Source organism: Filicampus tigris, chromosome 4 (genome assembly GCF_054856515.1).
Source record: "Filicampus tigris isolate MCC_2025a chromosome 4, RoL_Ftig_1.0, whole genome shotgun sequence".
Taxonomy (NCBI): Eukaryota; Metazoa; Chordata; class Actinopteri; order Syngnathiformes; family Syngnathidae; genus Filicampus; species Filicampus tigris.
Genome location: NC_141220.1, coordinates 10,805,969 through 11,087,500, shown reverse-complemented (window position 1 = coordinate 11,087,500; position 281,532 = coordinate 10,805,969). Strand labels below are relative to the sequence as shown.

The 281,532-nt window shown below is 41.1% G+C and overlaps 17 protein-coding genes and 1 long non-coding RNA gene across 42 annotated transcripts in view; 9 read left to right on the top strand and 9 right to left on the bottom strand.

Annotated features, from left to right (window-relative positions):
• The window catches only part of amn1 (antagonist of mitotic exit network 1 homolog (S. cerevisiae)), an 18,129-nt gene extending 15,473 nt beyond the window's left edge, over window positions 1-2,656 (bottom strand). Inside the window, exon 1 of the mRNA XM_086027377.1 lies at window positions 2,494-2,656. The gene's annotated coding sequence lies outside the window, so the exon portion shown is untranslated. The remainder of the gene's footprint in view (window positions 1-2,493) is intronic.
• Window positions 2,657-2,788: 132 nt separating this feature from the next.
• On the top strand, window positions 2,789-15,298 carry LOC147148472 (uncharacterized). Of its 2 annotated transcripts, none has more exons than XR_015086390.1 (4): window positions 2,789-5,796; window positions 7,988-8,060; window positions 14,207-14,287; window positions 14,386-15,298. It is a non-coding gene; the product is annotated as an uncharacterized LOC147148472 (long non-coding RNA). The 2 variants fall into 2 exon arrangements; XR_015086389.1 differs by having other exon boundaries at window positions 2,789-6,436.
• Window positions 15,299-18,078: 2,780 nt separating this feature from the next.
• slc41a2a (solute carrier family 41 member 2a) lies at window positions 18,079-38,494 on the bottom strand. Its single transcript, XM_086027378.1, has 11 exons — window positions 38,424-38,494; window positions 37,317-37,716; window positions 34,722-34,829; window positions 33,513-33,584; window positions 33,261-33,405; window positions 31,786-31,932; window positions 26,487-26,634; window positions 25,051-25,130; window positions 18,887-19,018; window positions 18,644-18,792; window positions 18,079-18,566 (listed from the first exon to the last, which is right to left on the bottom strand). Exons 2-11 carry the CDS (start codon window positions 37,668-37,670, stop codon window positions 18,390-18,392), a joined length of 1,512 nt encoding a protein of 503 aa, XP_085883504.1. The 5' UTR covers window positions 37,671-37,716; window positions 38,424-38,494; the 3' UTR covers window positions 18,079-18,389.
• Window positions 38,495-41,041: 2,547 nt separating this feature from the next.
• Window positions 41,042-59,566, top strand: washc4 (WASH complex subunit 4). Its single transcript, XM_086028142.1, has 33 exons — window positions 41,042-41,211; window positions 41,693-41,832; window positions 43,435-43,488; window positions 43,598-43,663; window positions 43,811-43,856; window positions 43,959-44,026; window positions 44,114-44,196; window positions 44,439-44,481; window positions 44,559-44,662; window positions 44,816-44,936; window positions 45,690-45,813; window positions 45,897-46,024; window positions 46,113-46,273; window positions 46,379-46,505; window positions 46,764-46,889; window positions 46,976-47,083; window positions 48,554-48,700; window positions 49,494-49,573; window positions 49,658-49,763; window positions 50,743-50,859; window positions 50,969-51,137; window positions 52,292-52,446; window positions 54,243-54,317; window positions 54,420-54,524; window positions 54,609-54,743; window positions 54,828-54,936; window positions 56,114-56,180; window positions 56,347-56,433; window positions 56,580-56,727; window positions 57,220-57,316; window positions 57,469-57,665; window positions 58,400-58,496; window positions 58,611-59,566. Exons 1-33 carry the CDS (start codon window positions 41,151-41,153, stop codon window positions 58,673-58,675), a joined length of 3,516 nt encoding a protein of 1,171 aa, XP_085884268.1. The 5' UTR covers window positions 41,042-41,150; the 3' UTR covers window positions 58,676-59,566.
• Window positions 59,567-60,371: 805 nt separating this feature from the next.
• On the bottom strand, window positions 60,372-66,141 carry cnot2 (CCR4-NOT transcription complex, subunit 2). Its single transcript, XM_086028143.1, has 15 exons — window positions 65,968-66,141; window positions 64,810-64,938; window positions 64,659-64,734; window positions 64,378-64,525; window positions 64,091-64,273; window positions 63,856-63,935; window positions 63,218-63,343; window positions 62,930-63,054; window positions 62,731-62,848; window positions 62,405-62,561; window positions 62,258-62,319; window positions 62,140-62,189; window positions 61,231-61,331; window positions 60,999-61,143; window positions 60,372-60,910 (listed from the first exon to the last, which is right to left on the bottom strand). Exons 2-15 carry the CDS (start codon window positions 64,924-64,926, stop codon window positions 60,824-60,826), a joined length of 1,575 nt encoding a protein of 524 aa, XP_085884269.1. The 5' UTR covers window positions 64,927-64,938; window positions 65,968-66,141; the 3' UTR covers window positions 60,372-60,823.
• Window positions 66,142-66,478: 337 nt separating this feature from the next.
• lrrc10 (leucine rich repeat containing 10) lies at window positions 66,479-69,885 on the top strand. 2 transcript variants are annotated; one of them, XM_086028900.1, is made up of 4 exons: window positions 66,479-66,668; window positions 67,528-67,686; window positions 68,269-68,470; window positions 68,680-69,885. In XM_086028900.1, the coding sequence occupies exon 4, from the start codon at window positions 68,776-68,778 to the stop codon at window positions 69,580-69,582; it is 807 nt and encodes a 268-aa protein (XP_085885026.1). In that variant the 5' UTR covers window positions 66,479-66,668; window positions 67,528-67,686; window positions 68,269-68,470; window positions 68,680-68,775; the 3' UTR covers window positions 69,583-69,885. The 2 variants fall into 2 exon arrangements, with proteins under 2 accessions (XP_085885026.1, XP_085885025.1); XM_086028899.1 differs by having other exon boundaries at window positions 68,269-69,885.
• Window positions 69,886-71,509: 1,624 nt separating this feature from the next.
• LOC147148467 (seipin-like) lies at window positions 71,510-74,129 on the bottom strand. Of its 2 annotated transcripts, XM_086028427.1 has the most exons (2): window positions 73,310-74,129; window positions 71,510-73,207 (listed from the first exon to the last, which is right to left on the bottom strand). In XM_086028427.1, the coding sequence occupies exons 1-2, from the start codon at window positions 73,592-73,594 to the stop codon at window positions 72,362-72,364; spliced, it is 1,131 nt and encodes a 376-aa protein (XP_085884553.1). In that variant the 5' UTR covers window positions 73,595-74,129; the 3' UTR covers window positions 71,510-72,361. The 2 variants fall into 2 exon arrangements, with proteins under 2 accessions (XP_085884553.1, XP_085884552.1); XM_086028426.1 differs by having other exon boundaries at window positions 71,510-74,075.
• On the top strand, window positions 73,867-85,897 carry fnbp4 (formin binding protein 4). Its single transcript, XM_086028424.1, has 17 exons — window positions 73,867-74,084; window positions 74,423-74,500; window positions 75,247-75,374; window positions 75,514-75,679; window positions 77,375-77,522; window positions 79,131-79,230; window positions 79,305-79,649; window positions 79,735-79,924; window positions 80,003-80,115; window positions 80,197-80,301; window positions 80,556-80,689; window positions 81,648-81,808; window positions 81,934-82,229; window positions 82,679-82,793; window positions 82,865-83,058; window positions 85,152-85,303; window positions 85,431-85,897. Exons 1-17 carry the CDS (start codon window positions 73,961-73,963, stop codon window positions 85,516-85,518), a joined length of 2,637 nt encoding a protein of 878 aa, XP_085884550.1. The 5' UTR covers window positions 73,867-73,960; the 3' UTR covers window positions 85,519-85,897.
• A 757-nt stretch (window positions 85,898-86,654) lies between these two features.
• On the top strand, window positions 86,655-105,561 carry agbl2 (AGBL carboxypeptidase 2). 9 transcript variants are annotated; one of them, XM_086029441.1, is made up of 22 exons: window positions 86,655-86,786; window positions 87,767-87,921; window positions 88,216-88,383; window positions 88,486-88,593; window positions 89,314-89,467; window positions 89,540-89,789; window positions 93,654-94,079; window positions 94,584-94,726; window positions 95,280-95,439; window positions 95,528-95,654; window positions 95,731-95,831; window positions 95,916-96,019; window positions 96,293-96,359; window positions 96,484-96,582; window positions 96,662-96,745; window positions 101,931-102,029; window positions 102,905-103,001; window positions 103,149-103,463; window positions 103,543-103,573; window positions 103,644-103,837; window positions 104,239-104,374; window positions 105,129-105,560. In XM_086029441.1, exons 2-22 carry the CDS (start codon window positions 87,810-87,812, stop codon window positions 105,220-105,222), a joined length of 3,069 nt encoding a protein of 1,022 aa, XP_085885567.1. In that variant the 5' UTR covers window positions 86,655-86,786; window positions 87,767-87,809; the 3' UTR covers window positions 105,223-105,560. The 9 variants fall into 9 exon arrangements, with proteins under 9 accessions (XP_085885567.1, XP_085885571.1, XP_085885569.1 ...); XM_086029445.1 differs by having other exon boundaries at window positions 86,707-86,786; window positions 87,792-87,921; XM_086029443.1 differs by having other exon boundaries at window positions 86,707-86,786; window positions 87,780-87,921.
• On the bottom strand, window positions 105,245-107,491 carry tmem17 (transmembrane protein 17). Of its 3 annotated transcripts, none has more exons than XM_086029451.1 (5): window positions 107,283-107,451; window positions 107,028-107,127; window positions 106,278-106,391; window positions 106,008-106,151; window positions 105,245-105,891 (listed from the first exon to the last, which is right to left on the bottom strand). In XM_086029451.1, the coding sequence occupies exons 1-5, from the start codon at window positions 107,303-107,305 to the stop codon at window positions 105,814-105,816; spliced, it is 459 nt and encodes a 152-aa protein (XP_085885577.1). In that variant the 5' UTR covers window positions 107,306-107,451; the 3' UTR covers window positions 105,245-105,813. The 3 variants fall into 3 exon arrangements, with proteins under 3 accessions (XP_085885577.1, XP_085885576.1, XP_085885575.1); XM_086029450.1 differs by having other exon boundaries at window positions 105,255-105,788; window positions 107,028-107,131; window positions 107,283-107,491; XM_086029449.1 differs by having other exon boundaries at window positions 105,260-105,891; window positions 107,028-107,131; window positions 107,283-107,491.
• Window positions 107,492-108,792: 1,301 nt separating this feature from the next.
• On the bottom strand, window positions 108,793-117,730 carry slc15a5 (solute carrier family 15 member 5). The gene is made up of 10 exons (XM_086027316.1): window positions 117,578-117,730; window positions 115,340-115,769; window positions 114,340-114,562; window positions 113,542-113,711; window positions 113,022-113,242; window positions 112,390-112,576; window positions 112,015-112,203; window positions 111,122-111,253; window positions 110,928-111,036; window positions 108,793-108,934 (listed from the first exon to the last, which is right to left on the bottom strand). The coding sequence occupies exons 1-10, from the start codon at window positions 117,728-117,730 to the stop codon at window positions 108,793-108,795; spliced, it is 1,956 nt and encodes a 651-aa protein (XP_085883442.1).
• An 806-nt stretch (window positions 117,731-118,536) lies between these two features.
• ccdc34 (coiled-coil domain containing 34) lies at window positions 118,537-120,729 on the top strand. Of its 2 annotated transcripts, none has more exons than XM_086029011.1 (7): window positions 118,537-118,640; window positions 118,969-119,212; window positions 119,307-119,427; window positions 119,526-119,633; window positions 119,742-119,900; window positions 119,990-120,116; window positions 120,253-120,729. In XM_086029011.1, exons 2-7 carry the CDS (start codon window positions 118,986-118,988, stop codon window positions 120,423-120,425), a joined length of 915 nt encoding a protein of 304 aa, XP_085885137.1. In that variant the 5' UTR covers window positions 118,537-118,640; window positions 118,969-118,985; the 3' UTR covers window positions 120,426-120,729. The 2 variants fall into 2 exon arrangements, with proteins under 2 accessions (XP_085885137.1, XP_085885136.1); XM_086029010.1 differs by having other exon boundaries at window positions 118,544-118,640; window positions 118,966-119,212.
• Window positions 120,730-121,948: 1,219 nt separating this feature from the next.
• On the bottom strand, window positions 121,949-126,938 carry hdhd5 (haloacid dehalogenase like hydrolase domain containing 5). Its single transcript, XM_086029009.1, has 8 exons — window positions 126,675-126,938; window positions 125,255-125,464; window positions 125,039-125,151; window positions 124,740-124,833; window positions 124,481-124,514; window positions 123,922-124,096; window positions 123,659-123,847; window positions 121,949-123,574 (listed from the first exon to the last, which is right to left on the bottom strand). The coding sequence occupies exons 1-8, from the start codon at window positions 126,756-126,758 to the stop codon at window positions 123,166-123,168; spliced, it is 1,308 nt and encodes a 435-aa protein (XP_085885135.1). The 5' UTR covers window positions 126,759-126,938; the 3' UTR covers window positions 121,949-123,165.
• Window positions 126,939-127,826: 888 nt separating this feature from the next.
• Window positions 127,827-135,392, bottom strand: ccdc77 (coiled-coil domain containing 77). Of its 7 annotated transcripts, none has more exons than XM_086028461.1 (13): window positions 135,242-135,392; window positions 134,869-134,988; window positions 133,588-133,656; window positions 133,165-133,357; window positions 132,937-133,079; window positions 131,579-131,675; window positions 131,237-131,321; window positions 130,940-131,031; window positions 130,712-130,860; window positions 130,373-130,640; window positions 130,152-130,277; window positions 128,266-128,418; window positions 127,827-128,128 (listed from the first exon to the last, which is right to left on the bottom strand). In XM_086028461.1, the coding sequence occupies exons 3-13, from the start codon at window positions 133,620-133,622 to the stop codon at window positions 127,982-127,984; spliced, it is 1,488 nt and encodes a 495-aa protein (XP_085884587.1). In that variant the 5' UTR covers window positions 133,623-133,656; window positions 134,869-134,988; window positions 135,242-135,392; the 3' UTR covers window positions 127,827-127,981. The 7 variants fall into 7 exon arrangements, with proteins under 7 accessions (XP_085884587.1, XP_085884585.1, XP_085884590.1 ...); XM_086028459.1 differs by having other exon boundaries at window positions 133,588-133,634; XM_086028464.1 differs by having other exon boundaries at window positions 130,940-131,028; window positions 133,588-133,634.
• Window positions 135,393-135,783: 391 nt separating this feature from the next.
• On the top strand, window positions 135,784-153,399 carry ush1c (Usher syndrome 1C). Its single transcript, XM_086029345.1, has 26 exons — window positions 135,784-135,924; window positions 137,427-137,494; window positions 139,087-139,230; window positions 139,355-139,493; window positions 140,282-140,390; window positions 140,484-140,508; window positions 140,602-140,659; window positions 140,985-141,173; window positions 141,257-141,316; window positions 141,649-141,705; window positions 143,214-143,356; window positions 144,541-144,606; window positions 144,693-144,841; window positions 145,558-145,607; window positions 146,201-146,365; window positions 146,542-146,658; window positions 147,077-147,733; window positions 148,116-148,163; window positions 148,253-148,381; window positions 149,027-149,092; window positions 149,883-149,924; window positions 150,480-150,533; window positions 150,663-150,762; window positions 151,327-151,436; window positions 152,989-153,044; window positions 153,217-153,399. The coding sequence occupies exons 1-26, from the start codon at window positions 135,889-135,891 to the stop codon at window positions 153,308-153,310; spliced, it is 2,931 nt and encodes a 976-aa protein (XP_085885471.1). The 5' UTR covers window positions 135,784-135,888; the 3' UTR covers window positions 153,311-153,399.
• A 2,661-nt stretch (window positions 153,400-156,060) lies between these two features.
• abcc8 (ATP-binding cassette, sub-family C (CFTR/MRP), member 8) lies at window positions 156,061-207,952 on the top strand. Of its 2 annotated transcripts, XM_086027131.1 has the most exons (40): window positions 156,061-156,429; window positions 159,008-159,791; window positions 162,115-162,256; window positions 163,300-163,421; window positions 165,536-165,702; window positions 166,983-167,225; window positions 175,073-175,261; window positions 177,369-177,533; window positions 177,612-177,767; window positions 179,251-179,385; window positions 180,445-180,607; window positions 181,129-181,169; window positions 182,469-182,614; window positions 183,909-184,023; window positions 185,784-185,903; window positions 186,737-186,809; window positions 186,885-186,990; window positions 190,966-190,998; window positions 193,000-193,038; window positions 193,334-193,432; window positions 195,667-195,751; window positions 196,074-196,154; window positions 196,516-196,653; window positions 196,745-196,870; window positions 197,045-197,141; window positions 198,669-198,709; window positions 198,806-198,916; window positions 200,603-200,769; window positions 201,439-201,666; window positions 202,107-202,199; window positions 202,456-202,558; window positions 202,809-202,922; window positions 203,195-203,315; window positions 203,462-203,592; window positions 203,667-203,745; window positions 203,824-203,932; window positions 205,209-205,312; window positions 206,152-206,285; window positions 207,490-207,552; window positions 207,663-207,952. In XM_086027131.1, the coding sequence occupies exons 2-40, from the start codon at window positions 159,527-159,529 to the stop codon at window positions 207,798-207,800; spliced, it is 4,782 nt and encodes a 1,593-aa protein (XP_085883257.1). In that variant the 5' UTR covers window positions 156,061-156,429; window positions 159,008-159,526; the 3' UTR covers window positions 207,801-207,952. The 2 variants fall into 2 exon arrangements, with proteins under 2 accessions (XP_085883257.1, XP_085883255.1); XM_086027129.1 differs by having other exon boundaries at window positions 198,669-198,916.
• Window positions 207,953-208,840: 888 nt separating this feature from the next.
• Window positions 208,841-210,839, top strand: kcnj11 (potassium inwardly rectifying channel subfamily J member 11). The gene has a single exon (XM_086027132.1). The coding sequence runs from the start codon at window positions 209,256-209,258 to the stop codon at window positions 210,414-210,416; it is 1,161 nt and encodes a 386-aa protein (XP_085883258.1). The 5' UTR covers window positions 208,841-209,255; the 3' UTR covers window positions 210,417-210,839.
• A 1,945-nt stretch (window positions 210,840-212,784) lies between these two features.
• Window positions 212,785-281,021, bottom strand: mob2a (MOB kinase activator 2a). 4 transcript variants are annotated; one of them, XM_086027136.1, is made up of 6 exons: window positions 280,910-281,021; window positions 280,410-280,840; window positions 224,599-224,759; window positions 221,368-221,461; window positions 216,805-216,929; window positions 212,785-214,591 (listed from the first exon to the last, which is right to left on the bottom strand). In XM_086027136.1, exons 2-6 carry the CDS (start codon window positions 280,424-280,426, stop codon window positions 214,269-214,271), a joined length of 720 nt encoding a protein of 239 aa, XP_085883262.1. In that variant the 5' UTR covers window positions 280,427-280,840; window positions 280,910-281,021; the 3' UTR covers window positions 212,785-214,268. The 4 variants fall into 4 exon arrangements, with proteins under 4 accessions (XP_085883262.1, XP_085883261.1, XP_085883260.1 ...); XM_086027135.1 differs by lacking the exons at window positions 280,410-280,840; window positions 280,910-281,021 and adding an exon at window positions 257,632-258,036; XM_086027134.1 differs by lacking the exons at window positions 280,410-280,840; window positions 280,910-281,021 and adding an exon at window positions 254,881-255,431.
• Between the last annotated feature and the right edge of the window lie 511 nt (window positions 281,022-281,532).

Here is a 281,532-nt window from a genome sequence, read left to right as displayed (position 1 = left end):
CGCGGTATGAATGATGCTTTTGGAGCGGTGGGACGTCGTCGCATATTAAACAAGTCAACTTTTTTGCCATTACGCCTCGTGGCAGCCAACCAGCATCGGGCATACTACGTGACTACGTCTCACATACAGCCAAACAGAGCCACTGTAAAAACTGTTAAAAAAAAAAAAAAGGCGCCGAGTGAACAGGACGCTGATTGGCTGCAGAGACAAAATGGCAAAAAAGTTGATTTGTTTAATACGCGATTAGAATAAGAATGTTCTTATTTTATACGTGGTACAGTGTATAACAAGGTATTATGCCAGACATTTTGAGCTGATGGTTTTCTTAAAAGTTCGATCCCGGCTCCAGCCTCCCTGTGTGGAGTTTGCATGTTCTCCCCGTGCCTGCGTGGGTTTCCTCCGGGTACTCCGGTTTCCTCCCACATTCCAAAAACATGCATGGTAAGTTGATTGGATACTCTAAATTGCCCCTAGGTGTGATTGTGAGTGCGGATGTTTGTCTCTGTGTGCCCTGCGATTGGCTGGCAACCAATTCAGGGTGTCCCCCGCCTACTGCCCAAAGACAGCTGGGATAGGCTCCAGCACGCCCGCGACCCTTGTGAGGATAAGCGGTATGGATAATGAATGAATGAATGTTTTCTTAAAACTATTTAATGAGCAAAAGTGTTTTAATAAAATAAATGAAGACAAGGTTTTGTTTTATTATTTTGACCTCGAAGTGCAATTTAAAGCGGAAGTCAACCCAAGCATATTTTTTTTTTCGAGAGTATGTTCCCAGCAGGCCCACTAGTTGAAACACAGCATTCTGATAAATTTTGCGTTTGTAGAATATGAGTTAAGTAGCAAAATGCATTTGTTTTTAGCCATCTCTGGGGGTGGCCATTTTGTCTTGTCGACTGAAAATGACGTCACAACTGCTTACAACGACCAATCACAGCTGAGCTGTTCTCTGAATCTGAGCCGTGATTGGTCGTTGTGAGCAGTTGTGATGTCATTTTCAGTCGACAGAAGACAAAATGGCCGCCCCCAGAGATGGCTAAAAACGAGTGGATTAACACTTATTCCACAAACGAAATATTTATCAGAATGCCCCGTTTCAACTAGTGGGCTTGCATAAAACATATTCTTGAAAAAAATATGTTTGCGTTGACTTCCGCTTTAAGGCACCTTCCTTTACACATGGACACCGCATTACAAAATAATCTCCATAATATTGAAAAAGTTTTTTTTAAAAAAGCAAGGAACAGCTGTTGAAGTACCAGCCAGGCACTTGTTGCTAATGATAACAGCTGCTTGCTACTAACGCCGGAGGCTTGTGCCGTATCATACAATGACAGCGTAATTAACTAGCGGTTTGTTAGCGTTGCATTGATGAAGGTGGCAAGTTGAGACGTCGAAAACGGAAGTCAAATTAGCTGTTACGCCACAACGGAGGTAAACTTAAAAGTAAAAGTATTACTAAGGCTATTGCATTGGTATCAATGACGCAATGTATTCTTTGGTCAGCTTTATTTTGAAGTTCGCCTTTGCACAGGTGGTGTGTTAAAGAACTGTTGTTCCATTAATTCCATCGAGGCATCTACATTTCACACATTATTTTTTACAAAGGGCGTTCCTTTACAACTCAATACGGGACGCGTACTTAGGTTCCTAAATACGGGACGATTCCGTTTTTCAAGGGACGGTTGGCAACCCTAGTTGAACCGTAACACCGGCAGCCGACACATCCCGCTAAAAATAAATTCCCTGCAAATCAAGAATTCTTCCTTCCGGCGATTGACCAATCAGAGCCGTTCACAGCAAAATTACGAAAGCAGGAGAGTTGGCTGTCATGGAAAAATAATCACTGTCTACGAAAATAAAAGGACGAAACCACGTTGCATTGCATTACTCTTAGACAAACCGACACCGAATACACGTAGTCTACGTGAGCTTCTGTCATAAACTCACTATCGAACACTTTCACCTGACGGATCGCAAACTGTGTACTCTACTTAGTGCCTACAGGAGCTGGCGCTACTGTCCGCAAAATTTTACCACTTACTTCCTCTATCACAACAATAAAATGCAGGGGTTTGTCGATTTAGTAATGATAGGAAAGTAAATTACAGCTAAATAATCACACATCGTCTCTTATTTTGTGGAGCTAAAACGATTTCGTCCACAAGCTTCCAAATGTGCAAGACCTTAACACTCACGTCGAATATTCTTTTTTTTTTTTTTTTTTTTTTGCTTCTGGAAATGCAAATTTCCCAAAGGGATCAATAAAGTCAAGTCTAAATCTAAGTCTATTCGCTAATTTGACAATTTAAATTCTCCAGCTGGCTTGAATGCCTCCTCATTTCTCCCTTAGTAGTTACACGTTCTGCTTACTGGTCTTACTTTAGACAAAAACATGTCGGCCAGATGTGCACGAAAAAACTGCGGGGGGATGTTCACTGATTGTTCCACCTAAACGTGTCTTAACATTCTTTTAAAGTAACATATGCTTACCGTTTCCACAGAAGCTTGTCAATTTAAGGTGAAGTGGAAAGCGTATAGAAATCAATCCTTTCTTTTTCCGCGAAAATACGTCCAGGTGCATTTAAACGTGGCGCTATCCACTGTGCTGTTGTTTCTTCAGTGTTCGCCCGCGAGACTGTTCTCTTTACTTCCGCTTCTGTACTATTTTCACGTTCATGTGACGTCACCTACTGGCAGTGGACGGGCGGATCCACCCAAACATCGAGGGTATTGATGCCAAGTAGGGTTCAAGATTAGATCAATACTAGCGGTATGAGATCGACACAATATTTTCGGTTTCACTCTTTGCACCGCTACGGGTTTGTTAAACAGGGTGCAGCCATGTCGTCACATACGTTGCTTGTGTCTCAGCGGCGAGCAGGCAGGCACACATTGCTTGGTCCTCCAGTCCATGGGCTGCTAGCGGTCCACATGCAATCACACACACATACACAGCTTGACTTCTTTGTTATGTTTTTATCCCTACTGGCCTAATGCACTGGAAAAATGACACTGACATCAAATAAAGTGGTACAATGTGAGTTTGAGCCAAATATGTGATTAAGCCACTTGAAGAATGGTGTTGAAAATGAGGTGTAAGGGAAATTAAATTCACTGTACTTTTCAACATCTGGGCCAACTAAGTATTTTTTTTTTTCTGTCATTTGAAAGCTAATCTCCGCTAACCTTTGGTATGAATTAGATGCTGGTGGCGGTCACTGCAGTGGTTATGAAAATATCGGTAAAAAGGTTACCGGTACATGTACTGTACTTTATAAGTCCAAATGTATGACTTTTCGGATTCAAAATGCTACTCTTGGCCAAACCACTCAAGACTATTCAATCAATCTTGTATAGGTTGTGGGGGTCCCAAAATTGGGCATATTGTGTGTATGTAATGGATGATTTTTAAGATGGCTGCCAGCTGGGTATCTGTTATTTCGTTTTACTCTTTTACTATTGTGCAAATTGTGATGTAAGCATGAAATTTGGCAAGAGTATTTCTTGCAGGTCACTTAGGAACAAGTGCTGGCAATGAAAAAATCAATATGGCAGCTGTTTTTTAAGATTGCCATGAAAAGGGTCTGGACTCTAGGTTAGCTCTGATTCATTGAACAAGTTAAATTTGATGAAATATTAATTTGTTGACATCATACTGAATTTTAGCCAGAACTATTCATGACTTTTACTTTCACTGTTAACCAATTTGTCGTGACATAGGAGTGCTGGTTTTTGCTATGGGAAGTGTGGGCGACCGCCCAGGGCCCAATCTATGTGAGTGCACATGAGCGCCCTAAAAAAATTAAAAAAAATAAATATTAAAAACAAAATTGGCCAATTTTGTAGACGGCCAATCATTAGCATGTTGAATTAGTGGATTTAGCCTTATTGGCCTCATTTCCACCAACAGCATCCACTCTACTCTACTCGGCTCTACTTCCATACAAAACAGTGTGTCTCCAATGCCACTACCTGGCAGCCCCTCCTCATCTCTCATCTCACTAGTGAGGTCATGCCCCAGCGACCGTAGCTTGCGGGCACTGCACACACCGACAAAAACAATGCAACACCTTTTCGTTCCTCGTGGACCCATCCAGCTGCCTCTGCATGTCTTAGACAGCTAGTAATGTTAAAAAAAGTTTGCACCTCCTCAAAAGTCCAAGTATTTATCTGCACTTTATGTGCACTTCCATAGTTAAGATGCTAGATGTCGACATAACTGATTTAACTACTATGAACTCGCCAGCTCAGACAATCATATATAATGCTAAAAGTATAAATCCTATAAAAAAGAGTAAAACAAACATACCAAAGTCAATGCCCTTAAAATATTCTTCCATTGCCTTTGCAGGTGTTCCTTGCCTGCTTTTCTAATTACATTAGGCATTCAGCATCCAGTAACCCGAGCACAGTAGTGCTATAATTTTCTTTTACATATTACAACATGGAGTAAATGGAAGAGTAATTGATTAGATGATGCTTTGAAACCGCTTTGTGTATGTTACGGCCCACGTTGAGTTGGCCGTTTAAGTGTGTCTGGGTGTTCTCTACTCTTGCCTGATTGGTGGCCTTTGTAACCAGTTAAGCTATCCAATCAGAGCAGGGGAGAGTAACCAATTGTGTCAATTACTTTCATGTGTGTTCACCCGCAAGCAAGAGGGACTTGGTTGCTGGTGGACTGGACTGACTGCGATTGACGTGGTCAGTTCTTGTATTGGGTTAGTTGGCTGGCTGCGATTGACGTGCTCAGCCCTTGTAATGTGTTTGTTGGCTGGCTCCGTGTGACGTGGCCAGTCCCTGGGCTGACTGCGAGTGACGTGGTCAGACCTTGTATTTTTGTATGTTTTGGGATAGCTACTGGTGATGTAGCCAGTCCTTGTTTGTTTTTTTGTTTTTTGTTTGCAATGGTTAGTGCATGTTTTTCATTTACCCCTTCCAACTTTCACACCTATGTTAGACCCCTCCTCCTTGCCATCTCAAGGAGGGGTCGTAACCAGATGGTGTACCAGAGTGTACCAGATGGCCCGTGTGCATTTGCTCTCAAGGGATGTCACACGCGATGTAAGAACAAGAACCAACATGTTGTCTACATAGGTGAGAATGTGACAATAAGAATTGTATCTACATGTTATCCATTGTACAGCACTGCTTGGATATACAATAGTAAGTATTCAGATTGTTTTAATGTCATGTTCATGTAGATTAAATATCATGATATCATGTGTGTTTTAGACAGTACTTTACAAAATCATAATATTGGTTGCTATGAATATAATAACAGTATGTGTTCAAGTATTGTACAATTAGCTAAATATCTTTACACATAAGCAGTCATAAGACAGTGTCTTGAGTAAGATCACAGACACACACACACACATACACCCACGCGCGCACACACCAACAGGCATTCATTGTTATGCACACTTTTATCTGTACACGCAAAAACATACAAGCTTGTGGAGTGGAATTTGGCCTCGAGTTATTTCACAGGGCTTGGGACTCTGGAGCCGCCAGCCAAGGGCAGGACTCGAGGCGCCAAGATGACCGAAGACTTGGAGTGACACGCCACGGAGGGAGAAGATTTGAGTCTACCGACATTTTTGATTGGATTCCTCTGTTAGGGCAGTATGGTATATATGTGAGGGCTGCATTTTAGATAGCGGTCTTTTCTGACTTTGCCCGTCACGGGTACGAGTCCCACACGAGGTTAAGAAAAGCAGCCCAGCTTGACTTTTGTCAGATTCCTGAACTTCAGAGACTGAAAGAAACAGACGGAAAATTAAATCAACTTGTGTGAGTCTTTTTTTATTATCTTTATATTTGAATGCCTTCTTGAAAGATAAAACGAACATGCAGTGAGTTGTTTTTGTGAATTGATAATTGGGTTAGCGCCCTGGTGACCCTATAGCAAACTTAACAACTCAAACACTCCTCCTTTTTGGACATGACCAAATTATTGCTTCAATAAGATAACTGGAAAGAATTAGCTTTTTACTGCACGCATAGGAAATTGGCCAGTCGAGCATCTGAATTTCTTTAGCTCCCTATAGTTCCTTATTTTAATCAGGTTTGGCGCAATTGAGAACTGATCAATCTTAGAGTGAAGGATCTGAATCTATACGAATGGCTATATATTAGCCAACAGATTTCACCAAAAACCAAATTGGGAATTACACATCGCATAATCAGTTCAAAGTCAACGTGCCCAGATCTGAGCACGGGACCAGCTGGTGAAGATCAGCCCCATAGGCAGGGCCAGCCAGGGAGGAGACCAACCCACATTATGTTTAGATTTGGAAGACAGTATAAATTTGAAGGCTGCATGTTATACCGCGCCCCTTTTCTGCCCTCGCCCATCTCGGGTGAGAGCATTCGCAAGGATGGAAAAGCTGCCCAGATCTGATCATTGTATGATTCCTGAACTTCAGAGATGGTAAAGAAAACTGACAAGAAAATACAATCGATTTGTGTGAGTCTTTTGTGTGAGTCTTTATTTATATTGGATACCTTCTTGAAAGATAAAACGAACACGCATTGAGTAAGTAGTTGTTTTGTAAATTGCTAAATGGGCTTATGGACTCGAGACCTACAAAACTCCTACAAAGAGCTTACTTAAATTAAGACTACAAGTTAATCACTTTTATCCCATTTTATTTTTACTATTATTTCTTATTTTGCTAGTTTAACTAATGTTATACCTGGTTTTAACATTAAGTTCTAATTTTATCTTTAATCTTATACTATAATTTAAATTATTACTATTTATGATTGATTTGAATTCATAACATGTAATAAAACTCATAATCATCTGATTCTCTTGTTCATTGACTATATCAACCATATTAGTTGTTAAGGGATTATTGTTTGATTATTCAAAATTGGTCCTTGATGTATCAGTTGCTATGCAGTTGCTTTGGCCCTTTAATTATGTCACATTATTCAATCATATAGGATCAGTATATTAGCTCGAGTTACTCAGGGACATATTGTCAGTACGTCAAGTTTTCTTCGAGTAAGAATGGCAGATTTGGTCTTCTGCATCCAGCCCTACTCTCCTGTATTTTCGTACAAACACAATTCCTATGAAGTTGGGACATTGTTGAACAAATGAAAACACAATACAATGATTTGCAAATCATATTCAACTCAAAGGACATCAAAGAACTGCTAAAAAAAAAAAAACACTTGTTGTTGCCTGACTAATAATAGCTAAAGTTTTGTGTCTTCCACATGAAAATCATACCTGATGTTCGATGCACATGTTGCTCCGTGGGCTTTTTGCCTACAAAATGAAAGGAGCACACAGCGATTAGGTGGTCTCTTGAAATGAACATTTCCAGACTAATCTTTTAATTCATTCATTGATTGATTGGTCAATATATTCAACTTAATAAACAAAAAAACACAAAAGTCAATCCAGACTTTTCCAGGAAAACAAGCCAATCAAAAAGGCGTAGGGTGAAGCTACAGTTTATCAAACCTAATCCTTTTTTTTTTTTACATGACAAATTTCAGCAAAGAAAAATTAATAAGCAAACAAAACCATTGACCACAATACGCCAACATAAATTCATCATCTCACAGAGTAAAATTAAGTAATGAAATAAACAGTGCTTTTTTTTAACAAAAAATTGTTCCAAATACATTTTCCACCCTTGTCAAGGCAACACATTTTTTATACACTTTCTTTTAAGCTTGGTTTGTATATTTCATCAGTACTTTGAGTTTAAACATTCTTTTGAAAGAAATAATTGAACCACACATTTTAAAATCATTTTTGTAATTATTCCACAAATGTACATCTTTAATTCAGCCACACGTTTGTTTTACAGTATGTTGTTGTCTTGTGTTTTTTGAAGACACCCGTTCCTCTCAGATCAGTGTTACGGCCTATGACGTTTTGCGGACGTTAAATTATGCTGTGGTGTTAATCTGTCTGGTGTTTCGCTGACGATCTCCAACTGCTCTCCCACCCCCCGATTAGTGGCCCTCATCCCCGACTCAACCCACCAATCGTTGCCAAGGCCTGGATTCCAGGAGCACCATCAGCTACACTAGTCAGTCCCTACACCGCCTGTTTATTTTGTACCGCAGTCTTTTGTATGCAGTGCATCGTTTTCATTTTTTCTTTCATAGCTACATTATCTTCATTTTGTTCATATGCCAACTCATGTCAACTCAAGAGTCAACTCATTTTTGCAGCACTTGCAGACAGGCGGGATTCGTGAGTGTAAACTGTAATTTGAGGTTTTGTGTTGTTGTGCCCTTGCGGTTTCCAATTGCCCATGTCACATGCACGACCCACTACATCATCCAAAAGGGGAGATGTTGCTGTTTACTATTGTCCCACTAGTTGAGACAAGGCATTCTGATTAATATTGTGTTTGTGGATGAGTTAATCAGCAAAATCCACCCGCTCTTAGCCATCTCAAGGGGCGGCCATTTTGCCACTTCTGTCAACTGAAAATTACATCAGTGTGTCAGGGCTCAGATAAAGACCAATCATGACCCACCTTCAGAAAATAGATCACATCAATCAATCAATCAATCAATCACATTTTATTTATATAGCACTTTTCATACATAAAAATGCAACTCAAAGTGCTTTAAAACATTCAAAGCAAAACATAGAATTATCTTCAATCAAAAGAAAAGATAAATTATTTAAAAGTTGTTGAAAGCCAAACTAAAAAGGTGTGTCTTGAGCTTCCTCTTAAAAATATCAACAGTCTCTGCAGACCTGACATCCTCTGGCAGGCTATTCCAAAGGTGAGGACCAAAATGGCTGAATGCAGCCTCGCCATGCATTTTGGTCCTCACCCTTGGAATAAATAAAAGGCCGGCGCCAGAGGACCTCAGGATCCGCGAGGGCTGGTATGATAAAAGCAAATCAGATAAATAAGATGGCCCAAGACCATTAACACATTTATAAACTAATAAAAGTACTTTAAAATCGATCCTGAAACACACAGGGAGCCAATGCAGCAATTTCAAAACTGGCGTAATGTGCTCCCGCCCTCTGGTTCTCGTCAGCACCCGAGCGGCTGAATTCTGCAGTAGTTGCAGTGGTGAAATGCTCTTTTTCGGGAGGCCAGAGAGCAGGGCATTACAGTAATCTAAACGACAGGAAATAAAGGCATGCATCAGCACTTCCGTGTTAGCCTGAGAGAGAAACGGGCGGACTCTGGCGATATTCTTAAGGTGATAAAAACCAATCTTGGTTACATTTTTAATATGAGGAATAAAACTGAGCTCAGAGTCAAAAATGACGCCAAGGTTCTTCACACAGTGTGAGGGATTAAAAATGTGTAGTTTTGGTAAAAGCTTCTCTCTCTGACCTTCGGGACCGATAACTAAGACCTCAGTCTTGTCCTCATTGAGCTGTAGGAAATTATCTGCCATCCATGACTTGATATCTAAAATGCAATTTAAAAGGGTATCAATGGGTCCTGTGTCATCAGGAGACACGGCAATATACAGCTGCGTGTCATCAGCATAGCTGTGAAAGCTGATGCCGTGTCCCCTGATGACATCCCCGAGGGGAAGCATATAAAGATTAAAAAGTAAGGGGCCTAAAATCGAACCTTGAGGAACCCCACATTTAATTTCATGAGTTTTAGAGGAACAAGTATCCATACTTACAAAGAAATATCGGTCTGTGAGATAGGAATAAAACCAGTCAAAAACAGTACCAGAGATGCCCACTAGATTTTTAAGTCTATTTAATAAAATTTGGTGATCTACTGTATCAAAAGCAGCGCTTAGATCCAGTAGCACCAAGACTGTGAGTTTTCTCACGTCTGCAGTGCACCTAATATCATTTAAGATCCTTAAAAGAGCAGTCTCCGTACTGTGGTTCATCCTAAAACCAGATTGATATTTCTCCAAAATATTATTTGTATTTAAAAAATGATTCAACTGGATGAAAACCAGTTTTTCTAAAATCTTACTTAAAAACGGTAAGTTGGATACGGGTCTGTAGTTATTAAAAACGCTCGGGTCAGAACCGCTCTTCTTCAGAAGGGGCTTCACCACCGCCGTTTTAAAGGCAGCTGGGAAGACGCCTGTCTGAAGAGAGCAATTGACTATATTTAAAATTTGTTCTTCAAAAAATCCATAAAATGTCTTAAAAAGAAATGTGGGAATTGGATCCAAAAGGCAGGTTGTTGGGTTTACCTGGGAGAAAACTCGAACAAGTGTCCTTGCATCAACCAGGGCAAAACTTTCCAGTGTTTCCTCATGTAAATATGATTGTCCGGGTTTATTAAAACTTGTGTTTTGACGGGCTAAAAGACTGGATCTTATGTCATCGATTTTACTTCTGAAGTGGTCTGCAAAGTCCTCACAGAGAGCATCTGTTGGTCTCTGTGGGGACTTATTAAAATCAGAACTAGTTAAAAGTTCAAAGGTGGAGAAGAGAACCCTGGGGTTGTTTTTATTGACTGTAATGAGGTTTGAGAAATAGGAAGATCTTGCCAGTTTTACTGTTTTATTGTAAGATTTCAGTTGTTCGCATAAAATTTCATAGTGTACTGTAAGTTTACTTTTTCTCCACCTCCTCTCTGCACTCCTGCATTTTCTCTTTGATATTTTGATAGCATTGTTTCTCCACGGGGGTACAGTCTTTGTTTTTGTTGTTTTAATTAAAAGTGGAGCTACTGAATCTAATGATGATTTAAGATGTAGGTTAAAATTGTCAACAATAAGATCACAGGGTGCAGGTAAAATGTCAGCAGGAGTGTTTTTTAAGATCTCGATAAAATTTGCTGCCACCTCAGAAGATAGGTAGCGTTTCTTCACTGTTCTGACCGGGACTGCTAGATGGTTAAAACTGGCGATGTTAAAATAGACACAGTAGTGGTCTGACACTGCCAAGTCAACAACAGAGGACACACCAGCAGACAAGCCATAGGTTATAACCAAATCCAGGGTGTGTCCTCTGTTGTGAGTTGGCTGCAAGACGTGCTGTTTAAAATCCAAGCAGTTTAAAAGGTTTGAAAAATCTCTGGATAGTGGGTCCGAGATGTTGTCCATGTGTATATTAAAATCGCCAGTTATTAATATTCTGTTATAACTGGAATATAAAATGGATAAGAATTCTGAAAATTCTGTAATAAAAGAAGTGGAATGATGGGGAGGTCTATAGACGGTAATGCAGAGAATAGGGGGACTGCTAAAAACAAAGGCATGGTGTTCAAACGATAAATAGCTGCTAAAAATGATCTCCTTTGATAAAAGAGTATTAATAAAAATTGATGCAGTCCCGCCTCCTCTTTTGCCATCCCTTGTAGAAAATAAAAAGTTAAAATTCGGTGGGCAAGCCTCGTTGAGAGCAACTGGAGCATCTGTACCAAGCCATGTCTCAGACAAAAGTATACCATGTAAATTATTGTCTAAAATCAGGTCGTTTATGATAAAAGTTTTGTTTAAAAGGGAGCGCACGTTCAGCACGGCCAGATTAATTATTGTGCTGGACGTGCGCTCATGGTGGTACGAATGAGCAGTATTAACATATACTAGATTACCACTGTTAAAACCACGTTGTTTGTGTGTGCAAGGGAAGCGTCTGCCGGTGATGGTTTCAATGGGAAAATTGTCCGATAGTGGTAATGATAATGAGGGCCTGCAGGGGGAGCTAGTGAGGGTGGTGGTACTGTGAGCAGCTGGTATTGGCCTGTAAGTGATGGTAGTGACATTGTCATTGCAGCGTTTATGAGTAGAAGAAGAAATATGATTGGTAAACAAGAGTCAGCTGGGAGTGGAATTGGTTACGACATGGTGGATGTTAGCGGCTAAAATCTTGCTACCAAGAGAGTTCGGATGAACACCATCCGGCTGGTAAAAAGACGGGCGATTCCAGAATAGGTTAAAGTTGTCAATAAAAGCAAAGTCAAGGTGGCCACAAGTGCGTAGGAGCCACGTGTTCAAGCTTAAAAGGCGGCTGAAGCGCTCGGCTCCGCGAGACAATGCCGGCAAAATGCCACTCACCCAGACCGAGAGATCGCAGGTTCTTAACAAGGCAAAGAGGGCGTGAAAGTCTCTCTTCGTCTGCTCAGACTGTCGGCGTATTGTCTCGTTTGTCCCAACGTGAACGATGAGCCGGGTAATGGATGATGGCAGAGAGTCAAGAACACCCGGCAGGATGTTAACTATGTCCATGACTTTCGCTCCGGGAAAACAGCGGGTGACGCAGCCGGGATAGTGAGTACGTCTAATGGTGCTGTCGCCAATTATAACGGTGGTCGGTGGGTGACGTGAGGAGGGAACGCCAAGGGACTCACCACCGGCGGAAGATTCACGACCCCACTGTCCAGGATGGCTCCGCCGAGGCCGAGTGAAGACGGTGGATGACACCGATGAGTGTCGCCGATGATGCTGGTGATGACGACCACCCTTGTACCGGGACACCGCGTCCCGGAGCAGCCCGACGCGTGAGTGGACGGCCGTGTCACCGGCGGACCCGCCCAACATGGGGTTCCCGGCCGAGGTCGTCGCCGTGGGTGGCGGGGAATCCGAGGGAGCCCCTGGGAGCACAGCCCCAGCGTCGGATGCAGCAGTCGGTGTCTCCGACTGCTGTAGTGCAGTGATGGGAACAGGAGACTCACTCGCCAGGGCGGCGAACCGATTCCCCAGGACCAGTTGGGGGCGGTGGGGTTGCTCCCCGGCCCTCCGGCCGCGGGACACCACCTTGACCCAGGTGTCACTCTGCAACGGTGTCGAGCAGGATGGCCCCGGGCAGGCAATTGGATCCCACTTCGCCGTGTCCGAGAGGCCAGCCGCCTCAGCCGTCATTGTCGCCGACAGGATTTCACGAGCGCGCCTTCTCATGACCACCGCGGAGAGTTCGGGGAAACGGGTCGCGAAGCAAGAGATGACCGATTCCTTCTCATGGAGCTCCTCTGAGAGACGACGAATATCCCTTCTTAGGTCAGAGATTGTCTTATTTGCCTTCTCCAGCAGGCCATTGTGTTCGTCGCTGTCGTCTGAAGGCATTTTAATACACTAGCTCCAAGCTAGCCCCAAGCTAGCCCGTTTCCGTCTCACGCTAGCTGTATGCTAGTCCGCGAGATCAAGCGACCCAGAGATTAACAAAAATTTAAATAAATAAAAAATAAGATAAAAATAGTCTCCAAAAATTAAAAAGAGTAAAAACGCAACGCGCAGGTGAGGTAGATTCGAAGGCGAAAGTGCAGAAGTGCAATCGATACCATCCACGTCCAAACTCTGACGTGGCAGGAAAAAAAGATGAGCTGTGATTGGTCGTTGCAGCCTGAGCAACTGTGACATCATTTTCAGTTGACAGAAGTGACAAAATGGCCGCCCCCAAAGATGGCGAAAAACGGGTGGATTAACGCTTATCCCACAAACACCATATTTATCAGAGTGCCTTGTTATAGTGGGCCTGCATAGAACATATTCTTGAAAAAAATATGTTTGGGTTGACTTCCGCTTTAAGACCAATGAGAGCCCTAGAGGGCGTACAGATCACGTATACACCTTTTTCCCTTGCTGTTGCAGCACAATTGTGGACTCAGGTGCCTAATCCTGAGAAAGTTGGCACAGTGTGGATCAAGGTTAGAATAGTTTGGGATTTTTCATTATTGTTAATTATTTCGTTTTGACTTTTGTTTTTTAAATTGAATAATTATTTTTTAGAGCAGGTTTGTTCATTTTTATTATCTTTTAGTTTTAGTCACATTAGTTTATTTTTTTCATTTTCTTTTTAAATATGTGGCGTATTTGTTGAGTGTGAGATGAAAACAAAAGGGCCACAAAGTATTGAGTAGTAAAATAAAGTAAGCTACACCTGGGGAATATGTGCCATTGCAAAATCACTTACTGGCACCTTGCATTTAACAACGCGGGGTAACGTATAACATACTGTATATACACAGCACCTTCCATCACCACAAAGATACAGTATTTGAATAAGCCACTTACTGATACAGACTAACCTACATTTTGTGATGTGTTATGTGGATTTGGCCAAACTGCTGGGTGACAAACAGGGGAAGCCGCACAACTGTGAACAATGAATGCGAGACAAAAGCGACCTTTGTGTGCCAGGCTGACGCACTAACAAGCCCAGACATTGTTTTGTTCAGAGACGGTCATAGCCATTTTGACCAACAAGTGGTATACAAAGTATGATAATATGCTATTATGACCCCAGACGATACAGAGATTTCTTTCATGACTTTAGAAGCCGAACCACTGCCGCCATCCCACACAGTCTAATCTGCAGAACTCGCCGCCGTGCACTGGGCTTGTCAGCTGGGAGAAGGTAAGACGGTCAATGTTTACGCTGACTTGGCCTGTGTAACATGAGCATCGCTAGTAGACATGGCTGCATGACAGGAAAGTTGACAAACCTCCACCCAGATGACAGAACGTGTGTCTGGAGACAATGGGACCCTCTGAGGACCTCCAGGATCTCAGACTCACCTTGTCTGATCCCGGACAACTACAATCCAGAGTCTGACCCTGACATCATCTTTGGGACTTGGGCCAGATGTCAACGACATGCTCTAGTGCAGGGTCTAAATTTCACGTACACAAGTGTTGCTAATGTTAATACATGTTACCGCTGTTGCAGGGAAAGAAGCTAATATGTGCTCATTTGCTTTGTGCAGGAAGGTCCCATAAAGGGGCTTTGCCTGTGTCAGAAAGTTTTGCTGGGGCCCTTAGGGTCCCTAGGGGTTCTAGACCCAATATTCTAGTGAGAAACAAATGTGAACTGTTTTCCATGTTTTGCACACACTTCTGTCCCCAGGGGGGAGGGGTCAGCGACCCTGTGGCCAGTCGACCATATACTACACATATAGGCCTATGACACCATGATTTGTGAGGTGACCTTACGGCCACCTCAACTTTGGGGGGTTAGATATATTCCTATACTGTAGATTTCACTGCACACTAGGACACACACACATTAGTTGTTCTGATAAAACTGATGACACGGAATAAAAATGCAATCACATAACGCAGGGGTAGGGAACTCCGGTTCCTCGAGAGCCATACCCTTCCTGTTTTTAATCTCTTTAGTTCAACTGTTAGAGGAGAAACCCGCCTCCAGTGTGACTGGAGTCTTACCAAGACGAGTCGGAAATATGAAGACAAAACAACACGGACACCCAAGGATGAGTTTTACTGGCCAGGAGAGACGAACGACAGCAATCTGGTTCAGATCGCTGTCGTCCCCCTCTTACCTGATCCTTTTATTGAGTATCACAATGACAACAGCATTATAATCGATACAAGATAGCTCAGCATTAAAACACAACTTGTGATTTTATTTGATTATAGCCTGATGTTTGCCTAACCACATCCCCCGTCCCTTTCCTTGGTCTCACTCCCTTATCTAGTCCAGTCATCCCGACCTCGGTTAGGTCAAAACATTCATAGTGTTGCACTTTATTTCAGTAAACATACTGCCTACTTCTACCCTGAATATGATGAAACATTACATTTGATAATAATGAAATAACAAGACTTAATGGGAGTCTAAGTATGATGCAGATATAATTCAGAATATATGTGTTGTGGATACATAATGATACAAGACATGAATACATGATTAAATGAATGAGTACATAAATCCCTTAACAACACACCTGACAACACACCTGACTCAACTGATCAGGACCATTTCAGACTTCTGCCGAGCATGCTGATGAGCTGATGATTTGAATCAGGTGTGTTGTAGTAGGGGGAGATTTAAAACAGGCAGGATATGGCTCTCGAGTAGCCGGAGTTCCCTACCCCCGACATAACGACACATAGGTTTTAGAATAGGCAGCTCTTCCTGAAAAGGAGTCTGGCACTGATTTATAACTCATTATCTCATGAGGGGGGGTTGCCTGACTTCCTGATCCCACGGGAGACAGAGGTATGACCCAGCGCTGCTGTTTCTACTTGACCAGTATTTGTATTTCCTATTTGTTATATTAAATACTCAGACAAATTTAACGTTATCACATTTTCATTTGGACACTGTATCACCTGTAAACATTACAAGGACCGGGGTGCAGGAATTCCAATGTGGATACTTTTTTCCAACAAGGCCGAAGGGCCTCTCCCTTGGGTGGCCTTGTCTCGGAATTCCTTACAGTAGCCAAGGCCGTCTCAATCAACGAGACAGTATGTTTTGGCATGCTGGCCATTAGACTTTACGCACAGTACTGATTACCCCGCACAGTGCATACACATCCCTGACACTTCACTGCCTTCATTGGCTTTCCCGTGATGGCCCCAGGTGCACTGTGGATGGGCCAGCCTGAAGTGGCTTGGCTGCTGCCCCTAGTAAGTCATGCTTTTTTCCCCTTCCCCCTCTTCCACGTATGCATGTCTTAAGAGTTCTGTTGTAATATCTTATTAAATGTATGTGCTGAGGTTTTTTCCCAGGCCCAAGCCATGCTCCCCTTCAAGGAGAATGGTTAGAGTCTTGTCTTTTTTTCCTCCCCTACCCTATCATTTCCTTCCACATCTGATTGGGCACTAAACAGTGCACCATCAGGATTCCAGTTCTATTTTCCTCTGTTGGTCATTGTTGTTGTTTCTTTGGATGGGTTGGAACTGAGAAGACTTTCCTTGTGTGTTTTTGCATACTTGGCCAAAAAAAAAAAACATTCTAGAAACGCTGCATATATCATTCATATATAATGTGAATAATTTAGGGCCTATTACAGACCCTTGAGGTACCCCATAAGTCACCTTTAATAGCTCGGATATTATGTTATTGAAGCGGACCTATTGATATCGGTCATCAAATTAACTGCATCCGTTTATGTGCCAATCCTTTGACCATAGCTGTTCCGGTTGCGGTTTGTGAGGAGGACCCAAATGCAGAGAGATAACACAGTATGATGATGAGTTCATTATTGTTGAATGCAGGAGTGTTGCTGGCTGGACAGAATGGGTCTTGATCAGAGGCAGGAGGAAACAGGCAAGGCTGTTTCCAGTTCGAGGGGCAGACACGTGGCAAGCAAAGGAAGGCAGTGGGCCGGAGATGGTGAGGAAAGGCAAGGTTTACAATTAGCTTCCCAAAAACTGCTAAAATACTGGACAGAACTGACTCAATGACGAACGCAGACAATCTGGCGGTGCAGGGGAGTTCACGGTCATCTTAAAAGGGCAGCAGCTGATTAGGTGCTGCTGCTTGCCATCAGCACACCTGTTAAGTCTCTCACACACACGCACACACGCACGCACACACCCACGCACACACACACACACACACACACACAAGGCGGGGCTCAAGGTGCAGAGACCACAGGCCTGACAATATCACTTTATTTTTTCAGTAGTAGGCTATGCTATGATCAAGAGTGTCACAAGCTGTTTTTAGATCTACAAAGACACCAACTGCATATTGTTTCCTATCTATATTAGTGGATATACCTTTCACAAATTCCATTATGTCTATTGACTTGGTCCCCCCCAAAACCATATTGATTGTCGCTTAAAACTTTGTTTGTAAATGAATGTATCAAGTCTATGAGTGAATATTTTTTTCTAGGATTTTTGAGAATTGTGGGAGTCGGGATATTGGTCTATTGTTAGTAAATTGATATAATCCACTTAATCCACTTTTGTAGATGAACTTTTGTTGTTTTTGAGGGGAAAATACCAGTTTGAAAAGACAGGTTACAAATACAATAATGTAAATGGTGTGTTATAGTATCGTTATATAGTACCGTTTACTAATGCCATGTCGATGTCAAAACAATCAGTGGATTTTTAAAAAAGTTTTTACATTTTTATTTTGTTATCATTTATTCTTTAATGTACTTATCTATTTTATATTTATATTCTGGTCTTTAATGTACTTATCTATTTTATATTCTGGCTCAGGGATTGCTTTTACTAAATTATAGCCAGTATGGACAAAGAAATTATTACGTAAATTCATTAGCTATAGCTCTATTTTTTTTCAATAGCAAAGTCCTCATCTTTTGTGAATTGCCTTAACAACGGGCTTACCTGGGCTGAGCACAGGGGCCTACAGAAGTTGGTAATGATAACCAATTGGATTTGACCGTGTGTTTAGGTAGACGTAAAAGTTTGCAGAGAACATTTGCAGATGAAAATGTTTATTGGTGGGTCCCTTCCAAAACCAGGAATTCAATTCTAGCTCTATGCTTCTGACAGACATCCAATGATGACATTTTCAAAAATAACTGACAGGAAGTGGATACGTTCAAATTTTAAATCCATCAGATTATCTATCTATCTATCTATCTATCTATCTATCTATCTATCTATCTATCTATCTGTCTTCCATCTCGATATGAAATGAAACTATACAACACGTGGGTTTATTTTATCCTCTCATATTCAGAAACACACACACACATACTAACAGTTGTATCACATTCCTCTTGAACTTATACTCCACCAATGTCTCCACTGCACCAAAGCAATAGAAAGGCAAGGGAGAGAAGAGCTGTCCCCAAAAGATCACCAAGAGCTGTGAGATAGGGTATAGAGTAACTGTCTGGGTCTTTCCCCCTCCTCCACAAACAGTGGACCATACAGTCAGCTATACACAGCAAGGAAAAGACCTGTGAGGCAGAAATGTTGATGAAATGCATGAAAAATTGATGTGTGCAAACAAAGCTGGAGCACACATCCGACTCACCTGAATCAAGGAAGCAGTCAAGAACGTGACAGTGAAGAGAGCACTGGGCATGGTATGGGCCCCTTTTATTAGGTGGATAGTGTATAAGAAAATCAGCTGGCCAGGGATGACAATGAGAAGTAGCACCTTTGCAGATTTGTGATTTGGTCCTGAATCAAAGTCAATCATTATACAGTTATGCATATATCATGAACTTCCCCTGTTACCTATTACAGTAAATTGTTGAAGTCTTTGACACTTTACCTGAACCAAAGAAGGTGCTGCAGGGTTTGTGGCACCTTTTATGATTTTCAGGAATTTCTCCGTGTGAGAAATTCAAATGCAAATTTGTGGAAATACGGCTTGCTTGTATGGAGACCAGGTTTCCTCCAATGCCTGGTAAGAATAAGGGCTACAAGTAAAGGGGTTGCCAGCACAACCTTTATGTCATCGTATAAAAATAGGCTGCCAAGGTGGAAGAGGGTATTGAATCTCTAATGACAAATGTAATTTGTATGTATGTATAATGTTATGTTATCAGGTCTGAATACTTCAGTGTAAGGTATCTGTTGGATATGATATTCATTAATGGACGGATTTACTAAGAGCTCAAGTACTGCGCGCTAAATTCGATGTTCACAACAGATTGCGCGCTGTTGATGGAAACGTTGTGCGTAATCCAGTAAGATTGCAGTGCAAATGGGAACAGGCGTAAAAGTGGTGGAGACCGCCCTATTTACAGTAAATGAGGGTTTGCGCTCTAGTTAGCTCTGATGGTGTTTGCCATCGAAAATTTCTGGGAGCACTACAACCATAAAATTAAGTTTGAAGCGATGGAATTGGAAGTGTTAGTGGAAGCTGCACAAGGCATTCAAACACTTCATGGCCACAGGTGTCAAGAGGCGACAGGCCTGTAGTCGTTCCAGCCCTGGCACTGGGACAGTGTGTTTGAAGCAGGATGGGGACTTCACACAGCTCCAAAGAACTGTTAAAAGATTTGCATGCAGACTGGAGCAAGCTGATCAGCGCAGACTTTCAGGCAGGACAGAAACACTCCATTCTGTCCTGACGCTCTCTTGATCCTTTGTTGCTTAAAGAACCGTCTCACATCCTGTTCATGAATCTTCAAGGCGGCTGAGGTAGTCAGAGGTGTGGTTGAGGTTGTTAGTGATGGGGGTAGGCAGGTGTGAGGTGTGAAAAGTGTTCTTTTCAAATCTTCAATAGAATATATTCACGTCTTCAGCCAGTACCTTAGTGGCCTCTGCTTGGGGTGATGGTAGGATAAGATAAGAAGGCCTTTATTGATCCCACAGTGGGGAAATTTTCAGTGTTACAGTAGCAAAGATATAGGTCACACAGGGACGGCGGCATAATGTAGCCATTAATGTATAACATTAATGTCAAACATTCAGGATCAAACCTATGTAAATATACGCAGTAACAATGTGTATATACACATGTATATACACACACCAACATACATCTACATAAAAAGTATGAGTAACACTCATTTTAGCCTGTACATAGTACAGAGGAAAAACACTAAGTAAGTGACAGTGCTGCAATGCTGCAGTGAAATGTTAGGAACAGCATTGGATAAAAACAAAACTAGACTAACAGTAGTGGGGAATGTTGAGTATTGCACGATATAAGCTCAGGTGCAGGACTGCACAATTGCACTAATGTCCGCCAGTTTGTAGAGACTACACAATGTTCTTGTTAAAGAGTCTGACAGCAGCAGGCAAGAAGGAGCGGCGGAATCTCTCCTTTGCACAGTGCGGGTGTAACAGTCTGTCACTGAAGGAGCTGTGGAGTGCTGTTAGGGTGCCCTGGAGGGGGTGGGCCGGGTTGTTCAGCATTGATGACAGCTTTGCCATCATCCTCCTGTCCCCCACTGAGTCCACAGAGTCCAGGGAGCAGAGCCGGCCCTCCTGACCAGTTTGTCCAGCCGCTTCTTGTCCCGGGCCGAGACGCCGCCTGCCCAGGTGACCACTCCCCGGAAAATGACCGATGCAACCACCAAGTCATAAAAATTCCTGAGGAGTGTCCCCTGAACCCCAAAAGACCTCAGTCTACTGAGTAGGAAGAGTCTGCTCTGACTCTTCCTATGTGTCGTCGCTCCAGTCCAGTTTATTGTTCAGATGAACACCCAGGTACTTGTAAGTTGAGACTCTTTCAACATCTGTTCCCCGGATATTCACTGGTGCAGGTGCAGAGTGATGGCGCCAACAGAAATCCACCACCATTTCTTTGGATTTTCCCGCATTGATCAGGAGGCGGTTCTGCTGGCACCAGTCCACAAAACCCGGAGTAGGTTCTCTGTACTCCCGATCATCTCCGCCTGTGATGAGGCCGAAAATCGCAGAGTCGTCAGAGAACTTCTGCAGGTGACAGGTAGGGGTGCTGTAGTTGAAGTCCGAGGTGTAAGAGGGTGAACAGGAAGGGAGCCAAGACAGTTCCCTACGGGGCCCCCGTGCTGCAGAGGAGCACATCAGACACACAGTCCTGTGTCCTCGCATACTGTGGTCGGTTTGTGAGGTAGTCCTGGATCCATGTGGTGAGGTGGTGGGCCACGCCCGCCCGCTCCAGCTTGTCTCCCAATAGAGTGGGTTGGATGGTGTTGTAAGCACTGGAGAAATCAAAGAACATGATCCTCATAGTGCTCCCCGCCTTCTCCAGGTGGGAGAGTGAAGTGTGGAGGAGGTAGATGATGGCATCCTCCACACTGATGCCACGCTGGTATGTGAACTGGAATGGGTCCATTGAGGAGCTCACCAGGGGGCGCAGGTGGACGAGCACCAGTCTCTCCAGGGCCTTCATCAGGTGAGACGTCAGCGCCACTGGTCTGAAGCTGTTGTGCTCCTTCGGGTGGGGGGTCTCCTGTAGTTTGTGATTGATTGCAGGCCTTTCTACACCGACGCAGAGTCCTTAGCAGTAAACAGTGTGTTTTCAGCTTCTCTTGACAATTTTCTTTGTCAGGTGGTTTAGGACCCATTAGCACAGTGCTCTATCTCTGCTTTGTAAGGCGTCATCCTTAGCCTTACGCAGTTATCTGAGTTTGGCAGTAAACCACGGCTTGTTGTTGTTGAGCGAGCGGAATATTTTTGTTAGGGCACACATGTTCTTACAAAACTTAATTTAGGTTGTTGTGACAGTGTCAGTATATTCATCTAACATGTTAGCGGAAGTTTCAAAGACACTCCGGTCAGTGCAGTCCAAACAGCCCAGCTGCTGGCAGCTGTGATGGGATGGCCACGACCGGTCTGGAAATACACCGGCCATTTGGGTAAATTCACATATTTTCTTGAAATTCCCAACAACCCTAACCCATTGACCAGTTTATTTGCCTTTTTCATAGTTGCGTTGACTTCTTATCAAAGATTAAGTAGCCTATTATATGTTGAAGTAAAATGACCTTATTTCAGCATTTTTTCTCCCAGTCCTTATTTTCAATAATAAAAAATAAATAATCAATATATATCGGTCCAGCATTAAATACTTACTTTTACTTTTTATTTTTCAGTAATATCGCCCAGCCATAATCTAAAGTCTACTTAAAAAAATATAACTAGATCCAGATGATTTTGTTTCTTGCAACCACTTGATATTGATATATGAAATAAAATTGAGTCAATTCAACAAAAGCTTTTTTTCAGTGCAGGACCGAAGGGACACCTTCTTCTTCAGCTTCCCAACAGCCGGGAAGTCTGCTATAACTCACAATGATAACACCCCCACCTTCAGCTCAAGGGACGGGTACCACAACTCCTCAGAGGAACATATATTTCTGCCATATAGACATGTGACCACAGTTTGACCCAGGTTGTTTGACTCACAATGAAACTCAATAAAATCACCTTCAGCTCAAGCTTCACATGGGCGCATTTTTCTGAGTACTATCTTGACACCTGAGGAACCCAAAGTCTGGTTGAAGAATACTTCAAGGGCCATCATAGAAATAGACCAAATTTCCAATTTAATTAACATTTCGCACCCATCCCAACGCTGGTGGAGTGTCGACGCCAAATGGCTGCTCCGGGTTGGTCAAAAATCTAGTTGACGTTCTGTCACCAAATTGTCACGTGCGCTGGAGGCGTGTAAAAGAAAACACCCTCTGACCACCAAAATTCCCAGCATGGTGCAGCGTGGTCTTCCAAATTCCCAAACACAGTACACCAAACTTGCAGCGGAACAAATATGAAGAGCGACAGTTTTTACGCCGAGTGCACGTGTGCTATCTACAACATGGGTGCCCAAGTCCGATCCTCAAGAAACCCTAATCCAGCCTGTTGTAGATGTATCCCTATTCCAACACACCTGATTCACATGATCAGCTCAGTAAGATTTACAAAAGCCTGATAACAATCCTGATGATTTGTATCAGATGTGTTGGAATAGGGATACATTTAAAACAGGCTAAAACATAGGGGCCCTTGAGGACCAGACTTGGGCACCCCTGGCCTACAACAATAGAGCCTTCTGACTGGGAAACAGTTTTGTTGAGGCATGTCACAGCACTCAAAGTGATTCTGAAATAAAAAGCCTAACAGGGCAAGCTTGCCCTGACAAAGGCCTGCCAAGGCTGAAATGCGGATAGGCATTCTTTCCAAATGGCCATGTTAAAATAAAGGCCTTTTAGTTCAGAATCATTTTTGAGTGCCTCAGTTTCCTGTTTGTTTTTGTAAAGTCCTGCGTTGATCCCTCGCCTGAAGAGCACCAAAAAGATATTTTTGAGAAAACTCAAAACATCCTTGAAGCACTCCTGTATGCTTTGCTTGCTTGAACACAAAGGAAAGTAAGTTATTACTGATATCTGGGAATTTCCAGGTGGAGGGAGGATGATCTCATCACACTTGCCCCGTCATGAGCCCACCCAGATGAAAAAAAAAAACCAGACATGTCTGAACGTGTCTCTCAGATTTAAAAAAAAAAACAACAGACATGTCTGAACACGTCGGTGAAGACACACCTTTAATCACTCGTCACTCCGACTGGCTCTTTTGATGGAATTTTGCTGGGGAGTGCGGCTATCGTGAGCATGCGCCTGTCATATTGTGCTTTTTGGATTTGGTTTTGTTTAGATTATTGTTTTGTCAAGTTCTCATTGTGTCCTTTTCTCCATGTCTATCTCGTTACATTATTGTGTCCACCTATGCTCACGAACCCGGTCAATTAGGTTTACCAATCATGTCCCTCAGCCACTTTTGTCTTGTCCAGGTTTCTTGTTGTCTCAGCGGTTGCTTATTTTTATGGTTCCTGGTTTCTTTATGAGGCTGCATGGCGTCGACTGGTTAGCACGTCCGCCTCACAGGAGAGGTCGTGGGTTTGAATCCGGCGCCGGCCTTCCTGTGTGGAGTTTGCATGTTCTCCCCGTGCCTGCGTGGGTTTTCTCCGGGTGCTCCAGTTTCCTCCCATATTCCAAAAACATGCATGGTAGGTTAATTGGACACTCTAAATTGCCCCTAGGTGTGATTTTGAGTGCGGTTGTTTGTTTGTGTCTGTGAGCCCTGCAATTGGCTAGCAACCAGTTCAGGGTGTACCCAACCTACTGCCCGATGACAGCTGGGATTGGCTCCAGCACGCCTGCGACCCTTCTGAGGATAAGCGGTAGAGATAATGGATGGATGGATGAATGGGATTCTTTATGCCCTTGTCTGTTCATTGTTAGTTAGCTGTCCTTGTCCAAGTCAGGTCAACTCAAACCGCAACAGTGCCACGCGCTCAATGTCACAGCGGAACCAAGCTCAGTTTGCCCACATTCCAGCGGTACTAACATGCTGACAAACTTGTTGCGGGTGTTAGAAGTTGCACACTCGACACCTAAACGACACACTAATATAAACACTGTCGTCTCCATTCACCATGTGCTCATGTAATAAACCTTGGCATTTCGGCATCCTGTCATAAATAGCGATTCAAATCAAATAAAAGGTCACATGACAATAGACTGGAGCAATATAGTAGTTTGTAGTATTATTTCATGATAAAATTGTCATGATCGTTCTTGGTTGGTGCCGCTTCATTGTCAGTTGTCCATTGCCATGTTAAGTTGCTGTTGGTTCGTGTCCAGTCCCAGCCCTTTTTCCTAGTGTTTCGTTAGTTTCTTTGTTCCGTATTGTTTTGGACTTTAGTGTTTTTTTATTATCCAAGTACCTTGTTTGCCTTTGGTTTCTTTAAACTATTCAGTTCCTGAACTACTACCTCGATCAAAGGGTACAGGTGTGGTGCGTGGAAGTGATGCCATCCCTCCATTTTAATTGACAGCCATAAATCACATTTTTGACACAAGCAGCCAGGACCCAAAGTGGCATCATAGATCATTATCTATTTATTACTTTTGATGAACAGCTGCCAATCAAACTCCTTAGCTATCCATCAATCTCATTATCAGCCAAACAATCAAATTGATATTCTCACTCGCTACTCACCATTGATAACTGGCGCATAGAGTATGATTCCAGCCAAGTTTGGATCTGACACAGTCTTATCCAGAATAAGGCCACCCATACTAAAAAAGACCAGAGAAGAAGAGTAAACCAGACAACCAGGTTTCAGATAACAGATAGTAGAAAGTAATTGATTAATTAATTGAATAATTAATTGCTTTCTATTAATTTACAAAAAAGTATTTTTGTTATTTTCTGTTATTAATTGACTGTTTTATTGTATAATTGATTTGTACAGCACTTTGTATGCAGCAATGGTTGTTTCAAAGTTCTTTATAAATAAAGCTGAGTTGAGTTGTGTAGCAAAGCCCACATGTGATCTGCTGCCATTATCAAAGAGCCCAGTCACCCCTAAAACTATTCACATTTCTACCCTCAGGCTAGAGAACTGAAATGAACTACCACAATAAAGAGCTCTTTCTTTCCTATTACCATCTAACTCCTAAATGGTTAACAGGATATGTGGTGGAGTTTATATGTACATGTAGCCTATCATAATGTGTTTTGATAATACCTCGGAACAAGTTGGACATCGAGAATGATCTAATTCTACACAAGGTTTACATGTTATTCAGTAAATATATAATATATAAATGTCAGTAAATATCAAACATGCGACTTACATGCAATAGACTTAATGTTTTTCTTTTTAATCAAAGCCAGACAAAAGTTAGTGCCCCGTCTGAATCTCAGTGTCAGCTTTCCAACGAGCTCCATCAGTGAAGCGGCATTGACACTATCGTGATTCATCTGAGCCCACCTGTGCGCCTGTTCCAGGTACTATTCTGTCCACACATCAAGGACTCTACGGTTTTACTCTGCCTCCTGTTGCCAATGCAAAAAGCGATATAATAGCAACTGGCTCGTGTGCTCTAGGCCGACTGGACTATTCCCCGGATATAAAAAAAAACAAGGAGAAAGTCGTAAATTACTTTGCTGAGCGCAGGGCCCATAAAATGAAAGTGCGTGTGTGTATTTTGGCCGGAGTCTGGGCACAAAAAAATGTTTGCACCGTGGCCTATCACCATGATGTTAAGCCTTTGATGTTACGCCTCTATTGTACTGTGTTATTTGCTCCGTATTATCTATCTTTTAGTGACTTTTACTGTACATCTTTTTGTAATCACTGAAGGTACAGTTTCATCCACGTGGATGGAAAAGTAAGAGTTTCATTGTACAGCCAAAATATGTACTGTGCCTCTAACTGTTGGTAAAAATGGCCGGTAATCATTCTTTATATGTAGGATTTGGGGTTTCCATTTTAAGCTATAATCATTATTTTACTGTACAGTATGTATGAGTTTTCACTTGTTGAACGTATATGTGTGTGTGTGTGTGGGGGGGGGGGGGGGGGGGCTGTATATAGTACTGCATATGCAAGAGTGTTCATGCAAGTTGAATAAAACCAAAGCAAATACCTGCTGATGACCATTGCTGTTATGATTGGTTCCCACCCAGTACGGAGGAGGATCCGACTAGCAGGGTGTTTGGAGGAAATCACAATCCACAGAGGTACCAGGCACAACAAAAGGAGATCCAAGAGGTACAACACATAGGAATACAGCTCTGTCAAGACAAAGTGTTGTGATTTAGGGTTTATTCCACAGGTGTCCTGTAAATTTAGTCAGGAAAATGGGGAACCAGTGAGGTGTTAGGGTTGACTTCCTGATCTCACAGGAGATGGGGCATGACCCAGCACTGCTTTCTTCTCGACCATAGTTTTTGTGTTTCCTATTTGTTGTATTAAATACTCAAAGACAATTTTAATGTATCAGAATTTCATTTGGACACAGTATCACCGAGAAACATTACAAGAACCAGAGTGTAGGAATTCCACAATGGATCCTTTTTTTTCCCCTCTGACCTGACGAGGCCAAAAGGCCTGGTGGCCTCGTCTAGGAGTTCCTAACAATACAATAAAAAAATATATATATATCAAACCAATGTGCTCATGGCTGAATTCATATCTGGAGCTGCTCCATTAGGCAAGGCAAGTTGATTTGTATAGCACATTTCATGTTCAAGACAATTCAAAGTGATTTACACAATACAATACAATTTCATTTATATAGCGCATTTCATAACATGAAACAATAAAAGCATTACAGAAAGAGAAATAAACTATTAAGACTAGTGTTGTCACAGTTAACTTGATAAAGTTAGATACTTTGCCAATTAGTGGTTAGATTACAAGTTACTTTAATATTTACATTCAGCAGATAGTCAACCCTGCTGCTGAACATAAAAATGACACCTGGTATTCTTACTTCATTGGAAGTGCATTTTTAACAGTGACAATAAAAATAAGCTTTGTTTTTCTTAAAGATAAAATAAAGCCAACCTTTTTTACTTACTGTTAGCAGAGTGGTACTATGCAGCAGTAGTACTATTTTCAGGATTTATCGCTATATTGACAGAGGAAGAAACTACACACGACATGTCTCGTCCGACAGTGTGGATGTAAGAACTTTAATACAAAGCAACAAAGAATCAAAGGAACATTGTTATGTAACAAACATACATGCGATACAGTAGCAACACATTGAGAGCACATATTTAACACTTACCATAATTATTTTAATTTAATTAAACAAAAAAAAACTATTTCATGGATTTCACTTAACACATGGGCTACTTTTAAAAGGTTATTTCTCGACTTCACTTAACAAAAATTAAAATCTAAAATACAGGCAGTCTTTGATTTGCCTGCCATATTTAACTATTAATATTGTAAATGCAAAACTCCACATTTATAATGTACATTGTTTATAAATATAACGATTAAATTTGGTGACCTCCTGAACTCACACAAACTGGTGTGACTTTCTCTTTACGCTTGAATGTACAGTGCGCCGCAATCCATGTTTTGACCCAGTGCACATCAGTTTTTGCAAACTGCTGATGGTGTCGAGCTCCTATCAGGAGACCGAAGAGGATCTCGATGTAGCAGTGGAATGGGTGGAGGTGGTGGGCACCGAGTCTTAAATGATGGAGGGAGGCCAGATGGACGGAGATTTGTGTCTGGGGAGTTAACCGGATGCCGACCCTGACAAGTCTCATTATTTGGTCAGTGAATTCCAGCAGTGTGGAGGAGGGGGACAGGATGGATGATGAACTCGGTGGGGATGGGCTTGGATGGCACAGGCAGTGTCCGCTGGTGGGATTGGTGAGTCCTCCTCATCTTTGCTCTGATGTCCCACATAGTTAGACGTATCAGATGGAGGGAGTGTCAGCTCCTCTACATCTTTAGTTATCTCTCTTTTGTTTGGGTTTCCCCTGTGTCTTGACCTTAGTAGAGGGAACACTGTGATGCAGGAAGAAAATAAGTTGGGAGGTGAAAAGCTTTACTCCTGACTTGTTGAGGGAAAATCCACCACCCTTAAAAAGATGTCTGCAGTCGAAGAACAAGTTATAATTGTAATGATATGCACCGAATGACCGTCACAAGCACTTTGAAAGCCATGTGTTCAGTGTCAGCAGGCGGCGGAATCTTTCAACTCCCGCTCTAGGTGGTAGAGGCCAGGGGCGGAGCCAGAATGAAGCTAACGAGTGGGCCTGGAAAAATCAGGGTGATCGCATATTCAAATAAAACGACAAACTGAATAATATGAAGTTCGGATATTCCTTAGACAACCACAATTATGCCATTTTTAATATTCAATAAAATAAAAAACACAACGAAACACTAATTCAAAAATAATGTAATAATCATTTACTAACCATGTAAAAGTTTTTTGTTTTTTTCATGAATCCCACTGGGTGGGCAGTCTGTCAATCTGGGTGCCCAGGCCCACCCATGGCTCCGCCCCTGGTAGAGGCCCACTGATAAAAACTTCGGCTTTCAGTGAGCTGTGTTTAGCAGATTACTGAAGTTCAGTTTGAGTATATCTGACTGCTGCCTCATAATATCACTTGCCCCTGGGTGTATGATGATGTTTTTCAAAGTTGGATTTGACCCAACACTACGATCAGTCATTTCAGAGACCATATCGTTGGGAAAAGACTGCATTTGGGTGTTTTTGCTGGACATGCTTCTCGCGTGTTTTATGTCAGAGTCACCCACAATCAGAGTTTGAGGCATAGGCATTAAATTTCACTGGAGCTCATCAAGGTCATCAAATGTATTTTGTAGATAAAGGGTCCTGCAACAGTGGAGCAAATCCATTTTGCAACTGCGCACTTTGTCGCTCAGTAGTTTTGTTGCTCATCTTCCTTTTAGGAGTTGTTCAAGGCTGTGCCTCTCTGTGTACTGTATATGTGTCAAGGAGGATGATAAGGCTGGCCAGTTCATCGTGTCACACATCTTTGGGAGCTGGGTTCTGCCTGATCCTTGTCCTTCATGTTCAGGTATGGTTGTTGGCCATAGTCTCTTATATTTTGACTTCCCTCTGGTAGATTAGGCCTCTCTGGTGCATATGATTAGATAGGTGACTTGAGCTTGGCCGTTGTGTCGCTGTGAACTTTCCTCCTGGCTCGGTATCTCCTTATCTATGACACCCTTGGCACACTTATTGGGTGATTTCAGTGAAGGCCATAGAGTCACACATAGTCACATGTGCTAGGAGGCAGAGTCGCCCCCCCCCTCTTGTAGTGGTGCATTTTTGTCTCCAGCGATGACATTTTATGAAGAAGTTTGTGAAATTCTTCAGTGGAGAAGGGAGGCATCTTGCTTGTAGCCTTGTTGGCAATAGCTTCCCTCTGCTATTTAGCATGCCATTCTCAGGTTATCATGAATGAAAAATGTTGAAAAAAGCGCGACAGCTGACTATCTAATAAAATAGTGCAGTCCCACAGATATAATTTATTTCCAGGGGAGACCAGCAGAAAAAGCAAAACGGAGCTTATCAGCAAAAATAATGCAACCAAAAGTAGAGCGAGGCAGCAAGCGTCTACACCACATATCCAAAGTAGGGCCCGGGGGCCCAATGCGGCCCGCGGTCAAATTTTATACGGCCCGCACTAGGGCTGTTCAATTTTGCCTGATAAGAAAATCCAGATTATTTTCTCTCAAACTCAATTTTACGATTACGATTTCTTTGTAAAATAAAACATTAAAAATAAAGTGATTTGAATATCTTTTATTTAAACTTAACTTTTCTTTCTTTGAACTCTAAATGGCAGTCAATTTAACTTAATACACACAGAATTGGGATTATCAGCATTTTACTTGGTTCAGGTCTATTCTAGGCAATTTCCAAGTTTCAATCCTGGGCTCCTAGCTCACCATCGACCTGGCCAATTCCGTCAGTTGAGCATATGCTCCACTTCACTTCCTCACTCAGTCGGCAGTCGGCTCAGATAGTCGGCTCCTGCAGCAAACAATCCCCCACATGTGTCACTTTCTCCTCGGCCAGCGGACAATCGCTTCCGCATTCAAGCAATTGGATTGAACGCGCCACTCACGTGAGCGCATGACAAACACGGAAGTAACCACCGGAAAACAGAAATCTTAATACGAAGAGAAGAGTAACAGAAAGTACAAATACGAAGAGAATGTACAAACAGAACACAATACAGAAAGTACAACTTGGCTACACTTAGATACACCAAAAATAACAAAATCAAACGTGCCGATTTGAACGCCTCTAATATCGTTTTATCCAGAAAATTCGGTTACGGTTCAAAATCGCTTAATCGAGCAGCCCTAGTCCCGCACCCTCTGTCATAGAATTAATAACGTCTGCCCCGTAGCCCCGTTGACGTTGATGCGTATAAATACACTCTAAATGCAATTTCGCATTTAGACACAAGAGGGCAGCACTCTGTCCAACTCCACAATCCTGTGGGCCCCTTTCTGGACAATTTCTAAAATGGCGACAATGAATAAAAAAGTGAAAGTTGACAGGGAGGGCTGACAATTTAACACTTGGAGTACCAGTGTTCCAAGTCTGCACAAAATACAGTACATCCAGTACAGAAATCATCATTTCCCTTATGGTTGAACTGCCATAGAAACCATTCCCTCAATCCCTTGGCCCTTTTTTGCTCCCTGTCTACTGTTGTCAAAGTGTGCCGTTTCCGCTAATATATATAATTGTGTAAATATTATATTTTGATTCATTTTTTCCAATTATTATGTATTATATTTGTTTTTATTTTCACTTTCATTTATTTTTTATTCTGGTAGTTTTGGTCCTCCATAAGTGACACACTTAAGTGTATGGTAGAAACTGCACAGCAGCACGTCTATTCTGATTTAACCGCGTGGGAGAATATGACCTTACGTTCATTCCTGCTCTATCCATCCATCTATTATCCAAACCGCTTATCCTCACAAGAGTTGCAGGCGTGTTGGAGCCTATCCCAGCCGTCTTTGGGCAGTAGGCGGGGTACACCCTCAATTGGTTGTCAGCCAATCACAGGGCACACAGAGACAAACAAACATTCACACACAAAATCACACCTAGGGAGAATTTAGAGTGTTCACTTAACCTACCATGCACGTTTTGGGATGTGGGAGAAAATCGGAGTACCCAGAGAAAACCCATGCAGGCACGGGGGAGAACAAACTCCACACAGGAAGGCCTCTGCACTGTGAGGCAAACATGCTAACCAGTCTACCACCGTGCGGCTCATGATGTTTTACTCAACAATTTATTTAAGGTATGTTAAAATGGAAACCACTTTTTATTTCAATTTGTATATTTGTTGTTTGTGACTTTTGGGTGTTTCCTTTGTAGGCTCCAGTGTGGTGTTTATACACTTAATTCTACTTACCTATGAAGGAGTAGAACCACTGACTGAAGCAAGCCAGGAAGGCCAGAGTGATGAGGTCTCCAAAACTGGCTGCCATGGGTGTGGCCACATTGTCAGGGTTGATCCCAGTCCGCTTTGACCCAATAATCACTCCCACCATTATAATACCTAGACAGAGTGAAAGTTTATAGAATGGACTGTGTTTGTTTTTTATGGACACGAGTGCTTTTGATACAGTATGTGTTCTTGTACATTGCTGCATGATTGGTGATCAGTTCATGATATTCATGAATAAACGGATCAATTGAGTGGACACAGTAATTTAAAAGTTCTGTTGATATGCATAATATACAGTACATTATAATCACAATAATCAGAGCTGGGCATTCCGCCTATGTGGCAGACCGGTGCGTCTATCTGCCTATGACGGACGCAAAATTAAAAAAAAATAGACACACTAAGCATCGTCGGAAGCCCATTTTTTCCATCCATCCATCCATCCATTATCTGTACCGCTTCTCCTCACAAGGGTCGCGGGGCGTGCTGGAGCCTATCCCAGCTGTCTTTGGGCAGTAGGCGGGGGACACCCTGAACTGGTTGCCAGCCAATCGCAGGGCACACAGAGACAAACATCCGCACTCACAATCACACCTAGGGTCAATTTAGAGTATCCAATCAACTTAGCCCATTTTTTCCATCTATGTAATTGTCTATCGTCTATTTTCGCGGTGAGGCTTCTGTTTCCCGTTGGCCGCGGCCGAGACTTTTTGACAGTTTCTGGGTCCTAAAAGTAGATGCATTTAGTCTGGCCGCGGTGAGGCTTCCATACCACGGTGAATCTGGGAGTCGGGGGGATTTGGTAGTGAAAGTTGGTTGAAGTTGGTAGATGGAAACGCTACCAGAAGCATCTTTAAAATGATAGGCGGACTGTCCTATTGGCGATTATTATTTGGTTCAGCCGACAAAAAGGCTGGAAGCCGGAAGCTGATAAAAGGGCCGTGAAATTTTTGTTAAATGCCCAGCTCTGACAATCATTTTAAAGTGCATTGAAACTTGTCAGGGATTCAACATGTCAGTAAATCCCTCATGTTAAAAAAAGAGATGAGCAGTATGGAAGAGGAGGAGGGAAAATAAGGGTGAGGTCAATTGGGTTCATACACACACATACGGTTTATCTAAATATAATGCCTAACGCCTTTCTCAGAATTGTCGATCATGCAGTATGTGTATAGTATAAGAGCTTCATATGGGAAGATATCAAACACGTCAAAGTAATCATTCTAATTGTATAGGTAACGTCATGCACTCATCAAAAGTCATCAATCACAATTTGATGAAAACATGATTAATGACTTTATGCTGAGTTTTGACTTATTGCAGCACGCTGTGTCCTCATGAAATCCTGCATTAAAAATAAACAAAAGTACAGGATTATAGTCTTATAGAAAATCAATTTGTCCAAAATGACAGAAGACAATTTTGTATTGTTATATTACCTTGTAGCAGTGAAGCCACGAATGTGGTACAAACGCTGGTTGAACAAAGAAGGACAGCGTGATTAAATGGCATCCTTCCATCGGCAATCCAGCCCAACACAATAGCCATCAGGGAGGCTAAAAGGCCCAGAACAGTTGATTGTAGCTGTAGGATAAGTTTTATAAATAAATAGCACCCATTGGTAAAATACAACAACGGCTGCTCACTGGTGGCTATACAAATCGTTTTTTAACAGGCCTTTCATATTGAACCTGCTTGAGGGCCAGGTTTCCAATGATCAACATCCATTTTTCGCTTGCAAGTTCCATTTTTCCTGCGTTTACCTGAAATACAAACATGGTTGTATTAAAGCGGAAATCAACCCAAAAATGTTCTTTATATTGTGTTCTGTGCGCCTCCACTAGTCTAAACACGGCATTCTGATTAATATTGCATTTGTGAAATATGAGTTTAAGCAGCAAAATCCACATGTTTTTAGCCATCTCATGGGACAGCCATTTTGTCACTTGCTTTTGACTGAAAATGACATCACAGTTGCTCAGGGCTCAGGTAACAGCCAATCACAGCTCACCTGTTATCTGAAGCTATGATTGGTTGTTACCTGAGCCCTGAGCAACTGTGATGTCATTAATCAGACAGCGCAATCCGACATCCCGACCCTGACCGACGTCGGATTGGTATATTTTGGTCTTTACACTACAGAGCAGGGGCGGAGCTATGGGTGGGCCTGGGTGTGCACAGGCCCACCCAGATTGACAGACTGCCATCCAGTGAAATTCATGACAAAATATATACTTTTAATTTTTTAGTAAATTATTATTCAATTATTTTTGAATTTGTGTTTTTGTTGTAGGTTTTTTAATATTAAGAATGGTATAATTATGCTTTTCTAAGGAAGATCTGAACTTCATATTATTCAGTGTGTCATTTTTTTAATATACGATGTGTCCGAACAGGAGGATTGTGCTCAGTGAGAGAAATATTCAGGCCCACCCTGATTTTTCCAGGTACACCCATTAGCCACGTTCTGGCTCCGCCCCTGCTACAGAGTATGCTACTGCGGTTTCCATGGCTAAGGCACAACAACAGTGTGTTTGTGAATAATATCCTGAAAATGATGAATCTGCTCTACTGATTACCCATCACCAATATGATACCTGCACGGCCATAAAATAGTAGCTTCTACATTGTAGTACCCGGTTTGGACCATGGCCTGTTCGAATTTGTGAGCTTTGGAGGTACTATGTAAATAAAATTGTGAGCTAGCCCTCTCGTCAAGCCTAGCCTCTATAGGTGAATGCAAACCTCACAAATGTTATTCTACCAAGGTGAATGGAGATAAAATCCTACAGTGGAATTTGTTATTGCTGTATCTTATGTACACTAATATTTATACAGGGCCTGATAATACTTAAGTCCATATCGCGTATGTTTGTGCATGTTGGTGTTCCCACACTCACAGCTGTTGACAGTCGAGAAGCAAGAGTCATTTCCAGGTTTCCTTTCATGCCCAACACAGCAGGAAGCAAAATGAAGATCTCTGTGATTTCTTGGAATACATCCCAGCTCTGCCATAGAAATGCAAACAGGGGTTAAAAACAAGTACTCTTTCAAATCCTAAAAAGTTGTATCCAGTGATATTGTATATAGATTTTTTTTTTTTAACAAGTTGATTTCAGTGAAGGAAACTCAATACTCTGCTGTTCGTAGTTATTCCTGGCAAGACAAACTCACTCTCTGTGCCGGGGCACACAAAAGACTGCTCTAAACATCCATCCATCCATTATCTGTACCGCTTATCCTCACAAGGGTCGCGGGGCGTGCTGGAGCCTATCCCAGCTGTCTTTGGGCAGGAGGCAGGGGACACCCTGAATTGGTTGCCAGCCAATCGCAGGGCACGCAGAGACAAACATCCGCACTCACAATCACACCTAGGGGCAATTTAGATAGTCCAATCAACTTACCATGCATGTTTTTGGAATGTGGGAGGAAACCGGAGTACCCGGAGAAAACCCACGCAGGCACGGGGAGAACATGCAAACTCCACACAGGGAGGCCGGAGCCGGGATCGAACCCACGACCTCTGAACTGTGAGGCGGACGTGCTAACCAGTCGACCACCGTGCCGCCCTGCTCTAAACAATTAAAAAAAAAAATTTTCTTTTATATATTTTAGAAACCCACTTATATTTCTTTACTTTTAATTTTTTTTAAAGTTTTCTGCTACTGTGCTTAATGCTGTCAACGTACATTCTAGTAATTTTGTTAGCTACTTTTGTTTTCTCTGCTATGCTTTTGAATGTTGTTAACTGTTGTGTTTGTAAATACTTGTTGGTGTTGTCTTTGCTTGTGTGAAGCACATTGAGTTGCCTTGTGTATGAAATGTGAAATATAAATAAAACTGCCTTGCCTTGCCTTGTGTCCACCCCAGAACCCTTCCCATCAGACCCTTACTTGGGCACCTGGTTGGCCATTTACACGGAACCCCCGCGGGGTGGCCAATGTAGGCGTCTGAGTACAGGTACTGTTTCCTCCCCTAATCCTGCCTTTTCCAAGTCGTGTCATTCCAAACCTGTACCCTTAGTGTCCACCTCTGAACCCATCCCTTCAGACACTTACTTGGGTGACCCGTTGGCCATTTCACCCGACCTCCGCGGGGTGGCCAACATAAGCGCCCAAGTAAAGGTTCCAAGTCGCGTCATTCCAAACTTATACCCAAGGCACTTCATTCCCCACCTTTGTCGTCACCTCGTTCACTGTATGCCTTTTCACGTAGTCCCGTTCGCCCCGTTCCATCTAGTCCTCCGACTCTGCTACGGTGGCGGAAGCTTGCCGGCCTTCCTCCGATACTGCTACGGCGGCACATGTTCTGCGGCCACCCTCCAATTCTGCTATGGCGGCGCAAGTTCTGCGGCCTCCCGCCGACTCTGTTCGGCGGCGCAAGCTCTGCGGCTGCCCTGTGACCCTGCTCCGGCGGCGCAAGCCATTCGGCCGCCCTTCGAACTTGCTCCGACGGCACAAGCTCTGTTGCCACTCTCTGACCCGGCGCTGGCAGTGCAAGTCCTGCAGCTGCCCTCACCTCCTGGCCCAAATCTCACCCTCATGTGACATATGCCCCTTTACTACATCCTTCATTTCCACAAAGAGATGGGGCTGAACTATTGCTTGCTCTCAAACTGCCTCTACAAACGTGAGAAAAGTGAGCCCCCATGAAGATGAAGTCCAAATGAATTTTCGTACACTTTATCTGCAAGTTGCTCAGGCTCCTGTCTCACGGTCGCTCCCGTTCCCACATCCGCGAACAAAATGATGCAGTCAAGAATTCTGAAGTAATAGCACTCACATGACTTGTTTGTCATAAAACAAAAACATATAACCCAGTTTGTTACAATATTTTATACACATAAGTTGTTACCCAACAATCATCTTGTGAAAAATTTCATAGTAAGATTAAAGTTTCGCAACCCTTGTGAGGATAAGCGGTCCAAAAGTCCAAAAGACTTAAGACTAAAACTAAAATGGCTGCCAAAAACAACACTTTTGTAAATAAAAAATAAAAAAAACTCATCTTATTCCAATGTAAGTCAGATTGTTCTCCATATGTGGATGATACACTCAGAGTTATATTGCTTGAATAAACTCTTCTGGGATCAGCTCAGCCTGGACATTCGACTTGGTCTCTGCTTGCCTGCCCGAGTTACTTCCGTCCTCTTGTCAAAGACGTTGGGCATCTCCCCAACCAACAATCCGGCCAGACTTAGACACTGGGATGACCCCCAGGTCTGTGTTGGTATGACACACCACTGCCATGCCATGAGTGAAAACTCATCATGGGGCTGGTATTATGTAACTGTGAGGAATTGTGACGTTGCAATTTCGACGCACCAGAATCCTTCGACTTTTAATCAGGTAATTAAAAAGTAATTTTTCAATATATCTTGGTGTAATGGTGTAATCCAGGAACCCCAATTTTCCCGTGGTCATGAAACTGTGACCCACATTTGGGTAACAACACACCATTTGAAAACGATTTTAAATCACTTGGTATTTCTTTACCTGAACCACATCAAGAAGCAGTCCAGCAGAGATGGTTCCCAGCCCAGCCAGAAGAAACGGCACCAGTATCTGCAGCACCAAGGAGCAGACTGACTCGGGGGGTACCTCTGCACCATGTGAGATCTTTGCCTCTTGAGACCCACTGAATCTTGCCCCACTGTAGCGCTCATTGGGCAATAGTGGGTCTGTCTCAGTGTAGTCCTGTGGTTCAAAATTGACATTGACCGGTGAAATATTCACTCTAGGAGTAAAATGGTTCTGTCCTGCAGAGTGTTGTGGGAAGACATGGTTCTGGATGGGTCTTGTCTCCTCATACCCACTTGTCTGCACATCCTTTGACTCTGGGAATACCATAATGTCAAGTTGGGCTCTGAAAGAATGGAATCCTGCTCTACATGCCCTAAACAAACATGAACATAAACATAAACACATTTGTTTAAGGAACTCCGTCAATCCAAAAATTGCAAAGCAGTAGAAATGAAGTTTTCTGGTTGCTTGGCAATTTGTTTGGTTCTGTTTTGGTCGCAAAGTAGTAAGAGAAGAGAGCGTGATTGTTTAGAGTCATCTGATGCAAAGATTGCCTCCATTGTCACTCAACATGCCAAAGTCTCATCATCAGCACTGAGGTTATCTTGTCTGACAGGCATATGCGACTTAATTTGAAATTCCTAAGAGATGACGGGGTGTGAGACAATTGAGGTCATAGTCAAATGATTTATTGTTACAATTTTAAATTGTTTTCTAAAATGAAATTTGTATAACAGGCAAAGACATAATTTCCTACATCATTCAACCATTGCTACAGTATTATCAATGCTGCCAAAGACGGCCATCCGATGACCACTAATCAATAAAAATCTACAATTCTAATTCTACAAATCCTTACTACATTAAAACACTTGTACAATTGGACATACAGAGATTTGTATTGAATACAGGACAGTAGTAGTTTGAACTGTTTGTCTTCCACAAATGAATTTACAAAGCGCCTGTGTGCCTGTATAAGTGCGTGGTTTGTGTGCGTGTGAGCGAGTGTGTCGAACACCTTAGTGTTTGATAATGTGTTACCTTAAATTAATGAGATGTATATTTTTAAAAAGGCCTTACCTTCAATGTTTAGTAATTCCACAGACAATATCTTCTCACGCTGCACTGCTTAATGTGACCCTACCTTGTGGCATCATTCTCTCAATGATGTACTGTGGTTCCACAATGAGTTAAGTGTGACATCATGCCACCCTCACTCACAACCACTCTCATACCACGACCAGAACCAATCATATAGCAAGCATGCTCACCATATTTGACAGATATTTGTTAGGAGAACTCTAATACTTGCCTGTGCTTTACTGTTTAGACATTATAGCTGTTGTCACTCATACTGCACAGTGTATTTTACAAGCGTTCATATATTCAATGCATTGGTACAACCTTCAAGAGTAAGTTTTAGTGTCCTGCTTAAAGATATTACTTAGAGGCATGTGTTTACACCTCCATGGCAGTTGGTGGTAATTCAGTGCCAGCGTGTGGCACCTTAGTGGAAGAAAGTGACACCAAAGTGATGTTCCTTTATTTGGGGGACCCAGGACATATCCAAGAATGGCATAGAATCTCAAGTTTGCCATCAATCTGGTTCGGGAAGTGTTATAAACCCAATATTAAATACAGCCAACGTCCCACAAGATTATTGTCATAGGTCAATCAATGAGATTAATCAAATCTTAATTATATAGCACCTTTAATTCTGAGAAAGAACACAATAAGTGTTTCAAAAAACAGATGACAAATGACCCAAAAGAAAAAAAAACTCCCTCCCGCCGTCAGTATCTGACCCCTGGGGCACACAATACCCTTGCTTAAAAGGGGTTAACATTTAAAAAGATGATTATATACATACTGTAACATGGGTCATGAGACATGGATGAGTACCGATTGGAGTGAAAAAGTGCCATCATGGGGGGCCGTCAGCAAGAGGACGCGCAACCAGCCCCAAGCTGCAAAGAGACAGTCTCACAGGGCCCACCTTGCCTCAAGCAGACGGAAGAGTCAGGACCACAGGCAAAAGACTGAGGACAGAGCCCATCACATCTCCTTTAGTTAACGGTAGCCCCAATGAGTAAACACTGGAAGATGCTTAAATGTAGTTAGTTAGTTAGTTGGTTAGTTAGTTCATTAGTTAGTTAGTTCGTTCGTTCGTTCGTTTACCTTTAGCCATACAGTGAAAGCAATTGGGAATATACTTTAATTTACAATGCCGAGTTGCCGACCAGGCTCCAGACAGCAGAGTAAGATAAAGCAAATATAAATACATATACAACAAAATGTACAAGGCGATATAACTTGGATTTATAAAACGTTGTATCCCGATACAGCTTTTTCACTTCTGATACAATACTGATAATGTAGCCTAGAGCAGTGTTTCCCAACCTTTATTGAGTCAAGGCACATATTTCAGATGGGAACAAATCTCACGGCTCATAACTTAGCAAAACAATGCACAAAAAGTAGATATACAGGTTAATTGTGTGTCTCCCCGTCATCTAGTGGAAGAGCATTTGGTTGTTTTGCCTGTTACTATACGTGGTTGTTATAATGATTAAAAACAGTTTTTTATTAGAAAGTACATATATTTTTTTGTCAAAATAATTGCCATTGGGGGTGGCACGATGGTCGACTCGCTAGCACGTCCGCCTCACAGTTCAGAGGTCGTGTGTTCGATCCCGGCTCCGGCCTCCCTGTGTGGAGTTTGCATGTTCTCCCCGTGCCTGCGTGGATTTTCTCCGGGTACTCCGGTTTCCTCCCACATTCCAAAAAAACATGCATGGTTGATTGGACTCTCTAAATTGCCCCTAGGTGTGATTGTGAGTGTGGGTGTTTGTCTTTGTGTGCCCTGCGATTGGCTGGCAACCAATTCAGGGTGTCCCCTGCCTACTGGCCGAAGACAGCTGGGATAGGCTCCAACACGCCCCGCGACCCTTGTGAGGATAAGCGGTATCGATAATAGATAGATAGATAGATAGATAGAGATATAGAATATAGAGATAGAGAATAGATAGAGACAAACAAACATCCACACTCACGATCACACCTAGGGGCAATTTAGAGTGTCCAATCAACTGACGATGCATGTTTTTGGAATGTGGGAGGAAAACGGAGTACCCGGAGAAAACCCACACAGGCATGGGGAAAACATGCAAAATCCACACAGGGAGGCCGGAGCTGGGATTGAACACACGACCTCTGAACTGTGAGGCAGATGTGCTAACCAGTCGATCACCGTTCCACCCCCTCTGTGTAATCATTATTCCAAAGAGCAGTCGCATGTGAGTAGTTGTAAAGTATAACATTTTCCAATACAACAGATTTGTTAGCGGAATTCAGACAATTGAATTGGTATTTTTTCTATCACAAAACAACAAACAAGCAGAAACTGTAAGCCTCATAGTTTTTTAAATATACAGTATAGTTAGGGATGCAATACCATAAAGTCTCTGTAAATTGTCCATGATTTAAGCCTATTTATTTTCAGGTCTCATTGAGGCAGTCAAAATATATTACCTTCAGTCCAACATCTTTCTATTTCTATGACTAGATTATTTTTTTTCATATAATGTGGTTTATTTCGTTGAATAAACTTTCAATTAATTTGGTTGATAGACTTGATCAGTTTATTTTGAATTGGCAGCATTAGTTATCTACCTCTGCACCCTGCTGAACTTCCGGACTTCATTTCCCAAGAACGCTTGCGCCTTTTGCGAAATCATAAGACCCATCATGGGTGCTTGTAGCTCTACATTTTAAAAACAATATTTGGATCACATATTTTCCAGCGAAATGGCTGTGGAAACTATCGCGCCTGACTGGGAATTTGACCGTTTTGACGACGGTTCACAGAGTGAGTTACTGCAATCCGTTCGAGTGTTTTTAAAGTGACTGCAGCAGTCTACAGCAGCTAGCAAGTTAGTTAGCCCAAAAAGCTTCGTTTCTTTGATTACGGAATCCTTTTTTTATGTGCAACCAGTACATCAAACTGAACCCCGTATTGCTTTCATTTACTGCTAGCTTTGCTTATTTATAAGAGTCACCAATAACATGCTGTAAGTTAAAGTTCAGTCCAACACGTAACATCACAGTTGACAGATAGTTGAATTTCTGAGGAAAGGAAATTACTTCTGTATTATTATGCACTCATCGGCCATAACATAAGGTATACCAATATCATTAATGTGATCCATCACAAGATCAGTATGGAACAGTCTAATCTGACGCTGAAGAAATTATAATGCTTCGTGGCATGGCATTCGTAAAACGACTAGCATTTACTCTCGGACTTTAGCCTAGTTTAAAACTACTTGATGAAATATCCCTTCCAACAGAAATACACACAGAAGTTCAACTAAAGAACTACGCCAAGTTTTTGGAGGAGTACACAACTCAGCTGAGAGGCATTGAGGAGGCTCTTGATGACTCAATCGGAGATGTTTGGGACTTCACTCTGGACCCCATTGCCCTCAAAGTAAGGAAACTACAATCACTGGGAATCTATTTAGAACATTTAGCAAAGAGAAGGTGACACAGTTTGGCAGACGTCACTACTTGTCAGAGGTGGGCATTTTACAAAAATGTACGGTCCATCAATCGCCATCCGTCTGCAGCCTGGGTATCCTTCCGCCATCCGTCTATTTGTCAAACCGGACCATATGGAAGTATAAGCCCATGGGAAGGTCCACCCATTATACTGCTTCGGAAGGAGATGGGTTCCGTTTCCAGAGATTAATGCGCCTGGTTCTGAAATGTGCAAAACAACCCAAGAACAAAAGCCATTACTCCATAAGAAACATTAAAAAGTCTGATTATAGTTTGAAAATGCATATGGAGACAAGGACCATCTTTTTTGAAGTCATGACCTGTGATTTGAGAAAACTAAATTGCAACTGATTGGCCATAATGAGCATCGTTATGTTTGGAGGAAAAATGGAGAAGCGTGCAAGCCTGAGAATTAGGGATGTAACAATTCATCAAAAATCGATTTAAAATAGATTCAAACTGCTTCAAATAGGCATCGATGTAAAAAAATAAAAGAATCGATATTGAAACTTTGTTCACGAAAGGATTTGTAATGATAACAATCAAATTTATTGTACATTTATTTATTTTAATGTTTAGTTCTGGCGCTAACTAAAACACTGATAAGACAAAAATGAAGTTAAACAGTCAAAATTATTAGTTTATTTTCCAATTTTTTTGTACAGTAACAAAGTTATGAATTGTAATAAGGACATAATGCAGATGTTAAAATAAAATCTTTTGATTTTGAAATGAGTCATTCATTTGGTTAAAACGATTTTTATAAAATTGAATCAAAATCGGGAACTGAAGATCGAAAACCGAATCGAATTTTGAGTGAATCATTACATCCCTACTGAGAATACAATCCGAACTATGAAATACAGGGGCGGCACCATGTTGTTGTTTTGCTGCAGAAGGGACTGATATACAGTACCTGCTTATTTCAGCAAGACAGTGCCAAACCACATTCTGCACGTGTTACAACAGCGTGGCTTCCTAGTAAAAGAGAGCGGGTACTCGACTGGCCTGTCTGCAGTCCAGACCTGTCTCCCATTGAAAATGTGTGGCGCATTATGAAGCATAAAATATGACAACGGAGACGCCGGACTGTTCCAACAGCTGCTGTACATCCAGCAAGAATGGGAAATAATTCCACCTACAAAGCTACAACAATACTTTTCCTCAATTCCCAAACATTTATTGAATGTTGTTAAAAGAAAAGTTGACACAGTGGTAAACAAGACCCTGTCCCATCTTTTTTGGAACGTGTTGAGCCCGTAAAAATCTAAGTTAATGATTATTTGCGAAAAACAAAAAAGTTTATCTGTTTGAACATTAAATATCTTGTCTTTTATGATGTATTCAATTAAATATACTGTATTTTGAACATGATTTGCAAATCATTGTATTCTGTTTTTGTTTAACACAATGTCCCAACTTCATTGGAATTGGGTTTTAGTATGTAGTTGACTAAATGTATGATGACAAAAATACAAAGATGAATATAATCATTTGTTTCGTTTTATTTCACCAATACTTTGTCTTTCAGCTCCTCCCACATGAACAGTCTTGTTTGTTGGAGTTGATTAGAACAGACAATAAGGTAAAGATAAGAAAGCCGTTTTAGGTTTGACCTTTTAATGATTTCAGTGATAATTAAAAGGTCAAACCTGATTTTTTGTTGTTGTTGTTCTTTTCGTGTTGCTTTGCAGGTTCTGAACAAAGTCATCACAGTATATGCTGCTCTGTGTTGTGAAGTGAAGAATCTCAAATATGAGGTAAGCATGTAACGGCACCATTTCAATTTGCATTTATTCTGTGGCTGCCACAGTATCTCCCTAGAATGGTCATTGTTATTTTGCTATTCTATAGTATTCTGTACATGTCAAAACTAAAATTATGGTAATGGTCATGTTCCCTCATAGGCAGAAAACAAGTTCTACAATGGTTTATTGTACTATGGAGAAGGAGGTAATCTGCCGGTCCTCTGCTTAATTTATCTGTCATTTCCAATTTAATATTCCTTATTGTTTTAGTATGGATTATTTAGACCCATGTATGCTCTTTTAACAGTGTCTGACCTTAGCGTTGTCGAAGGCGAGTCCCAAATCCAGATGGGCAGATTCATTTCATTCTTGCAGGTAGCAAATGAAAGGAATTCATGTCAAATAAAAAATTAATAGTGTTTCATTTGCAGTCCAAAGAAATGACTCATCATTGTCTATCAGGAACTGTCCTGTTTTGTGTCAAGATGTTATGAAGTGGTGGTCAACATTGTTCATCAGCTGGGGGCCCTCTACAACAGCAACAAGTAAGAGCCATAAACAGAAGCTATACATTTGAAGAGAAAGAAGTTAGGAATACAGTAGAAGACATTTTTTATCTATGCATGCTTTACGTGCGTTTCCCTTTCATTTCCGACAACACATGGAAAGTTAACTGTAAAACCAAGCAATTGATTGTTAAGTTCATATTTGAGCAGGAAAGGAGTTATCTGTGATAAACCTTGACCATTGTACAAGTAAACAACAGAGCAATATTATTATACTTCAGGGCGGCAACAAAAATTATTGATTCATCAAGTGTCCATTTCCAGGTAAGCCTTCACATATAAGCATTTTGTATTATGGATGCAATTTTTCCAAGCCCAACATGTTGCTTTTCCCTCTGCAGATAGTGTATGAACACCTTGGTGATTTGTTAGTGGTTCTACTTACGCTTGATGAAATCATGGAAAATCATGGCACACTCAAAGATCACTGGAAGATGTATAAGAGGTGAGCCACAGTATTTTACGACTTAATTGATATGTTGCACCTTCGTTGCAATAATTGCACCCTAAAGTTGTGTCTGCGTCATCGACAGTATAATTATTGTTGCCTAACCTACAGTACTTAAATAATTCTGCTGTTTGCGTGCTTCTTTTACAGGTTATTGAAGTCTGTGCACCACAATCCTGGTAAATTTTCAATTGCCGAAGAGAAACTGAAACCATTTGAGAAGCTCTTGCTCAAACTTGAGGGACAGTTGCTAGATGGCATGATACTGCAGGTGACCTACTCACAAGCTGTGCCATATCATATGAAATATCAAATAATCAAACAAAAAGCCTTCCCCTTTGGGCTCCAAACAAACTTGTAATGCCCCAGGCCACCTGTTTTAGTTTTCAATGTGACAAGTAAGGGCGTGAAGTAATGAAAATATTAAGCATATTTTCACAATTTAATATCAAATACTGTGCAGCTATGCCTTTTAGCTTTATCCCTCTGGTTAGCGTCATAAGGAAATTGGAGCAGTTGAATTGAAGCAATGTGGGCTGGGTCCCAGAACTTGCATACATCCATCCATCCATTATCGATACCGCTTCTCCTCACAAGGGTCGCGGGGCGTGCTGGAGCCTATCCCAGCTGTCTTCGGGCAGTAGGCGGGGGACACCCTGAATTGGTTGCCAGCCAATCGCAAGGCACACAGAGACAAACATCCTTACTCACAATCACACCTAGGGGCAATTTAGAGAGTCCAATCAACTTACCATGCATGTTTTTGGAATGTGGGAGGAAACCGGAGTACCCGGAGAAAACCCGCGCAGGCACGGGGAGAACATGCAAACTCCACACAGGGAGGCCGGGGCCGGGATCGAACCCACGACCTCTGAACTGTGAGGCGGACGTGCTAACCAGTCGCCCACCGTGCTAACCAGTCGCCCACCGTGCCGCCAACTTGCATACAGTGTTGCTCATATCTTCTGACCATGAACAGTAACCAAGACTGACCCAAGCTGTCTTATCATGTACAACGCAACAGGGGTGTGTGGACCAGAGATTTGACGATCCTGACAAGGGAGTAGCTATCACCAAAAACACCACTTTTGCTGAAGAGTTTGCCTTCAATACACGGACCATATTCTCCAATGTGGAATCCAAGATAGGTCAGGTTTAATTTGTGTGATATTTGCTCACCATACGCTGTTCTAGCTTTAATTTGAGTGATTTATGTCTGTGTGGTTTACAGGGGAACCATCAGAAATAGATCAGAGAGATAAATATGCTGGAGTCTGTGCTCTTTTTGTGCTTCACTTTTACATCTTTAGAAGTGTCGACAAAAAGCTCTACAAAGCACTCCTTGATGTCTGTAAAAAGGTATTCAAATGAGTACTGGTGTATTGATCGCTGCTCATTCCATTGGCACATATTGCTGAAAATGTTTTTTTTGTCATCTTTCCTTCAGGTTCCAGCTGTCACGCTGACCGCAAACATCATCTGGTTCCCTGACACATTCCTCCTTACCAAGGCTCCTGCTGTAGCCAAACTGATAGACAAGAAAAGTGTTCAAGCGATCCGAGCACATCGAGACACCTTCCTCCAGCAAAGAGCCCAGACACTGTCTAAGTAAGTAGTTAGTGTCTTTTTTAGTTAGTGTGTTTTTTTTTTTTTTTTTTTTTTTAGGCCAGCGAGAACTGCAGCTTTGATAACATGACATCGGCTTGTCTTTAGGGACGTTCAGTCATACTATGTGTTTGTTACGTCGTGGATGATGAAGATGGAGTCCATTCTGTGCAAGGAGCAGAAGAGTGACAAGATGGCTGAAGACCTTAACAGCAGGTGTAACGTATTTGTTCAGGTAAGGCATTGGTGTCCTCTACAAGCCGAATGTTCATTACATAATCTTTCCTACTATTTAGCATGTAATTGTCATGTTTTTGTCAATGAATAATGTGCATTGGAGCTGTAATACAGAACTGTAGTTCATTTGAAACACTGCAGAATATGTACAATTCATCGTAGCCTAAGCTAGCTACCTAAAAATGTAGATGACTACGTAGACCCATACAAATGTTTTTTCTGTGGATGCTCACTTAGCGTGTCCTTTCCCATAAAGGGTGTACTGTTTGCATACAGCATCGGTACCATTATCAAGACCACCATGAACATGTACATGTCCATGCAGCGGCCCATGACAAAGACCTCTGTCAAAGCGCTGTGTCGACTGGTGGAATTGTTAAAGGTGCGTTAACCTGTCCATTATGATCGAGGCTGTCAGGAGTTGGCAAACGTACTGATGGTGTGTCATGTCATGTCATGTCCCCCAAGGCTGTGGAGCACACATTTCACAGAAGGTCCATGGTCGTAGCAGATTCTGTCTCTCACATCACTCAGCAGCTGCAGTCGCAGGCCCTCAACGCCATCTGTGTTGCCAAGGTAACACACAAATTAAAGTACAATACAATTTTATTTGAAAATTTCCCCACTGTGGGATCAATAAAGGCATTCTTATTCTTATTTATATAGCACATTTCACAACAGCTACAGCTGTAACAAAAGCACTTTACATACAACAACAAAATAGCCGTAATACAACAAGTGAAATCAATAAATTAACACAAAACACTATACAGTATACAATAGACACCGGAAAACAGCCAAACCAACACTGCTTAGTCCTCGGCACCTCGAGCAGTGCCTGGTCCGCTGCAGGAAGGTGCGTAGCAGTGAAGGAGCTCAAAGAGGTACGCCGGGGCGAGGCCATTTAATCACTTATAAACAAATACAAGAATCTTAAATTGAACCTTAAGTGCACTGGAAGCCAATGAAGGGAGGCCAGAATTGGCGTTAAGTGCTCGATCTTTCGAGTATAAGGTAAATGGATTACATTCTATTTCGGTAGTTGTGAAAACTGCCCTCATTCTAAAACAGTTGGGTTAAAAATAACACAATTTGGGATCAAAAATGGACCAATCCACTAATTGGGTCAGTTTGACACACCTTCTTGTGATGTTTTGTACAAAGTTACCAATTCTTTGGGTTGTTTTCAGTAAAAAACAACCCACAAAGTTGGGTCAAATTGACCTAAGTAGTGGATCGGTCCATTTTTGACACAAAATTGGGTTATGTTGAACCCAACTGTTCTTATAGTGCTGTATTCACCCTCCAGTTACTTGTTTGGACATGTTTATTACTACACGCTGGTTTTTAGACCGCAGTGGTGTAATATCACACTCACTTCTGCAAGCTTTTTTCAATATTGTGGAAAGTGCAATTCCTTCTGGGACAGTGGAAACATTTTAACATACTTAAAGGAATATGAGTTAAGCAGCAAAATCCACCCGTTTTTAGCCATCTCGGGGGATGGCCATTTTGTCACTTCTTTCGACTCAAAATGACATCACAGTGTCTCAGACCTCAAATAACGACCAATCATGGCCCAGCTTCAGAAAACAGGTGAGCTTTGATTGGTTGTTACCTGAGCCCTGTGATATCATTTTCAGTTGACAGAAGTGACAAAATGGCCAAACCCAGAGATGGTTAAAACATATTCTTGAAAAGAATGTTTGGGTTGACTTCCACTTTAACAGTAACCATTGTTGTGACAATGTAAAAAGTTTAAGGAGTAGCGCAAGGCTCAAGCATTATAGCATAAGGCACATCACCAAACACAAATGTCATCTGCTTTCATTACACAGCTTTGGATGTATATTTATTTACTTTCTCTTAACACTCTGTGTTGAGGAATAAGTGTTGCCAAAAAAAATCTAACAAAAAGCAAAGTGTGTTAAGAATAATCCTTTGATACTTGCAAATCTGTAGTGCACTACTGAGTACTAGTAAGACAGTGTTGTAAAGCTCCAAAATTTGAATGTTGTTGCCTGTTTTTAATTTGTTTATCTCCAGAAAAGAGTTATATCCGACAAGAAATACAGTGAACAGCGTCTGGATGTGCTGTCCTCCTTGGTGCTAGCCGAAAATGTCCTCAGTGGACCCAGCACAAAAGAGAGACGCCTTGTGGTGTCTTTGGCTCTCTGTGTTGGCACTCAGCTGGTAAGTGTGCACCGGAAGTGTTGTAGACAGTACATTTAACATAAGCTACGGTATGAATTTTCCCAGAAGGTTGAGATTTGGACCCTACCATCCAATCACGATACTGTATGTTGATGACGTCTTTGTATTCCCTTGCATGCGCACTGCTCAGTGTGGCAGAAATGCCCAAATTGGACGGTCGCATCTCCTCGCTGTGTGCGATGCGTGTTGCTCACTATTTTGCGAAGCCTCCGCTACATAGCCAATGTCAACATGATGCAAAGATCAGATAGCAGATGCATACTGTCTACAGCTGTCTTGCAAAGAAAAGACTTGAAATGCCATACACCCGTTGATACCAAATTATACCAGATGAATCAAGGTAATAAAGTCAGCGAGAACACTCACACCTCCAAAGATGCAGCCACGTTTGGACGGATGGTAACATCAAAAAGTAGACTCTTACTTTGTAGTTTTTTTTTAAAACTTTTGATTTGCACCCCAGCAGGTGTTGCCAGGCCTTGAGATCACTGGAAAGCACCTTCTTTGTAAAGCAATTAAGCCATGCCGTACTGTCTGCTACACTTGAACACAATGCACAAAGAACAACAAAATAAAACATGTCAAAAGGTATATAAAGAAGAATACTTAATAATACTTTGTATTACATTTTATGTAAGTTTTCCCTCTACCTTATATATTATCATGAATAATACCCAATCAGCGTTGGCATAATGAATGACAATGTGATGAATATCTAAAACCAATACAAAGAATTATGTCAATAACATGTTCATATTTTACATGCCTGTAGAAAACCTTCAGAGATGAGGAGTTGCTTCCACTACAGCTTGTGTTGAAGAAGCTGGACCTGATAAGTGAGCTGAGTGAGAGGTGGGGCGAAATGACAAATGAGGATGACACTGAACAACTTGGATGCGACAGACATCTGTACATCTGTTTTGTTTTACTTCTTAGGGTAAAACTTCAGTGTGACTGCAGCTTCCTTTACTGGCATCGAGCAGTGTTTCCTATCTACTTGGATGATGTTTATGAAAATGCAGTGGATGCAGCACGGATGCACGTAAGAACCACGGCCGCTTCACATATCACATTCATGTCAGTTTCATGTAGAGTGGGACTTTGATTTAACGGACCTGGAGCCAACCCAGCCCGGATTCAATGGAAGAAAATAGTGAGTGCCCAGTCCACTCAAAACGCCCTTTGCAAAGTAGCTGTTCAGAATTGCATGCAATTCGGCACAAGGCCAGTAAATGGCGCTGTGGTACCATCAACAGACAGACTGGTTGCATGTTGTGCTGCTCTTGTCAGATTCCACTTACCCAGATACCCACTTACTATTGGATCGAAACAGCAACCTCCAACTCTGTCGTCATCACCCAATTACCGGTAGTCCATTAAATCAAGGTTCTACTGTACAGTGTTGCCTTGAGATATGAGTTTAATTCATTCCGTAACCACGCTCATACCTCAAATATTTCCAACCAGTCCTTCTCATTGTACAATTTCTTTGACTTGTTTTCTGACTTCAATTAACAGCTATTTTGTAAGCACCTAAATTTAGATTTTATAAACACTCTTGATATCTATCCAAAGCCATTTATTTGGTAAAAAAGCAAATTATAAGTGGTACTTGGCATACGTCTGTGCCTCCTGACTGACTGATAACTTTCTAGTGGATCAGGTTAGTTACATGAGAGAGGCAGCATTTTTGACACTTAATCAAAACCACATATTTCCTTTGTAAAAGCAGAATTTTTCCTTCAGTCTCAATTAGATCTTATTTTGGCCTCCAAGAAAACCAGTCACTGTAAACGTGTGCACAGTATCAGTTTTGTTGCACATCTAAGAAATGAATCGATAAGTGTAAAGTACCAGATGAAAGCATACTGATAATACTTTCCACAGTTAGGTTTAACACTGTTCATTAGTTGGAGATATACTATTACCATGTGGTGACAGATATTGTATTTCAGTGTCTTTTTTGAAATTTCTTTTAATTGTGACCTGTTGAGCTATGTTGTCACGATTGGTTCATACAGTACATGTTTAGCGCCCTGAGGGACTGCGTGCCCTCCATGTTGCAAACCAAGCACATGGAGTCATATGACCAGCTACTGGAGAGCTATGACAAGGAGATCATGGATGTTTTCAATGAGGTGAGTTAAAGTGGACTGCAGTAGAAAAGGAGTGATGCCTTCAAGGTTTGCTTTTACACCGAGGGTATCACAATCACACCCCTTGCTCTGTCTTTGTGTTGAATTAAAGCACCTGCTGGATAAATTGTGTAAAGAGATAGAGAAGGATTTGCGGCTCTCCGTTCACACCCACCTGAAGCTGGATGACAGGAACCCATTCAAAGTTGGCATGAAGGACCTGGCCCACTTCTTCTACCTCAAACCCATCAGATTCTTCAACCGGTTCATTCATATCAAAGGTGGTGAAAAAGTCCAACTCTTAAGATCTCCAACCATATTTGCAATAGACAACATCTGGTGTTTTCAACTGGTCTTGCCATGGAAGTCATCATCTGTCCAGTTTTTTAAAGTGCGTGTCCTCATTAGGCTTGCAGGTAGGCTGAAATCTATCCCAATTGACATTGCGTGAGAGGCGGAGTACAAGCTGCCCTTGTAGAAGTCAAACCAAATGCTTGTTTTGTCAAAATTCCCGTTTTTACCCATTTAAAGGGTAAAAGAAAAACCTCTATTCACATCACTGCGCTCATCTCACACATATTAATGGGTCTAACACTTCAGTGCTAACATATTATGTATTGGCACATAACTTCAACACATAACTTCTATTCAAAACTTAATTTAAAGAAAGCAGTTAGTGACTATATGTGAGCAATCATTATGTGTGTAAGCAAAGCAAGCTTGATCTAATAATCAACCAATCCAATATGTGAGTATAACATTCATTTTTGGGGAATTTAGTGCATCACAGCCAAAACATTGAAACCATAACTCTTGGGGACATTGTTGCTTCACAGCCTTTGACACTTAAACCATAACATGGTTGTGTAATATATGATAAAAACAGTGAGCATAGTATTTAATAATAATCGTGAGCATATCGTGAGCATAGTATACAACATATTCCTAATCAGTTGTCATAGTCATCATATTGATAGTCATCATATTGAAATCATCGATGGGCCATACTATTGTCTCGGGTTTGTGCAACTGTGTTTGTCAATCGTAGTTCTGGCTCATAATTTTTTATTTATTTTGGCTAGCTCTAACGTCTACATTTGGACTTAGGTTAATGGACGAGGTTAATGTCATAACTAAGTTATCTTGGCCCGGAACTTAGCCCATTCAATATATTTTTAAGATCCTCATCGCAACATCTGACATGGCATATCCGCTACATCCGGTACATGCCATATGGTGTCAGCGATGTGGCGAGGAACATTACAAAATACAACAAATACTCCATACCACACCACAAGACAGTTTGTTTTTCAAAAATAGCCTTCAAAAATGTGTAAAAACATCAACTGTGTACACATACAGTAATTATTACATGTGCCAAATGGCTTTCAGAGCACATTATTGTTGTTCATAATCAACTCAAATGTCCTTCCAGCATACGTGACGCACTATCTGGATAAAACCTTCTACAACCTAACCACTGTGGCTCTTCATGACTGGGCCACGTACAGCGAGATGAGAAACCTTGCCACGCAGCGTTACGGGCTGACAATGACCGAAGCACACCTGCCGAGCCAGACTCTGGAGCAGGTCTGTTGGTTTGTAACACATCATTGTGGCAATGCTCAGCATCAAGCGTGCACAGAAACGCAGTTCCGAATTAACAAATTGATACAGATGATAATCGTGCAATAAAAAACACCCCCCCCAATTTATCAACAGGTTCAAATTCAAACAAAGAACAAACGTGAGATGGCTGATTTGGTGAGGTTGGGTTAAGTCATCCCACCAATATTCCTTCCGCCTTCTGAGGTAGCATCAGAGGCAGGATGGCACCTGATGGCCTTGTGGCATCTTGAGGCTGGACCACAAGACATTCAACAATAGGGGGCATCATGAGCCTCGGGGTTGTAGCATTTGACAGTCACTAATATGAAAACATCAGCAAGGGGGAAATCAGTGCCTGAGGAATGAAGATGATGAAGTTAAGTAACTAATGTCATAAATGCTACACTTGGGGAAAAATGAACAGCAGAAAACAAGTGCTAATTACAAAATGTAACATCTGGATTGGTATAGCTATATGGTATCAATCTATATTATTTGGCTCAATGACTGCACTTCTCGATTATTTTTGTCATAGCTACATTAGTCCATTGATAAAGCCTCTGTCAGGATGAGGAAAAGTTTTAACCCATAAGTAGACGAGACCGGACAAGCACTTTGAGAATAATGAGTGATACAATTTAATAAGAACTTGCATGCAAGGATAAAATGTATTTCTAAGCCCGACTAGGCTTCTGGAGAAATTGGCCAGGAAAGGATGGAAGGAAATTAATGAAGTTCTCGACACAACCTCTTTGGTTGCAAGTCAACTTTATTTGAGCTCCCCGTTTGCATCGTAGACACCCTAATTGTCACTCGTTCTTGAAGGTCCACCAGTCTCCAGGAAACAAATATTTTCCTCTTCTCTGCATCTAGTCTTGCTGCCCACATTGATTAATTAAGTAATTCTGCAGAGGTATTTAGATAACATAGAATTCACTTGCGTAGGAGCACTTGAGTGGACACAGAGGTTCCTTAATGGTCAAATATTTGTTCACAGTTAAATGAAAATACCTGATACAATGTCAAATTAGTACATATTTTTTTATACACCAGTCAGTCACAAGACAGTCAAATACAACCAGTATGGCAGTTTCTAAGAAGTGTTTAGGAACTATTCCTCCTTAAAGGAGAAGTCAACACAAACATATTTTTTTCAAGAATATGTTCCCACTAGTTGCAACATGGCATTCTGATTAATTTTGCGTTTGTGAAATATAAGTTAAGCAGCAAAATGCACACGTTTTTAGCCATCCCTGCGGGCGGCCATTTTGTCTTCTATCGACTGAAAATGACATCACAACTGCTCACAACGACCGAACGAATCATGACTCAGATTCAGAAAACAGGTCAGCTGTGATTGGAGGACAAAATGGCCACCCCCAGAGATGGCTAGAAACGAGTGCATTTTGCTGCTTAATTTATATTCCGCAAACGCAAAATTTCTCAGAATGCCGTGTTTTAACCAGTGGGCCTGCTGGGAACATATTCTTGGAAAAAATATGTTTGGGTTGACTTCCGCTTCAAGGCGGGTGAAAAAATATACACACACATCAACAGGCAGTTATCATTTTCCTAATGCAACTGGCGCCCTCCCCAACACAGACATCTAACCTTGACAGCAAAACGAAAGTGATAAACGTTCACAGAGCGATAAAAAGAACAATGTGACTTTTCTTAACCTTGCACCTAAGCAAAAATTATGAGTTTGTAATTCATTTAGAATATACTGTATCACACAAGTGCAAGTAAATTCTTCTGGCGCTCATATTTTCATCAAGGGCTTGGATGTGTTGGAGATCATGAGGAACATCCACGTTTTTGTCTCACGCTACTTGTATAACCTCAACAACCAGGTTAGAGTTTTAGCTTTCTTGTTTATTCTTTTAGCAGCACTACCAATGTTACTTCTGTTGCATTGGGAAGTATTTTAAAAAGTAACAATTATTGCCTCACAGATCTTCATAGAGAAAGCAAGTAACAACAAGCACTTGAACACCATCAACATCCGGCACATCGCCAACTCTATCCGCACCCACGGCACTGGTATTATGAACACCACGGTGAGTGGTGCTCGGACCACGTGCATAGAGTTTAGCCTTGTTTGTATTAGCTTAGCTCACAGGAGGGATTTGTCTCTCCTTCAGGTAAACTTCACCTACCAGTTCCTGCGCAAGAAATTCTACATATTCAGTCAGTTCATGTACGATGAACACATCAAATCCAGGCTCATCAAGGACATTCGCTTCTTCAGAGAAACAAAGGATGAGTCCGACCAAAAGGTGGGACAAGGAATTGAAAGAAAACCCACACGTTTCTGAGGATGGAACTATTTTTCTTAAAATTCACTCACGATTTTGTTGTAGTATCCTTTTGAGCGTGCTGAGAAGTTTAACCGTGGCATCAGGAAGCTGGGTATCACTCCTGATGGACAGAGTTACCTGGACCAGTTCAGACAGCTCATCAGTCAGATTGGTAAAATGTACACACACAGGTTCAGTTTTGGTGCATATACTTGCTGATTTTTTTTTTTTTTTTTTTTTTTTTAATCTATCATTATTTGAAATTGGATGTGGCGTGGTGTTGTAATGGTTAGAAATAGCACATCTGCATGGCAGTTCTAAGGTTCAAACCTTGGCACTGGTAATCCAGTGTGGAGTTCTCTCTGGATACTCTGGTTTCTGCCCACATTCCGAAAACATGCATGATCGGTCAATCGAAAAGTCTAAATTGTGGATGTTAGTGTGAATGGTTGTCTTAATTGTGCCATGCAATTGGCTGGCAAACAATCCAGGGTGAACCCCACCCCTTGCTTAATGAGATGGGATAGGCCCCATCTCACCCATGTCCTTAATGTAGGGAAGCTCAATACAAAATGGATGGAGGTCAAATTTGGTGCAAAAAAGTTGAAGCGTCCACTTGGCAGGATCTGTGAATGGAAAGAGAGAAAACTGCGCCCTCTACTGGATATATGTATATTTTGTTTGAGAGAATTGGTTTTTTTCTCAGCATTAATATTAATAATAATACATTTTATTTATTGGTCAAAATCTAGCATTACAATTCAACAAAGATTTCTGAAGGAAATACCAAAATTCTTAAACTGAACATACACCAGACAAAAAAAAACAGTGTACTGTATATAGCATGAACATAAAAATACAATTAAAATAAAAGACAGGGGTCTAAACGGAAAACCAAACATCCATCTTATTGTAATCAAGGTTGATTTTGTTTTGACCAATTTCTATGTTTTTCTTAAGGTCTTTATTTCATAGGAACTAAAAACAGTGGATGACATGTCATGAATTTGCATTTATGGATACATTGTTTAGCAAAAATAATCAGGGTGTTGTACATAATTTCCTGTTTTTTTTATTTGGCATTATTATTCCATATTGTATTTATCTGTGTTGTAGCTTGGACGATTTGTTGTTCTTGTCAAATATCCATTGTTGGAATGCTTCCCAAAACATTTTGGTATCAGTACTATCAAAAAATACATGTTCTCAAGTCTCTGTCATAATTACAGCAAAACCAGTTGTTTTGCTTGATATTTAATCTTTGTATTAGAAAATAATATTGTTTAAGGTTTTGAAATGTGTAATATTGTGTAACGTAACTAAATGTGGATTTAACATTTGTCTTCCAGGTAATGCCATGGGGTATGTGCGCATGATCCGCTCAGGAGGACTGCACTGCTGCAGTAGTGCCATTAGGTAACCTGTGCAATGACAATAAACATTCTAAATTCTAAAAGTGGCTTAAATGGATGGATGATTTGTTGGTTGGATTACCATCAGTTTAGTCAAATTAAAAATGAAATGCCAAATTAGATAATGCTACATAAAGGTTTACCGGTATTTGCATTGTGGGTCTTTGAAGGTTTGTCCCAGATTTGGAGGATATCGTCAATTTTGAGGAGCTGGTAAAGGAGGAAGGACTGTCGGAGGAAACTCAGAGAGCTGCGGGGTAAGAAATTGGTCTAACATGCTGACATTTTGTATTTCATGTGAATTATATGATTCAGCTTTCAGTGCCCATTATCAATACTGGGACACAGATCAAGGTGAATGTAACGGAGGGTTTACCTCACGAACTTTGCTTGTTGAATGCAGCGTACTGGATTCCGTATTGGGAGATTTGACAAGCAACTCTGCCGAAGGGACAGAATACTTCAAGATGCTAGTGGAAGTGTTTGCGCCCGAGTTTCGACGCGCAAAGAACATGCACCTGAGGAACTTCTACATGATTGTTCCCCCACTGGTCAGTACCAGTCCATTTTTAGTGGCATCTGACTCATCTCCATTGGTAAAAGCAGATACCAACTGGGATTATTGCTCTCAATTTAAGAAGGAGAAGTGACATGAGACGTGATTCAACTTTGCTACAGTACTACTGCCTTTTCACAGCTTTTTTTTTTTTCTTTCTAAATTAGACTTATTGATTCATCCGAAATTTAAAATGCGCTGCGCCAATCAAGATTGATATTTTTGGTTGAAAACACTGTTTATATGGAGTTGTTACTACTTTAAAGACATGGGATAAAACACATTGTACTGTAGATAGATTAGTCAATTATAATTTTCACAAAATTTAACAAAAGTATGTAACTTGTGTTCTGAGTTGAGCCTATGGCACTGTCGAGCTCAAACTTTGTTCGACAGGGTCTTTGAGTTACCCGAATGGGTCACTTGTGAGATGACATTTTTAGTAGATTTGACACAGTTTACACCAACAAATCAATTTGTACTTTAGACTGTGAACTTCGTGGAACATTCCATCAGCTGCAAAGAGAAGCTGAACAAGAAAAACAAGACTGGAGCTGCTTTTACAGATGATGGATTTGCTATGGGCAAGTGACCTACATTGAGAGAGAGAGAGAAAAAAAAAACACATGCAGCATGCTATACTACTAGATCTTAAACACATGCACATATGGCTGCTTATGATCCAATTTCACTCTTTTTTTTTTTTTTTTTTTTTTTTTTTTTTTTTTTCCCCCAGGTGTGGCATACATTCTAAAGCTGCTGGACCAGTACCTGGAGTTTGACTCCCTGCACTGGTTCCAGTCGGTCCGAGACAAGTACAAGAAGGAGATGAACGCTGTGTTGAAGGAGCAGCACCTCCACTCTGCCAGTCAGGATCAAAAGTTGCTGCAAACAATGAACCTCACCCAGAAAAGATTAGATCTCTACCTTCAGGTGCGGACTTCATTGACCCTTGTCTCCCTCCGTCATGAGTTTTTCTTCTTCTTAAATGGCCTTGAAGGATTCGTCCAATATTGGAATCAGGCTGGTAATTACTGACTCTAGATGGATGGCTTTATATTAGCCAATATGTTAGCCTTATGTTGATCGGATGGTAATTGCATTAGACTTTATTGGTCATCACACACAAACAGCTAAATGTCCTTACACATATAACAATCAATAGCAAGGAAAGAAAAAAAACTATTTGTGTCTTATGTAACAAACACACACACACACACCAACAGGCCTTCACGGAAGTGCACACATACAGCTTTGTCGAGTGGAATGGAATGTGGCTTTGAGGGACATCTGGCAGGGGTACAAGTCCTTGTGACCAAGGATGTCTCCAGGCCAGACGACCTGGTCCTTGAAGTGATAAACCATAGATGGAGAAGATCAGAACTAGGGACGCTCCGGTCGATCGGGCACTGATAACGATCGGCCGATTTTCGTGAAAAATTACGTGATCGGAATAGTCGATCAAAGCCTTTTATTGCCGTGAAAAAAAAATCCGATCACCCGCAGCTCGTGCTTCGCAGCCTTCTTGAAAAATCAAACGAACACGTATTTGTTTTTTTGTGAACTAATAATTGAGCTTACATCCCAAGTGAGTGACCTGCTGAAATTTCCAACAGCCTCTTTAGCTGGCATGAAGTATTTATATTCTATTTGATCTCCATCTGCAGGAGTTTGAGCTACTTCACTTTTCCTTGAGCAGCGCCCGCATTTTCTTCAGAGCGGACAAGACGGCAGCTGAGGAGACTCAAGAAAAGAAGGATAAAGGTTTATTAATGAGTCCTAAATGACCAAAACCTCAAATGCCTGTGAAAAATGGCTTCCTGGCAAATGAATCATAGTCTTGGTGGTTTTATTCTTAATCTTTTTTCCCCCCAATAGAAGTCTCCTCTAAAGCTGAAGGATCATCCGATGGACCCAGCCCTGCAGAGCCCGGATCAAAGTGACCGTGTGGTGATTTCAGTAGCAAGCAAACAAAGAATGAAAGCGAATGTGCAACATGACAGACTGCACTGTGAGGAGCATTTGACTAACGTTTAAAGACTTGACAAATTTACCAGGCAAGAATGGAAAGATTTGATCGATTTTTATGTCAAATACAATTTGTGTGCTTTTATCCAAGATTGGGTACTCATTAAGACTTAACTGACTGTGTAAAGTGTCTTTTTCCGTCTATCCATTTCATGTACAACTTGCCTCAAAAGGGTCATGGATGACCTGGAGCATATCCCAGCCGACTTAGGATCAGAGACATGGCACACCTTGCACAGGTTGCCAGCCAATAATGTCACAGCTAACCGCTTTTTGATTGTGCTCTAATCAAGGAGCCCAAAATGAGTTCATTTGTTTGTTTGTTTTTCAAAATAGTTTTGAGAAACTCAAAACAAGTATGACCTGTGTTTCAAATGCCATGTTATTGTTACAGGCGGCATCATGATTGTTCATGGCCTTAGGTCGTAGCTTTGTTCTTAATGCCTCTGTATGCACAGTAGCAAAGTATTGTGTGCCATATTTGCATACGGCTCATTTTTACTGTCCTTTTGCCACATTTTTTTAATGTATATGTGCCTTTCAGAACTGTAGATGCATCGAATTTAGAATCCCAGATTTATAGAGAGAACAATACACAGAATCTGTCTTGCACAATGCAAGACATTTTTTGCAGCACTGATAATCATTGCATTTGAATCATTTCTTAATTTTATATACATTGATGTGATACATGTAATATTTGCTTAACATTGCATTCCATCAGTTTAACATAGTTGGTACATATTTGAAAACTAATAAAACTTGCACTTTGGAATAAATTTGAAGGGCACTTTTTTAAAAATGCATTTACAAAGTGTTATTTTTCCCGCGATTTGGTTTAAGATTGCAGGAGCAGAACCACATACAGTACAAGAGACAATGTGATTCAGGGAAGCTTTTGTCTGCTTTAATACAAAGATGAAGCAGTTGCCTCAAGAAATACAAGACAGACCTGCACGGTTTTCTCCACAAATTTTCCTATGAAATTCTGCTGTTCAAACAGCTTCAACTCAGACTTTTATATTTTTGCTTTGTACTGAAAACTAGATTTATGTTGGTTTTGTTATTTAAGCTGAAATCACAAAATTCTTTACGTGACATTCTAACTCGTTTTGATGCCCAAAGTGCTGTTTTCCAGGCTCCAGCAAATATCCTGTTCCTTCCACATACTGTATTTCATCCATGCTCACCTCAAAAACGAGGTACAAGGCAGGGCAAGATTTGTTCCAAAATAGATGTCATATATATATATATATACTGTATACACATATTGCAATCATATATATACACATTCAAAATTACATGTACTAATTAATGTGATGTAAAGAAACAAAATGTACACAATTCTTTAGAAAATTGTAACAAAGACAGTGAAGTGTTTTGTTTGCTCTAAAGCAACTTTTTGCCGGTGTTTACCCTCAAAGAGGATCATGTCCATATTGGTGGACAGCAAGTAGTCCACACTTGTAAAACCCGAGGTTCGGAGAAAAACATCAAGAGGAACACGAAATGAGAGGAAATAGTTGGAGGTGGAAGAAAAGGAATGAAATGTGAGAAATTGCAAATACCTGAACCAAGGGAAAAATAGAAGCAAAACAAATGCAGGGAGTGTTGGCATAATAAAAAGCACAAACAAATGTTGTGTTCTTTTATTACTAAATATAGTGCAACAATAAACATTGCATTTCTTTCACCCTTTCACTTGAGTCTGAGGATTTTAACTTTGCCTCCCCCCTCACTTTTTCTGATGTTACAAACAAGGGTCAGTCCTCCTTCCTGGGAGAATTCAGGCTTCAGACTCAGACGTAAACAAAACACAGACCCTGCTCAAAACAAGACAGAAAAAAACAGGGGGAAACAAATAGAATAAAAACAAAAGTGTTGGTGTTCTGGGCAGCATGAAATTTTGGAAAGGATGGCAGTTCTGATGTCAGACACGCCTCCCCTGCAGTCAAACAGACAAATCCTCGAGGAATAAAAACCAGGCTGTGAGAACCACAGCGCCCTCCCTGGACGACAGCATTATGTGCAGGAACAGCTGTAGCCTTGTGGACAGGTCGGCCTTAGAAGGCCTGCTGGGCTGGGTTGTAGTTGAATGTTGTTGGCACGTGAGGCCTCTCTTCCAGCTTGTCGTACTCCAGATGGAATTCCTTAGATTTACAGACAATTTTGGACACCAAAAATGAGCATTGTAGCTATTCTGAGAGACAGATTACAACTGCGCAGCTAGCTATTTACCTTGGCCACTTTTCTCCAGTTAAGACAATCAAAAAAGTAGTAGGTGCCCCTCTCGTAGGCATTGGTCTTCATTGTCGGCTCCATGCCAGGTGCTCTTGTGATCCAAAGTCGCTCCTCTTTGTGGTACCGCCAGTCCCGGTTAAAGCTAGGCAGGAGAGTTACGAACACAGGATGATTTAAAAACCCAGTCAGCGCATGACCACGGTTGAATAATTCATCGTTAACTACTCACAGTTCTACTGCTGCCAATAGCTGAAGCAAGTCCCCACCATTCATGTAGTACAAGTAGAACAACAAGTCTTCGCCATATCGAGATAGTTTAATAGCAGCCAGCTGGGGGCAAGACCGCAAGAGAACAAAAAATGAGCACAGGACCAAAATGTACAACTTGAAGAAATTTTGAAAATTGCAGTCATATACAGTGGAACCTCTTAAGTCGGACAATTACGAATTTGAACTACATTCTGATCAAATACGCCTCTTAAATCGTATAAAGTAAATGTCATATGCATGTCGGTGCGCCAGAATTGGACAAATCTCATGGGACCTCAATGGAGGCAGCATCTAGTGTGTTTTGCTTGTTCTTGAGCTTTTTTGTGATGTCACTAGAATGTTTGTTTGTCTCTGTGTGCCCTGCAATTGGCTGGCAACCAATTCGGGGTGTCCCCCGCCTACGGCCCAAAGACAGCTGGGATAGGCTCAGCACGCCCGCGACCCTCGTGAGGATAAGCGGATTGGATGAATTAGAACATTTATATATTTTGTTTATCCTATACTGTGACAAAGTGAGCTGTGTTTTTGCCTTCCTTTGCAAACACTCGCTTCCAATGTACACACAGTAACCTTCACGTGTTCATCACGTCACGGCTCTTCATCACCCAAGTAATGGGTGAGTGCTCAATGTTTTTTTTTCCTTTTAATAGTGGTTAAATTAACACTTGTGAGACAGTCAAGAATGGAGAAATGTTATGACATGCGTATCGATTTTATGACAGCAACAGTTTCACCCAGGAAGAAATGCACACAATATTAATTTCCTCTGGGCAAAATTGTGTGAAAATAAAGGGGAAAAAATGGATACCGATCGGCATCTCAAGACATACTGCAATCAATCTTAGAGATTCCACTGTACTTCATTTACCTTGTCCCTTATGTGGATATTGGTTAAGTACTCCGATGGAACATGGAAGTCTAACGAAATAGCAAAGGTCAGATAAGTATTATAAGAGAAGCCACTTGTATCCGGGTTGCTGGCTTACCAATATCTTGAGGTCGACAGGGTGCTGAGGCCCATGGTGATGCAAACTTGGGGTAAAGATTCCTGTCAAGAGAGGAAGCAGTCAGTCAAATTTTTGGATTGCGGTCCATGTTAAAAGTATTGCTCGCGGAAGCGATTGCGATCGTACTCTGGTGAATTCAAATTGAGACCCAGTGTTGTGAGGTCGCTTCCCAGCGCTAGGTGGACCATCCCAGGATCCGTTTCTGCTGCCCGGATGAAGGTCAAAAGGCCAATCATACCAAATTGGTCCGTCACCATGCCTGAGGGAATGTTCGTCACCCGGCCTGCAGCCACAAGACAGCACAAGGGTTTAGAGCAAACTTCTTATGATCAATGCAATGTCATCTCAGCCAAGCAAGTAGGCAACTTCATTTCCAACCTCTTACGCAGTGAGCTTGTCTACCTTAAATGCATTTCTCCATAGAATTGCAGCAGTACAATGAGAGCGCTCACCGTCGGGCAACACCTGGATCCCTTTCTTCTGGTTATTGTTCTGCGCCGAGGCCGTCTTGTCCCCGGGGAACTTGGGCCCATCTGTGTTGGATGTGCTCTTGCTTGTTGAGTTCAAGTTCTAAACAAATCACAAGCACAGAAAAAAAATGGTAAAAGATCAAAAAGGATTGCCAAGTATGTTGTGGTGTGGTCCACTTACAGTTTTATTGTCATCGCTGGTCAACGACGGATCCTTGTAATTTGGGCCGGGCAACGCAGGGAAGTCCTCATTATGGATTGAGAAATCCTGCGTCTGTTCCGTTGATGGTTTTGTCACCATGCCAACTTGTTAGTCAGCAACAAAGAAATGGGACAGGATTAGACAAAAAGGCCATTATCATAAAAACAGTATAATTTGATATTCATGTTTTTCCTTACTGGCGCAAGTTGTTCATGTGCTTATTAATTAGTGTTTAAAAGAAACATTTTCTGCAGTTTGTAGGCCTACCATAAGGAGCTCTTCCAGCCAGCGGGTTAAGCACCGGTGTTGGGTTGCCGGTCCCTTCTCTCCGACTCCTGTCCGCTAATGCAGGGAAATCTGACAGATCCAGTCCGGCAAGGTTTTCACTCCCATCTGCAGCAAGTGGAAGAAGAACATGTTACTCATTCAATTTACTAAAAAGTTAGCACCTCATACATACAAAAAAAAAAAAAAAAAAGTCTTGACGGTGCTCATTCAGAGCATTGTCTGTTCGGGGCAAAACAAAATATCTATTATAAGAAGAATTTGATATAACACCCTCAATTAACACATTCTCTCATACTACAGTTTAGTCGTAAACTGAAAGTCAAGGAAAAAAAAAAAAAAAGTTCATCCATTTTAGGAGTTCAATTCAGTATTCAATCAGTAATGTTACAGATTCATAAAGTTCAGAATTCCTGGCTAAATTCTAAATTAAAGATGTAAAGCTGAAAACTGTAATAATCAATATGTTTCAAATCTATGCAGTAAGAGTTTTTTTTTTTTAATTGAACTCCTGGATAAAATCTGTTTTGCATGACACACTAATTCATTGAGATACACCTAAGGTGTTGGAGAGAAAAAAAACTGCACTTCTAAATGACACTTTGGATTAACATACTGACCTGTGCCATTGAAGATATTGCTTGATAATGAGTTGTTCATCCCAAAAGCCTGATTGCGGTTCATTCCAAATCCGGACATGCTGCATAGATGTGTCCAAACAATACGAATTACAGATTAGACATACTTAAAATGATTTATAACACACCAACAATTGTGACTGTTAAGTGGGAAAGCGGCATCATATACACAAGACTTAGCAAAAGCAGGTGTGTCCATCTAATTTCAGCCTCATACCTGTTTACAGTGAAGGCTTGACGTGCTGGTTGCTGTTTGGGCATACAGATGATACTCGGAGAGCTGCGATTGGGGCTGCCGAGGCCTGAGCTGCTCATACTATTGGTCCTGCCGCTCATACCGAGGCCTTGACCGACCTGAGAGTGGTTCAGCATGTTCCTTGTGTTCATCGGTAAAGACCCCCTGTTGAAAGAAACGGGGAAACCTTTATTATTCTATAATATTTCTTTAATCACGTCAGATCTATGTTTAATTTCAGATAGATTAAAGTGTCATGAGCCTGGCACCTGCTTGGTGATGGAGGAGTATGGAGGGACATGGTGGGGACACCTGTTGTGGGGGTGATGTGACTTTGTAGCTGGGTGCTTTGTGTTAGATTTCGGTTTAATTGAGGCGTACTGTTCCCCATGCCTCTTACCGAAAAGCCGAGTGCACCTGCAGAGGAAAAACAATAATAGTAAATAGAAAATACAGACAAGTAATCCAATTCAGAGTCTATGTCCTACACTAATATAACATTTTTTTCCCCACCATTTTGCATATAGTGTGACAGTGTTCCTGCACTCACTTTGTGGACCATACAAACTTGCACCAAGCTGTGACAGCTGCCCCGAGGAGGAGGACGGCGAAGGTGACGACAGCATCTGGGGGGGAAAATTCTGTGAGGACAGGAGACCTTCGATAGACAGGTGACCACATTAGGACTAAAAAGAGCTCACATCTTTGTCCGACCGATGTGGGAACATCGACGGCTGGTTGTAGTACATGCTTTCATCAGTAAAGTCGTTGTCCACTACCTCAACGAACTCTGCAAATTTCTTTCTCGAACCAAACATGCCTTTTGTCACCTGCACAGAGAGTAAAGATGATGTAAGTACCTATGAAGGGGTCAATGGACAAAAGAGGACGACCAAGAACTATAATCACCTCAACAGATCCTTAGCCAGTTTTGGAGCACAAGTCAGCTATAGGATTTGAACTCAAACAGAATTGTGTCTACCTGTTTATTTACTTTTACTTATCCTTATAATTGGTTAAATAGCCACCGGTTTATACACAGTGTAAGTAAGTGTCTATGTTGACATTTCTTTGTTAATAGGTTTTCGCCTAGTTTAAATTTTAACCTGGGTTGTGTTTAAGGGGTGCGCAGTGTCTTTGTATGTATACGTGAGCCATGTGAACTATAAAGTCTATCCATCTAAACGTTGAAAGGCACTTTTGCACTGCTCCTTATATTTCGCACAGTGATATTCAGCCAAACGCTACCATGAAGTGAACAGCTCAGATGTTAGCGACACATTTCCCGCGATGCACCGATCACAAGATGATTACGATATTAGGAAAAAATACATATTAAAAGGAGTGCATACGTTTCTGTTAGCTTAATGTTTAGCAGTTTACCATAGTAGATATTTTGTCACATTTTAAGTACTTGGCTCCGATGCTAACATGCTAGTTAGCTAAGGACCCGACTACCTAGCCTGTGTAGGCAGGTAGGCTGCAAGCAAGCGCCGTGCTTGTATATAGCGTTAGCTTAGCTCGCTAATGTGGCTTCGCGAACAAACCATTATGCTAATAACAACAGCTATCCATGCGTCTTTTGCGCGTATTTGGAAAACAAACAATATTGGCTTCCCAGCGGTAGCAAGAGCAGGCTAGATTGCATATACCTTGAGACAGATGCCTCTTTCTCGGCTCAATTTATGCTCCGTTTGCCAGGCAGCAACAGCGACAATCAAATGAAGCTAACAGCTAAATGAACCGTTCACCAGCGAAAAGGCACAGGAAAACACCGGGGCTAAATTCTCTCATTCATTTCAACGAGCTGAGCTGCGCGTCGTATCAGAAAGGCCATATACAATTAAAAATAGCCTCACCGCATCAATTTCACTTGACTTCGTTAAATCCAAGATGGCTGTGTTCTCAACCGAAAAGAGGAATAGCCTTTACCCTTTGACCTTACGACCCGCAGACCACTTCCGTACACAAGCCCGAACGAGTGTGTAGTTCACATGGGATGATGCTCACTACCGAGCAAACGTGCCAAACATTTACTTTGGACAATGAGAATTTTCTCAAACTACCGCCACACCCACTCAACCATTAGATGCTTTTGCATTGTAAACAGTGTAGCTCTTCTCCATCTGCTTTCAGTTGTTTTCCTTCAGGTTTCACTTCTAAAACTACAATTTAATTATTTTTGGTCTCTTACAATTTAACATATTACAAAGCAAACGTTGGTGGCTATTACAAAATAAGAAGTAATGGCAGCACTGTGATCAAGTGGTTAGCACGGTCATCTCACAGGTTTGAGGTTTCAGGTGACTCTCACCTACGGCTTTTGTGTGAGGCGTTTGTGTTCTCCCTTTGATTGCCTGTTTTGTGTTTGTTTTTTCCCCAGCTACTCCAGTTATGTCCTACATTCCAAAAACATGCATGTTAGATTCACCGAAGACTCTAACATGTCTTGTGCAATTAATGGTTGTTTGGCCTTTTGTGCCCTGCAACTGTCTGTGTGTAATGCCCAAAGTTATCCGGGAGTGACCTTAATGAAGACACACAGACACTTTGAGAGAAGGTGAATGGATTAGGATTTTTTTTAACGTGTTTGTTTTATTTGCTTGGTTTTTAATTTGCTCGTCCACTCCTCCCTTTATCTCTCCCTGTCTCCATATATGTTTTGTGCCATGCCGTAATGGACAGACATGGATGTCTTCCATACTAATTACTTTACGCTGAGTCCAATTATATTTTCCAATTATATTTGAACAAACCACAATACTCACAGTGTCTTTGGGCGTACCCAATTTTAATATTTAACAGAACATATTACGGTACCTGAAATACATAGATGATGAACAAAATGGTACAGAAAAAGATGGTTGGATGTACCTACACCATCGCTAAGCAGGAATGGAACCCATAGTGCCTGAAAGGAAAACAAGTGAGTGAACCACAACACCATCAGCAAGTCCCATGACAAACATTGTAGTTTTAATGGTTCCAGAGGGAATTGTTAATGCTACCTTCAAAGTGCTCCATTGCATTGGTGACCCACTAGAGAAGATAGATAGTTACTTTTCCTGACTGGCCATAAACTAAGATACACTGTCCTACACAATTTAATGACATTCAATACTGAAGTAACCAGAAAGGGTTAAATGTGGCTTAACAAAGAAAAACATTCTGTATTGTAATGATAATTTGTTATTATTTCGTTATCAAAGGCAGGATTGTTGAGAGTGGCTCTTATTAGACAGTGCAGATGGTACCTTGATTAATCTGATATCCGTAAGGCAATCCACAACACACCTTGTCAAACTTGTCTCAACATGCTGTAATATTTCTGGCTTTGACCGTGGAAGTAATGACATTACTGACCCCTCATTGACTGGAAAGTCAACTACACTTTCAACAATACACATTCCATGTGCTAGTTTGCTGTTGGAGCGCAGGCCCCAGTCTATAAGAGGATGAAGAGGGAAGAGGACGTGCTAAAAAAAAATCTGCCAGTGAACACAGACCAGTGCCTCTTCTGATAAGGAACATGACATTCCATCCAGTTGGATCCAGTTAAAAAAAATCTCTTGTTGAAGGTATGCAAAATAATGAATGTCGGTCTGACACTTCTGGAATTGCTGAAAAGATTTCTGAAACAAATTCAAACAGAAAGTAACTTAAGTAAATGTGTGTGAATCCTGAATCCAAAGTGACAGTTCTGGTTGATCCACAGAACACACAATATGCGCACTATCGATGTAGAAGACAGATCTGTACCTCCAAATTCTCCACTACACCTCAATATTCCAAGAACGTGTAACATAAGAAACAATACAGTTGCTTGAAATGTAATATAGTACATAACATTAGGTCAGTTCTTCTACACTATTCATTGTACCATGTAGCTATTGTGACATGATTTTATGCCGTTCGTTATCATCTTCATGTGCTTCTGTCATAATTGCATCAAAATGTTAATTCTTTCAAGTCAGAGGAAACTATCCAAAAAATCAAGTCTTTGTCACTCCATCTTTTCCCCAGATGATAAATTGCGTCCAGCCCTATCAAAACATTTTATCTTTGACTTTTGCAGAAAACACTTGCCTTGCATATCCATGACATGCTGTGCCCCTCCCTGTCTTTCCCTTTGTCCCACCTCTGTCATCTCGGGGAAGAAGAGGCGGGAGTCATTTGGCACAAATGGGGAGGAGAGAGCTGTTGGTGGTTGCCTTGAAAGTCAGGGCAAAGCTCAGCGACACTGAGTTACGCACTAGGGAACATTCACTCAGGGAACCTAATGTCTTTCCAGCCGATTATACTGGATAAACACACCACTAACTACTGGCGATAAAGATAGTCATGGATCGGATTTGTTGGAAAGTAGGTAATTTTATTTTAATGGGTACTATTTCTGTGATCAATGCTCATTGCTGTTGCATATTACTCATCTGTGTATTCTTTTATCACATGAAATGTTGTAATTAGCATCCTAACCATCTGATTGTCGCTTCATAGAAGTACAAAATGTTACATAGATTATTTCTAAGCTAACAACTGCTGTTTTCTGCATATTTTCATGCACTCTGGAGCTGCAACAGACCATCTTAAGTGGATTAAGATGAAAAATACGTAAAGATGACAACTGCTTACCTAAAATTCCTGTGAAGGACCAGCAAGGGGGCAAAATGGGAAATGCCATGCGAGGTGTCATCGCCTTCATTCCGTTAGAGCGCTGTCAACGCTTCCTAGTGGGCGACCTGAAGGAGATGCCACTTGATCGGACTCTGGACCTGAGTAGCCGTCAGTTGCGGCAGTTACCTGTTGCTGCTTGTGTGTTTGATGAGCTGGTGAAACTCTATCTGAGCGACAACAACCTCAGCAGTTTGCCCGATGAACTGCACCACCTGAGGAAGCTTCAGCTTCTGGCTCTTGACTTTAACTGTTTTGAAGAGCTGCCCTCGGCTGTCTGCAGACTACCTCAGCTTAGCGTTCTTTACTTGGGCAACAACAAACTCTTCTACCTCCCCAAGGAACTCCAGGAACTCAAGGAACTTAACACACTGTGGCTGGAGACCAATTGCTTTACAGTATTCCCAAACGTGGTTTGTGAGCTTCCCAATCTCAAGACCCTGCACGTTGGCTATAACCAAATACGCTGCTTACCCTATGAACTGAACAGGCTCGAAGAGCTGAGAAGTATCTGGTTGGCTGGGAACGAGTTGACAGAGTTCCCGCCAGTGCTGTTGGAAATGCACTTCCTCGCTGTCATCGATGTGGATCGAAACAAAATCCAACGCTTCCCCGCTCTCTCACACTTGCAGGGGCTGAAACTTGTCATCTATGACCACAATCCATGTGTTAATGCCCCAATGGTGGCCGAAGGAGTCAGAAGGGTCGGGCGTTGGGCGGACTGCTCCGATGATGAGCAAGAAGATGAGGATTCAAAAGCTAAGGTCACAGAGATGGAGGCAGAGGAAGAGCTCAACATTTAAGGTCAAGCAACAAAGTGACATTCAGCTGTGGCTAGGCCTCGAAGTGCAGGATGTCACTCAAGTGGATCACTTGAAGCACAGGGGCGTGCAGTGCCTTCATACCATTGATAGTTGAGCCATATATGGGAAAGCAACATGTAACATGTTGGTCGTAAAGGAAAAAAGGGTTCATAAATCTAAATATGATTGTTGGTCATTACAGGCCGATGAACCATATTTAGTAACTGCTGAATGTACCAAGTCCAAATGAAAATGCCTCACTATTGTCGTCGGCAAAGCAGCAAAGAAAGGTAATGTTAAAGTGAAGTTATCATTTGGAAATAATAAAAGAAAATTGTATTATTTACCTCCAGTATATATTGATACTTACTTACTCATTTTGAAGGAAAGTTTACTAAAAATACATTTCAGCCTTGAAACTATATTGGGGTATAATTAATCAGAATTTTTTATTTAAAGGGAAAGTCAACACCCCAAAAATTCTTTGCAATAATATGTTCTCTGCACCTTCACTATTCTAAACATGCCATTCTGACTAACACTGCGTTTGTGGAATACAACCAATCACGGCTCACCTGTTTTCTGAAGCTGAGTCATGATTGGTCGTGACCTGAGTCTTGAGCAACTATGATGCTGTTTTCAGTCGACAGAAAGTGGCAAAATGGCCGGCCCGTGAGATGGACAAAAAACGGGTGCAATTTACTGCTTAACTCATATTCCATGACTGCAATATTAATTAGAATGTCATGTTTAAACTAGTGGGCTGCATAGAACATATTATTGTAAAGAACATTTCTGGGTTGACTTCCACTTTAAGATTACATAATTATGTAGACATATTTTGCACAATTTTATATATACTGTATAATATATATATATATATATATATATATATATATATATATATATAGGGTTATTTTTTATTGTATTGTAGTATTTCCAATGAAGGCATAGATAAATTTAAGTATTGTGAGTTTTTTTAAGTGTTTGTTTTGTTTGTTTGTTTGTGGGGACGACCCATTTAAGACAAATAACTGATTTTATTTATATTTGATTGAGGGAAGCAGTGTATGTGGGTCCTTGCACTGGAAAGCATACAATATTTAACTATAGTGGAAAGTACGTACAATAAGAGACACAGTTATGCTAACTGATACAGTATGGCTGAAACTTTCATCCTTTTACAGGTTTATCCAGGTGTCAGCAGAGTGTGTGATAATAACAGTGTGATTGATAAGTATATCAAAACCATGTGTACATAGTCACAACAATTATGTTGGTTTGGCACTGGGACAAAAAGATACAGATCTTAAGTTATGGTTGCAGTTTGCAAAGCAGTGATATATGTCACTACATTGACGCTTAATGCATGAGGTTATAATTCAAATGATGAATTCAGTCAATTAGTGCACTCCATATCTGGAACAATGCATAATTCATCTGATAGATTGGGCATGTATCTTTGAATGAAGCCTGCTAATGGGCTTTATTGTCACCGCATTACTACCCTATTATACAGTAAATGGTTTGCAATTATACCATCAAGCGTTCTGTAAACAACAAACTTTCAGTCCATTTAGGAGGAGAATAAAATGTTCCCAACATGTATTCAGCCTATGTTTTTACTCAGCAATCTAACACGTTAGTTCATCATTTCACAAATCCAATATATATTTTTTAAATTCCTTACATAGAGTACACTACTATATGTAATCTCCTACCATAAATGGCATTATCCAATAAATCACCCTAAACAATAAGCAGTGTTGTCTTTAGAAGATAAACTCAATATAGAGACTCCAATGTGAAACTTTGTAGGAGTCCTAAAGTAAGACTGCTTAAAAGTAGTGTATTCTAAATGACTTGTGTTCAACTTTCTGTGGCACATTCATACAGACAGAGACAGTAAATGAATGCACTATTTTTGTGTTTACATTTTTATTCAGTGACAGTGCAGAAGAAACATCTTCTCATGCAGCTTACAAGAACAGGATAGACAAAGGTCTGTCATCAATATCTTTGGTACCATTACTCAAATCTGACCTAGAATACATAGCGAGTGACCCTATAACCTTCAATAACAACCATGAGCTGAGAAACACATTAGTTCAAAACATCTTAATGCTGAATACAGATGTGTTATATAGCAAAAGACACCAAGTAACATACATAACTTAAAACATCCATCTAAAACATACTTTTTTTTCCTGTGAAACAATAAATACCGTTTTCAACCATTACGTTGTATGCGCATTGTAAATCTGACGAGCAATGATGGGAAGAAGCCCAGTTTTGTAATGAACTGGATTCTTTGACAAAACGTGCCAGTGGTTAAATGAGCCATTGCGCTCAGACAAGACTTCTCTTTGTGCAATATGAGAAGAATGATTCATGCAACAGATTCATGAAGGCCCTCAGAAACTATTAAAAACAAATATACTATTTTTCTATGGTAATTGCTTGTAGAGAGCTTTGTGGAAAAAGTAACATGTCTTGGAAACGTTCCACATTTGTAATTTGACTTTTTCTCAAGTGTGCGTGTTAGCTTTAGTAAAAAAAAAAAATATATATGTAACATTTTAATAGTTGTTGTAGACAGAAAACAGATTATAGGAGTAAAGTTTTTTTGTTGTTGTTAAAACAATAAGCGTAGTCCACATACCTCTAATAGCCTGTGTTTTCTTGTGTTAAGCTATGCAACTACATCAAATGGAATGATATTTGACTACTGTATTCGGTCTGAACTCTAAGTACTCTTAACTTCAAGATGGCCATTAGTCTAAAGGCTTTTTGATGGACCAGATCTCTGTCGGAGTGTTGTCTCACTCTGGTCTATCGCCTCAGGCAGTACAGAGTCAGGAGACACATCTTTTTCGGAATTGGAAACATCAGGTTCAGTGGCATTTACTTCCACAAAAGATGTTTTTGATGACTGCACCACCACCGTGTCATCAGCTTGGTCATTAGATTCATCATTCAAAGATCCAATCACTCTTGGGGAATCTAGCTCCTTCTGGGAATTTTCCTTCTCCATGCGCTTCTTCACCTCCTCTCTTCTCTGCTGCATGCGCGTGCTGTCCCCCATCATGACTTTGATGCGTACCTGATCAGGGGGCCAGAGCCCACCCCATATGAATTGCAGGTAGCTGAAAAGCACAATCACGCCAAGAAAGGCGAAGTTGGTGGCCACACCGATCACCGCAGATGTCAGGGGGAAGTTGTACAGGACATAGCGAACACCGGTGAAATATGCATGGATGCGGAGCTGGGATGAGTAGATCTGCACACGTTTGGATTGGATCTCGATGACTGTACCGACAGTTGGTTGATAACTGTTGGTTTTGTACGCAGAGAAGAGCTCGACTTCTATGAGCTGCTTCTGTTCAGCCATCCCAATCAAGAGTAGAGGAGAAAAGAAGAAAGTGCTGAGGGTCTGCAAAAGGGTGGAGCGGTAATGCAACATTGTTGAACGTCGAACAGACGACACCATCTTCCCACCTTTGGTGTAGCATGACATCTTGACCATAAACATGCCCAGATGTTCATTCGCAGGAGACTCTGGCAGCTCCAACTCCAAAGATATTCGATAAGGTTGGCCGTAAGCCATCACCTGGTCCCTGTCATTCTTCAAGAGGGAGACGTTGGCCGTTGGAAATGAGCATAGTTCTGATTCTGACGCATCACAATCAGAGCTGTAGTAGAAGTGCACGGGGGCAGAGAAACTCACGGTGGGCATGTAGGAATAATAGAAACTACCGTACAGGAAAATGGACACCCAGAGCAGCAGACCCAGAACACAAAAAAGCACAGCAGCTTGGAATAAAGTCCTCCGAGCCTTCAGAAGAGTCACGGCTGCCACATCGTGCAGCCAGTGCAGAACCGGTCCCATCGCACCCCCCATCGTGCTTGATCCGGTCCCCGTAGCGCTTCCCCTGGTTCTGAATCGGGCAGCGCCTCCTCTCTGTGGCTCTCCTGGCCGCTGCGCCGATGGTGGCTCTTTATATTCATACATTAATGGGCGGCTCCACTGCGACAACCGTGAAATCGACCATTTTCACTTCAATTTGTCAAGACAGTTCTTGCATTCGTTAAGGACACCTAATTCCAATGTGCGCAGCAAGATCTGTAATCTCACAAAAAGCAAGCGATAATTGGATTCCAATGATTAAGACGCAACATTCCGCCGCCGAACTCCGTAATCTTATTTTACCAGCTAGCGTGTAGCTTTGACGCAGGTACACTACGGATACATCAGTTTGGTACACCAACAAGCCACCCAAGACCCGGAAGTGTTTGGAATGTCACTTCCTTTCTTTGTGCTACAAACTGCAAATAGACGACTTCGAAAAACGGAGACTGGCACGCCAAATAATCGGCGATGAAGAGAAAGACTCGCTCTTCGGGAGGAGCGGTTGGTCGGCGAACAATTCTACAACTCTCCCCTTCCGGGCTTCGTGGTGGCAATGCCGGGGAGAGGGATGAAGGGCTCTCGGGATCCGATGGTATTTCTTAACGTGCTGGCTAGTTCCTAGCGGCGGGCTTGCTAAATGCTACGTGTTCCGAGACTCAGATGGATACATTTGAAACATATATTGCGTGTATGTTGTGTTATATATTTGATGTTTGGTTTTAAGTTCCAGACACAACCTAAATTGCCGTTACATGGAGTGAAAATATAACGGCTAAACTTCGAGTTAGAAAAAAATCGCTTGTGTAGCGTAACCAACTAGCTGTTAGCTTCAATCGGCCACGAGTTCATTTACTGTATTATGTCTTTGATGATTGTCGTTTTTTTTGTATTTTTTTACCCCCTGACTCTTTTTTTTTTTTTTTTTTGTAGCAGAAGAGCAGGAAGGAGAAGGACAGCGATTCGTGAGAGAGAGACTTAACATGAAGCCTCCCGCAGTGAAAGCCACCGGTACGTTTTTTTTGTTATCTGTAGACCGGGGTTCACCAACTTTTTTGATAGTGAGAACTACTTCTTGGCTACATGCCAATGAAAAGGGCTCCCAGTTTGACACACTATATTTTAGTTCTGTTCAAATTACTTTCAATTATGTTTATGTAACGCAATCGCCGCCATTTACATATTTATTTGCAGAGCTGGACAGTCCGTCCCTGGGCTGGACCGGTCCGGGCCGGACGCCCATTTTTGGTTGCGGAGGGGTGGGGGGTGACAAATTTAAAAAATATGGTTGGACTAAGCATGGCCGGAAGTGGATTTTAGTCCAGTCCACTAATCGACGGGTGCGCACAACCGCGTTTCTACCACTAGAGCTGGGAGCGCCGTTGCGTCTTTTTACCTTTAAAGCCGGGAGATCTGATATGTCTGTCTTTTTTTAATCCAATTCTCTGTCTCTTTAATGCATCAGAATATACACGTGACGGTGTCGCAAGACCGCGGAGGATGTCGCAGAGTTTTTTCGAGCCCTAGGCTAATGGCGGACACCGTCGATCGCCGGGAGCTCTGAAATAAATAACATTCAAATAAAGCGATACATGAAACAAAAACGTCTGTAACAAATACCAACATTCTCACCCAGCGTGTCTTAAAGGAAGTCGTGCACATACTCGTTTCTCCACGAGAGCCCTTAGGAATAAGGAATGGATAGACTCCCCAAGCAAAGTAATTTGACCGAGCATTTTGTCTGTGTCCTCCTATAGAGGGGCTGTCGTTGCTTGGAGCTTATGAAGATAGTGACGAAGAGGATGCTGCAGTCTCCCGATCAACTGCAACTTCTCAGCACAATCACTCTGCTGATATTGACAGTACATTAGCAAATTTCATGGCTGTAAGTATAACTATTTGTAGTTGGGTTAGGCTATTCTGCAGTGTGAACCTAATCATAGTTTCACTTTTTAATCAAATAAGAACAGTTGTGGTAGTAGCAGTGTTGTTAAGAAATAATACTTTATAATATTGCTCAACAGGAAATTGATGCTATCACCACTCAGCCAAGTTCAGACGATGCAGCAGGTCAACCTTCCATCCCTGCTGGTACCGCACCCAAACCAGATGCTAATGCCCGGCAACCAGGTGCCAGTGAGGGACAAAGTGAACAGTTGGAGTTCAATACTCAGTACTCATTAGCTGGAGGTAATTATGTATGTGCTACTGTGCTGTAAAATTAACAGATTACCGTATTTTCTGGACTATAAAATGCACCTATATATAAACCGCACCTACTCTATTTAAAAATAAATAAATAAAACCCAATGGGAAAAAGGATATATAAGCCGCACCTTCATCTAAGCCGCACATATCTTTATATAAGCCGCATTTATGTTGAAAAAATGTACTGAATTTACAGAACGATTTGTAAATTAACTGTAAATGTACCTGAACAGATTCTTTCCTAACAGTGCCTTTTAACACGGTAGCAACTTTGCTAATTAAAACGGAACAGAACCAAGAGAAAATAAACAGTACTTATCTTCATTTCACCGCCTGCTGCCACTCCAGTTTGTCAGTTAAAGTCCATCTTTTATTGCTCTTCTTTCCATATCACCTAATGCGTAACCTAGTGCATAGCGCCCTCGCCTGTTGAACTCCTCCAACTGCAGTCACATCCTGTTAATGGCAATTGTATTTTCTTGTATTGTAATTCCGGTTAGAGCGCCCTAGCGGCGAAAGAAACATCCACAGAATAGCTGCGCCTTTATATAAGCCGCATAGTTCAAAACCTAAGGGAAAAAGTAGCATCTTATTGTCCACAAAATATGGTAGACTAAGTGGAAATAAGATGAAAGTGGTACATTCTGAATAACTACAACCTGGAATTATAGTACTACATCCAAGTCATATCTCTGAGGTTGGGGGTTTGAATCCGGTTTACGGCCTTCCCGTTTGGTGTTTGCATGTGTGGGCCGATACCGCTTGATACCACCAGAGGTGGGCATCGCCTATTTCCCGTCTGCATATTTAATCGACCCATGTGGTCCCAGTCGGCCCGAGTCAGCCAAACGATGTCGAGAACGGACGTAAGCTGTACCACGTCACACGCAGGTGCCGCACTCCTGACACGCGGCCGAGTAACTAAAAAATAAAACCGTGTTGTCTACCTTGCGGGCCCGCAGACGCAATGACATGTACCCCATATTGTTTTTATTTCACCAATCACCAAGCTATGCCTATGTGTCTGTTGTTTTTGTTTGATATTTTTTCTTTGTTTGGCGGCGTGTGTGCTCGTGCAGCGCCTGCTCATGACGTGAAGATTACAGTCTCGACCCCGATTGGCTGTCGGCGATGAGGGATGGACCGGGACCACGTGGTCGATTAAATATGCAGGACGGAACGTGGTGGCGGTTCGGCGATGCCCAGCTTTGGATACCACTATGCTTGATTCCCAAACTTTAGACATTATTACGGTTGATACTTCAACTATATGAGGCACTGTATTTGCAGTATCGTATCACAAAGGAAACCTGTAATTGTATTGATTAGCAGACTCACACCAGGATCACACAAGCAGCAGAGCGGCTTTCCATGCAGCAATGAAAGTTATTACAACAGTTACATATTGACAGGTAGCACCAAAATCTTTTAGTAGCGGCCCAAATTCATTTGTGGCGTGTTAATGTGTATGTGGGAAACACTGCTGCTGGTATGTTGTATTTCACGCAGCCAATTGGTGACATCGTTGATCGGTACGTGAATGAATCACATTACTGCTGATGAAAAGATTTGCACAAAATGCCAAATATCGACCGATCCAGCCGTTCAGATCTGTATGAAGTTTAATTCGCATGATGCCCATCCTTCACATCACTTTGACTATCTGTTTCCTTCCAGTGGATGTGGAAATGGGGGATTGGCAGGAGGTCTGGGATGATAACTCCGGCTGCTATTATTACTGGAACACTCAGAACAATGAGGTCTCCTGGGAGCTGCCTCACTATCTAGCTAATCAAGTGCAAAGACTGGCTCACCATGCCAACAGGTGAGTGTAGTGTAGACTCCATCTACAATATATGTCTGAGGCGCCCTTTTACACTCTTCACATCGGCATGGGCCGATATTAAGATTCTGACAGTATGATCAACATGAGTAAAAATATTGCAGTATCACAAAATTATAGCTCTCTAAATGTCCTTTTTTAAAAATATTTGGGTAAATAAAATTAGCTTTTCCCCCCATTGAACACTATTTTAGAAAAAATTAAGTGCTTCATTAAGAGATTTGTACCACGTTAAGTTTAAATGAATGTTAACATTCTTTTTTTCTTATAATACTTATTAGTAAGTTGCAGTGTTCCATCACTGGTGAGCTATTTTTAGAACAGACACGTGGGGCTAACTTGTACCTGCTGGCACAATGATTTTCTTTGTTATGTTTTGGACAATGTACAATAATCAATAGAGCAAAAAGGCAACAATTAAATATGTTGGCGTTTTCAGGGTCTACATTAGGGTTGATCCGATCCGATCACATGATCGGATATCGACCTCGATCACGTGGTTGTATACTCGACTCAGACTCGTAATTACTTCCTGGTCAGAAATCGGATATATTGCATATATATTTTGTTCAAGAATTTCTCCGCTTTTTTGTATTTGTAGGCAACAAACGTTAGGGAAAAAATGAATAAATTACATGTTACAAAATGTACGTCAAGGTAACCGTAACCTTACACCAGATGTGTGTATGACATCACTCAGTTGAACAAGCATCTTGAAAGGAAGGTGCGTGATCATGTTGGCAGTCTGGGAACACTTTTCGGTCGATGACAACAACAACGCAGTTGCTTATCTGCTTCATTTGTAAATGTGGCATTTGAAGTGGTGGGAGGGTTAGGTCTGCATTCAACACAACCAACCTCATCCGCCATCTGAAAAATACACATCCCGCAGCACATGCCGAGTTTCCACGGGCTCAGCCGGTGAAGAACCAGCCGACAGTTGAGGAGTCTTTCAATAAGAGAGAAAAGATGCCTCAAGACAGCGAAAAAGCTCATAAAATTACCTCAGTGATACCCGAGTGCATTGCGATAAACAACCACCCGTTTTCGTTTGTCGAACAACTTGGAATGCGTCACTATACAGAGTATCTGGAGCCCCGGTATCAAATACCCTCACGCTGCTACATCACCGAGAAAGGCATTCTCGAGGTGCACGATTGACTGACATTGCGTGTCCTGATGGCTAACGTGCCTAGCATCTCCTTTACAACCGAATCTGGAGTTCCTCCCTTGCCCCGCTGTCGCTTCTTAGCCCAGTGGCACTTTTTGTTTACATTTCATATTTTAAGTCAAGCTATTCATACTGTCTAGTACTGAACTGTTTATTGCACATTTTAGTTTAAAGTTGCTCGTGGCTCGTTTATAGTCAACTCTGCTAGCAGCCAATCATATAGTGTCCAGCTTAGAAATCCCCTCAAACAAGAAAAGGAGCTCATTATGGTGACAGTTACGATAGTTTTAATGTTGATTTTAAAAAATATATATACTTTTTAAAACCACGGTAAACCATCAAACCGGTAATCGGCCCATGCCTATTCTTCAGTCATTAATGCATTCAGACATTGAAATAACATGATTTAAACTTTGTAGTTTTAGTGCCAATGGCAATGGGACATCAAGTGCAGGCCATTACCCTGGTGAAACCACAGCTGCTGCAGCTCCAACATCATCTAAAGAAACTAAAGTCAAGGCAAGTTTAAGTCCACATGATTCCATTGAGTAACTTGTGAATGTTGTTTGACATCATTGGGTTTTATGTCATAGGAGGTCATGGAGAGTGTGGTGGGCCTCACCAGCAAAGAGGAGGAGCGCTGTGGAGTGGCTGCATCTCTGCTTGGTCCCTTGATCCCTACCGACGTGAAAGATGCTGAGGATAAATGGCGGAAAAGACTCCTTAAAGGTTTGGATGAAAATGAGACCAGTGTGGACTCTGATGGAGAGGTTGTTCGCCCTGTGGGATCCCCCTCCACCCCTTCGCGTGACTCAGACGCTACCCAAACTGTGGAAAAAGACCCTGACGCAAAGAAGCTGTCAGAGGAGAACTCGGACACTGAAGGCGGACCAGAAGAAGACACAATGGAGTTGGAACTGGCTTTGGAGAGGAAAAAGGTTGGTGGTGGTTTTGTTTAACGTGTGCAGCCATTGCAGCCATTGCAGACATTGTCACAGTCTAAACTGGACCACTGATTATTAGGCCGAGCTCCAGGCTCTTGAGGATGGCGATGGAAGCTTGGGAGGCTCTAGTCCTTGTTCTGAGACGAGCCAAGATGCTTCTGGATCTCGTGGCACGCTCAAGAAAAAGCGATGGAAATCTGTCTTCCCCGGTGCTCCCAGTCCTGATTCCAACAGTCGGAATTCAGAGCCCCAGGAGAACACGCAGACAGGTGAGTTACTCATGCCCGGCAGGAGCAAATAGGTGTGTGAAATGCCTGTCAAATGAAATTGTCTGTCATTTCCAATAGCATATCCAAAAGTCCCGGAGAGTATTGTAGCAGAAGAAGACGGGGAAACGGATAACACTGAGCAGAAACCAGAAGCTCCACCAAAAGAAGAAGTAGAAACACCTGAGCTCAGGGTAAGATGGTGCTATAATAGTACTGTAATCTAACAGGTGGAATGTGCTTAGCCACGCTTGTTAACGTTGAATGACTTTTAGTTTCAGATTGGAGAACTGGCTAACACCTTAACGAGCAAGATGGAGTTCCTGGGCATACACAAGAAGGCCATCTCCAATTTTCAGTTGCTTCTGCTGCAAACTGAGGTAACAAAACCATGATTCTGTACTTGGGCATAATTGTCCCAATTTCCACTAGGAGCTATGTCATTGCATAAAATATTCATTGCATAATTATTTAATGTCCTTTTGCACAGAGCCATTTGCATGTACGTTTAATATTTAAAACTCTCATTATAATCAATCACAACTTGTCATTGCTGAATTAATTGCTTGTCGTTATGTTCCTAAATTTGCCCTTCAGCTTCCGGTTAATCCCATTCTTATCCCCGTTTTCTCAGACACGGATAGCTGACTGGAGGGAGGGTGCTCTGAACGGGGTCTATCTTCGCCGCAAGCTACAGGAAGCCGCCGAACACATAAAACATTATGAACTTAACGCCACCCCTAAAGGCTGGTCCTGCCACTGGGACAGGTACGCACTGCTTACCTTTCACATCTCTACACCCCTTCGCCTCCCCCCCAAAAAAGTGCAGTGTGACTACGCGCGCCTCAGTCCTGTGGTTGCAGACTTTGTATCATGACATCATGACAATCTTAACACAGTACGTGCGGATTGGTGCACAACCCAGAACCAGACTCTGCAGGTTTCAGTGACACAATGCTAGCATTGTGCCTTTCTTGTACTGATAAGGGAGCATCAACTCAGGGCCAGCCTGCTGCTGCTGCTATAATTATTCCTGCCACAGAAAGGAATCCATGTCTTGAGAGACTCCAAAGCTCTCTGTTGTGAGGGCCGTTGTAAGACTGAATTTCAGTCAGTGGAGAATTGTGGGTGGGGAGATAGTCGGGTTGGTTGCCTGGGAGAGCTTTGAACTTTTCAGGACTACAGCCCCCAGAATGCAATGCAGACAAAGTGATGCCCTGGAAGCCTCGAGTGTCGCACATCCAATTAAAGGTGAAGATGGAGCAATGACGGGAATCCAGCAGGTCAGACCAACTCTATTTCATGTCTTTCTGTTTATTATTTTTCATGACTGAGACAAATCATTGTGTGTTGGTAAATGATGTTTCGTAGTGATTTCTTGTTGTTGATGATGGTGCCTCCTTCCTGGCATCTTCCTGTGTCGTGAGGGGAATGGTTGTCTTAAACGCAACGTTTATGACAACCATGATGTTGGCTGCTCAATACTACGTTTGGGATCCTGAGATGATTTGTTTTGCTTGAACTGTTTTTAAGAGCAAGGTGGGTTACCTATCCACATTCTTAGTCAATCTTCAATTGGACTCCCATTTAGGATGGTGAAAGCTACCATCCGTACCCACAATGTCTACTCTACTCCCTTGCACTCCCAGGTCATCGCACAGGTCAGCTCGTTGCAAAGCCACTCGTTAAGACAGTTGCCCTCTATCTCTGTTGTCCCACTCTTTAGAGAGCACAGGCGATATTTTTATGTCAACGACCTGACGAATGCATCACAGTGGGAGTTCCCGACAGAAGAGGCAAAGGGGGATGACCTCAAAGGAAACCAGGCTAGTCCGACCTCCAGTCAAGGCGATGGCAAAACATCTGCATCCAACGGTGGGACTTCAGGTCAGAACAAGGATGTGGCTGCTTGTTTGAGGGTTCAAATAGAACGATAAACTGTTTCTTTAGGTATTTCCTCTTTGAATGTTATCGCTCATCTTTCTTTTTTTTTTTTTTTTTTTTAAATATAGGACCATCTATTTGTGCCCCTGCTGCACCACCAGCAGTGCCTCAGTCCAGCATATCATCATTGTGGTCCCCATCTCAGCCCCCACTTCCGGACAGCCCACCTCCACCACCTGATCGCCCACCACTTCCACCTCTCCCCCCAGGCTCGCCCCCTCCACCTCCTCCGCCCCCAGACAGTGATAGTGAGATCATGGAGGTTGAAATGGAGATGGACGATGACAATGACTTCGAACCGCCAGCTCCTGGAACCGAAGATGATGGCAGTGGGTGGCCCTCTTCAGGACTTGCTGGTGTTAAGGTGTGCCCTTGTCCGAACCGAAACTCTGCAAACTTTGCAAACAACTGGTTTGCGCTTTCTCCTCCGAGGAAAAGCCAAACCAAATCGACACTGTGGATGTGGAGTTTCTTTTCGGCACTAACTCTGCTTCGTGGTGACTTTTCGCTATAGCCCCCCGCTGTATACAAACAAACAGGGAGGCGGGGAGTGTCACGTACGGTGCACTGTGCGTGCTGTGATTGGTTGGTCGGGTATACGCGTCAGCGGCTTTGCGCCGCCATCGAGCTAAACTGTATAGAATGTGCCATGTAGACGATCAAACAATCTTCCGGCTTTATGAAATCGTGAACACATTGAATCGCTTAACGATCTAATATCGTTATATCGCCCACCCCTATGCCCTGGTGATAATTGCCCTGTTTAGCTTTCAATTTCTAAGATGTATACTTGGCTTACCTATGTTGGTGCAGGTATTGGACCCTTCAGCTCCACTGGGTAAGGGTCAGAAACGCAAAGCTGGTCAGCTGAATAAAGCCATCATTGGAAGCAGTCCCATCCTGTACACACAGCATGTTGCTACTGCAGGTAAACTTCAGCATTTCATAGTCACATTACAAATCCCATCAACAACATAACATTGGTTTGCCTCTGTGTAGCGCCTATCATGACAGCACCAGTCTACTGGGGTGTGCCAGCCGCTACTGCACCTCTAGTCCCCTGTGAACCTCCTCTTCCACCTGTATCTACTCTGCCCCCACAACCCCCGCTGCCACCTCCCCAGCCACCCTGCGAGTCCCCAGCACCTAAAGTGGCACTTGTGGAAAAGATCAAGAAAACTAAGAAGGATAAGGTTTGTAATAAATTCAGATTGTTCGTTGTATTACTCTTTATTACATCAAAACGATTGCCTACATTGCGCGTTGTCCTGAGAATTTAGTAGGTTTGTATCGGACTATTAAGTGCCAGCCATTTTTGAGGATTTTGTCCCATAGTTGAAGGCCAACAGAATATTGTGTTTTATGGGCTACATAGACTTGGGACCAACCAAAAGAAAGATAAGACTCTTCTTTCATCAGAAAAAAAGTTTATTTCTAGCATTTGTCATTTTGTATAAATATTGCACAGCGGAACATAAAGAAAGTCCATCCATCCATCCATTATCTGTACCGCTTCTCCTCACAAGGGTCGCGGGGCGTGCTGGAGCCTATCCCAGCTGTCTTTGGGCAGTAGGCGGGGGACACCCTGAATAGGTTGCCAGCCAATCGCAGGGCACACAGAGACAAACATCCGCACTCACAATCACACCTAGGGGCAATTTAGAGTATCCAATCAACTTACCATGCATGTTTTTGGAATGTGGGAGGAAACCGGAGTGCCCGGAGAAAACCCACGCAGGCACGGGGAGAACATGCAAACTCCACACAGGGAGGCCGGAGCCGGGATCGAACCCACGACCTCTGAACTGTGAGGCGGACGTGCTAACCAGTCGACCACCGTGCCGCCCATAAAGAAAGTTTCACTGAAAATCCTGTTTGGAAGAAAAAAACAGAAATCGAGGGTTTTGTGAAATGACTTAGTTCAAGTAAAACTTCAACTTTGACACGAATATTTTTTGCTTTTTTGACACGTTCAAGTTATCTATTTACAATTTGCAAAAAATGTATCAACATTTAGGGTTTTTCCTGGCTCAGATTGAGGCAGAGGTTGACCATCTTAACCATGCGCCATGACGTGCATGTATTCTGTAAATTCAATTTACTCGCTTTCTTTTACAGGGAATGTACTTTAAGTCAAGAGTTCCAATAAGAATGACTATTTTCACATTAAAGCATTCATTTATTAACACTAGAGCCACAATTTTTAAAGTGTTACTGCAAAGAGCCAAATTCTTTGCACATAAAATAGACCATCATATGAGCTCACAAGATATGCTAGCTTTGCTGTGTATTTGTGCTGGTGTTTTGTTGTTGTGGTAGGCCACACTACTCAGCGTTTTTTTTTTTTTTTCACCTCGATCTCATTTGTGTCGATGTGCATATGCGTGAGACGCATGTAGCTGGTACCTCGCTTGCTGAATGTCATTTGTTCAATCGCCATGTTCGGACAAGCCCTTTATTATATGCGCAATACAGTGTCAGCGTGAATAAGTTATTTTAAGCAACCATAGTTAGCGATAGCACATTATTTCAGGCCAATGCGTTTATGCCTCTAAGCAATGCTCCAAGGGTATGAATAATTTTGGGCTTGGCCTTAGGCCTATCCCAATTGCAAATAGACTTAGACAGGCTTGCGTGTGTGTGTTGGGGGGACAGTTATTGTAGTGTGTGCGATAACTGTCCCACAGTAATGTTCTTGACAGAATTCTGAAAATATGAAAATCTTCTCTGGAAGTGAATTTCTAGGAGCTCTGAAGCTGTAATACTTGCACCACAAAGTAGCAAAGGAACACTGTATACAGAAACTACAGGATGCTAACTTGCAATTAGCATTATTAGCTGAATCTTTTTTGACCACACATTTTGCACTGTCTGGCCAACATGCGTGTGATTTTAGAAGAGGATAATTTCATTTCTAGCATTTTCAGATTTCAAATGGCTAATTGTATTTTGATTTTTGATTTTGACTTGGCTACATGTAACTCAACGATTTGTTTGCACGCATGCGGTTTATGCCCAAAAGCCAGGCAGCTCTCAAGTGGTTTAGTAGCAGCTGCATTTGAGTCATTAGGTACCTTTTCTGAAAGCTGTTACACATGGAGTAGTCCAGAGCATCGGCTGCAGGTGGTGCCATTCACCCACAACCTCTGCTTAATACTTGACATCTCTGCAATAAAATGTTGATGTACTCAGCCTTTCCATGTTCTTAGTGCAGCGATGAGGGATGGCTACTATACTACAATGCAGTTCTCACATGACATCCCCTGTTGTCCCTTTATATTTGTAGAAGGGCAAGACCAAAATGCCATCCCTTGTGAAGAAGTGGCAAAGTATCCAGAAAGAGCTGGAGGAGGAGGAGAAAAGCAGCTCCAGTGACGAGGACAGAGACCAGCTCAACAAGAAGAATATAGAAGACTGGAAACAGCAGCAGTTCATGACGTGCGTTACAATCCTTTCCTGTTATTGTTAACATCTTTATTTCATGAATGCTACTGGTATCATTTTTCTCATTTAAGTAATCCTCCAGTTTTGTCTTCTCCGCCCCCCCTTTTTTTTGGACTTCCAGAGGAAAGGCTGCAAAGAATGCCAATTTTGAGGCACTTCCAGAAAATTGGAGGGATCGGCTGAAGAAAAGAAAGATGAACAGCACGTAACTTCAGACTTGAACAACTTCAATAACAAAAAAATATATATACTGTTTACTGTATATATTGTCACGTTATTGTTTCTTCCAAGCTTCATTTTGTTAACTTGTTTGTGAATATTTTTTGTATTCACAACGGACACCAATATAAACTGAAGGGTTTGGATGTCCTTTCCTCATTTTTCTAGGTACAAGTGTAAATGTGCCATGTCTTCAGTTTATTATAAACTTGTATAGAATTTATTCAGGTGGCCACAACAATCTATGTGTGGGATTCATCTGTTTTAATTAGCATTTTTACACCAGTGTACATAACGTGTATATTAGGACAAGCTGTGTTGGTGGTCTCTGAATGTACATTTTTGTAAATTAAACAGTTTTCCAATGTTTTTTGTGTGTGTGTTAGTTTTTACCTGTTTCTGCAACATAGTATCAATTTGCCAAAAATTAATACTGCCCTGGCAACGTCTCTTTTATGGAGGTATTTTCTTTTCCAGAGACACTCTCAAAATTGTGTTGCAGTAATCATTAATAGAGACTGTATAAAATTGTCCAAATCCTGAGTTTTAGTTAGATCACCCATATCGATTTATGCTTAATACTTCTAGTAAATACTTGCAGATTACTGTATCTTTCTATGAAAGCAAACTGTGTTCAATCAAAATACGTAATAAAATAGAAATAGATTAATCGTTGGTTATTAAGTTAGTTGCAACCCTAGTGTTGATCAGGTGTCACGAACATGGCACCTGTGTGTACAAGGTAGCCCCATGAGGACCGGATGAATCCCTGCTGTCTAGGAAAAAACAAAAAACTAACCAGTTATGGACGTTTAGAATTGCTAGGTAACTGATGGCCAATATCTGTACTGTATGTAAATTAAAATTAAGTTAATATTTAGTAGAACTAGTATTGTGTGTACTAACGTTCTGTGACGGCCATTTTAGCTGGCCAAAAGGACTATCTTCTCTGTGATAGAATCAGATGAATTCATTAATTTCTCCACCAGTTTAGACATTTACCGTCGCATACAGCACAAATGTTAATTGAACTAAAAACGAGCTACTGTAATTCTGTGAATTGGACCCAAGCGTTTACGTCGAATTCGTAGGTTCGAGAGGCCTAGCTAACAAAAAGAGATGACATTGGTGTTTGTTTTGTTTAGCCCATCGGTTGCTGGGCAACATGTTGTTGGTCGATGAAGAGTGGGTTGTTATACAAACTTCTCTTGAGACGCTGGGACTGAAATGCAGCGATAAGCGACGGTCGCAGTTTTAGGTACACTTGCACACTCATACTTACCTATTCTACTTTACATTACATAATAATTTGCAGTTCTGATTAACATTGCAAAAGAGAGACAATTCAATGACATGTTTATGATTGGGGTTGTAGTTGGCAGTGGTGTAGACGGACTTGTAGAGTTGTGCTCCCAGTTAACTATGATGCAGGAGAAATGAATGTCTTCAATTCAAGCAGCACAGGGAATGACATCAGCGCAATCTGATTGGACACTTAAGTAATTGCTTTGAAATATTTATATTTACAAAATATAAATAATGTGACATCATTGCTGCATCATTCCCTGTGTCAATCACAATGTATATTGTAAATAAACCAGCTATTTTTTTTCCTGTGCTTCAATTTTTAAAGCACTGTTAATGTAGTTATTTTTGTCAATAGTGTACGTTATATATATTAGTCTGAATGTTCTCTATTGAGAGACATAGGAACAGAAGAGAAAGAGGACAACAAAGATATGCTGTTACCAGGCTAAGTGCTAAAGAAAGAAATCGCAACATATCATATCCCCACATATGCAAACATGGCACCAAGGGGCTGTAAACATCATGGGGATGATATCTGCTTTAACGTTTAGTAAGTGTTACGATCTTGTGGCATGCAGTGCCACCACTGTCGCTTAATTCCCTTTCTGTGTACATGCTCTTCTCATTTTCTTGCGTAAAAAGTCATTTTTAGACATGTGAAACATTACTCAACTTCAGCATATGGTCTTTAATTGAATGCTTGACTCACTATACATTCTCACAATACCTGTGTGAGCATGAATATTTTATGCTAAGTACATTCAACATTTTGTCTTTATAATGTTTAGCCTTTTCTGGTGTGGCTAAATACCGCTCTCGTTGTGGTGCAGGCTTGCAGGTTAGCTGTGCACCATCTCAAACTAAAGCTACTATAAACATGTTAAGTAAATGCCCTTCTGGTGGTTTAATTATAACAACTTGTACTCATAGGTATGCTTTACAGTTGACCATTTAGGCAAGGAAAACATCAGCCATGGCCGGCCCTGCCATCAGAAATTGGTGGAACACCTACCAATTAGACAAATCTGACACAAATGACTCCAACAAAGAGGAGGAAAAGGAGGATGTAGCAGAGAAAAAGAAGTGTAAGCTGTTTTTCATGTGTGTTTACTGTCTCCGATGTAAAGAGATTTATTTTTGATAAATTTTAGAGTATCCTGACTGCTTAAAATATTTGCAATGTGGCCCTCAAGCCTAATGCCTGACCATTATTTATGAAATAAGTACACTCCTTGAATGAACAATCTTGTTTTGTGAGGCTATGGTAATGGACGGCGTCAATGAGAATTGCATATCCACAATCCACATATACTTAACGATGAAAGGAGCAAGACTCAAAGCTTAGAAAAAAATAGATAATGATTTCTGTGCTTCCTTAGTATCGATTAGTCAGACATTGCGAACCAGGCAGCTGCGTGTAGAATTTGATGGTGGACGTCCAGTTTTCAGTCTTCGAGCACCACTGGACCTGGTTCAGTTCCCATCTATCTCCTGCCCGCGTTGGCCGGTAGAGTGTGAGGTCATCAGTAATGCAATCCATCACATAGGTAAAGACACAATTCTCATCGTGACATTGATGTTTTAATACACAAGGAATCTGATAGCCAACTTAATATTCATTTTTCATTTCTTTCATTTCTTTTTCATAGACTGGGAGCCTCCAAATCCTGAACCTTTCTACCACCCAAGTGGCCATGAGACGGCACCCTTGCCACCTGGGGAGGAGAGCAGACAAGTTGTCTATTGCATCGACGAAGGTAACTTTATAAATAAACATTACTGTAATTGGGAATATTCTACAAACACCCATTGGCCAAGTCTAATGAAAGTGCACCTTTAAAGCACATGTTTTTAACAATATGGTTAGAAATATTAATCTATCATGAGAGGCTGTTTTCATAATTGTAAGTACAATGAATACATAAATAAGATCAACAAAATACTAAATACTAGAAACAGCTCTCAGTATTTGATAAATCTCAAACATTGTTCAAATAATAGCTCAATCAAAAGGACAAAACTATCATTGTAAAGCCAGGGTCTTCTGACACTCATGCATTGTTGTTAATTGCAACAGTGTTCCTGTGTGTATGTTGATGTAGACCAGAAACACATTAAGTGACTGTGGGATTTGAATCTGTCATCATGTCAACTACTAATTTGGACAAAAACAAGTGGATAGAACACTGAGAATACTTTATTGATACCTGGGGGAAATGTGACAGTGACTCAATAAAGTATAGACATGACGTACAGTAAAAATAAGTGCTCAGTGGGGGAATCAAATAAAAGACTAACAGGTTAACAAAAATGAAGGTGCAGCCCCACATGAGGTATGCGTGAATAAAGAACGGTTCTACAGCTAACTGAACAAAAACAAAGTTAGCATCTGATCTGCCGTAGCCGCTTTGGTAAACAACAATAGAAGATGTTTAAAAAACAGATTCAGATGTCTTTTGCTTGTCATTCTTTTTAAGCCAACAAGTGGCCCTACTTCACATGCTCTCGCGTTGGAGGTTCACGGTTGTCTGTGAATAGCACCTCTTCTTCTAATGACGTCAACCCGACAGACCTCTCACTTGAGTTTGAATCACGATTTGAGAGCGGAAACCTTCAGAAGGCTGTGCAAGTGTGAGTCTCTCATTTCCTTTCATTATTTTTACTTTGTGGTTACACTAATCTTATGTGTTGTCTCCTACTCAGGGGTGCCTATGATTATGAACTCACCCTGCGCACAGATTTGTACACCAGTAAGCACACACAGTGGTTTTACTTCAGAGTGAGGAACATGAAGGCTGGAGTGAACTACCGCCTTACTATTGTCAACTTGATGAAGCGCCGCAGCCTCTACTCCCAGGGAATGAAGCCTCTGCTCTACTCTGAGAAAGCTGCTACGGAGAGTGCTGTTGGATGGAGACGTATTGGCTCAAACATCACATACTACCGCAGTCAGGTAGATGGTTTGAGATAAGTTCAGTAACTGCTACATTTATGAGCTTTCTCACATGGTTACACATATTTTGAGCTATGGTAAAGTGCAATATTTAACCTTTTGGAAACCTGGTAGCTGGAGTGATGTTAAAAATAATCATACACAGTGACGACGTTTACATGCAGTCAATAACCCTTTAAAAACACGGATATTGGAAGTATTTCGGTTTTTAAAAGACATATAAACGCAATAGCCCGAATATGCCCTTATTCGGGTTTTTAAAATTCCAAATATGCCGGGGTTACTCCTTTTCTAAACCCAATTGTGTGCATACACACGGCGATCGCAATACCCCGATTGCACGGGACCCTGCGCATGCTCAACCGCAAGGAATCTTGGTCTTTGTAGTACAGGAAATCCTTGTATGTGCACTGTTTGCTGCGCAACACACCAGAAATGCACAATTAGTGATAAACAAAACATGAGGTTTGGCACGCACGGATTTACCCATTTGTGGATTTTCCCCCCCAATATTTTTTTATATTGCTTTCAATTTTATTGTTTTGTTTTTGCTGTTTTTTTGAGGGCAGCAATTCCTGCTTTTTCTGGGAAATGCTTACTGGAGGTTCATCCCCATTTTTTCCCAATAATCTTTGGTGTTAAAAAATATTACACGTATATGAGGGATGGTCAACTTAAATGCTTGAGGTGGCCACAATTTTTCATCAGTACTATTGGGGGGAACATACGACCACACACTTCTTAAGCAAATGTATAACTATAATTCTATTTTAAAAACTGACCAAATATGCATGCATGCAAAATACATGCTTTTAATATATTTAATTTGTGATGATAGATATTTCAATGCATGTATAATAGATCCACTTTTATATCCCAACAACAAAAGATTTGAAGCAAACAACAAAATAACCACATTCTGTATTTGCTAAAGACTCTTACATAAAAATTACCATTCAAGTGTGGCACAAAACTGTTGAACAAGAAACCAGCATGAAGTGAAAGAACTCATTTTGTAATTTTTTTTTTTTTCACAAAAATCAACTCACTAAAAATTATAATATTATTGAGGTATTATCCTTGTCCTGCTTATCATTCCAAATCTGCAAAAAATATCCCCCTCCTCCACTGCAGGAATATTTTGAAGTACTTTTCAATTTACCGTGGTTGGATAATGGTTGGATGGAAGCTGAGTTGGCCCATTGTTTCCACCAAAAAGATTTACTTAGGTAAACAGATTCCCCAGGGGCTTTCGAAGTACCAACCTAGCCACTAGGATCTTTAAGGGGCCAGCTGCATCTTTTGAGGGGACGTGCTTGCTGATGATAAAATGCTCACGGATCACAACAGTCATAGTGGAAATTGACCTTCAAGTGAACAAATGGTACAACCAACAAAACACCACGTGTCATTCTTGGACACCGGAGCAATGGATTCTGCTATGGCGCTACTATGAAGGTAAACACGAAGTACTCACAGTAATACTTGGAATAATGTTGTCAATGAGTTCGTTAGCTGTTGTAGTAATTTCCAACAGAAACACAAATAGGGTGAGTGCATGTGTTTTAATGACCACACTGCACTGAAAATGGTTACATCATTACATGTTTAAAATCTCACCTATTCGTACAACAGGGTACAGGATTTATTTACAGAAAATATATTTGTTTTTGTAAGTCACTGTAATATTCAGTTTAAACATAAACATTGTGTTTACATTCAGGGAAAAATGTATGGTACCTAAATAATTTCGTTTTGAATAAATTGCACCTAAATAAATGTTATAAAGACAATTGCTAAAGATAATTTTAATGTAATGCTTACATCGCCGGCCCATATAATCTAACTGTGAACACTGACCTTTTTTTGGGCATGTGTTTTGATTTACAGATGTTCTGGATGGACATTTTGAGACAGTTTCAAGTGAAGGGACACGTGGGCTCTCCATCATCTGAAATACGGAAGTACAATATCTCGTGCCCTCTTTGCACGTCCCGGTAAATTTCATTTCACATAACTTGTAGGATACTTGCTGAACCATTTTTTTACTTTTACATATTTTGTGTTTATATGTAATTAACCAACCAGCCAACTCTTCCTGGATCCTGGATGTGCTGCGCAGCTGCACGAAGGTAAATACCTATTAAACTCACAGGAATGTTTTTTTTTTGTTTGTCACCTGTTGTAGCAATTATCAGCAGCTTTTTTGTTACTTATAGCAGGCTGATTCCAAAGCTAAGGCTCTGCCTACACAACAAAGTGTTACTCACCACCTACATAGACCCAAGTACAGTATTCAAACAAGACAGAAGATTTATCTGAATAAAGTATACAGTCATTAAAGTTATTGTAAGCCACTGTAATGTGCTCAGTTTGACTACAAACACTGCGCTTGAATATAGGAAAATGAAATGTACTCCAGTAATGATTAAAATAAAATGTATTGCAGGTTAAATCAAAGAATATTTAATTTTCCTATAAAACAACGCCAACTGTTGAAGATAAAATGCAAATGTACGTATCACTGACTTATATTCTCTAAGACTCAACTTTGACATTTTTTCTGCATGTATTTTGATTAACAGCTGTTGTAGATGGCCAAATTGGACATGCTGAAGAAGTTTCCAATGTTGGGACAAGTTTGAGCTCACCATAAGACTGCCAATCACTGAAAACAAAATCAGATATCTAACCTAGACTTTGAATCTTATATCAAGCCAAAAAGTCTGTTTGATCTTGTTATGTGAATAATGTACAATGCAAGAGCAGAATTTGTAAGATTATTACCAGTGTTTTAACTACTTATTTGCAGCTGTATCACACAAATAAATTGTTAAAAAAATCATACATTGTGATATCTGGATTTTTCCTTTTAGATTATGTCACTCACAGTTACGGAGCCCCTCTGGTGCCAGGGTATGAGAAAAAAATATTTTTTTGCTAATCTGTACCCACAGTTTATTAATCTGTACCCACAGTTTATTCATCTGTACCCACAGATTAATAAACTACCCACAGTTTAGTAATCTGTTCCCACAGTTTACTAATCTGTACCCACAGTTTACTAATCTGTACCCACAGTTTAGCAAACCGCTTGCGTTTCGTCGTAAACACAGCCGTAAATTCAATTAGGAAGTATATTGTTTCTAAAGCGTAGTGCAATGCTTTGTGAATCACATTTAGAGCAGTCATGGCATGGTTTATTTTCACTTTCATCCCCTTATATCAAATGGAAATACTATTGCTTGAGTTCTATGGTGTTGCTTAAGCAGTTTTAGCAGCTGCGAACGGCTACAATTATCCAATGTGTTTATTTTCATTTTTCGTGCGTCAAATTCATTCACAAGCTTGTTCGCTCGCCACAAGCAATCACCCTATTGTCATTATAGGGTGGCGGAATGCAAGCGGATTGGTAAACTGTGGGTACAGTTTATTAAACTGTGGGTACAGATTAGTAAACTGTGGGTACAGATTACTAAACTGCGGTTACAGATTACTAAACTGTGGGAACAGATTACTAAACTGTGGGTACAGTTTATTAATCTGTGGGTACAGATTACTAAACTGTGGGTACAGATTAGCAAAAAAATATTTTTTCTCATACCCTGGCACACAGTGGACATGCACCTGCGATGAAAATTTCAGGTCTCTAAGTGGTGGATTTCTAAGTGGGAGAACTTGCAAATACTTATTGTATTTACACTTATATATAATAAATGTAGTCTGCCGGTGGAATCTGCCTTTCGCCCATGTGATAAGATCCTGCTCACCCGCAACATTCTTCGGGATATGTGGTCTATGATATGAATGTATGCATTTACTAATTTATTACCCTGTGCTCAACACTAATGGTATGTCTCATAGAGCTCCGTGTCTGTCCCACTTCAGAATACAAAGGATACCAATGAGTCAAGGACCCTGTACTCCCTCACTTGGACTCTCCAGTTCCCATATGAATTTGACACCTGCTACATCGCCCACTGCTATCCCTATACCTATTCACACCTACAACGCTATCTCAGGCACATTTCATCCAACCCAGCAGTGGTGTCATACTGCAAAGTACGGGTCCTGTGCCACAGTCTTGCTGGAAACGCAGTCTACTTGCTGACAGTAACATCACGGGCTGGCGAAAAAGAAGAAGAGGGCAAAAGCAAGAGAGCTGTGGTGGTCACGGCCAGAGTACACCCAGGAGAAACCAATGCATCCTGGTTGATGGAGGGATTCCTGGACTTCTTGCTGGGGAACTCGGATGATGCGCAACTTCTGCGAGACACTTTTGTTTTTAAGGCGAGAAAGTTCAAAATATAACTTCTAATATCTTATTTTACATGATTCAATATCTGGGTAACTTGCACCACTAAATTGAGTAGTTGATACGCTTTATCTTATTATCTTCTAGTGTATTTATTATTATTACTATTATTAGTAGTATTTTTTGGTTGATTCATATATAACAGACAATCGTGATTTAGGTCATTTAATTACCTGATGACACTCTGATGAAGGCGGAAGTACACGCCGAAACATGTCAGGTAATTAAATGACCTAAATCGCGATTGTCTGTTATATATGAATCAACCAAAATATAGATAACAAGGAAGACAAAATGAACTTAATACAACTATTATTGTTATTATCATTATTATTATTATTATTGTTGTTATTATTATACAGCGTAGTGACGTAGTTGCTGTCATATGTTTCAAGACTTGACCAGGAAGCCAACATTTTCTTTTATCAGCGCTTCATGCCAGGCATTTTAAAAGGCTCCCCCCCCATCATATGCTTCAGGTGGTGCCAATGCTGAACCCAGACGGTGTGGTGGTTGGCAATTACCGCTGCTCCCTGGCAGGCAGGGACCTCAACAGAAATTACAAAACTACGCTCAGGGATTCCTTTCCATGTGTGTGGCACACCAGGAACATGGTGGAAAAGTGAGCACTTTTTATTTTTCTTTATTCTTTTTTATTTTTCTTTTATGGTTTTTTTTTGGTTTATTTTTCTCTATGGTAACTTTTTATAAGTCACCGATGGTGTCGTGTTTCACTCGTCTGACTTCCATATAGGCATCCTGGATTTAGTTCCCACTCAGCGTGTGAATGGATGTCTGTGCTCAGTAATTAATTGGCTTTGCCCAAAGTCAGCTGAGATAGACTCCCGCTCCTTGAATATTAAGTACAAGTTAGGCAACTGATTTCAGAAATACTGTATATAACAGAGCACATTGTTTTTGTAATCAACCAGTTGTATTGTGTTAGTCTGAGATTGGGACTCTCAATCAGGTGGGGATTTTCTCGAAACATACTATGACTGTAATGGCAGAATAATGGCAGAATAACGATACATTTGTTGATCTATTGTTGTCTATTGTATTGTAATTATTCACTGATTGCATGCTCTCTTCCTGTACTATATTATACTTTGATTGAAAAAACATGGATAAAAAAACTCAGAGGTTATTGTCTTATTATTGTCTTTATTCCCCAGACTGATAAAGCTGACAGATGTAGTTCTCTACTGCGACTTCCATGGCCACAACCGTAAAAACAATGTCTTTATGTACGGTTGTAATAACCAAGATGACGATTTGCCAAAGCTTCAAGAGAGAGTTTTCCCTTTGATGCTGAGTAAGAATATCAAAAACAAGGTATTATATTGGTCACGAAAATGCCTTTCTTTGTGTGTGCACATGCTCATAATTCCAGTCACAAGTCCCTGCACCTCCTTTTCCGTAGTTCTCCTTCGAGAGTTGCAAATTCCAGGTGCAGAAAAGCAAAGAGGGAACCGGGCGAGTCGCCATGTGGAGACTTGGAATCAAAAACAGCTACACCATGGAGGCCACTTTTGGAGGTTCCACGCAGGGTTGGTGTACACCTTCTGAATATGTTGGTTTATGTGTATGTTTTTAGTATGTGTTTCAAGTATGACTTTTCATCAGGTGATAGGAAGGGAACACATTTTACCACTCAAGATCTTAAGTCCCTGGGCTTTTATTTTTGTGATACCTTACTTGACTATTTTGATCCAGATCCAACGAAGGTAAGAGAACAATGCACACCTCATCACAATTAAGTTGACCCGAACACACGCAGCTGATTTAATGGTTTAATTATGCCGCTTCAGGTCACTTATTGTCTAAAAGAAGTGACAGCTCTCTTGAGAGAAGAAGTCCGAGAACGGGGCAAAGAATTGGATACTGACTTCTCTGTCTATGATTTGGAATCTGGGTAATATATTATATTGTGTTGTGATCTATCAATGGCGCTCAACATAAATGAATAGGCTCCGATAGGTTATTGAGAAAACCTGCATTCCAAATAAAATGAATACATGAGATAATAAAATACGCCCACAAACGTGGGTCATTGAGTGCGTATGTGCACACACAAAACACATTTTAATTTTTGTTGCAAAAATAATCAATCCATCAATAAAGTCTAGCAATAAAGTACTGTGATTGATTGATACGTGTTATTAAATTTTCTTTTTTGCTTTTGCAGCACCAGTGGTTCCAATAGTTCTGATTCTGATGGACTTCCACTCCATTTGCTCCCACAAACTGCAGAGGTACATATGATGACCATCTGCTCCCATGGAGAAATGGAGAAGCTCTTTTGTCAGATTCTAATCAGACTTAGATAAGATTTTAAACATATAAATGATCATCTACTGCTCCTCTCCTCCAAAACAGTCTCCAGTAAAGAATAAGAAGAAAATGACTCGCAAAGAAAGAGACATGCTGAAAAGTAGGATGCAACCCGAAGTTCTGCAAAGTATCACTCACCATATTGTAAGACAACACTCCATTCATTTACCTGTTGTGCAACAACTGGTAAAAGTCAAACATTTGGATGTTTGGATCTTTGCAGGAGCCTGATTTTCAGCATGAGATTGAAAATGCACAAAAAGACAGCATCCAAGAAAGGCCAAGAAGACACAGGAGAAAATGGCAGGTATGACATATGGAATGTATTGTGGTGACCAACAATGGAGAGACATTCACCAGGAACCTGTATCTTTAAGGGAAGGAGGGGAGTTGACATACTTCTGGGTGCAAAGGGATGCTAGACTTGAAAGGGTTGAAAGAGAGTAGCTTTCTGTGTAAACCAGTCAGTTTTGTGTGGAGAGTAAAAGAGACGTGACTTGCCTTTGTCTCCTTGTCTCGTCATTTACCGACTCTCCCCAATCGGTTACCTCGACGTGAGCAATAACGACAGATGCCATCCGCGCAGCAACAGTCAAGTATCTTGACTTTTGGCAACATAACCCAAGGCTGTGGTTTCAGCACATTGAGGCCTTGTCCCAGCTAAGCGGAATAACACAGGATGTTAAGAAATACTTCCATGTGGTGTCAGTGTTGCACTCAATGACAGCCGTAGCTGCAGGAGGCTCCACCACATGTTGGCAAGTATGATATGCGCTCCAAGCATTTCTTTTGAGACTCTTTGAAGTGTCCAAACCGGAGGAGGCAGATCGACTGCTGTCCCTCAGTGGCCTCAATGGCCATCTGAATTGATGGAAAGGATGCTAGCTGTATTAGACTCGGCTGTTCTGTCATTCCTGTTCATGCACATATTCCTGCAGCATCTTACCGTGGTGATGCACACTGCACTAGCCACTTCCCCCCTCTACTCCTACAAAAACTACCGTGCGACGAGGGTTGGGCATCGTTTGAATTCGGACTATTCCGGTTCAGATTCCAGTCCTTCGATTCAATTCCGGTTCCTAACATTTCTTAATTCCTATTCTTAAAGTGGAATTCAACGCAACCATATTTCTTTTCAAGAATGTGTTCCTAGCAGGCCCACTAGTTGAAACCCGGCATTGTGATTAATATTGCGTTTGTGCAATATGAATTTAGCAGCAAAATCCATCCCTTTTTAGCCATCTCACGGGGCGGCCATTGAGTCATTTCTGTCGACTACAAATGACATCACAACTACTCAGGGTTCAGGTAGTGACCAATCACGGCTCAGCTTCAGAAAACAAGTCAGCCGTGATTGGTTGTTACCTGAGCCCTGAGACACTTTGATGTCATTTTGAGTTGACAGAAGTGACAAAATGGCCTCCCCCATAGATGGCTAAAACGAGCGGATGAGCTCTTATTCCACAAACGCAATATTTATCAGAATGCCTTGTTTCAACTAGTGAGCTTGCATAGAACATATTATTGAAAAAAAATATGTTTAGGTTGACTTCCACTTTAAAAAAAAGAAACAAGAAATGTACTTTTTACTGTTTGTGAAGTTTACTATGAGTTACTTTTAACCAATGTATTCACATCAAACTTATGAATTTGAAATTTTGAGCAATGAAGGCAGAGGCAACACAGTAATGTCCAAGACAGCATATGTGGAGGTATTTTGTCATATTTGAAGTGATATTATTTAATGAAATGTGTTGCAATAAGCAGAAGACTGTCTTTTTTTTTTTTTTTTTTTACGAAGTTCAGCCACGCTTATATAGTATCTGTTATCGCAACTCGCGAACCGGATTGTTAGTTCCGGTTCCACTCGATTCTCAGTAACCAATCCTAGCGTTCGCTGAGGAGGCAGACAGGGTTTTCCTCACAGTTTGCCCACGCGCCACCCTCGGAGGGCACTACAGACGCCGCAGTGACGGCCCCCACCAACGTGACGACGGGTTATGTTCCTACCAAGCCAGGTTTGACGCTAAGCCCAAGTAGTATTGCAAACTCAGCAGTTTGCTGGCGCTCATTATCAGCTAGGGGTGCTGGCCAGGGCTGCAAGTTGTGGTTTATTACCGACTCCATATCAGCCCGGCCGACGTCCGTCTGCTGATAAACCTCCGTGCTCAGCGCAGCATCCTGCCAGCACAGCCAGTAGACACCAAGGCGGGCAGACAGGTCCCGCGATGGACGCCTCTAGTGGCACACCCATACGGAGGTGTGTTTTTGTGTCCACTACTTCAACTGGGATTTTGTAATAACCTCTGTATCCACGCCACTGCTGAGCGCAGACTACGTACCTCTGCTTGGATGGGCCGGTGCGCTCTTCCTGTCAAAGACGCCTGCTACCAGGGATCCGTATCAATGGCTGCTTTTTCGAGTTACCAGACCTCACCAAGCTCTCATTCTCGGCAGCTGAGGCTAAGCACAGCGTGGAGCACCACATCACCACTGCAGGCCACCCGGTCTTTGCTCATGCTCATCATTTCCACTGGGATGTCATTTTCGGACCACAGCAAGTGGCAAAATGGTCACAGGCACCCACTGAGATGGATGGATAAATACGGGTGGATTTTTCTGCTTAGTTCATATTCCACAATCGCAGTATTGATCAGAAGACCGCATTTAGACTAGTGGGGCCACGTAGAGCTTTATTGTAAGACATTTTTTGACTGGACATAATTTTAAGTTACCCTACTAATATTTACCACCAAAGACTTAAAATTTTAATGTTTAACATCAACTAGAGTGTGATTTTGAGAAAATTTTCACATTTCATGGGCTAGGCTAAGTCCTTAAAATATTTCTTGAGGATTATTATCTAACAAGTGAAGCAATTTAACACCTATAGTAAACTTTTGACTCAGCATGAGACTCGGTATTGTTTTCGTGTTTTGTAATGTTTTACTGTTTTTATGTTATAATTTATTGCTTCAACTGGCTACAGTATTGTTTTATGACAAATTTTTGCTCCATGTACAGCACTTTGTATGCAGCAGTGCTCTATGCAGTTTAGTTGAGAGTAGTTAGTAAAAACATTATTCAACATTTAACATAGTTTACCTTTTACCCCATTTTTATACTCACATATTGTTGATGAAAAGCATCACTCGTCAATCTTCACTTCATATATTTTGAATTATAAAAAACAAATATTGAAGACATAATTTATTAAAAAATATTATTACCAAAATTCCCATTTACTTACATTGATTGAAATCTTAACCGATTCTTACAAACTCTGGCTCATTTTATTCGTAGTACAAATGTCTAGCCAATGATATCCTCCTTTGGATGTACGGGTGGTTTGAATATTTTTGTAACAACTACATAATGTAACTTGTTATGATACTTGTTTGGCCACCGCGTGCCATGTCTGATGTTGCTCATCGTGGTCCAAGCAATGCTCAGGGAGTTTGTATGAATGCTTAATCTCATGGAAAATTAGAGGGAATATTTCCCACCACCCCACTTGCACTCACAACAGACATGTCAGACTACACAGTGGGAGCAGTGAGTTGGTGGGGACTGGCAACCGCTAGCCTTCTTCAGCAGGAAAGTCCGTGACGAGAGGAAGTCCAGCACTTTTGACCGAGAGCTGGAGGGGGGCCGCTGGTTCACTGCCTTCATGGACCACAAGCCGCTGACATTTGCCAAGCCATGGTCTTGCCCTCAGCAACGTCAGCTGTCCACCATTTCTGGCTTCACTACAGACATCCAGCACACGGCTGGCAAGGACAACTATGTTGCCGAATGCCTCTCTCAGTTTGTTGTGGGGGCCGTTCACTTGGGAATTGAGTTCGCTGCCCTGGACGACAACTGACATCAAGCCAACACCGCACTCCTCTGTTATATCTCCTCCGGCGAACCACGCCCCACCGTGCCATCTGGCTTGCGGCGCCATGTTTTTCACACCATCCGTGGCCTTTCCCATCCGGGTGTGAAAGCCTTCACAAAGCTGATGGGGGCCAGGTTCCTCTGGCCGGGCCTCAGGAAAGACGTCAGGAGGGTTCAACACCATACCAGAGCTTGTTGGCATTGTTTGTAGTGCTGCACAGTTTCACTCACCGCCTCACCATGGTGGATAAGACCACCATTTGATGAGAAGTTGTACCCCTGTCGACTACTATCTCAGCCGAGACGGTCTGGCCGTTCATCGCGTCTTGGGGTGCGCCACCTTTGTTCACAGGGGCCCACAGTTCACATCAAGCTCTGGACGGCACAAGATTTACCACGCTGCCGCGTACCACTTGCGACGCAACAGTCTCTGTAAGCGATTTCATTGTTCTCTGGAAGCCGCTTTGTTTGGGGCAGCCACACGGACAGCAACTGGGCCGACCGTCTCCCCTGGGTCATGCTGGGTCTCTGTTCTGCCCCCAAGTTAGACCTTCAGACATCTTCTGCGGAACTGGTTTTATGGCATGCCACTACATATCTCCGGGTAATTCTTCCCAAAGCCGTAGCCCCCTGGTCTGCCACCTCTCATTGGGCTATGTCCCAGGGGGTTGCCGACGTCTTTGCCCCATTCCTACACCTCGCCACTGAGTGGTGGAGGTAGGGGCTAAACATTTTGCTGTGGAAATTGGAGGTAAACCAAAGCGGACCACGAAGGGACATTGATGTGCTGCTGCAGTAGGCCCTGCCACCACAGCATGGGCACCCGCCTTCCGTGGTCTTGGGCCCGGCCCCAGTTCCAGACATAATGCTAGCCCTGAACCTTCTTCCTGCTAATCAGAGTCGTTTTAGCCGCTGATGCTGCCCTCCGCCTGTTTTTCTTGACATTGTTTATGATTATCTGTCAATTATGTACTTTTGTTATGATGATTTCTGTGGGGCTAGAGGGGCTGTGTGGTGACCCACAAGGGAGATACTTTCACCAGGAAAGATGTTTATGTATATAAAGGGATGATTGACATGATGAGGTTAGAAAGAGATTAGCTTGATGCTTGCTGAGTAAACAGTCAGGTTTGTGTGGAGAGTAAAATAGACGTGACTACTTCTCCTTGTCTCATCATTTACCGCAGTGTTTCTCAACCTTTATTGAGCCAAGGCACATATTTCACATCGAAAAAAATCAACGGCACAACACTTCGCAAAACAATTCACAAAAAGTAGCTATACGGGGTCATTATATACCTTCTGTCTTCTACTGGAAGAACATTTTATTGTTTTGCCTGTTACTATACGTGGTTGACATAAATAAATGAACATAATTGTATATATTTTTTTAAATTAGAAATATATTTTCTTTGTCAAGATAATTTACATTGGATAATTTCCCACGGCACACCTGATGATCTCTTACGGCACGCTAATGTGCCACGGACACTGGTTGAGAATCACTGATTTACCTCATCTCCACAATATGATATACGGATAATATAAGGTCTTGAATGGAAATCCCATTACTTTTCTTGATGTTGAATTATATCAACCCTTTGCCTGTCAAGGTAAATATTCCAGACCGGAAAAGTGGGATCCCTTCACCAAATACTGATTATCTGGGGATCAGTCATGTTACCCTTTGGCAAGGCTTTGAACCTCTCAAGGTAATTAATTTCATCACTATTGTCTTAAAAAACACATGTAATACAATTTTCCAACATAGTTTAGCCAGTAAATTAAATAACTTTAAACTTAAATTCGATGTCTCAATTCTGACTCATATTAAAGTGGAAGTCAACCAAAACATTTTTTTTAAGAATATAATCTATGCAGGCCCACTAGTTGAAACACAGCATTCTGATTGATAATGTGTTTTGTGTTAATTCATATTGAGTTAAGCAGCAAAATCTAGCCATTTTTAGCCATCTCAGGGGGCGGCCATTTTGTCATTTCTGTCGATTGAAAATGACATCAGAGTTGTTCAGGGCTCAGATAACAACCAATCATGGCTCAGCTTCAGAAAACAGGTGAGCTATGATGTCATTTCAGTTGCCAGAAGAGACAAAATGGCCGCCCCATGAGATGACTAAAAACGGGTGGATTAACTCTTATTGCGCAAGCACAATATTAATCAGAATGCCGTGTTTCAACTAGTGGGCCTGCATAGAATATATTCTTGAAAAAAATGTTTGAGTTGAATTCCTCTTTCAATGAAAGTAGTTACACAGGGCCCTGTACCCCTTTTATTTCACCCTCCTAACAATGCCTCAGTCTTTTTTAGTTTCCCATTCAAGGCAGTTAAATGTACATCTCTGCAAAGACCAAACAAAAGTGAAAAAAGATGTGAACCACCTCATTTGTCTTTTTGTCTGCCAATTTGTTGTTGTTGTTTTGTTAAACTTTTTTTTAACAATATCAGCCTTTTTTATTTACCTTTAACCAGATTATCACAGTGGAAAAGAGAAAAGGAAACATTTAGTTATTTTGAATGTGTTTTTGAATGAAAGTTGAATTGAAGTTTTCCACTGTGCTGTTTTAGGCTAATCGCCGAGAAGGCATGAGGGCAGTGGCAGACACGCGTCGCAAGAAAAGAGTATGCCCAAACAACCCTTATGCAGCCATTTCACCTCCGAGAGGTGTGTTCTGGATATAGCCTGTATGGAATGGCCACTAATCGGGCACTACTTTTGCAGTGCATAGACTCTGAAATAGACAAAGGAATGTAAGCCATAAATGTGTATTTGAATGTCCTATGACACAGTTGGGTGTTTGTGTGTCTTGAGATTTGCTTAATGCAGACCAACAAAGAGACAGAGCACAGTGGAGATACTCATCGAAGCTGCTGCACTTCAGTGCTCTCCTTCGACGCCCTCCAAGATTCTTGTACCCGGTCCATCAACAGCTGCAGCAGATTCATCATCATCAGTATCATCATCTACAGCAGCAACATTATCAGCAGCAACATTACCATCATCATCATCAGCTGGATTATCATCCTGATCAGGAGCAGGACCCTAATAACCCGCAGCAGTCTCAACAGCAGCAAGAGCAGCAGCATCCTAACCGTTATCATCAGCAACAGCAGCAATGCATGCCTCGTGAGTGGTTCATCTACGCTTTTTTTTTTTTTTGTCATGCAGAAGTTGCACATTTTTAAAACTTGTGTCGCTCTTTCAGGGCAATCACCCGTCAATGCAACATCTTACAGGTAAAACCTGGACCTGCAATTACTGCGACAGTCAGTTCAGTCAGCTTCACAAATGTCCTCTTCTTTTCAGCCTTCATCGTCCCATGTTTGACATTGTTCCCACAAGGCACCTGACGTCAAGCATCAGTGATGATAATGATCATTACAGAGACCAAAATTCCTTAGTGGCGCCAAATCGTTACTATGTCCACCAGGATCTGCCTTCTGTACTTGCAGAAATGCCCAACCCCAAATGGCAAGGTGTGAGAGAGGAAGACTTTGCAGGTTTGTCTTTAATACTCACAATAGTTCATTTGTACTTAATGGCCACAATATTTCATTTTATTAGGTAAATATGTACAGTTTTATAGGATCCGATACAAGTGCTGTTCCAGAAACTATGCCTTTACAAAGATAATAATGATCCGTTTTGATTGAAACAGTCACATGACTATTAATATGATTGTAAATGTGGTTGACCTTTGCAGTGGTGTAAACCAATAACTATGTAAGTGCTTGTGAAGCGCTTTGAGTACTGAAGGTAGACAATACAAGTGACAGTCCATTTACATTTACCTTAAGGGAAACCACAATATGGAAATTGTAACATTATGTGTTTCTACTAAATATTGATTGCAGTTTCAACTGGTATAAATTTGATCAATCTGGTTTTGTATTTGCTTTAGTTGGATTGCTGAAACATCTACCATTTCGAGAGATGAACCGTCGAGATCTCATCTCAGAAATCTGTCAGAGAAAGCCTATTTCCCACCCTCGTTTTTTACTGCCTGTACTAAGGTACACGGACCTGCAAGGACATAGGTAAAACTTTTTTTATAAATGAATGGTGAAATGAATGTGAAAGTGGATGGTTTCCTCTCATTCTTTTTGTCATCTTTTTTTAAATTTCTCAATTACTCAACCTCTTTCACCTTGTGTTTTGCTGGACCAAAAGGCAATTGATGGGATAGCAATCACTGACCTGAACTCGCACCCCATTTACATGTATCATTCTTTTAATTGCCACCGCCCCACCGCCCCCAACTTCAATATCAGCCACTTTATTCTACAGTACATGGCTCTAGCTTTAAAGTGTATGCACACCATGAGCCCGCTTTTCTTGCCCAGTGCAAAGTGCAGTCTAACGGCACACAGAAGTGGAGTTGTCTTCCTTTTTGGCATTTTGGTAGATGGGTGCAGTTAGAAATGGGCATTTAAGCCGTTGTGGGAGTGAACACAGCCAACTTGATTCCTGGCCAATGGAAGCGGCTCCTCTCATTCCCTTTAAATTTAGCGCAGGTGAGGCTGAAGTTCATTCACAAGATCTGCGGTCGCAAAGATCGATAGATATTGATATTGATTTAGATGCGCTGCTCACTGAGTTGAAGTTTTTCAAGACATGCTGACATTTTACACAACGCCATGTTATGGTGATGGTTTGTGTGACAATTGAGGCAAACCTTTGGGGAGTTTCAAGTTGTACCTTGGCTCTGAATGTTGTAATTCAACTGTATAACATGCTTCTTTGGTTAAAAAAAACAGGACAAATATTTGCATGTTTTCCATTTTTCCTCAGACAGAGCAATTCGACTTTAGAAGAGAGAAGACCAAAGAGTGTTTTACCCCCTGTAAGGAAGCCGTCCACATCCACAGAGTGGCACCATAGGTGAGTCACCTCAGGCTGAGGATATCAGGCCCCTACCTCAGAAAGAGTAGCTCAATAATGGCACTGCTCCAGAGAGGCCAGTTGCCTCAAGGCCATCCCAGTCTGTGGCACTTTACAGTATGATGTTGGGATTACAGACATTCTGGTCAGTCAATGGAACATCTTTGGATGGATGTGAAGGAACATGTGAAAGCTTGTAGTTAACAGGATCCCATTGATGCTGATGTCATTGTATATGGTCTGTTATAACCTATGCTAACATAACTTGACAATTTGACTTGAATGTGTACAATTTAAATTATACAAGAACTTAATTGTAATGATGGGATAATATGGGTCAAGATAACATCCATTGATAACTACATTTAATAAACAATATAAAAATAATACATAAATTGCATGGTTTTTTTTTTTATTATTTACAAACATGTAACATGCTGAGAACATACAAAAATAAATATGATTTCTTGTAATAAGTCCATTGTTTTTACAATTTTACAAAACCAAAACGTGACATTGTGCTTACAGAGTCCTGGATGTTTGATGAGTTTTGATGTATGTGTAGTTGATCTAAAAAAAAAAAAAAAAAGATGTTTCAATCAAACTGGCGGAGATGGAATTGACTTTCTGTGTGTCTGACCAAGCCCCGGAGAGCCACAAAACCAGCAACAGCCTAAAGGATTCAAGAGGGAAAAGGATTTTACTCATGTAACTTGAATGCAAATCACTCATTTACAAGAATGGAGATGATCGAAGTACTGATGCCCACGGTTAAAAGCAGTAGCATACCTGCGTGAGGATGAAAAGCGCTAAAACGATGTGAATGCCTCTCTCCAGGGGCTGTACGAGAATGGCTTCATTGCAAAGCTGAAACAGGATTTGTGGCAACTGCAGCAAGATGCTCAGCAGCCAAAATCCAGCCAACTCTGCGACCTTCCGCAAACAGAAAATAGCATCAAAATTGTTTAGCTACCTTGTGCTCATTGATGTAAATTTTGTCCATTTTTGTGATCGGTGCTGGACTGAATCTCAAAAATCATTTTACTGTTGATGTGCTACCTTTTCACCCAGGTTCCCCACATAGCCAAGATAAAGTCTGATGGCTTCAATCACAGTCATCAGGATGAGGATGGTCATAAGGATAAACTTGTAGTAGTCTGGCAATGCAGAATACTGGTAAAAAAAAAAAATCATGTGGTTAACAAACAATTATAGAAAGTTGTTTACCACACTAAGTGCGTGCGCGCGTGTGTGTGTGGGGTTGACAATGGCAACACATCAAATCTGAAATCTGATTGGACAAAAAAAATAATAAAATCTACAATCGGCTGGAAGCTGCGCAGCCAAATCACATGATGAGGGAAAGACAAAGGACTGTTGGAAATAAACAAATTATTACCATTTCATGCAAGTTGTAAATGATTGTGCGTCGGATAGTGTTTTGGCTAAAAATAAGTCAGCATTTGTGTTTCATTTTTACAATGAGTTTAAAAAGTGTGTTTTAATAAGTTCAGTGTGTTCGCCGCATCACTATGGACTGACCCATGCTTCAGTAATATAATGGCCACTGCCCTTTGAACCCAGACAAATTCTTCCCTGGAGTGCCGAAATGCAAGAGAACTTGCTTTGGAATTTAGATGCATTTTCATTGCACCCACTAACTTATTAATTTTGTCTTTCTTGAATATTATGAGACTTACTGTACTTGTGTTGACAAACATTTTGCCTAAAAGATCATATTAATAGCTACGCGCTCTTTCATTCCGAGACATTATGTTAACGTGAGCCGTCCAACATGCTCTTTCGTACTTTGAGGTGCAGGATGACAATCTCACTGATCAACCACAGGGGGAAGAACCACATGTTAAAGAACAGAGACATCTGGAGGGGCAGACTGGACAGAACACGCCTGTCTGGGGAAAAATAGACACAAAGAGGTGAGTCGTGTAGTTGTTGAGCATAATCAAAGCTACATGGAAACACTAATTATTTGCTCCAAACGAACAACATTCCAAACGTTAGTCGTGCTAGCTCGCTGCTATGCTAGCAGCATTTTGACGTTACCGTGTGTTGACGACGTGTGGCATTCTCTAGTGGGAGACTGACTCTGGTCCACAAAGACATTACGAGAAAAGTCCTCCAAACGTCTTCTGATAGTGTCTGGTATGTCCATCGCGTTTAAAGAGCGATGGTTAGCTCAAACAAACAAAAAAGAAAAGTGACCCTCCTCTTCCTGTTCGCAGACTGCAAATGCTGCTCTCGTTTCCATGGCAACAAGCACCACTAGCATGTTGATTTGTGGCAATATTCTCACAATGGACAAAAAATAAAATCATGAATCTTGATATATTGACACAGATGAGTTAAAATGAGCCACTTTTGATTTTTAAAGTAAACAGTAGGCAGCCAGGCAGGTAATTCGTAGATGAGTTTAAAAATGTTTTACGATAAATTTATTAATAAGAGAATCATCTATTCTCTCGGTTCTGATAGTGGATGGATGGAGTTATTTTATTGTTAATTATTAATTTAAATGCATTAATAAATACATTGTAAAATGTAAAATATCTAACAGTTATCCTAATAATAATCACAATCAATTTTCATGAAAATATTGAAATAAAAATATATTGTTTGTATTAATGAACCAATTGTTATGAAATACATAAAACACATTGCCTGTTTAGTACTTAGTACTTTCTGTCATCACTGCGTATGACAGAATTCAGGATGTAAATATTGATGCTTACTTACAGGAAATTGTGTACCTTCTTGTGCTTGTGCCTCTACCCTAAGCCTATCACAAAAGTATCCCGCAACATACATGCCCCACTATTGGCCTGTCTGTGCCAACTGGAAAAAGTAACAGGTTAAAGTATATCCTCCAACGGCCCATTTCAACATATTGATGGGGAAACGGTGCAAAAATATCTAGTGTTCCCATCTTTGTGTCTAGTCTTGTATTCGCCAAAACAGTGTGCCCGGAGTCCCTGTCGTTAACTTTCATACAAGGTGATTAATAAAGAAGTGGTATCATCAAAACAGAAACAATCCCACAATTATCAGTAAGATGCTGACGGATAATGACAAGACTTGTGAAGGAATGTAGTGCCTATCTCCCCCGCTTGACACGAAAAAATGTTTCACGCTGTTTTATACAGTTTTATGCTGTTAAATTACAGTTATCTATCGCAGTGTTTCTCAACCTTTATTGAGCCAGGGCACATATTACACTTCGGACAAAAATTCACGGCACACCACTTAGCAAAACGATTCACGAAAAGTACCGGTAAATATACAGGTTATTTATGTATCTTCAGTCATTTAGTGTAAGAGCATTTCATTGTTTTGTCTGTTATTATATGTGGTAGGACCACATGCTACAATGCTTGATGATACATCTTTATTGTATTTTAATGTTATTTTTAGCAGCAGTTTTACACTGTACGATATTTTAATATACAAATGTAGCCAGTTCTTCACAAATCACAATAAAAAACAAAAGTACATTGAATTTGACACAGCAACAAGCAGCGCCAGCGCCACAGAGTGTAGAGATGACTTTTAAAATCTGTCAGATGATAGATTCACACGAGTTGTTTGTGTACGAGCGGTCCATAGTGTCATAGTACCGCAGGCAAGCTTTGTACTGAAGAAGCTTCTCTGTTAGTGGGCTGGTTGTCAGCGCCTTACCCCGCACGCTCAGATCCATGTACCTGGGAAAGGGAAACGCTCTTTAACAAGTTTGAAAAAGAACTGGCTGTACCTCATACACAGATAATCCTAACTTTCTGTACAATATAGTATACTTTTGTAACAAATACTGGTAAAAAATTGACCTGCTTTTCCCTACAACATGTCACGCAGTTTCTCATAAAAATAAGAACACACCTTAACATTTTTGTAAATCAATTTGTGATTGATCATTACCTGAGCCCTGAGCAGTTGTGATGTCATTTTCAGTTGACAGAAGTGACAAAATTGCCGCCCCGTGAGATGGCTGAAAACGAGTGGATTAGCTCTAATTACACAAACACAATATTAATCAGAATGCCGTGGTTCATCTAGTGGGCCTGCTGGGAACATATTCTTGAAAAAAATATGTTTGGGTTGATTTCCTCTTTAAGAAGGGTGCACTCTTTTTGTTGCCATGTGTGTCAAGCTATTTTGATGGGACAGTAAATTTTCACTCTTGAGCAAGCTATTAACTGACTACTTGACATGCTGAAGCAAAGTGTCACAGTGTAAAAAAAAAAAAAGTTCTATTTTTGGGGGGCCAAAACAGTTGTTTATGTTTAAAATCTTTAAAATCAGAAATATTTTCATTTATGGCAACAATGTTAGTTAGCACAACAAAGCAAGCAATTTGCTCCAAAACAATTTGCTAAGTAGGTTAGACTTATATCTTAGTAGGGGCACAATATAAGGCACAATTATTTCCGTAAGCTCTTAATTCTTTGTTGTGAAATGTGGGAAAGCCAATTTCCAAGAGCAAAACAAAATATGAAATAAAAATAAAATAAAATATTTTGTTGAATTGAACATGTAACTTAACATTTTATCAAAGTTTGTTGCTTTGAAATTTTGAGTTCACTCAACTTTTTTTTTTACAGTGCATTTCTTCAGTGTTGTCCAATGAAAATCTATACCGGTAATAAAATACAAAAAATGTGAGTGGTGTATCATCACTTTTGTGATACACTACTGCATGTACAGCATTTTTAAGCACTTTTGAAGTGTTTTACCTTGTCTTACAAAGACACGTAAAAAACAGACTCCTCCACGCTTTCTTCTTCAAAGAGGACCTCCCAGGAGGATGTTAAAACATATGCCTCTCATTTCAGAATGCTGCTGCTAGAGTATTAACCTGAACTTAAGTTGTTGAGTTGAGTGGGATTCTCTTTTCTGAGGGAAATGAAGGCCAATGCATGGGCCTTGAGTGAGTGAGAGACAGTCAGACTATTTGTCATCTTAACACTACAGCAAGCATTTTCCCGAGCTAAGCCATACTTGTATTTCTAGTGAAGTTATGATGATGCCGTTATCAGGCAAACTAGATTAGTAAAGGCAGATGGGCCTTGGTTGTTTTGTTTTTGTAGAAAGAAAATGGGCCTTGCTGTAATTAAAAAAAAAAAAAGCAAAGCAAGGGTATAAAAGAGAGTAAAAGAGGAACCTCGGGGCCTTTCCTCCTGGACCATGAACAGCACGCTCGCCAGCAGGGGCAGTGATATTTTGTCACGGGGCCCCACATCCCAGGTGATGCCCCTGCTAGCCAGCGTCTGCCCCCTCTTCAAGAGACTCTGCACTCAGCGTGAAGAGAAAAAAGGGAGACAATTTCAACCCAATAGCAGCAGAAAAGAATTTTGAGGTTGAATTTACAGCTCCTGTATCATTTAAACCATCTGCTTTAATTTGGCCCATTTGAGACTCCTTCCTCTTGACAGCCACCCACCACCGGGACTCAGAGGCGACACCCCATCCCCAGTATCGGGAAAGGGACGCTCTTTAGACGACCCTTCCCAAAATATAAAATGTAAACGTACAACCTTTTTGCTAGGAGACCACTTTTACAACCCGAGCCCCTATTTATGAATGCACTGTAAACACTGCAGCGATCTGACCATTGTGAATCAGTTGACCCTCTGTGACGCAATGATTTCTTGAAGGTAGATCTGGTACATTTGGCCACTGTTGTGTAATTCTCAGTACCTGTGAGATATACTCCAATACACCAGAGTATTTATCGTCATTAGCGTGGCCATGAGGAAAAAGAATCTCTCCAGATTTCCATCATGCAGGACGCTTGGATAAAAGGAACCTGCAGTCAAGCGTCATTCGGTGTTAAATGACATATATTCCACCTTGAAGGATTGAAAATATTTCCTCTATGAGAATTTGTTCACCTCCAGACACAAAGTAGACCAGCTGAATGCAGAAGGCTCCTAGGAAGCAGCCTCCTCCATAGGACAATGTGAGCAAGTGCAGGGAGATTACTCGGATGTGCCCCGGGGTCAGTTGGAAAGAGATGAGAGAACCTGCCATAGAAAGCAGAAACACTATATAAAGGACTATGGGTTTATTTGTCAAATATTCAGTAATGTCGGACATGTGTTTTTGACTTCCTGTTAGGAAGTCTTACTTTGAAGTAATACGGAAAAGGTTAATGGCTGATTAGACGATGAATTGACAGTACATGTCGAAACGATTCTGAAAAGGTAAAACAGACGACAAAATGAACAGTTCACAGATACTTAGCCCGGTTGAAAGTGGCAACAGGGTGAATATTTGTGTTTATCTTTTTATAGATTTATGTTTGTGATTAGAATATGCGTTTAATTAACCGCACTTTACACATATGGAGGTAAGTGTGACTCATGGCTTCATGTTTTATTTTCAAGCTCTTACCGTGTAAGAGGTTTGTTTATATGGAAACCCATTTCCGCCAGTGGGGAAAAAAAACACTTTTTTTTGTTACTTTGGAAGAAGCCTATTCCCGCCAGTAAAAAAAAATAAAACAATTTTTTAACTTGCAGCAGCCCGTTTCCACCAGTGGAAAAAACATGTTTTTCTTAATTGTGCTATGTCCGTTAATGATGTTTGATATAGATGGCATTTGAAGACACCGTAGGTATGCCCACCCATGCGCGCAACCCTTTGCATCAACGTAATGGGCTATATCGCTTATAGGCCTATTTTTTACCAAAAGTAAAGCTTCATTATTTTAACCGCCGCTACACATTAGTTGTATATTATATTGGATAAGATGCTCCACAAGTCTCCACACACACACACTCACATGCTGGAGTGACCAGAGCCTCAGCCAGTCCAAGTAGGATGTACTGCGGCGCCAGCTGGAAACACGGCATGGATGACACTTGCAGAACCTTCCCGGAGAGGGTTTGCTCCACCAGGGGGAAAGCCTTCCTGTGCAGCTCAAACAAACCTGCCACCAAGACGGACAGAGCTGCACATGCATGTCCCAGAGCTGTAAGGGGAGGATTAGATAGGGTGGGGTGATGAGACAGAGGGCTGCAGAATGGGAGTTGCAAGACAAGTCATTTCAAGAGAGAAGAGGGAGGACAACAGAGGCAGAACAAAGAGAAACATATTTAGATGAAGATGATGAAACACCGTGTTGCATCACGAGTGGTGTGCAAAGAGAAGTACTCACTGATTACTCTTGTGGGTGCCAGCGGAGTTTTTGCCATGGAGAGAGAGCAGCTGTTCACACACTCGATCAGCGGGGCCAACATGAGAAGAGGTAAAATGCTGATCACGTTCATTGTGCCGATGGGCAACAGGACATCACTCAGGTGGAGGTTGGAGTTCATCGCCTGTAAGTAGTATCCCGAGGGGATCTGCGTGGAAACACAGTCAGCATATAGAAATGACGCACCTTTATACTGTGCAGTCGAGACACTTGACACCTACGGTTTTTGAAAGTGAGAGCTACTTCTTGGGGAGCTTCTATAGGTCAAACTAATCAAAAAATGAAAACATCAAAAACCTGATGTGCAACAAAAAAAGTTAGGACATTTTTTTTAATCAGTGTCAATGATACGTTTAGGGACATAAAGCCATCTCTGATTACAATTTGCTGTTGACCAGCATTATCAAAAGTGATTTAACATGGTCAGAAACAGATAAATATCAATATGCTATGCATTATTTCTGTAAAGCTCTGCAAATAATTACATTTTCAAAAGATCACTTCACCGGTGAGCTGTTTTTAGAACAGGCTACTCGTGTGGTTCTTGTGACAGGCACCACGTTGGTGACCCCTGCTTTAACTTAGAAACTTGCCTGAGTGACACATGCTCTGTACAACAATTGGAGTCCGTAAAGAGGGAAGAGCTTGGCCAAGACTTTGACGTTCTCTACGTGAGTCTCACTGTAGCGGCCGCCATTGTTCTCCTTGGCCCGGTCCAACCAAGACGGCACATCCCCACTGAGGTGGCGATAGTGAAGGCAGCACATCTTGAGAGAGTTCAAGAAAACTCCAAGCGTGGTCAGTAAGGATCCGCCTTTGATAGAAACAGACAATGGTATGAGGTACCCCATTGGCCAAAAATAACACTTACCTCTCACGCGCACCGAAAAAAACCCTCTTCACCACTCATTTTTTTATGCTTGTGAGAGTTTTGTGTGTGTGTGTGTGTGTGAGGGCTTTCTTGTGTTTTTAATATACATTTTGTCTACAAGTTGACCAAAAACGAAGTTATCAGCATGATATAAATTTGATTAGATGAAAATAGTGACAAACAAAATCCTACATCATCAAAGCTATTCTAATGACAAGCAGATTAAGGTGTGTGTTTCTTACCTTTCTTGGGTTTGTAGGTGAGTTTGTTGCGCATCATGTGTATGGCAATGAGTGCCAGAAGTGCAGAGGTGAAGGGGATTAAGAACGCCAGATTTTTGGCCACAGATTGCTGGATGTAAGCAATACCCAGGAACACAACAGTGGAATTCAGATTAACCAACCAGTAGAACCTAAACACAATAAAAACAAAAAGTACACATCTTGAAGCATTCATTTTTTTGTTTTGTTTTCCATCATCCGCCTAAAATTCCTTAGAGGGGAAGTCAACCCAAATATATTTTTTTTTCCAGAATTTTTTTCCTCATCATTTGTCATATTCAGTCGACAGAAGTGACAAAATGGCTGCCCCCAGAGATGGCTAAAACGTGTGGTTTATGCTGCTTAACTCATATTCCACAAAAGCAATATTAATCAGAATGCCGTGTTTCAACTAGTGGGCCTGCATAGAACATATTCTTGAAAAAAATTATGTTTGGGTTGATTTCCTACTTTAAAGTTACATGAACAAATCGCTTGTTTCGATTTGAGATATAGATTATATGCACCTATTTTCAACATCTTAAATGGGCACATTCTAATGCTGTATTTCAATAAGCATTCCTCCAAGGTGAGGAAGGATACAATAAATTACGTAAAGAACTAGCTAAATGTCATCATTTCAAAATAATTACCCAACATTGCAAGTACAGTTTTCTCTCTTTCTTGCTACTAAAATATACATTTAACTGAGTTCCCGGTTCCTATAAAAATTTGTTCCAATTCTAACTCCACTCTATGTGCTGTAGCTGCATCAAATACCAGTTGAAGAAGCCCAGCAGCTGATACTGATTGTAGTTCTGCAGGCTGTATGCTCCCAAGGGACAAAGAATAGCTCGGATGCCGCCAATGCCCAGAGCAGCAGCCAGCAGGCCGGTATAGAACAGGGCCTGCTGCTCTTGAGGTTCTAACTTATGACTCATATGATGAATGTCAATGTAGAAATCTTCAAATGGGAATGCTACCACAGGTAACATGGCTGTGCCTATGGGACAAAAAAATTGACGAGTCACTGTATTTGCAGGTCTGAAGCTGAAGAAAAATATCAGCTCACACTGGGCCGAATTGGATATGAGGTCAAAGGGTAAATGAAGGGATCAACACTATGTACGAATATACAGTGGAATCACAGTTCACGATCTTATAGGGAAAGTCAACACAAACATTTTTTTTCAAGAATATCTTCTATGCAAGACCACTAGTTGAAACCGGGCATTCTGACAAATATTGCATCTGTGGAATAAGTATTAATCCACTCGTTTTTAGCATCTCTGGGGGCGTACATTTTGTCTTCTGTTGACTGAAAATGACATGACAACTGCGCACAACGACCAATCACGGCTCAGATTCAGAAAACAGGTCAGCCGTGGTTGGTCGTTGTGTGCAGTTGTCATGTCATTTTCAGTCGACAGAAGACAAAATGGCCGCCCCAAGAGATGGCTAAAAACGAGTGCATTTTGCTGCTTAAGTTATACTCCACAAACGCAAAATTAATCAGAATGCCATGTTTCAACTAGTGGGCGTGCTGGGAACATATTCTTGAAAAAAATATGTTTGGGTTGACTACCGCTTTGATTACATTTTTGTCCGAATTTGTTTTGTTTGCAAACCGATTTGTTTGAGAACAAGGCCATTCGTGAACCGAGGATCCACTGTACATATAATTTTAGAAAGCAAATAATGCTCACAAATTCAGAGGCTGAAGCTGCCAAAATGTGAACCCTCTCAAAAGCAAGAAAAATAAATGTCCACTGTGTCTTACCGAAGAAATGGAGAAAAGCACACAAGTAGAGCACCTTGGTTCTCCCTAGGCAGGTTTCGGCAAACCAGCCAACCAGCACAGGGGTGAGCGTGCTGGCTCCTATGAAGCACAAGTTCACTGTTGCAGCCAGGTAGTTGTCGTAGCCGAGCTTTACAGTGCAAAAGAGAATCATGTTGCATACAATGCCAAAAAATGTGAATCTTTCACATAGCTCCACCAGCAGAACACAAATGATGACTTGGAGCTTCTTGCGGCCCCCAGGGGAAGCTCTGTGGTCTGGACGAGGTGTCTTGGAGAGCCGCCGCAGGTGCTGTTTGCCCTCAGGAAGTATCTGAATGTCGCCTGCAACCATCCCACCTGTAAATTGTTGACCCGGCTCCCTCACGGAATGGATGTTGTCTGCGAAAAGGCAGCGCTCTGACTGTGAAGTCTAGAAGGAGCAGCTGAGGCCAGGGGCTGGGCTGAGCGGACTTACAAAACATCAGACACAACCCACACGTGCTGCCGGCTGACGATCCTTCCCTTTTATGACCTTACTGATTAATAGTGTCTGACGTTTTCCTCGCAATCATCTGACGCATCATGAAAAACGGTCTCCGTTAGGATAAGTGATGGATGGAAACAATTTAGAGAGCAGCCCAGAAATAGTTCTGTGATGACCAACAAGATTCATGCATTTGGTTGTTTTGTCCATAAACTTAATGTCGTAAACTTTGAAAGATTGCACCAAACATAGGAATAAACGTTTTGTGTTAATCTGCTCTTAATACATCAGATCATTTCAACACAACAATAAAATATGATTCTTTTTCACACATAAGAAGCACTCACCAAATACCACAACTCTATGTCAAAACAGTCCAAACTCATTTTGGCATGCTTGCTGTATTTAGGGTGATGATGTTAAGTGCGAGTGAGACAGAGGGCACGCAAGTAAACACCAAGCAGGCCTGAACTCCAATAAAACAGCCTGCTGCCTTCCATGAATCAGTATGTACATACCTGGGGTTACAGGGTGTGACAGGTCTGGAATACAGCTTCCTTAATGCGCTTTTATTTATTTTGATTTAATTTTTTTTTGGTGATTTCTTGCAGTAGACTGAAACATGTGGAGCTGGTGGTCTATGAACTAAAACTACTGTGCTAAGGTATCAAAGAAAATGTGCAGAAATGTACATTGGACAATAGCATTACAAATATTTCAAATGTATTGTAGCTAATGTTAGAAGTTATTTTAATTTTGTGCTTTAATTTTGTGACGTTTAGTAGTCAGTGTTTTCTGTTGCCGGTCCTTCCCTCTGGAATGACCTTCCTTAAATGTTAGGCAAGCCCCCTCACTGTCCGTTTTTAAAACCCATTTGAAGACACATTTCTATTCTTCGGCTTTGGACCCGACGTGAGACTGACGCTTTTCTGCTGTCTACTGTTTATACTAACTTGTGTTTTGATTTATTGCTTTCACTGTCTTTGTTGTTGTATTATTGCTATTTTGTTCATGTAAAGTGCTTTGTTACAGCTGTAACTGTTATGAAATGCCCTACAGTTGTATTGTAGTCTAAATACATACATAACCAGAAGAAGGTTGATTTTTGGTTGATGATGGTCAATCAACGTTGGTTCAACAAAATTTTGTCAGCACTGAAATTTCTGATGAAAAGATGCAGTTGAATCTACCTTGTATTTTAGTTGAATTAAAAAGTTTGAAATGTCAATATTTAATTAATGTTGAATGTATGTTATCTATTGTTTGTTATTCCCTTTTTTCCCCTTCAGAGGAGGGGGATGGTATTGGGGGGGTTATGCAGATGGAGGGAGGCAGGCCTTTTTTCAAACCCAAAATGTGTGTGTAGACAGCGTTTTTCACATCGCTTTTTCTGACTGAATTTTTTGCCCTCAACATACTAGTGTTGGTCCTGTTGCATGCAAACCTTTTCTTTCCTTAGCCATTTCCATGCTGAAAAACAGTCCATCCAAACGAAAGGTCATCTTTTAGTTTGTTGTTCAGCTCACCAATATGAACATGTGTGTTGAGCCATATAGTGTTTGAGAGTGGTTTCTTCCTTTTAGGCCTCCATGCTTGTGTGTCGTGCACGAGCTCAAAGCATGCACGCTCCACTTTCACAGCCCCTCCACTTTTAGCCACCACAGGAACCTTTTGAGGCACCTTTCAATTTACCCTGGTAAAGTGGTTCCGCCTTTTGTTTACACCCAAAAAGTTTCCTAGGGTAACTAGGTTACCCAGGGCCATTTAATGGCCCTGATCTCGACCAGGGCCAACTTTGGCCCACCAACGGGGCCGGGCTTGTGCAGGTTTGGAGAGACGATTGGTGCTGGAACCAGGTGCGAGCAATCATCATCAGTCACATATAAGCTGGTCCCAAATGGCACCATGCGGCCACTATCATGAGCATTCTCAAGTACTAATTCCAGACTTTTCACCTTGCTTTGTTTATGAATTTTCAGATTACCTTGCACCCTGGTGCCTGCCTGCCCCTGCCTGCCAACTGCACTGTGAACTCCGCCTGCTGCCAGGCACTCCCTGGATTCACTCTTTGCACTGCACTACTGCACCTGGACGTCTCAATCTTGTTCAACCGAACATCCAATTATCTTTGACTCAATAAACTCACCATTGTATTTCCCACATTGTCTCCATTCTCTGCAATTTTGCCCTCCATATGCCCAGAACCCCGGCACATTATAGTCACCTTCAGTGGTTTAAAGATAGACTTAGCCACTACAAGTTGAGATGATGGTTGAATCAATATTGTTTCCTTAACATTGATTAAATTAGAAAACAACTAAACTGTGCATGTAGTTTCTGGTTTGGATAATGGCCGAATCAACATTGATGTTGTATGCATGATTTATGGTTGAAAAGCAACATTGACTCAACATTTTATCAACCTTGTGCTTTCTAATTTCTACTTTAGGTCACAACTTAGATTCAATCCTAAAGCCGAACCATTTTTCAACATTGATTCACCTCTGTTTTGCTATCTAAATGTTATTGTGTACGCGTGAGTTTGCGTGTATAAATGTGTGTGTGCACGCGTGCGTGTGAAATTGTTTTACCACTAGCATTGACTCTTTTGGTTCACTACATAATGCCATACAAAGTAGCATTTACATCTAAGTAGCGGTACAATAATTCAAAAACGTTGCCGAAAGTAAAACGTCAGGCGTCATGGTTACAAAAACGGCGTTGGGTGGAGGCGTGGTGCATCATGGGAAGACGATTGTTAGCGAGGAAGGAAAGGAAGGAAGCACACGTAACTTTCCAAGCACCGCTACCATAAAAGTAAGCAAGAAGGGAAGTGACTTGGGCAAATTTCATTGTTAGTTCCTCGATGACAAGCATAATGGGATGAAATAGCCCTAAAACATAGTGGCGATATAGTCGATATCTTATCCAAGAGTAGTTACATTTCGCTGTTTACAACCAGCCAAACTTAGCTAACAATAACTCGTGTATTTGAATGTGCATTTGTAATAGATTTCGGATGCCACGATGATCGTAGACCTGTTTGTTGCTGTACTATCATTTATGAGATTGATAAAGGCACACAAAAAGTAGTTATCCCAAAAGCAAAATGCTTTGATGTAATATTATTGTCATCCCGCAGCAGAAATCAATCTACTAGTAATGTCTGGTTGGTGGCTGCCGAGCTCCCCAGCGTTTGCGTCCGAAGACTTCAGCTCGACTCCTCTCAAGCCAAATGTGCGAAAACATGCCCCCGTATCGGAATACCTGGTGGACGGCGACGTCCTACCTGAGGACGACGACACTTACTCCTTGCTGTCCCCCATTTACCATGACAGTTATGAGAGTGATGAGTACGACGAGCTCAGTACTACTGAGCAACCGTCCAGGTATTATCTGATTCCATAAGATGGACAGAAACCATATACAGAGTCATTTTAACTCTTTTTTTGTTTTTTTAATTTTTTAATTATTTCATTAAAGATGTGAGCTGCAGAAACCCCCCTCAGGACAGATAGAACGTGAAGCCCTCAGTCCATGGGAAGTGTGGCTGGTAAACAAAGCTAAAGAAGACCAACTTAAGATGAAAAAGAAAACAGAGGAGGCAAGTTGACAAGGAGCTTTATTGGCGTACACTCTCCCATTGTGTTTTCTCAAAAAGGGCATGGCTGCAAGTTCTGATTCAAACACCTCTTTAACCAGGTGCATATACTCAAGGGAAAAAAAGAACAAGAAGAAATGGAACGTAAACAGAAAAAGATCATGGAGGAAAAAAAGATCAGAGACTGGCAGCAGCTTAAAAGAGAGCAGGTTGAAAACTAGTCTACAATTTACAACAGCAAATGATAATTTCTCATGTATTTCAGCCAACAGAGCAAAAAATTCTCAGATCATGCGTTTTTGTTATTGTAATCCAAGGAAAGACATAATCAGCTTCTGAAAATCAGCAGAGAAGAAACAGAGGTGCGGCGTCAACAGGAAAAACAAAGAGAGACTGAACAGAAAGCTCAACAGAAGTACAAAGACTGGCTGCAGAAGAAGAACCAAGAGAGGTTAGAAAAGGAAAAGAAGCAAAAAGTAAGACACATTTTCAAAATGTCTGAATTTTAGCTACTGCTTGGCCACCATGTCTTGTATTTTTATTATTGGGGCTCTCATTTCAACAGGAGGAAGCAAGTCTGAGGGATGAGCAGGAGAAGGAGCGGCGGAGGAAGGCAGAGGAGAACTTTAAGGATTGGCTGGCAAAAAACAATGAGAAATGGAAAGCAAGCCCAAAGCCGCCTCACAATTCAAGTGAGTGTGTTATGGCAATTATTAGCTGCTTGGTAAATTTCAGGATAATACCTTCCTGCATGCATGTTTTCTAGCAGTGAATCGTCGTTCATTATTTTCATATCTGTGTAACCTGCGAGTGTTATCTTGCCTGCAGGTACCTGCAGATTCCACCCGCCACCCAGCTTTTACAACCCAATTCCATGGAAGCCCATACACATGCCCCCTCTGGAAACACCTCCGGAAAATACACCAAATAAGAAGCCTCAGAAACAAAGAGGAGGACAGCAAAGCTCAGCATTAAGACTCACAAACAGGACATATAGATGACACTGAGAGTGCTTTATCCAACTCAAATGTGAATCACATTGTGACATAGGGAACACATTATGATGTCTTTTTGGGGGCTTGTTTTGATGTTGGAATTTTAGAATGTCTGCGATTGGCTGGCAACTAGTTCGGGCTGTACCCCGCCTCTCGCCCTATGACAGCTCATAGCACGCATGCACTCCTTGTGAGGATATGCGGTTCAGAGAATGGATGGACTTTAGAATGTGACTTCAATATTTTGACTGTTTCCATGAGATATTTGTTAATCCAAAGCCTTTTTTAGTAGATAAAAGTTTTGAATCCCTTTGGATTGTATTTGTTGCACAAGTGATCCAAATGATGCAAATCAAAAGGTGCTCGTCTCTCATCCATTGTAATGTGTCATAATGCAGCATACTTAGACCACTGTAGACTACCGCAATTATACATATATATAAATGAACACCTCTCACAGCGTGAGTGACAACTGACCTTTACCTTTATAAAGGCAACTTCACTTAAGTTACAAGGCCCCCAAAATAGACCAAGAAGTGATGATTTTATGTAAAGATCTGGCTCTGGTCTGCTTTTAGCTTGTTCGCTCAACATGCTGGGCACTGTCAGTTCTCAGGTCTTCATTTGGAGTTTTTACTAAAGCGCTGTTATTTGTTTCAACACTTTTCAAGGCCTCGGCAATGTCGGCATACGAAACAACCTCCCGATCTCTAACATTGTGGTCTCACTTGGCCTTGAGGAAAAATACACATCCACAATAAGCTGCTGCATGATTGTAGTTGCCGCCTTTTAAAGTCTGTGGTTTATATTTAACATCACGCGCATCACCATATTTCACACATTGTCCGAAGTGCTGACATCTGTAATATCGTATACCGTATATAGCGGCTTTCTAAAGTTTCCTTCTAAAGTCATGCTTCCCACAAACATTTTTTAGAGGGAAATATTTTACTGTCAAAAGGCAACAACAAAGGCAAATCCACACTTTATACATTCTTTGGTTTGAACCTCTTAAATTACATCATTGCTCCTTTTACATTAGATTAATTTCTTTTTACCGTCAAGCCCCAAAAGACTCCAAAATCAATCCCTTTTATTTCCAGGAGCAATACAATCTATTGTGACTACCAGCTTTCCAGCTCCCTTCTCACTTCCAAAGAACTGTTTTTGATTGTTACAACATACTCTGAGAAAAAAAAGTTATTCAATGTTTTGGACTAGTATTCTTTGCCTAGGCTCCTTTTCAGAGCTGAGTCATTAAAGATTTGAGCTCCAAAGCTTTAATGTTTGATCTTCACTGTCTCTCACTTTGCTCCTCCTGATATTTCTGGTATTGCACTTAAAGCATCACAACCACGACTTGACATTAGTCACAGTAAATTAAACCAAAGAAATGTATGTCAATTGTTCTAATAATGGCCCCCAAAAATGTCAGGAGACATAAGGTTCTAAATTCACGTCTTGTCAGCCCAATCCCCTCAAAACAGCCAAATGGTGGCACTGGCTTGTCTTTCAATTTGAAGTTTGACTTCTGTTTTTTTTTTAATCGTCACTTGATGGAGAGGTTTTGGAAGTTTCTTATACCACACACACTTAACAGTATGTCTTCAGTCCCATTTGAATAAATTACCCAGGACTTTGAGGTGCACTGGAATTGCAAACCGCATAGACCACAGGAACGTTTTAATTTCATCAACTCCTGTGGCAGGAACTACAAGTTCCCCGGCTTTTTGGTGTGGCTGTGATTGACTGGCAAGTGGCAACCAGACCAAAAGTCATCTGGCATAGGTTTCAGTTCCCCGCAACACTCAATCGTCAACAGGATAAATTAAAAAAAAAAATGGATGGATGTATTTATTACATCTGCGTGGTTAACATACACCATATTGTACTACACAGTATATTAACCACGCTGATGTACAAACAACAAATAGGTCACAATTAGTGCACAGGTGTCAAACCCCGGGCCTCAAGGGCCCCTATCCTGCATGTTTTATCTATTTCCATCCTCCAACACACCTAATTCAAATGATCAGGATTATTATCGGGCTCCTGCACAGCTTGCTGATGAGCTGATCATTTGAATCAGGCGTTGGAGGAGGGAAACATCCAAAACATGCAGGATAGGGCCCCTCGAGGACTGGAATTTGACACCTGTGGTGTAGAGGAATAATACAGTTGCATCACAGTGGGTGAGTGGTTAGCCTGCCCCTCTACACCAGTCTTGAGGTTCAGGGTTCAAATTTGGGCTTTGGCCTTTCTGTGCAGAGTTTGCAAATTCTCCCTGTGCTTGTGTGGGCTTTCTCCCACATGCCAAAAAAGGCATGTTAGCTTTACTGAAGACTAAATTGTCCAAAGGTGTGACTGTGAGCATTCGTGCTTGTTTTATGTACCCTGTTATGATTTAGCTCATGACCACAACAAGGACAAGTTGTTTAAAAAATGAATGGCTGGTCAATTTTGAGGTTTATGGTATTTTCATTCTTTCTAGTTATCCTTTTCAGTTACCCACCTCCATCCCCAAACTACAGTCATGTCTTTACTCATATATTAGGTAAATATAAATCATAATATAAATCAACTTATTTCAGAGTTCTACCGCAGAGCATATTGTTTTTGTGTTGGGGCAGCAATCGGATGAAGATATGAATGAAACAAACAGGATATTGTTGTTTGGAATAAAAACAGGTTTTGTTGTAATACTCTACACTAGTGTTTCAACTCTTTATAGTCATGAATGGGCCAATTAATCCAGGGGCCATCCTTCCTGCTGGAACACTAACTCTACGGCCTCTTTGACATCCTCCACCACATAGGACGGCTGCGTGAGGCTGGGGTCAAAGCGAAAGTCCCGGTGGCCGTGAAAGATGTGCTGCTCGGTCACCGTGTGCCCCGTGTCCGACGGCAGCTCCTCCTCTTTGCTGTACACCCCTGTACACACCAGAATGGAGTGGCACGCTTCGGGGAGATCCGAGCCTGGCCCGAAAACACCGGCTGCGCCGCCTAGCTCGCTTGATGTCATTTTAGGGGCCTGGTCAACGGCTTGAGCACATGTTCCACCTTGGTTAGCTCGCTTCTCGGCCTGAGAATACTGAGCAGCCTGGAGGTAGCGGTTGTAGAGATTGGCACCATATATGTCAGCCATGGGGTTATCACTATCAAGAAGAGGTGGCAGACATACTGTAAATTTGGATTAACAAAGACGGCGTGGGACAAGATGGAGGGCTGGAGTCACTCACCCTATAGCATAGAGTCTCTTCACAGGCGTGGCCCATCCAAGTCTCTCAGCCTGCTGCCTGACCAGCAGTTCAGCATAATTATATGTCACTACGCTGGGTTTACCAATCAGAGCCTCATACTTGAGGTCATGACCTGTCACCTTCTTGTAAAGGCTCTCCAAGCACACCAGGAACATACCATGACCAAACCTGTTAAGGAACCACAATATCAATGATAATTAGGACAAAGAATAACACTATCCTCCTCCCTCCAAATACTCCACCTGGGATTCTTGGCCTCAGCCATCCACAGCAGGTCCATGTTACAGGCCAGCACCGGAATGTGAGGATACTGCACAAAGTTCCAATTCTTGTCCAGGTTTCCGTTGGTTAGAAGGACATCAACAATGAGCTGGAGGTTGGTCTCCCATCTGATTGGCTCACCAAATAAGATGACAGCTATAAGGATACGTGGGGAAAGAGAATAATCATGTTCAGGTGTATCTCAATGACTTAGAATATCATAGAAAATGTGATTTATTTCAGAAGTATTTCTAGAATTTAATATATATATATATATATATATATATATATATATATATATATATATATATATATATATATATATATATATATATATATATTAGTAATGAGGATAAGTGAAACAGGAATTGGATTGATAGTTTACTGTTTACTAATGAGAACACCCAATTCACCATCTCAAAAAATTAAATAAAAAAAACTACTGAAATAAATACATTTCTATGATACTCTAACTTACTAAAATGCTCCTGTATATACTTAAAGTTTCAGATTTAATTGTATGTATGTGTACAAACATACCATCTATTGGCCGTAAACCTTTAGTGGGAGGAATCTGTGAGGCAAGATATGAGTATGCAAAAACATTATTGTATATACTGTATATTGATTGATTATATCACTATCTACCACAACATTAGGTCCGCCAGCACAATCTCAATACATCCAGTAAAGAAAAGCTGTAAAAAAAGTTCTGCTCTTAGATAAGCTCACATGAAATTGTGATGATGTCATCAAGAGTTTGTAGTTAGTGTGGAGCTAAATAATTGTAGAAACTCACACTGTCTTTGGGTCTTCTGTTGTGATCCACTATATCAAGAAGAGGGTAGCCCTCTCTGAGATTATCGATGGTGACAACATTCTGGAAGCCCAACCTGAGGTTTAGTGGGTCAAGGCAATCCTGTATGGTCTTTAGTTTGTAACAATTACAGAAATCTACAGAACAGACAGATAGTAAAGGGTCCAAAGTTTTCAAAACTTGTAAGAGCAGAGCGGAAGCATACTAAATAAACAGAGCATGCACACAGTGAGGTCAATCAGTTCAGTCGGAGCATGAGTTGCTGATTTGAAACAGGATACATTTGAGCCACCTCTTCAACAGGACCCTGTCCTGACACCAGCACGCACATTTGGTGAAACTGTGTGAACATTCGCAAAGGACTATGGGACAGCATTACCTGGTCTGGTGACACCTGAGTGCAACGGGCACAAAGAAACAGGAGTCAGGAGGCTACAAATATAAGACAAAGCAAGTTTGGAATGCATTGAACAATTCCAGAAATGGAGTTCATTTACCTCCACTTCAAGCAGATGTGAAAGATGCTCTGCTTTTTTCTGCCGCATGCAGTTTCCAGCATTGGTGACAAACACCACGGGCACTTTGTATTTGCCCTCCTGGTCCACGAGGTTCCTAAAACACTGCTTGGCCGCAGGGATGGGCGTTCGACCGCGCACCAGCACGCCATCGATGTCAAAGAGGAGACCAAATGAGCCCTGACGAGATGGCTAGGGAAAAGACAGCAACACTATTAACTGATCGCCCATTGTGCAGAATTAATTCTCTAATTCTATGTATAGATCAAAGGATACGTGAAAAATGTACCTTTTACTGTTTGCATACAAATAGTTGAGTCATCAAGTGTGAAATTACACAACCAAGTACATCTTTTGGATTTGTGGTATATGGTTAAATTAGCCTCTGTGTCTTAACGTAAGCGCCATTAATTTGCATGCTGGAAAAGGAGAGATGAACATCTCCAACTCTGGAGGGACTGTCAGAGTCTCAAGAAGTCACCATAAAAAGACACGGGAATTGTCGCTTGTTGTTTAAGTAAAATAAACACTAGATAGGTTGTACCCAATGCTAAATATAGCAACAATGTCGCTAACTTGGCACCACTGAGTAGCCACCTGATTCATCACATGCTCCAACTCTGCGTTTTGTTGCTATAGGAATGAATTCCATGCTCAACATTTGCATAAGAGAACCGCCCCTGAACACCATGGTTTCAACCAGAGTGCGACAAGTTGATATAATGCGCACTTTTTGTCCTTTGTGTATCTTGACCAGAGAATGTCATACAACTTTTATTCCCCACACCAGTTTTCAAATTGTGAAAAACCGAATATTATTTCTTTGTACTACGAATGTCAATTGAGGCAAAATGACTTTACTGCAACCAGTAGAGGCACCGTTGACAAGTTTACTGTCTAAAAACGAACGAACTAACTAAAAATAGGCTTTGTTTTCATGGCTGTATTCATTTAATGACATCTTTATTACTGTGACTGTATCGAGACCTCTAATTTTAGGATGCCTAGCCTATTCAACTACACAAGAGAGGCAATTAAAACTGTTACGGGCTGTTGTACACTGCTTCAACCTACAACCACATTAATACATAACTATAAATCTTTGCCTGTGTAAACAATGTGTACACGTATTATGTATGTTCAATTCACCATCTCTTCCATGTATATTTTTTATAACGACGGGATCGTGATTCTGCGTCAATTTAAAAAAAAGGTGATCCTTGACTCTTCCGTATTGTAAACTACATAGGTATAGCGATTAGGTAAAGTGAAGTTAAGATAACACTAAATAACTGAGTACACGTGAGAAGCTAAAAGAGGATGTTTAAGTCAAGTGTTGCCATAATTCTCCACCTTTCTCCTAATGGTAAAAAAAAAACAAAAAACTAAAGCAATCACTTACATGGCTGTAATTTCTTGTTGCTGCTCCTTCGCTGCTTGATTGTAACAGCCTCCATGCACTTTTCAAATATCTTAATCTGTGCATTTCTGGTGTGTTGAAATACAGCGTGTACAAAGACAAACATATAGTAAACAACCTCAATGCTTAAACGACACCGTCGGCCTTTGTTAAAACTCGACCTGTTGGAAACTAAGGTCGCAAAAAGTTAAACCTTGGATCAATACGCCACTGACTCAATATCATTCTGGTACTGTTTGACTTTTTCCGGCCACGGCACGCGCATGCGTACAAATGCGAACGCTTCCCGGAAACGCTCTTTGTAGTACGAGTTGAGTTTAATTCGAGCCGCTTTTCATTTTGGGAAAACGAAACTCTCTCCTACGTCGATGTGCTTATTGAATTTCAACATTTCTTCCAAAGCCAATTTTGTTTTATAGCATTCATTTATCACAACTAATACATAATCATTTGAACCATCCTACCTGTAAACACGTCACGGGTTTGTGCAGCCGCATGGTAGAGTTCTTGGATCCCCACAATAATAAATTGATAATGCATCAGATTTATATGGCTCTATTCTGGACAACTGGACACTAAAAGCACACAATGGACACATTGTTTAACACAATAGGCTGATTAAAATGGTAAAAGACAAATAAAAGGTTCAAAGTGGGTAGAGGCTGATTGGTTATTTGTAGTAAGACGGCAAAAACTACCATACAGATTTCCGCAAAGGGCAGCACATTGACTCATGGTTAGTGGTTAATAGCGTCTCTGCTTCAAAGGATCAGGGTTTGAATCTCGAAACAGTTTAGAATTTGCATGTTCTTGTATGGGTTATCTCCTGCTTTCCCCCAAAATCAAGCCGGTTATAACTGAAAATGTGAAAAGTAAACTTTCCACAAGTGTATAATGTATTTGGCAGTTTGTATATGTGCCCTGTAATTGGCTGGCAACCAGTCCAAGCTGTAAACACGCCCCCCCCGAATCAGCTGTGATAGGCTCCAGCTCATCCATAACCTACCCGCCAATGAGGAAAATTGGAAAAGAAAATGGATGGATGGTCTAAATAAAACTTAGAAGATGGGTGGTGGATGAATAGGGGTGGGGCAACATGTATTTTACGTCTTGAATTAGAATGGGAACAAAATGTTATGGATTAAAAACATTTATTGGCACAAATAAAGTTGTGCTAATAGTACAAACCACATCACTTGGGTAAAGCTCCCAGAGCTTTAGGCATCTATGTAACCAAAAAAACAAAACAAAACAAAAAAACACACACACACAACAATGTGATCCATTCTTCAGCAAAATCTTAGCTCATTTTCCAGGCCATATATCTTGGCCTTTAACGTCATCAGCTCACTCTGGACCTTCTTAGTCCTTGTGTTGCTCTCCCGGACCTCTTGCAGGATAGCTAAGTCCTGGTTGGGCCCAACATTAAGCGTTACCTGGAGAATACACACAGACGTTTATGCTTATACATACTGTAAATTCACTGACATCTTGCAACCATTTCCCTCGAGAAAAGGGCAGTCACTCTCTCACATTTCCATTTAAAATGTTGTCTGTCCCTCATTCGTTTTACCTGTACAAGCTGTTTTTCTACATCTTTGAGTTTTTGCCTAAGTTGCCTGAGGTCTGTCTTGAAACCTTCCACCTCCAAGGTCCTCCTCTTCTCCAGTGCCTCATAACGCTGAGTCATCAGTTTAAGACGTTGAGACACTTTTTCCGCACGCTCCTGTGAACATCAAATACTACCAACGTGAGATGGGAATTATACGCAACACAGTGGAACCTTCCAAGTCAAATCCCCGTAAGTATATTACTCATATAATTCAGAATTCACTCCTGGTCATGTGTGGCCATAACGTCACATTAGAAAACTGTGACTATCGTGAAGGATTAACTCTGCATGAGTGTTACGCTTTTTCTTTTGTTGCCAGCCTCAAAACGGGTGTTAGGAGGCATGTTACAGACGTGTTATGAGAAGACAAATGTAAGAAAAATAGAATGTACAACGCAATAATAAACACAGTATGACTCTTCACATTTTATTAACGTAAAGGCAGGGTGTTTTTTTTTTTTAACATTTACTGTGGTAAATATCTTTTTACACTAGAAGACTAATGTGACAAGTAAGAAAGTTAAAAATGAGGTGCATTTGTCAAAGCAAATCAAATGTGTGCAGTATGTTTGTCTGTGCCTTTGTCATTAAAATTGAGGATTTTATATCTATTAGCAGCTTCATGTCTGTGGATCAGGCGCTGCTGGAGGTGCCGAGGACCAAGCGGAGCCTCAGAGGGGATTGAGCCTTCTCGAGACTGACAAATTTTCTGCTGTTTTCCGGTGTCTATTGTATATAGTGTTTTGTGTTCATTTATTGATTTCACTTGTTGTATTATGGCTATTTTGTTGTTATATGTAAAGTGCTTTGGTACAGCTGTAGCTGTTGTGAAATGCCCTATATAAATAAAATTGTATTGTAGTGTATTGTAAAATTACAAATGTGAAGGTGTTTAAAATTGGCCTAAACTGCTTTTAGGTCTCTGGCCTTCCTGTGTAGTGTTTGCATGTTTTCACTGTGCTTCCGGCTTCCGTCCATGTTCCAAAAACATGCATGTTAAGTTCACTGAAGACACAAAATTGTCAATAGGTGTGAGAGTGAATAGTTGTTTGCAGAGCTAGGCATCGCCTAACCACCACCGCGCTCCGTCCTGTCTATTTAATCGACCACATGACCCCGGTCCATCCCTTGTCGGCGACAGCCAATCGGCGACGAGAATGCAATCTTCACGTCATGAGCAAGTGCTACTACACGAGCAGACACGCCGCCAAACAAAGAAAAAAGATCAAACACAAACAACAGACACACACACACACACACACACACATGCACGCTCACAGCGACGATAAAATAAAAACAATATGGGGTGCATTTCATTGCGTCAAGGCACATAACATTGTTTTATTTTTTCATTACTCAGCCGCGTGTCAGGATTGCGGCACCTGCGTGTGACGTGGTACAGGTTAAGTCTGTTCTCGACGTCGTTTGGCTGACTCGGACCGACGGGGGTCGATTAAATATGCAGACGGGAAATAGGCGATGGCCAGCTCTGGTTGTTTGTCTAAAGGTGCCCTGAGATTGGTTGGCAATCATTACAGTCTGTACCCCTCCTTTCGCCCTAAAATCAGCTGGTATGGGCTCAGCTATGACCATAATGAGTATAAGCAGTTTAGAAAATGGATGGATGCATGTTCTGTAATTTAAAAAAAAAAAAAAAAAAAAAAAAAAAAAAAGAATCAGGGGTCCACCAGCATCTTCAACAGATTGTGTTTCACTGTAATAATAAAGTATAACAAGAAAATCTAATCTAATCAGAAAAGCGTCCTTGAGTATCAACAAAAGCGCTATACAAACCGGATTTATAATTATTAAAGCAAATGATTATGAGAGCCATAAAACAATTGTACCTTTAATATTTCCCTGCCAACCTCCCCCTGCTCCCTGGCTTGGGCCAGTTCTGATTCCAGAGCAACACACTGCTCCCTGTACATCTCTGCCAAACGCTGGGCTTGGTTTATGTCCTCCTGCATTGCCTAAAAAGATCAAATAAACCACATAAAGACAGATTGATTTTAAGACAGGTTTGTATGTAGGATCTTTCAGCATTATAAACACCTGGTAAACATACTTTTATGTCCTCCTTATGTTTCTGCCTGAAGTCCGGCTGAGGCTGCGGGCTGAGGTGAGTTGGACTGCCGCCGCTAACGGAGTGCCGCGTTCGCCCCACCTCTACACCAGTAGAGAAAGTTTTTCTGGGACGGTCATGGCGCGTGTTCAGATCCCCGAGGAGGCGGTCCTTCTCCAACATCCATTTCTTCTCCTGAGTCTTTGTTTCGTATTTTAGCTTTAAGAAATCTTTGGTGCTTTCGTAGAGCAGGTTCTGTGTTCGCTGTAGCCTGAGGAACACACTCACTAACTCATGTCATCTGTAGGTCAAACATAAATGTATTTAAATATCTAGTCTCACTTTTCTGTCAAATTGGTGATGTGGCACTCAAATCTCTGCCTTTCAGCCTGCGCCTCCTCTTTTTTCATCTGTCGGTCCTCCTGGAGTGACTCAACCTGCTCTCTGGCCAGTCGGGTTTGTTCCTCCATCTGGGCCTGCAGAGCTTCCACCTGGGGCCACATAATCAATATCAACGCTTCATGAATAAGTCAACAACATTTGAATACAAGCAGAAAAGGTGGTCCTTACCTGTAGCATTAAAGAATGGTTATCCGTCTTAAATTTTTCCAAACTATCTCCAGTTCCAAAATCTGCAAATCTTGCTTTCTTAATGGTCTCTGCTAAGAGAACGTGAGAGTGGCGTAATCCAAAAAACAATCAAATAAAACCCACAAAACGCACAAAATCATCTACTTCCTTTTGTTTGCATTTTCTTTACTGAATGAAATGACAACACAGAGCAAGGCGAACACATAACTTGACTGTAGCATATCAATCTGCTAGTCCGACAAAGGAAGTCAAGTCATCACAAGCATGCTCTCAGACCTTTACCGGCCACAGTGGGTTTGAAGATTGCTGCCCTGAGATTGAGATTCTCCCCCGAATGCTGGTTCTTCTGTTTGATCGCCACCTAGGTATAATATTTTACACAATTAGTATTTCCAACTTACTTCAAATAAAACGACACAATTTAGAAACCTGGAGAGCACACTACCAGTCACAATGCCATGGTGACCACAACACAACAAAGTGAATAGCTACTCCAGCAAGATACATTAGAGAAGCTGTGGAAAAAGCTCTACCATTACCAGCCAATAATGTAATTCTTATTATTATTTGAACAATACGCTCATCATTATCCTTATCTTATATGATGAACAAGTTTACCTTGTGAGGAGGCTCCCGCATGAAATATGTGGTCTCTCCATCATCATTACCCACCAGTGAAAGAAGGTGTTGAATTTTCTTTCTGTCCTCCAGCTCTCTGGGCAACAGGAAACAGATGCAAAGATGGTTTTGAGATTTAGAAAAGCTGAGTTGACAAAAAAAAATAACATGTTACCTGGTCACAGAAGGATTATGAAAAAAAGAAAAAGAGTTAATAATGTTCTTACAATGTCAATGATAATTATAATGGCCTGCAAAAGCTTTGATCATGCTCCGCCAACATTAAACAAATTTAGCAATCTAGCGTGGCTGTCTGCCTTAGATGCGTGCTTCTTTGGGGCTTATTTGGGAAAATTTCCAAGGAGTTAATTTCATTTCAACAACCAATTATATTTCAGTACATCAGTTTTGTTAATGAACTGTAAAAGAGTGCATTCTTCTTCTTATTATTATTATTATAATTTTACCATGTGAGTCAATGTGGTACCACTGGACCCGTCAGACCCTTAGATTCATATTGCATTCATATCTATTTCCCATCCTCCATTAGTAGCCCCACAAGTAGCCTGCTAATTAACAAACATATGGACAAATAAACCCAAATGTAAAATTCTATGAATTGTTTTCTCATGTATTAATAGTTCATGCATGGAGGAGGTCTGTGCTCTACTTAGCTGCATTGTAAATTCTACGATTAGGCCTATGGCGTTGCTAAAACAACAAATGTAATGGGTGTCGTGGCCGAAGTGCTTTTGTAAACCAAATTTCATGTCAACAGATGAAAGTGGTGTCGGGCATTATTGGTAATTGTTTCTAAAATTACTGAGTGAATTTTGAGGGGGGAGGTACATATGTTGGGGATAAGGGTTAAATGACTGATCAGTGTCGGGTCACTTACAGAGTCGTAAAGTGACACAAGTGACGCAAAGTTGGTGTCTGTTGTATCACAAAACTTCTATGATGAATGAAGCGGCTGCTAACAGAATTTTCTCTGTGCATTATAAGACATATTGACATATTTTAGCTAAGATGTTTTTTCACTTTGGGACACTTCCCTCACTCCTCGCCACCAGACCCGTGGTAAAGTACCCCTAATATGAAATCTTTTAAAACAAGTGTCGATCAGAATAAAATTTGCGACTATACACGTGCTTCCAAAAAAACGTTTTGTTTATTTGTTTGGACATTTTACTTTTTGGGCATGTTGAAGCACCAAAAAGGCTATTTTTTCATCAAAAAACAATTACTAACAGCAATTTTAAGAGACCAGAATAATAATAACTTTGATTTGTACAGTGAGTTTTAACTGACCCAAGGATGCTTTTTCTGAGGAATGTTTGGTGTGCTTTTCCTCCCACCTGATCTTTAGTCTGTCATTTTCTGCATGAAGCCGCAGAGACTGTTCTCTTTCTTGGTAGAGATGCACCTGCATGTCACTCAGCGCATTCTGCAGCTCTGAAATCTCTCCTTCACGCTTCCGCAAATCACCCAGTAATTTATGCTGGCATAAGGTATTCAAAACAGAGACATTAGTTCACATAATAACATAACATGTGTAACATCAAAAGCCCGTCATTTCAGCTCACCTGGTCCTCTATGATGCTCTTGTACTTCTCCAACATCTTAAGCAGCTGCCTATGCTCTCCTTCAGACTGGGCAATTTTTTCCTTATAGAACTCCAAAAGTTCCCTGGAGGGACGAACCTGCGCCAACCGCTCATTTATGGGGGGAAGTGGGGAGTCTGATTCCTTACCAGAATTAGGCCCACAGACACAGGATCTACAAAAAGAAAGACTTTTTAATTCTTAGGAGTGGAATACTTCCGCATATTAGTATTATGTAATGCACAGACACAAAAAGATATTATATGACGTAGACATAGCCATCATCAAGTGAGACCAAATCTGAGCAGGGTAAGACTGAGGGATAGATTATTAGTATGTATGTAGCCTTCTGTAGTGTATACTGCATATCCCCCTCTCACAAAAAAAAAAAAAAGTATCATTTACCTGTGTGCCACTGAAGGTTTTTTGGGGGATCCCATCCCGAGGCAAAACTAAAAATGAGAGAATAATGTGCTACATCGCAATGAACATATTAAAAATTAATGCACAGTTATGATAAAAATTAATGCACAGTTATGAATGTACAATACAAAGTGAAATGGTTTAGTACTAGTCAGAAAAAAAACATTAACAACATTGAAAACTAACTTTTTTCTACTTTAAACTCATGTAATGTTGTCAACGAACACTGACAGACATTGTAAATTCAGTCTCGTGTGAACTAACATACTCTATACATACGTATATGAATTTAATATTTTTTTCACAAATACAAACTATTAATCAGTCCACATGTGGGGGTTATTTTTACAAATTCTTGACAGATCTGATGTGTTGAAAATTGCTTGATGTTTTTGACGATGTATTAATGGATGAATGGAAAGTCATGTAGGAAAATATTCCTCAGAAGCAAATGAACTTTACAGCCATCAATTTTCTGTAGCACTTGTCAAAGAGCTGAAGCCCAATGCAGTTGAATTGGGGAAGAGATAGGGTACTCCCTGGACTGGACGCCAGCCAATCGCAGGGCAGCAGACTTACATTTATATCAATTTTATATATTTTATACCAAGTATGGCCACTTGCACAATCAAACACAACAATTAAAATGTTGCCTTTACTAATTTTTGACATCATCAGAAGTACTGTACTATATATATATATATATATATATATATATATATATATATATATATATATATATATATATATATATATATATATATATATATATATATATGTTGTGCTTCTTAGATTAATTTCTTTCTCAAAAAACATAAAATAACATAATATTAAATTAGGAAAAACGTAATATGATTTTAAATTCATTCAATTCAATTGGCAATAGCAACCACAAAGAGGCGTTCAGTCTCGTTTAAAACTATGAGGAGGGCGTTGATGTATAGATTCACTTCCAGGAACAGGGCGCCAGGGGAAGCGGGACTTTTGAAATGCTCTACTATGACAGACTATATTGGAGATCATTTCAGATGCTGAAAAGTACGCGCATCCCTCTTACAGATGTATTGATTTAGCAGAGACGGTGTTTTCTACTTAACAGTATTAATGTAAATATGGACTATATCACTGTAATGTGTGCAGAAAGTGGTAATGGTCGTCTACATTGAGTACTTCATTAAAATAATAATTCTGATGTAAAAATAAAAAGGCTTGATTATTGATTATTATGAGTCAAAATAAAACATTATTAAAAATTGCACATACCCTGAAGCTGTTTTGTTGTCTCTTGTTGTTCGTTGCAATCGTAGCAGTTTGAAACCCGGAAGTTTACACCTCTTCGTCTTCTTCGGCTTAAAAAGGGAGAGATGGTGACTACTTTGCCATCTAGTGGAATAAAAAAGAACTAATAACAACCCACGACACCGTAAACAAATGTAGTAGGACAAAATGCACGTCAATTAATAAAAATAATCCATCCACCCATTATCAAAACCGTTAATCCTCACGAGGGTCGCGGTGGTGCTGGAGATTATGCCAGCTGTTTTTGGGCAATAGGTTGGTTGCCAGTAAAGCGCAGGGCACACAAAGAAAAACAACAATTCACACTCACAATCATTAAAGTGTCCAATTAACTTACCATGCATGTTTTGGGCATGTGGGAGGAAACCGAAGTACACGGAGAAAACCCACGCAGGGACGGGGACGGGGGAGAATATACAAACTCCACACAGGAAGGCCGAGACCGGACTCGAACCAGCCACCACTGCACTACGAGGCGGACGCGCTAGTCTTTCACGTGCCGTATAATAATAATAATAATAATAATAATAATAATAATAATAATAATAATAATAATAATAATAATAACAACAGTAATAATAATAATAATATAGAAATTTACATTTTATTAATTCCGACTTTTTTTCTCCCTCCAAAATAGTTTACTCAATTCAGAAATCGTGGATGAAGGTTTTTACGTATGCTTATTAGTTAACGAGTCGGACTACCCTTTCAGTTGTTGAGGTTGTTGTCGAGTGTACTATTTTAACAGATAAATGAAAGTAGTTTAGACCTGATTAAAAATAAAAGCTTTCAGTTTCCTATATTTCAGAGTCAATCAATTCCCGTCATAATATGCATTTATTGTGAAATCTGTGCCGGATGTTAGACTGTACTACTAGTACCTTCACGTACTCGCCTGGGATTACTTAGGCCAAACGTCACCCTTACAAGCAGCTGACATCACAACGTTGCCTAAAACTTGGTCGTTTCTCTTTGTTTGCAATGGAGCGCAAGGTTGCTCGTGAATTCAGGCACAAGGTAAGGCATAACTATGTTTAATAATTTTTTCTTACGCTACAAGATGTCATTTATTATTAGTGTACCTGTGCGGCTGAAAGTTGTAGAAAAAAAACAGTCCAATCAGTATGTAATCTTAATACGTTTATCATTATTCACACATTTTTAAACATTAAGCTTCTTGGAGAAATTGTGGAGTTACCTTTTAATACGAGAGCAATAAAGCAGACCTGAACATAGAGGTAACAGTACATATAGTTGAGGTTTATTCCCAGTGACGTTTACACTTGAATACATTACTACAGTGAACTCATCATATTCTGTACTGTATATCGAATATCGCTAGTCCCTTGTGTTATGCATGATGTTGCCATTCATATACAATGTTATGCGAATGTAGCAAGCATATTTGTTTTCTGTGTATCACAGAAATAGCTGATGAAAAGGTAACTTTGACAACAGAGAAAGGGAACGTGATATGGCCTGAGTGTTTTCAGGCTCAGAGTGTGATGGATATCACCATACAACCATCTGTGCTGGACTCAGACACACAGAGGCTCATAATAAAGGGCAATCCTGCATTGAATAATGTAGACGTGCCAGAGATGAGCAGCTGAGTTGGAATAAATTGGGAATTGAAGGGTGTAATTAGAGGCTCAACAGGACACAATCAGGCTCTGTTCATTGCTGTGTTGTGCTGCCTCAGTGTTTATGTGAGTTTCAATTTAGTAGCCTGGCATGTGTAATTACAGGAGTATTAAATGCACATTTGTTAAGGAAGGTTGAGATGTGTTCATTTTTGTACATTGCAATGGGGAACAATTCATAAACTATAGGAGCTCACTAACCACACATGGCACTTTTCAAAATGGGTGTGTGGTTGACCAGTGATCTTTTATGTCATTGGTTTATGGTGTCAAAGTCTGTGTGCTGCTCAGGCAGGAGTGTAGAAAGACGTTTATGGCTGTCATAAATGGCATGTAGATCCAGTGACGCATAATTTTCACAATAGTGCATCTGTCTATAAGGCAAAGATGTAGTCCCACCATATTTTGAATAATAGGTATCTAATTGAGAATTACTCTTATGTACAGTATTTATGCCCTTTTTTAATTGTGTGTGAATGACTTCAGAGTGTCAATGTTTACCCCCGTGTCTGAGATGTAAGGTGACACTCCTGACCTTCCTCCTTCAGCCTCCTTTACTGTACCGCTATTATTCCATTGCTGTGGTTTGTTGGGAAGGTACCAGCAGTCTCCTTCAGTACAGAAGCCTCATCATGCTCAACACAGCGTTAACCTTTCAGACAAACTAAGAATGTTAGTGGAATCTTGATCTTGCAAAAAATTTAGGTTAAGATTATACGAAGTTGTAAACAAGGAAAATGTGTTACATCAGTGAGTGGCCGAAGCGCTTCTTAAAAACCATCCTACGACAGCTAAGTCGTCATAAGGTTTGTACGACTCCTGCCATATCGTGGCTCACCTCATGCAGTATTTCGAAATGTTTTCACTGTCTTGCAGGTGGAATTGCTGATTGAAAATGAGGCAGAGAAGGACTACTTGTATGATGTCCTGCGCATGTATCACCAGTGAGTAATTGCCTGTGTGTGTTTGTAATTGCATGAGTACTCTGGTCTTGGTGCTTTCCGTTGCTGGTGTTGTTGCTTTTTTTCCCCCTGATGATAGTGATCAATGATTGTAAATCGTCGTTGCCCTGCCAAAAACACGCCTGTCCAACTTTTGATATTTTTTCAATTTTCACATTAATGCCATGTCTGTAATTCGGCAACGCCATTGATGTAAAAATAAGAAAAATGAAAAAAAATTGGACATACGCGTTTTTCACAGGACAGCGACGCAGTGTGTACACATACTAGCCCTTAAAATTAAGAAGTTACCAAACAGCCCTTGTTATCCCCTTTCCAGCCTTTTAGCAATTTGAAAATAACCTAAAGATTTTTGTACATTCTTTTGTAAACCTCTTAGAATTAAAGTGCAGATTATGTCTTTTAGGTTTTCTAATAGCAACATTTCCGTGTGCTAAGGAGAGGTGGGGGATGGGTGAAGCTCTAGGTTTCAATCATCTTTGTACCTGTGTTCCCGTGGCTTAAGCCGCTTATCAGTTTCCACTGTACCCTGACAAGCCTGGCCAGTTTTTAACAAAAGGCCCATGTTCACCTTCCAATCAATTATAAAATGGTACCAATTAATGAATAATTCAAAGGAAGAGGAATTTGTGCATTTGTGTTTACTTTGCTGCTTTTTATAGTCCTTGTGGGTTTTGTCTTGAACTGGACAAACAATGGGATTTGCCTTTTCCATTGGTGTTCAGATTTCAACAAATATTTTTTGTCTTCCACTGGACTCTTAAAGTCTCTACTGTATCATCACTACTCATTGGTGCAGAGCACATTTAATCCGTTCTGCACAGAAACCTAAGCTTTTGCCCAAAATATTTTTTTTTCATCAGAGCAAAAAAAAAAAAAAAAATAAAAGAATTGTGCAAATTCAGCCATTGTCCAACAGCAACTTTTTAACTAAAACTACATAAAAAACACCTTTATCTGTCCTAATATAAAAAATAATGCAAAACAACAATGCAATTAGTATTTTTTGCATTCATAAGAGGTTCATAAAAAAAAAAAAAAAACATCTGTAGGATTCTAGTAAGTCAGTGTACTCTTTCAACTTGTTGGGCTGGATCTGTTGACAGAAAAAATATCTTTTTTTATATATATAAAGAAATAGCCCATTTATGTTTCGCGAAATTCAGACAAGACTCATTCGTTTTTTTAAAGTAAAAATAATTATGCCAAGTCAAAAAGGATGTCTTGGTTTTATTTTTAAGAAAAACAAAGATTATTCTTAAAAGTCGCTGTTAAAAATGCACTTCCAATTATCTGGCTAAACTGGGTGTCATTTTTATGTCAAGCGGGGTTGTCAGTCATTATCTGCTGAATGTAACTATTAAAGTAACTTGTAATCTTAGTTACTTTTCAAATCAAGTAATCTGTTAAGTAACTGAGTTATGTTTAGAATGCAAGTCACCAGTAAAGTAACTCAGTTACTTGTTCAAGTAATTGTGGCAATACTGGTTACTATGCACCTCTGCTCAGGTCATTAGGTCTGATCATGTCTAATTAAATGAAATAGATGTAGATTTTTAATTGCTGTGTTACAGGTCCATGGATTTGCCTGTGCTTGTTGGGGACCTGAAGTTGGTAATCAATGAACCAAAGCGTTTGCCCCTGTTTGATGCGATCCGACCGCTCATCCCACTTAAACACCAGGTGGAGTATGACCTGCTAACCCCTAAGAGGTCCAGGTGTGTACAATGGCATGCATTTCTCAGCTGCATGTTCGATCATGAAACATATAACATCTCTTTTCATGATACATTCATCCTGCGTTACCTTTTTTTATGTCCCATATGATACGGACGGGTTCAGGAAGCTGAAAGAGGTGCGGCTGGATCGGACACATCGTGATGGACTTGGTCTGAGTGTCCGAGGAGGGCTGGAGTTTGGCTGTGGTCTCTACATATCGCAAATTGTCAAAGATGGTCAGGCTGGTAATGTTGGGCTTCAGGTTTGTGTCTAATCTGTTATATGTTGTCATAGTACTGTACTGGAAAAGCAAGGAGTACAATTAAAATACACATTTGTTATTTAAATAGTATTAAGAAATACATAGCATACAGTACTGAGTATGAAATGTATACTGCTAGATATATTATATGCAATGAGACATATCAGTTGTATGATGACCTAAAGTAAGTACCTTACATAAAAGAAAAAATACAGAAAATGTGTTTTGATATCTTATCATGACACGTTTGTCCACTAGACGGTAGTAGGTCCTCTGTTTGTTGAACAAACGATTTTCCTTGTGATAAAATAAAGATATTAGGTTCCGTCATGAGACCTCGATGGATTTATTAGGTTCGTTATTGGTCTTAAATCAAATACAACCGAATGTTAGAAAACAAACACGAGTTTCTCATTGTAAGAAATTGTGTTGAGTTTTGTATTCGAAAATGATACGGTAAGAATGTAAATGTCAAGAATAACTGAGCCATCCAATATGGTCTAGAGCAGAGGTGCCAAACTCATTTGTTGCGGGCTGCATTATCGTTACGGTTTCCCACAAAGGATGTCCACATTGTAGAAATGCTTCATAGGCCAAATTGTCAGTGAGATAGAGGGCGTTGAATTAATTTAATAGTGGGGCCATTTCCAATAGCGTATAAACAATTCACAGTGATAACTAAATCCAATTATTTAGACAAATATTTATGTAGATTGCTGGGTAGGTACCAACTTTTTCAGGGTACACTGAAAGTATTCATGCTGTTCCATTCTGTATTGATACTCAAGGTGGGTGATGAGATTGTTCGCATCAATGGATACTCCATCTCTTCCTGTATACATGAGGAAGTCATCAGTCTTATAAAGACCAAGAAGATTGTGTCGCTCAAAGTCAGACGTGCGTTAATCACACACTCCAGCGCAAGACATCTTCTTGTGTGTTGTCTAACAGTAGTACGTATTCATGTATTTTTTTTTCCACTTTTTGTAGATGTGGGGATGATTCCTGTAAAAAGGTACGTTACTGTATCTGATCTATTATAACTTTCTTTTTCGAGCTACTGTTGTTCTGCAAGCGAGACATTATGATCATTATCTCCTGTGTTTAGCTCATCAGATGAACCCGTCAAGTGGCAGTTTGTCGATCAATTTGTGTCCGAATCAGGGGTGAGTAAAAATCAGTAAGGTGTCATAAAAGACGCTTTCATTTACTGCCCCTTGTCAAGTGTAGCTGCAGTATCATGGTAGCCAACAAAGATCAAGTTGATAATATCAAACGCTAGTATTTTTTTTCATTCAATGGTAGAATACAAGACAGTCAAACAACATTCAAATGTCACTTCTGACAATTCCGTTCTGCACGGTCAGCCTTGAAAATACAATAAAGCCACACAGATACCGTTACGAATCAAACTTGTAAGAAATTGTTCCTTTTGATAGTCAACAGTCAGCTTTAACTGGCTTTGTTGCTCTTGCATGGTGTACAACCCAGGAGAAAAAAAGCAGTGTTGCTGGTTTGGCATCGATTGGAGGGAAGGAGATCAAGGAGAAGAAGGTCTTCCTCAGCCTCGTGGGTACCAAAGGAATGGGCATCAGCATCTCCAGTGGTCCCACACAGAAACCTGGCATCTATATCAGCAACGTCAAAGCAGGCTCGCTATCTGCGGAGGTCGGACTTCAGGTGAGTGCTCCGAATGTCCAGATGGTCTGTGTGGCTTCCTTCTGTGAAGTGCAAATGTCCTCAATTGTGTGCACAACATCTAGATTGGAGACCAGATCGTGGAAGTGAATGGGGTGGACTTCACCAATGTGGACCACAAAGAGGTAAGCACATAGAAATTGTCTTATAAAGGCTTTTTAGGTTTGAGCATGAAGTCCAGTCATTTCCCTTTTGATACTTCAATGCAATGCTTTTGTTCATGAAACACCCAAATTTGTATTAGTTTAGTCAAAATGGGTTAGCAACAAAGTATGTAGTCTACTGTAAACCGGGACTGTAAATTTGTGGCTCGTGGGAAGATAGCATCAGCAGTCTTTATTAATATTATTCCACATTATTTGTGTCATGTGTATGGTATCATGTGTATGTTATACCTGTAAAAGTAATAAAAATCGGCCTTATTTATTTGTCTGTCTTTATTTTCTTTCTTTCCAAGGCTGTGAGAGTCCTCAAAAGCAGCAGGAGTCTGACCATTACAGTTCTGACAGGAGCTGTAAGTATTTTCTAACATTTGTGCAAAGGAAGTTGAAATATTCCTTTCTGTATAGCGTCTTACACTGAGCTCAAAAAAGGTACAAATTTCCCTTTGAATTTTCCATCCAACACCTAAAGAGCTCCCACTGCCTAGCAGGACAAAAAAAGCGCTTTTGCTCTGAAGGCACGGCTTTATATAGACTTCTGAAATGTTCTAGAACAGGGGTCCCCAACCACTGGGCCGCGGACCGGTACCAGGCCGCGGCAAATACTATTTAATTGATATTAATTAATTAACTTTACATTTATTTTGGCAAATTCTATCATTCAAATTTGGGACCACACGCACAAGGTTAACTGGTCATTAATGTCTGGGCCCAGCAATTAAGCCATAATCCATTAGCAAGCCTCTCATTGCATCGTTTGACATGGCGTTTATTACTACATTAACAAAACAATTCCCACCGCTGCCACCGCCACCACTTGACACATTATATTCTCACATTTGTGATTTGATCTTTTGTTGTACATTCGATTTGCTATCTGTACTATTAGGTAGATTCCTAAAGAGAAGTCATGCTTGATTTATCATTAAATTTGTAATGAGAAAAATTCCCTCAGCCAATGATGGATGTGGACACAAATAACGCATGTTCATTTTCTTATATGCATCCTGGCTCAGCGTTGCGCAACATTCCTGCGTTTTTATGGCTATATCATTCAGCCTTCCACTTGGTCTTTCAACGTTCACCATCAATCATGTCTTTCATGAGCTTGTTTACATCAGGCTGTTGATGATCAATGTGTAATAAATGACAAGCAGCGCTGTTTTATTTACTGTGTCTGTCTAATGCATTTGTGTTTGTATTTTCCCGTTTTACATTCTGTATGCAGAATGTCCTCCTATGGATTATTACAATTCAATAATGTATTTCAAGATTAGATGATTTTATGAGCGTTAAACCAACATACTCCAGCACTTGGCATTCTTTGTGTCGTCCATCAATCCATCCATCCATCCATCCATCCATCCATCCATCCATCCATCCATCCATCCATCCATCCATCCATCCATCCATCCATTCATTCATCCATCCATTCATCCTCTATACCCCTTATTAGTGAGCTCTAGAGAGCATGGATACACCCTGGTGTTGTTGCTAATCAATTTCAGGGCACAAATAGACAAGCAACATTTCAAAATCACATTCCCGGCAAGTTTAGATTCAGAAATTTACTCATGAATCATATTTTGGGAATGTGGGAGTAAAATGGCCTACCTGTTAAAACATGCAAAAGCCAATAAGTGATGTTACAACTGAGATTCAAACCTGGATCTCTTGACTTTGAAGCAGATGTGCAAACCATCTTGCTTCCATCTCCAACTTCTTTTTAGTACTGTTTTCATAGATTTTCCCTTCATGCAAACAGTGGGCTGTAAAGCTCCAAGATGAAATGTGACGTTGATTTCACAGTCCAGGAGGTTGGTTGTCTCACACCATTCTTTGGCCGTTGCTGATTTCTTAGGGCAGCGAGCTGTTTATGACGGACGAGGAGCGACTGGCAGTGGAGGCACGCAGGGAACTGGAGAGGCAGGATCTGATGCATCAGAAAAGGGTGGCTCTGGAGACCAACAAGATCCTTAAAGAGCAGCAGGAAAAGGAGAGACAGTAAGTTACTGAGGGTTTAATGGCTCTATATTAGTGAGCTGTTTATTTCACCCCTAAAAGGAGACACAACACTTAAATTGTTTGATGACTTCACAGGACTGAAATGATGCGTTATTCATAAATTATGTTGTCCGCTTGCAGTAAACAAAAGCAGTAAAAGGATGTGTATCTATCATCTTTTTTTTTCTTTTTTTTTTTTTACACCTGTTGGAACGTTTGGTTGGGTTAAAACAAAATTTGGTTCAATTATTGTCATAGTATGGTTCATTTGGTCAAGTGTAAATGCTCAGTGGTTCGGTTCACTTAAAATTAAATATGAACGCTGCATAAATAAAATGAATAAAGATGTGGACCAGGATTAAAAAAATAGCAAAAAGCACTGAGAAGTCACAGGTTGTGACTTTGTTATGCCCTTTATTGATTATATGCATTCTATGTGGATGATTATAAATATTTTTCAGACCACAACGGCATGGGACAAAATTGTGCATCACTTGGTCTTTGGTTTGGACTCAAATACTGAACGACAAGTGCAAACGCAGCCAACTGTACATTTTTGCACTTAGTTTTGTTCCATCCAAAGTTCTACTAGCCTTAACATATTACACCGCAGCACCTCTCCATTGGGGTACCAGCTATAGTAATACAGTAGCTAGTGCTAGAATTTGACACACTGCAAACTTGTGGTCAACACGGAATCCATTTTCATGGCACAATAATGGAAAAAACACAGAGGTGACATTTTATAAATAAGTATTCGGATGGTGAAAGCACTCAGTCATTTATGTTTTTGTTATGTTTATGTTAATCTGTGAGCACATTCGTCAGAAAATGGGCAAGATAAAAAAAATAAAGTTTGCTTTGTTTAAAAGGAAAGCAATTTTAAGATTAAAATGGACGGCAGACAGGCTATCCGCTGAATCAACTCATGTAGGAAACCATTGTATAGTTACAGAACAATTGATGCCAGATTTATTACATCACACATTACATTTAGTTTACATTTAGTTGTCTTGTGTCTTGTGCTTGCACTTAACATCCAGAAATATTGGGTGCAGATTAATATATATGGCTATATCAAACTCTCAGTAGAAGTCTAACACATAGGATAAAACAGTGTATAATTACCTCTGCCCTCAAGTATGTTGTGTGGATATATACTTATAGTTACATTTTATCACCAGAAGGAAAATGGAGATCTCACAGAAGGCTGCAGAAGAAGAGCACCGCTACAAGCAGGAGATGGAGAGGTAATCAGTTGCATTTCTGTTGTTTAAGATAACTTTCAACATCTGTATGTTTCAATGATGATTCCTTACTTTGTCGTCCTCTTTAGGATTGAAGCTGTGGAGAGGAAACACCACAGAGAGTGGGAAGAAGACTATGGTACTACCGATCGGCCTCAGGCTCCTCAGATCCAAAGGAGCCCATCACCCACCCCACCTGAGATTAAAACCACTCAATCTCCAAAGGCCAAAAGTTCTCGTAAGCCCCCTAGTTGGATCAACGTTTTCCACTGCTGCATGAAAATTTCCGCTTTCAGCTTGTAGATGTAACTGAGCATGGTATTTTCCTATCATTGCTGTGTGCTGTGCTGCTTCTTATCAACCTCCAATAAGATGATGAAGCCAGCTCATTCATAGACGAGGCCAAGGAGGATGAGCAGGACAGACCAGTGAGTGTGGAGAACTAGTATGTGGATGTTTACATGTATGAACAAACTTGGCTCGATTTCCTTTGGCAACCAGGTCTAACATTTAATTTGGCTCTTATGCTGAATGTGATCAACATATGACAAAAACGTGAAAATGTGCATGCTCAGAGCTGGGATCTCATCATGTGATTGTCAGAACCCACCTTATATAGACTAGTCCAAGCTTCATAGCCTACAGTCATTTACAAAATATTCCTTATCCTCATAATCCTCTCATACTTTGTACGTTCATCATTGAGCACAACAAAGGTAAGTTAGATCGGTGGATCTATAGAAATTAAACATGGAGTCATAGTTGAGGTCAACTTTCCTTGCGTGAACTGATGTGTGTTTTGTTGTTGTAAATCCATGAACATTATCCATGGTTCACTAAAAATAGGCCAAGCCTTGATAACTTTCCTTCCTTGTTTTTCTTGGGTCCCTGATATATTATGAACTTTTTACAGTTGTGATCATTTAATGCTGAGCTATTGTTTCATCTCCATAGCATTTGGCTGGTTTTACCGGTATGAGGGGAAACTTCCTTCATTCCGCAAGGTATTGTTGACTTCCAGTGTTGGTTTTGGTGCTTTGTGAGAGAGCATTTAAAGTGGAAGTCAACCCGCACATATTTTTTTCAAGAATATGTTCTATGCAAGCCCATTAATTGAAACAAGACATTCTCATAAATATTGCATTTGTGGAATAAGAGTTAATCCAGCCCCTTTTTATCCATCTCAGGGGGCGGCCATTTTGTCACTTCTGTCGACTGAAAATGACATCATAAATGCTCAGGGCTCAGGTAATGACCAGTCACGGCTCAGCTTCAGAAAACTGGTCAGCAGTTGTGATGTCATTTTCAGTCGACAGAAGTGACAAAATGGCCGCCCCGTGAAATGGCTAAAAATGGGTGGATTTTGCTGCTTAACTCATATTTCACAAACACAATATTAATCAGAATGTCGTGTTTTGAACTAGTGGGCCTGCTGGGAAAAAATGTTTGGGTTGATTTCCCATTTAAGATGGGTTAGAGTTTATACTTGCATGTGAATTTTAGTTGCCGTTTTTTAGTAAGTGTGGGCATGTCTTGCCATGGGGTTTGCAGTGACAGAAAGTTGTTGTTTCACATTTACAAACTATTGGCACTGCAGAAAGGAGAGAAGAAGAAGAAAAAGAAAAAAATGTCCAACACAGACACGCTGCAGGAGCAGAGAAAAAACAAAAAGGAGATGGAATTTGAGCTGAAACTGGCCAAGGAGAAAGAAGAGATGTACGAAAGAGAGAAGCAGTTGAAGATCAATAGGCTGGTTCAGGAGGTACAATATACAGCAAACTGAATTTGCTGTTCTTGCTCTACTTACTACAGCAATGTATATTTCTTTAATTGCTGACACAATTGACATATTTCAAATAATATGAGTGTGTGTTTGTGCGTGGGAGTGTGGGATTGACTCCCATACTGTGGTGTTGAATTACAATGCCTGTATGCCAGGTTTCTGAAACAGAGAGAGAAGACCTAGAGGAGTCTGAGAAAGTACAACACTGGGTTGAGCGTCTTTGTCAGACTCGCTTGGAACAAATCTCTTGTGTGGAGAACGAGTCACCTGAGGTACCCAGTGAGAATTGAAACCTCTCTCTGTAGTTTTGTCCTTCTTGATATCTGTCTAAAGATATTTTTAGTATTTTCTCTAAGACCACAATACTGTATGTCTCAAGACTTGTTAAGTAACGACGATTAAGTGATTTTTTTAAATGACCAGTAGGGAGCGAGTTTAGTTGCTCTATGCCCATTTATAATGTTATGATGAGTTTTGTTGGGACATGAAATATGACAGGCTGACTTACACATACACAGTTTCTTATTTCCCTTTTTAATACACAAAGAACAGATGTATTATTATTATTATTATTTTAGTTATTTAGTTTTTTTTTTGGTGTGCAGTTAACTCAGAGACAAAAGTGTAGAAGTTGTCACACAGGACTCTGTCTAAATGGTATTGCAACATATTTCTTTTTTGACTCTTAAGCTGTCACCACCACTTTCACCTCCTTCGGAGCCCAAGGTGAAGCGTTTCCCTGGAGGTCTACACTTAGCCACTACTGACCTGGATGATATTAACTTGGATCATGTCGATCAAAGTCTGAAGGGGCCCCTTAAGAGACTAGCCCCCACCCCACCAGTTATTAGCCAGCCCCCGCCTCCTTTGCCTCTCCCGCCGCCTTCACCCAAACTAAACCCCACCATCCCCAACTATTCTTCTTCTAAAGTATCTCCACAGCGCCGGCCACCGTCTCCACCCGACGCTCGGAAACCCCCCTCTGACTCGTCTACCTTGACCAACAAGGGCCGTAGACCTCACCCATCTCAAGCCCCTCATCCACCTTCCTTTCCCCCTCCGTCTCAGTCAACCCGCCCGCCTTCATCCCCTAAGCCCATCCCGACACCGACCCCACCGCCGCCCACTCCTCCGCCTCCGCCCCCGCCGCCCCCCCCACCTCCACCACCGCCGCAACAATCTGAAGAAAGAGCAGGTGCCCTCAGTGGATACCGCCAGCATCATAACCGGCCTCAGCCCTCAAGTCCACCTGAGCGGAGGAGTGAGTGGGAGGCAGGTGGCTACCTCCCACGAGGGGGCATCTACTCCTCCAACACGAGTGAAATGTCCTACCCTTCTAGTCCCAAGGTTAGAGCATCTCATGTAAGAGGTAAAATAGTGTGCTCATGAATGCATGTTTTGGTCCTGAACTGGGACGTTTGGTAATGGCGAGACATATTGGCTCGTTATAGATTTCCTTTTGGCCTCAGGAAATGTCTTAAAGATGTTGTTAGCTGTTATTGAATGGCGGTGGGTTTGTTATGGTGCTGTGTTGCATGTGGTGTGCAGTGATTGGACAGTTCTCTGTCTTTTCGTGCCTTCATAATGTTGCGATACAGCAAGGAAAATGAGACGATTTTTGTTTCACGTTATGGTTCAACGCCGTGCTGTGATATTCAAGACGTGTGGGTGCAAGGACATTTCTATATTGTGCAGCTGCAATGTTTCATTGCATTTTACTGTGGTTCAGGTTATGAGAAATACTTCGCATGCCAGTCGCATATCCACTCCTTCCTTGGTGAGTTACTCTGTTAAATGACACTTCTCGTACTCATCAATGTTTGTTACTTCCAACATTATCAAAATACATTGGCAATATCCCGTTAGCAACTAGCACCTAGTCCTCCGAACCAGCGCCGTCCTACGGTGCCCGTCATGTCGAAGCCCGTCATGCTGCCTCAGTCGCAGACCCACCGACCAGACCCGCTCAGACCTGCTGTTCGCTCTGATGGCCTGGTAAGCTGTGACCTACGTGATTCACCTTACCAGGGTCATAAAAGCCTTCATTTGGCACATCAAAGTTCATCTCTGACACCATTTTTGAAGTCTTTCACTCGCTGCAGCAGCTAATTTGATGGAAAATGACATTTCAAGGGCAGAGAGCACACAAGTCATTAACAAGAGGCAACAATGCAGTGTCACCATTGCACTTCAAAGCAGAGACAACAACGAGAAGAAGCATACCACTATTTCTACTACTGTTAGAACTAACTACCATTAGTAGTATTACGACAAAAACGACTAATGATCAAGAATGAAAATAACACAAGTATTTACCTTCACAATGGTTAACTTCAATCTAATGATTGACGTCTCTGTTGCACGACCCCTGCTCAACAAATTTTTACTAATATTTTAAATCAGAGATGTAAGTAAACTTCTAAATGATTTCTTTTGCGCTGATTATGAATCTGCCGTTTTTTCTTGAATACATAAGGTTTTTCTTAATAATAAGCAAATAAAAGTAATATAAGTAAAGCAATAGTAAAGACATTTTCTAAATTAGCATCAAAAATATATTTAGGGACACATAAAGCCGATTGCCCAAGCGTGTGTATTTATATTTTTCTCTTACTATTTTCATGTGATCTTGTGTTTCAGCCTGCAGAAATGTTGAAACGGATGGTGCCTTTCAACTCTTCTTTTAAATCAAACAACAAACCACAAGTAATTTAAATTTCAGTAATAGATAAAAAAAACTTCCTGCTTTTATCTTAGTGTTCCTCTATTGCTTCTGGCAAGGCACTAAAGTCTAGTGTTGTAGATGTTGACATTTTATCTTTTTTCAATTCCGCTGTGGTCTGGCTACCTTTAATAGTTTTAAGAATTACTGGCAGTACTTTGGCCTCTACAAAAGAGGTTTCCCTCGTAAGATTTCACTGGCTGTTAGAATGTGACGGTTTACCAACCCACTAGTCAACAATTCATGTAACCTACCATATAGAGTCTTTGCTAATTGCTTTATCGTGGAATCATGCGTAAGAGTGGTCATTTCACTGACTTCTCAACAGATGTTCTGTTTTTCTACTTCCTCTTCGGCTTGCTCGACTATTTTTTGGGCAAATCACGAGTGTGCTTTTTATTTGGAATTACCTGTGATGCACCCTATTTTGTGCCACTCTTTGATGAGTCCAGTGGTTGCAAGCAGTTTACAAATGATTGTGCTCTCTTTCAGTATCCCAACACGAAAGAATGATTGTTATTCTCATTATTGGACTGCCACTTTTCACTTCTTGTATTTCCCCAAGAGCAGGGAAATAAGGAGTAATCGGGAGTGTGATTAGCTGAATGAATCATCTGTCCTATCTCTTTGTTGGACCTTCAGTAAAATGAGGCTTGTTGTCAAAGGAAATGTGACCACAAAACATTCACATTTGTTTTTGCTTTGTATCCTTTTTCTTAATTCTTTATTGACATATGGCAGGGCGAGCTGTAATGCCAATTGATATTCTTGCAGGGATTTCAGAAGTACTTGGAAGACTTCGATCCCCACTCAATGGTATTGTATGTCTGAGCGTGATCAATGTGATATATTTTAAGTGATACTTGTATAGTATGGACTGATAATAGTTAGCATAATGGTTAGCACATCTGCCTCACAGTTCTGAGGTTGTGGGTCTGAATCTTGCCCATGTATGCAGTTTGCATGATCTCCCTGTGCCTGCATGTTTGGTTAATTGAAGACTCTAAATTGGCCACATGTTTATCTATACTGTGTTCATGTGCCCTTTGATTGGCCGACAACTAGTCCAGGAAGTTCCTCACCTCTTGCCCAAAGTCTCCTGGGATAGGCTCCAGTTCACCCCAATGATATGACCAGCACCAAAGGAAGGAGTAATTAGGAAGAATAATGTATACTGTTACCACAAAGGTTTTTTTTGGGTCATATTGTAATTTATGTTTAAAGCCAACTAAGTTATCATTGAATGTGACCAAACAGAAATGAGGAGGTAATTCCTCATTAGCTTGGCATCTCTATTTGCTTATCGTTGCACTCATGTGTTTTGCTGCGCTTTTTCTTCCTCCTCATTTATCTTCCTCTCTGTGAAACAAGTTCTCATCAGACCAGATAGCAGGACGAGACGTGAGACTGCTGCGGATCAGAAAGGTATTTTTGGAGCTAAATTATGATTATATAAATAAACAAATACATATGTGCATGAATAAAATTCTTCTTATTATGATTGTAACTAAATGTAAGCTGAGCATGACTGATGCTTCTGTTCCTGCTCTTAAGATGGGACAACTTGACTTGGCTCTGGAGGGGGGCGCTGACTCACCTTTGGGGAAATTAGTAGTGTCGTCTGTGTATGAGGGAGGGGCTGCAGACAAGCATGGTTAGTGCGTACTGTAACATGCATGTACAGTGCTGGATAACACACACAAGTGCACCCCCTTTTGAAAGTGATGTATGCTTTTTATCTATTTCTTAAACAGATTTTTTGTATTTTTATGATGATAACACTCATTTGAAATATTGTAAATAAGATGTATGTACTCTAAAATGAAGCTTACTAGACTGTCATTGGTGTACAACTCATTTTTGCAACATAAAATTAATTTGTTACAAATTGAGTATCACGATTATCACGACCCAAATACATGCGCCAAAAACATGGCAAAACCTTTTATTTCAATACAAAAAAGTTAAAATCAGAGAACCAATGTACTATGTGGTCTGTTGCACCCTCACTCATTCGCTCGCTCGCTCACTGTCCCTTAAAGGAGCCACGCGCAGCAACGCATGTTATGCAGTAGTGATAATTATGAACAAAGGTAATGTTAACTGTATGAAGTTTCACGCTTTGATGTTATACCGTAATGCATTCCATACCTGGTGTGTATGTATCACTGCTAGGAATTTATATTTGGGAGCTAAAATGTCTAATGTGCATTTGTAGGTGGGATTGTACCAGGTGATGAACTTATGGCTGTTAATGGGAAGATCCTGATAGATGCTCCACTGACTGAAGGACAAAACTCTCTGGCACGAGCCTGGAATAGTGGAGGGGTACTGTATCATTTGCTTCACTGTATTACTGTATACCTCTTCCAAATGTGAATGCCAGCCAACAGATATACCAACAACATTATTGTTCAAAACTTAACACAAACATAGTGTAACAGCACATGGACCAAGGTGAAAGCCATTACATTTACAATCAATGTAAATCCGGACAAAGATCAAGGAATGTGTTTTTCCCATTACAGTCCACTTGCATTGGGGCCAAGTTAGGCAGCGACGTGACAGCATATGAATAAATAAACTTTACTTAGCAGTCGGCTCCTACTTGGTAATATGTATTACTGTTGTCATATGTGCCTAGATCTGTTTTCATTTCATTATTTTGAAATAAATCAAGCCAGATGGGCATTTCTAGGAGGGTTGGGGGCGAGGATCAGCGTAACTATGCTTCGCCCTCCAACTAGTTTGAGGATTCTGTGCCTTGCTCAAAAGCACCTCAGCAGTGTTCAGTAAAATGAAATTTTAATGGAACAGCTTTAGAAGTAAGATGTGTCTGCCAAAGCTGAACTTTGCCACCGTCACACTTCATATTTTGCATAGTGACGTGTGAGGACCCAAATGTAGGGAAGCAGGGAGGCAAGGCAGTATTGCAAGATGCACTCAAAAAGAGAATGTGATTATTTTCCCCAAAAAAGAAAAAGGCAAAAACGACTTGTGAATCAGAAATACTCAATTAAAGGGGAAGTCAACACAAACATATTTTTCCAGAATGTATTCTATGCAGGCCCACTAGTTGAAACAAGGCATTCTGATAAATGTTGCATTTGTGGAATAAGAATTAATCCTCCCGTTTTTAGCCATCTCTCGGGGCGGACATTTTGTCACTTCTGTCGACTGAAATTGACATCACAACTGCTCAGGGCTCCAGTAACGACCAATCACAGCTCACCTGTGTTCTGAAGCTGAGCTATGATTGGTCGTTATCCGAGCCCTGAAGATCTGTGACGTCATTTTCAGTCGACAGAAGTGACAAAATGGCCCCTAAAATAGCTAAAAGCGGGTGGTTTAAGTCTTATTCCACAAACGCAATATTAGTCAGAAGACCTTGTTTCAACTAGTTGTCCTGCAAAGAATATATTCTGGAAAGAATATGTTTGGGTTGACTTCCCTCTTCAAGACAAGTCCAAAAAACAAATCTGGCAATGGGCTCACCATAACCGAGAAAGTGACAAGACAGAAACAGAAGTGTTGAACTGAGGAAGATAGAAAGAAAGAAAGAAAGAAAGAAAGAAAGAAAGAAAGGGAACTAAATACAAGCAAACTGGGGGAGACAACGAGGTACACCTGAACAAGACGACAGTGGCTGAGGGAGCTGATTGGTGGACTCAAGGGACCCGACTGACGACAACAGGTGGAAACAAAAACTGCAGGAGCAAGACAATGCGTGAAAAAAGGACACAGGGAGAACATGACTATACATGAAACAAAATGAAATCAAATTTTTAAAAAATCACAGATCATGATAGTGTTGTCAATGTTGGCTTGCTGTCATTTTTTTATTTGATCCAACACAAATTGAATATGTCGTCACTTTCAGGACTGGATCGACGTGGTGATTGCAGTGTCACCGCCTAAACATTATGAAGACGAAGTGTGAGTACTCCCTTTCTTGCATCCGTTATCACTGCGTCTTGTTGTATTTGCTGTTTAATTGAATCCATACGTGTGCAGTATCTGTATTATTGAGTCAATAATCTTACATATGTAGATCAGGCATAGAATATGATGATGCAGTTTGTCTCTGTGTTTGCACATGTTTGTGCAGTCCAAAGTCAGCATCAGTCAGTCCCAGTGTGAACAGAAAGGTTCTTGAAGGCAGTGCAACACTGTACAGGCACGGCTACCTGCTTCAGCCCTAACCCGCAACCCGGTAACTCCATCTGCTTTCAAACCTCCTCTTCTGCACAGCAGAGTGGATGTTGATGTTGTCTGTGACATTTGTCCAACCCCCCCACCAAACCTAAGCACATGTGACTGTCAATCAGGAGGAACAAAACTAGTATTTTGGAATAGTTTCTTGCCACATTTGTGAAACTGGCAGCAGTGAGTACGCACTATCAAAGAAAGAAAAAGAAAAGCCTCAAGGCGAGGTCTTTATTCAATGTGCTCTAGATAGAGAAATGCTATTCAGGTGAAGACATTTTCAGTTAATGTGATCACTGACCCATCCTATCATATATCTGCCAACCCTGCGTGCTTTATATAAACATACATGCACAATCGCACATGTGTGGCCTGTGTGGTATTGTCCTGTGCCCCGAGGTCATGGACGTTCATAAAGCAGACCAGGACTCCTGCTAGCCTTCGGTAGTTGTTCTGATCGCTGTTGTTCCTCGGGACTGTGACATGTTCTAGCATGCGTTGTCACCATAGAGTGACTGAGTGGGGGAGTTCTGCACTAGTCCACAGTGCCTTTACCAAAAGCTCATTTGCACTTTGAAAGCTTGGCATAAATGTGGATTAAATGGCAAGAGAAGTTTTGGGCTGCAGTTTCAAACGGATGATTATTTGCTTGTAGAACTCAGCTGCATGTGTGTTAGATTGTTGTGTTGCAGAGCATCTACAAGACAAAACGTTCTCAATGTACTCGTATTCACTTTGAGTTAACGAACGTGTTTTGTCTTCCCCAACAGGACATTCTTCTAGTCTCTGCCGAGACAACCAGTCTGGTTAAGAAGAAGGATATTTTATTCTTGAGGATTCCTTTCCATCATTTCAGAATAATGCACTTTCCTGTAGCCTTTTCTTGCTTCTTTTGCCAACCCCCCACAAAAAAAGGCCCTGCTTTCCTACATGCTTGTGTATTATTGGTCAGTGGGAATAGATGTGTAGCGCATTTCAGACTATGTCAAATCAAGTCAACTCAACTGCCCTTTACAGGAATAATAAACGAATTAAGAATAATTTGCTGTTCAATTTCGTCTCTCCCATAATGAAACTAGCAAATCAATTCTTCCACCAATCCCTCCATGGGAGGAGGAATCTAGACAAAACCCACACAAGCACAGGGAGAACTGTAAACTCAACACAGAGGAAGTTCTTAACATTTGGACCCAGAAGCTCTCAATTGTGAGGCAAACATGCGGGTTGCCGTGCTGCAGAAACTAGCCAATATTAAATTCATACATTTATGCTCATTACATCATCATAGTCTTTTTTCCATTTTCTTGTGTCATTTGTTGCTCAAAGATGCCCATTAAAATATGGTATTTCCATTCATTTATTTGTTTTACATACATTTGGATTGTGTTAGTTAAAAAACTGATTAGTACTCTGGTTATACTTTGCGATGACATTGTGTGCCGCATCAACATAATACTGAGCATATGTACAGGTTTTTTTTTTTGTTTGTTTTTTTTACTGCAAAGAGGCATCTCTTAGAATGACACAGACTGAACACTTAGTAGTCACCATATTGTTAAATTGACAAATCGCTAATAAGTGTCATTCTGCTCCACAATAATATAACATATATTGCAGAGCCTGTTCCTTTAGTGTGTTTTGTCTGGATAGGTCTAAGGATCATTTTATTTAACAACAAAATGTTAAGGTTACAGAATTTATATTTACAAAAGTTTTAAAATGGATTTAGCCAATCCTTGCTGTGTACATGATTCCCAACCACTGTGCCAACGCACATTTGTGTGCACTAATGCCATATTAAAATAATCTTTGACATATAGAGACAGCATAACAATTAAAATACTCTCCAAATAAAAGTAATATGGTCAAATTAACCAGTGTATCCGCTTTTTTGCCATTCATGCACAAATAATAATTGCTTCGTGTTCAACTAAAAAAGCCCACATTTCACACTGGGTAAGTACATTTGTGAGTAAATTGAGACAAGATCCTCATTCTTTCAGTAAATTTGTATAACATTTGCATTTAGTGGTGTACTGAGATATTTTTCAAACATATGACTAGACTGAATAATGATTGAGCGCCTGTTTTAAACTCAAGGCCCAGGGTACAGATCCAACCCACTGCATCACTTTATGTGGGACACTAAAGCAAGTCTCTAGCTAAATGGGTTGGTGAGTTGCATTTTGGTGCAAAATTTGTATTCTAATTGCGATTTTTCTTCACTTTTAACAAATGTTACAAGCATTGTCCCCCCACCAAACCTATTTGTAACCAAAATGGAGCAATACATTTGATGTGTAATATTTGCATGCCACAATTTTCCATGACTTATGATTTCAAATTTATTTTAACAATATACAGTACAATCAATTGCAGGGGCAGTTGCGTAACAATATGAGGTGATGGAACATTTATAGGATTTTTAACAGTCATAACAGGGGAACTATAGCTGAAAATGAGTTTGACGCCGGTGACAGGGTAGCAATAGTATGAAGGATGCGGAGCAACAATACTGCAGTCGTGCAATCGATGAGTGTCCACAGGGGGCAATAGTGATTCTCCTTAAATTTCGAGTTTCATATAATCATGTCTTCAAGCTGTGTTTCTTGCATACATCTTAACGATTTTGTTTGCAGTGGTAAGAACATTGAAATCAATCTCAAAAAGTAGGTCATACAATCCCCGTGTAGCGGGGCTCCGCGTGTGCTGTGTGTTTTATCCCTTTCCCCCGTTATATAACCACACTGTGTAGTCATCTCCACTCGCGCTGCCTACGTGACTTTTGTCCGGCTACCATTTGCAGCATTGCATAGACCCGCTGCGCGGCTTTTGCTTGAACTGCTCGCCGGTTCAGGACCGGGGGCAAAAGGTTGGCCTGGGTCTGCCTACTTCACCCCCACCTCGTTGTGAGTTTTCACCTCCTGCCGCACCCGACTTCAGAACCCAGGATAGCTCCAAGCCTCCAAAGAGCCCACCGCGACCTGTCCAAATTTTGGATTGCCGTTCCAACTCATTACAGGAGGCACTTTGGTATATTATTCCCTTTTTCTCCATCGGAAGTGACGGACGTGGCAATGCTGAGGAGTCAACGATGATCTCACGATACAACCTGGTAAGTTTGTAATCGCCTGCCTCCACACATGGAATGGTGTTGCATTATTATGACTAATCTGTTTGTGCCATCCCGATTTTTATTCAGATTAAGGCGGATTTAGTCATGCTTAAATGCCATTATGTGCAGCAATGACACGAATACAACAGTAGGACTTAGACAGCTGGTGGAAAACTTGCACTTAAAAGATCACTTCCAAAAGACACTGCAACTCTGAGCGAAAAAGTGATGATGAGTCCTTTTGCGGAGATGAGCTCCAGCAAATTCATCGTTCACCTTTCACCTCTTATAGCCTGCAGTTCAAGTTTATATTAGCTGAGTTGGTTGTGTGTGCTTTCACAGTTTGTCTTACCGTCTGATATTTTACGACTGCATATTGTGATTTTTTTTGTCCCAAGCTATGTTGACCTAAATTTGTGTTTATTTTATTCTCGCCATGTTTCTTTTTCACTGCACTCTCATTGTGGACACCTCGGATGGAAATTTCGTTGCTATAGGTCACCAGTCACCAACAAAGTTTGATTAAATGTTCCTCTTGTCAGGACTCATTTGCTCTCCTCAACTACGTTTTAAGAGACTGAAACTGATTTGAAACTGATTAATTTGAGCTGGCACATCTCTCCATTAGTCTGGCATATCAAGACAACGCTATAAATGTGAGACAGTTAAGACACAATTCGTCAGTTTCAAGTAGGGGGGAGTAGGGTAATTTGTGCTAAGGGGCAAGTCGTGCCACCCCTGTTATTTAGGAAACCATAGAAGAAGTTGGTCATGGAACCACATATTTTTGAAGAGCCATCCATTTCGCTCAACCTGCAAAGAAGGGATATCTATGGCTTGATAGGAAAGCACATTTAAGTTCCCCCCCCAAATTGTTTTGCCCTTCAAAGTAAAATTTCTATGATTAAGGTTTTTTTTTATCGCTGTGTTGTGCTGTGAACAATTATAGAAAACTTTGAAAACGGTTAACACATGTTTTAGTGGTTTAGTAAGGTAGATCATGAGTCTATACAGTTAGCATGATGCTAGCTCAAAATGCATTTCCTTCAAATTGACTTAATTTGTGCCAAAGGACCTTGGTTAAGTTGTGCCAATGGCATAACATCCCCCAACTTGTGATTATTTACTATATATTACATATGTTTTGTATTTTATTGTTGTTGTACATTGTATTCTTACATTTGATCACGCAAATTAGTAATTAATTAATTAATCCATTCTTAATTTTGGACCAAAATCCATCATGGCACGCAGATACAAAAGGCAGACAGGGTTTCAACTCCTCTTGAGGAGTTGGAAAGAGCAGTGAAAGAGGGGCAACAGGGGAAGACCGTACGTCAGGTTAGAAAGGAGATGAAGATCTGCACTATGACCATAAAAAGATATTTGGATAAGAGAAAAATAGGCTTGGTGGTACAGCTAGAAGGGAGCACAAGTTCACAATCCCCAGCAGCATTGACAAGTGGGATGTCCAGTATTAGGCTGAACCTGTGAAGATATTCAGATGCAGATGCAGTTACGACTTAATTGCAAAATGAGCACTTAACTGTTAAGTGCTCATTTTGCAATATTCATTTAGTTCATGTCTACATGTGGCGCTAGGCCTTGCTGAAGCAAATTAGCCTTTGATAAAACTTTAGCAAGTACTTTTGTATTGAATTAGTCTTGCTTTTATACAGCATTATCATTTGTAACATTAAAATAATCTTTTTCTACTTCGGTTATCAACAGCACAATTTACCCCAGTGATTTCTGACTAATGGCACAATTAACCCAGCACTCGGGGCAAGTTGTGCCACAAAACCACTTTTTTTTTTCTAAAGTTGTATTTCTCAAACGGTTTATTTGAGATGCAAAGTGATTGCTCCCAGGGATGCACATCATCCTAATACATATTTTAATTGGAGGCATTGCGATCCCCTTGCGTAAAAGACATTTTAAAAAATGTAAAAATTGGCACGACTTACCCCACTCTAACCTGCTGCACCAAAACACCCAGTTGATTGCATGCAAGTGTATGTGTGTACTACTTGCATCACATGCTGTATCCATGGTGATTTAAAACAGCAGCTAACAGCTCATGGCAACCGCCCATTGTCGCGTTCCCTGTGTACAAAGCGTGCGCAGTAATAGAAAAAAAAAGACAAAAGCCATCGGGAATGTCCCTCTACGGATTATTCAAATCTGCTCCCGTCAGTTTTACTGATCCCATTGATTGGCTGCATGCACATCCTTTCCCCCAATCAACTGGTCACTCAACACATTTATCCCATCCAGGTATCTATGAATGTTTAATGTCCTTTCTTACGTATGCGTCCTACCAGTGGTCGGTTGTGTGGGTTATTTTTTGTTCAAGCTCTCTTGGGTATGATATGATATGTTCAATGAATGAATGAGAGAAGGAGATAGGAGGTAACTCTTAAAACCGAGTTGGGATTTAGATTAGCACGCTTGCTCTTGCTTAATACAATTTTATGATGATTGCTCTCCTCATTGGGAAGACACCATCCCTCTCTCTCTTCATCTTTGTGTGTTTTCTCCCTCCCCCTCTTCATCTTCACCCTCCTGCCTTTCCCAGCTAACTCGTCCAGCCCGCCTGCACGTTCAGCCCCTCCTGCTCTCGTCTCCCAAGGTCGCTCCAGTCTGAAAAGAGACAGGAATAGCAGGTGCACCGCAGAATGCTGCCGCCGCTCTCGGGGTGCGCGCGTGTTAGTGTGTGTGAGAGCCATGTGAGAGAGTGTGAATGCGTTCCAGTGGAGTTGTGCAGAGCTGAGCCAAAACCCAAGTCTCACTTTTAGAGGATGTGTGCAGTCGCAGGCAGACAGGATGCAGATGTTTGTCACCATCGTGACCCCCAAAGCGGCTTAGACTGCAGAGGAGGCGAGGGAGCTACCGTTGCACTGGACTGGGATTGTCTCTGACACCCCCCCCTGCCCCCCACACAACATTCGCTCTCCCCATTCCTTCTCTTCGTCACTGGATCCAAATTCTGCAAGCTGGGAGAACAGAAAGGAGGTCAGACTGGATATTGGCAGGAGCTGCTGAAGAGGCTGTCAGTGTTTTCCTTTAAAAAGACACCATTCTGCTTTTTGAAAATATGTGGGTCTCTCATCTGTCTCTGATACTCCCCCCTCCTGGTCCTCCTCCTCCTCCTCCCCCTCCTCCTTCTGCTCTCCTTCCTCACGCTGGCTCCATGCAGAGTCCCGGTTGCACCATGTCCTTGGCGTTCTGTGGGAGCGAGAATAACTCGGTGGCCTACAATGTGGACGGGGGCGTTCTGAACAACGGCTGTTTCCTGGACGCGCTCAACGTGGTGCCACACGTCTTCCTCCTCTTCATCACATTCCCCATCCTCTTCATCGGTGAGTTTTGCTCCACACCTCCACCGATCACACATGATGAGTGAACATGAGCACGAGTCCCAGTGGGTCTCAAATTACACACAACACACAACAACATCTTTTTTTTAACCTTCTCCTTTTGTGATAATTACATAATTAATTCATCGATAATGTCTATGTATTTCCACTACAGTGTATGGCTTCCACATGGTTGCTTTGCCTTTTAATATTTACAATCAAGAGCACCCCTTCTGAGCGTATATTGTCCAAGAACATAAATACCCAATTAGCATGTCCGACCTTTTTTATCCAATGAATAAATGCTTGAGACTGGTTTAAATATTTGTGCATAGTCCTTGATTATGAGTTTTAAAAGATGTTGTAGTTACCTTCCTAAATATGTTCTGGCCCATTCATAAAGTGGAAAGTTCAGTGTGTAACCGCCACCACTTTTGCTTCTCTGCACGTGCGCCCATTTGAGAAGGCATGAAACATGAACAATTTGTCACTCTCCATAACTGGATTGACACCGCCCCGGTGTTCCTGTTGTTATATATATGAAAAGCATTTACTGTGGAACATTCACAGTTGGTGCTTTTTCATGCCATACAGTTCGAATATAATTAGATTATTATGATGATTATTTATGAGACATTAGAATATCATTGAAACGAGATGTCAGAAAATGTTCATCTTAAAGTACATCAAAACTCTAGAAATATTTTGATTTTCATGTTCGCTGTTTTGTGTGTTGTCGCCACTTACGTGTACCGATAATGACAAATTGAAAAAGTATCATTATTACCAGAGAACCGTAAATCCGCTATATGTGAGCTAACCTGAAAACGGGTTTGCAAATTTCCTATGTAGCCTATGCCACAATAACTAGCATAACAATGGCTTGAAGACATGATGGTTTGAAACCAAACTTGCTAAAAATATATTTTCTGGTGTCTTCGGGCAAATCTTAAATATAGGTCACATCTATTTATTTATTTATTTATTTACATTTTTTTTTCAATTTTCTTTTTATTAAACATTTTCATGGTTCACATGTCCAACAATGTAACATTTATTTTTACAAATATGATATATGTATTCACGGATGCATCCCAAACATTGGGTATTGTCATCTTTGGAAGCTCTTGAAGACATTTTGTGCAAAACAAAAGACTTTGTGGACGTTTACATTTCCTTCATGTGCTTTGTCACAGTCGCCTTCTATCAGCCTAATTCAGCTGAAATTTAGCAAAAGAAAAATCCATGTACATAGAATTTATAAATACAATATTGAGAGGTGCTTTGAAAGTGCAGCTCCAAATGTGTTTGTACTTATAATTCATTACATGCTGGTTACACTGGAACAAATCCTGTGGCCTATGCCTCCTCTCTCACCACTTTTGCCTTTTGTGTTATGAATTGTTGTTCAATATTTTCCATTTACTCACCTGCACCTATAAAATCACACTGTTGCACAGCATACCCTCACAACACATTTAGAGCTTGGAGTTATTCTCTCCTCGATATGGCAACCTGCATCTTAATCTTCATTTAGCGGGTCATACGTTCGACATTAACTTGAAACATTGAGCCAATTTAGGCAAATGAGCAGTCTGCAGTGGAAGAGCAAAAAATTGACGATAAATGTGTCAAAGTAAATCAGTTGTTAAAAGGAAAAGTTGCACTTTATTGCTGTTTCTTTTATTATCCTGAGCTGTGTTTTCACTTGTCCTTTGCATTCCTCAGGGACCATTATGTCGTCACGTTTATCTTGAGTAGACCTAAAGAAACAAGTCCTATTTGTACACTTGAAGTCGCTCCCTCTCACCCTGCAGCGCAACTGAAACTCGAGAGAGTTAGCTCATGAGTACGTTACTCGCTATTTACATACTACACGGCCGCCAAAGACGTGTGGATTCGAATGAATAATACAGCACCTTACTCCACCAACGGTCATCTAGATATATTTAATGTCAGCAGCTTCTATTCATCATTCTTATTCCACACTGACCACCTTGACGCATGGTTACGCATCACAGTTGTTATGAAGGACGTGGAAGTCAGAGGGAAATAATGGCCTCAAGGATCAGCAGAATCCACCTCTCTGTGATCACTGTCATAACCAGCGAAGATGCTCCTCGAGTATTTATCAGAAGGCAAATTGCCATTACCGCAGGAAAGCCTTGATGAGCCTTATCTAATATTGCAAGCTCACAATGTTCTTTTGAGGTGCAAAGCCGCTACTGAAGGGAACCGAGAGTGAGGTATACAAGTCAAATCTGTTTTTATTTCACTGTCGAAGTCACACTTCCTTAACCTTCCTTTTTGCCGTTCCCTTTGTGAGGCTGGGGAAGTCAGAGCTCAAAGGTCCACATCCACCACAGCACCTGGCTTCACTTCCCAGGTCACAACCTGCGCTGGCTGCTCACCTTTGTGCTGCTCTTCATCCTTGTCTGCGAGATTGCAGAGGGCATTGTCTCCGATGGGTAGGTTTTATCTCTGTGCTGTCTCTGCTTGATGACTTCATATGTGGGGGCAGTAAGCAACAGGAGCTGGCTAAGATGCTTTGTGGAGTGCACACAGATCAGAGGTTGCTTTTATTGAAGCAAACACAAGAATTGTTCACCTGCTTGAAAAAAAAAATCAGCTGTTTGATGAAATTGAAGTTTGCTGTGAAACTAAACATCAAACAAGGGCTAGTGGCACCTGTGCATTGAAAAAACAAACAACTGCCTAAAGGCCCTGCTAGCTTAATGCTAACATACAGAGGTAAAACGCCATTGACACAATAACCATTAGCATCAATAGTTGCAGTTTTAGAACCCTTTAAGCAACATATATTTTATAACAAATATAACACTAACGGTGAAGCAACACCTGTCATGTTAACAGATACTACAATACTCATAGGCATATATTCTTTATCCTCTGAGCGAGTCACTTACAGTAGTTGAGTAGCTATTCTTTTTTGTTTATGTCTGCATGTCTGTATTATACTGCCCCCTGGTGCCAAGACTCGCACATTAGAAGGAGTCACACATTGAATTAATTATGCATGGACAGTTCCATTTTTTAAATTCTATTAAATTATGATATTATTTGAGTACAATTTTATATATTTTCCTGAAAAGATTTTTTAAAAAACAGAAACATAATGTTATTTTTTGGGGGGGCGGATGACTGTAGCAGATTAACGCCATTTCTATTTCAATCGGGAAAGATGACTCGTGTTCTGTGTTATGAGCGAAATCAATTAAACTCAAGGCTTTACTCTATAGTCAAGATAGGGTCATTTCTGGTGTAGTGGTTTGCATAGCTGACTTTCTTGCAACCATCAGCATTACTATAAAAAAACGGAGTTTGTAAGTGTGGACAGCCATCAGTCAGACAGCAACATCCCAGCTGTTATGATGTTATAGATTTACGATTTCTAATTAGAACCAAGTCTAAAGACACAGAAATAACAAGTAAACTTGACTGATTGATTGCTTATTTTTAATTCTGTCTCCTTGCTCTGGCCCTACTTTAGGTTCAGCCAATCTCTCCATCTTCACCTGTACATGCCCGCAGGTCTTGCCTTTTTGGCTGGCATCACCTCGATTGTCTACTATCATAACATTGAGACCTCCAACTTCCCCAAACTACTATTAGGTAAAGCCATCATGCACCTAGAGCACACTTAAACTTTGCTTGGTCGTTCTCTGTGACACACTATCATTCTATTTGGTTTTGAATCAGTCATGGCCTGTCAAAGCCAGGATTAAATTAATCATATGTTGCCATTTTGACCTTTTTGTTGAAATGAACAACAATCGCAATGTAAGCTTGTACGTGCTTCAATGTGATCTGATTCTAAAATTGAGGCGACTGGTTTAGTAATGTGTCTCCAGCTGAACGGTTCTTTGCCCTGAGATGAGACAGCATCAGGATAGAAAGCAATATCATCGGGCGCACAGTGCTCCAAGCAGACATGAATAATCTTTTTTCATTACGCAAATGAGCATTAGCTGGTTTGCCTGATTGTTTTTGTATTCCCAAAACAGATATAAATGTGAATGAGTCTGCTAATAGCCGTGTAAAAAAGATGCAAGATAAGGTTTTTCTCGCATGAAATAAAGAACAAAATCAACACTGTGCATCATTAACTAAACGGTGTTAAGATCTGAGCGCTTCACTTGTTTGCTGAGCCGTCTTGGGCTAGTAGGTCTTCATGTCAGAGTCGCTCTATCAAGAGAGTAGCGGTTCAGTGGGGCAGCAGAATTGGACGCAATCGTTGCATTAGCAGCCTCTGGTGCTGTGGCATTGATGTTCTTCAATACAAATGAAGCAAAAAACCTTAATGAGTCTGCACCAGATTTAATTATCGCCATTCTCCATGACTGACATGATGAAAATCACTTTAGCATTTTTGACCTTATACAGTACTTTAAATAGAGTTGTACATAAAGTTATTCAACCACTGTTGTAAATTACACATGTACAAACGTTCAATGGGTGGCCACTTTTAAGAGATTCTATCTGCTGTATTATTGTTATAACTTAGCTATTAGCTATTTAAACTGTTCTTGTTCTTTTTTTTTTACTTTATAGTGAACTAGCTTGCTCAGTTTTGTAAATATAAATAGAATTTGCAATTGAGGTTGGATAATGTTGAGTACAACTACCCATTGTAGTTGTCATGTCATGTCATCTTCCAAACCGCTTATCCTATATAGGGTCGCGGGGAGTTGCTGGAGCCTATCCCAGCCGTCAATGGGCGAAGGCAGACTACACCCTGAACTGGTCGCCAGCCAGTCGCAGGGCACACACAGACACTGTCACTGAGCGGGAATCGATCCCACGCTGCCCGCACACAACTCAGGCGTGTGTACCACTACACTATCAGTGGACCCATTGTAGTTCAAGTGTATATATTATTTCATGTGGATGAACAGTCAAACAATAAATTGATGATTGTAAACAGTACCTTGAATAAAAAAAACGATAATTCATGTTATTTAAGCTTCTTTTATATATATATATATATATATATATATATATAAAATTTACAAGTCAACCTCAGATAATATGCAAAATCCTTGAAGAGAGACTTCAGTGAGACCAGTGTTGACTTGTCATTGTGGGAGGAAAAGCACTGCCCTTCCAGATGGCACTCTTATTTTTCTTACTAATACTATATGATGTAATATTACAGAGTAGCGATTTGATAGTGAAATGATTGTGTATAAAAAACACAAACTGCCATAAATCCAATTTCCTTAGTGTGTGTATTACCTCCTGTTCTGCTCTGGATCCGTGGCAATGGCGCCATCAACCAAAGTAAAATATGTACAGGTTACAAATCTGAAAGCATCTGCTCTAAAATAAGGCATACTCGTGTGAATTGTGAGGGTTTATTTTAAGATTAGGAAAGTGGGGGCGGATGACCAAAATATATGAGAGATTGTGCTTTACCGCCAGCCTACGTATAACAATTGAGTATTGAGTGAAAATCCAATTGCTTTACGGTAACTCTCACTCACCTGCACACCAGACTGCTTCGCAGAGTGATATACTTTATATTATGTGATATGTCTGCGGGTATGTCTTTACCTGTGTTTGTTTATACTGTATGTCAAGCCCAGAAAATTAAGCACAGACAAGACAGGACAACTAGACCTAGTCTAGTCAAGTCATTAAAAATTAAAATTCCAACACTTGATGAAAGCTCATATGCATTATTTTTGAGGCTTGTCTAACGTCTTCTCCACATGAAATCTCCTCAGCCCTCCTTATCTACTGGGTTCTTGCCTTCATCATGAAGACCATCAAGTTTGCCAAATACACAGAGCATGGTATCGGCGCCAGGCAGCTGCGCTACTGCATCACGTGCCTGCTGGTGCTGCTTTATGGACTCCTTCTGGCTGTGGAGATCAATGTGATCCTGGGCAGGGTGAGTGTGACCCCACTTTCTGGAATGACGCATGTTGTGCAGACGTGTAGCTGATAGATTTCAGTTTTTTTTTTTTTTTTCATGTAACTCGCGTCTGTTTTTAGTCTGGATCCCCAACGGGCAGTGCAGTAAACTGTTTTGACATTGTGCCAGACAGAACTGTAACTGAAATATTTAAGTAAGAGAGCAAACAGACCCGATGAACCTATATGCTTTCTTGCTTGACATTTTTCTCATTTTATATTATTCAGTTTATTTTCCTCCTCATGACAATTGAAAGTACATTTGTCTTTGTTAACCCCTGAGCCGAGTACACCTCATCTGCTGATTCTGTTTCCTCTGGGTAAACAGCTGTGAAAGCAATGCTCCCATCATGTTTTGTACATGATGAAGCATACCGACCTTAAAATCACAAAGCACAGTGAGTCACCCAGAACAAAACTGGCTTAAAAAGTACACACATCAATAGTATATCGTAGCTGTCCTGTGAAAAACATTCATGTCCATTTTTTTTTCATTTTTCTTATTTTTACATGAATGGTGTTTCCACGTTACAGACATTGCATTAATATGAAAATAAAATAAAAAAAATCCAAAATTGGACATACCGGTATGTGTTTTTCACAGGACAGTGGCGAGGTGATTCAAGTGATCAACCATAGTGGTTCAGAGAGTTTGCAATACATGGTTAACACTCTAAAACAATGCATTAGAGTTCAGACCTCCACCAAATTTTAGAATGTAAAGAAAATGCAGTAAGCTGTATTTGTGTTGGCTACATTTACACAATGTACCTTTGTACACACACGCATAAGGCTGGGTGTTTTTCTAAATTGTGCCCTGATTCCTGTGGCATTATCCATGGTATTACATGTGTTGAACCACTAGAGGGCAGAATATGCATGTACAGTGTGACTACTGGGAAGCACATGAAAAGCGTGCAGGTAACGACCAGTCACAGCTCACCTGTATTCTGAAGCTGAGCCATGATTGGTCGTTATTTGAGCCCTGAGCAACTGTGATGTCATTGTCAGTCGACAGAGGTGACAAAATGGCCGCCCCATGAGATGGCTAGATTTTCCTGCTTAACTCATATTCCGCAAACACAATATGAATCAGAATGCCTTGTTTCAACTAGTGGGCCGGCATAGAACATAATATGTTTGTGTTGACTTCCCCTTTAAGCATATTTCCAAGTGGATGATGCGGTTGAGTCTCATAATCCTCGGCCAACAAAGAACCTGTTAAACTAACTAATTGTGTGTGACCTTGTCTTACAGCGATACATGTGTTTCGCAAACCCGACAGAAGTGAAGCCCCCCGAGGACCTTCAGGACCTGGGTGTTCGTTTTCTGCAGCCCTTTGTCAACCTGCTGTCAAAAGCCACCTACTGGTGGATGAACACCTTCATAACCTCGGCTCACAGGCGACCCATTGACCTCAAGGTCATTGGAAAGCTGCCCATTGCAATGAGGGCCCTCACCAATTACATGAAGCTCCGCAAAGCCTTCGAAGACCAGAAGGTGAGTGTGCTACTATAATTATTTGGTGAAGAATTACACATTCAATAGGAAGCTGGAGAAACAGCTTGTGGAATTTCCATCAGTGTTTAATTCACAAGAGATGTGGTATAGGTCAGAGGTATCAATTGCTGTCTTGTATTATTGAACCAAAATGAATAATTGCATCTTTTGGATGGCAGGGAAAATTATTTTCATAGACACATTGTACGCAGGTTGTTGAATTTTGACAGACGATAATTGTCGTTTCCATACACCAACAGGGATAGAAATTGAAAGCCTTCTTATCAACAAGTAAATAGGACTATACGATATGGTAAACAAAATGCCACATGCTAAGAAGAAAGAAAACAAAACAATGCATGTCTTCCATTGCTATTCTTTGCTTGCGGTATTGTTGTTCTTTGTTGCGTCATTGCTGGATTACCCTGTGTCCTACTGCTTTGACGTGGTTGACTCAACTGCACAGCACCTATTGTGACTCTGCCATGGAAATGCAAACCAGACCGGGACCAACTGGCAGGACCATGGCTTTAGTCAAAGGTTGTAATGAAACATGAAACATGTTTGATTTAAAATACATTTCTGATGATGACTAGTAATTAACGCTTCCTATATGTACAGTCCATAAGCAGGAATACTGCCTTTACACTTAGTCACGCATTTTCAAGTCTGATATTTTCAAAATAGGGCAAGTAGTACTGTCTGAGCAGCAAATCAAACTTTCTCAGATCACACAAAACAATCTTTAATATGTATTCTGCGTGACTGACGGATGATTGATTTGACAGTTAGATATTGGGGAATGGTGTCAGGCTGACAACAATATGGACATTTCACATTGTTGCATGCACACAGGTGGTCTCTGTCCGGTAATGTCTTAACCCGGACATGAGGCATCAGAGAAATTATTTCCCAACAGTATAAACACTGAAATGTCACTGCTTGTAAACATGATGACTGCAGCGTCTTGTTTCGCATTTCATTACCCCATTCTGATTGGTTTGTAGAGGTCTCCTATTTGTTACACAGTTTTTCAGAAACATCGAGGGTGATGATGATGATGATGATGATGATGATGATGATGCCGATTGGAGCAAGCCAGGGGACATCAGGAGAATATTTAAGATTGAGTAATAACGCAATACTATTGTGTTTTATTGCAAAACTTTTGTGTTTTAAGTTTTTATAAAATAATGATTGTAAAATAACGGCAGGTTATTTTAAGAGGAAACAAAGACTTCCACTTCCGGGTCGTTTAAATGTATACGCTGGTAGAGATTTTCACGGACTATAGATGTCCCACACAAGGACATACTTTGTATGCAAAGCGATAAGGTACAAATTGTTAACAGTTAGTTTACAAAACAAAGGAACAAATAGGAACGAATAGAGGGCCGGACGAAAACCCACTTCGGTTTGCCCGTCCATTTATCACCTTACGTTTGCAGCGTTGGTACCATCCCGCCGTCCATCTATCTGCCTTTTTGTCAAGCCGGACCAAATAGTAATCACCTATAGGTTGGTCCAACTACCATTTTAAACGGGCTTCTGTCAGCATTTCTGTCGAGCAATTTCATTGCACCCTTCCACCGCCACTCACTGACCGATAATTGAAACGAAAGACTCACCGTGGCCGTCCTAAATGTGTCTCCTTTTAGGACCGAGAAGCTGTCAACAAGACACGGAAGCCTCACCACGGCCATTGAAGCCTCACCGCAGACATAGACGATAGACAGACACGATAGACAGAAAAAATGCACTTCCGCCTATGCTTAGTCCGTCTATTATAAGTTTCCCGTCTATCGTTTAACGCCTACAAAATGGGCGTCCGTCATAGGTGGGTAGATGGACCGGTCTGTCGGATAGGCGGAATGCCCAGCTCTGTAAACTATACTATACCCAGCAGAATATAATGGATAAATAATGTCATCTTATACTGTTTGTGTTTATCATAAATAGTGTGATTGATTAAAATAAGTGACTGCTTTAAGGGGAGAGGGAGACTAGCCTGTTTTAGTACAGCGCTATCATCTGAAGTAGTCTGAATAGCCATTTGAGCATTTATTCAGTATCTTTGATAACCACTCTAAGGTCCAATTGCGAGTACACTGTTTGACATCACTAGGACTAGTAATTCAGCGCAAATTAGAACAAATGCAACAGACTTGCAGAAAAACTTTGTCTTACTAATGACTGTTTTGCCACTACTGCATTCCACTTCTGTGTGACATTTCTGGATTTCTTCACTGTAGGACAATTTTAAAAATACTAGTAAAGCAGTAGATGTTAACTAGTAGTACTAGTCGCACTTATTTTTAAACTAGTGCTCAGGTTTGCCTCAGTATTAACATGCAGTTGTCCTACTGTTATACCAAAGTTGTCCTGATAGTGAAGACTCAGAGTGTGCTAGTCAATGGACCTGAAACTGGATATCAAGAATATCGAATAAATGCTCAAAAATCTTTTCCATAAAGAAGGGAACAATTAAAAGAGTCATAGTCTGGAGCGATCCAGTCCTTTGAGATCGTTATGGGCTCTAAGAGAATTGAAGTGTTTAGAATCCATTCTTGAGAGGGACGGGGAAAACCAATGTTCTTTTATTCTGTGCTGATCACTCTTTGTGGTGTCTTTTTGCTGCTACACTGCACCCTGAGTACCACAAAGTCACACAGTGCAGTTTTAGGATGCTTCTGATGGTGGAATGACACAAAAAGCCAAGTGCAGTATTTTGCCCTGCTTGTTCTTTTTAATAAACTTGTGAAGAGCCTGGCCCCGAGTGTCTGGCATCCCGTGCATCCCCTTGAGCAGTCTTGACTAGCCCCATGTGACTTGCATCCTGGGCATCCTCCTGAAGGAGCCTGGTGAGCCCCTTGGAGCTTGCACCTTGGCTGCCCACCTGACTGCCCACCTGACTGCCCATGATGTCCCCCTGTGTCTGGTGCACTAGACATTACTCTGAATCATTCCCGATCCTGGACTCTGCCAAACCACCTGATGAGTTTTCTTTGTACCTTGGGTAGTGGGTATTACTGTGTGCTACAATGTTGATTTGAATGAAGACGACAAAATATGAAAAATGTTTTATCGGTTTTACAGTGTGAGCAACATTATCATTTGATATAATTTCAGTCTGATTCTGGATTTGCTTGCGTTTTTGTCGTATTCTATATTGAAACCTGCTTGAAGAGCCTATCCCAGCTGTCCTTGGGTGAGTGGTGGGGTATTCCCAGGACCGCTCACCAGACCATTGCAGGGCACATATCACTATTCAGGAGAATACAAAAACTATTTGTTCAACCATTGACATTGCATCGTCAAAGAGAGCAAGCCACTTTCAACACTTTAGATTTTTTTGTAATATGTAAAAATAACACACTCACATGTGGACAGATAGATATGTGAAAAAATATTAACATAACCAAATAGTGACTTAGGAGATTTCGGGCCAACGGCAGCAATATGAACAAACAAATATCTATATGCACATTTACACTTATCTAGTCATTTAGACTAACCACTAAGTCACTGTCAGAGCTTGAACCCGCGCCCCAAATCTGCGTTAATTATTTGTTTACCATTTTATCAGCAAGTCCCAAATCAACTTGAATGGGTTACTAATTGCAATTTTGAATACCTGGCAAGTTTTTGTAATTTGTACAGGTAGAAACACCTTTTCAAACCTGTATGCTGTACATCGCGAATCTCTATGGCCAATGTCAATTCCATCAGTGTTATCCCTCCTGTTTTTGTCGCCTAACCGTAGTTGGGAGACGCAGAGGGGGGAGCCCAGTAGCCCAACAACACATGTCAGACGGAGACAAGGGTCTTCCTCACGCATGCGCACAACATGGTTGCTGATTTTCGATCATGTGACAGCACCCATTTCAAAATAATGTGTAATATGTAAGATTATTATACAAATACATACGGGCAAATTACAACTTTTGTAAGACTCAGTACACCCTGGGGTTGACAGGTATGCTTTTGCCGAAAAACACATCATGGTCCAAAAAATAAAAAATCCAATTTGATCATAATGACAAATGGTAAATGGGCTGCACTTATATAGCGTTTTATTTACACCTTATGTTGTCCAAAGTGCTTTACCAAGCCTAATGTTCACTTTTCCGATATCACATTGGAGTGTAAATACAACGCCTTAACGCAGCCGCGTCAACCTATGGAAAGGTTTTGCTTTTTAGCTGAAAATAATTGAGCCTTGAGCCTCCAGGATCCTTGTCTCATACTGGCCAATGGCAGAACCCAAGTAGTTCTTTTGGACCTTGTGTAATACCAGATGCTTGGCAGTTCTAAGCTAACCTGGGTTATTTTCATATTTCATCTCCCTTGCTAGGATCGTGTGAGAGCAAGAAAACAAAGGCGTTGATACACAGCCTAGCTGGGCCTTATTGACTGACTGCTTAATTAACAGTTGAATTGAATGCTCATTTGAACGCAGCACGCTTTCACACATAATATACTCTCCGCATACATACTGTAGCAACCTTCACAATTTCTGTGAGTTTCCTATGGTCTAGGGATGGGGTAGGGGGGCTGCTGTGAAGGTAACAAGAGAAAGGACATTGGAGGACAGAGGAGAGGGAAAGGAGAAATGGCAGTCCAAGCTAAGCACCAGGTAAGCCCATATCCCACTGAGTGGCGAAGGTTTGGGAGTGTTTGCGAAGGTAGCGAATATTGATTTTTCTTCAGGGTTAAATCAAGGTTGCAAACGCAAAGATGTTTGAACATTTTCCAAAATTCTTGGCAACAAAAAAGACTGTTTGCGACGGTTAAAACTGTTTGCGAATGTCTGGCGAACATTTGCACCCTTGAACAAACCTTAAAGATAAACCAATCAAATTGCTATGCCTTTGCAAACATTCGCAAACCTTCGCCACTCTGTGAGATACGGGCTTTAGCGTTGTTATTTTTGCATGATCTGTTCTGACTCGAATCAGAAAATGTGAATTTTGCGTTCATATATAATGGCTTCTCTATTCGAGTCACCACCGATTCATGCACAGCTCTAGCCACCATGCCGCCCTTGCCTCCGTCATGCAGTTCAAATTTGGTTTCGGTAATTTTACTGTCTTACATTTTTTTCTATCTTTCTTATTACTTCTCTCTTTCCAACTGTCCAAAACCAGAAAGTGTGTTTTTTCAACCATAAAAATGAAAAACATCCAGCCGCCTTGTACTAAGGAGACATTTGTCTTCTCCCTCTTAATGAGATGAATTAGTGTGCATCTGTCCAAAAGCCATAAAAAGAAGGATTGGATGACAAGTGTAGCGATAGTGCTTGTTTGGGAGATAATTTTCTTCCAGTGATTCAAACTCAAAATGTCTTCCTGTCTCTCTGAAGGAGCATGTGTCTGATAGTTGAAGGGCATCCTCGGCTGGGTCAGAACTTTCCAGTGTTTGAAAGGTCACAGCCATTTGTCATGGCTAAACGTGTGGCCGGTGTGAACACAATCTCACTTCCTTCCGCTTGAGAAGAGAGATAAAACGATCCTAGTGGGGGATTGGATATTAGTCACTGAGAAGGCGCCGGGTCATTGCCATTCTACTGTGAACAAGGTGACATGGTGACCCCTGCGGGCGTGACAGAGCTTCACTTTATGGGAAGAAGATCGCTGTATGAATATGCACTAAAACGGAAAGATAAGAGACATGTTCTGTTTTCTCAGAGCGCCGATGAGAGCAGCTTCTACATTGAACATTTCCTGGGAGAGCTTACTCCAACAGTTTCGCAGTGACAGTCCAGATGTTTTCCTATGATCCTTGCCGACTGACTCATTCAGCCGAGCTGTTGTGTTATTGCACGTCACGGAGTGCATCAAGTATAAACAAACTCACGAAGAATAGCATTCACTAGAGTGTGGACCTTCACCAAGACTGACCTTTGAACAAAAGTGAAAACAAATTCACAGAGAACTCTACGTACTTATTCAGTTGATAGGAAGAGTGCAATTGAATTTAGTTCCAAGACAGAATCAAGCAAATGTATTGTGCAAAGACATCCATCCATTTTCTAAAGCACTTGTGCTTGAGGTCACAGGTGAGCCTATCCCAGATGGCTTTGGCCGTGATACGGGCTGTACCCTGGACTGGTCGCTAGTCAATCACAGAGCACATGCAGACAAACAATGATTCACATTTACAATACGTTCACACTTTTGAACAATTTAGGGCACGCTTGTACCACAACAAGCCTCGATAGTGAACTTAAATTGTTTCATTTTAACAAGTTCCATTTATAAAAAAAAATGGTGGTTTGTCCATATAAGTGCCATGTGTTTTGTTTCGAGATGGTATTTGAGAGATATGACCGTTCCATGTATTCATTGTTCAGTATGTAATAATAATAATAATAATAATAATAATAATAATAATAATAATAATAATAATAATATGTAATAACTATTGCAAATCCCTAGATGAGCTTTTATATGTAAAAGTAAAATAATACTTAAAGAGGAAATCAACCCAAACATATTTATTATTATTTTGTGATTTCACTCGACTGAAAATGACATCACAACTACCCAGGGCTCGACCAATCACGGCTCAGCTTTTGAAAACAGGCGAGCTGTGATTGGTCGTTCCCTGAGCTCCGGGTAGTTGTGATGTCATTTTCAATTGACAGGAGTAACAAAATGGCCGCCCCCAGAGATGGCTAAAAGCGAGTGTATTAACTCTTATTCCACAAATGCAATATTTATCAGAATGCCTTGTTTCAACTAGTGGGCTTGCATAGAACATATTCTTGAAAAAAATATGTTTGGGTTGATTTCCCTTTTAAAAGTGCCATCCAATCAATATACTGCACAGTGCACACACATCAAAAATACACCATACTGTACTACAATGTAAAATAATTGCAATTTAGTATTGTATTCTGCTGTTGAAAATGCTTTCAACTGATCGAAACCACTAGCGCCCAGTCACAGCAACAACAAAACTTAAAGAAATCACAGAAATAAAAAGTACAAAGACAACAATAAGAACAGCTAAAGTCAAATTGTATAAGGGATGCAAAAGATGAACAGCGTGCTTTGCAAAGGATGTGCATGATGTGTAATACAGAGTGCAGATTGAAATAAGTTCAAACTATGAAGACGTTGTTTTCACACAGCCGTAAATATAAATGTATATTCCTCTAGCTGCATCTTAGTGTATTAGTGTCCCTTCTCTTCAAAGTTTTGTGAAAATAGATCGTGGAGTGCTTGCTAACTGGCAACACACAGCAATCAAAACACAACCTCGGGCCTTGCACTTGGCAGATAATACACTGAGGTGATAAACAACAAAATAATACGACATCCTGAGATCTAGAATTCACTTCTTTCTCGATCCTCCTCCACAGCATTGCCATAATGGTCTGTCTCCTCCTCTCCTGTGGTTTGTCCTACATGGCTGTCATGTGCCACTGCTAAGCCATTAATCAGTGTATCCCATGATGCAGCAGCAGAGGAAAGCGTGGAAATCTGATGACTATGACCTTGTTTTAAAGTGCTCCGTTGATTTGGCTGACTGATTTTTCGAACGATTCAGCATCTATGCTGAAGCTCGTCTTTCTGTGGTGGCAGCAGTTTTTGCTGCAAGCATGTTTTTTCTCTCTGTTAATGACCGGTGCCCAGTCCAGAGTTTGGTACTCCGTTAGCCCAAAGTCATCTGGGCTCCAGCTCCAGCAACCCCGAACAGGATAAGAGATATAGAATATGAATGCGTTCATAGTTTTTGCTGAGTCATGTTCAAAGTTATACATTCATGTCTTCCAACAAAGAAATAACTATACAGCTATCCCAAACCCTAACGTTTTTTATTTTGTCCGTCCTTCCCACAAGAGACCTCAGGGCACGGCGCCGCAGGGACCCAAGTGGATCTGGCAGGCCTTGAGGAAAGCATTCGGCAGACCTCTCATCCTCAGCATCACATTCCGCTTCATGGCCGACCTGCTGGGTTTTGCCGGTCCACTCTGCATCTCTGGCATCGTCCATCACATTAGCAAGGACAACCGAACCATCCAGCAACCGGTGAGAGCCTCAGAGGCACGATTTACAATGTGGACTTTTTAACTCAATTCAACTTTATTTATAGAGCACTTTGAAAACAGACACCATAGCTGAATACAAAGTGCTATATATCAATAAAAATAAAAAAAAAACAGACATAGGAACAAAGACAGTTAAAACAAATAAAAAACAGAACATAATAAAACACAGTAAAACAATGCCGAGTCTCATGCAGAGGTGGAGCTAGACTTTTCTCCTTGGAGGGGCCATGGGGTGGCCAAGGCTATCTCAGGGGGTCCGCAAAATAAAAACTTGGAAACACATTATCAACGATCAACATCCATTTTTATATTGAATTTTCACACGTACACACACACGCACACACCCATATACATACTGAACTTCTATGCATGTTTTTACCTGCGTTTTAAAATTCAAGCCTAATTTTCCTAGTGAATGTTGACACTAAGCATTTTCGGTGGTTCCTATCTGTGTCTGTGTACATGCCTGCGCCATGCCTAATGTCTTTGTAAGGATCCAACATTTGGGGCTGGCAATGATGAAATTATTTGTGATTGTTATTTGTTATTATTTGTTGTAGTATTCGTTCAGTGAGGAGGTCAGTCTCTTGCTAGCTGCCATGGGTGAAAATGAGATTCATCTTTTAACAAGAAAAATCATAGTTCAGATCTGTTGTTGTTGTTGTTGTCACATCTAACAAATTAACCCATTTGAGTGAGGTATCACCTGGCATTCTGATTCCTACCAAAGATGGACCTTTCAGATGCTCTTTCTCTCCATCTGGCTCGCTGGTTTGGATGAAGCACTAATTTAGGACCTGTCAAATATTTATGAGACTTATTACTGCAGGACCTGTCTCAATTTTAAGGATTTCACAAATCAGCCTATCACGTCAGAGAGACTCTCCAGCATCCATCTGTGATAGTGTCTCTCTAATTATGAAGTCAGAAATTCACTCTATGCTGCAGTGTAACATCACAAGCTAAATTGAAAATAGTACAAACCGTTGGGACATCAGTTGAAGATGATGTTTTTGAAGAGCGAAAATAGGCTGTTGGGTAATAGGTCCAATTTAAGCATTTGCGAGTCCGTATTTTGAACCAGTTTCGGTTAAGGTAAATTGTATGTGTTCTTATTGTTTTTTGTTTTGTTTTTGCTTATTTATTAGTCACATGTCCCGTTTGGCTGCTTAGTCAAGCTGTATGGTGGATCTGTATGTCTTTTTGCAGTGCATAAGAAGAATTGCGTATACCACATCTGTTATTTGTATGGAGCTAGATATTTACTGGATATGCAGTTGGGGAAAAAAACTAGTTTGATAGAAAAGAGAGAACAGAGCAAATAGCGCAACAAAAATAAAAACAGCACAACAACTGCATATGACAACAACAATATTACAGGAGCTGGATTCTAAAGCAGTGTCTCACCGTGGCATAGAGATGAAACGAGAGGCAACTAGGATAGGAGACAACACGACCGATGTCGTGAGCCAGGCAGCGATATCTGTGTGTGGCGAGCAGTGTTGCCAACTTAGCGTCTTTCTCGCTATATTTAGCGAGTTTTCAGACCCCTCTAGCTACTCTTTTTCAAGAAAGCGACTAGCGCCAAATCCAGCGACTATTTCTGGTGTTACTGGAGACTGATGTGAAAGCACGTATCGTTCTTATAGTTCATGCAGCGGGTGCTTGCGGGTCAGGAACAACTGCTATAGAAAATGAATGGATATCTGAATGATGTGAGTGATGTGATGAATGAGCTGTAGTGTGTACATAGATTCAAAGATTAATGGTTGGTGTGATATTGAAGTAATAAATGAATCATTTGAAATCCATCCCGTGTCAATGAATCTTTCAGTATGATTTATCCAATATCCATTCTCAGGACTAAAGGAGTCCCTTTAATCTCAAACTTCTCAATAATTTGTGACAGATGTGCTTGGCTTTGCTTTCATTCACACTAGGATGCTCTTGTGTGACGTTGATGTCTTATCTTTTTCTCTTTTGAATGAAAAAAATCAAATCCGTCAATTCCTGCTTAATTCCCTGTGTTTTAGGTGACAGCAAAACACAGGCAACCTTCATTTTTCTGTCCCACTCTGTCCTTGCAGATGAGGTTGCTGGGGATCTATTTCATTTCCTCCAAGGAGTTTCTGGAGAATGCATATGTGCTGGCCGTCTTGCTCTTCTTTGCATTGCTGCTGCAAAGAACATTCCTCCAGGCGTCTTACTATGTGGCTATCGAGACCGGCATCAAGCTACGCGGGGCCATACAGGTACTCTGCCTCTGGAACTCACCATGAAATTGGTTGAATTGTGAAAATGACCCATCCATCTGGCTGTTATCTCCTCAGACCAAAATCTACAATAAGATCATGCGTTTGTGCACATCCAACATGTCCATGGGCGAGCTTACTGTCGCTCAGATTTGCAACCTGGTTGCCATAGATACCAACCAGCTCATGTGGTTCTTCTTCCTCTGTCCAAACTTGTGGGCTATGCCCGTACAGGTAGGGAACATGAAGGTCAATAAATGTCAAGTGCTGCATGTAATTTGTTGCTTTTCTGTTTTAGTATTTCTGTGTCTTGTGTCTTGTTTACCATGTCATAACATATGAACACAGGCTTTGAGATGTAATGCTGTTCTGTCTTTTTTTCCGACTTTAGTCACTACCACAATTCTAATGTGCGCCGTAGTGTTTCTGTAGAAAGAAAGCTTAAAAATTCAAGCATGACCTTCAACACGAGTTCCACTCTACCTTGTATGAAAAATTTAGTTTGGCTTAAACATGGTCCACAAAACAGTCCCCATTAGAAGAAATGCTACATTTTACCCTTTCAAAGCGCAGAAAGTAGCAATTATTGTGCATTACTTCTCCCACGCAAGCTCCACAGTTGAGTTTTACCGTATAAAGTACGCGGATGAAACCACGTTACGACTGCCACTCTGACCCTGATGCGAGTCAGAAATGTTGCAGAATGGACTTGATGATTCAAGACTGCCTGCAGTTCACTGAGTAATTAACCTTCATAATTATGAAGCGTTCAAATGACATTAGTTATAAAGTCCATGATAATTACTCATATAAAGCAGAATCTTTGCATAGTAATGCCAATGCACAACTACTTTGTGACAGGACCGCTGTAAAAAATACAGTATCTGTCAGAAACAAATCAGTAAATAAAGTACATTGTTATTGTTATGGCTAGCTGCAGTGGACTAAAAATAAGCAATTAAAAGTCAGCAAGTTCATTTCATACAGTAAACACTGCATGACAGTCCTTCAACAAGTATTCATTATATTTATATCGTCACAATAAGTAGAAATAAATATATACAATGTTATTCAAGCTAATTTTATTTCTAGTATTTTCTAATATTCACACACAAAAATCTCTTTTACGTGAAAGAAATGAGTGCATAGTTGCACTAAAGTTGCAGTCTTCTTTCCTCCAAACACATATTTAGTCTTTGTCCTTTTAATCAAGGAGTGGAGCTATTGAACAGGATAGAATTTTTTTTTTCAGGGGGGCAGTGGATTTACAGTATACTGTATATACTTTATAATGAAGTTACTTGGGTAAAATCTATTGAGGTATATACTGTATATCTTATATGCCAGAGCATTATACAGCAGCATGACAAAAAGTGTTGGTGGCATGCAAAGAGTTAGCATATTTGCAACCAACTCATGTCTCAGGCAGAAATGTTGCTCGCCTCCTGGGATACGTGCCGCTTCTAACGAGTCACAATTGAGAGGAAATCACATTCTACTCTTCTCGCAACTGCCTTCGCCCCTCCAGCAGCCATTTTGCTGTGAAGGAGAAGGTGCAAATGTGACATATCACTTTATGTCTACATGGATGTGCGAAGCCACAGACAGCAGATGACTGTCGTTCATCACGAAGGTGTTTGATGGGCTTGAAGTCAATCTCCTTCCGAGATTTTGATGTATTGCACATTTTCTTCTTTGTTCTGTCCTCCGCTCACAGATTGTAGTAGGAGTGATCCTGCTCTATTACCTCTTGGGAATAAGTGCCTTGATAGGAGCGACTGTCATTGCTGTGCTAGCGCCAGTTCAGTATTTTGTTGCCACAAAGCTGTCACAGACACAGAAGAGCACTCTGGTGAGTATTACCATTGGCAGGCTTCTATTTTAGTCGTCATGCCATAAGGATGGGCAAGTCAGAAGGTCACTTGGGCTGTAAAATCTCTGACATATACTTACATGATGTGGATCAACAGTTGCATGCTACTGTGCATTTGTCTGCTATTTACAGTAGCTGAGCTGTTAATATTTCAGTCATTCACTGACCCGGGGTAGAGGCTTGAATGTGTTTGATCTCACTCTTTCAGGTCATTACACTCACTGCCTAACTGCTGTTTTTCACGCGGTAAATGAGCTGTCAGACAGACAGAACCTGACAAATAATGTTAGTCAACATTGGTTTGCCCACTTTCTTCCAGGTAACAAAGTGACAGCTTACCAAGTAATGAAGTGGATGTAATGATGGCAGATAAGCATAAACATGTACAGGACTCACAAAAAAGTTAGGGATTTTCGGCTTTTGGGTGAAATTATTAACCGATAATCCGGTTTTACATTTACAGGTGATCTTAATTTGACCTCTAAACTTTTGAATTTACACTTCCAATTGGTCAATATTTCACTACCTTTTCACACAACTTGCTGTTCTCCAACAAATATCTGAATACAAAATGGCTTTTAAAATGTCCTACTCATCATGCTGTTCACATTTTGACGATAAGACCAAGACTCCTCACAACAACTTTTCAAAGCTTCACTCAAACTGTTCGTAGAGCGAAGTGGCCTCTGAAATTAGAGTTACAGAGAGACTGGAAGAGTCACAGAAAGAAAATAGATGTGAATGGTCCTTGGGAATGTATTGATTTGTGTTTAGGTTTGTAAGTCAAAAACCTGCTGTTCAGCTTCTTTTCAGAGAACAGCAAGTTGTGCAAAAAACAAATAAATTAAAACAATTACAAATTGGACATGCACATTCAAAGGTTTTGAGGTCAAATTAAGGTGACCTACAAAGGTAGAGCCTTTTAGGTTGATCCTAGAAATGTCACCTGGAAGCGGAATATCCTAACTATTTGTGAGTATAGTTTATGCTCACATTGATACAAAAACAAGTTAAGCACTTCTCTCTCTGGCTTTTTAGGAATATTCCAGCGAACGCCTCAAGAAAACCAATGAATTGCTACGAGGCATCAAATTACTTAAGCTGTACGCATGGGAACGCATATTCTGTGACAGTGTGGAGGAGACCAGGGGCAAGGAATTGACCAGCCTGCAGGCCTTTGCGCTTTACACTTCCATATCCAGTAAGATATTCTCAGTACTATCCTCTTTGAAAGGGACACAACAGAAGACCTGTTGCGATTGACTTTTCAATGAACCGCAGTAGTAATCGGTCAATATTGAATTGCAGTCCATGTCCATGATAACAAGAACATGCATGCATGTTTGTTTGCATGCATCTTCTAAAACAACAGTGGTTGCATCCTGCAAAAGCTCCAGTTCTGTGATACAAATGCTGAATAATATCCATTTTAGGTCCGTAATGGGACAGTGGGAGTGATAGAATGAGAGAGCATGGCATCGATACATCCAACAACCGTCCATCCAAATCAATTCAGATAATGTGATTTCCTAGATGAACTTTTTAAGAAACAGCAGATTTGAATGAGATGACTGCGCTGCACTACTTCTCAATGTCTCCTGCTTGACAAAAAAAATCATTTGTGTCCCAATGTGCATTCCACACTGTACAGTGCCACATAGACAGACAAAAAATTACACTACCCAAATTGTCTTCATGACCAAGTGTCTATTTGTCTTTCAGTCTTCATGAATGCAGCTATTCCAATTGCAGCTGTGTTGACGGTGAGTGAGAAACAGTGGACTAGCTTCTTATTGTGTGTCTATAAGCAGTGATATTTAAGTGCGCCTGGCCCATACATGTAAAGCAAAGAATCCACTGACATTTGACAGTGACTGACTCGACTCGAAGGCTTGGTGCCAAAAACACTTAACACGTAATCCTGGATATATATTAATAGAAGACCTTCATAGTTGTAGACTTCTGACTAGTTGAATGAAGTCAGACAGGAAAATAAGGGGATGACGTTAAAGGACAAAAGTGCCCATTTATTAAAATCCCTATAAAGATAATACAGTAAACCTCTTTTAAAGTTGCCACACAGAGAGCAGAGCAGAATGTTGTGAACAACACTGCAAAATTTGAATGATTTAAAAAAAAAAAACAGCAAGTATATTAAATGTGGCTTTGCTGAGTGGTCACGATTTTTCCACACTGTGACAAGGAGATGCTTGATCTAGTGGCCATGCCAACGTGAATACGGCTGTCACATCTGACATTTTCTCCCATTGGCTCTTCCACCTTCTCTTCATGCCATGCTGCACGCTCACGGCTGACAACGAGGTACTCTTAAAAGGCCGTGCCATCAGATTATCTGAAAGGAAGGTGTATTTTTTGGGTGTAGGTATACAGTAGCTAGCTAGCTAGCTAAGAGTGCGTTGTAATTGCACACAATAACCGCTGATGCGAATGAAGGCTCTCAAGTTTTTATACAGTGGGGGAGGGACGGTTTATGCTAAACGCCTAAGCATGTGAAGTGAGTGGTTTTCTCAAAAGTGTTAAATGAGGTTGATGTCTGGGTTCTACCACACCAATCTTATTCCTATTGTGCCATTAGGCACCTTTCTTTGTGCACAGCGTCACAAAATAAGACTTTCCCAAGACTGTTCCCACAAAGTTGGAGGCATACATAGCCTATATGTCCATATGTGTAGAATTAAGATTATGGGCTCTATTTTCGTAGATGGCGCAGCTGTGCTTGAGCGTAGAAACTGGCAAATCTTGATTTTCATGCAGGCGCAAGTCTCATTGCGCCTATTTGGGAATTTGGTTCATCTCTGTGCGCCATGTTGGGCATTCCGACGTGCCGAGGGTGGGTCCTTTCATGTGCCTGGTGCAGCTGACATTTTGGAGGTGGAAATTCATTTCAACTTTACACCTGCTGGAAGAATGCCGTAGGTTTTGGTTGCAGGTAGTCTAACGGGAATCTACGCAGGCCACAAGCATTTAGTGATTGCTCTGTTAATAAATGGCAACTGTAGAATTTTTTTCTCAGTCCTTCTGTATGCCCTCGCATTCTGCAGACGTTTGTTGTTCATGTGCACATCTCGGAGGATGCTGACCTGTCTCCGGCGGTGGCCTTCGCCTCCCTCTCCCTCTTTCACATCCTGGTCACGCCTCTCTTCCTGCTCTCCAGTGTCGTGCGCTCCACCGTGAAAGCTCTTGTCAGGTGAGGAACTGACAAGTACATCCAAGATGTAGTTTTTTGGGGGGAAGGGAGAGAAAACAGACTCAATGCCCTTAAAGCAGAAACATCTATTGCGTTGACAGAGCTAATGTGTGAACAAAGCAGTTATTGTAAAGAATGTCACAGATTCAAGTCAAGATTTTTGACAATGAGTATGGATTAGACAATCTAAGTGAGTTGAGTACTGTATCTACAAAAATGTGTTTGAATTACCGTGCTCTCTTTGTCCCATTACATGACCCTTCTAGTCATAGACCAAACAGTGAAACTAATGTTTTATTCTTTTGAAAGAATATTCCTTTAATTAGCCATAAACATTTCATTACCATTTGACAATAACAAATAAACTGCTTGCTATTAAAAAATGCATTATTATTTCATTACTTTATTACCCAAACAAATCATGATGTGGTTAAGCAAAGGTTGCCCAGGCAATGAGGACATCTGCAGTAGCTGATCAATAGTATCCTCATTGAATCTCTTAAATAATGAACTGTAAATATTACATCATCATTTGAGTGCTACGTGGAGCATCTCAATAATCTACCTACATTTTATACACTATGCTTATGTTCTTTGTTTCCCTTTTTCCCTTTGGTCTGGAGGATAATTAGAGTCGTTTGAAAAGTCTATTTTGGGACCAAGTGAACGGACACGTTTAATGTGACATAAGCGAAGTGGTTTGATTTGCACTCATTTGTACTCATCTTTACGAGAGGAAATATAAATGATTATGTAAAGCAAGGCCGATCTGATTTGTGGAGGTTTTGGTCATGTGTATCTCAGCGAAGTTGCTTCTGACATCCTAATACAGCATCTTAAGTCATCAGATGACTCTAATTGTGGAATGTGTGCCAGTGCTACATGACGTCATGGGCTTCCCACTATGCTTAGTCCGATTATTTTTTTAAGTTTCCGGTCAATCGTTTGTCGCCTACAAGACGGGTAGACGTTTTGAGAAGAGAAGAATTTAAGAAAGATGCCTGTAAAGTAATAACTACTGACAAGTACATCCAAGCCCTCCCTCCATTGAACAAAAAATGGTACATTTACTCCATGAGTACAGGCTCATTAGTGTCATTTAATGAGGGTGAGCTGAAATCAAATTTTTACATTTTAAAGTGAGAAATGTCTAGAGATGTCTCCAATAGAATGTGAAATGAAAGAAAATGAAAAACAGGAAAACTAAAGAACACTGCCACATTGTTTTTTCCTTTCTAGTTCAAGTTTCATCCGAATTGACTAAACATTTGATTGCTCTCTTTATTCCCTGCAGTGTTCAAAAGCTCAGCGAGTTTTTCTCAAGTGATGAGATTGGCGATGAGCTGGAGCCCAGAACAACGCTGACCTCAGGCTCCAACAACCATAACCAAAATAGGTACCAGGCTTTGGTAAGTGCATGTAATTCAAGCTGCAAAATGCCTTATTATTAATGTGACATGTAGGTGAAATGCCACTTGTGATAAATGTGATAAATCTTGTAGAATTGCAATGTTGTATAATTCAAAGCTGACCCAATGTGTCAGAACTCATTTGAGCTCTTGATGGCGGCGTTTTGCAATCGACTGAGAGATGCGATTCAATGGGGCTTGGCTCCCACTGGCTCACAACTGGAACCCTGGGGTTAGAGCATATTTTTTTCAGGACACCTAGCCCAACCCTAACCCTAAAAACAGCAGGATGATGGCCTTGTGATTATGCCTCACACTGAAGAGGTTTGGGGTTCCAATCTGGTCTCAGGCCTTCCTGTGTGGAGTTTGCATGTTCTTTCTACACTTGTGTAAGATTTGTGTGGCGGCTCTGGCAGCCTGCCGTATTCCAAAAATATGTTTGATTCATTGATAAGTCTAAATTGTTAACTGGTGTGAATGTGAGTGTGAATGGTTGTTTGTCTGTACTGTATGCGCACTGCAACTGGCTGGCGACCAGCCCAGACTCACCTCTGGCCCAAAGTCAGGTGGAATAGGCTAAATGAGGAGGAGCACTATAGAAAATTGATTGGTGGATCAAAGTAAAAAAATAACGTATACAATTAACCCAAGTAGTATGTCATTTTTTAATTACAATTAAGGCTGAACAATCAATTAAATTAAAATCAACATCGCAAATAGAATGCAATTTTCAAATCTCAAAGGCTGCAATTTAAAAAAACAAAATGTTCATTTTGGTCGGTCGGTGATATTTATTTTTTTGTATGTAGTGTATTTGATTTATTTATAGCGTTTCTCGATAATTTAGTGCTTAAGAGGTCCACATTTTTTATTGTTTCATGAAACATGAAAAGTTGAAATGCACCAATTTGTTTCCATTATTGTTGTAATCTGATTGATGACTATCCTGACTTATGTTTATATCTTCTTTGGTAGAATTTTGTGAAATTGTTGCAGTGAACACAAAAAAGACTGCATGTCAGAGTGTTCAGTCAGGTAACAACTCAAATTGAAGTAGAAAAATAAACTGCTTTTCAAAACCCCTGAGAAAAACTCCCGGAAAATAATATGACACAAAATCTTGATGGAAAAAATAGGGGGGGGGATCCATGATTATGCAACTCCGAGGATGCGGAACTGCAAATATGCAGGGGTCGACTGTACGTTTAAGTTGTAAAATCACAAATCACCACTAGATGGCAGACATGTCTTAGTTTCACTTATAGTGGAGTGGGTCTTATACAAAGTGAGTAGGCTTAATATTTTTTGCAGATTTGGAATAATACGAAGGACAAACACACTACCTCAATACAGTAATATTAACATTTTGAGTGAGTTGATTTTTGTGCTAAAATCTACTAAATGAGTTCTTGCACTTAATGTTGATCTATTGATCAGCAATCTTGTGCCATCCTTGAATGGAAACTTTGTAGTATGTGGTTATTTTGTTGTTTGCTTCAAATTCTGTGTTGTTGGTTTAGGATAGTGAATCTTATACATGAAAAATCTGTTAGCAAAAAATGATATTTATTAAGAGCAAGTGTTTTGCACTTATTTTGTCCATATCTAAAATAGCATTTTTGTCATACATCTGGTTGTGTGTGGTCGTATTTGGCCCCCAGTAGAACTGATGGAAAATTGTGGCCCCCTCCACCTTTTAAGTTGCCCATCCCTGCTCTAAACCTTACTCTTCTTCACCCTGTCTGTCTGACACCTTGCAGCCCTTGAAAGTTGTGAACAGGAAGCATCCCCCAAGAGACGACTGGAACAACTACGGATCACATGGGGACCATGAGGGTGACGGATCCTATCCGGTTGTGGACCAAGACGTTTGTATCAAGGTGAGACTGAATGAAATGGAAGGCCATCTATTTATTACCTGCCCACTCTGGGGATTGTATTGATTAGCCTGCTCATTTAATTCCTCATCCGTCCATGGACTACAATGAATTGCAACAGATGGCCATTCAATCAAGGATGTGTACTGTTCATCATTCTTGATGTCCAGTCTACTATATTCGGAGAGGTTTCTTCTTGATCAACTGCTCCCCAAAATTGAAGAATGAGCTCTATTTCTGTAGTTTTGAATATCCAGCATAAGACAGCCGCTGATATCCTATATGCTGGATAGCATAGACTCCAGTCTGTTGGTCTTCATGAAACGTTTAGGGATTTTTTTGTCAACACAAACACAAAAAGGTTAACGGACCAATGTTTTGCAAGAATAAGGTCGTTTTGTTCAGCTGCTGAGAAGGGATTCTTCCAAGGATCCACTTCTTCTACTACTTTAAAGTGTTTGCTAGATCTTCTATTTTGACTTTTAATTTTATCCACCATATATGGAACAAACTCCCTAGTAAACGGCAGATTTGCTCCAACTTTCACTGCTTTTAGATTAAGGCTGAAGACCTTTCTATTTACTGCTGCCTTTTAGTAGATTAAGTATAAGATCACTCTGCACTGATTTACGGTATTTTAAATTTCATTCTGTCTATGAGTCTACAATATTTGCTTTCACGTTTGTTAGAATTGGGGACTTTTAATGTCTGTTGTTTCATGTACGTAGATGCCTTATATGCCTTATAAAATGTGCTTTGAATTGCCTTGTGTCTGAAATGTGCTACACAGAAAAAAATCTTGTACTTCATTACTGTATGTATGCTGCTTTCTTCAGATATGCAGCGGTTATTTCACGTGGACGGACGGTCCACCGACACTGGCCAATGTGGACATTGTGGTTCCCTTTGGTATGCATCAAGAACTTTGACTGTTCACATCCTTCCTGGGTTGTTATCGCCTGTCTTCACTGTTGTCCATTTCAGGAAAGCTGACCATGATTGTGGGCCAAGTGGGTTGCGGGAAATCCTCCCTGTTGCTGGCGGCGCTGGGAGAGATGCAGCGAGTATCAGGAACAGTCACTTGGAACAGGTCAGTTACAGGTTTGGTCATTTTGTATTCTCTGCAACAGTGCATTCTGATCATGTCCTACAGTGGGGGCATGTTTTTTTTTCAGCGAGATGTAACAACACCATTTGTAGCCTTTGACTTATTACGTGATTAAAAATGACATGCTAAACAGATGACATGTATCACTAAGATTCACTGAGAAAGCAACAACAGACATGTACGTTATGTTTAATAGAAAAGGTGATTGTGATATTCAGTTCAGTCCACAGGTGAAACTGGTCAATTATTCTACTTCCTTCTTCACGTAGCAGTTTGGCTTAAGTCTTTTAATCGCTCAGGTAATTGAACTGCAGTTGACACACAGCTTTTCTTCATGCGTCCTTATGCAGCATGTAATTGAATTTCCATGACAGGGTAATATGCTTTTAAATCAGGCCTAGTGGTAAGGCTTAGCAATAAAACATCAGTAGAATTACAGGTCAGTGATGTAATGTTCCATAGGTGGCATACATGTTATGCTGCATCGAGAGTGCTTATGCATTGGAATCTCAAACTATTTTTCCCTTTGAAAACCATCTGTTGCCTTCATGAAGCCTTTGTCATCTGTTTTTAAATGTAAAGTTTTAACATAATTGACAGTCACACTAGTTTAAAGCTGCTTGTGTGTATATACTGTATACATATATACTTCTAATAGTAAAATGTAAATTAAACAGTCATAACTTCATCGATAAGTGACAAAGTAAGGTGAGTTGCATTCCAGATGCACATTCCGCTTTTTACCATTCTTAAATGGCAATAGAAGCAAAAAGAAGTGCAGGACTTTTAATGATTCAAGATTGAATTAAATCACTCTACCGCAACTACATACATTCTGGCTTTGAGTCTGGATGTGGAGTTTCATGTTCTCCTCGTGCTTGTTTTCTCCGGGTACTATGGCTTAAAGACTCTAAATTGTTCATAAGTGCAAATTTTAGTGTGAATGCTTATTTGCTTATTTAGTGTGATGACCAGTCCAGAATGTACCCCGCCTCTTGCTCATCTGGGATAAGCTTCAGCTTCCCTTACCAGAACCTAATGAGGACATGCCGTATAGAAAATTGCTGAACATTTGTGTTACTGTGAAACATTACTAGAAAAGGTTCCCTTCACCAATTAAATATAGTGTTTTATAAGAGACAATAATGAAAATGAAATCATATAACACGACTTATTGCTTTTCTTAATTTGTGGTAAACCTCTCGTGGCTAGAAACCAAACAGCAATCAAGATACTAGCCTACAGTATGTGCCTTCGTTAGCTTGAACAGACAGTATGCTAATATGTCATCACCTACCCAGGATAGTCTATTTGTCAACAAAGTATCCCCTACTTGATCGACAAAACACCCTCAATCCCACCAGCCATATCAGTTCTGTGTGTCCTGTCTTGCCTGTTGCCAAGCTCATTCATCACGTGCAGCTATTTATACTCATTGAGAGCTGCTAGTCTGCCATTTTTTTATACTCGAGTTTTTTTTTTCTATTTGGTTGCGTATCTGATTCCGCAGAGATCAAAATATACACATTACGAATACTGTACATGAGAAACCAAAGCAGTTGCTTGACTGAATGAGTGTTCAAATTTCTCAGATTGTTATGTTCAGCATGGCAGCTGAGCTGACACTATTCACCTCGCACTCCCAACAGCCCCTCACACGCTCCATTCATTCCCATTTCTCTCGGCCCAAATTTGGCAAAGTGAGCTGAGCGCGTCCGGGCTATCTCATTCATTAAAGTGTGTGACCACCTCAGCATATGCGGTCGAGAGTGTCTAGTGAGAGCAAGGCTTTGACCCTGAACTGTAGCTGCTGCAGTAATTAACTGCAAGATAGCTGTAGTGCAACCTGCTGTATACCCTAATCAACAGTTTCACCTGGATGACCACAGGTCTTTTAGGGCAATGTCCACATACATAAATATTCTAAAACACGCACACATTTTTCTGTGCATGTTGGTGTTTCCTCCATATGCAAATGTTGTTTTATGTTCATGTCCAAAATGCTGTCTTCAGTGTTTGTGTTGCACTAGGAGAACTGAACATTTGGCTTGTGGCATTCTACAGTTGTGCTCATAAACTTGTGAGCACAACTGTCAATGTGGGATATTCATATTCCAGACTTGATTTAACTGTGCAACATACGCTGATGTCATTTTGTGTGACTTAAAACACACGCATGAAGATTCATTAAATTCATTCATTCACATTCATTCTTGTTGTGTAAACTTCCAAGAGTGCTGATTTGATCCGCTTTCTGCAATAGATGATATACCAGTATGTACAAGCATTTTTAACCCAAATCCTGATTCTTTTTGATCAAATGTAATAATTGTAGTTATCGAGAATTTTTCAAACGTGCTGTTTTACAAAGCACTGAAAATTACTAAAGCTAATAAATCTAAAAACTAATTTCATGATTAATATATCAAAAAATGATACTACAATTTCAGACATCCGTCTCACAGTGCAGAGGTTGTGGGTTTGAATCTGGGCTCCAACCTTCCTGTGTGGCATGTTCCCTCCATGCCTGTGTGGGGTTTTTGGGGGTTCCTTCCACATTCCAAAAATATGCAATGTGTTAACTGAAAGTGCTAGATTGTCCGGAGTGTTGAATGTGAGTGTGAATGATTGTCTGTTTGTCCCATACGATTGGTTGGCGACTCGTCCAGGGTGTACCCTGCCTCCTGGCCAATGATTGCCGGGATAGGCTCCAGAACGCACCCGACCCCAGTGAGGATAAGCAGTTTGGAGAATGAATGAATGAATGAAAATGTTAGGTTAGGGTTCTTCAACATTCAACAGAAAATGTTTAGGTGATTGAATGTTACGCTAGATTAATTTCTGACTTCTCAGAGAAGCTTGCTCAAATTTGTGGATAAAAACATGAATTTCCTTGCTCAAAACACACGTAAAACATTGAGAGCTCACTGAAAATAAAATAATGCACATTAAAGTGCTTTCTGATGCTGTAGGAAAAATAGTTGTGAATGCTTGACTCAGGGTCGAAAGCTAATTTCCTACCACCTTATCCTGATGTCAAGATAATCAGATTTGCATTTGGGTATAAGTATCCTCAAAGCGCCATCAGGTAATGAGGTCTTCATTAGTCCCTTAGTGTGTTCATTTATAGTCACTTCCAAAATCAATGTGGTATTTATTTGGCATGCTGATTGCACAAGTACGACTATTTTTGATCATTTCCAAGCAAGACTTAAAAATGGCCCTCCTTCAACATTAAATGTATCCTTTTTTAGATCTGTTTATGGGAGAGCCCTGAAAATCTATTTTGCATTTAAGGTTTTACATTTCATTTCACACATACTCATATGTCTGTGCACCCGTCAGCTAATACGAATGGTCGTTGTTAACAGTCTTTTGTGCAATGTTTTCTTGATTGCCCGACACGTGGTGAAATGAGAACGCAAAGCACATTTTCTTTCATTTCTAATCATGTCATCCAGTTAAATGCCCTTCAGTGGAGAATGGAGATGTTTACCTTTGTAAACCAAGACTAGAAGTACAGTTTCCCATTACACTTGTGTAATTTATTGTATGATTTAAATCCTGTTAGAACGACCGTACTTTACCTGGAAATGCCCTCCATTGTGTTTATTCATTTGTTAGCGTGTGTATGTGTGTTTTTACACATCATTGGTGCTTAAATGGTCAACAACATTTAACTTCCTCACAGGTGTAGTGGCTGCCATTTCACAGCTGCCATAAATCAGCAAGCACTATCCGGCAGCGCTCAGCTGTGAACAGTCAGCTTCTCTGGGCAAGTGGCAATTGGTGCGCCCTAAAAATACATGCAAGCTTCAACTGAGCCTGTGCAAAGCCTTAAACAACCCATCAAGCATTTCTAATGGACTCTAAATTAGTTTGTTTGCATTACTGTAGTGACTTTTTACTATATTCTGTTCTCTGTGACTACAATAATTTCTCTGATTTTATTTGCAGCCTGCCCAGTCTGGAGTCAGAGGGCGATGAAAGGTGAGTGCTGGTAGGGAAAAAAAACCTCAAGCCCAAAACATAAATCTGTCCAAGCTTTTTTTCCTATGACCCCCACTATTGGCAAGACACAACAGTGTTTGACAGCAGGCGTCTGTCTAAGTACTGTGGACCCTGATGGACCGTGACAGCCTTTGTTCCATAAGTCTATATATAGATTAACAATTTTAGGTGTGCACACTTCTCCTGAAACACAAATGGTCATGATTTCCCAACTTAAAAGTTTAAAATCATCAAACAAATGTAAATGTCGCACAAAATAACATACATAAACATACCGTAAATGCAGTTTTTAGTTAAATAGGTATTTTATTTATTGAGGGATAGCCGATACTGATCAATTCTGAACCTGTTTCTCAAGACCGAAACTGATAACCTATATATATATGTGTATATGTATATATGTATATGTATACATACATACAGTGCACACCTGGAAGAAAGAAATACAGTATTTGTCCTAGCCAATTATGACAGTATTACAGTAGTACAGATCTGTTTCTAGATTGCACATTTACTTTTTTTTTTTGACTACCCTTTTGCCATGGTTCATTCCATACAAAAACATACTGTAAGACATACTAGCTACTAGACATACTGTTGACCTATGACTGAACATACAGGTGTGTGAAACCGTACAACAGGATTGATCACCTAGATGTTCTTTTACGTTACTTCATGACACTCTACTGGATGCACATGGGAGATAGAGAAAAATAAAAGGCGTAATAAATAATATGTAATAAATAATATGTAATAAAAGGAGTCCACCAACTGTTGAATAAGGATTCACAAAAGGCATCTTCATAGGTCCCTCAAAACACTGTAGTAGTGATAATAATGTTTTAAGGGGCTGATAACATTTGTTGGTCGATTCTTTTTTTTTTTTTTTATCTCTGTGTGGAGTGATTTGGTGGGAAAAGCACACACAAATGTCTTCCTCTATGACAGTGAAGAAATTACACATGGTAAATGCCATATTTGTTTAATGTGAGTTAAATGCCCATTTATGTCAAGCTGTATTCAGTGAAAAGGAGCACTTGATTTTCTCACCGAGAACTCTGACATGACCCACACTATGTTAGTTGTGAGCGACGGTGAGTGAGCTCAGAGGAAAGGTGTTTACTTCAGGACTTGGATGACTAGTTGTGATTGATGGAACCATGAATTCTGCTCAACAAGTCGGGGGCATCGCTTAAAAAAAACTGCGACAACAATGGATATCGTGCCTGCTACAACCATAAAGGGACCGAGATGACTAGACGATGCATTTAATTTCATTTCCAAACTAGTTTGCTTTGCAACGAGCTGCGTGGTGCATTCTCTCCTCCATGTGGGAAACTGTATGTCATCGCAACATGTGACATAATGGACCGATCAGAGCAGCAACAATTCCTGATGTGTGCGTGGCATGTGTTGCAGACCTGTCGCCAACAGCACAATGCGTCGGTCATGTGAATCAATTGTCGCAGTTTTCGCTCGCGCCGAGGCGGGAGTAGAAATAAGCCTAAAAAGAAGCCTTTCACTGAGTAGGCTGAAATGAAATTTGGCCGTCTCGAGACCACGTCAAACGCATGAGGGCCGATTAGTGGGCCGGACTCAAATCCATTTCCGGCCATGCTTTGTCCAGCCATTTTTTTAAAATTGTCAGCTCCGACCCCTCCGCCCCAAAAATGGGCATCCGGCCAGGCCGGAGGGTCCGACCTGTCCGGCCCAGGGACGGACTGCCCAGCTCTGCATTTTTCCATTGTACATATTTTACCCCAATTCATTTGAGGAATATGATTGTTTGCTTGCATATCATCGCTGTCCTTTGAGATGCATCCATTTCTCATTTAGTCATTTTAAAGGCCAACCACAGATGGAAGCTCATGAAATGAAATAAAGACGTGCTTTTCATCAATAGAGGACTGATGAACTGTATGATATGAAAAATAGTGCTTATGTGTTTTGACAAATGCATGTTTTATATATTCTCTGCAGTCCTACAGATAGAGACACAGCTGGTGATGGTGATATCAGGTGAGCTCTTGAAACACACAATGTCATTACCAGGCGGTTTCCGTGGAGACCCATCATCATTATCAGCACAGTCAAACAGCCATTTTCGTGGTTATCTCAAAGCTAAAGATAATAGATTTCCTCTCACCCCACCGACTTGGCAAACATCTCAATCCTTAATGATCTCTGGGTGACCTTTTAATGGACTTGAATTCTGTTCATGCAACATCACCTTTTGGAGCCAAGCAGTCCTTACAGATGCAAATCTTTCTAACCTTTACCATGAGTCTTGTTTTGTATTTGGCACCTTTGGTAGGAAGAGGTGCGCAGTGTCCTACGCTTCCCAGAAGCCCTGGCTGTTGAATGCCACCGTCGTGGAGAACATCACATTTGAGATGCCCATGATCAAAACCAGGTAAGTAAAGAAAACCAACTTTAAATGTTGACGTGGTTGAGAGAAGCACTCCTGCTCAGCCAGTTATAAAAAAAAACGTCAACAATGACTTTTTTATGGCAGATGAGGAAAGAAAGGTTCATATAAGTTACTGTGGGGAAACAAATACTAAAACTGCGTTATCCTTCTGAAATATGGAGACATAATTCAAAAGAGCTGATGAAAGCATGTTACACGATCAATTCCCAACGCCACACGTAAGGAACAACTTCAACGTGAACATATAGGCTAACACAACAATGCCTACTCTCAAATCTTCGAATTAACCCCAACGACCACTCTTTGAGGAAATAGAATAGGTTCTAAAATCATGTAAGAAGCGTAATTGACTGGTTAGTTCAGCTACAGATTCTAGCACAAACACAAGATGAGTGGTTCCCAAGCGGGTCCACCAGTAGTAAAGTAGGTAAACTATGACACTATGGGGTCTATTTTCAAAGATGGCTTTGCTCAAGTGTAAAATGACACATCTTGATTTTAGTCTAAGTGCAAGCCTCATTGCGCCTCTTTGGAATTCGGAAAACAGTTCTGCGCCAAGGTGGGCGTCCTGGTGAATGAGGCTGTGTCCTTTGACAGTCACCTGGTGCATGTGAGAGTTTGGTGGCTGAAAGTCTGTCTGAACTTATGCCTGCACAGACCACATCAAATTTTTTGGCGCAAGGTAGACCACTCGTCTAACACGGTTTTGGTCATTTCGATCGAGGTGCCATTGAGTCGTCATATAAATTCATTGATGCATTATTATTATTATTATCTCATCCTGACTGACTGGGTGGATCACACACGGACACAAATGTGTTTTCTGGATGAAATGGTCTCCAAGTGTCCACCTTGCAGCACGGATCTGTGATCTCCCTGGCCAACTTTACATCACTCGCCCATGAAAGTCTGCTTGCAGTTCCCTGTAATTGTACTTTGTGGGCATTGACCTCCCGCTGGACATTAGCAAATGAATTTCTTCTAACCTTATGCGGGATTATCAGCACACCCCTGGTGGGCTGCATTTAAACGAAATAAGAAGAGCCACTTTGACTGGCGGCAAGTCGAATCAACTGTGTTGGCGCCCACTACGGTGCAAACTGCCCTTTTTCAAATGCGCCATCTTTTGTGCTTCTGCGAAAATACCACCACTTGGTCTAACCCTGCACGGATATCTAAATGATTTAGAGGCTCTTTGTTACTTTTGGGTAAAATTACTGCTTATTGTAATTTTATTAGAATTAACCAGGCACAGAAATGAATGAATGAATGAAATGAAGTTACAGTGTGTATCGCACTCTACTCATGACAAATACGGTATAAACAGTACCTACTCAGTTAGCATCCTTTTTGAGTTGGCTACTGTGAAGCTATGTTTTAACTGTTCTTCTTTTCACGACTAATTTGTCTTTGTAGGCATTTCCAACACAAAATGTAAATACTGTACATCCAGATTGCAATCCAACCACTGTTTAGTTAGACTTCAAATGCATTAGTGATCTTGTTCCAATTCTGGCAACACCCCGCGTGTCGCAATTTTACTCTAATTCATGGTGATTTCATGTTGTAATTGTAGTACAAGTGTTGTGAAACAGGCTAATACAGTTATGTTGTCGGCCAACACACACACAGAGCTGTGCTCCACACGTGACCACAGTGTTAAGTGGATGTTTAGATTGAAAAAGTCTACTGTAATCAGTACACGAGGCCATTAAGAGATTATAAAAGCTCTTCTTGTTGTCACAGTGCTGTGTTAATACTCACAAGCAAGCGCTTTGGGGCCTGCATGGTCAACAAATCACATCAATTATCAGACTTTTTCAAAGGCCACATGCTTTAATCTCTGATAATGACTTACCCCGCTTTGATTTTAATGTAGCTGCTTCACACAGACTCCTGTGCTTGGTTGCTGTAATTTGTGTAGGCAGATCACCAACCACACCTTTTATCTTTTGTGTTGTTCCATGGTCAAAGTCATTTCATTTTCTGTCAAAATCCATGTCGACTGCAGCTATAGTAAATATTTAGTCGTTTCCCACAGAATGTTGAATCCAAGCAATGCTCTTGAGTTTCTGGTCCACTGTTGATGCGTCACTCTCAACCATATTGGACAGAAGAGGAAATAACAAGGCTACAGTTTCGTTTTGGGTGATATTGTGTGTATGGCAACTTATTTCGGTCCTTTTCACTATATTATTTGTCTTGGTGTCTGCTAGATACAAAGCTGTCATCGATGCCTGCTCTCTTCAGCCTGACATCGACATCCTTCCACAGGGCGACCAGACAGAAATCGGCGAGAGGGTGAGTGACACGCAGCACAATTCATTTGGATTGCTCTATGGGGCTTTTTATTGGCTCATCTGGTCATCGCTCATCTCACTGGGGCTCGCCGCATTACGCGGCAGCAGCATTTGTCATCATTACCGCGCTGTTGAATGAAATGCTGGCGTGCGCGGGGAGTTGGATCGATCGTTGCTCATGTTGTGCGTCTTCAAGCTGGGTATAAAACGGTTGTACCCAAGAGGCTGTTCACATTCATGCATTTAATGGTCTTATTTGTTCCTGTCTGTGACTGAAGCTGATACCATCCCATCGCTCATTAAACTTGCTGCCTTTGTTGCAGGGCATCATCCTCTCGGGAGGGCAGAAGCAGCGTATCAGTGTGGCCAGAGCTTTGTACCAGCAGACCAATGTTGTCTTTCTGGTGAGTCAACCACTGACTCAAAACTGACACACAAATGATGCCCTCGGAGCAGCAGAACTTCTAAGTCACAACAGTTTCACATTTGTGGGAACTGGTGTGCAATTTATTTTGATAAGGTCCAGGTGCTTATCAGGATGTGGCTACAGGTTGTATATAATGCGCTCTCCTTGCAAAAGGTTTCTTTTGAATTGACCCTAGGATGGACAATTTCCAAGAAAAGTTTGTAAGAAGTTAAAATGATGAGTAGCCTTTGGACCTTGTACATGGATTGTTGCAGATGACTGAGCTCTAGCAGCCCAATGTTGCCCACCGATGTAGGGTATTTTTTGAATTCGTCACACTTTGGAATGTCTTTTTACAGGACGACCCATTCTCTGCCTTAGACATTCACTTGAGTGACCATCTCATGCAAGACGGTATCCTCAAGCTGCTGAGAGAGGAGAAGAGAACCGTGGTGCTGGTCACGCACAAATTGCAGTATCTGCTGCATGCAGACTGGGTGAGAACTTTGTCTCAACTCATCTGTGTGTGCATACACTGATTTGACACAGTTAGTTATCAAATTAGGCCTGCATTTGTGTGTGCTTAAGATTATTGCCATGAAAGATGGCAGCATCCAGACTGAAGGTACACTGAAGGACATTCAGAAGTCTGAACCTGAGCTCTTTGAGCAGTGGAAGACGCTGATGCACAGACAGGACCAGGAGTTTGAGACGGTAAACAATCAGCAGCCTCTTGCAGTGCAATTGAATCCTTAATTGCTCTGAATTGCTTTGCTATACTTTTGCTGGTGCTTATTCAAACTAACACGTGCATTTATTGCTTTGTGTAATGAACTTTAAATTGGCTAGGTGGGGAGACCATTTTTTTTTTCCGTCTCCTCTCTACAGGAGACAGTGGCAGCAAGCATGACAGATATGGAGAGGAAAAACCTGCGGAGAGCAATGTACTCGAGAGAGGCTGCTAAGACTGAGGAGGATGAGGAAGGTGAGGGGTCAAAGCACGAATGCCTATGGACAGTTAGGCATTGGACAAAATAATGAAAAGGCCTTTCAGTCCTTGAGCCAACCACAGCTGTCTGAGTGTGTTTTTTTTCTGCTGCAATTGGGTCTCGTCTTGATGGAAAGCAGCACAATCAGCCTCGCATTTCATGATATTAGGCCTTATCCAATAATAACATCATTTTTTTCCCCCTTGAATTTGTACCTAGAAACGTTCAAAGGGAAATCAAATCAGAGACTCATGAAAATGTCTTAAATTACACCTGTATCATTTCCCAAGCAAATGTGCCACAACTGTCCAAGTTAGTGCAGACATGAATGTTTCTGATGGGGTCACTGTGACCTAACATACCTGATTACAACTCAGATGCAACTGTGGCTACTGTAGTTCTCGAATCCATGGAATTCCATTCCATTTGGGTGCCTTGTTTTGGTAATGTGCACCAAAGGCTTTATGCTTCAACTCATCTGCTTATTTTCGGTGTTTACGCCTTGTGAAGTGAAACACTACGCACCTTCTGTGTGTCATTCTTGCCTTTCTGAGAATGCTTGACCGAGTGCGGGACTCTACTCTGAACATTGGCTGCTTCACCGATTCCATTGTGCTGTAGCTACTCAGTGGCTACCTTACTCCATTGTATCCGACTTTTTGACTCAACCCCTCCTCCCCTGCTCTACCTAGTGCGACTGTATTACGCTACTCTCCTTGACATCACAGAACCAGACTATCCTAATAATACCCTTGACACAAACCTACTAGACGCTGTCCTACTCTCATTGACACTCTACTGTACTCTAACCTAATGTTCTTGACATAACCATATTCCACTTTATCCAATACTACCTCATTTTCTAAATGTCTCCATCTTTAGAGTTTTTGTGTCTCGGCCTAGCTACCTCAGCCCAATGGATATGACACATCTTGTCTCTGTTTTTATGTTTTTATGATGGTTGCCCCCTCCTGAAATTATTTTACTCGTATTGAGCCAGTTTGGTTGCAGGATTGATGTAGAATATTTCACATTATGACCGTAGTTACCGGCACTGTGAATAGGTCTTCGCAGCTGACTGAATATTTCTGCGAACCAAAAACGAAGAACCCAAGCTGTCCACAGATCGCCGATGACGTTTTAGTTGTTCTTGGCACAAGTTCCAGCAGCGTCCATATTGGCTTGAGAAGTTATGCCATCTGTGATAAACTTACACATTATTCATTAAATCACAATCAATGCACGCCTTAAAGAAAGTAGGTACTGTAGTTCTATTTGATCACTTTGTCCATATTTGAGTTGGTTTGTGGAATGCCTCATTAGACAGACAGTCGAAAAGCAATCCGAGGAATGTGTCAGATCGATTTTAGGGAGCCCAGTATATCAACAATGATTCGCAGCGGCAGAGTGCGGCTAAATAAAGAAATTAGGTTCGTTCGAGGTAAGAGAAATGCGTCGCTCTTTATCAGACGCATTATGTAAGTTTCATCCTTCGAGTGAACCCATCTGTTTGTCGTCTACAGAAGAATCTTTGGAGAGTGATGATGACGACAACCTGTCGCAGGTAATGCGTCAACGAGCCACCATACCCTGGCGCTCCTGTGGCACCTACCTGTCCTCGGCCGGGATCCTCCTTCTTACCCTGCTCCTCCTGTCACAGCTCCTAAAACACACCCTCATGGTGTCCATTGATTACTGGCTGGCACACTGGACGTCACACGTCATCACGGCCAAGTCGGACGCCACAGCACACAACTGTACACTTGTTCAGGTGAGGGAGAGAAATGGCTTTTGCGTTCACATTATTTCACCAGCAATGTACAAAGTAATGTTGGTTGAATTCCGTCCGATAGAGCAGTGTTTTTCAAACTGTGGTGTGCCGCGAGATATTGTCAGGTGTGTCGTGGGAAATTATCTAATTTGCGCAGTCTGGCGCCTGGCAGCGTAATCATGTCTTGACTACATTGTAGTACACTTCCATACCAGCAGGAGGCAGCAGCAGCAGGTAGCTAATTGTCTTTGTTTAGAGACATGCGAATTCGTGACGCATGTTTATCCAAACAGGCCCATGTTTCACACTGAGTAAGTATCAACAATCACAAAAGAGTCTCAAAGAACTTGACTCATGAAGTCAATATTACAGTAAATATCGGAGTGTATTGTGTACACTTCGAGGTCACAAATATAAAACGAAAATGAAATGAAAAAGAGTCAGTACGGCGACCCTGCCTTTGTGTGCTTCGAGACAATGTATTCTTGCGACGCCATACTAACTAGCAAACATTTTTGTCGCAATCAATCAAATCATATTTTGTTTATTTTGGTTAGATGCAAAAACACAAATATGAATGCTTGACTGCTTGCTTTGCATTCACAATTTTCTTTGCTTTCACTGCGAACGGTCACTCAAATCAATGTCTTTTTGAAGCGCCGGCCACAACAATGTTACTTCGCCGAGTCGGCGCTAATCTGTGAATCGCTGTTGAGCCGCACTGCCTTAAAACCACTGGCTGCCAGCTCCAGATGGAGTGTTCTTTAACAAGCCCTGAAGCGACCACACGCCAGCCTCTTCATTAGAACAGCAGAGTGAACACACTGATGAATAGAGCAGTCTGGAGAAAGTAAAACTAAGAATGTAAATACTGTGAGTAAGACAACTGTGAAAACAAAAATGAACTGTGGGACTTATCAGTCTTTCAAGTGACAATCATTTCATCATGTTATTCTTTGAGTGTAACCTCGACCAAACAGACACACACGGCGATGAACAAAAGAACACAATGAAGATTAGAACAAGAAATTTGAACTGAGACAGTCACGTTATCACATTTGCTTCAGGTTAGCCGGATCAGGTATCAGTATTTATTTATAGGTGTAAATATATACCTATATTGTGCGTGCGTGCGTCTGCTAGGTCACATTTCCAATGGTCATGTGGAAGCTAAGGACTCTGAAAGTCACCTCATCCTGCCCCCTTATTTTTTGTTCCACTCAAACACACTTCCTATTGGCTTAAGTACAAGATAAGCCGTGTGCTTGGTGCCAAAGGACGCTTGGATAAACTTCAGTGAAATGAATCCCTGCCAAGTGTATCTAATCTACACATAGACACAGCCAAGTCCAGTTTCTGCTATCAAATATAATTACTGGCCCATTGCTGTCTCCTTCCTTTCCTCCCTCTGTGGCGGCCAGCCTGCTGTTGCACATCACACACTTACCATTAACACAGTAAGAATGCAGGCAGAACACAAGTGGACTGTTTGATGTTTCTAGTGTGGATTAATGTACTGTACATAGTGAGTAGTTATTGTATGATCAATGTTGTGTACAAGTCAATATATATATATATATATATATATATATATATATATGATATATATGTACAGTACTTTCGGAGCATGAGTACAGTATTATCAAGTGCAAATAATGTTTCATTGTCTTTTATGTGCTGTTACAGGATTGTGGCTTCAGTCACTCGTGGTATCTTTCGGTGTTCAGCGTGTTGTGCTGCCTTGGCATCATTCTGTGTTTGGCCTCCTCTGTGACTGTGGAGTGGACGGGCCTCAACGTTGCCAAGGCGCTCCACCAGAACCTCCTGAACAAAATCACCCTGGCCCCCATGAGGTACGACTCTCTATGTAGCAGCTTGATGCCGTGAAAGAGATTGACGATGTGTGTGTGTGTGTGTGTGTGTTTGAATAAAAAGCAGAAACACAGTTAAAAGCACACTTTTTCGCTCCATTACTCCAAGCACCATCTGCTTCCCTTCCACAGAGATTTCAATGTCTTGTGTGTCATCAAACGCACACACAGTTGAACACACACATTCATCTCACGTTAAATCTTAACTACTTAACTGTTGTCTGAAGCTAGAATAGTTTTTGCAATTGCGATAAGGTTTTAAAAAACAATTCGAATACATACTGTCACATCTCCCCTCACAGTCAAGAAGTTCTGGCATTGAGTCTCAGTTTGGGCCCTCCTGTGTGGAGTTTGCATCTTTTCCCTGTGCTTGCATAGGATTTCTCCAGCTACTCTAGTTACCTCCCACATCCCACAAAACGATGCATGTTAGGCTCATTGAGGACTATACATTAAAAAAAATAAGTGTGAATGTGATTGTGAATGCTTCCTTGTCTGTTTTTGATTTGTGCCCCGCAACTGACTGGGCACCAGTCTGATCTTGAATCCCGTTTCTTGCCCAAAATCATCTGGGATAGGCTCCAGCTCACATTTAACCACAGAAAATGGATGGATGAATATATATAGATTGTTGTTGTTTTTTTTCCCCAGGTTGTTTGAGACCACACCACTTGGCAACATCCTCAACCGATTCTCCACAGACACGAACACGATCGACCAACACATCCCGACCACCCTGGAGTGCCTCTCTCGCTCCACTTTGCTGTGTGTGTCCGCCCTGGGGGTCATTTCCTACGTCACGCCCGTGTTCCTCATCGCCCTCCTGCCTCTGGCTGTCACCTGCTACTTCATCCAGAAATACTTTCGTGTGGCTTCCAGGTGAGTCTGGCAGGATTGGGGCATGTGGCTCAGTGTTTGGACAAGATGCATGATGACGCCAAAGGTCTTTGAGAGTGTAATGTCAGCAAAGTGTCGCATTTCTTTTTTAAAACAAAGTTTAGAACTGTGAAATGTGAAAACAACATGACACAATTAAGTTTAACCGAGTGATGTGGCTCATGGTCATTTTGGACAAATGTATTGGGACACTGATGAAGCTTTATTGCTTTAACAGTGTGCCCACTTATTTGACAAAATACATAGCTATCCTTTTTTTTTTTTTACTGAGAATTATCCTCATTTTGGAAAAAGTTCCTCCAAAACATTTTTCTATATTTTTTTTCTTTCAAATAGAGGGTAACATACCTAGGCCTAATTAGCATAATTTTGCAGAACTTTTTTTAATTAAGTATCTGTTGTTGTGGCGCTCTTTTGCAAAGGGACCTGCAGCAGCTCGAGGACAGCACCCAACTGCCTCTGCTCTCGCACTTCTCTGAGACAGTAGAGGGACTCACCACCATCAGGGCCCTCAGGTGAGCATACTTGAAAGGGCTCATGCACTTTAATGAGCAATATTCTGCCATCATTGTTCCAAGGCTCTTTGCCCTAGAAAGAGCCCTAGCATCTATTGTATGTAGTATTTTGTGTTCTTTTATTGCTTTCTCTTGTTATATTATTGCTATTTTGTTGTTGTATGCAAAGTGCTTTGTTACAGCTGTAGCTGTTGTGAAATGCACTACTGTATATAAATAAAGTTATATTGTATTGTATTGTATTCTTATCCCTCAGGTACGAGCCCAGGTTTCGACAGAGGTTACTTCAATTCACAGACGCCAACAACATCGCCTCGCTTTTCCTCACAGCAGCCAATCGGTGGCTGGAGGTCCGCATGGTAATGACTTATTTGTGTTTGTCCTAGTCTTGTTGGCTCCTGCAATTAAACATTACAGAAAGTACAATCATCCTCCAGCTCACATTCACCAAATGCCACCTTGCTGTGATTGTTTTAATTTGGGGTCGCGCATTTATTCCCAGTGGAAATGACTTTGTTTATGGCTCCCAATTATTTGGCAGTAAATAGGCTTCTCGTCTCTTTTTACTTTTATTGTCAACGTTCTCTTAACGACTTGATCTGCTTGTAGGAATATATCGGGACCTGTGTGGTGTTGGTAGCAGCTGTTTCTTCCATCACAAACTCGCTCTATGATCAGTTGTCTCCCGGACTGGTGGGGCTGGGCCTCACCTACGCACTCATGGTGAGACTCTGAGGTGGATGTCTAAAGTGTGACGGCAAGATGCTCTCTCTATCACAATGGCAAACACGTCACAGCAGCACCTGTCCGCTAGGTGTTGTGAGTAGTTGATATCAGAGGACCCTTCTAAAATTAGTGGTATTTCATGCGTATCATATTTATCTATTTTTGTTGTGGTATTTAAAAAAAAAAAAAACAACAACTCAAGTTACCCTTCTTTTAATATTCAACAAGCTAACTGAAGGATCATTGAGTGAATGCGTTTTGTCTATCAGGTGTCCAACTACCTGAACTGGATGGTGCGAAACCTGGCAGACATGGAAGTACAGCTGGGATCAGTCAAGAGAATTAACGGCCTCCTCAAAACAGAACCCGAGAATTACGAGGGTCTGCTGAGTGAGTGCCACCGTGAATTCATAAAGCATTTGCAATTTTATAGCATTGAAAACACTGACTGAAAGTCATTTAAACTGAGCTCTAACCACTACTGATCCAGATGTAATGAATTAACATGCTGGGCTGGTGTTTGTTGTGGTTGCCAGGCCTGTCTCAGGTCCCCGACGGCTGGCCCCGACGTGGCGAGATCCAGATCCAGAACCTGAGCGTCCGTTACGATGCCGCGCTCAAACCTGTGCTCAAAAACGTCCACGCCCACATCAACCCTGGACAGAAGGTACGAAGACTTTCGGTGAGAATAACAAAAAAAAAAAAAGCTGAGTAAGCGTTATTGTCGGATGTCTCTTGCAGGTGGGGATCTGCGGCAGGACAGGCAGCGGCAAATCATCTTTCTCCCTGGCCTTCTTCCGCATGGTGGACATGTTTGAAGGTTTGCACTCTCAGACCGTCGGGATTGATGCCGCACTTTATAATTCGCTTCATGTGAATTATTTCTTGACTTTGACAGGGAGAATTGTGATCGATGACATTGATATCGCCAAGCTGCCCCTGCAGACGCTGAGGTCTCGTCTGTCCATCATCCTGCAAGACCCGATCCTCTTCAGCGGCACCATTCGGTATGAGGAACAACAAGCGTCCGTTTTACTCGCAGATGTTCTTGTCAAGTCACATTAGATCAGGTGACACTTCAAGTAGATAGATGAGATAAAAGGGTCTTAAAAAAAGTTTTAAGGCAGTGTAGTCATCTCGTACGCGTTTGCCACATTCCTTCAAAAGGACCCGTGTTATTTTTAGACAAACGCAGAAGTGCCTGTACAAGCTTTCAAGAATAGATAAGTTGTTTTTTTTTTGTTTCTTTTTCAAGTTGGACCTCTATTGTCCATCACAATGTGGTCCAGGGAGCAGGTTTACTTTCTTGCATTGACACAATGTTCGCCTTGAAAGTAATGGAAAAAGAGCTAATGTGTTCCTGAGTTAGGCAGCCTCACAATTTAGAAGTCTCAGGTTTGAATTTCGGATCAGGTTTGTGTGCTGTCCCCATGCCCTCTTTCCACATGATCAAAAAACTCAATTGTCCATATGTGTGAGTGTGAATGGGTGTTTGTGTAATCGTGCGCTGTGACTGACTGGTGACCAGTAAAGGGTGTACCTCCACCGCGGTTAGGTTTTCATCAGCCACTTGGGTTTATTTTCATTCAACTTCCTGCCAATTTTTGTTATATTGACATTTGATTTTTGAATGAAGGGCAGTTATTCTTCCAAGGATGTTGTTCCTGTTACATTTAGTGATGATTTCATAAAAGAATTCATTATAGGTGACAGCAATTGTACGAATCCAGTTTGAACAAATTGTGCTATGTGTATGCAGGCTAAAAGAGGAAGTCAACCCAAACACATTTTTTGTAGAATATGTTCAATGCAGGCCCACTAGTTGAAACAAGGCATTCTGATTAATATTGCATTTTTGGAATATGAGAAATCCACCTGTTTATAGCCATCTCAGGGGGCGGCCATTTTGGCACTTCTGTCGACTGAAAATGACATCACAGTTGCTCGGATAACAACCAATCACGGCTCACCTGTTTTCTGAAGATGAGCCATGATTGGTCATTATCTGAGCCCTGAGTCATCTTCAGTCGACAGAAGTGACAAAATGGCCGCCCCCCGAGCTAGCTAAAAACGGGTGGATTTCTCATATTCCACAAACACAATATTAATCAGAATGCCGTGTTTAGACTAGTGGGCCTACTGCATGGATCATATTCTGGAAAAAAATATGCTTGGATTGACTTCCTCTTTAAAAGATGAAATCAGGTTTAATCCAGATCTGGGTGTGAGTTATGCTTTTGTTACACTTATTATGTATGTATGTATGTGCGTGTTTGTGTGTAGGTTCAACCTGGACCCAGAAATGAAGGCCACAGATGAGATGCTTTGGGAAGCTTTGGAGATTGCTCAGCTGAAGCCTGTTGTTAAGTCACTTCCAGGGGGGCTGGGTGAGTTTATACATGGATCTATTTTAGTGTGTGTGTAGACATAAGTGCTGTCTAATATACTGGTATGACCTTGCCATGCCAGAAACAATAAAATCAAAGGTCAGTTTGTTTCCATGAGCACGAAAAAAGTGCAGAACTTTTTCCAGACCTCCTCCATCGCACATCTGCCGCACTGTATCACAATACCTGAGCATCAATATTTGAAGTGCCCTGCAGAGGCTTTTTATGCACAGTGCCTGTTCTCAGGTGGCAGTCTTATATTCAGATCACATCTAATAGCAGACTTCACCTTCATTTGACTTCCACGTTGAGCGTGACGAGTGCCTGGTATGCTTACGACTTTATTTAGCTGCTGTGGGCTTGCTTGTTATCGCTCTGTACTTAAATGCTCTCTTGCAAGTGTCGCAAACAAGCAGTCAAGGTGATTATTCAACATCATTCGATGCTCACCGCAGGCTCTACACAATGACAGCCTATCACTTGAACTGTCCGTCCGTACCTACCCACCTGTATTTTCTACCTTCCATAGGCAGCACGCAGTCAAAGTGATAGCATGATATCCTGTGTTTGAATCACAGGTGGATCATCATCTTCATGTTCCTCTGGTTATTCTAGCTTCTTTCCACATCCCCAAACACGCTTCTTAGTTTAACTGAAGACTAAGCTGTCCATATGTGGGACAGTTGTTTATTTACATCTGCCCTGCAAGTATCTGGCTCACCAAGAAGCATTAATATTTTGTCCTTTTTGCCAGATAGTTCTTGTGTTGGGTCTCATGAGATTGGAGAAATTTAACGAATGACTAATGTTTGCACGTCTTCATTTGAACATGTTTCCAGATGCCAATGTGACAGAGGGAGGAGAAAACTTCAGCCAGGGTCAGCGTCAACTCTTCTGCCTGGCCAGGGCCTTTGTGAGGAAGAGCAGCATCCTCATTATGGATGAAGCTACGGCTTCCATCGACATGGCAACGGTCAGTGTGTGTGTTTACGGCCACCGTGTTTCAAGGGAGAAACCGGTGACAGGGAGAGGTGAAGTGGAGGTCATTGAGTGATATTCTGTGGCCATGGCAACTATAAAACACATGGAAATAGAGCTTGCGGCAACAGCTAAGTGGGTGATTCACATACTAAAAAAATATATACGTACTTCAGGAGGATAGAACAAAAAGAGTGCAATAAGAGCCTGAGGGCTGGTGTGTGCATTCGGCTGCTGCTTACTTACTTACTTCCCGGGCTTAATGGGTGAACTGAACTCATCCAATCGAGTTTCTTGGGTCAAATCGAATGCAAGCAAGAGAGGGAAGAATAAAACATTGAACAGCTTTTGCTTTTCTTTCTTTCTTTTTTTTTTTAAACCACTACATGGTTGCACCTGTACAATGCAACAGGAACAAATACAGGAGCAGATTAAAAAACTACCTTAACAAAGATGATAATGTCCTGTTTTGATTAGATACACATTCAACAATGCAGTGGTGCCTTGAGATATAACTGACTTGAAATACGAGATTTTGGAGATCCTGTCATTCTGCCAATTTTTTGCTTTGGATGGGGAGCAAAAATGTACCTGTATGAGCACTGTATAGTGGCAGTGAATTCAGCTCAACACTCTTGGTGACAATTATGGCAGTTTTGCAGATAGTAAACAATTTTACCCAAAAAGAAGCTCTAGGCTGCTCAATGGCACCTGGAAGAGCCAAACTAAACATAAAATAAGTGATGATTACATAATGCGTATTTAAAACAACCACATAGCTTTGCTTTAGGAAAGTCTTTAGCTTAATGCTAACAAACAATGCAAAATATGACAGACAGGCTAACAAATAGCATTAGTGCTGCAGATGTATAACTATTTGAACACAAATGGTGAGGTAACACGTGTAGACAGATAAAACAATACTCACAGGCATGTAATCTTCATCCTTTGTAAAAAAAAATATTAATATTACTGCAATTTATTGAGTCAGTTTTGAAAATCTTAGGTGCTCTGTATCTGTGTTATACTGCCCCCATGTGGCCAGCATGAATACAATATAGGTCTGGAACGGATTAATGGCTTTGCCATGAATTTCAATGGGGAAAGATGATTTGACACACACACACACACACATTTTATATATATAAAATCAATTAAAAAAATATGACTTATACCAAGGTCTTCTTCTGCCCCCGTAGGAGAGCATCCTGCAGAAAGTGGTGATGACTGCCTTTGCCGACAGAACAGTGGTTACAATAGCAGTAAGTGCACATACAGCATTATGTAATCACCGCTCTCTATGCACATATTTTAAAGCACTGTTACGTTTGTTTCTTAACCGGCCACTCTTGTTCTCCTCTGTGCCGCACAGCATCGCGTCCACACCATCCTGAATGCCGACCTGGTGATTGTGATGAAGCGCGGGATCATCCTGGAGTATGACGAGCCCCAGGCCCTGCTGGGTAAGGAGGACAGCGTCTTCGCCTCCTTTGTGCAAGCAGACAAGTAGTACAAGAAGAACAAGGAGAGAACATGTCAAAGGAAGACATTCAAAGTGCAATTGACCCATGGAATATTTACCTTTATTTTTTATTCATGTTGTATTATATTTGTACATAACAATGTGAGATGGTTGTTAATAAAATATATATTATCACTGAACGGTGTGTTTGTAAACTGAGGCAAGTGAGTTGTTCTTGACTTTAGATTGATCTATATTGACCCTGCCAGTAGCACATATTCATATTCTCATGGGTGTCACAAGATCCTGCAGGAGCCAAGACTGACTTCAGAATGCTATAAGGACGCCTGAAATAGCCACGACACAACGGCCTGCACCAGGCACAACTATCACTGTTCGTAAAAGACCAACAAGAAATCCTAAAAAAATGTGTTCACTTACTCACATATAAAGACAAGGAATATAAACAAAAATCTCTCTTTAAAAAGAGGATAATGCTCAGTTTTGATTAGCACATTCAGTGATTTCATCTTTATTATTGGGTTCGTTGTTGACAGTGGTGTACAACTGTACATTGACAGTTTGCACACGTTTTGACTTCTTCAGTTCAATTGATATTCTGATGTCTTGTGGATTTTCCCCTGAGATTGATTGTCTGTGTATCATATTATTGATATTGAGGACAATGCATGGTAATAATCACATCCATTATTTCAAAACCTTTCACCCGCTTAAAACACAGATTGTTTGAGAAAATGCAGAAGATGTCAGGTGGGGTACATTTTAGATAGATAGATAGATAGTTGACTTCTCGTTAATTGGTAATTCAGTAAATTAGTAATTCAAGTTCCAGTAAATATCTGAATGAAAAACAATTTCAGGCTTTAAATATAAAACAAATTAAGAGCAGTAATTACAGTGGTAACCTAGAAACGTCGTATGTTGGTGGCAAGAGGTTTCCTACATACAGTAATTGGCCCTCCTTTGTGCATTCTCATTGAACTCCCAGCAAGGGCATGATGACAGGGGTGGTAGAAGGAGGGTTTGCACCCAACCCCCATCTCATGCTACCGAGCTGGAGAGTCGGCACAAAAGGAAAGTGCATCACGGAGATGGGCCGTTATCATCATGAAACTGCTACAATAAAGGCTCCTGGGGAAGGCTACGTCTCGTGCGTGTGCATTCGTGGTGAATTTCTCACAACGCGGTGTGCGCCTACAGCTGGTGGGGGTGCTGTTGGTGGTGTACCCTGAGTGACGGTGGCAGCTGAGGACGAAGGAGAGGAATCCCCACATGGGACGTCAAGCGCCTGCCTGCGGGGCAACGTGAGGAGAGAGCAGAGTTCGGACAACCGGACGACCATATGGCTGGGGGCGAGCGAAAAAGCTGACAGAAAGCCGCAAAGCGATACAAACAACAACAACAACAAACACAACACCCCCGCCGCGGTTTTATTGATTTCTCAGCCGGACGCTGCATTTGGGAGCGTAATGCGCGAGAGCCATGTTGTCCAGAAAAGGCCTCATTCCGGAGGACTACTTGCTGACGCGCTTGGCTGAGGAAGTCCAGCAGCCCAAGTTCAAATCGAAAACGAGGAAAGCCCGCTTCGTGGCCAAGAACGGCGCCTGCAATGTGGCGCACACCAACATCCGCGAGCAGGGTCGCTTCCTGCAGGACGTCTTCACCACTCTGGTGGACCTGAAATGGCTCCACACGCTCATCATCTTCACCATGTCGTTCCTGTGCAGCTGGCTTCTCTTCGGGATGATCTGGTGGCTTATCGCTTTCGCGCACGGCGACTTGGACCGGCGGGAGGGCGCCTTCGTGCCGTGCGTCACCGACATCCACTCCTTCTCGTCCGCCTTCCTCTTCTCCATCGAGGTGCAGGTGACCATCGGCTTCGGGGCGAGGATGGTGACGGAGGAGTGCTTGTCAGCCATCGTCGTGCTCATCATGCAGAACATCGTGGGACTGGTCATCAACGCCATCATGTTGGGCTGCATCTTCATGAAGACCGCGCAGGCGCACAGGCGCGCTGAGACGCTCATTTTCAGCAAGCACGCCGTCATCTCCGTGCGGAACAACAAACTTTGCTTCATGGTGCGCATCGGCGACCTGAGGAAAAGCATGATCATCAGCGCCACCGTGCGGATGCAAGTGGTTAAGAGAACCACCACCGAGGAGGGCGAGGTGGTGCCCCTGGATCAGATCGACATCCACATGGATAACCCAGTGGGCATCAACGGGGTCTTCCTGGTGTCCCCGCTCATCATCTGCCACGTGATCGACAAGGACAGCCCGCTGTACGCTATGTCCGCCACGGACTTGCAGCATGACGACGTGGAGGTCATCGTGGTCCTGGAGGGCGTGGTGGAGACCACCGGCATCACCACGCAGGCCAGGACTTCCTATGTGTCCGAGGAGATCCTGTGGGGCCAACGATTCGTACCCACCGTGTCCGAGGAGGACGGCATGTACGCGGTGGACTACTCCAAGTTCGGCAACACGCAGAAGGTGCCCACGCCGTGCTGCAGCGCCAAGAAACTGGATGAGGCGGGTGGCATCGCGAGGTTTAAAGTCACCGAGGGCGTCACCTTGCGGCCGTCGGTGAGAAGGCGACGGGGGTCCACCATGGCCCGGCGCTCCAGGTTGGAGAGCCGATGAAAAACTCGGAATAAATTCACGTGGACGTCAGTGGAATTACTGGAATGCCCTCGTGTGCTCCCGCTTCAGTGTTTCAGTTCAACTCATTTCAATTCAATGTTATTTATATCGCACCTAACAGACGTTAGGCTGTCTCCAGACACCACACTTGGGGTGGGGCGGTTGATGTGGGACATTCAGAATGTTTGACATTTTTTCCCTTCTCACCCTCGAAAATTACGCCAGTTTACCACATTGTAAATACATACAACTGTAGGCTACTTGTTCAAATTAAAGCGACCCTGACATGAGCTTCGCAACGATGACAACCATCCTCTGGATGTCCTAATATTGCCTCAAAACACTTTTTCTTTTTATTGTTGTAGATTACAGGCAACATCTACTGTAGCCTAGCATTAAACGATCTGATTTATGGTGGGCGTGGCCTAGGCTCGCCTGTTTTTGTGCTTGTTTACATACCGAGTCTTTCACGTCAGTACTTAACACAGTACACAAAGAAAAGCCGCTATGAATGACTGCACACCAATGCTGATAGCAGCACGAGATCACAAAATACATTTGCAAAGAAGCATCTCATTTCTCTCCTTTCAAGGATGGGAAAGAGTACATCAAGAACACTAAATTACAAACGTAATTGTAGCGCAATTACATGTAAGTTATTTACAGTTAGCAACAGCATATGTGTCTGTCATACGTTGCCCACCCCTGGTCTATAAAAGTACAATATTCACAGTTCACACATTTATTATAATCACCCAAGGCCAAATTCAACATCACTCTCTGCTGTATATTTTTTGTTTTTGCACAGCATATCGAGAACCAGATGAGCTCACACACATGCAGGCATACAAAGAGATGTAAGATTGAAGGAATTTGTTAAGCAGTGCTGAACCCCTTGGGCCAGAGGAGTGGGGTCAGTGCCTTGCTCGAGGACACGTTGGCAGTAGTCTGGAAGTAGACTGTCCGAAAGATAGTTGTCATTTCACATTTTTGGCCGCCATTGGGATAAATTAGCAAGAATATAGATGAATAGGAGATTCAACAGCTTCCCAGCATTGTTCGTTCGGCTGCTGTGCAAATACATAAACCATGATGAATGTAAGAGCCCACTTTGAATGTGAAAACTATTCTGATTCTGAACCATTCTAATAATTGTGTTAGCGAATATTTAAAGAAAGAAAGGACAATGTATACAACTTGGGGATAAAATATAAACTGAAGTGAAAGGCAACATCATCAGGATGCACAGTGGCACCATGCTGCCACCCACAGGTCAGTCTGAGTACTTTAATTTTTAAAATGGGAGAGAAACCCTATACTGTATATGACGAGTAAAAAAAAAAAAAAAAAAGGGAAAAAATGGCACTTGCTCTGACTGCTCTAAAGTGTTGTACTGGTACTGGAGATGACTAAGAGTACAGCGCACACATAACAAAAGCGAGTCTCTTCTCCTAAACCAAATATTGCACGTAGTACCAAGACTGACCTGTGAGAGGCTAGGAAAAAAATTAATTGGAAGAAAAAAAGACCGTTATGTGGTACATTTTGGTTGTAAACTCTTCTCCATGTCATTTATATTTTGTTGAATGTCTTGGAGAAACTGTCCAAAAGCAGTAGGTTGCATACTTGCATGCCATTTGTCCATCTTCCACTTTTACAAGCATGGGGTCAGCGGATGAGGATTCGCCAATGTAAATATTGAACATGTTTAATATTTTTGATAGTCAGCATTCAGCCCCGACTGTTTTTCCGGGCAGATTGGGGGGTTGTGGGTAACACTTTTAAACACACCACGTGCAGCAGGATAAGTATAATCTTTGAAGACACCCGAGAATCGGGCTATTCTTGCCTTTGACCAAGAGTTGATAAATGCTCAAATTAGGCCCGATTGTCAGTATTTGTACCCGAATTTAATGCAAATGTTTTAATCATCATACCTCAAAAACGTGATTTTTTTAAAAAAAAGTATGAATGCACAAATAATAAACATGCTTCAAACTTCAATGCGAAACACTGTATACTTCTTACTCTTGTCCTTTAGACAAAAACAATCACTGTGGAAAGCATTTCAATCCACTGACCTTAACAGCTGATTAAATCTGATTTGGAAATGCACTTAAGTGAATGTCAGTGACTTAAGATTGTCACTCAGTTGCCATTAAACTTGTTACTTTTAAGTCAAATCTTAAAACGCATTAAACAAAAAAAGTGTTTGTTTGGGGGTGAGACTGCTGCAGATGTTGGCACCATCAAACCAAGGTGCAGACATTTTATGCACAGGACATCCGACATTCTGTCTCCTATATCGACACATTAACGGCAATAATAAACACGAAAGAAGATCCAGCACAAACAAGACACACTTGGATCAGAATGGCATTTTTCTTTTATTAGATTATAATCAGCAGAGCTTGAAATATTAAATTGCTTTTAACTTAGTTAATAATTAAAATACATAAAAACAAGAGCCAGAACTGAAGAACCCTGCAAAAAAGAAAAAAAAAAATAAATTAAAAAAGGGACACATATAAACTCAACCCTCCTCCACATAGGTCTGACAGAAGTCCAAGCAGAAGTTGTTTTTTTCTATATGTAATGATAACTATTGTTATTATTTCCAAACTAATTTTCCTTTCATAGTTTTTTAAAAGCAAATTTTAAAAAGGGACGTGGAAAACTAAACAACAACGAATGAAGAAAAAAAAAAGAATGGAGATTTGCAGCTCGCTGCCAGCACGCTCCACACTCCCCCCTCTCCTCGCCCTTCTCATCATGTTGGCGTATGTGGGACTTCAGACATGACGTCACATCTTTGTCCATCTGTGCTGCTGCTGGCAGGTGGGGGTTTGGGGGGGGGGGGGGGGGGGGGGGGGGCAAGGCGTGCTGCACAGAAACCAGCAACCCACAGCAATTCAACCACCAGTCTGTTAAAGTATCACCATTTCTCTGATCAGATTAAATATCTAATATACAATCTCAATATGTTCTTCCGTCAATGTTTCTGTGCATTTTCATCTTTGATGCCCTCTACAGGGAAGTAGGCTCCACGACATGTTTGTTGGGGGCCACGCTATCAGTACGTGTAGGTCATGTGGAGGATTTTGACCAACTAAAGGGACACAGAATGAAAAGAGAGAAAAGCCTCTCTGGCAGCAGTGACATACTCTCTCAGGTCCTGAGTAGGAGGTGCCTTAAATCAAGCCCCACATAAACAATCTAAAGCGGGATTGGCAAATACTAGCCATCATGGCGCTCAGGGCCAGCGTGATGCTTCGTGCTGTCCGAAGAGGCCAGCAGAGACGCGCCTCTGCCCCGGGCGAGAGCAGCTCCCAGCAAAGTACAGCCCCCTCATGTACAGGAAGTTGTGCTAGCTAGAGGGTAGACAGCAGGTCTGATCACTACGCTGACACCCCCCCCCCCCCCACACACACACCTTCAACCCAACCAAACAACAACAAAAATAGAACCAAAATAACTCTCGAACAAAAGTAAAAGTGAAATGAAACCAAACAAATGAAACACAGCCTTATTTTTTTGTTCTAGTTTAAATGGCAGAGAAGATGGGAGGGATGTTTGTTTTTTTCTTTTGATCCCTGCGAGGAACGTTCACACCAATTCCTGCAGGCGTTACAAGCCCCTCGCCACCACCCACCCTCCTTAAACCCCGCCAATCCCCCCACCCCCCCACTTGTCCTTCCGACTGGTTGGTTGGTGTTGCAGCGAAATACACTAGTGTAGTGGAAGGTCTGTCAAGTCCCGCTGGCACACGGCGGAAGGCGGCCGAGCCGTCTTTCCTTCTCTCCCGTCTTATCCTCTGTCGCCGCCGGGCCGGTATGTCGGCGGCGCCTCTGCTCATCTCTCCGTCACGTGGTTTTGTGAGGAAGGGGAGGGAGACGAAGTCGGAGAGGAGGGGGCCGGCGCGGTCGAGGGCGGAGGCGGGGCGGGGGCGCACAGGATTTCGGACAGGTCGTCCATGATGCAGGTCTCCTTGGGGTCGACCAGGTTGAATTCCCTTACGAAAACGATGAAATGTGCATAGAGAGTGTTCAAGTGGCCCTGCAACTCCAGTGCCACTGTCTCTTTAAAGTGAGCCCAGTAGAGGTGAGCCAGCACGTGGAACAGGTAGCGGCAGATCTTCTTCACCAACGTGTCAAAAGAATTGGGGAATTCTTTGCCTGAGGGAAGAGTGAGACGATTAGGAAGTGCAAGAAGCTTGCTAACGTCCATGCCCGCCCGCCCTCTCTGCCTGCAACTTGAATGACAAGAAAGCACTTTGGCTTCCTTGCTTTGTTTGAGTGGCTGAACACAAAAGAGGCAGCAGGGGGCAGCAGCAGCACATTTGGTGGTGCATGACAGCGGCGTTTCCCAAACTTTGAGGCACTGCACGCTACCAAAGAAAAATTTCAAATGTATACAGCCAATTACTGAAATAATGACGACTTCCCCGTGAGTTGACCAACTCTGTGTGAACTCTGAGCCTGTTTAGTTCAACACAAAGCTGATATAATTGAAGAAAGACACACAGACACCTTGAACAGCTCTGTCTTTTTGTTTTGTTCATTTTTTTTAAATGCCAGTCATGCTGACAGGTGGATAAAACTGGTCAATTTTGGCGTTACACATTGCTCGATAGATGGATGACCAAAGACATTCTTTTTCATAAATAAATAACACTGGTCAACACATTTTTACTATTCTTTTAAATTATAGATGCAACTAAAATGCAACTACATTTTTCTAGATCGGTTTTAGGCGCAATTCCCAATTTGCCCTTGGTTTTTCTCTAGCACATCAGGTTTTCATAATAAGATTGTTAACATAATAACGATGACATATGGAATATAGTAATACATTTAGAAATGAGGGATGTAACGATTCACTCAAGCTCCGATTCGATTTTCAATTTTCAGTTCCAGATTTCGATCTGGAAATCTTTTTTTTTTTTAAACAAAATGAATGACTAATTTTATAACCAAAAGATGTTTTTATTTTAACATTAATATAATAATAAATAATAATAAAAACTTGAAGATTAACAAATAATTCTGACAGCATAACCTACCTGTATATTATTGTCCTGTTATCAGTGCTTTGTTAAGTGCAAGAGCTAAACATGAAAATAAATGAAAATAAAATAAATAGATTTGACTGTTATCATGACCATATTTTTTGGACCATAAGGCGCACTTAAAATCCTTCAATTTTCTCAAAAATCAACAGTTCGCCTTGTAATGTGGTGCACTTAATGTATATCAAAGTCAGCTTTTCAGTTTGTTGTCTTTAACTCCTTCCTATTACATTTGCGTTGTCATTCTCATTTGCATCTAATCGCTAGCAGGCGCCTGTTTTCATCGTCCGGACTAGGACTATTTCCTGCTTCTGCGTCTTAGAATCTTGGGAAATGTAGTCCTACCAGCCCAATGCTGCGGTCGCCGGTACACCCCCAAGCGTTTCTAGACGCATATTTACAAGGTTACAATGTGGGACCGGACCGGCGCAAGGTAAACAACATAATCAGCTTCAAAGAGCTGCTGAGACCAAGCAAAAAATGTGAGATAATGGTGAGTGCATTGACCTATTTACAGCTCTTGAACTGTCAACCATAATAGCATTTAGCATTAGTCAAAGTAATAATACAACCACCGGTCACCAGATTGAGCTATGTTCAAACTTTTTTTTCGTCTGTTGGAGGAGCCCTTTCTCCGCCAGAACCAACCCTGTGTAATTACACGGTGAACAGAAGCGCGCAAGACGCTACCCGATGTTTTCAGCCGGTCTGAACCTAGCATAATAGCGCTAAATCTATCAAATAATCATACGGTCCAGTTTAAATAAACTATTCCACATACAATGCTTCACAAAAAATAATGTGCCTTGGTGCGTCTGATGATTAAAACAAAACAAAACAAAAGAAGACCAGTTCATTGATATTGCGCCTAATAATACGATGTGCCCAATGGTCCGTAAAATACAGTACAAATCCTTCTGTGATCAAAATTTCAATATTGATTTTTTTATTTTTTACATCGATGCATATTTTAAGTATTTTAAAATCGATTTTCGATGAATCGTTGCATTCCTATTAGAAATATTTATGAATTAAGGGTTAGATTCAGCAAAAGGTGGAATTTCTTTCTGAAACATAGCTAAAATTTACAATGCATGGTACTACAATCCGTATGGCGCAAGCTTTTACAAGTCAAACTTAAAAACAAAAAATGAAGATATCTCAAAAATCTGATGTGCAAGAAAAAAATAAAGAAAAAGATATTTTTTAAATCAGGATCAAAAATACATTTCGGTACATACAAAGCCATCTCTGATTAAAATTTGCTGTTGTGTCCAATGGGCTGCATTACCTCACTTGAGAAGGGGGAGGGATACTTACCATATTTCGTTGGAAAGACTTCCTCATCTGTGACCAGTTTCTGACAAAGACTCATGACAAGGTCAACATATTGTGGCGCAGTGCACTTTGTCTTCTTCCCCTTCTCGTCCTGCCAGTAGTATATTCTGGAGAACAGACACAAGAATGAATCATGTAAATGTTTTCTTAAGAATGTTTGAGGAAGAAGCAGCCGCGACACACAAACATATCTTGCGACACACACTCAAGTGTTTCACCCAAAACTCTAGGAGAAACAATAGGTGAGTGATCTTCGGAGATATCCATCCACTGCACTATATGACCTCATGTGGGGAAAAACCCCATACACTAGTTAGGTAGCACTTTGAGGATTATTTAAAATGCTGTTAGATGGCCACAATAGTTGACAGGAACTCAATCTTACAGAAACTTCATAACAGAGCACATTCATACATACTGTGACGACAAACAGGGGTCATCGGTTCCCATCCTACAGTGGTGACGCAACTCAAATTTGGACATGAGACAAAACACACATTAACCTATGCTAACGCACTATTCAGGCCATCATTGACTACTTCTATAATAAAACTCATAGGCCATAAATATAAAATAATCAAACAGAAACCAATAATTACGCGAGGTCTAATTCCCATCTTGCTGCACAAAAAGTCCTGCAGTTTATTGAGTGCCGTTTGTAACCTTGAAACATTTTATGTCCAAGGGCTTATTTAGACCTATTTAACCCTAGAACACGGACGTTAAAATTAGTTACACGATCACTAACGTTGGGTACATTATGTAAAAGTACAACACTGTATGCCAAATTGGAAGTTGTCTTCTTTAATTTCACAATACAAAATATCCCATAAAAAAATTGATCTGGGTGAAAATCACCCGACGTTAGTGTCCTAGGGTTAAAGATTTATTTGTCTCATGAACCAATTTCACTGATGTCTTAAGGGTTACAGTAGAAGCTCAAGGGAACCTATGCCTCTAAATCAGAGGTGGGCAAAATATGGCCCGTGGGCTACATGCAGCCGGTTCCAGTCTCCAATTCGGCCCACCGAGCATTTACATTACTACAAGTCCTGTAATGTTTCATGGATTTATTTAGCATTCCACCAACACTGGTTGATTAATATGTTATTTGTAATTTTATTTCATAATTTACAACTAAATATTGCCATGCAATTGGCTGGCAACCAATTCAGGGTGTCCCCCTGCCTACTGCCCTGAAGACAGCTGGGATAGGCTCCAGCACGCCCGCGACCCTTGTGAGGAGAAGCGGTGTAGATAATGGATGGATGGAACTAAACACTTGAATAATTGCTAATAATACATTTCAAAATATTCATAAAATTGTTTTTTTAAACCATTATTTGGATTTCATTAAATATTAGTTTACTTATAATTAGATTGATTTAGCATGATTGAGCATTACTTTTTGTTTTTTTTTACATCTTCCAAAACACATTGTAATCCCACCCTAACCCACATCTAGGAAAGACTTCACCAATCTGCCCATTTTCAAAATTACATGCGGCCTTTGAGCACTAAAGTTGACCTCTGCCGTAAAGTCACAAAGTCAGGTGTTGAGCATGATGAACATTGTGCAAGACCTCGTGTTCAGTGAGCATCAATGGATTTACTGGGTAGGTTCTGCTTTTCTTTGTTTGTTTGTGAGACCTATTCCTCAAAAAAGGTGCATCGTCAACAAAGGGTGAGAAGAGTTGAAGAATGCGAGTAATTGTGCAGCATTCACACCTTAGCTTGACAGTGGTTAACCTGTGTTTACACTTTATAACAATGGTAAAACGTTCCGAAGAAAAATGACGATGCAGACGGTTTGACCCTGGAGCAGGTAGTCGCCATTGTTCTATACATCAGAATAAAAGTGTGACTTTTCTTGGAAACAACAGAGCTGAACTCAAATATGCACATCAAATTAATTAATGTACCGTTCAACACATTGTCCTCTGTCTACACACAAAATAGTTTCAATGACACTTAAATGGCTGTGCTACCGTCATAGCTTATGGCAACATTTTCTTCCCAAATAGCAGTGAGCTGTTTTGGGGCAGGGGAACTGGCAGTGCTGTGACTGCAGCCAGAAAAGACAAGGCTGGGTGGGTCACTTTTACGTGATGAAAAGGGTGGAATGTGGCAAATGCATGGTGTCAACACTCACAAATTGTGTTTTGCTCCTCTAGTAAGCAGCCACATGGAGAAGAAACAAAAAATGATGAATGTCCCCTATTGTTTTTTGAATTCTTTTTTTTTTAAAAACAAAAAATGATGAATGTCCCCTATTGTTTTTTGAATTTTTTTTTTTTAAGTCTTTGGCAGTTTTCAATGCGTCACACATTTATAGTGTCACACTATTTACACAGTTGTCACAGCAATGCCAGACCCACTTTTTCACCCTGCTGTGGAAACCAATGCAAGATCCACGTTGCTCTATCTCCATAAAGGCCTAGATACACGTTGGAAGTCGGGAAGCGTCGTGGCGTCTGATTGATGTAGCGACCACTGTCGTAGCGGCAGAGCCCGTCAGGAAGCGTCTGGTGGGCGTTTCAGCATGTTGAATCGGCGTCGTGAGTCGTGACATTTGGTCACTCTGATTGGCTGTTAGCTAGCAAACGGGAAGTGACAAATGCGGATAAACAGCGAGCACGCCTTTGCTGCCTTAATCTTCTTACAAGTACAAGAGCGAGGGTTGACAGTGTAAGTATTTCACGATACTGTGTCAAGAACGTGAGGGTTTACTTCGCGTGGTAGTTCATCGTAAGTGAAAAACATAGCTGAATGCATTATTTACGTTTTTATAATCCGCCCCAGGCCAATAGCTTTCCGGTTGGGTTTTTCTAACCAGGAGGAATGGTGACTACCGCCGCCGATGGTAAGGAAGGGTATTACATCTCACGCATGTGCAGAAGGTACTTTAATGGTCAGTGTCGCTGTCTGTTGTTGCGGTGTATTTTTCCAGCGTGACGTGCCGACAGCCGGCCAAACGTCTGTCACAGTTGGCCAACGTCGGATTGGTCTATCTAGACCTAAAAACATACTTGCACATGTACCTCCCTCGTCATAGGGTCACTGCACATTTGTCAGAGTGTGGAGAGCAGTGGCTAAGCAGTGGCTTAAAGGTGACAGCAGCAGCAAAAAGACTGTTGACTGAGAGGTCAAATCATGACAAGCTCATCTTTCACAATGAATGTGTCACGTGTGTACTACGCCTCAACAGTCGGGTTGTTAGTCGTTGCATGTGCCATGCGTGTATAGGCGCGCAAGTGCGTACATTTGCGTACGGGTAATCTGGTTTTTCCAGCGTGCAGAATACACAGGATGAACAAAGGACTGCTCCTTAAAACAAGGGCACACACATTAAGTCTGTACCCCACCCTGACAGGGTAAACTCGTTGGATAAATGATTATAATTAGCCACCTTCCCATTCTTACATGGGGCAAACTGTCTTCCTGAGCACAATGACCTTAGAAAGGAACCAACGGCTACACAGGTATTATCAACTGTTTAACGGCAAACACATTTCTTCCTTGGTGGGAATTCTATGCTCTTGAAAATTTGGTGCTACAACCTATGAAAAAAAAAAAGAAATATAGGCCACTTTAAGAACAAATGAATATGGGTAATTTATTCATGTATTTTGTGTCTTTTGTTTTTGTACAGCACTATTAGACATCTGTGCACCTTCTGTGACAGCGGTTTTATAATGGCGGAGGAAGAGAAGATGGTGGTGGTCACTCTAGTCAGTTCTTTCTAACACAGGGAGGGCAAAGCAGAATGAAGACACAGGAGTGCCATACTTGCCGTGTGCAGCTCTTAGCTAAAGAGCAGGCCGACTTAAATGCAACTGATGCCTCATGCTGCTCATTCCAAGATGGACAGTTGAGCAGCCTTGAGCTCCCTTGTGATACTTAAAAATGGCACAGTGGCTAAAAAAGAGGAAGTCAAGTCAAGTCCAAATAAAACTATTCTATCCGGCCCCACTAGTCTAAACACGGCATTCTGATCAATATTGTGTTTATGGAATTTGAGTTCAGCAGAAAAATCCACCTGGGTTTAGCCATCTGAGGGGGCGGACTTTTTGCCTTGTACTGCAACTTGCCGTCGAGTGAAAAGGACCTCACAGTGCCCAAGGACTCAACTTGCGCACGTCACATGACCAAACCCAGAAAACAAGTGAGCTGTGTTTCGATGAGTGGGGCCGCATAGAACATATTATTTGACGTCCCCTTTAAAGCGGCGCCGAAGCAGATAAAAGTGGGACCTAATAAAATATTCTCTTAAAAGTCCCACAATTTCAAAACCCAGCAAAATATGACTCAAAAATAAAACAAAAACCTTTTGCGTGATCACGTGACATGATGAAAAGAGTGTTTTTAGATTGTTCTGTTGTTTCGCAATATTAGTGTGCTTGGTTTTATAAGTGTCTGGCTGTTAACAATGTAACACTGTGTTTATGATTCAGACATTATTATAATTTCAATAGCAAAAAAAAAAAAAAAAAAAACCCCGTCATGATTGACCAACTCAGGCTAAAAGTGGGGCTCATGACTCACGTGTTGCATGCCGTCATGGCTTGACAGCTGTCTCCAGTGCAGAATTCCGAGATGGTGCTGTACTGCAAGTTGATAAGATTGAAGAATGTAGTTGCTGCAGGAACAAAAACGACAAAAGGAGAGGTCACAAAATGGCAACGTAACACGCCAGCGTATCAGCAAATGATTATGCTCTCTTCATAATGCTCATTGACATCACAACACGGAAGAGGCATGTTTGCTAATGACGCGTCCTCTCGTGGACTGGCAAGCATGTGGCATTGACATCAATGAGTCACAGTCACAAGCAGCACCCTTAAGCAGCAATTAAACCTATCCCCAAACACTTTAGGTTTATTGACGGCTTAGCATTGAAGTTGTCAAAATGGATGCAAGCCAAGAGTTCTCAAAGAAATGACAGAAACATTTTAAGAGGTGTAAAATGTTTTTTTTATTGTGATGGTCCAAATTCTCAGCAGCAGGGAGGCCAAAAGCAGCTTTATGAGGTTGATTTATTTTAATTTCCTACACTCACGTTGCCAGATAAAGAATGTGTTTGCATTTAAACACAACATAGATGATGACTCACAGTACAAGGTAATGCTAGCTTATTAAAGCGGCAACATTTAGCTCACCACAGGTGAGCCTCCCACAGTCAAAGTGTTACTTTCAAAAGCCCACTCATGTCACTCGAGCGTGGGAAAACTTGTCCTCTGGTCTTCATGTGACTCCTGTGCAACGCAACTCATTCTTTTCTTGCCATTGAGATTTGGTTGCCGACATATGGCTATTGAAATTGTGTAATATTGTTCAAGCCCAACCAACATAGTGAGAAATACGAATGTAATAAATGAATATAAATAAATAAATCATTTAGATTTTTTTTTTTTTCATTACTGAGTTTGTTGTTGTTGTTTGGAGATAAAATTAAATATCAATACACTACTTTTTGAACTTTGTGTAGACAGAAAGTTAACATGTGAAAACATGTTTCCCTTCAACTCTCAAGCAGCGCTTTATTGAATACCTGAGAAAAACAGAGTCAGGGAGACGAACAAAATAAAAAGGATAATCAATCAACAGACTGTTTGCGACTGTGTGCTAACACAAATCCAGAAATTATGCTCATAAGGCCTAGTGTAAAATTATGGAAGAAGAAAACGGGTAAACAGGAGTGACAGTAAGTGATGGTGTTTAAAGGAACAGTGTGTTGTGTTGCTGGGAACGGGCTAAATACTGTGCCATGTCTGGATCGTGTTAAAGGTTTGGCTCTGTACTGTAGTTGCTGCACCGCCAGCGGCTTCTGTTGGCTGACATTTTCATTTTCCACCATTTTGCATTTCCAGAAAATCTCCTGTCTTGTTTTTCACCTGGCATCAGTTGGACACCTTTTATAGAAAAAGGTATTGTGGCACTTTGGTATTCGGGTGGACTGAAGCCAACCGCGAATTGTCGCAGATAATTGATCCTCCCTTAAAAGTGACTGTAATTGCCTATATTGATAGTATAAAAATACCACAAACTGTTACCCCCAAACACAATTTCTTCAAAAATTGATGCACCCTTAAAAAACACAGTATGTTAAAGAGCTTAGAGCTAAGCACAGCGTACATAAGTACATGCAAGTCAACAATTAGCGATGAGCAGGAGTTACATCGATGGCGCTGATGCTTCTGGGGCAGCCTGTGGTATTGTGAAATTCCGTTCGTTGCCTTGTAGCCTGTGGTTGGGTAGAATGGCTAGTGCTTCAGTGTTTACTGACTCAAAACTGCTGAATCCATGTAGTGACAGCGGCAACACAAACTAGTGCTTATACGCAGGTTCAGCGAGGTGCCGCTGAGCTGTTATTAAGGATTCCACTAGATTCGATGCCGTGTTTAGCCGTAGTTTGGCAAAACTATTGTGAGCCAAAGCAGCTGCAGCAAGCAGCTATTTACTGTATCCTCTCCATCGACTGTCCATCACAAATCTAACACAGCTGCCCTTACAGTTGAGATTTGATGAGCGACTCAGGGACTGGGAGCAGAACGAGTGAGCGTACACAGTAAATTTAGTTTTTTCGTTTTATTCTAAAAAAAAAAAAAAAAAACCCCCCCAAAAAAAAAAAACTAGGGGTGTCCTGATATAACTATTTCACCTGCAATACGATACCGATATCGCGGCCTGTAGTACCGTCCGATAATGATATTGTCCTATACGCTCAGCAGGTATGCTACATGCTTTAATCTATTTTTTAGTATGGATTGTTAGAAGTGACTTTATGAAGTTATACTATTAAAACAAATTACCATAGTCAGCAATGTTAGTTATGAGAAAATATGACCCATTTATTCCAAACGTTCGTTCATACATAAATTCAACTTCAAATAAGATAATGTACTGCACTTCACTAAAATAAATACAAAATAAATTACAGCAGGGCCCTTGACTGTTTTTGTACTGGTTGTAAATTGGCTAGGCCAGGACCTGATTTCCACGGAAAACAAAACACTTGGGAGCTGCAAATACTTTTTGACATCTGAAATGAAGATCATATATATATATAGTAGGGCTGTCAAATGATTAAAAATGTTAATCGAGTTAATCACAGCTTAAAAAAATAATTGATCGTAATTAATCGCAATTCGAACTATCTCCAAAATATGCCATATTTTTCTGTAAATTGTTGGAATGGAAAGATAAAAGACAAGACAGATGTGTACATTCAACATACTGTTCATATGTAATGTATTTTTTTTTATTAAAACAACATCAATCATGATTATTTTGGTAATAATTGAAATCACGATTATTCTACAAAACAAGAAAATGTTTAAACGTAAAAAATATAAAGACAAATAAATGGAAGTAAGTTCCTTTTGGACCAAACGACATTTATAAAATTTGTTATTATACAATTTTAAAAAAGGTGAAAATGTATAAATTCAAGTATGATTTCCTTCTGTAAACAAACAGTGCATTGGATATAAATGAATATTCTTTTTTTTTTTTTTTTACAATGATGGTATTATCATGGTAATTTTGTAATCATGGAGTGTAATAATTGTAACTGTAATTGAATTTTGATTAATTGCATAGCCCTATCTTTGTCCCAATTAATTGTCCCAATTGTCTTTTTTTTCCCCCTGAAACCAAGGAGTCTCATTCAACATGTATTCCATAAAGTCATTTTAAGAAGTGTGTCTGAATACTTGTCCATGTAAATGCCCTGTGTAATTAAATGGTATTCAAACATCAACCACTATCACTTACTGTTGCTGGCTAGCCATTCGTGGAGGTCTATCTCTCGGGGCAGAACCACCAGCTCTTTCAGGTCAAAATCCACCACTCGGATCTTTGTGAACTCCGGCTCTAGGTATTGCTTCTTCTCTTCCGCTGGAGGCTTTTTTCCATTTGGTTTTGTCTTTGACTTCCTGTCAAAGAGAAGAAGAAGGTCAAAATGTTGCACTTTCATGCAGGTATGCAATCTCACACTGTGAAATATGGCAAGTAAATTAATCTTTTGGTGGTTTCTAGACTCCAATAACATTTCCAGGAATGCAAAAAAAAAATGTTGAAAGATTACCGTATCCAAGAGGATTGTCAAGAATTCACATCAAATCAAAGTGTATTTATATAGCACTTTTTCAGGCATCACATGCAACATGCAAGTGCAAAGTATTTGATAGAATGTGACATCCGCCTAAGTTAATTGGAAAATGCAATGTCAATGGGGGAAAAAAAGACTCCTGAGTTCAGACTAAGAAAATTAGCAGGAATCTACACTCTCTTTTGAATTAGTTTTGGCAGTTGACAGAAAGATCATTCCAAGGTTCAAAGTGAGGGATGACATTTTGCAACAGTGGATTCACATCCCGACATGGACAAAGAGCCCTGTGTGTACGTACATGACCTTTCACTCTGACCTCTAACCTAATGTCACTTCTGAAGCCGTAGACGGCCATCCCCATTGCCTTGTACTTCCATTGCTAGTTTTACCACAGGTATGTCACATCACACTTGGTGGGCTACAACATACCCTGGCCGTACTTCTACTCTGCAGCAGTGCAGACAGTGTAATCTGGGGGCAAAGGTTAAAAGACTTGATGCGTGAGTGTGACAAACAAACAGAAGCAGACTGGAAATGTGGACACTTAATTAGGGCCACCTGCAAACTTAAATGCGATCCAGTGCAAGAACTGTAAGAAAAACTCTTGCTTTTACAGATAATAATACTGGGTTGTGACTGACATCAGAGGTGTGCAACATGGACAGAATTTTATATTCCGATTAACGGTAGATATTCCGATATAGAATTTTTCCTTAAAATCATGTAAAATTAATGGCAATATTAATGACCTTTTTAATATTTGATGATAAATTATAAATAAAATATAGAAACAAAAAAATGAATAAATATAATGAAATGAAAACAAAATACTAATATCCATTTGCCAAATAAATGCCTTTCAAAGTCCAAGTCAAGTCAACTCCTTTTCAAAGAAAGTGGAAATAATTAAAACAAATACAACAGTGCTTCAACTAACATTTAGAAATACTAGAATTGCCACCGATCTGATCAGCTGTATCGGACCGACCAATAGTTTGCACATTTTGTGATTGGCCGTAGTGTCGTAATTCCCCAATCCAAACAATGATGTCATTATCATTAATACATGCTCGAATTGAGACATTGCAGTCGCAGTGTTTCCTACATACACATCAATCTGTGGCAGGCTGGCACAAATTTCGGCCACTAGCATGATATCTCTTGGCAAAAAGTAGTTTACTGCTCCTCAACTGAAAGGGACGCCCTTCTTTCCATCCCGGTAATCACAACATGTCTACAAGAGAATACATGCACTGCTTCAAGCCTTTTAATCGCTCAATTTTTTGGATTCCTCTTCTACATATTGTTCTTCTATAAATAATGCAAAGGACATAAATATCACTTTTCTGTGAAAACATAACTTCTTGCTATTTGGGTAATAATATATCATTAGAGATCAATGTGTACTTTGGACAGCTGCCAATTAGGGATTTACATTTTCTATTTCTGCCCTGGCCTCCCCTCAGTTTTTTCTTTTTTAATGATGGTCTTTCTCCCTCCTCACCTGTCAAAACAGCCCATTGTCCAAGCAATGACTTGGGCCTCATTCCTGCCCTCTCTTTTCATCTTTGCCTGCCCTTTGCCTTCATCTCATGGCCACTAAATTGACATTACAATCTCACTCTTTCACTTCTGATCTCACTCACCTTGCTTTAAATAATAGCCAATACCTCTCTAGAGGACACACTCCTACCTTTTGTCTATTCCTGCTTCCATTCTATAGCTAAATATACAAAGTAGGAGAAACCTACTCAGTACTACCAACAGATACAGAGGACTTTGTGGCTTTGGGGTTCATGTTTCATCACGTGAAAGTGCTTAAGCAGAGCAAAGCGCTTCATCTCCGGATGCCATCAGTGCGACAACATAAAGTCCCTGCGAATAAGTTCCTCAGAAATCTTCGGCTCCTGAGAAAGGTTCAAGTTTGTTCGCTTTAGTAGCCGTCCACTCTTTTCCTTTAGAAAACATTATGCTCACCAAGCTATTTCCTGCCTTATTTCATCATTTTCCACACAAACACCTCCTCCCCGTCTAGCAAGCATTTGTGTGGCAAGGGGAGGTGAATTTCTGGAGCTGTTAACGTTTATTTTAGGATAAATAAAACCTCCTCAATGCCAGAATTCCTCCCCTCATATGTGCATGTCTGCCCTCGCTACACACACAGCACGCCTGTTCTTGGTAAGGCAAGTCTTTGCCATAAAAGGCAGCAGATGCCCATTTCGTCTCACCAGATCAGGGCAGCCCACAAGACCGAGACCAGAACTCTTCACATGGGGAACGGACAGCCACAGCCTGTCTGCCACCAAAAGGGACCAGTCAATCCCACAAGTCAAGAAAACCTGGTTTGACCTGTATGGAAATGCATCAGAGCCATGGAAAGATCCCAGTCGCAAACTTGATGCTGTCTAATTTATACAGAAAAGGTGGAGAAGAGGGAGCAGGCAGTGGGCATGCTGGTGTTTATAGGCAATAAGGAAATAAGGGTTTGTATAGTCGGGTGACATGCAGGTCATTGCACACAGAGCAATAGAACGAGTGACCTGGCAGCTGTTCAATTGCATCTGTTAGCCACTATCTTGCCCCCTTTCACTTTCACCAGCAGCAGCACGATCGCCCCCCCCCCCACCCACCAGCCTTCTTTATTGACTATATGCTGCCAAAACTGCCCAATTTACAGAATGTTTGTAAGTTGAAAAGGGAAAATCTAATTGGTGGATTAGATTGATTGAAAACTGTAATATGTTTTCCAGTTCACTAGTTGGCGATAGCACGTTGTGACGAAACGCTACCGATGCGCAGAAACTGCTTGTTCTTTGTATGGATACGTATGTGTGGTGCAAATTAAGATTTTGGTAATACAACTCAGCTGGACACATCAGCAGTGCAGAGAATAAATGTACACTTGTACACTGGAGATTCATTAGAAGCTCAAATTGACTGCACCGCTGTGTTCTTTCATTACAGTTGCAACTTGTTTTTAAAGATGACAATTTTCAACTACCTACCAATGGTAAAGCTATTTTTTTTTTAAATTATACTTGAGACAAGATTTTAAATGCGGGCATTTTCTGGATTCAAAATTGTATTATAAACAAAACCCCTAATCTGCTCAGTTAAAAACAGGCTCACAGGATCATGCGAGAGAGAACAGACAACCCTTAGGTACAACATCATTGGCCCGATTACACTAAAAAGCAGATCTCAAATAAATCGCTAGATTTGAATGTGCTGACTGTGTCAAGCAAATACACACCTGTGCTTTCAAGTACACGCGCTGAAACAAGCAAAGCCTTATTGCTTCAGTAATTCCTGCCCTACACCCCCCCACTTTTCACAAGCAACCCAGCCGGTCACAACAGCTGTGTTCTGCACATTATGAGCTGCATCACAAGAGACCTTGAGAATTGTCCACAACAACAGAGTCCTGAGGAGTCTTAATGGGTTTCAATGCGCAAACACCCAACAAATGTGCATACAAACTATGTGCAAATGTATACTATGTGGGCAATGTTAAAGGGACACCTGGCTCAACTGAAACTACAAAAAAATATATATATGGAGCTGTTAGCCACCTTTGCTACAACAGCCCATGTGTATGGTGCTGTGTACACCACAAGCCTAATTAAGAGAACCCAGTTCCAATTAGGGGTGGGCGATATGACAATATTAGATAGTTAAGCGGTTTAACATGTTCACGATCTCTTAAAGCCGAAAGATCGTTTGATCGTCTACATGGCACATTCTAAACAGTTTAGCTCTATGGCGGCGCAAAGCCGCTGACGCGTATACGCGACCAACCAATCACAGCACGCACAGTGCACCGGTACGTGACACTCCCCGCCTCCCCGTTTGTCTAGCGGGGAACTATAGCGGAAAGTCACCACGAAGCAGAGTTGGTTCCGAAAAGAAACTCCACATCCACAGTGTCGATTTGGTTTGGCTTTTCCTCGGAGGAGAAAGTGCAAACCAGTTATTTGCAAAGTTTGCAGGGACTCGGTACGGACGTCAGCGCCGACAGCCAAAGCAAACGGAGATCAGACGCATGGTAGCCAGTGGTAGCTGCTAGCTCCAAGCTAACGCAACCCGCAGTCAAATCTTGAGATCAAATCTTTTCTGAGACATGCACAACAAGGTATAAATCGGTTTGATGTTGCTGATAAATTGCTGTTTCTTTGAACTTAATTAACTTGAATACTATGGGCTTTGGTGAGCTTTTACATGTTACTAATACTAATAAACATGACAAAAGCTACGGCTGTACAATATCGACTCAAATTGTAATCCTACGGAATCGAACTGCATCAAATCATCCCACTTGAAAATGTATTGTATCGTACCCCAGTACCAAGAGAAGTATCCAATCGTCTTTTACTGGAGAGATGCACACCCCTCGAGATATGTATATTAACACATCAACAACTGACCATGACTCGGTTGCTGTATATACTGGTTTGTTGCTATTAATAATGCTACAGTAACATTCAAGGGGACAGTGACTCAAACCTATGTGACCTTATCTTAAAGCTGTCTTTCAACTGGCTTTGTCATTGCAAAAATAATAAACCAATCAAATATTTGCAGTTTGTTGCTTCTTCATCTCTGTGGGCTTCACAGAGTTTGTTTTCATGTTTTATCACTCTTAATAGGACATCAAACATGTATTTGCTATTAGGAGCGAATGGACTTTTTCATGAAAGGAGAGCAGTGTCTGTCAGGAGGATCCGTTGACTCCAAGCCAGGTTCCTAGATCTATTTCAGGACCCAAATTGAACAGACAAAACTGTTCTCTTGCCTGAAACAACCACCGAGCATTGAGGGCAGCTTGGTCTCTGCAAAGCAAAACCACAGCAGCCATTACAAGGCTAAAAAGGGCCCAAGCGAGCACCTTCAACAATTGTGTAAGGCTCTGTTGGCCTGTCAAAGCTTCTGCCAAAGTTCCTGTGAAGATCACAAGCATCTTTTTCAAAATGACCTCATCAGTTTTTAGTTCTGTGGGGACGAGATAAGCAGCAAGAGCAAACATAGAAAGCACAGCTGCCACCACTTAATCAGGAGCATCGCTGGGGGCATCAGCAGCACTGTAAATCAGTACATGAGAATTGTAGCCAGGAAACCGGCCTAAATGTGCACACACGGTTCCAATTCAACAACTTCTACTGTCCCAGCACCACTCTGCCAAACGCCTCTTTCCCTTGTCATCCTGTGCTAAATCCCATTCAGTAGCTCATGGGCCTGCGGAGTATGCAAGGGCCCCCTGCTATTACTATAATGGAGTCTCATCAACATCACAACACCAACGTGTGATAAGGAAAGGGGGTTGGGGGTGGTCGGGGGGTGGGGCGAATGCTGTAAGAAAAGATTGAAATTGTTGTTCCGCGCCTGGCACAAAGAAGTTACTTGGAGGAAGTTTAGCTCAAACACTGATGATGACATCTGTCAAATGTAAACTCTAAGCCATGAGGGTTACCAGCAAAACAAAAATGCTTTAGGAGTTCCCATTGCTTTTTTTGTTCATTAAGCATTTGTTAAAAAAGAAAAAAAATACACAAAGGAGGAAATGGGTTAACAGAGGAGCTGTAAACAGCTCCATAGCAGACCGAGATCCTCATAAAATCCCAAACTATGCAACCTTGTAAACTGTGATTAAGTGTTTTAGTCTGGTGTTCTCTGGAGATGGAATATCATTTAACAAATCCTGAAGAACCACAAATCAGCAATTTAATCCTGGTGTGAACTCCTGAATGCTTGACAACCTTTAAAAATGATTACTATGGCTAGGTTCACACTGCAAGTCTTAATGCTCAAAAAAAAAACATTTGGGTGTAAATTATAGTGTAACATTATAAATGCGACCTCGGTCTTGTCTGCTGTATGAATAGATGCGTCGCCAAAGTGACCCGCATGTGCAGAAGAAGAGACAACGTCACCCATGAGTCATGACGTATTGTTTACGGAAGTAAATGTGGTCTAGCGTGTCCCGGGGCATTTATACAGTGAAGCAATTAGGTAGGAAGTAGAAATAAATACAGTGTTTGGTGGAAATTACGATGCTCATCTCATTTCATGGAGACATCACTAATGATGACGTCACGTCATAACCGTGCGTAAAAAAATGAATCGATCTCAACCGTGGCTGAATTACTACTATCACCATGAATGTCCACTTAAAGCTTCATGTTTCAAGTGCGATTAAATTTAAGTAAAATATAAAGTCAATACTGTTACTCAAAACACCTTTGTAAAAATTCGATCCCCCGACACTTGACTTCAATGTCGGATATACAGGAAGTCCTCAATTTACGAACGAGTTCCGTTCCTACACCTACACATGTGCGCATATTCGGGTTGGAAAGGGAGTAACGAAGCATGATATTCAGAATTTAAAAAAACTGAATAAGGCATATTTGGGTTTTTGCACGCGTTTACATGGGTTTTCAAAAAAAAAAAAACTGCCAATATTCAGGTTTTAAAGGGTTTATTGGCTGCATGAAAACAGTCATTCATGTTTGCATCTAAAAGCTAGCAAGCGTCTGTTTTCGTCAAACCAGAATTTGAACTACTTCCCGCTTTCGTGCCCAAGAATCATGGGAAATGTAGTCCCATCACACCGGTTAGATCCAACCTGGGACCTGACTGGCACGAGGTAAACGACACAGCAAGCTTCCAATAACTGCCGGGACGGAGCAAAAAAGGTATAATCGAGAGTGCATCAACTTGCTTACAGCTGTTGAACTGTCAACCAAGATGGCATTAGCTAAAGGCAAATAATAACACAACCACCGGTCACCAGATTGACTTGCGATGTTCAAATGTTTTTTCCCGTCTGTCGGAGGATCCTTTCCTCCACCCGAAGCAACCCCTGTGTGATTGCATGGCGAACAAAAGCAAGACACGCGGCGCCACTGGATTTTTTCGACTGGTCTGAACCTAGCATGGTAAGAGCAAATCTACTGTGTCAAATAAACATACAGTATAATTAGAATAAACTTTCATACAATGCTTTACAAAAATAATGTGCCTTTTAATCTGATGCGTCTTATGTATGATTTTATTCATGCATTTTATTTAAATAGACCTCTTCATTGATATTGCACCTATTAATTCGGTGCACGTAATGGTCCGTAATATATGGTACGTGCAACAATGAATGTATCTATGCACATTAAAGCCCTATTGCCCCACATTATTTAAAATCGGTTCGAAGCTCTAAAAAAGACATGGAATCTTCCATTGTAGTTCACAGTCAACAGGTTTAGAGGTATGTGGCCTTTGTCTGCTGCTTGTCCCAGGGCTTAAAAAGGTAGGAGTAAATTTGACCAAATAATTAACAAGGCAAGCTGTCCCATTAAGGAGCCCATTCATTCTGATTGTACACCTTCACGTGTCACACAACCAGGCTTAAAACACACGAGTAAACTGTGTTATGAGTCGGTATTTGCTTTACAGTATTTACAGAGATTAATAGGAGTAGTTCATCATTTGTGTCACTTGTATGACATACAAAAACAGATTAGCATGCTAATCTGGGTCATACATTCTTCTTGAGTTTTCTCGGTCTGATTTCAGAGGATGAAATTATGAATCTATCCAACAATTGTCACACATAAAATGTAGGTCAAGTGGAGAAATGTAACTCCTGGTGTGTTACAACACGTTGACAGAAACCGGGATATACTTTCTAATAAATTACCGCCACAGAGAACCGAAAACAACTTTCATGTCCGTTAAGTCAGGTGCATGAGCAGTTTCTAAAGCAGGCGCTACTCAAAGGTAAAAGGTGACTCATTACCTTGCATATTTGTACAAAAATCCAACAACGCCGCTTCCATATTTATTCGTTTCTGATCTAATCGAATGACGCAAAAGGTAATCATTTATAACAAAATGTTTGGGGCATTTGCAAAAATGGCAATATGAGTAGACAATTTCACGTTTCTTGCCCTGTGTTGTCAAAATGAAATTTGTGCAACAAATTGAAGACTACAAGAGCCGAATAAGCAGCTGCTGGATGAGCCGTGGAGTAACGCACTACTACCTGTGTATTTACACACGCCGACGTGAAAATATGGTTTAGCATGCACTGACGTTAACACTAATATTGAGACAACGTTTTGTACCCATACTTGCAAATTCGAAGAAAATACCCCCACGTCGTTAGTTAAGCGCGGAAAACAGCAGATTCTACATGAGACGTAACAACCATGGATTTTACCTTAAAACCTTTCCGACCGCTTGAAGCACCATTTTGCAACTTAGTCCGTTTTTAGAATTTCTCTGGGAGTGCATGTCCGTCTTATCCCCAGAGAAAGAGCAATATTCGCCGACCATGGCTCATACCGGGAAGAAACTGACGGAGAAGCTCACACTACGAGTGTAGAGACAGTGGAGTTCACTGAAACTTTCCAAACCTTTGCGGCAAAGCCCGCCTCCTCGAATGACCTTCATCCAATCACAGAAGAGCAAAATGTTCAGTAGGCGTGCAGTGGTTACATCAAAGCCTGCCCACGTGAACGTTGCTCCTGTTTCAATAACGGCTAGTGTTGTAACAGGTGGTAGTGCAGCAAACCAGAATTACAATCAAATGAATAAAGGTGTCTCTGCATTTAATTCACGAACGTGTTAACATGCACGTGAGACCAAAGGTGTCAAAGTACAAGCCAAATGCAGTCCTACTTGTCACATGAACGCTGCTGCAATGTAGATGAGACCACAAGTGTTTTGTTTGCCACAATTGTTTTGTTTTCACTTCAGCAAATTATATAAACTTAGTGCTTGCAATAAAATATGAGCGCACGTGGTATTGGCTACATGTGCTATGATCGCACATGGTAACTCATAATTCACTTTGCCAGTGACATTCAAGGGGCTAATGTACCACTAAGCTCCTAAAATACCGTAAGACAACCCTGTAGTGAGCGAGGATATAAATAACATGTTTGAAAAAGCAATGTTCATATCAAGCCGTTTCAAATGCGTCACTATTGGTGGTGTGAGAACTAGAGCTAACTAACAAGTATGAGGGAACTATGGTGACATTCCACCTGTTGTTTGTGAAGTTCACCTGCAGACTCACAATGATAGGATGATAGCAGACAGGCGTGTCAAACAAAGCCTGGATGTGAGCAAACGGTGAATTAACATGAATATCTACATCTGTTTATCCATGTTTGGGAATGCTTACCAAATCAATTAAGACTTATTTACAGGTTTCCTTTTGATTTGAAGCCTTTGGGTGACATGAAAACAATTGTTCATAAGTTGCATCCACTGTTACCCAAATGACAAGTTCTAAAAAGGGATGAGAAGAACATAAACCTATTTAATCCTACTCGTTAATGTTGAATTAATTATTAGCTATAATACAGTGGAACTTTTTTACTGACCCGGAACCAACGGATTTAACGTGGACTTCCACCCTCCAAACTACCAACCAATACAATAACTTAATTGAGAAAATACAATTTATATACATACAGTGTTCTGATCAGGGTTTGATATCTCTTGTACTGTTGTGTGCACAAGATGAGAAAATCATTCATAATAGTCTGTGTTTTATTACTGCACTTTATCCTCTTCAAGATTTTGCTTTGAAAGGGAAGTCAACCGAATTTTTTTTTCTACAGTATGTACTATGCAAGCCCACTAGTTGAAACAAGGCATTCTGATTAATATTGCATTTGTGGAATATGAGTTAAGCAGCAAAATCCAAGCATTTTTAGCCATCTCAGGGGGCGGCTTTTTGTCACTTCTGTCGACTGAAAATGACATCAGAGTTGCTCTGGGCTCAGATAAAGACCAATCATGGCTCATCTTAAAAAACAGGTGAGCTGTGATTGGTCGTTGCCTGAGCCCTGATTTTGCTGCTTAATTCATATTCCACAAACAAAATATTAATCAGAATGCTATGTTTTGACTAGTTGTCCTGCATAGAACATATTCTTGGAAAAAATATTTGGGTTGACTTCCACTTTAAAAAGGTAGTATGCAGACACACCTGTACCATGTTAGGTTTAGTTGGCTGCAGGCTAAATGTGGAAGTGCCGACATGAATGGTGTTATAGAACTACAGTTGTTGGACCCCTCTGCAAAGTCATACCCGACATCTGACGTGGATGGAAACTAACGGCCACATTCCATTGTCAGGCAAACACTTTTTTCCTTTTTTCCACGTCACACAATTCCTTTCCTTTCACCAGTCCAGACGAGACATGGCATCACACACTCGTCACCTACTCTAACCAGACCAGATGTTACTGTATATTGCATTATGTGTACCTGCTTCCTCACATGCAGCCTGAAATAGAACGAGCAAGTGTGCTGAAAGAAATGACTGGAAAAGCAGGCCCTGAGTAAACAGTGTAAGTGGCGAGAAAAAATGAAAATGGAATAAAAATGTTAGTTAGAACATTATGAGCTAATATTCGAATTACATAGTAAAGAAAGAGCATAAAGTGACTGACTCGCAATAAAGGGTAAGAAGAACACCTTGTTGTTTAAACAAGGTGTAATAGAAATTTAACAGAAAATGAGCACTGTTTAAACCGACAACAACAACAAAAGCTGTTTATGCAAATGTTGAGATATCACTCTTTTACAACAGATGAAGACACTTAGCTTTATTCTGCCAATTCAATAAATAATGCATGCAAAACACCAAAATAACTGCTCTGCCTGATAGACTACGGTGCAAGGAAAACAGGCTGCAGAGGAAAACAATGTGAGCAATTCAAATCATTATGGCATTGACGTCAAAACACCACAGTTAAGAGGTGTGTATTGAAATGAATACACCATCTTGGAATGTGAACAACTCCAGCAAACGTTTTGCCGATCCAGTGAGACAGGATAGAAACATTGACACATGACACTTAAGCAACTAAAAGACTAAGGATATGGAAAGATTTTTTTTTTTTTTTAAATAAACATCCCCACTACTTTAAATGAGCAGGATACTGGTTTGCCTGCAGCAGTCCATTCTCAGCTAGAAGAGATGACTGGCTGGCTCGACAGGTTAGGCATGAAAGTGGTCAATCCACCAGATGGAAACAAAGACAACATTGGTCCCAGACCATTAGTTGCAACAGCTATGCCTTGGGAGACGATGACATCTCAGCGGCGGCCATCTCTAGCCAATCACAAACATCATGAGCATTTACGAAGACCACCCCTCCACTTGAGGGATGTTTAAACTACATCTGTCAAAATTAAATCGACAACAAATCGATTATCAAATTAATTTACAAATATTTTAATAATTGAGTAATCGTTCAGAGCCAATGTTTAATTCGAAATTGTCCACATCCTTTGATTTCAGCCTCTCAACAGTAATATTGTTCTCTGATTTTGTAGTGCTTCATGGCAGAGTGATTATCTTTTAGTTTTATCAAAATAAAACCGATAACTAACCGATAAATAACTGAATCAATTTCAAAAAGGTTGGTGAATACATCAGTCCTACTCGTGTGATATTGCTTAATTGTTTTTTTGGGGGGGTTTTCGCGAAACAATACCAAATAACAATCAAGAAAAAAAGGTTACATTTTATCCAATTATTTGATGTATCAATTGAATTATCGATAGAAAATATTAGATCGTGACAGCCCTAAACTACACTGTAATAAGCGGACAAAAACTGCATACAGTTGAATAGAATATAATGTCACTGCAGACGTACAACAGCCACTCTTACAGGACAGACAACAGTCTACAGGACACTGAATAAGTAATTCCAACTGTAAACTTCTGAGAATGACATTATTCTCCTTTTGCACATCTGTTTGAATTGAGATTATTTTAACAAAGTTGCCAAGTGAAACTTCTCAAAAATGCAAAGAAAAATACTAACTTGTAATAAGTAGTTCAAATTTTATTGAAATGTATGGAGCAGTTATGGTGAAATCCTGCTCAGTAACAACAAACAAACAAGTAAAAATGTTGCTTCTTTGCAACCATAGTAGAAATAAACTTATTTCAGCCCAAGCATGTTACCCCCCTTGGGTCTGCATTCTGGGTGTGTGTAGTGTGTTTAGGCAAGGTCCCGGCAAGGCCAGAGAAAACAGTGAACACTGAAGGTCTTTAGAGCCCCTGGATTTTCTCTGGGCCAGTAGAAAGGTCAACAAGGGCATGAAATAATTTTTGCCAGCAAACGTGGTCAGCAGGACGCTAATACAAAGTACAAAGTTAAAAAAAATAAAATAAAAAAAAAATCAACAGTATTTTCTGTTCATGGTAATCCAAGCAAAAGCACCCAAAGCACCTTCGCGAGACATAAAAATTGTGAATTAAAAAGGCAGGGTACTGTAACGCTAAAATACCTGAGGATCAATGCTGAATGTCACATTTCCCTGTTAACTACCTTCTGTACTGTACTGTACTTCAAAGGGAATACTAAATATTCTTGATCTTTCTATAGCACAGTTTAATTTTGAGGGGATGGTTACAAAGAGCAGTAGAGTCAAACTCTTTGCCTGTTGATGAACTATCATTCAAACACGCTCACACCTCCGCTCCAGGCACCGAACACTAACTGGCGCTGAGCATTAATTAGGCATTACATGGGAACAATGATTGACGCACTAGTTTTCCTTTCACCAAAGCAAAGCAGTACTCCCCACCTTTTAGGCCTCAACGTCTGTTTGTCTTTGCTTGTGCACTGTTTTGTCCCTGGCTTCATTTCTCTGCTCTGCATTCCTGTAGGCAGGGAAGGGCTGCATGCTGAGACATGCCATGGCTCCATGATCATACAGCGTGGCTAAACAAAAGATGAGACGAGGAGTACCCAGCTCCAACAGCAAAATGTCTTATGTACAAGCGATATGGTTTATCGTGTTTGACAGTAGATAGTATAATCGCTAAGGAGGAATTAAAAAAATGACATTCAATTCAAAATAAAAGTATTATTACAATTAGTTTGGATTTTGAGAAATTCATTGGTAGCAATAGAATTCCTGGCTTCAGTCGCACAGCACCACGCCGGACCGTGCAAGCGCTGGTTTTATGACCTAAGAGGGAGATTTAGCAAAATGAGGAGACGGACAAACGTGTGTGCTAAAGTCGATAACTCAGGCATCTCCATGGACCTCGCACAAATTAAACACTATCATATATATCAGCAGGAACACGGCAGTGAAGAGAAGAAATATTATATGTAGAAATGGATGAAAAATGAAACACAGGGAAGGAAAAAAGAAGAGAAAAAGAGGAAATAGCTTCACTCCAGTACACTACTGGACTGAAGAGGAGATAGGAAAGTGAAACATGGAGTAGATCAAATGACAGTAAACGAGTGTCAGGACAGATGGCAGAAGGATGAGGAGAAGTTAGAGAAGTTGCTCAATGTGGAAGTTGTCTCAGCATGCCCTGGACACACACTCATTCTTCCTTTCCACATTCCTTAACCGGGCGAGTCTCAGTGTATCCCACAATTCCCCACCTGGGCAGAGTAACATTTCTCTGTCAAGTTGAACAGATAAACACAGGCTGCCATGTAACAAACATAGTTAGCGGTCAAGTTGGAGGAGAGGTGGTGACCTCTGGAACACAAACTGTCATTCTCTCGCTTCCCAGATGTTTACAGGTGAGTCAGTATATGCTCGGCAGGTCAAAGAAGGGTGATGACGAGTTTTTCTCTCCTGCCAGTGTGCAGCGTGTCAGCAGCAGTGTCAATGCAGTACAGTCACAAAACGGTCACAGATAAGGACAGGAAAAAGCCCAAAAGCAAAGTAAATGGCTGTTTGTCCGTATGTACTGATTTGAGACTAGTCCAGGATGTATCCTGGCCTGTTTCTTGCCCAAAATCAGTTGGGTTCCACACATGAAGACAATCCGGCTGTTTTTCTCCTGCTTTTGCCCCGTCATGACCAAGGGCATCAAATGGCAGACTGTCTTATAATTTTGGCCTATAAAATGAATACAAAACTTTTGTCCGAGGTGTGTTACGAGTGGATTTGTCCCGATAATAGTGCCCAAAACGAGTCAGGGCTGATGATCTTAAATATTAAGCGTGTTCATGTTCATTATTCATGTGTGTACCAGGCCTTGCCCACAACCTAATCGAGAAAAGCAGTAACTGGACTGGCTGGATTTGTGAGATTCTGCCTTTGATTAAAATGAAAAACTATAATCCTGCACTTCATTGTAATGGAAAAGGCTCCCCCGACGAGCTTCCCAGATAATCCCACAAAAATGGGAAAGAAATGTAGATTTTCGTGGGAAGACTCAATGACCTTAGCACTGACACTCACACTACCACACAGAAACCTGAAATATGCTAATCTGTCTCCGTGCCCCAGGTGCTGATAAAGTTCAGAGTGTTTCTGAACCAAAGCAAAACATTGCCTTGAGATTTCACTTCCAGCTGTTTACAGCAAATGGGGCTTGCGTAGCGCCAGGATGTTAGAGTGAGGAACAACCTTGTTCTCGCTTGATACGCAGTCACTGACAAATTAGGTGTGGGGCCAATGCTGTCACCTGCTGTCACAAAATGGGAGTGCACACAGTTCACAGTTTAGTTTGATACGTGACAAACCAGCAAAGCTTGCTTTGAAAGTTAAATGCATGCAAAAACGGGCAGATCAAAAACTCGACATCGTTGCGACGTAGTTTGGAAAACCAGTATTAATACCCACGCAATAAAACCAAATTCACATGACACTGCGTCAGGACAACCAATCGGAGTGGAGAAATGGTTTGCGTCACACTCACTCGGTTTTACTTGCGCTCTCACACACTCTTAAGAAATATATGAAATGGTATTGGTATTTTGCTCCTCATCTCCAGTATGTGGAGCACAAAGGACGCAAATGCACTTTCTACACGACTCCCGTGGTCATTCTTCATACTCACATTAAGGGGAACAGCTACCCAATCGTAGCAAAGCTTATTTACTTGCATAATATCAATGGGAAACACGCCTGTCTCCATCTGACAGATGACTTTCACCAAAGAAAATACCTGGAAAAAGGGTATCCTGGGTTTGTCAACCCAAAGTATCAACAACAACAACAAAAGAAAAGCATTTGAAAAATAAAAATTCACCCACTCATGCCACGGTATTAGGGGTGTAACGGTACGCTAAATCACATTTCGGTTCGGTTCGTTTTTTTGGAAACTTCGGTTCTGTGTATTTTCGGTACAAATAACAGATTTTTTAAAATATTTTTTTTAAATATGTTTATTTTGAAAAGATGACAAATAAATGGTATATTTTTTTGAATTAAATAAATAAAAGCACACCATTCAGGTGATATTCTAAGGAATTACACCAGAATCAAAAATAAACTAACAATAAAAATCTCTTGGTTTTGAAAATTATTAAAACACTGAAATCTTTAAATACTCAGCAGCAACAGCCTATGACACATCTAAGTATGCAAGTTAAAGACAAGTTGTCATTACAGTACATATATACACTTTTTGTGATGAAAAAAAAATACATACAATAACAGTTACAATTATTGCTAACTATATTAAAACCTTTTATGAATGAAAGGAATGAAAAAAAACAGTAACTAAGTCTATGAAATTGTATACACTTTTTAGACACTGGAATCTTTGAATGTTGAACAGCATATTGTAACGAATTGGGTTATCTGTGTTGTGGTCGGATTTGTGTGTTGCTGAGTTGTGGTGTGTCCGAGGTTCATGAATGCATCGTACGGCAAGCGAGTGGAGCAGCGGAGAAAGAGGAGCGCGAGCAGTTGTACTTGGATGAATAAAAACGTGATAATTCAACTACGGCTGTTCCTGGAAGACGCTACAATATGATAAATCTCGCTATTTAAGTTTGACGTTTTTGCTCCCTCGTCTACGTATTAATACACCCACGTGTACCGTTACACCCCTACGTGGTATTAATAATTTTGGCCTTTAACGCATTCGCTGCCATTGATGTATATGAATGAGTGAATGAGTTAAGGACGCTGTGCCTCAATATAGTCCATTTTTCATGAACAAACTCACTTTATGTATTTTTTGCTCAGGAAAATGAAGCTGAGATTCATTTTTAATAATGGCAATATGTTTTAGAGCACTCTGCAAATAACTGATTGCATCATTTACCTCCTATTTTTTCATTGCTAAATAACAATACGCCCCCATGACTTGGTGTGACGTCAGCAAAGAAACTGGAGATTATTAGCACAGTCTAAAACACTTAATGTACATTGCTTATAATGTCCAAAAACTGCAATTAATCGTCACCAAAATTGATGTCCACTTTAACCCATTAAGGCCTGACGCGCCTTTCTAAACGTCTCTCTAAAACCTAAGGTCCTCTTTGGAATCACCCTCGAAAACCTGAAGTTTTCCTGGAAATTCAACACCTAGAAAATAATTATTATCTCAGCCGCTGTAGCAGATAGAAACATAATTTCAAAAGAAATTGAAAACTTAGACATTTGGCTTTCAAACTGGCCCGTTTATTAATTGTTATTATTTCAATCGAAGATGTAAAAATAACAGATTTTTTTATCAGTGCAAGAGAAGCACTGTTTTTAACTTGAAAAAAAAATCGAGTGGTAAATAACATCCTCTATTCTGTTACAAACACATCAATATCATTGTCTACAAACAAATATCTTAACCATATATCACGTTTGACTGGTTCCATTGGTTCAAAGTCCGCAAGCGAATTGTCTTTTTCACTTCGACGGCGTCCGCCATTACTGGGGGACATTATCGACGTCCTCCGAGGAGTCACGACACAGTCACGTGTATATTCCGGTGCATTTCATTGGCTAGGAGACTGAGAATTGGATTAAAAAAAGAAAATGACGTATACGCTCTCCTGGTTTCAGTGGTGGCAACGCAGATATGCACTCCCGGCTTGAATGGCTGAACTCTGAAAATATCAGAACAGAGTAATCTCCATAGACGTGCACTGTAAGCGAATGAGGAAATGAGCAACTTGCCTTCATGTTCGTTCACACTGCGTCTGTTTTTATATATGAATAATAATACTAAATGAGATTTATATAGCACCTTTCACGACACCCAAAGACACCAGAGGCTGCCGCACACCGAGCGATGCAGTGGAACTCCACTGAAAACTTGCGCAGTGTGCGGGGTTCTGCCACAAGATTTCAGGAGTGGCGACATCGCAAATTATAGCCAATTAATCCATTTCTGTTTTTTAAGCGTGCGAGACACAGGAGCCCGCCGTCTAGTCATGAAAATACAGTATAATATATGGAATAGTGAAGCTTGTGTTAAAAATGTACATGAGCGGTGCACACCTCGCCATGCCCAGTCACGTGAATGGAAGTCAATCAATCAATCACATTTTATTTATATAGCACTTTTCATATATAAAAATGCAACTCAAAGTGCTATAAAACATTCAAAGCAAAACATAGAATTATCTTCAATCAAAAGAAAAGATAAATTATTTAAAAGTTGTGAGTCCTGCCAGTGCATTGGCACAGAGCAGTTGTTGTGTGCGTGCGTGTGTGTCAAAGGATCGTCATGAAATACAGGATGGAGTCAGGAAGCAACGAGGAGGTGGTGGATAAAACGTTTGGGGTAGCGCCCATGTTTGCACAGGAAGTGTGCGATGTGTGTGTGAGGTGGAGTGTGATGGTGCAAGGCATAGGGGGCTTGGGGATAAACAGAGCTCTCTTTTCATGGCTACTGAGAAGGACCAAAATGGACAAAATAATAAAGCAATGCCAGTCTGTATTAAAGTTACATACAGGTCACTAAATAGTCACTGCTACAAAATAAAAGTTAATCAGACAGGCTTGCGTATCATTGTGTTTACTGCAGTATGACTGTGCAAGGCTCCCATGATACAGCTCATTAACTCCCAAGTGAGGGCATTTAGACACAGACATAGCCAGATGGGAATGTTAATACTTAATTCATTCCCAGAGGCAACTTGCACCAATACACAAACATGATGACAGAGGATGTGACTACAATGCACAGAATTTCGCTTTAACAATGGCAACATGCCTTAGGAATGGCTGTTTAGGAGACACATTTCACTTGAGGAGTAAATGAGCATGTGATGCAAGTCATGAAAATTAGGCTCACATATGCATGGGAAGTTACATAAGAAAGTTATGTTCACAATAGTCTGTATAACACGCAAGGGTGTGGCAGTCAGAAGCTGCAACAACGCCGCCTTCAGGTCAGCAGACATGACAATGATTTAAAAAGCACTGACAAGATCCTTAGGTGCATAAGTCACATCACATTACTGTTCTTGTTGTGTTTCTAGGGATATTACATAACTAAAGTCTGCAGTCTCCCAGGCCCTCAGATTCACACAGTAACAACACAGGGGTGATGAAAGATGAAAGGAGAGGTTTGGGGAGTCCCGTTTCCAAGGGTCAAAAATTCTCACTAAGGTAAATACTAGACTTGAACATGCTAGAGTGACAATCCACCTTACTAAACCAGGCAAGATGGAACTAAAGAGACCTTTCTTGGCTTAAACTTATTAGAAATACAAACATTCAGATTCCTGACACCCCAAGATTTCATTTCTTAAATGCACACACAACTAAACAACTACAGTGCATTGAAACTTGTACAATAAAGTGCCAGTGTTATTGAATGGCAATGCTATGTCACAGACCCACATAAATTGTCGCGCTTGCTGGTGCTTCTGATATGGCTGAACTGGAAAAATATTTTAAACGTATCGACTCGGTTTATGTTCTTTATTCATTTAACACGTGGCGAGGAATTAAGTGTGGAAGATGCTCATTGATACCCTTTTCCGGTAAAGCTTTTCAGATATACAATGGAAACGGGTGAATTAAATATTGAATGGTTGCATTATATTAAGGTGGCAGCTATTTATCAAACAATGGTAAATGCATGAGTGTACTGTACAGAATAAGTCAGGTAGTATTTGTGCCTATACTGATCATGGATTCAAGCGTTGTAAAATTGCATTGCGACACAATTTAAATTCAAGTGAACACACTCGCCAGCCACAAACGAAATGGTCAAGGGTGGAGGGTCGCGGCCGGCCCGGCAAAAAAGGGTCAAGTGCCCAGCTCTGTCAGTTTGTAGAGCTAACTATTTCATAAAATTCTTGTAATCGAGTGGTCGGTGAATGGCTCTCAGCAAATTATAAATGTTCTGTTGCTTTTAGAAAGAGTTGCAGAATTTCAGTCTGAACACACTTCCCTTTTTCAGATTTATTTTGAAGTGTTGTGACACAGACTTCCAAAAACACCGATGGCCTCCCTAAAGCTGTGAACTGCATATTGTACAATGTTATCTTAAGTGGCATCACTAGATTGGCCACAGCAGCTGAAGGTCACGGAGTGCCCCTCCCTCCGAACAGCGCACCACACATCTTCTGCTCTGCTTATCACGAAAAACTAGACATGCACAACTCAGTATACAGTCTGTACAACCTCAAACAAAGTAGTTAATGCGCAAGATGAAAACTTTTGTCAAAAACGTTAGCTCAGCAATGTGAGTTTGAGTTTATTTCCCTCTCACAAATAAATAAATAAATAAATAAATAAATGAAAGGTCTGCCCGACCAAAGATGACTAGACGAGATCTAACCACCTCCTGACTGTAAAGGAAACTCTGCGTCATTGTCTGGGTTTCACCAAGACTGGAAGAGATTTGAGCACTAGGAAGTGGTCACACCCAAGAACATTTGGACAAGGGGGTGAAGTGCAGGCATTTGACTAAAAGGTGGCCAACAGATTAGCAATCCAAAAACCAAATTGGTGGAAAAATTGAGCTAGTAAGCACACCCAGAGGTAAGATCTGGTAATGGATGAGTGCCGTTCTATGTGCATGGAGTAACTAAGGATGTGAACAACGAGGCGCAAAAACAAGTCTAATCTCTTTTGGGAAGCTGCTTTGTAAGAAGGCACTGAAAATGAAGTCAATACAGTAAAACTCTGCATATTCATGTTTGGTATTTGCAAATACACCAATTCCGGGATTTGTTCAAGTTGTGTTCAAGCTGAGCAGTGATTGGTCGTTACCTGAACCCTGAGCAACTGTGATGTCGTTTTCAGTTGACAGCAAGTGGTAAAGTGGCCACCCACTGGGATGGACAAAAATGGTGGATTTTACTTCTTAAATTATATTCCACAAACACAATATTAGTCAGAATGCCGTGTTTAGACTAGTGAGGGCGCATAGAACATAATATAGTAAAGGAAAAATTGACTTGACTTCCCCTAGTTTTTTTAGTTAACCAATAACCCCCCACCCCAAAATACATTGCAATTGATGTCAGTTATATGTGAATTTTCACTATTCGCAAACTGGCCTGGCCCATAGGCCCCGCGAATACCGGGGGTACACCACTGTATATAAAATGAGCAGACCTTTGAGTTAATCAGCACTAGGGCTGGACCGATAATTCAATATCAATATGTATCGTGATCGATATCAATAGAAAATGCCTTGGATAAAACGTTTAACAGAAAAAAAAATTGAAAACCAACCCGATCACGCCATGGTGCGTGATGTAGGCAGCGCACATCTGCCTCCAAACACGAAGAAGTAATTAAACCAACAAAGAAGAATCCGCTAAACCAACGAAGAAGCAGCCGCTAAACCAACGAAGCAGCAGACGCTAAACCAACGAAGAAGCATCATTTAAACCAACGAAGAAGCAGCAGCTCACACAACGGAGCATGCACATGGGCCCGGCGCCCGTGCGCCATACTCTCGTCGAGCGAGCTAGCGGCGTAACTTCCTTCAAATGAATTACCAGTCGACTAAGTATAACGCTTACAATAAAATTATATTATGCATGATAACCCAATTAAACACCTACGGATGGAGACGCGGTGTACAAGAAAAGGAGTTCCCTGTCTTTGACATGCTAGCGCTAGTTAGCATGTCCGACCCTCGGCATCGCACTCAAAGTAAAATCAAGCAAGTAAAATACGAATGGACTATGGCAATAATGAGTCTGCTAAAAAGATACTCCTAAAACAGTTGGTCAACGATAATGTATGCGCTGCGAGAGTAACAGTTCACTTCCATTGTATGAACATTGAATGAAGGCTAATGTATGTATATCAACAATACTGCTTTGGGGTAGCACCTAATGCAAATAAGCATTTAAAATGCACTGGTGGAGGAGAAACTGCACATTACGCCACAACGATGTACACAAAAACAGTTTTCTGTTAGCAAACACACAACACAACAACTGATGAATAGTTTTGAAATCAGAGGCCAGTACAACAGTTTATTATTACATTTATTTTAATTGTATTTATTTTAAGACTGATTGGTATCAAAATGCATGCGATATCTCAACGTTTTTAAAAGTTACGGAAATGTTGGTATTTTAGCAAGTCGATGGGCATAATTTGCTTTGGCAGGCCACATACAATGATGAGGCGGGCCGGGTCTGACCCCCGGGCCTTGAGTTAGACACGGGAACAGAATAATTCTTAATAATTAAGAATAATACCGAATAATTCGATAGTTACAGCCCCTCGCTTCAGTGTAGAGTAGTCTTTTGATATCAATCAGGAGCAGGAAGAAAACCATGTGCAATGTGGTATGCAGGGGAGATCAAAGAATATAACTGGTGTTGTGAAGAGACAAAACAGCATTGCATGTTCCTGTGTTGTGACTGTGACAAAGGAAAGGAAAGGGTTGGACTCGGGAAGGAGGAACACAAAAGCAAAGAATAGGGGCAGGGCTCCGAACTAACTTTTTTTTTTTCTCATTAGGAGCACAATGACCCATAATCTGAAATTTTAGGGGCCAAAGTACACACATTTCCATTCAGTTTTACTATATTACTGATAAATGGGAAGAAGGGTGGAGCAGGGGTTTGTCAGCAACAAAATATATTAAAGAATCATTTAAAAAAAAAAATTCAAATTTATTTGTCACACATGTACAATTGGATGATAAATCTCTTGCACCAACTCAAATTTTAGAGGTAAATTGCAACCATTTAGCGCTAGTCTGGAGCCCTGAATAAGGATGTCAAATCTTGAGAAAAAAGCTGGTAAAAACATCTTGTTTTCTGCTTAGGATATTTAGTGAAAGCTCCAGATATCAAGCGCTGTCATTTCAGCTATTATTGAGGAATATGCTGGACACACTGTACTCAAGAATATGGACAAACATACAACAGGAACATAAAACCATGCAAACTCATTTGGTAACAGATAACAACTGTGGCCGTAGTTTACTTATGATGCATCAGTGAGTGAGGAAAAGAGGTAGATGGAGCAGATGCTGTTCAAGCCATAATGGGACACTGAGAGAGATGGATACAAAGGAGACACCAGAAAGGTCAAATCAATAGATCTCCTTGACGCAGCATATGGAGTGATGAGAGCCTCGCATGCACTGCAATGTCTATTAATTTATGAAATTTGCCAACATTTGTAGTATATCGATTGTTCTTTTATGAAGAGATCACCACCTACTAATTTTCAGTTGTGCACGCGCATACTCTCTCCGAAAAGTTCAGTTAAACATATCTGATTGGCCGGCAGTATTGCATCTGGACTTAGGTGAGCAAAATCATCATCTCTATGCCCTAGGAATGAGTCTCATGGTCGATTATCAATTGATGTGTAAGAATTGTCTAGAGTAGATGGTTGCTTAATCATGCTTTGAAGCAATGGAGGCAAGATATAGTGCATTGGATGGAACCAGGTGAGGCACCATCGATGGACTCAAGTCGGCCTCGAAAGAAAGAAGAACAGGAACACAACGGTGTTCATCATAGGGAAGTTGAGCTATTCATTAACACAGACCTCCTGTAGGCAGCACAATTTGACACATTACATTACATAGCATTACTGGCATGGAAACACGAGTTCAACATTTTCAGACAGACTCAATTACAGTCGCCTACAAAAGTATTGGAATGGCAAGGTCAAGTCCTTTGTTTTTGTTGTATACTGAAGACATTTGGGTTTCGGATCAAAAGATGAACATGAGAAAAGTTCACTGTAAAAAGTTCCACTGTACTGAAAGATAATTCAGTCATTATAAAGTATTTCCACCTTTTGCAAAGGGTGTGATCATCTTAGAGAGAAAGAGTAAGTCACCTTTATTCATTACAAATTTCAAATCTATTGGCGTAGACTCATGTATACATATTTACTGCATGTATAAAATACATACATCTTAGTGTAATTGGTGGAAATTCTCGCAGCAGAATTTTCACAGATTGCTGGACTGAAAATGTTGGGAGATATCACAAGTAAATAAATGACCTAGTTGAGCAATGTGTTGCTGGACACTGTTACCGAACTGTCAAATAATCAGCCAGTAGCTGTGTTTGAAATTCCTCACCAGCATGTTATGTCATGCTGAAACACTGGGAGAGAATAATTGAGCGGACAAGAGGGTGTTAGTGTAATTATAAAAGTAAAGTGAGTCTCCATGTCCACAATATTTGTTCTGCTTGGAATTCCATATGCTATTTTAATAAATACATCACCCTGAACATGCTTGAGTCAGCATTGCACAACAATTGCTCCCCTCATTGCAGGATCATCGCAACTAATATACCGTGAGTCTCACTGTAGGTATATATAATCACAAGGAAAAAATGGTTGTGTTACTCATTTGTCTAAAAATGGCAGAGATCAATCTGGAATGGTGAAAATGTGAAATCTTTTTTTCTTGTTGTCTTCAGTTTATCCAATAACAGTACCAAAATGGAAGATTACGAAAACATACTGTATGAGGCTGGCACTGCTGCCAAAGGCACTGCAGCACAGAGGAAAATTACACCGCTGTGCAAGAAAATGTGTGGCGGACACACCTACTCAACACCACCTTCTCCATCCAGTCTGCTCGGCTGCACCGCCCTTTCCATTCACTCTCCTGAGACAACCTCAATAAACACAAAGTGAGGCGCCTAAACGCTTCCTGTCTCCCTTGAAATGGTCCTCTTGTTCCACGAGGGAACAGAGAGGCTGTGGGCTGCTGCAGCAATTCCTTCCACCCGCTTCACCTGACAATTTAGTGGTACTTTCATGCCTAAAGGGCATATACATGTCTGGTAGGCACAGGTGTAGTAACCTTTTGTACAAGCAAAACTAGGCTGATCACAACTTTTTTAGAGTGATATATTTCCCCATCAACTATCACGATAAATTGTAGTATTGTTTTCTCTTATGCCATCTATATAGTGACATTAGAGCAAATATAATTAAATCATTCACAGCCAGATATTTTCAGACCCTCTTTTACCCTAATGTTTGACAAAAGGTGAAAAAAATATAAATACGTTTCTGGGATTGAACGGCTGGACTGTGAAAAGATAAATAAATATGTCAATGGCATATTTGGAAATCCAAGCTGTTGTTGTTTGTTTAAAGCAATTTGGTTAAAATTGGGTTAAAATTTAATGAATGATCACAAGAAGTATGTTCACAGCATTATTATTATTATTATTATTATTACTAGTGGTGTTGATTGTATATATTTTTAAAGAACTTTTTTATGAATGAAAAATATATTTTTCGATCTATGTTAGCCGTGTATAATGACAAGCAGAAAAATAAAATGCTAGTACACTGGATGGCAAAAAGGTACAATCAACATGTTGCCATTCATCCAGCAGACTAAGTCATGGCTCTCTGCAAATATTTACGTTTTGTGTTCAGTTTACACAAGGTTGGATTCACGTCGAGTAAAAACAGTTGTAAAACTGATTTGAGACAACTTCATTATTTCACTATTACTACGTTTTTATATTACTTTTGTTGATTACCCATGAGATGTTTCTAATGTGAAATATCTACTTTGGCTCAACGAAGGTTGAAAAAAACTTACCTAATAATTACTCTCCTAGTTAAAAGCTCAAGTTAGGAACTATGTCTTATATGATGCACAGACTGACATGTTGGTATGAACGTGTAGGGATTTCAAGCAAACTGTAAACTCTAATTTGCAAGATCTCTATGCACCAGTGGAAGCTGATGCAACTATGAACGCCGTGACCTTGGCTAGCATTAGTGCTACTGTACACAGCTGCGACTAAAAATAAATAAATAATAATAAATAAATAAATAAATAAATAAAAGGAGAAAGAATCACGCATGCCTATGAACCGACAGAACACATGCGAACCAACCGTTTAAACGGTTTTCAAAAGCTGTTCTACTCAACCCTATTGTGTAGAGTATGTGTGCGTGAGTGCCAACTCCCATAGTGGCGAACAAGGAGACTTGACAGGAGAGGAAATGAAGGAGTGCAACTCAATGTTGATGACAGATGTAAACAAATGCGCATGTAAATGACAATTTACCAATCTGGAAAAAAAAACAAAACAATTATCATTCGATGAATAAAATTGAGTCAATATAGCAATTATTGTGACAGGCCTAAAGCACAAGCCATACATACATATACAGTAACATATCGTTTCCCTTTCATTGTGCGCAAGGTGGATTAAATATATAGTACGTTGTGTTTAACTAAATGCAGAGTTGAGGTTAGTGCAAGGTCATCACTTTCTGCTTGAGCCAGCAAGATGAAGCTGCTGCTGAATGCAAGCAAACACTGTGAAAGTGTTATGCAACTGTCCTTGTGTGAGGTCGGCACTGCAGTGACAAGACAATGGGTGAAAGTAGAGAACAGTCAGTGAACACAGTGACAGACCTCCTTAATGCGCACTATTTCATGAATGTAATTCTACTTGAGTTAAGTGCGTTGCATTACTGTACTGTGAAACAAAGCAGCTCTTAAATCAATTCATCTGGGCCTGGGGCAGGTCACTGTGTGGAGAAGGCCGCTTTTTTTTTATCTCGGTGTCTAAAAGCATGCTTGAAATGAGTCCAAAGAACTTTGACAAAACCCTGTAGCTGTACGGCCATTATTTCTTCAACTCATTCAACAAATAAACCTTTGAGGAAACTGGTCCAACACAAGTTAAATAAAATGTTCTCAGTGTAAGGGCATTAAACACAACTGGTTGATTATGAACCATATGCCCCAATTGTTTGGATGGAACATGATAAGTCGACAAGGAAATAGGCTAAACACAGAACAACCAGGTTAATTTTGTTCAGTAATATCCAGGCCCATATTAAGCTCACAAATGGAGACTATATGTCACACTGAAGCCAATTTGACTCCATACATTACAAATTTTACCAACATCCATTGAAAACAAACTTGCTGATGTTATATAATGAAGTCTGCGCCTCGCAGGATGTGACAAAGCATTGAACATATTCATAATATGGTTTTGTGTAGACACTACAACAATGGAAAATGTGGAGACTACAACAACAAAGGGAAACAATGGAATAATGCTTCAACATACTGTACCAGACTCTTGTTCATCTTTAACTAGATGCCTCAAGAATAATCTACTTGAAAAGCAACGCTGTGAGAGTGACAGGAGATTACAGGGATCCTATGATGAGCCTTACAGGCGGCGTGTAACTAACCCAAAAGGTCAAACTACGCGGGCAACCTTGCTTAAACTTCACTTTATTAAAACTGCGGAACTTTATCAGTAAAGAACAAACCTTCGAACTACCTTCTGCTTCGTCTCCTTTCTAAGATAAGTGCTAGAAGCTACAACTAACATTGACTGAATGATCATAAAAAATAATACATTTAGGTATCACTAATCTATATGAGCGTCCACTGAACTAAAACGTAACTGTTACTGGGACAGTCGCTATGTGGAGCACTTATCAACACCACAGTCTTCATAGGCGATAGGTCACTGTCACATCTGTCATTTTTAAGCAGAGTCAGGCTTTCTGTGGAATTCTACCATTGCAACACATTCATTTGCTAAAACTAAATAGCTGGTTGCAATCATTTACCGTATTTTCTGGACTATAAACCGCTACTTTTTTCCTAGGTTTTAAACCATGCGGCTTATATAAAGGTGCGGCTATTCTGTGGATTTTTCTTCCACCGCTAGGGGCGGTTTAACTGGAATTACAATACAATACAATAGCAATTAACAGGATGTGACTGCAGGTGGAGGAGTTGAACAGGCGAGGGCGCGATGCACTAATAGGGCTGTAACGATTCCCTCAAACCCCGATTCGATTTTCACTTCCCAATTTTCGATTTGATTTTTTCAAACTTGCTACCATGCTTGTCTCTGTGCGCTAGAGTGGTGCTGCAGCCATCCACAAACACAATACGCAATGATGTTTGGTGCAAGCTTGTCATGGAGGGATGCCACAAACTATTATTTTGCTAGTCGACTAATCACCAACAGTAGTCGCAAATAATCGACTAATCGGATCATATGTGAATCACAGCATAATCACACCAGATCTTATATGACCATCGGTAGCTTACAGCTAGAATTCTTTAAGGTATGCACAAAAGAATAATAAAGACAATTAAGATGAAAGTACATTCAACTTGAATTTAACTTTGCAGCTTGTACCAACATTCTTGCCATGTTTATAAATGGAGTAATTGAAATTGAAGGCGATACTGTGGCCTGCATTTTTTGTTTAGCTGTAAATGTTTCGTGCATTTTAAAATGGAACCCCAAAACTATACATTATGTTGAGTTGCACTAATACTATGAAACTACCAATACATACTAAATACTTGGAAACATATTTAACTTTTCCTGGCTACCAGGTCTTTTTTTTAATGTAGAAGAGAGTGAAACCACATGAGTAAAACTAAACTAAACACTTTTATTGGTTTTTAATTTTGTTTTTATTGAACCCTGATCCGAAACGCTTACAAAAGATTACAAAAGATTACAAAAAACTGTGTGTTGACCATTTCATGTAGAACAGACTCCATTGAAGGTCAAACAGTGCCACTAAACAATGTAGATTACAATTTATAAGGGATTCAGTGCAGTTTGGCTTTAATGTTTACAGACTATGCTAGTGTGTAGTACACCACCATGCTGTCTTCAACTTTAATTACTGGTGCGTTACACTGCCACAACCATGATGTCACACTATTTAAGGAGCTTACGCGACTCTTGCAGCCTACACATCCTGCAGTGGAAATGCAGGCCAGAACAAGGTGTACAGTTCTTGGCAAGCAGAACTGAATCTCACTTGGTGGATATGTAGCTTAACTGAACTTGAGTCAATGTCCTGATAGCTGTTGAATGCTTTGTCTCAGCAGTAAGACTTAAGGCCTAGATAGACCAAAAAGACGCTGGCCAACAGTGACAGACGCTTCCCCCCCTGTGGCGTTCGGCCGGCTGTCGGCACGTCACGCTGGAGGAATACACCGCGTTCTTGACACGGTATTGTGAAATACTTACGATGTCAACCCTTGCTCTTGTACTTGTAAGAAGATTAAGGCAGCGGAGGCGCGCTCACTGTTTTTTCGCATTTGTCACTTACGGTTGGTGCTCTGAGCGCTGATTTGCTAGCTAACAGCCAATCAGAGTGACCAAATGTCACGACGGGCGATGCCGATTCAACATGCATAACCGCCCCCAAGACGCTTACAGACGGGCTACGACACTACGACGTGGCCACTACACCAAACAGACGGCGCATTCAGACGCCACGACGCTTCACGACCTCCGACGTCGGTTTGGTCTATCAGGGCCTTTAGTCTTACTAAGTCTTAGTCCTAACCAGACTGCCCAAGACTGAAAATTAAGGTAAAATATTTTTTTTCTACATGATGGCACACTATGACAGTTAGGAAAAATGCTTTTCTATTTTTTTTATTTTACTTGACGTCACACTATGACACAGAATGGTTTAACGGCGTGTTGGCAGGCAGTTTGTAGTCCACACAACGCCACTGTTGAAAGTTTAAACACGAGACAGATGTCTGGCTTGCGCTGAGGTCAATGAGGACCCGTTTTAGCAAACAGAAAATAGACAATCATGCCAACATATTGTCACAGCGACGCTATTTGATTGGCTAATGGAAGTGGAATAGGTAGAAAAACATGCTAAAAATAGACTCGACGGCCCCTTTTAGCTTAATGAGGCTTTGAGACTTCAGCACACAGACCAGGTTCCACCCTCAACTTCGTCACGAAGGAGGGAAAACACACCTCAGGAACAAACCCTCCCTTTACTAGACTTCTGTGTGTTTCTTTCATTAAGGGGTACAGTATAAGGCGCATGGACAAACACCCGTGTGCGTTCACAGTGCACACACACACACACTCATACTTCTTTTAAGAGTAACACAAGGTGAAGTGAAACAAACCTGCAAATCATTATGACGCCTAATCTAATCCAGCTGTGGTGTGATGTGTGCTACAATTTCACCATCGTCAAAAAGCTCCTCAGAGAACTAGCACGTTATATTTAGATTTTTTTTTACAGCAGTTATGGCCTGTGACTGGCTCACCCCACAACCACAAGAGAGGGGAACCAGATGCACTGACTGCCAACAAGCTGAACCGAAATCATCCACCCTAACAAGATAGTTCAGTGGTCCCCTGCAAGAACACCAACATGTAGGTCTGCAAATAGATGGGACTGCCTCCCAAACAACTAGCAAGCACCTTTATCAAAAGAGATTTCAAAGTACAGTGATTTGACTGGGAGGGAAAAAAGTGAGACCAAAGTCTGACAATGCTGCACAAACAAACAGGGAAACACATCCTTGCCGTCTTGTGAGGGAACACTGTGACTGATACACAGCTAAGAGGCACACATGGAGGCAAAGTTTGGAAAGCCTAGCAATGCCAGTACGTCATTAGCAAAGTAGTATTTTATATTTGAAAAAATATGTATGTATACGGTGATGTTTAATATTCTGTGGTGTGCTTTACCAGGCAAAAGGTATGCCCTGCTGGCCTCATTTCACGATAGCCTGGCTCTGACTCCAGCAGAATCTCTGCCTGCTACAGCAGCACTGACCTCAAATGTCACCTCCAAAGCGCAGCACAATAACAGTGGATCATAGGAGGGGGAGGTAATCAGATACAAAAAAACAATCTGATAATATAAAGATAGAAAATGGCAATATGTCAGTCCTACAACTTGCAACTCAAGCAAAGAGGCAGGAGGACAAGGAGTCACTTTGTTAATTACCTATAGAAGAAGCAGTCGCAGCACACCAAAACACCCATCCAGGCGGCGGTGAAGTAGTACTTGGCCGGACCCTTCGTCGTTCCCACCTCCCCGTCTGCACTCGTGGCTACAGGTGCAGCAGGGAAAAAACGTCCAGCCTAGCACCTTGTGTAATCATATGGTTGAACAAACAACCTTTGACTTGGGCACAGAACAGATGAATGCAGGACCAATCCGCGTGTCCGCAAAACGGAGCAGGAAGAGATGCACTTCGGCAAACTCCATTCACAAAAATCTGACAATTTTCATAGAGCAGGTTTCTCATTCTCTCTGACATCCACCATCTGCAACTGCCTGCCTCTTTCACACTCTTGCACTCTCTCTCCTTAGTGAACAACTCTCTCTCTCTCTCCCTCGCTCACTTTCTGGCTTCCATCTAAAAAAAACGGGAAGATTAGCTTGGCAAACATAGTCCCGTAAACAAAGTGCAGACTGCTGGGCTACACAGGGTGGACTGCATGAGGACGATGAATAGAGGGAAAGAAAAAGGAGGGAAGAGAGAGAGAGAGAGAGAGAGTGACCGGGCTGCACAGGGTGGACTGCAGGAGAACGATGAATAGAGGGGAAGAAAAAGGAGCGGGGGAGAGAGAGAGAGAGAGAGAGAGAGAGAGAAAGACGGAAGGGAGTAAACTAACCTCAGGAGGCAACAATTTCAGCCATCTGTTTACACATATACATGTACATACCGTATACTCAAAACAACCTCCATAGATTGGCTAAGCATATGCGTCATTTGCTAAACTATTCTGAAAGCTGGCAAGTGACTGCCCTCTTGTGTGAAATGACATGTAACAAGGTCTTGACAGTGCAACCCGGTTAAACAAATGTTCTTGTAAATACACAATCAGGGTGAGTTTTCATCCTTACAAATGATGCAGTGAAACCAAATGGGAGGGGCTAGCTCTGTGACGAGAGCCCGCAGGAAGCGAGCCAATCCGTGCAGAGTACTCTGGAGACAAATATAAAGAAAGGTACCATGCCTGTACATCCCTCCCTTTTAGTTACCTGCCGGTAAAGAAAAGAAAGAAAAAAAAGAATCGTACACATACGCATGCCCGAACACACCAAAATTCAACAGTGGTGTTACAACTGTGTGCGTGTGACAGCAATCAAAAGGGTGCCGCTGACGCCGACACAGGATTAACAGAGAGTGACGAAGGTGGCTGACGCTGCTGAATGCTGACGCTCAATGTCAGACTGGCAGAGTCAATCCATCCTTCTCAGGGACAAATAATTGCATCTTGGCAATAAAAACATAAGGGGGGCTGAAGCACCTTCAGCATAATGAGAAGGACCCCTTTTAACACAAGCAAAGAGTTGTGCTTTGGAGGCATGAAGAGAACACATCTTCATTATCTCTTGATAGTTTTGGTTTTGCAATCATAGAAAAACCGCAGCAGCCCAGCAAAGCACTTTTACATCCAGTGACATCATTGCTCCACCTCCCCGGAGGCCTGTGGCCAGTAGCTGCGGATAAAGAGACCTCCTCTTTTGCAGCGTAATTACATCATCACTCTCACCTGCAGACAAACAAAGATATGTAGGGGCATATGTGCGATAGAGGATACATAATAGCTTATTAACAGACAGAGAGATACTGTAAATACTCTTGGGAAAATTCCAAATGCAAGGGTAAATAGATGCAATAAAGGCTAAATCATTAAGGGTAAACTGCGAAGACATTGTTCTCAATTTGTTTGTGTGATTAGGCATGTGCACTAATAGGTGTGCTTCCAATTCGTATGAACAGTTTGTGGATCTGAAAAGCAGGATGTGGGTATTGTGTGTGTAATGCCCAGCGGAAGGCCATGTGCCCAATAACAAGGCAAAAGAGGAAAAGGAGTGCCTGAGAGCTAGGAGTGAAACTGCCGTTAAACGAACTGTCACTTTCAAAAAATATGAGCAACTTCTTGTGGGTTTGTGTGCCTGTACTTCCCCTGACTTTTGGACCCATTTATATAATTCAGTCAAACAAAAGCATGATATCTGAACTGACATTATTCTTCGGGGGCAAGAAGACAAAGAGATGTGGTTTCCTTTACAAAGAGGTTATAACTTGGAGCAAAAGACAAAAAAGTAACAGGACTAAACCACACAATACTATATGTGTGACCCTGTGCAGAAACAACAAGAGTATGCATGGAGGCAATGATTGTCATGGCAGAGAAAAGTGGGATGAGATGGAGGGGGGAGAGACCTGTCACACAAAGCACGTACAAAGTTGCTAGGTGATGGGTCCACAAGAAGGAGCATTTCCGTATAGGAAAAAGAGGGGGGAGGAAAAAAGATGAAGATCGAAGCCAATGTGAGAAAGGAGATGAACACAAGAGACAGAGCCCACCAGCTGTGAAATATGATCAACAGGTTTGTTCAAAATTGAACAACACACAGTTAACCAGGAAAAAAAATGTGTATTAGAAACACTTTAATCAGGCAAGGGAAATGTCTGCCTATAAATAAAACGCCATGTATCTGTTTTTAATATATGCAGTAACAATCCACATAAACAAGCCATTATATTGCATTGTGTCCATACGTCCCACATAGAAAAGTCTTCATATTGCTGAGCGACAATGAGACCATAAAGTAGCTCCATAGAAAGAGGATTTATGGAAGGAAGCTATAACAAAGAGTTCTCCTCACCACCCAGATTTTCCTCCAAACATACGCGTGACATGAAGTTTTGCGCACAGCATCATCTTACTAACTTACCTATTTAAAGTGTACGAGCCGTTCCTTTTAAACCTCATCCTAGACGACAGGAAGCGGAGAAAGAAATCCAGAATGGTGCGATGTCGGAGCGTTTAGGCGACGCCTCGAAACAGCAAATCTCGAGCAGCTGCTGCTGTGACAGTGGACGGCTGCACAACGCGCACACACGCGGTAACAAAACGGAGTTGCTCGCTGCTCAACACCTTTGCGACTATTTCTCTCCACGCTGCTCCTTCGCCTACCCCTCCTCCTCCTCCGCGCAGTTTCCGCGAGGCAGGCTCACAGTCTGGATTCTAAACACAAAGAGTCCGTATCGGTGACATGCGCGCGGTCTGCTGCAGTGGAGTTGGGCTCAAGACAGAAAAGCGACAGTGTGCTCGGGGGCACGGGCGGCTTTGTCTGCAGCCTCGCTCAACAGCCACACGATCATCATTTCAGCCCGCCACGAAGAACATCAAATCCACAACAATGTGCAAACTACACTGACACCATGACGTCACCACGACGTCTATGTGGTGGTGGTGGAGGGGGGGGGAGAATCACTTTCGATGAGACGACTTCTCCATTCACTCGAGGAGGTTCTCATGTTTCTACTGTCCTCTAACTATGTATATATATCACACGGACAGAAACTAGTACCAAACATAGCTCTTGTCCAAGCTTTTTAGAGTGGAGCAGATCAGAGGCCAATAATAGGACTCAGGAATCACTAATGCCATTTAAGGAGTACTTAAACGCACACACACACACACATATACTGTATTAGCACATGCGTGTTTGAGTGTTGGGTGGGGGATTTATATACATAAAAAAAAAAATTAAAAAAACTTGAAATTGAATGAACACTCACATCTCTTTTCGACAAGCATCATGACGTGTGCACATGAATGAGGTATTTCTCTGTCTGTGCATTACAGTGAAACAATGTGTGAGCTCGTGTTAAGCAGCCCAAGCATAACTAAAAAATAAATAACTCTAAAATAAAGTCCAATGAGGAGCACCCTCCACAAATGCAATGGGCCTCATGTCCTGGACAATCATTTTATGAATTCTTTGTGTGAGTTGAGATGCTCTCTCTGGTATGCAGTCCTATTTTGGGGGGGGGGAGGGGGAAAACTGTGTTACCGTTTGTGGTTACATAAAGAAACGGAACCAGTTACGTTACCTGCAAGCACCAACACAATTTGACTGGAGTGAAATAGCTAACGTTAGCCCCATAATGCACAAAGCTGAAACACAACACTGTCGTTTTGACTGCAACCCGCTGCTTCGAGAAATGAAACTTAATGATGCATGTTAATAATATGTCGCACATAACAGCAACTTCAGTAAAACCGGGTCATATTAGTTAGTAGTTAGTTAGATGAACTTACGATCCTCTAGCTTTTTGCTTTCTGTCAGCACCTGGGTGATTTCGCTTCAGGTGTCCGTTCATCACTCGGCTTTACAAAGGCTATAGACAATCAATTCGTTTGACTTTTCGTTAAAATATGTCCATACTTTGGACGTTCTTGTCCGCTTTTCAGCTGCTTCGTGGTGCTGCTGTCCTCTTCCCCGCGCTGATCGCATGAACTGGCGCGGCCGTCATTTCTGCTGTTCTCCTTTCTTTTCTGCTGTGCGCACTTGTTTACAACTGACAATATGCATGTGTTGGCGTCTTTACATCATCGACACTTGACGGTATGTGCGTGCCGACGTATTAAACGTCATGGACACTCGTCGTCAACGGCAAGTTGTGCGGGCCGACGGATTTACGTCATCGGTCTAGTCGACTATGTCGACTAGTCGGGACAGCCCTAAGTTAAACCTTTATCTTCCTTTACATCAACTCCAAAAAGCAACACTAAAGTAGATAAATTCAATTAATGTTTACTTAATAAAATGACAAAAGGATAAAACCTACTAAACACATCGTACTCAACAGATGCCCGTTATTTATAGACAAAAAGGTAATCAGAGCTAGCCAGTTGTTGTTGCTTATCCTCACAATGTCCAGTTTTTCTTGAGAAAAACACCACTCAAATTAATTTTTAACAATGTCTGGCATTCGTCCTGTCCTCCTCAGTCAGCTGTGCATAATTATTAATCCCATTTGAGTAGCTATGATCAATTTGTCAGAGGACAAAAAAATGCTAATGTCACGCTAAGCCAGTGAGCAGGCCCAATTTGGTGAATCTGAAATTTGATTGGTTAAAAAAAAAAAGAAAAAAAAAGCAGCCATTGTTAAAGTGTCTATGTGTCATACACCACCACTCAGATTCTGAAGGCCCTGGGCAGATTACATTGACATGGCAACGCATAGAAGCTGAAATCTGATTGGACAAATCTAAGTTACACACGACTAGAAGCTGGGCAGCCAGGACACACGCAATGAAATGAAGACAAAAGAATTTCATGTTAGTTGACAGTGGTTACGTGAGCAGACAAGGTCGCTAGGCCCCAAAGTGCAAGCCACTGGGGTGCTCAGTAGGTCGTATGAAGGATACTTGGACAGTGCTGCACAGGAATTTGGGCTCAGGAGTTTGTGTGCGTGGTACAACCGAAGCAGGGGGAACAAAAATGAAGAATCCAAGCGAATGGTAGGTTTAAAAGCAGTCAGCATTACCTCATGTAAATTGCAGTGCAGAGTGTGTCTGGGTTTGTGTGTGTGCAATTCCTCTACTTCTACAAAGCACTCAGTGCTGGTTTCAATGTAGCCAAGTCTGTTTATTACTATAAGAGCAGCCTGGCAGCAGAACTGCTGATGAGTTTTACCGCTGCGCCTCTGCCAGTCACTACACAGGATGATGGGTAATTGACGATGAGGAGAATCTGGAGTGTACAGAGCACACTTGCATGCCGCTTGGATTCTGCATAGAGAGAATGGAAACCGCAGACCACAAAGACTTAAAGACTTGTTTTTAATTGATGTCATTCCATACATCCCTTCCTCCTACTCAGCTTTAATCCACTCTTGGTTCCGGCAAGTATTTATAACCCGGGATTTTTCCTGGCTCAAATTGAGGCAGCGGTGGTACCATCCCGCCGACCATGTGCCATGACGTGCATGTATTCTGTAAATTCTCACTACTTTCATACTTCCCCACAACTTGAACCCCCTTCACTGCCCTCTAGTGCTCAATGCTCAAGTTCATGTTCCAGTCCATGTTGTGCAAGAGTGATGTGCAGTTGAGTGTTGTGTCATTGCATACAAACGGAATCAAAGTTTTAAGAAGATACATTCCTTTTTATTTTTTTTAAACCAAGAATGACTTTGTATGACGGTTTTATCAATGCCAAGGGAAACATCTTTTCTCCGCTTACCGCGCAAAACATCACAAAAATCAAGACAGACTGCTGTGCCAGGCCCCTAAACTCCCACACAGGGTTTCCAGGAATACTTTTCACAAACACACACATTGAACTGCGGTCAAAGAAACTTGAGCGCATACAAGAGCTGCCAGCTTTCACAAGAGACCATGTTTCTGTGTGTGCCAAGTTCCCCAGTGCTTTAATTGACAGAAAACACACTGAATGTGTGCCTCATTCAACACATCTTGCTTTATTGCCAAAATATATATATACTTAAGAAACCACAAACATACTTTGCTTACAAAATTTAATGTACACAAGGGGGCAGTGCCAAGACACCAAGAACTCACTGTACCCAGCACTGTGTGGAGTGTGCACACACTGGACACAGAGCCACAGCAAATGTGACACCCAGTGGAGCGGCATGAAAGCATCTACAGTATATGTATGGCAAGGCCTGGCGATGCCATGAGCGGGTCAGTCTGACTATGACCGTCCTTCGTTTGCAACTCAGATTTGTTGCTCGGATTCCAAAGCGTTGGACGTTGTATAATCCCACCAATACGTAATTTGGATCCGGATGATTTTATTTCGTTCAATCACTTGACGAAATAAAATTGAGGAAATTCAACAGTCTACAGTGTCTGCCAGAACCGACAACAACCCACGATGGTTCCGTTGGTCGGCTATCTCGTCTAGGACGTTGAAAGTGTAGTGAAAAGTCGCTAGAACTCATCAATTTGTACTGTAATCCAATGTTGATTTGTTAAGTGTTGAATTAATTATAATCCACACGATTATAGTATCCAGTAGAGATTTAACGATTCATCGAAGATCAATTTTATATCGATATAAATGCATCGATGTAAAAAAAGAAAAGAATCGATTCGGAACACCATGTTAACCATTGCCGCTCGCTCACGTCTCTGCTTACACAAACTGCATACACACATTGGGTAATTTATTTGACACTAGAACTGCCAAGATTGCATTAATAACACGACAAATTCAACGATCAAAATCGTCAACAGTTAATTTTAATAGTGGATGCGTAGTTTATTTATACGTCTAATTATTTGCCGTAGTATTTTTCTCTCGAAAAAGGCTCGTATCCCACGGCTGGCATGCTTCTCTGCATCGCACGTGTGCAGTAGTGGTAATCCGGGACATCCGTGATGTAAACAGAAGCATTATAGGTAATGGCGTCATGACTCCGAGTTAGCACTAACGTTAGCAATAGATGACCATGATTCATTTCTCACCTTGGGACAGTCGTTTATGAAAGAGTCGGAAAATCTCAGCACTCCAAGTTAACACAAAATTACCTATTTTCCACAAACTATCAATGGTAATAGATAACAGTAAAAGACATAACATTAACATCTTAGAATGTGCTAATTTAGATTGCTGAAGATTGCTAATTTGTTCCCATTCCAGATGCATACCACATTTTGAATGTGTAGATTAAATTATGCATATTAGAGAAGCAAAACAAAACGTTTTGGATTAAGATTAAATAAAAACCAATTAAAGTGTTTAGTTCAGTTTTATTTAACACAGCGCTTTCCCCTAATTTTACTCATTTAATTTCACTCTCCTCAAAATTAAAAAAAAAAAAAAAAAAAAAGAATTAGTGCCCAAAAAAGTGAAATGGTTTTTTTTTAGGATTTTTTTTGTAATTATAGGCAGTTTCATAGTGTTAGTGCAACTCAGCCCTACTGTTGGTTATTGGTCGACTATCATAATCATTGTGCGCCAAACATCATCGCATATTGAGTTTTCGAATTGCTGCAGCACCACACTAGCGCACCAAGACAAGCATGGTAGCGATTAAAAAAAAACAACAACTGAAAATCGAAATCGAATCGGGGCTTGAGTGAATCGTTACATCCCTAGTATCCAGCAACGAAGGTAAAAGAACAGTTAAAAAGGAAAAGGCACAGCTCGGTCATCATCACTCTCCAGCATCCGAGCACTTCGGCAGTCACTGAAGCAGGCTGCCCTTGAGGCGGTGCCACAGCCTCAAGTAACGCTCTTGGAGGACCTAATAAAAACTGAAACGGCCCCTCCCTGGGGGCAAAAACAATACCACCTCATGCAACAAGTTGTGATTGGGGCAAATTAAGTCGTGAAAACCCAAGACCTTAGCAGCTTGTGATGTGCTGCAATCACGTCACATCCAAACATGGGTACACGAGTACATGAGTGGACAAAAATTGAGGATTGTATTGTTTTAAAATCAAAAATATGAATACTCTCAATGATTACTGATCAAATGCTACCATTCTCACAATGTATTGTCAGAAATGTGTTCCAGTAAACCACTGACCAGGAACAATAAACTAGCATGCTACCAGAAAGAAAGAAAATGACAGAAAGACAGAAAGAAAGAAAGAAAGAAAGAAAGAAAGAAAGAAAGAAAGAGAAAGACAAAATGAAGAAAGAAAAGGAGAGACTTGAGGACAGATATTTGAGTGCCATCTAGTGTTCAAGAGAACAAATGCAAAAAGTATGTATGAATAACACATTAAACCTGTACAATAGGATTCATACTAATAAGCATTTTCCAGTGGGTGGATCACAGAAATAATTGTTATTTTTAATTCCTTTCACTTCATGCTTGGTTTGTGCTCTGACATGCACCTGTGAGACCTTAACTTGGCACAGGTGTGTGCCTTTTAAAATCATGTCAAATCAACTAAATTTACCACGTGGACTTAAATTAAGCTGTAAGAACCTCTCGAAAATGATCAGTGGAAACAAAATGCGCCCGAGCTCAATTCTCAGCTTTGTGGCAAATATTATTTACATGTGATTTCTTTGCTTTTTTTGTAATGCATTTGCAAAAGTTTCAAAAACTCTCTCTCTCTCTCTCTCTCTCTCTCTCTCTCTCACAGTATATTACCTTTATTTGTTTATTTGTTTTTTCTTCATGTTCAAGTAAACATTCATTCATTTGTTTATTAATTCATTCAGACTGGGTTTGTGGAAGGAAATAAATTTGATGTGCATGATATAGAGAGCCAGTAACGGTGCTTCTGTCTCTAGCCGCTGGTGGACTGGTACCACCAGGTCAATACTGCGGCCTCTTGATACGGTCACGTGATCCATGACCCCATGTAGAGTCTGCTGCACATTGGAAGGCCTGCAAGGCACAATTATGCAACAAGATCTAATTTCATGCTCACTGGATCGTTTTCGACAGGGTCCAACTGACATTCCGCATTTTTGGGTGGTGGCCCTATGTATATGTTTATTGGTTGTTTCAGTGATGGTCTTTCGGTCCATAACAACAACAACAAAAGAAACAAAAAAATGCACACAACAAAATGCACTTTTGGATCCTTCTCGGTGACTGTGGCCAGTGTGGGCCAGCGTTTTAAAGTGAGTAGTGACCCGAAACAGCGGCGTAGTGGCCACGGGCCATTGCAAATGTCCAACCCTGTTCTACACTCCTGTTCATACAGTATCCCACTTATAGTAAAGGGAACTTGAAATATAGGGCCCTCTTGTGGTCAAGGGATACACTGCATTATGTTTCTGTTGACAAGCTGTGCTTACTGTATGTCATATAATTTTTGAGCATTAAAACATGATTAAAATAAGTATGGGAGCTTTTAATGCTGACTATCAACCTAAAACACACAGGAATTAAGATCAAGGGCACTTCAATGACAAAGGAACTTATCTTCCATGTTAAAATTGAGTTAGAGAGCCAACTCCCAAGAGTGGCACATTTTTGAAGATAGTGTCAACCAAAAGGTCTTTTACTTTTGTTCTTGGGAGATTTGAGAGTAATAATGAACTGAATAGGTGCAGCTGTTGTAATTACTACTCATGTCACTATGTTGATCCGTAATCTATTTTTCTATAGCTTTCTACAACTCAGTTGCAGTACTGTAACGCCAGGTTCCTCTTATATAAGGATTGGTATTGCTCAAGAGCATAACTGTAGCTGTGCATACCTTACATTAAAAAACAACGCAACAATGGACACAGACCGACTGAGCTTCAAGATTTTACACATTTAGAGATATGCATAGTGGACAAAACCCTACAGAATAGCAGCCAGTAGAGCTGCACGAGTCAGGCTTCGGTGACAACACGGCGCCCACTGAGATACACGAGCGCAGCATGCAACAGACCAAGACGCTTGTGGTATGAGCCAAAAGCTCACACTGCTGCATTCTGATAAAGCCAGCTCAGTGACAGACGCTTGGAGAAGGAAAGCAGCACTTCCTGTGTTTGCCTCCAGTGAGTGACAAAGACTTCCTGCCAACAATGAGGAGGGGAAAAGAGCGTTTGTTACAGTGCGGGCGATGAGAGAGGGCTGCACACAAAGTCAAACATGAGGTCATATGCAAACAAGAGGATGCAGGTGTACATGAAGAACAACCAGAACAAACAAGCGTTGCTTGCTTGCAGACTGATGACACTAGACAGGAACAATCTCAAGTAGAGCATGAAAGGGAAAGAAGGCAGGTCTGAAATCTCTACTATACTAAGTTTCGACTTCCAGACCGCCACCCAGCAACGATGTGTACCACAGGGTGCAAGGAGCTGAACCAAGCTGAAAATGGGAAACTTTGTATTTATTACACAAATGCAAAGCGATTATGTGCGCTGCAGGTTTGCCTCCCATCGCAAGTCCATCTCACAGACGCACATGAACTCAGTAGAGCAGACCAAACCTCTGACCTGCTGTTCCTCGCATGAGACGGATGCGGGGATTGTTGCTTACTTGTTCACTCGCTCGCTCTGACAAGACAGGGTGGGGGGAAAAAACGGGAAAAAAACAAAACCCAACAAACAAACACGCGATCCAACATGCCAGTGTTAGCACCTCAGGTTTTGTTTACTTGTTGTTGCCCTCCTACTTCTCGACACCCGTATTAACAGGAAGCCCGTGAAGGAAACTGAGGTAGCAATTTGGTGAGAACATGCTTCACAACATGCAAACCACAATCAAGGAAAGTCCAAAAGATTCGTGTCCGCTGATAAAAGAATGAAACAGTGGTAGCTTGTAGAGGTGACTGCAAAACACATCAAGACAAAGTGAAACACTATTGCTTACATTTGTTGACGCCTCTGTCACAAGTCACCAAACTGGAAATGCAACATCCTTTGACAGTTGTTTTGCCAACTTCTGAACTGCTGAACATTTGTTAATGGTTATCTTTTCAGAACAATCCAGATGGAACTTCTGCAGCACTTTTTAATAATTGAGTTGAGCTTAATTAAACTAAGCACAGCAATGTCTTGCCCAGAACTTCATGCTAGAATATGCTGGCCGCCCCAACACAATTCCTTGTCAAAGCAGCTCAACAGAACTAGTGATGTCCACGGAATGATGCACATCTACAGGGAGAAGGCCCGGATGAACCAAAGGGCAGTTTAGGAGAGGATAGTGAATCACTGAGTAAAAAACGTAGGAGGTCAAGAGCCACTGCTCACTTCCGAGAACTTCTCTCTCTCTCTCTCTCTCTCTCTCTCTCTCTCTCTCTCCATCGCTCTTTATGTAAGATAATCTCTTCCATCTCACTTGGCCTCATTTACCCGGCTCACAGACGATAATAAATCAGCAGCACACTCCCCAGTGTGTCGAGCCTGCCCTGCATGGCACGCTCACATCTACTGAAGTGAGCAAACACTACACCCAACGTGTCACCTCAGTGTGCATTACTTGCTCTTTTTGTCCAATATGTCACTTCAGTAGAATCCTGAGCATCTTAAACACATGCTCTGGTGTGCTGACGTTGAAGTGGCTGCAGGAAGATTGACTGCACCACCTGCTTGAAAAGCTTCCAGTGACAAAATATCGACAATATTTGTTTTCAGTTTTGATTTATTGTCTTAATTGTCGTGACAGTTTTATCTACAGCTTGACACATTACAAGAGATATTATCGTGTTGTATGGTAGTTTAGCAAAACTGAATTTGGGGTGGGGAATCAGTAAAATAAGATCATTTCACACATTTTGAGAACATTTATTGTGCAGGGTGGATCTCAAAAGTCAAAATCCAAACTCTATTGTGCAAACAACAACATCGATCTCTTTAATGCATCTTGCTGGGGCGATTTGCTGTTCGGAGTCTCGCAACATCACACACCCTCGCCCAGGCAACCCGGCCAGGGGTGACCACTCTACCACTCAGTCATGCCGCCCCCTTATGTCAGGGTTAATACCCAATGAGGTGTACAATTATCAGGGATCAAAGAACGACTTGGAGGCGTGAACCGACGTGCAGAGGAGGACGGTTGCACACATATACATACATACATACATACATATATATACATATACATACATACATACATACATATACATACATATGTATGCATGTGTGTCTGCACCCAGCTAGTCGAATGCCTCGTGAAATTGTAAACAAAACAATTCTCGCTCTACTTATATTTTAGGTATGTGTTATAAATGCATCACAACATGTCCCTGTTTAAACTTGTGGTGTAACTCAGACTGTTTTCCTATCAGCGAGGTGCCCGGCCAGAGGCCCAGGCCCAGGCAGAGGACTTTGCACGACGCCACAACAGCACAGGTGTCAAACTCCGGTCCCCAAGGCCCGCTATAATGCATGTTTTAGATGCTTCCCTCCTCCAGCACACCAGATTCAAATGATCATGATCGATATCAGGCTCTTGCAGAGCTTGCTGATGAGCTGATGATTTGAATCAGGTGTGTGGGATGAGGCAGCATCTAAAACATGCAAGATAGTGGCCCTCGACGGCCGGAGTTTGAGAGCACCTGTGCTCTGCAGCCCACGTCTATGGGCTCATCGAGGGTCCTCCAACCCCTGCACCCCTCGACCGGTTCCTGGTGATTGGCACGTTTCCTTCCGTTGGCTTCCCCACTGCGCTTGGGGGTTTTGAAGCCTAAAAAGGTGATGACAACTATATGATAATATAGTTGTAATCTTACAGGCCCCTTAATGTATTATTTATTTCAGATTTTCAGACTACTGTGTGTGGCTGTGTATTACATTTTCTCTCTAGACACTTAATAATTTGGTGTTCAGTGTTCATAGTTGGTCACTCTGCTGAAACGAATGTGGTTCCAGTTTACCATAGTTCAGCACCAGTTTAGCATGTCTTAGCCTACTACTACATCCTCCTTTCGTGTTAACGATACTTGTCAGAATTGTAGCATATTCATCGACATCAAGGCAATGATGACTGACTTTCGAGGAGTGGCTGCTGTTTAGCTGCCACGCTAGGCAGCCAGCCAGCTGCGGAGCTGCAAATCTAGTTTTGTACACAGGGAAGATGCGATGCCCTCAACAAATGTTATCCCAAATGGTTGGTAGAGACCAAATTGTCAGCCTCACAAGCCGTGGTACTTACAGATTCACTTGCAAACTCCAATTCAATCTACTATGCATGTCGTTGCGTCCTCTCCGGAACATTTTCGACTACGCCGTAACAGCGGAACACATGGCAACTGCCCGTAACAAAATACGCCAAACCAGAACAATTTTGACATCTCTTGACATCTCTCAACGTCTGGCTGCTGCGGCGGAGAGGAATATTTGCTTGCATCATCACAACATCCTGTTTCGGCGGTGGTCAAAAACCGAAAATGCATTTTTGGGCCATTTTTGGTCCATCTTTAACGATCACAACATGTAAACAGATGATACTCCCCAGCGTACAACTATGTAAGCTTTCAGTCAGTCAGACTTATCTGTTTACGCACACACACTTCCTTAAGTGGATATCAGAGGATTTATGGGGGTCAAATACTTGGTTGAATGTTTTTATGTCGGGTCAAGTCTAGTTATAAAGCTTCTTTCCCTCACTGCGAAGGAGCCAAGTCAGCAACTCCCATACAGTGACCCAATCCCACCAGCGGAAATCAGATGACCTTCTCAGTGTACTCTGTTTGCCTTCTGAACAAGTCAAACATCCTTCCAACAAGCCAGTGCGCCTCCTCCGCATCTCAGTTTACATTTGAGGAAAAGTGTAAAACCACTGTCCAAGAAATACAGTGGTAAATTTTAAACGGTTTGGCTATTTGGACAAGGTCAAGGTTCAAGAATCTCAGCCACTGTCCGTACAATAGAATACATTGAAAACATTGTGACTGCTTGTAATGATCGCAAATCACTGCCATGACTTTCTCCGTGCGACAGGGAGCTTTGGCAATGCAATGACCATATGGAAAGGTCAGATCTATAAAGGCGAGCTTCTTAGTGGTATTGGTGTCTTGCTTCAACCACACCTACCAGTGCCTGCTATAACATTTCAATAATACATTAAAATTGGTCTCGTGTTTTTTTTTGTTAGCAGACATAAATAACAAAAATAATGCAATCAGGAACAAAAACAAACAAAAAAAAAACACCCTAGTGACATTTTACTTCCTGTGCAATGCTGATAAACAGGAAGTGTACAATCGGAAACAGGTCAAGAGTAGCGCGTTCACTCCCTTCTCAACAGAATGAAGAAATAATGATGGAAGACTTAGATCATTAACTGCTGTAGTACATTTTCTTTCGCACTCTCTTATGCCATTTACTCTGCTCCAACTCCCTGTAATCCCATTTAGAGTAGGTAGCAGGGCTGATTATGAAACTGCATGCAACCGCCAACATGTTCACATAAACATGGATATTGACAGAAATACTTAAGAGCCAAGGGAAAGGGGCGGCCAATAATGATTGAAGAAGGATCACTTATGTAAGGTTGTGGGCTGCACATCATATTAGAAATTAAGTGGAAGGGTGGGGTGGGGTCTGTGCGGGACAAAGTGCACAACCTCAAGCATTGAGATGAACTTTCTGAGGCCCAAGTGAAGTGTGTGGGTGTGAATGTCTAGGGCTCGCCTGCCCTGATGCAACACAGAGATCTCTAATCCAATTACACTTCAGACCAGCCTTGCGGCCGAGCGAAAGCCGCCAAGGGCAAATCTATCGTGAGCTGACACCAGTGCTAACAGCCTGATGCTTCTGCGCACATCCAGCAGCCCTACCGAGGCCGAGTTACAGAGGCTGACCATGGCTATGTGGAAAAATTGATTGCAATTAATTTTCAGATATACAAACATCCATCCGTATCCTGTTCTCATTTTTAAATATACAGTATGTCCAGCAGGGTCAGTTTCTTTTTCTGCCTGCCTGGTATACGGCTCATTTGTCTGTGTCTGGCAGCCTGGGCCCCTGCAGTTAAATCTCCCCCTGTGTCCTCTATTGCAGACCTCTGCTGTTTCCAATCTAACTCTTTGACCCATGCTGCCGCTTCCTCATCTATCTCCATATCTCACCTATTGCCTGAGCCGCCTTATCATTTGACTCCTCCTCTCTCTCTCTCTTTTTTACCTACATTCTCATTTTCTGTTTTTCACCTTATCAGCATCACCCACTTTCTGTCCTGCTCCAAGACATCTCATTTTTGAAAAATAGCTATTAAGTTACAGAGTTCAATTGAAATAGCTTTTGTTGGAACCTAGATATAACACAATGCTAGATGTATGGAGCATGCCCCAATAATCAAGATTATTTTTAACCAAGGGCTAGGGCTGCTCGATTATGAAAAAAATATGAATCACGATTATTTAGCTAATAATTGAAATCACGATTATTCAAACAATCATTTATTTTTTTGCTACAAAACAAGAACAGGGTTAAATGTAAAAAATATTAAGACAAAATTCTTTGAAACACTATGATCATTTAAGTTCCTTTTGGACCCAGCAACATATATTATTTATTTATTTTTTTTAATTACAAAGTGCAAATGTATAAATTAAAGTATGGTTTCCTTGTATAAACAAACTTTGAGTTAACTTGCTATGCACTTAGTAGTAAACTGCTTGGAGTAAAATGCCAATTTTGACAGAATAACAGACATGCTATTCATCTATACATTTAGACCTTTGTCTGAAGTCTTTTTTGTTTTGTTTTTAAAGTAATATGTACATATAGTAAACAAAGTTAAAGTAATTTTCTTCTGATAAATTATACATTTAATGTGCTGATTGGGTCAAGCCGATTTAAATGCTGACCGTTACATACTAGTAATCTATACAATACTTCTAAATTACAGTAGGCCATATATAAACTGTATTACAATACAATGACCAATAATATGTTTGCAAATTGCATTTGAAGCAATTTGAAACAAAAATAATCACCAAAATTTGACTTCATATTATAGACTACACAAGAAATTTAACTTTAGTCACAGTAATAATGTTTAGCATGGTTTCTAAAGTTGTGCTAGTAAAAGTAGTGTATATTTGCATAAGATATGTCATTTAAAATAAATCCCACATGCCGATGGCCACTGCGATCCGCCATTACTGTTTTGACTGTGACGTAAGTGCCCATGACGTAACACTGTTTTCACAAATGGCAGTTTTCAGTGCATACATGGGAATGTTAATTTCCCAAAACATTTACTTTGACACCATCTTCTAAAAATTCCTTCAGGTACCTGGCTACAAGAAGTTGTTGTCGTAGACTCATAATATATATTAAAAATTGTCAAAGTGACACAGATTTCTGTGATACATTTCTGTGAGATTGGACCAGTAAATGTTAAGAATTGCCCTATTTTGCCCCTAAAGCACGAAAGACACACGATTAAAAAGAAAGCTTAAGGGGAGCAATGAAGGAGAGAGAAACAGATTAGTCATGACGGTTCCTGCCAGGCCTTTCTTTTCCTGTCTTTTACTATCCACTGGCAGTGACATTTGTGTGCCAGAGGCAGGCCTGGTTGGAGTGTTACAAAAATAAATAAATAAATAAATAGTCACAGCATGGTGCCACTGTACTGTCAACTGAAGAAAAAAAAAGAAAAATATATATATATATAACTGAGCTCACACATATCCACTAACATCTGACCACAGCCAAGAGCTTCACTACGGTCTGGCCCAAATATGTTACAAGAACAACAAAACAAGTACCAACATACACATTAAGTGTGTGTACCTTTGCGGTTAGCATATTGCATCTGTCACAGGTAGTGCTGAGCGATATGGCCAAAATTTCATATGTCTGTATTTTTGGCAGATATGTCGATAACGATACCTTAACATTATTACATAACATGTTCAGTGAAAACTAAACATTTTTTTAGAAAAACAAAGTTAACCACTCAACCACACACATGACGATGGTTGTGTATGCATGCATTCATGTACTTGCTACTAGGGCTGCCAAGATTAGTTGACTAATCACGACGACGTCGACATTCTAAATCGTCGACAATTAAGTTAAGTCGTCGACGAGTCGTTTATTTATATATTTATTCATTTGGCGCACTGCTTTTCTCTTGAAACAGCCTCGTCTCGCGCTTTTCCCCGATGGCTGGTTGCCTGTCAAGGGCAGTCGCGGTCATCCGGGTCTTCGTGATCTACACAGAAGCATTGAGGGAATGTGGGTAGTGACGCAGGGTGTATGGCTACTAGGTATTAGCAACAGAGAGTTAAAGTTACGGCACATTTCACCCCCAAATACTTACGATGCAAACCTCCCTCTCATGGCGGCATGACGGGGATTCTCGATCCTCGAGAAAGGAAGCACGTTGTGGCTGATGCCTTTTTTCATTTCTGACAGTCACGTCTGAAAGCTAGCTGTAGTTAGCACACACACACCGGTTCAGGTTGTATATTTCACTCTGCTTTCAGAACAACTGAAGTGTGTGTATATATTGTGAATACCAAACAAATAAGAAAAAGAGGGGGAGGGCTGTCAGAGAATCAGGTTTGAACCCTACCGCCTTTAACTTTGCTTTGCTCTCTCCACAGCTTTCAGCCATTCATTCACATATGCACGAGGCACAGAAGAAAAGGAGCTTGAGCTTGTGCTCGCCATACTACACAGTCTGGCCTTAAATGTGCCAGCCAGCCTTGTTGGTAAACATGGGAGAGTAGAGGCTGGGGCTGCCCTGGGCCAGTTCAACACAGTCTGGCTTGCCACAACTGAAGAGCCCAGCTCAAGCTGTACCAAAGCACGCACACGTCTCTGCACATCAGTGTCCTAAGAGTGAAACAGGACGGAATTAAAACACAGGGAGAGACAAACTGAGATGGGATACAATAGAGCTGTGCCCTTGCCCTAATGAAGAAGTCAACAAATCAGACGGTTCTCTTCTCATCCAGCAAACCTGTTATAATTACAGCACATTTTGGAAGTATAGCAACTAGTTGTGCACATAACAATACACATCTTATGTAGGATATAATGTGTCCATTTTTTTTAAGTTTATGGACTCTGTGTCGCTACGTTGTATTAATCAATATGACAGGAAGAAATGCTTGCACCAGATTTAACAAAGATCATTTCCATCAGTAGTGCATCCATCAGGACATTTCCTTGGTCACGGCTGCGAGAATGCTGTAGTTTATTTTCCTCCGCTAATACTGTTCTTGCACTGATCATTTCATTCACTTCATTTACAGCTCAGCACACAGAGCCAACAGGGCATCCAACTATCACAGGGTTGGAAAAGTTGCAGCCCTATTTGTGGCCTTGCAGAACAATATTTTGAGGCCCCCTACTTCATATCAAAGTTTAATGTTAATGCTACCCCCACCATTTTGGTAATGCCGTGGCCTTGGGCATTTTCTGTTGTTACTATACTATAGCTCGGGGTTATGACAGCTTTCTGAAAAACGTAATTCTGAAGTGACACCAAGTAGAAGGAAAATATATCCCGTCTCCCAGTCATGTCTTTTTCAAAATCTGTGGTGAAAAAGGTTTTTTTTTTTTTTTTAAATAATTTGGGAAGTTAAAACTTTTTTCTTTCTTTTTTTCCCCGATGCACATCTATGACCATCAATTATAGCTGTGCTAAAGTCGACGCCCGCCATTCACTGGCGATTGAGTCCAGACCTGCCCCAAAAAGTGAAAATCCGTGATCAGTCATTGAAAATGCATAAGGAAGTAAAGAAAGAAAACGTTTTAACTCCCCAAATTCTTCCCCCCTCCAAAAAAAAACCTCACTGATAAACACCGAAAATGGGGGGGACCCCACCCAAAAACCTGGCATTTGAAGAGGGGTGTGGAGGATTTTTCAACCCACTGTGGGAGAAAAATATAATCCGAATATGCTCTGATTAAAAACAACTTAGTTGTTTCTCCCAGGTCGGACACAATGTCAGAAAATGCCTTTAATACGTCCTTGTCATTTCAGCTGTACCTTCAACACAACCACATAAAACTGGCCACGAAGACTGAGTAAGAAAACAACCAGAAAAGTGATGATGCAGTAATACGTGAGAGTGTCCATAAAACATGAAGACACAGGTGATGCAAAGCAAGCTTAAAGGTTCCTTCGGACTACGGCTGGGTTGGGCTGGGCGGCCCACAGCTCACTCCACCGAGCTGCTGCATTTTCCATTCCCTCGCTCTTAGTTCAGCATTACTGAGCCATCACTCAAAATCAAGGGAATTAAACATCTGTCAAAGCCTGCCCATTTCACCGGGCAGGAAAAGACACATTTAGGCGTAGCGCATCACCCTGGCGATTCAACGTCCTGTCTAAGTATGAATCGAGACAAACGAGGTCATTGAGCTTGGAAATAATGCTCGCTGTCTGGGTAGCGCCTGGCTCGCAAACAAATTGTGGCAAGTGCAAAAATAACAACAATGGTTATTTAAGCACACTACTTCCCAGCTGCCCTTGCACAAAAACAAAGCTTTGTCACATCTCATGAGCTTCAACATCATCTCCTTCCTTTATCTTGCCACCATTAGGGAAGTGTTGTTATCACTTCCATTTGACTCCCCCAGGAGCTTCCTGCTTTCTTGTAAAGTATGCCACTCCTTCCCTCAGCACCTGCTAATGTCTCCATTGCTTGGATACCTCATCCAATACTCCAGCATGAACTTTTACATAAACGTCTCTCTCTTACCGGACTATCTTTCTTTCCGCCACTATTATTTGTTCTTTCTTCCTTTACTGTATATGCTGTCATAACTCTACTGGTTTTTGGCCCAGCTAATACACTCACAATGTCAGTATAAAACGTAGGGATAAAGATTTCTTTGATGGCAACGGGTTGAATTGGCAACACACTAGTATTACCCTTGTATTAGTTCATATGGAAACATTTTTTTTGAAATTCAAATAAATCACAGCATGATTGATAAGCACTTTAGAAAAGACTGACCTTCAAAGTGTGTACTGAAAGCCACTCTCCTCAAATTGCAAGTATTTGGGTCCGTACACAACAGACATATTCAAATGCAGTCAAACAAGCTGTGCACTCTTAAAAGATGCTATCAGGCTTTATCAACAGACAGGCGACATGACATGAATTCCCAACATACAGAAAGTATGACTGTTTTGAGCGTCACACAAAATATGAACTTGGAGAAGGCATTTGTGTCAGTGTTTATTATTTTTCACTATTATCATCTACTAGACCAAGGGTGTCTAACCCAGTTGCAGATGGAGCAAAAATTCAAACAAGGGCCAAACAAGAGCAACATTAATTGAACACTATAAAAACTAAACATTTTTGCATATTAATGTGAATCCTGACAAAATTATGCCAAAATAAATCCCTTTAAACTTAAAATAAAACATTTTTGTATAAAAATATCTCACAATTACACAAATGAAAATATGAAAAAATTCTGCAAAAAAAAAAAAAAAACCTCTAAGAAAAATTGGTGCTTTTCAGTGAAGCTTTAAATAATGATACATAAAAACTTGAGCTTCTTTGCTCTTGTGCTATTTTGAGCTGGATACTTGGCATCCTTTCTTCGATACTCAGGATGGGCTGCAGGTGTTCAGTAAGGCGAATGCTATGTGATGTTTTGCTTGTATTCATCACAGAGAACAGCTACTTAGACGTACTTGTCTAAGTCTGTCCTGCCAAATGCTTCTACAATACAAAAAGTGTTGGTCCTGATGTTGGTCGACAACTGAATATTTGATTTGGGTGAAAGGACAATAAAGTTGAGATGTTGTAATATATTGCTGCTTCCGGTTTGTTTACATAGGAAACAAACAAAACATCTCCAACCAAAGACATACAACATTCGAGCCTCGTGTAGATGAAGCGCTGCATTACGGGATTTGCAGTTTGTGTGTCATTGACTCTTTATATTGCGGCGCTGTTGGGAATCCTGTGTGTTAGGAAGAGGAGGCATTTTCCACTTTCCAGCAGTAGGGCTGTGCACAAATCAGTCAATGTGAATTGGCTGTTAAAAAGTAATGTTGAATCCAAATTTTGGGATTCGAGTGAGAATCAATCAAAGCATATTGGTGTCACAGCACACATTTGGATGGCTACGAGAGTGCGAGCTATTACGTATGTGCGGCGTGCACCAGTGTTAATTTCGTTCACTAAAAATTTTCTTCATTTATTTCGTCACGAATATGTTTTTTTTCTGACGAAAACAAAATGAAAACTAGAATAGAAGTCATTCATTGAGACGATAACAAAATTGATTGACAATCTTGTCAACGATTAAAAGACGAAACGAAAAACCGTTCCAAGACAAAAACCACTGCTGAGCAAAAAGAACATTAAGTCTCGTCTCACTTTTGCCAAAAAACATCTCGATGATCCCCAAGACTTTTGGGAAAATACTCTGTAGACTGACGAGACAAAAGTTGAACTTTTCGGCGTAAGAGTAACACCGCATTCCAGAAAAAGAACATCACACCAACAGTAAAATATGGTGGTAGTAGTGTGATGGTCTGGGGCTGTTTTGCAAATTCAGGACCTGGAATACTTGCTGTGATCAATGGAACCATGAATTCTGTCTACTGTCTACCAAAAAATCCTGAAGGAAAATGTCAGGCCTCTGTTCATGACCTCAAGCTGAAGCGAACTTGGGTTCTGCAGCAGGACAATGATCCAAAACACACTAGCAAGTCGACCTCAGAATGGCTGAAGAAAAACAAAATAATGACTTTGGAGTGACCTAGTCAAAGTCATGATCTGAATCCTATTGAGATGCTGTTGCATGACCTTCAAAAGGCGGATCATGCTCAAAAACCCTCCAATGTGTGAATTACAACAATTCTGCAAAGATGAGTGGGCCAAAATTCTCCCACAGCGCTGTAAAAGACAAAAACCAGTGAGGCAAAAGCTAAGTCAGTGACGTTGGCAAAGTTATTATTACCTCCGCTGCAAACAAGGAGGGAAGTAAAGAAAAGGTCTTCCAACAGCTAGCTATTGTGTCTTCACATTAAAAAAGCAACTAACAGGATGATTTTATAGTGAAGAATATCTAAACCAGTGCTTTCTAACTAGCACCGTGAGACATCATCTGGTGTGTCGTGGGAAATTGTCCATTTTCACGTTATAGCTCATAAATTATTCATCACAAATAATACATATTTGTTTATGTTTCTATGGCAGTGACACAGTCACAGGCAGAACAATTAAAATGCTTCTCCACTAGATGACAATTGAGCTGTGTATGCACTTTTGTAACAATTTTTGTTTTTCCTAATGTAAAATATGTGCTTTGGTGCAATAAAGGTTGAGAAACACTGATCTATACTCTAATGTAAGCATAACACACACAAACCGTCATGCAGCCATCATTCTTGAGAGGAAATGAGTAACAATTCACCTCTGGTGGAGCAGAAAAAGCACCACATCATAATGAATCAACTTCTTGTTTGTTTAGTCGTCAAAGTGTACTCTGTTCTATAAGGAAACCGGGAACGATCAGACACCTTTTCAACAGAATTGCAATGACACCAACCGACTATGTCCTTTGATGCACGTTTGAATTTTCCTTAAATTTTCCTTCCTTCAATTGCATAGTTATTTTTTTTAATGGCAGGCAACCATAGAATCAACAAAAATAGTTGCAATTCCCTGTTTATTAATCCTACTTGGCATGCCTTAAAATTCAGTGAGTGACTGAAGGAGGCAAGTGGGTGCTAAAGCACGTGAATCACTTTAACACTGAAGGTTGTCTTTTATAACTTAAGAGACATGTTGCTGCAAGGCAAGAAGTAGAAATCCAACGCCCTAAACAAGCAGCTAAGCTTGGTTAGAGGGGTAGAAGTGACCTTGTGTTCCCACAAAAAACTAACTTTGGCAATTCCCAAATTGCACAAGATGAATAAAAATGGAACTGGTGTGAATTAGCTGATAGTGTGGTTGTATGTGTTTTGCTGAGCGTTATCTCTCAGCCAAAATGTCACATGGTGGAGAAGCAGCCCAGACAGCAAGCCTCCGCCCCTCCTTTGCCCTGCCCTGACTGCTCTGTGGTGCACCCCCCCACACACACACACACACCCCCACACGCACGCACACCCCCCCACACGCACATGCACACGCACAAACATACCGTTCTAATACTGTAAGCAGCCATAAAAACAAATTGATTCAAACCTTACTTTTCAACATCTTACAGTGATAACAGAAATTACATCCAAATTATTAAATAACCTGTCAAACAGGAAAATTATGAAGCACAGTTGTCACTGAATACTGAAACAAAACAAAGCATAGGCACACCTTACCCTATCATTACAAATATGACAAGATCTAACACAATTCAAGATGGCACACTAAGGAAGTACTCAAAATTAGTTTAATACAAGGAAATGGGGTTGTTTAGTTAAATATGTCACTTGGACATATCAGAGATGTCTTTTTATACGAGCCAATCATTCAGCCCAACTAAACAGATCTTTTTATTTTATTGTTTTTATTAATTCTAAACAGAACTGTTGACAGGTCCCAGGGAAATCACATTAGGTGGGTTAGCATGGCTCTTAGCAGCAGTAGCATTTGCAGCAATGATTCTCAACTAGTTGGTTGGGACCCAAAAGTGGGCCATGACATGGACCCATTATGGCTGGGTCTTGGACAGGTAGTAAAAAGAAAAGAGCGGGTCTTCTGTTGTGACAGAATGATAGGGCTGTGCAATTAATCAAAATTCAATTATAATCAAGATTATTACACTCCACGATTACAAAATTGGCATAATCGTAAAAAAACTATTATTAATACTCATTTATACCCAGCACACTTTTGTTTGTTCACACAAGGAAATCATACTTGAATTTATATTGTACATTTACACCTTTACCCCTTTATTTTATCATAACTAAGTTGATAAATTCTTTGGTCCAAAAGGAATTAACTTACATTTATTTGTCTTTATATTTTGTACGTTTAAACATTTTCTTGTTTTGTACCAACAAATAAATGATCGTTTCAATAATCGTGATTTCAATTATTACCAAAATAATCATGATTAATATTTTTTTCATAATTGAGTAGCCCTATAGTACGACATACTGTATGACATTTTGTGGTTACAAAAGACATGCAATGAGCTAGCTTGCGCAGTGGCTAAAAATGCATTGTCATGTGGCACAAGAAGGCACACTCAGTTAACGCCGTACGTACTGTTTTTCATTGGATTGTTTTATACTTACGGCATACATGATGTGTTTTTCAAATACTTAAATGAGTGGTATTGAATAGGAGACTTCAGTTGAATTTACTGTAATTATGGACCCCTCTAAAATGAGATGGCTCATCTCAAGGGCTTATCCAAATAAAATAAATAAATAAATACATGACTTTCATGCTGTGTTGGTGATAGCCTAGCCTCATGTTCACAACATTGGGGCACGCCACTGCCATTGCAGTGGAACTCTGTCGTGAACTGAGGACAGTGAAATATTTCAGTTGCAACCTGGGTCAGACTCCTCCTTAATTTGACATCGCATTATTTTGACAGGCATGCGTTTGACATTATGACTTTGAGTGTAATAGTACATGTATTTGTACTCAGCACACCTCTGTACCACACTATGCTTCTGCGCAAAACATGTCAGGTCTGGGTCTTTCACAAAACGAGGAGATCAGTGCCAAGATATAAGTGAACATTTGTGGCTGTATTTTCTGGAACTGTGGTATTTGATTATACTCAGCGTTTTCCTTTTTGGAGATGCAGGTTCTTAATAATCTGAAAGGCACTTTGTAAATATAAGAATTTTTAAAATATGTTACCATTGACTATTTTTAACAATATAACGTCTTTGTAACTTGTAAAGACGAGTGTTGTGGGTTTTAGGGTGACAGCAGTTGAGAACCACTGACGTAGAGAGACAGCCTGAGAAGGAGCACCTTGCACTCAGCTGGGCATAGCCGCCTTAGCAGGACCATGCTAATGTTAGCCACTTTGGTGTGTTAATCATCGCTATAAATAAGCACCCCGTGCAGCACACTCTCCTCGACAAAGACAGGACCTAATGTAGGTGCTGTTGATCTAGGACAGACAGCAAGACGCCGCAAAGACACGAAAAATAAAAATAAAAAACTCTCGGTCCTCTGTTAGGTCGCTTTATCATTGCAGGTGAAGCCCGCTGCCAGCTTAGCTATCGAGTTAGCCTCGCCGGGCAAGAATGTAAGAGAATTCAACACGACAGTATTCTGGAATTGTGACAAATAAAGCGGTGACAAGCCCAAAGTGTCAGCAATAAAAACTGAGGCAACTGACATGTCAAATGAGAGGAAGCGGTGTGTACTCACCCCATTAACCAGTCCATGGTGCTGTTTGGAGCTAGCTTAGCTGAGGCTAGCTAGCAGGGGATAACGCCAGGAGTCGGAGGCGACCCCCTCTGCTTGATCCGGCCGACTGCCTCGCTGCCCGGCTTGCCTTTCGTCGCCGAGTCCCGTCGCTCTCTCCGGGGGTCAGTTGACTCTCCCCCCGGCCGTCCAGACAGAAAACGGCGCTCACGCTCCAAGTGACCGTCCTTGTGCCCCTCTGCTAGCGCCGAGCATTGAAGAGGCACTATCACAGGCAGCTGCTCAGCGGGGCAGCCTGCAAGTATTAAGCGACTTTGAGCCGGGGACCACAGCACGCAGAGAGGGGATGAGGCGCGCGAGGCGAGGGGGTCCGGACCGGTGCGCTGAATGAAGACTTGAGTGTCGGGATGCCGCAGGGCCAAACCCGGTAAGCTCTGTCATGAAAGCTCGTATGAGTGCCGCGGTGCTAGCTGACAGCTTGAAGGTCCAGTGAGGATGCCTACCGCTGCTGCTTGTCTGCCTGCAACTCTCACGTCGAGGTCCGGAAGTAAACACAGAGCCGAGCCACTCACACTCCGCCACTCGCACTCCGCCGCTCCAGTGCGCGCGGCGCGCGTACGTCTGTGGAACGTTGGAAGCAACAAAACGCCTATAGAGCATTTGATGCTTTGAAGCATCCATCGAACTAGCTTTTTCCGGGACGTGACTTAATTTACTCATTAGTGTTGTGCTTGTTTTTGTTGCAAATACGTGTAATGTTGTCATCAACTCCATGCGTTTTATGCACCGCAAATTGCTTCCCTTTGAAAATAAGTGTAAATGCTGTCATTTAGCTCCAATGTCAAAGGACACAATGAATCGTGGACTATAATAATAAAAACGGCGGGGTGGGGGGTGTCGATATTGGGGAACAATGCAAATATGCCCCCTGCCGACTGTGAGTATTTTGGGGATGACGTCAGAGCGAGCCGACCTTTGGAAGTGCTGCTATTACGTGATTGTGCCATCGTTGTTGTTTTATCTGTATCTGTACCTCGCCTTTAATCTTCTTGGGGGTGATATTTAGTTAACGCCAAATTATTTTTGCACATTTTGTTTTTCACTGCCTTCAATCTTCATTTTATGT

Bases quoted from the DNA above. Each gene is read 5' to 3' on its own strand.
- ccdc77 (XM_086028461.1), bottom strand. From the start codon at position 133,622: ATGGGATCCCCCAAAAAACCTTCAGTGGCACACAG. The intron at 131,322-131,578 runs GTAAACTTGTTC...TATTATACCTAG, and splicing joins TGCGGGAGCCTCCTCACAAG to GTGGCGATCAAACAGAAGAA. The intron at 128,129-128,265 runs GTAAAACGAATG...TGTATTCTCCAG, and splicing joins TAGAAAAACAGCTTGTACAG to GTAACGCTTAATGTTGGGCC.
- ush1c (XM_086029345.1), top strand. From the start codon at position 135,889: ATGGAGCGCAAGGTTGCTCGTGAATTCAGGCACAAG. The intron at 143,357-144,540 runs GTAAGTTACTGA...TTTTATCACCAG, and splicing joins CAGCAGGAAAAGGAGAGACA to AAGGAAAATGGAGATCTCAC. The intron at 146,366-146,541 runs GTACAATATACA...CCTGTATGCCAG, and splicing joins TCAATAGGCTGGTTCAGGAG to GTTTCTGAAACAGAGAGAGA.
- LOC147148467 (XM_086028426.1), bottom strand. From the start codon at position 73,594: ATGTATGAATATAAAGAGCCACCATCGGCGCAGCGGCCAGGAGAGCCA.
- agbl2 (XM_086029441.1), top strand. From the start codon at position 87,810: ATGGCCGGCCCTGCCATCAGAAATTGGTGGAACACCTACCAATTAGAC. The intron at 89,790-93,653 runs GTAGATGGTTTG...TATGTCTCATAG, and splicing joins TCACATACTACCGCAGTCAG to AGCTCCGTGTCTGTCCCACT. The intron at 96,746-101,930 runs GTATGACATATG...TTGCCTGTCAAG, and splicing joins GACACAGGAGAAAATGGCAG to GTAAATATTCCAGACCGGAA.
- hdhd5 (XM_086029009.1), bottom strand. From the start codon at position 126,758: ATGCACAGATTAAGATATTTGAAAAGTGCATGGAGGCTGTTACAATCA. The intron at 125,465-126,674 runs GTAAGTGATTGC...TCTTTTCCCTAG, and splicing joins CAACAAGAAATTACAGCCAT to CCATCTCGTCAGGGCTCATT. The intron at 125,152-125,254 runs GTAAATGAACTC...CGTTGCACTCAG, and splicing joins CACATCTGCTTGAAGTGGAG to GTGTCACCAGACCAGGTAAT.
- abcc8 (XM_086027129.1), top strand. From the start codon at position 159,527: ATGTGGGTCTCTCATCTGTCTCTGATACTCCCCCCTCCTGGTCCTCCT. The intron at 190,999-192,999 runs GTGAGTGCTGGT...TATTCTCTGCAG, and splicing joins GAGTCAGAGGGCGATGAAAG to TCCTACAGATAGAGACACAG. The intron at 202,200-202,455 runs GTGAGCATACTT...CTTATCCCTCAG, and splicing joins ACCACCATCAGGGCCCTCAG to GTACGAGCCCAGGTTTCGAC.
- kcnj11 (XM_086027132.1), top strand. From the start codon at position 209,256: ATGTTGTCCAGAAAAGGCCTCATTCCGGAGGACTACTTGCTGACGCGC.
- mob2a (XM_086027133.1), bottom strand. From the start codon at position 233,263: ATGGTCGGCGAATATTGCTCTTTCTCTGGGGATAAGACGGACATGCAC. The intron at 224,760-233,147 runs GTAAAATCCATG...TCTCTTTGACAG, and splicing joins GCGGTCGGAAAGGTTTTAAG to GAAGTCAAAGACAAAACCAA. The intron at 221,462-224,598 runs GTAAGTGATAGT...TTGTTCCTGCAG, and splicing joins CGAATGGCTAGCCAGCAACA to CAACTACATTCTTCAATCTT.
- slc41a2a (XM_086027378.1), bottom strand. From the start codon at position 37,670: ATGGTATTCCCAGAGTCAAAGGATGTGCAGACAAGTGGGTATGAGGAG. The intron at 33,585-34,721 runs GTGAGTGTGGGA...TTTGTATTTCAG, and splicing joins CTTCTCGACTGTCAACAGCT to GTAAACGCAGGAAAAATGGA. The intron at 26,635-31,785 runs GTAAGTAGAATT...TTGTCTTGACAG, and splicing joins GTGGTTCTACTCCTTCATAG to AGCTGTATTCCTATGTGTTG.
- fnbp4 (XM_086028424.1), top strand. From the start codon at position 73,961: ATGAAGAGAAAGACTCGCTCTTCGGGAGGAGCGGTTGGTCGGCGAACA. The intron at 74,501-75,246 runs GTACGTTTTTTT...GTCCTCCTATAG, and splicing joins TCCCGCAGTGAAAGCCACCG to AGGGGCTGTCGTTGCTTGGA. The intron at 80,116-80,196 runs GTAAGATGGTGC...AATGACTTTTAG, and splicing joins TAGAAACACCTGAGCTCAGG to TTTCAGATTGGAGAACTGGC.
- slc15a5 (XM_086027316.1), bottom strand. From the start codon at position 117,730: ATGGTGCCATTTGGGACCAGCTTATATGTGACTGATGATGATTGCTCG. The intron at 113,243-113,541 runs GTAAGAAACACA...TTTCTATCAAAG, and splicing joins CACCTACAAACCCAAGAAAG to GCGGATCCTTACTGACCACG. The intron at 111,254-112,014 runs GTGAGTGTGTGT...TTTCTATGGCAG, and splicing joins GGCTCTGGTCACTCCAGCAT to GTTCTCTCATCTCTTTCCAA.
- tmem17 (XM_086029449.1), bottom strand. From the start codon at position 107,391: ATGGACATACCAGACACTATCAGAAGACGTTTGGAGGACTTTTCTCGT. The intron at 106,392-107,027 runs GTACGAAAGAGC...TTTTTTTACCAG, and splicing joins TTGTCATCCTGCACCTCAAA to TATTCTGCATTGCCAGACTA. The intron at 105,892-106,007 runs GTATGCTACTGC...TGAATCCTTTAG, and splicing joins CGCTTTTCATCCTCACGCAG to GCTGTTGCTGGTTTTGTGGC.
- ccdc34 (XM_086029011.1), top strand. From the start codon at position 118,986: ATGTCTGGTTGGTGGCTGCCGAGCTCCCCAGCGTTTGCGTCCGAAGAC. The intron at 119,213-119,306 runs GTATTATCTGAT...ATTTCATTAAAG, and splicing joins ACTACTGAGCAACCGTCCAG to ATGTGAGCTGCAGAAACCCC. The intron at 119,901-119,989 runs GTAAGACACATT...TCATTTCAACAG, and splicing joins AAAAGGAAAAGAAGCAAAAA to GAGGAAGCAAGTCTGAGGGA.
- lrrc10 (XM_086028900.1), top strand. From the start codon at position 68,776: ATGGGAAATGCCATGCGAGGTGTCATCGCCTTCATTCCGTTAGAGCGC.
- washc4 (XM_086028142.1), top strand. From the start codon at position 41,151: ATGGCTGTGGAAACTATCGCGCCTGACTGGGAATTTGACCGTTTTGAC. The intron at 48,701-49,493 runs GTAAGTGTGCAC...ACATGCCTGTAG, and splicing joins TCTGTGTTGGCACTCAGCTG to AAAACCTTCAGAGATGAGGA. The intron at 56,181-56,346 runs GTAACCTGTGCA...GGGTCTTTGAAG, and splicing joins TGCTGCAGTAGTGCCATTAG to GTTTGTCCCAGATTTGGAGG.
- cnot2 (XM_086028143.1), bottom strand. From the start codon at position 64,926: ATGTTTGGTTCGAGAAAGAAATTTGCAGAGTTCGTTGAGGTAGTGGAC. The intron at 63,055-63,217 runs GTAGGCCTACAA...CTGACTAACAAG, and splicing joins GGCTGGAAGAGCTCCTTATG to TTGGCATGGTGACAAAACCA. The intron at 61,332-62,139 runs GTAAATGAAGTA...TCTTGCCCCCAG, and splicing joins ATATCCACATAAGGGACAAG to CTGGCTGCTATTAAACTATC.